The 272,776-nt window shown below is 34.0% G+C and overlaps 43 protein-coding genes, 2 long non-coding RNA genes and 1 pseudogene across 108 annotated transcripts; 23 read left to right on the forward strand and 23 right to left on the reverse strand.

The window, feature by feature from the left end:
- Window positions 1-10,613: 10,613 nt before the first annotated feature.
- On the forward strand, window positions 10,614-12,402 carry LOC123217628 (xylan glycosyltransferase MUCI21-like). The gene is made up of 2 exons (XM_044638717.1): window positions 10,614-10,912; window positions 10,997-12,402. Exons 1-2 carry the CDS (start codon window positions 10,804-10,806, stop codon window positions 12,229-12,231), a joined length of 1,344 nt encoding a protein of 447 aa, XP_044494652.1. The 5' UTR covers window positions 10,614-10,803; the 3' UTR covers window positions 12,232-12,402.
- A 1,976-nt stretch (window positions 12,403-14,378) lies between these two features.
- Window positions 14,379-17,930, forward strand: LOC123215717 (uncharacterized protein At5g01610-like). 2 transcript variants are annotated; one of them, XM_044635925.1, is made up of 4 exons: window positions 14,379-14,581; window positions 14,659-14,862; window positions 16,271-16,325; window positions 17,393-17,930. In XM_044635925.1, the coding sequence occupies exons 2-4, from the start codon at window positions 14,761-14,763 to the stop codon at window positions 17,770-17,772; spliced, it is 537 nt and encodes a 178-aa protein (XP_044491860.1). In that variant the 5' UTR covers window positions 14,379-14,581; window positions 14,659-14,760; the 3' UTR covers window positions 17,773-17,930. The 2 variants fall into 2 exon arrangements, with proteins under 2 accessions (XP_044491860.1, XP_044491862.1); XM_044635927.1 differs by having other exon boundaries at window positions 14,678-14,862.
- A 3,234-nt stretch (window positions 17,931-21,164) lies between these two features.
- LOC123215588 (cell division topological specificity factor homolog, chloroplastic) lies at window positions 21,165-23,444 on the forward strand. Its single transcript, XM_044635748.1, has 2 exons — window positions 21,165-21,368; window positions 22,661-23,444. The coding sequence occupies exons 1-2, from the start codon at window positions 21,282-21,284 to the stop codon at window positions 23,252-23,254; spliced, it is 681 nt and encodes a 226-aa protein (XP_044491683.1). The 5' UTR covers window positions 21,165-21,281; the 3' UTR covers window positions 23,255-23,444.
- Window positions 23,445-25,779: 2,335 nt separating this feature from the next.
- Window positions 25,780-27,857, forward strand: LOC123215370 (eukaryotic translation initiation factor 5A-like). Its single transcript, XM_044635427.1, has 5 exons — window positions 25,780-26,006; window positions 26,492-26,614; window positions 26,721-26,777; window positions 26,852-26,926; window positions 27,372-27,857. The coding sequence occupies exons 1-5, from the start codon at window positions 25,884-25,886 to the stop codon at window positions 27,474-27,476; spliced, it is 483 nt and encodes a 160-aa protein (XP_044491362.1). The 5' UTR covers window positions 25,780-25,883; the 3' UTR covers window positions 27,477-27,857.
- Window positions 27,858-33,023: 5,166 nt separating this feature from the next.
- Window positions 33,024-38,878, forward strand: LOC123215494 (probable protein S-acyltransferase 22). The gene is made up of 9 exons (XM_044635611.1): window positions 33,024-33,709; window positions 33,810-33,923; window positions 35,055-35,459; window positions 35,683-35,751; window positions 35,827-35,898; window positions 36,461-36,589; window positions 36,791-36,871; window positions 37,207-37,395; window positions 37,926-38,878. The coding sequence occupies exons 1-9, from the start codon at window positions 33,668-33,670 to the stop codon at window positions 38,649-38,651; spliced, it is 1,827 nt and encodes a 608-aa protein (XP_044491546.1). The 5' UTR covers window positions 33,024-33,667; the 3' UTR covers window positions 38,652-38,878.
- Window positions 38,879-41,906: 3,028 nt separating this feature from the next.
- On the reverse strand, window positions 41,907-45,912 carry LOC123216051 (protein argonaute 7-like). The gene is made up of 3 exons (XM_044636406.1): window positions 45,457-45,912; window positions 43,586-44,819; window positions 41,907-43,451 (listed from the first exon to the last, which is right to left on the reverse strand). The coding sequence occupies exons 1-3, from the start codon at window positions 45,797-45,799 to the stop codon at window positions 41,993-41,995; spliced, it is 3,036 nt and encodes a 1,011-aa protein (XP_044492341.1). The 5' UTR covers window positions 45,800-45,912; the 3' UTR covers window positions 41,907-41,992.
- Window positions 45,913-50,938: 5,026 nt separating this feature from the next.
- Window positions 50,939-53,958, forward strand: LOC123215410. Its single transcript, XM_044635481.1, has 5 exons — window positions 50,939-51,555; window positions 52,753-52,852; window positions 52,938-53,073; window positions 53,447-53,542; window positions 53,621-53,958. Exons 1-5 carry the CDS (start codon window positions 51,225-51,227, stop codon window positions 53,756-53,758), a joined length of 801 nt encoding a protein of 266 aa, XP_044491416.1. The 5' UTR covers window positions 50,939-51,224; the 3' UTR covers window positions 53,759-53,958.
- A 1,576-nt stretch (window positions 53,959-55,534) lies between these two features.
- LOC123216267 (integrin-linked protein kinase 1-like) lies at window positions 55,535-61,049 on the forward strand. Its single transcript, XM_044636670.1, has 11 exons — window positions 55,535-56,018; window positions 56,271-56,345; window positions 56,620-56,736; window positions 57,253-57,347; window positions 57,746-57,866; window positions 57,988-58,067; window positions 59,138-59,197; window positions 59,450-59,571; window positions 59,660-59,745; window positions 59,825-59,940; window positions 60,480-61,049. The coding sequence occupies exons 1-11, from the start codon at window positions 55,698-55,700 to the stop codon at window positions 60,559-60,561; spliced, it is 1,275 nt and encodes a 424-aa protein (XP_044492605.1). The 5' UTR covers window positions 55,535-55,697; the 3' UTR covers window positions 60,562-61,049.
- Window positions 61,050-61,358: 309 nt separating this feature from the next.
- LOC123216268 (transmembrane emp24 domain-containing protein p24delta9-like) lies at window positions 61,359-64,367 on the reverse strand. Its single transcript, XM_044636671.1, has 4 exons — window positions 64,021-64,367; window positions 63,726-63,935; window positions 61,866-61,942; window positions 61,359-61,745 (listed from the first exon to the last, which is right to left on the reverse strand). The coding sequence occupies exons 1-4, from the start codon at window positions 64,228-64,230 to the stop codon at window positions 61,601-61,603; spliced, it is 642 nt and encodes a 213-aa protein (XP_044492606.1). The 5' UTR covers window positions 64,231-64,367; the 3' UTR covers window positions 61,359-61,600.
- Window positions 64,368-67,970: 3,603 nt separating this feature from the next.
- On the forward strand, window positions 67,971-72,643 carry LOC123216266 (rhamnogalacturonan I rhamnosyltransferase 1-like). Its single transcript, XM_044636669.1, has 8 exons — window positions 67,971-68,725; window positions 69,692-69,759; window positions 69,843-69,931; window positions 70,014-70,176; window positions 70,304-70,593; window positions 71,068-71,272; window positions 71,726-71,883; window positions 71,984-72,643. The coding sequence occupies exons 1-8, from the start codon at window positions 68,464-68,466 to the stop codon at window positions 72,255-72,257; spliced, it is 1,509 nt and encodes a 502-aa protein (XP_044492604.1). The 5' UTR covers window positions 67,971-68,463; the 3' UTR covers window positions 72,258-72,643.
- Window positions 72,644-75,086: 2,443 nt separating this feature from the next.
- LOC123216366 lies at window positions 75,087-75,599 on the reverse strand. The gene has a single exon (XM_044636790.1). It carries the CDS (start codon window positions 75,597-75,599, stop codon window positions 75,087-75,089), a length of 513 nt encoding a protein of 170 aa, XP_044492725.1.
- Window positions 75,600-77,419: 1,820 nt separating this feature from the next.
- LOC123216002 lies at window positions 77,420-79,369 on the reverse strand. 2 transcript variants are annotated; one of them, XR_006502181.1, is made up of 4 exons: window positions 79,020-79,369; window positions 78,482-78,555; window positions 77,842-77,959; window positions 77,420-77,592 (listed from the first exon to the last, which is right to left on the reverse strand). XR_006502181.1 is itself a non-coding variant. In XM_044636338.1 (3 exons), the coding sequence occupies exons 1-3, from the start codon at window positions 79,260-79,262 to the stop codon at window positions 77,893-77,895; spliced, it is 384 nt and encodes a 127-aa protein (XP_044492273.1). In that variant the 5' UTR covers window positions 79,263-79,369; the 3' UTR covers window positions 77,420-77,892. The 2 variants fall into 2 exon arrangements, 1 of the variants encoding a protein (XP_044492273.1); XM_044636338.1 differs by having other exon boundaries at window positions 77,420-77,959.
- Window positions 79,370-80,120: 751 nt separating this feature from the next.
- On the reverse strand, window positions 80,121-81,659 carry LOC123215554 (annotated as a pseudogene).
- A 243-nt stretch (window positions 81,660-81,902) lies between these two features.
- Window positions 81,903-82,828, forward strand: LOC123215555. Its single transcript, XM_044635706.1, has 2 exons — window positions 81,903-82,477; window positions 82,631-82,828. The coding sequence occupies exons 1-2, from the start codon at window positions 82,373-82,375 to the stop codon at window positions 82,712-82,714; spliced, it is 189 nt and encodes a 62-aa protein (XP_044491641.1). The 5' UTR covers window positions 81,903-82,372; the 3' UTR covers window positions 82,715-82,828.
- A 5,464-nt stretch (window positions 82,829-88,292) lies between these two features.
- On the reverse strand, window positions 88,293-91,473 carry LOC123217546 (protein terminal ear1-like). Its single transcript, XM_044638622.1, has 5 exons — window positions 90,573-91,473; window positions 89,638-90,319; window positions 89,377-89,496; window positions 89,116-89,257; window positions 88,293-89,022 (listed from the first exon to the last, which is right to left on the reverse strand). Exons 1-5 carry the CDS (start codon window positions 91,306-91,308, stop codon window positions 88,678-88,680), a joined length of 2,025 nt encoding a protein of 674 aa, XP_044494557.1. The 5' UTR covers window positions 91,309-91,473; the 3' UTR covers window positions 88,293-88,677.
- A 4,717-nt stretch (window positions 91,474-96,190) lies between these two features.
- On the reverse strand, window positions 96,191-103,798 carry LOC123217186 (oxysterol-binding protein-related protein 1D-like). The gene is made up of 8 exons (XM_044638006.1): window positions 103,044-103,798; window positions 101,848-102,204; window positions 100,673-100,760; window positions 100,109-100,578; window positions 98,286-98,441; window positions 97,792-98,100; window positions 96,848-97,192; window positions 96,191-96,677 (listed from the first exon to the last, which is right to left on the reverse strand). Exons 1-8 carry the CDS (start codon window positions 103,557-103,559, stop codon window positions 96,501-96,503), a joined length of 2,418 nt encoding a protein of 805 aa, XP_044493941.1. The 5' UTR covers window positions 103,560-103,798; the 3' UTR covers window positions 96,191-96,500.
- A 2,397-nt stretch (window positions 103,799-106,195) lies between these two features.
- Window positions 106,196-113,134, forward strand: LOC123216991 (actin-related protein 3). Its single transcript, XM_044637711.1, has 9 exons — window positions 106,196-106,975; window positions 107,161-107,620; window positions 109,201-109,347; window positions 110,295-110,387; window positions 110,486-110,605; window positions 110,989-111,099; window positions 111,519-111,644; window positions 111,751-111,849; window positions 112,511-113,134. Exons 1-9 carry the CDS (start codon window positions 106,929-106,931, stop codon window positions 112,589-112,591), a joined length of 1,284 nt encoding a protein of 427 aa, XP_044493646.1. The 5' UTR covers window positions 106,196-106,928; the 3' UTR covers window positions 112,592-113,134.
- A 446-nt stretch (window positions 113,135-113,580) lies between these two features.
- Window positions 113,581-121,636, forward strand: LOC123216738 (cleavage and polyadenylation specificity factor subunit 6-like). 5 transcript variants are annotated; one of them, XR_006502280.1, is made up of 3 exons: window positions 113,581-113,839; window positions 114,593-116,727; window positions 118,537-119,733. XR_006502280.1 is itself a non-coding variant. In XM_044637292.1 (2 exons), exons 1-2 carry the CDS (start codon window positions 113,987-113,989, stop codon window positions 116,566-116,568), a joined length of 1,983 nt encoding a protein of 660 aa, XP_044493227.1. In that variant the 5' UTR covers window positions 113,846-113,986; the 3' UTR covers window positions 116,569-116,858. The 5 variants fall into 5 exon arrangements, 1 of the variants encoding a protein (XP_044493227.1); XR_006502279.1 differs by lacking the exons at window positions 113,581-113,839; window positions 118,537-119,733 and adding exons at window positions 113,846-113,993; window positions 120,836-121,636; XR_006502278.1 differs by lacking the exon at window positions 113,581-113,839 and adding an exon at window positions 113,846-113,993.
- A 1,767-nt stretch (window positions 121,637-123,403) lies between these two features.
- On the forward strand, window positions 123,404-127,454 carry LOC123217351 (T-complex protein 1 subunit epsilon). Its single transcript, XM_044638338.1, has 9 exons — window positions 123,404-123,743; window positions 124,035-124,353; window positions 124,538-124,886; window positions 125,151-125,283; window positions 125,367-125,419; window positions 125,745-125,847; window positions 126,558-126,724; window positions 126,824-126,937; window positions 127,071-127,454. The coding sequence occupies exons 1-9, from the start codon at window positions 123,545-123,547 to the stop codon at window positions 127,239-127,241; spliced, it is 1,608 nt and encodes a 535-aa protein (XP_044494273.1). The 5' UTR covers window positions 123,404-123,544; the 3' UTR covers window positions 127,242-127,454.
- Window positions 127,455-128,812: 1,358 nt separating this feature from the next.
- Window positions 128,813-130,447, reverse strand: LOC123215676 (probable pectate lyase 5). Its single transcript, XM_044635875.1, has 3 exons — window positions 130,286-130,447; window positions 129,407-130,147; window positions 128,813-129,340 (listed from the first exon to the last, which is right to left on the reverse strand). The coding sequence occupies exons 1-3, from the start codon at window positions 130,399-130,401 to the stop codon at window positions 128,980-128,982; spliced, it is 1,218 nt and encodes a 405-aa protein (XP_044491810.1). The 5' UTR covers window positions 130,402-130,447; the 3' UTR covers window positions 128,813-128,979.
- Window positions 130,448-134,263: 3,816 nt separating this feature from the next.
- On the reverse strand, window positions 134,264-139,005 carry LOC123216872 (ultraviolet-B receptor UVR8-like). 4 transcript variants are annotated; one of them, XM_044637505.1, is made up of 8 exons: window positions 138,693-139,005; window positions 137,889-137,931; window positions 137,480-137,759; window positions 137,034-137,383; window positions 136,529-136,930; window positions 135,716-136,103; window positions 135,313-135,562; window positions 134,264-135,029 (listed from the first exon to the last, which is right to left on the reverse strand). In XM_044637505.1, the coding sequence occupies exons 3-7, from the start codon at window positions 137,702-137,704 to the stop codon at window positions 135,320-135,322; spliced, it is 1,608 nt and encodes a 535-aa protein (XP_044493440.1). In that variant the 5' UTR covers window positions 137,705-137,759; window positions 137,889-137,931; window positions 138,693-139,005; the 3' UTR covers window positions 134,264-135,029; window positions 135,313-135,319. The 4 variants fall into 4 exon arrangements, with proteins under 4 accessions (XP_044493440.1, XP_044493436.1, XP_044493438.1 ...); XM_044637501.1 differs by lacking the exon at window positions 134,264-135,029 and having other exon boundaries at window positions 135,031-135,562; XM_044637503.1 differs by lacking the exon at window positions 134,264-135,029 and having other exon boundaries at window positions 135,031-135,562; window positions 138,596-139,005.
- A 7,237-nt stretch (window positions 139,006-146,242) lies between these two features.
- On the reverse strand, window positions 146,243-150,903 carry LOC123215420 (ALBINO3-like protein 1, chloroplastic). Of its 3 annotated transcripts, none has more exons than XM_044635497.1 (11): window positions 150,445-150,903; window positions 150,201-150,311; window positions 150,034-150,108; window positions 149,811-149,871; window positions 149,483-149,556; window positions 149,264-149,368; window positions 148,785-148,892; window positions 148,067-148,170; window positions 147,754-147,957; window positions 147,415-147,658; window positions 146,243-146,729 (listed from the first exon to the last, which is right to left on the reverse strand). In XM_044635497.1, the coding sequence occupies exons 1-10, from the start codon at window positions 150,763-150,765 to the stop codon at window positions 147,580-147,582; spliced, it is 1,242 nt and encodes a 413-aa protein (XP_044491432.1). In that variant the 5' UTR covers window positions 150,766-150,903; the 3' UTR covers window positions 146,243-146,729; window positions 147,415-147,579. The 3 variants fall into 3 exon arrangements, with proteins under 3 accessions (XP_044491432.1, XP_044491431.1, XP_044491433.1); XM_044635496.1 differs by having other exon boundaries at window positions 147,311-147,658; XM_044635498.1 differs by having other exon boundaries at window positions 147,311-147,674; window positions 150,445-150,901.
- A 2,216-nt stretch (window positions 150,904-153,119) lies between these two features.
- On the forward strand, window positions 153,120-154,066 carry LOC123217614 (photosystem II core complex proteins psbY, chloroplastic-like). The gene has a single exon (XM_044638708.1). The coding sequence runs from the start codon at window positions 153,347-153,349 to the stop codon at window positions 153,932-153,934; it is 588 nt and encodes a 195-aa protein (XP_044494643.1). The 5' UTR covers window positions 153,120-153,346; the 3' UTR covers window positions 153,935-154,066.
- A 32-nt stretch (window positions 154,067-154,098) lies between these two features.
- Window positions 154,099-155,110, reverse strand: LOC123217615. Its single transcript, XR_006502507.1, has 2 exons — window positions 154,793-155,110; window positions 154,099-154,675 (listed from the first exon to the last, which is right to left on the reverse strand). It is a non-coding gene; the product is annotated as an uncharacterized LOC123217615 (long non-coding RNA).
- Window positions 155,111-157,848: 2,738 nt separating this feature from the next.
- LOC123215707 (E3 ubiquitin-protein ligase AIRP2-like) lies at window positions 157,849-160,039 on the reverse strand. Its single transcript, XM_044635915.1, has 5 exons — window positions 159,631-160,039; window positions 159,046-159,208; window positions 158,897-158,963; window positions 158,550-158,784; window positions 157,849-158,442 (listed from the first exon to the last, which is right to left on the reverse strand). Exons 1-5 carry the CDS (start codon window positions 159,717-159,719, stop codon window positions 158,232-158,234), a joined length of 765 nt encoding a protein of 254 aa, XP_044491850.1. The 5' UTR covers window positions 159,720-160,039; the 3' UTR covers window positions 157,849-158,231.
- Window positions 160,040-163,282: 3,243 nt separating this feature from the next.
- On the reverse strand, window positions 163,283-164,443 carry LOC123216065 (probable LRR receptor-like serine/threonine-protein kinase At1g67720). Its single transcript, XM_044636418.1, has 2 exons — window positions 164,149-164,443; window positions 163,283-163,925 (listed from the first exon to the last, which is right to left on the reverse strand). Exons 1-2 carry the CDS (start codon window positions 164,166-164,168, stop codon window positions 163,652-163,654), a joined length of 294 nt encoding a protein of 97 aa, XP_044492353.1. The 5' UTR covers window positions 164,169-164,443; the 3' UTR covers window positions 163,283-163,651.
- Window positions 164,444-166,224: 1,781 nt separating this feature from the next.
- On the forward strand, window positions 166,225-168,992 carry LOC123216064 (E3 ubiquitin-protein ligase AIRP2-like). Its single transcript, XM_044636417.1, has 6 exons — window positions 166,225-166,418; window positions 166,610-166,717; window positions 167,199-167,361; window positions 167,499-167,565; window positions 167,662-167,896; window positions 168,024-168,992. Exons 2-6 carry the CDS (start codon window positions 166,635-166,637, stop codon window positions 168,229-168,231), a joined length of 756 nt encoding a protein of 251 aa, XP_044492352.1. The 5' UTR covers window positions 166,225-166,418; window positions 166,610-166,634; the 3' UTR covers window positions 168,232-168,992.
- Window positions 168,993-172,417: 3,425 nt separating this feature from the next.
- Window positions 172,418-178,536, forward strand: LOC123215827 (two-component response regulator ARR11). The gene is made up of 5 exons (XM_044636078.1): window positions 172,418-173,316; window positions 175,674-175,826; window positions 175,955-176,341; window positions 176,500-176,576; window positions 177,181-178,536. Exons 1-5 carry the CDS (start codon window positions 173,181-173,183, stop codon window positions 178,177-178,179), a joined length of 1,752 nt encoding a protein of 583 aa, XP_044492013.1. The 5' UTR covers window positions 172,418-173,180; the 3' UTR covers window positions 178,180-178,536.
- Window positions 178,537-183,759: 5,223 nt separating this feature from the next.
- Window positions 183,760-185,591, reverse strand: LOC123216367 (BAHD acyltransferase At5g47980-like). The gene is made up of 3 exons (XM_044636791.1): window positions 185,046-185,591; window positions 183,967-184,961; window positions 183,760-183,877 (listed from the first exon to the last, which is right to left on the reverse strand). The coding sequence occupies exons 1-2, from the start codon at window positions 185,589-185,591 to the stop codon at window positions 184,251-184,253; spliced, it is 1,257 nt and encodes a 418-aa protein (XP_044492726.1). The 3' UTR covers window positions 183,760-183,877; window positions 183,967-184,250.
- Window positions 185,592-186,052: 461 nt separating this feature from the next.
- LOC123216860 (serine/threonine protein phosphatase 2A 57 kDa regulatory subunit B' theta isoform-like) lies at window positions 186,053-192,440 on the reverse strand. 2 transcript variants are annotated; one of them, XM_044637472.1, is made up of 4 exons: window positions 192,204-192,419; window positions 191,978-192,066; window positions 190,348-191,748; window positions 186,053-186,930 (listed from the first exon to the last, which is right to left on the reverse strand). In XM_044637472.1, the coding sequence occupies exons 3-4, from the start codon at window positions 191,563-191,565 to the stop codon at window positions 186,619-186,621; spliced, it is 1,530 nt and encodes a 509-aa protein (XP_044493407.1). In that variant the 5' UTR covers window positions 191,566-191,748; window positions 191,978-192,066; window positions 192,204-192,419; the 3' UTR covers window positions 186,053-186,618. The 2 variants fall into 2 exon arrangements, with proteins under 2 accessions (XP_044493407.1, XP_044493408.1); XM_044637473.1 differs by lacking the exon at window positions 186,053-186,930 and adding an exon at window positions 188,043-188,102 and having other exon boundaries at window positions 190,348-192,066; window positions 192,204-192,440.
- Window positions 192,441-195,691: 3,251 nt separating this feature from the next.
- On the forward strand, window positions 195,692-197,273 carry LOC123216368 (signal recognition particle subunit SRP72-like). Its single transcript, XM_044636792.1, has 3 exons — window positions 195,692-195,730; window positions 195,837-196,620; window positions 197,188-197,273. The coding sequence occupies exons 1-3, from the start codon at window positions 195,692-195,694 to the stop codon at window positions 197,271-197,273; spliced, it is 909 nt and encodes a 302-aa protein (XP_044492727.1).
- Window positions 197,274-197,926: 653 nt separating this feature from the next.
- LOC123215363 lies at window positions 197,927-198,385 on the reverse strand. Its single transcript, XM_044635420.1, has one exon. The coding sequence runs from the start codon at window positions 198,290-198,292 to the stop codon at window positions 198,119-198,121; it is 174 nt and encodes a 57-aa protein (XP_044491355.1). The 5' UTR covers window positions 198,293-198,385; the 3' UTR covers window positions 197,927-198,118.
- A 4,220-nt stretch (window positions 198,386-202,605) lies between these two features.
- Window positions 202,606-207,178, forward strand: LOC123216687 (trihelix transcription factor GT-1-like). Of its 5 annotated transcripts, XM_044637198.1 has the most exons (5): window positions 202,613-203,362; window positions 204,880-204,918; window positions 206,026-206,160; window positions 206,396-206,620; window positions 206,730-207,178. In XM_044637198.1, exons 1-5 carry the CDS (start codon window positions 202,837-202,839, stop codon window positions 206,930-206,932), a joined length of 1,128 nt encoding a protein of 375 aa, XP_044493133.1. In that variant the 5' UTR covers window positions 202,613-202,836; the 3' UTR covers window positions 206,933-207,178. The 5 variants fall into 5 exon arrangements, 4 of the variants coding, with proteins under 4 accessions (XP_044493136.1, XP_044493135.1, XP_044493134.1 ...); XM_044637201.1 differs by lacking the exons at window positions 206,396-206,620; window positions 206,730-207,178 and adding an exon at window positions 205,009-205,042 and having other exon boundaries at window positions 202,606-203,362; window positions 206,026-206,051; XM_044637200.1 differs by lacking the exons at window positions 206,396-206,620; window positions 206,730-207,178 and adding an exon at window positions 205,009-205,035 and having other exon boundaries at window positions 202,606-203,362; window positions 206,012-206,051.
- Window positions 207,179-207,533: 355 nt separating this feature from the next.
- On the reverse strand, window positions 207,534-209,403 carry LOC123216689 (mitotic spindle checkpoint protein MAD2). Of its 3 annotated transcripts, none has more exons than XM_044637204.1 (8): window positions 209,121-209,403; window positions 208,981-208,996; window positions 208,746-208,876; window positions 208,500-208,620; window positions 208,307-208,410; window positions 208,089-208,210; window positions 207,913-208,001; window positions 207,534-207,807 (listed from the first exon to the last, which is right to left on the reverse strand). In XM_044637204.1, exons 1-7 carry the CDS (start codon window positions 209,191-209,193, stop codon window positions 207,945-207,947), a joined length of 624 nt encoding a protein of 207 aa, XP_044493139.1. In that variant the 5' UTR covers window positions 209,194-209,403; the 3' UTR covers window positions 207,534-207,807; window positions 207,913-207,944. The 3 variants fall into 3 exon arrangements, 2 of the variants coding, with proteins under 2 accessions (XP_044493139.1, XP_044493138.1); XR_006502271.1 differs by having other exon boundaries at window positions 207,893-208,001; window positions 209,121-209,401; XM_044637203.1 differs by having other exon boundaries at window positions 207,534-208,001; window positions 209,121-209,400.
- A 1,938-nt stretch (window positions 209,404-211,341) lies between these two features.
- LOC123217252 (glyceraldehyde-3-phosphate dehydrogenase, cytosolic) lies at window positions 211,342-213,968 on the forward strand. The gene is made up of 11 exons (XM_044638152.1): window positions 211,342-211,468; window positions 211,564-211,596; window positions 211,687-211,787; window positions 211,886-212,001; window positions 212,086-212,185; window positions 212,340-212,547; window positions 212,626-212,723; window positions 212,821-212,963; window positions 213,094-213,177; window positions 213,409-213,498; window positions 213,626-213,968. Exons 1-11 carry the CDS (start codon window positions 211,465-211,467, stop codon window positions 213,669-213,671), a joined length of 1,023 nt encoding a protein of 340 aa, XP_044494087.1. The 5' UTR covers window positions 211,342-211,464; the 3' UTR covers window positions 213,672-213,968.
- Window positions 213,969-214,295: 327 nt separating this feature from the next.
- Window positions 214,296-215,672, reverse strand: LOC123217255. Its single transcript, XR_006502445.1, has 2 exons — window positions 215,178-215,672; window positions 214,296-215,062 (listed from the first exon to the last, which is right to left on the reverse strand). It is a non-coding gene; the product is annotated as an uncharacterized LOC123217255 (long non-coding RNA).
- A 262-nt stretch (window positions 215,673-215,934) lies between these two features.
- On the reverse strand, window positions 215,935-220,062 carry LOC123217253 (3-oxoacyl-[acyl-carrier-protein] reductase 4-like). 2 transcript variants are annotated; one of them, XM_044638155.1, is made up of 11 exons: window positions 219,704-220,062; window positions 219,141-219,283; window positions 218,777-218,830; window positions 218,329-218,409; window positions 218,201-218,246; window positions 218,025-218,119; window positions 217,914-217,946; window positions 217,549-217,683; window positions 217,350-217,443; window positions 216,838-216,920; window positions 215,935-216,380 (listed from the first exon to the last, which is right to left on the reverse strand). In XM_044638155.1, the coding sequence occupies exons 1-11, from the start codon at window positions 219,876-219,878 to the stop codon at window positions 216,348-216,350; spliced, it is 972 nt and encodes a 323-aa protein (XP_044494090.1). In that variant the 5' UTR covers window positions 219,879-220,062; the 3' UTR covers window positions 215,935-216,347. The 2 variants fall into 2 exon arrangements, with proteins under 2 accessions (XP_044494090.1, XP_044494089.1); XM_044638154.1 differs by having other exon boundaries at window positions 219,141-219,286.
- Window positions 220,063-220,383: 321 nt separating this feature from the next.
- On the reverse strand, window positions 220,384-221,124 carry LOC123216369 (putative F-box protein At1g67623). Its single transcript, XM_044636794.1, has one exon. The coding sequence runs from the start codon at window positions 221,122-221,124 to the stop codon at window positions 220,384-220,386; it is 741 nt and encodes a 246-aa protein (XP_044492729.1).
- A 576-nt stretch (window positions 221,125-221,700) lies between these two features.
- Window positions 221,701-224,113, reverse strand: LOC123217254 (protein Iojap-related, mitochondrial). Its single transcript, XM_044638156.1, has 4 exons — window positions 223,760-224,113; window positions 223,181-223,274; window positions 222,748-222,845; window positions 221,701-221,993 (listed from the first exon to the last, which is right to left on the reverse strand). The coding sequence occupies exons 1-4, from the start codon at window positions 224,027-224,029 to the stop codon at window positions 221,916-221,918; spliced, it is 540 nt and encodes a 179-aa protein (XP_044494091.1). The 5' UTR covers window positions 224,030-224,113; the 3' UTR covers window positions 221,701-221,915.
- A 1,817-nt stretch (window positions 224,114-225,930) lies between these two features.
- Window positions 225,931-232,473, forward strand: LOC123216864. Of its 2 annotated transcripts, none has more exons than XM_044637481.1 (7): window positions 225,931-226,301; window positions 226,623-227,031; window positions 227,157-227,265; window positions 227,637-227,757; window positions 227,890-228,666; window positions 228,852-230,748; window positions 231,682-232,473. In XM_044637481.1, the coding sequence occupies exons 2-7, from the start codon at window positions 226,836-226,838 to the stop codon at window positions 232,107-232,109; spliced, it is 3,528 nt and encodes a 1,175-aa protein (XP_044493416.1). In that variant the 5' UTR covers window positions 225,931-226,301; window positions 226,623-226,835; the 3' UTR covers window positions 232,110-232,473. The 2 variants fall into 2 exon arrangements, with proteins under 2 accessions (XP_044493416.1, XP_044493417.1); XM_044637482.1 differs by having other exon boundaries at window positions 227,908-228,666.
- Window positions 232,474-233,524: 1,051 nt separating this feature from the next.
- LOC123217500 (uncharacterized membrane protein YuiD-like) lies at window positions 233,525-236,378 on the forward strand. Its single transcript, XM_044638562.1, has 5 exons — window positions 233,525-233,949; window positions 234,705-234,861; window positions 235,205-235,255; window positions 235,469-235,561; window positions 236,016-236,378. The coding sequence occupies exons 1-5, from the start codon at window positions 233,759-233,761 to the stop codon at window positions 236,094-236,096; spliced, it is 573 nt and encodes a 190-aa protein (XP_044494497.1). The 5' UTR covers window positions 233,525-233,758; the 3' UTR covers window positions 236,097-236,378.
- A 2,165-nt stretch (window positions 236,379-238,543) lies between these two features.
- On the forward strand, window positions 238,544-248,583 carry LOC123217232 (cyclin-dependent kinase G-2-like). Of its 35 annotated transcripts, none has more exons than XM_044638100.1 (11): window positions 238,546-240,798; window positions 241,319-241,454; window positions 241,565-241,653; window positions 241,847-241,958; window positions 242,036-242,142; window positions 242,231-242,877; window positions 242,990-243,143; window positions 243,236-243,313; window positions 243,738-243,824; window positions 244,707-246,016; window positions 248,020-248,583. In XM_044638100.1, exons 1-6 carry the CDS (start codon window positions 239,057-239,059, stop codon window positions 242,328-242,330), a joined length of 2,286 nt encoding a protein of 761 aa, XP_044494035.1. In that variant the 5' UTR covers window positions 238,546-239,056; the 3' UTR covers window positions 242,331-242,877; window positions 242,990-243,143; window positions 243,236-243,313; window positions 243,738-243,824; window positions 244,707-246,016; window positions 248,020-248,583. The 35 variants fall into 35 exon arrangements, with proteins under 35 accessions (XP_044494052.1, XP_044494035.1, XP_044494044.1 ...); XM_044638109.1 differs by lacking the exons at window positions 242,990-243,143; window positions 243,236-243,313 and having other exon boundaries at window positions 242,231-242,411; window positions 242,484-242,615; window positions 242,800-242,877; XM_044638095.1 differs by having other exon boundaries at window positions 242,231-243,143; window positions 243,678-243,824.
- Window positions 248,584-248,610: 27 nt separating this feature from the next.
- LOC123217233 (NADH dehydrogenase [ubiquinone] flavoprotein 1, mitochondrial-like) lies at window positions 248,611-252,447 on the forward strand. Of its 3 annotated transcripts, XR_006502435.1 has the most exons (5): window positions 248,611-248,752; window positions 249,072-249,287; window positions 250,096-251,595; window positions 251,967-252,013; window positions 252,155-252,447. XR_006502435.1 is itself a non-coding variant. In XM_044638118.1 (4 exons), exons 2-3 carry the CDS (start codon window positions 249,285-249,287, stop codon window positions 251,575-251,577), a joined length of 1,485 nt encoding a protein of 494 aa, XP_044494053.1. In that variant the 5' UTR covers window positions 248,611-248,752; window positions 249,072-249,284; the 3' UTR covers window positions 251,578-251,595; window positions 252,155-252,447. The 3 variants fall into 3 exon arrangements, 2 of the variants coding, with proteins under 2 accessions (XP_044494053.1, XP_044494054.1); XM_044638118.1 differs by lacking the exon at window positions 251,967-252,013; XM_044638119.1 differs by lacking the exon at window positions 251,967-252,013 and having other exon boundaries at window positions 250,108-251,595.
- Window positions 252,448-253,239: 792 nt separating this feature from the next.
- LOC123217229 lies at window positions 253,240-259,766 on the forward strand. 4 transcript variants are annotated; one of them, XM_044638073.1, is made up of 9 exons: window positions 253,295-253,675; window positions 254,257-255,003; window positions 255,490-256,517; window positions 256,839-257,085; window positions 257,190-257,396; window positions 258,404-258,577; window positions 258,745-258,942; window positions 259,080-259,193; window positions 259,322-259,766. In XM_044638073.1, exons 2-9 carry the CDS (start codon window positions 254,332-254,334, stop codon window positions 259,652-259,654), a joined length of 2,973 nt encoding a protein of 990 aa, XP_044494008.1. In that variant the 5' UTR covers window positions 253,295-253,675; window positions 254,257-254,331; the 3' UTR covers window positions 259,655-259,766. The 4 variants fall into 4 exon arrangements, 3 of the variants coding, with proteins under 3 accessions (XP_044494008.1, XP_044494009.1, XP_044494010.1); XM_044638074.1 differs by lacking the exon at window positions 253,295-253,675 and adding an exon at window positions 253,705-253,816; XR_006502434.1 differs by lacking the exon at window positions 259,322-259,766 and having other exon boundaries at window positions 253,240-253,675; window positions 258,749-258,942.
- Window positions 259,767-259,772: 6 nt separating this feature from the next.
- LOC123217234 (OVARIAN TUMOR DOMAIN-containing deubiquitinating enzyme 4-like) lies at window positions 259,773-261,650 on the reverse strand. Of its 3 annotated transcripts, none has more exons than XM_044638120.1 (6): window positions 261,408-261,650; window positions 260,821-260,942; window positions 260,452-260,492; window positions 260,251-260,349; window positions 260,016-260,180; window positions 259,773-259,902 (listed from the first exon to the last, which is right to left on the reverse strand). In XM_044638120.1, exons 1-6 carry the CDS (start codon window positions 261,466-261,468, stop codon window positions 259,884-259,886), a joined length of 507 nt encoding a protein of 168 aa, XP_044494055.1. In that variant the 5' UTR covers window positions 261,469-261,650; the 3' UTR covers window positions 259,773-259,883. The 3 variants fall into 3 exon arrangements, with proteins under 3 accessions (XP_044494055.1, XP_044494056.1, XP_044494057.1); XM_044638121.1 differs by having other exon boundaries at window positions 261,438-261,648; XM_044638122.1 differs by lacking the exon at window positions 261,408-261,650 and adding an exon at window positions 261,095-261,234.
- A 963-nt stretch (window positions 261,651-262,613) lies between these two features.
- LOC123217230 (U-box domain-containing protein 6-like) lies at window positions 262,614-268,216 on the reverse strand. Of its 3 annotated transcripts, none has more exons than XM_044638077.1 (6): window positions 268,011-268,216; window positions 267,152-267,243; window positions 266,562-266,747; window positions 266,292-266,399; window positions 264,328-265,487; window positions 262,614-263,543 (listed from the first exon to the last, which is right to left on the reverse strand). In XM_044638077.1, exons 2-6 carry the CDS (start codon window positions 267,200-267,202, stop codon window positions 262,736-262,738), a joined length of 2,313 nt encoding a protein of 770 aa, XP_044494012.1. In that variant the 5' UTR covers window positions 267,203-267,243; window positions 268,011-268,216; the 3' UTR covers window positions 262,614-262,735. The 3 variants fall into 3 exon arrangements, with proteins under 3 accessions (XP_044494012.1, XP_044494011.1, XP_044494013.1); XM_044638076.1 differs by having other exon boundaries at window positions 267,152-267,246; XM_044638078.1 differs by lacking the exon at window positions 268,011-268,216 and adding an exon at window positions 267,769-267,938 and having other exon boundaries at window positions 267,152-267,246.
- Between the last annotated feature and the right edge of the window lie 4,560 nt (window positions 268,217-272,776).

Genomic DNA, 272,776 nt, shown 5'->3' on the forward strand with positions numbered 1-272,776 from the left:
AATTTATACTTCTGGTTGATTTTGATTGGTTGATCCTCTGTGTCTCTGTCTGTATCTTAAACCCACAGAAAAAGAAGGTCTAATCGTTAGGACAGTACGTTATTTTCTTAATAAAATATCATGATTATGTGACCAACACGTGGCTGCATTTCCAGATCTGCAACACTTACTGTAACTCTAACTGTGCGTCCCCACGTCAATTAGAATGTTTACATGTTATTCCAGTATTTTCTTTTTTCTTTTTCCTCAAAATAAAAATTATTTAAATCAGTTTTAAAATTTTATATAAAATTCTCATGTTAAAAAGATTTAGGGGGCCGCGTCGGCTAAGAATGACCAAAGATTTTTTCGATAATTTTTATTATTATTGATGTTATTTTATTTGATTTATTAAATTATTATAAGGTTTGATGACACTAATTTGATATCAAAACCTTACAACCTTCTTTTTAATTTGATTTGATATAATATTCCAAAATTATCAAGAATGATAAACTAAATGAAAAGTATGTTTATCTGTGACAAACGATCATTTTATCTTTAGGGAATGTGATGTAAGTAATCATTCATAAGAAGTAGATAATCGTTAATAAACATAATAGTGAATTGTCGTTACAAGGATAGTCGCACTTATTCTCTTCGTAAGATTGGAGAACGATCATTCATAGATCGTAAATATTTATTCGACAAATACTCTATAGGATATTGAATACTAAGAAGCCTTTATATGAATTAAGACATAAATAAGAAAATAAGTTTTAAGTTGTGTGAACTAAAACATATAAATGAATAATAATTTTAAGTTTTGTGAACTAAGACATGTAGATATGTAGAAGCCTCGGATTCTATGAACTAAGGTATCTGTTGAGTAATAATAAGTAATGTGAATTATGATACTAAAACCGAGTTCAAGCAATGAAAATTGTGCATTGATGATGAAGTCATAGACTATGTGGAGTATGACACAATATTTAAGAAAGAATGTCACTAGCTATGTGATCCACGGCAAGAATTATGAATGAATGAACCATTGTTATGTGACATGTGGCTCGAGAAAGTAGTATTTGTGCCAATCTATGTAATTTTTGATATAAAATATGAATAAAAAGTCATTATCGTGTGATTTATAATATACCATTAAATTAAAGTGTCATTGTGTGATGTACGATACAAGATATAAGCATAAAATCACTGTTATGTGATATGTGACATGCTAATGGTCACATCAATATTGGTCTTCAAGGGAGATGCAATTCTCAGTTTTCAAATAATGGTGATATATTCAAGAACTAGTTAGAATATTTTCTAAGAAAGAGCAGTAAGAGAATTAACATCTTAATTATCTTCAATGTCATATGATGGCATTTTCCAATCTCTGGTTTGAAGAAGGTTCTGCCTATGATAATACATAGGCCTTTACTCAATAACCCAACCAATCCCTTGTAAGTCATGATTGATGAAATTCTCACAATTTTTTGTTGCCACCAATGAAATCCACTGTGTTACCCTCTGCGCACACCCATTGTCTTTCGTATCCAACCAAAATAACTAAATTCAACATTTTAATTAAGAGTAATATTATGTTTACACACTTTAAAATATACAATTAAGTATGTAGATAATGTGTTATCATATAATTTAATTAAATTTGATTTGTTTTGAAACTGAAATGAATTTGAACTAGAGAGAACTCACTTCGATTTAAGTCGTGAGTTAGATGGATGATTCGATTTGGATTGAATTCGGCTCGTAGGTCAATTCAGTTCGAATTTGGTTCATGACTTGATTTAAATTATGTTAAGTAATTGTTAAATAAAGTCTGGGTCTCGTCACAGATATTATAAATTTGTCTTGTTTGCATAAGCAATTGACGTTATCACAAATTCAAGGGCTAATATGAAAACGTTGGTAAAAAAAGAAGCGTCATAAACTTATAACTAGTTATTTATCTTGAAACTTAAATAAATAAATATTTACTTGGAAGAATTTAGTAAATATTTGGATAACAAATTGAGTTGATCAGTGCTAAATAACTATATTTCTAAATAAAAGTAGACTCATATAAAATTGAGTAGTATTATATGTATGTTTTTATATATAATTAACGATACGTTATCATATGATTAAATAATTAAAAATTAAAAATAAAATAATATCTAATTATATAATAATATATTATTATTTATATATAAAATTATATACATAATATTATTATTGTATATAATTTTCAAAGAAAGTGTAAATTAAATGGTGGTCAAAGTGATAAAGTTTACTTAAATTATGGCAATTATTAATGTTTAATTAGTGGGAAAATAATATGGCAGACGGTCAAATTTCTCCCTTTAATTGATAATTGGGTAACCGTATGAATTAAAATCCAAAGATCTTGATGGGCAATGTTACCCCACCAGTATAATACCTCATTATTGGAGTACTAGCTAGCAGTTCAAACTTAAAATGCTGACTATGTATCCATGTAAACACATTTATGTGCCGCAATAGACTAAATTTGACATGGTCCATTATGTTGTCTCAAGGCTCATAGGGTTGTGTGAGTCAGCTGGAATGACAAGGCTCGTTACTAGGGCTGGACTCGAGCCGAGCCAGCTCGAGCTCGAGCTCGGCTCGGTCGAGCCCGAAACGAGCCAGGCTCGGCTCGATTCGATAGATTTTTTTTTAAAATTTTTTTTATATAAAACGACGTCGTTTTGATAAAGAAAAACGAACTGAACCGAGCCGAGTCGAACTCGAGCCAAGCCGAGCTCGAGCCACTCATATATGAAACGAGCTGAGCTCGGCTCGGCTCGAATTCAACCCTACTCGTGACACAACCTAGAGTCCCTTGATTGTAAGCAAGTTGGAATGACAAGGCTCAAGGCACTACTCAGAGTCTCTTGGTTGGGCCTTTATAAACCTTCAGCACATGAGTCTCCATGTTTTGTTAATTAGCTAATCTCTCTCTCTCTCTCTCTCTCACACACACACACACACACACACACACACACACACACACACACACACACACACACACACACATATATATATATATATATATATATATATATATATATATATATATATATATATATATATAAAACCGGCCAACAAGTCTTATGTAGAGCCTACAAATTTACAAGTTATACCAAAATGAGTTGTGTTTTTTTTTGTGTGGGATGGTTTCCCACACAAGATTTGTTACAAACCCAAACTGATACTTGTTAATTTTTGAAAACCTAAACTCATATTCATAAGTTATTAAAATTAATAGAAATAATTAATTATAAAGATAAAATTGTTATTTAACTAGTAATATATTAAAAATAATAAAATATTATTTATTCTCCCATAGTTTAGAAAAATACTAATTTTTTTCAATAATTAACCTTTAAAATCTTATTTTTTTTCCTCTCTAGGGTTTAGGGTTTTTCTTCTCCCTTTTCTGGCACTGGAAACAATTAGTTTCGCTCTCCTCTTTTTTTTATGCTTCTCAGATGTGTTCCCCCTGCCCCCTGCCCCCCCCCCCCCCCCCCCCAACCTCACAGGGACTCGTCTTCATCGAGATAATGTTTAGGTTGATTTCTTTAGAAGCTAGAGGGGAGAAAATAGGGGATGACATTGGCTTCTCTAGATGAAAGATGAGTCATTGTGGGGGAAAGACGTTGAAGAGGCACTGGAAAAGGGAAGGGAGCAAAATCTAAAAGAAGGAAATATAAGATTTTAAAGTTTAATTCTAATAAAAAATTGTTAATTTTTTAAACTTAAAGAGAAATAGATAATGTTTTATTATTTTTAATATATAACTAGCTAAATGATGATTTTACTTTTAAAGTTAACTATTTTTATTAATTTTAATAATTTATAGGTAAGAATTTTAATTTTCAAAAGTTAATATTATACTAGTTTGAATTTGCAACAAACCTTTGGGAGGGAATTTTTCTTTTGGCCTAATAATAATAATAATAATTAAACATATGTGCCAATAACCAATGAAGTGCGGTGCAGTGCAGTGCAGTGCAGCCCGATCATTGCGTATTGTAGGGTGGGGTCGGGCCATTTATTAGATTTTGTTGGCGTGTAAGATGAGAAAATAAGATATTTTGATTTGTGAAACAAAAATTGAAGGAAGATCTGGCTGACTAGACGTCAGTGTCCCACTTTTTATGGTTTCATTCTTTGCTTATGCTACAATCACTTCAAATCTTTTCCCTTTCTTTACTTCAATCGAAAGTTTCTAATTTTAATTAATAATTATGAATATTTTTATCTTCATATAAGTATCATTTATAGCATAATAATAATACTAATAATAATAATATTGTTTGACTTGGAAAGGTAATGGCCACTCACTTATTAGTTTTCAATAATTTTTTTATTACGTGGCAACCAATGATCAAGTTGAGGAGATTAAAAAGTTTCAATTGAAAAAAAAGGGAAAACCTAATCATCAATATGATATTTACTTTTAATTTGTGTAATTTTTTTTTTTACAAATAATAAATTATTATTACAAAACCGGCAACATCAAAAACTGAAATAACAAGAAAAGTGATAAAGAAAAAATTTTCATAAATCAAAAAATAAGGATTGAATTAGAGAGTTTGACAACATTAAAGAAATCAATCTTAATCTTATCCTCTGATTTTGACAAAATCGACAAAAAAGTCTTTTTAATGTTTTCATCTTGTCTCGATTTTATCTTTTATAAATGATTTCAACGGCGATTAATACAAGTTAAACGAATAATAAATCAGTTATAAAATTAATGATATTGATTAATTAGACGAAAAAGATTTTATGAAAGATTATATTATTAATTTTTTCCATCGATCTTTATGGTTTTGGTGCAAAGGTGGTGGCCATGAGACTCATGCCAATGTCACTGTAGTGGTGGTGGTGCTAACAATGGTGTGTGTCGAACGGGTAATTTAATTTATAATAAAAACATTTTTATCTTAATAATTATCTAAGTACTAGCAAAGTAGTCATAATAACAGTTTAAGCTATTTATTATTTTAATCAAATATAATAATGTTTTTGTCTTAAATATTTAATAAAAATAAAAAAATAACAAAATTAATAATTTTGTTAATATTTTAATATTTAAGATATGATTTGAATTTAAATCTTGATTATATTTATAAAATTTTAATTTATTTAATATAATAATTATAAATCTGATTACTGTATATAAAATTTTTTATCCCGTCAATTTAAATAAAATTGTTTGATTAAAAAAATTATTAAAAAAAAAAACATCATGCGGAAGATGAAGGTGAAACATGAGCACAGCTATCTACGAAGAGTCAAGTAGTTACACCTATTATTTTATAATCAATCAGGTCAACCTAGCAATACGATTAGCTCAACAATAAACAAAAGGTACGAAGTCAATTTATGTTGGACTTAAAATATTATTTTATTCATCAAAAGAATGCACAAAATTTATTAAAAAAATAAAAATTCAAAACAAAATGTATAATAAATAGGATTTTCTTCTTTGGCTTGCTTAGCTTTTGGACAAAAGAACAAGAATTGGGAAGCTGTTACATCAATTACATAAGTTTTATAAATAATTATTCCTAAAAGAGTGAAAGTGATTACATGGGATAGGCAGCATGTGGTATTTTTTTTTTTTAGTAAATAACATTTTCCCACCCAATATTTGACCTAAAACCATTTTCTACCCTTTGTCGACATAAATAATATTTTTCACCTAAATTTAAACTCTATGGAAAAAAAAAAATAATTATTAGTTTTAAAAATAAAAAAAACAATTTTGTATCAAACCTAAATATTTTAGACATAGTAATATAATTTTTATAAAATTTTGTTGTATTCTATTTAATCGAAGGTATGAGTGTTATTTCTAAAACTATTAGAAGACAAAATGACATTTCAAAAACTTTCAAAAAAACTCTAAACTTTTTTTAAATGTCTAATAACATGCTAAAAATTTCATAAAAACCTTAAATATTTTCAAAAATTATAATTCACTTTATGATATATAATTATACGATAAAAACACCATTATTTATAGGAATAAAATAAGAAGACGTGAAGGTAAAAAAAAAAAAAAGAGATAAAAAACTTCTTATATAATTTTGATATTTAAAGAGTTATTTTTAATTTTTGTTAATTTAGGGTATATAATAATTTTAAAAAATAAAATATAATAGTGATTTCACTTCTTAATGCTATTTTTTATATAAAAAAAATGTTATTTATGTTTAATTTTGGGGTGAAAAAAATGTTATTTACGTCAACTAAGGTAAACAGATCTTTTAGAACTAAACTAGGGTGGGAAATTGTTATTGACTCTATTTTTTAAACAAGTTGTGAAATAAAATGATTCGTCAAAAGTGTATCATTGGTGAAGAAAATGACCCCAATTTTATTATTAGGCCAAAGGTGTAATGTAACATCAAACTCATATCCTTCCATTTTTTTTAAATTAAATTTTTATTTATAAGTAAAATTTTGTTTAAAAACACAATTAAAGTTAAGGGCAAAACAATTATTTAATAAAAAAACTAAAATTTTATTAAATTTTTCGTTCTCAATTTAAAATTTTGATAATTTTTCTTACCCAAAATTTGAAAAATGATAATTTCCCCTTAGAGTTGTCTCTTCCTTCCGGCGTATCTCCTCCTCTTATAATGCTTATTCTTTCCAGGAAACATATATATCTTGGGGCCAAACCAATGGCCTAATTAGGTTATTCAACAGAAATTACACCACTTAAAATGATGCATGATGATAAAAGTAATGTCTAAGCATGACATTCATTTAAAATTATTTGCAAATTTTGATGAGAACTGCTGTTACCAGAGGCAGATTAAAACCCTTAAACCAGCTTTTAATGCAGTAGCCGCATATTCTTGAGTTGAGACCTTCAACAAATGTACTAATTCAAAGTTTTTTAAATCTATTTCTAACTTGTATCCTGAGTTTGGCCAGTTATGGAGTTAATATTTATTTGAAGGTTGAAGTTGAGGAACGTGAAGGGACCACATTAAGCCTTCCGCAAGAAGAGACAGAGTCCAATATCCAGGGTGTGGTCCCTCCTCCATTTCCACAACTAAGTGGAAAAACATTGTTTTACACCATTCTTATTCTCAGATGTTTCTGCAGGAATATCCGGTGTTAAGTGCGCCTCATTCTACCTCAAGTTGTATATACATTTTTGCTTCTTTTTTGTGTTATGAGTTAAATAAGCCAACCTGATGAATACGCAACATATTAATAAAAGACTATCAACGCAACTTCCCATCAGGTTTTTTATTTCCTCAATGAAGTAAATCCAGTCTGATGGACGAAATCAAAGATGAAGATGAAATAGTTTCCTTTTGAAACTGTTTTCATCCGAGACGAAGACAATTTTATCTTCTTTGAAGGAAATCAATATCGTTAGTGGATGAGGTTTGATTGGTAGAAAAAGATAAATCCGAAGGGACAGTTAACACAATTAGAGATGATAAACTTTGCTATCAATGAAGTAAATCCAGTCTGATGGACGAAATCAAAGATGAAGATGAAATCATTTCCTTTTGAAACTGTTTTCATCCGAGATGAACACAATTTTATCTTCTTTGAAGGAAATCAATATCGTTAGTGGATGAGGTTTGATTGGTAGAAAGAGATAAATCCGAAGGGACAATTAACACAAGTGGAGATGATAAACTTTGCTATCTTCGACGATGATTTTAAAATCCTAGAGGAGAATTATCATTTTTTAAATTTTAAATAGGAGAAAATTATTATTTTTTAAGCTAAGAAAAAATATAATAAAACTTTAGTTTTTTAAAATTTTTTATTGAATGATCATTTTATCTTCAATATTAACTAAGTTTTTTAATAAAATTTTGTTTTTGGGTGAGGGTTTGAGTTTTTAAAATTTTGAGGGTATAACCTTAGATTTACACTTAACCTTGGGTGGAAACAAGTTTTCTGGCCTTATTATTAATATATAAATGGAGCTCTCAAGTAGGTGAGGTTTATTTGTTGTACACAAGTCGGAAAGACTACTTATGTTATATCTAATACCAACATTCCCATTATAAGAAACTATTTTTTTAAATGCCAATTGTTATTTATATTGGCGTGCTTTCAAAGGGGGACTTTGGTGATGTTTACAAAATCAAGGATTAAATGAAATTCAGGTAAACTCTCAAAGGTCGTCCGTACTTGTATATATTTATTTATTAATTATTATTAAATAAAACAAGAAAATTATTAATTATTAAAGCGCAATTCTCTCACGTCCATTGGGCTTATCTTTCACATGACCCAACTGATACCCTTCGTTTTGTGCATAAATACGAAACAACCATTTAAAACTTCGTTATGACGAAATTACCCCCTTGAACAGGTAGACCCCACTTTTGTATGACATTGCGTCACTGTGTCACGATTCCCAAAGTCGTCTTTTCCCGGCTTTTTCGATAAAGTAACTGCGTCTGTATGCAATTATATATTTGTGTGGATCAATGTTTCGACAGATGGTCAAACAAATTATTTTATTGGTTTTTGATTTGACCATTCAATTCAATTTATTATTAAATTATTATATATTTTTAAAATAATATTAAATATTTATTATATTTTTTAAATATATTAATCAAATAATTAATACAATATAAATAAAAAATTAATTATAAATTTTACTTTTAATTTAATTAAAATATTATAATTTATAATTCTTTTAAGTTTAATATAACAAAAATTATATTGCGTTGCATAAAACCATTTCTATTAGTTTTAAATAATTTTTTTGATTAAACAAGTTATATAAAAATTTTAAATAAGTTAATATTTATATATAGATTTAATCGAATTATAAATTGATTCACAATTTAGTTAATCAAACCAATAAATCTGATCTAGTTATAAAAATACTAGTTTAGACAAGGCTTAGTTACATTTAAAAGAGTGCATATTTTTATATAGGTAGTATTATACGTATCAACATCTAGTATATAAATATATAGATATATTTATGAGTGTCTATATGTGATTAGATATTATTTTATTGATAATTCAAAATTATTTAATCATATAATGATAAATATCTTATATGTACATATTTATATACTCAAAATATGTGCATATAATTTTATTATTTTTAAAATATTATATCAACGTATCTTCAATAATTAAATAAATAAGTCTTAGAGTAATACTATGTTACACATTTTTGTATACATAAATTGGTATACACATTATATGTTATCATATGATTAAGTATTATTTTAAACCTTAATTTAAAATTATTTAATTATATAATGATATATCAATTTGTATCTATTTTCGTACTTGAATATGTTCAAATTATAATTTAAAACAAATCAAATCATATTTTTTTTAGTTTGATTTTGTTTGACTTGAAATTTATAATAGTTTGATTTAGTTTAAAAATATTTTAAATTATTTTTTTAGTTTAATTTAAAAAAAAACTTTCAAACTGTATTAAACCAAATCATATGTAAACTAGAAAATGGAAATTTTTTTGGGCTGGTTGCCGCCTGTTTTATTTTCAGCTTGCAGCCCAATGCGGATCTTTTGAAATTTTGATTTTAGTTATTTAATTTAATTTAATGGCATTATTATTTTTTTTTTGAAATTATATATCTTCTTTGGAAAATTGTAGTTTGTTGTTATTACAGTTAGCTAAAGTCTCATTTATATAAATTTTTTTAATATATAAAAAAATAACTAATAGAAATCATATTTCGAACTCGTAATTCGAAAAGACCGATGGGATTTGTGTTTATATTTAATTTCGAATAAATAATAAATGTGAAAAAGGAAGAAAAGAAGTTAAAAATTATGACGTAATCTGGAAAAGGATAAAGGAAGGAACAGGAGTTCGATGATGGTGATTTGCTGATGTGTAGGTGGGATCCACCCAATCTAGTATGCACTCCCTGTATTTACTTACTTGTGTTGTGTTTGTCAGATAAATCTCCTGCATCGCCTCCCAACATGTCCATATGGACCCTATCTTGCCAATCTCCAATTTACCACTTTACCATTTTGTTCGGACGACCATAAATTCAACATCCCCACTTTACCCTTCAATCTTCTTTATAATTTACTGTTACAAATTACGCCAAAGAGATTACTACGCAACGTTTAGTGAAAAAACTAATTTTTGTTTGTTTGATAATTTTAAAAAACTTAAATATTTATTTATTTATTAAAATTTATTATTAATATTATAGATAATATTATTATTTAGTTAAAAATATTTTAAAATTAAAAATTTATCATATTTTTTTTTTATAAATTTAAAAATCTAATAATTTCATCATTAACCTTCACCTTTTTTATTTTGTAAATATTCACCTATTCAAATAAAATAAAAATAAAAATTAATTGCGGAAACATATCTGATCCGGTAACATATAGACCTTACTTTAAGTTTAAGCTGTTAAAGAAGAAACTGTTCAACAAATAAGTAAATTTTATTATGCTGTAATTATTAATTAGGACCATAATTAATTGCTATTAAGTCTAATATAAATCAAACATAAAAACTGCAATAACTAGTTTTAAATAAAAAGGATAAAACTGAATATATATTTTAAATAATTAATACAGTGGAGCTTCTCCATATAAATTATTAGTGTTCTTGGTGGCCAACAGGACATTTAATACAGCGAAGAATTGGTAGAATGAATTTTATGCTAGTCCTTTCCAGTTTTTTCTCATTGGCTGAGTTGAATCTTTAAGAAGACAAGGAAGTTAAATTTCCAAGCGATACTCTGAGTTGAATTTGTTGATGCTGATGCCAGGAACGAAACTATGCTAGTATTGATGAACCAAACAATAGGCCTTTCATGTCTCATCTTCTTCCTTCTCCTTCTCTATGTTACACTCACATCCGTCATTGATTCATCCGGCCACTCTCCAGGTGCAAATACGTTGAGCTTTTAGTTTTTTTTTTTTTTTTAATAATAAGAGGAACCATTTGAATGGATCGAAGTTTTCTTTGCAGAATTAGAGAGCTCGGCGTTAAAGATGAAGCGTCCATTTTCTCCTACTGCACCGATCACCTGTGATCGTTCCCACAAAGACTACGATCTGTGCTCAATCAACGGTCCAACTCTCCTCGACCCCATCAGCGCCACCTTCTTCTTGATAAGTCCCACCGATATGAACCCACCATCCTTTCTTATGAAAACTAAACCTTACCCTCGTAAATCGGACAAAGAGGCGATGTCCCGGGTTAAAGAGCTCACTCTCACTCTCAACTCACCTCCACCTAACGTCTCTTGTGGAGTCACCCACACTAGCTCAGCAATCGTGTTCAGCACAGGCGGCTACATTGAAAATCCCTACCATCAATTCATGGACGGATTTCTTCCCCTCTACATCACCATCAATTTTCTCCTACCGGACGATCATCAGGATGACGTTATTCTTGTGATCACTGATTATAAAGATTGGTGGAGCCGGAAGTATACAGAATTATTAGCTCATTTCAGTCGCCATCCGATCATCGACATGGACAATGAAACGATCACCCATTGCTTCCCTTCGGTGAGCGTAGGTCTCATCACACATGGTTACTCCAAAGTAAATCCCAAATTACTCCCACGGCCAAAAACTCTTATTGATTTTAAATTCTTCCTGGACCATGCTTACAGTCAAGGCGATACTGATACCACAACTTATCAGATCCGGCAGAAAAGTGCAAGGCCTAGGCTGCTTTTAATGAATAGAAATGCTAAAGTTGGGCGAATGATTTTGAACCTGGAGGAAGTTGTAAAAACGGTTGAGGTGATCGGGTTTGATGTGATTATCATGGAACCAACGGTAGATACTTCTTTGCTGGAGTTATTTAGGCTAATTCAAGCGAGCCATGCCATGTTGGGGGTGCATGGGGCAGCATTGACGCATTTCTTGTTCCTTCGGCCGGGGGCGGTGCTAATGCAGGTGGTGCCAATTGGAACACAGGAGAACGCAGATATGTGCTTTGGGGATCCCGCAAGTGTTTTGGGTTTGCAGTATTTGGATTATAAAGTTCAATACGAGGAAAGTAGCTTGGCAGAAAGATATGCGCCTGATGACTTGGTGATGACGAACCCTGAAGCGTTTGTTGAAGGAAAGTGGAAAAATATGCTTGTATATATGAACCAGAATCTCAAGGTTGACATTGTAAAGTTCAGGATGTTCTTGGAGGACGCTTACAAGAAGGCTAAGATATTCATGGAGGAGGAAGTTGGTTAGTCTATAGGTAATAACAATAGCCCAACATCAGCGCGAATTATTTAAAGATGGAAACGTAGGTTCTTTTATCTTTTTAGAATTTGGACTTCTGCTTGTTAATTTTTCCATTTTTTATGGACTATTTGAGATTCAGGCCTCATTGGGCTGTCCTTCCTGCCAGGCTGAAAGAAGCCTAAGTTTAAGAACGGACATAGAGTATACGAGTGTAAGACTGCCCAGGCTCTAGTCTCTTGCAGGGGAGCCCATTTTCACTCATGCATAAGGTTAAATTCAAACAAATTTATATGAATTAAAAAACAAATTTAATTCAAACGAATCTAAAATAATCTTGACTCAAGTGAATTTAAGATTGACTCAAATTTTAAAGATATTCAATTCATCAAATTTAATACCAAACTGAATTTAAAGTACAACGTAAACTCAAATTCAAGCTAAACTTGAGATTGACTTCACTCAAGTTACGTTTAAGTTCAAGTTCAGTTTGATTTGAATATACTCTTTGTAACATGTTCATGCCAATTCAGTTGACTCTTGTGCCACATATGATTCTTTGTCGTCCCATCATCATTTTTCCAAGTTCTAATTTCCATTTCTCCCATATTTTAGTTTCATGTTACCGAATTCTTTCAGTCACCCAAAAATATGTCAAATCAAGACATATTAATTTAATTTTTAACAACGCATCCCTCTTATATAGTTTTTATGTGTAAATGATTTCTTATTGAGTTGCTTTAAGTTTGGCTCTACGAATTGTTTATAAGTGGGCATGACTTGTGAATAAAAAAAGGTGAAATAAGAGAAACCAATCCAAAGCTTGCGTTTAACGACCAAAATTTAAACTGAAAAAATGTAATTTCCTTCTATGCCATTTAATAAAAATATCAACTAACTTATTGAACTATCTCATGATAATTAATGCAAAATATATGATTAAATTCGAATTAAGTCAAACTCAAATATAAACTCATTTCAGTAGAATTTAACTTAAATTTATTTCAAAGGTATTCGAACTCAACTCATTTAAAAAGAGTCAAGCTCGAATCAAATTTTAAACTCAATTCAATATTAAAAAGACATCGTTTTAATATATAGTGATTAAAACGATACTGTTTTAATAGATTTATATTAAAATTTTCAAATTTATAAGTTTTACTGATCAAACACACTTAAAACTTAAATTCAAACTCGAAAATATTAAATTTTTAAATTAAAATTCATTTAAACTGAATTTAATTTAAACTTATTCTAAATGAATTCGAATAAACTCAATTTGAATATACCCTTGGCAACAAATAAATAAATGATTGAGAATGAGTCTGCAATGGCAATACACAAAGGTAGAGGTATGCAAAGTTTCTTCTTTATCTGAACTTTTGAGCTGGAAAATGCAACGACTTTACCCCACCACGTGGAATATTGCATCTTCTATCGGCACTACATAATAGTCAATAGAAGCGTAAATGTGAAGCATTTGCCCCCAAAGATGGATGCCCAAATTGAGAATCAACGTTCTTTCTCCTTTTACGACTTTACCCATCCCTTTATTTCCTTTTTGTTAGCTTTATTCCAGCTTTTATAGTTTGGCTCTCCGTACGAAAATATATTAGATTTACAAATATAACGATTAAAGTTTATATTATATAAAATTAATTAATTTATAATAAAATTTAATTTATCACATTTATATATTATTAACGTATATTATTTTTATTTAATATGAGATTCTTTTACCTTCAACACTTAAAATAATGAAAGATTGATTACTATTTAAATAAGTATGTAAATATGAACCCAACACAAACCTATATAAGAAACAATAAAAATATGTATATTCATTTAACATATATGAGTACATATTAATATATGTCATTATATAATTATATGTTTTTTAATTAAAAATATAATAACACATAATCATATAATAATATATATAAGTATGTATTTATTAATTTATGTATTTAAAATAAATATACATAATATTACTTTATAAAAAATGAGAGAATATAATTGTCATAACGACACTTTTTGATCCCCTAAGTTTTAAAAGTAAATTGGAATCTCACGAGTTTAAGTACAGTTGAATATTGTGATGAAAGTGCCTCTACTTAGACTGATTTTACAAATGAGTAGAAGACTTTTCTCAATGAATAAAATTTATGATTAAGAGATTAAAGTTTGAAATACAATCGTGAGCTTTTTTAGTGCTTGGGCTTTGAGGAATATGAACTTTTGCTTGGAATACTTCTTTAAGTTTGAATGATTCCATATCAAAGGTGTCATCTTGATATTTCGTCAGCAAGCGCTACTGACCCTCCCCTGTAAATCGGTCCCCAGTGAGGAGGGTAAAATGGTAAGTTGGGATTGCACCTCGATTTTCATTGCACAGTTTGGCTGTGTTGTTTGTATCTATATGTTGATGTCGTTCAGTTTATGATTTTGCCTGAAGTGCAAACAGTGGTTGCGTTGTTCTCACTCACTTAACATTCAACCATTTCTGAGTGTTAAGAGAGGATCTGAAGAGACAAGGAAATGGAGAAGGCTCTAACCACCGTTAGTAGTTTAAAGGTTGGGAGCTTATGGATCTCTAAGAAAGCGAAGGAGGAGCTCTCTAACATCTCTCAAGACATCAATGTGAGTTTAGATTTTACCCTTTTGTTGGATTTCTTGCCCCAGTTTTTGTGGTTTTGGTATGCATTTCAGCGAGAGTGGGAAATTAGCGGTGGAGCGAGAGATCTATGGTTTTTTGTTGAAATAGAAAGGGTTAGGAGATAATTCTTTTTTCATAAAAGGAAAGAAATGAAAGTTACACTGTGATTTAACTGCCCCATCTTTTTAAAATTGCAGGCTTGTTTTTGTTAGTTTCAAATGTTTATGACATTATCCTGCCATCGCTTCATTTATCTATAACAAAGGGTTTCATTTTGTCAATCTGATTTTTGTGCAGAATAAAAGGAATTCTAATCTGTTTAAACTTGGGTAATTTCTAAAAGTGACATTTGTGTCCACTTTCTGTGTCTCCATTCTTGTTTTTATATTCTGCTGATGTAGAAATTCTTCATTAAATTTTCAGAAAATTGACTATTGAATGGAAATGAAAGAAAGCAGGAAAGGTTAGAAAAAATATTGATCCGTTGGGTTCTTGAAAAAATGATTTCTTTTAAATTGTATTAAACCGATTTTAAGGCGCTTTATTTGATGTGAATTCTTCATATTTTCCTTGTTGTTTCTGTCATCCTTGACTACACTGGAATGTCTTTGCTCGAAGTTAGTTTTTTGTTCAAATACGGAAGGGAATCTTAATCTTACTTATGGGGTGTAAAAGAACTGAGCTCAGTATAGTAATTACAATTAGCATCAGGAACCCGATTGCAAAATAGTAAATGTGCAGTGGTTGTATGATGCAGAGTGTTTACTAATACACCATATTATAATCCTATCGGGCGTTCTTGACGTTTGAATTGTAGTTTGGAGAAACATCCTCAACGGTGGATCGGGCCTAAATCCCCTAGAAAGGGGTGCTGGAGAGGATGAGAGCCTTGTCGTGCTCGGACCTTGTCGCATGACGAGGCGCTGAAGTCTTTTTGTTAACAGAATTAACCAAACAAATCGCTCCACCAACTAAGACTGACCATGCATCACCACTCATAGATACAAGAAAGAGCTCTCAGTTTGTCAATCTTTATTATGTCTGGACCTGGTACTTAATTGATCTGGAAAATTTTGAAAGATGCCTTTAAATCATGATGTTAGACAGGGATATGCTGTCTTGGAAACACTTTGTCTAGCATCGCCCATCAGATTAACATTTATAGTGCTTGTACAACAATGGCTGTTAGGATAATAACTTGAGTGATAAAGAACATTTTCTGTGCTGAAAGCCCAATGTGACATGAATCCCTTTGGCTCATACTACATGAGAATATTGCAATCAGAAACAGCAATTTTATTTTTTGACATGAAATTCATCTTCATTATGGAGATTTATTTGATAAAGTTGATGTTACTAATTTTTTGGTTTTATTGAAACTTGCTGTTGCAGACTATTTCAAGTACCGTTGAAGAGAAGGCAAAATGGATTTTTAACAAGCTGAAAGGTGCATAACTATACACTTCTTTCTGTTGCTTGTCTCAATTAAAGTAACAAAATTTGCTCTTTGAATAACTAGTTATGACCAAACCCACATTTGGCTCTGGAAGTTATTTTTTGCATTCTGCTTGCTGTGAATTGCCATAATTCAAATTCATCTTCAATGAGTTGGAGACTGCAGTTCCTGTCCACTCTCATGAAAGTGTGTACTTGCTAGGATATATAGCAGTCCATGGCATATATTTAAATTACCAGAGTACCAAGGGGGCGAATAAGTGCCTACTGCCTACCATTTGCAGATGTGCTAGTTCTGATATACCTTTTTTTTTTTTTTAATGATTGGGGAACCCGGCCTGACTTCACCGGATAGATAAACCTTGAAGTGCAATGACTAGACCTACAACCACTATACCGGTAATTCAGAGTTTCGCTTTGTTGTCACGACTCGTTATTCGATCCCAAATTAATTAGTCCAAGGTTTTCACATGAGAGGAATATCATGCTAGTCGAACCTTGACCTTTCACGAGGGGATCCTTTCTTTTAACTACTCAAGCTAACCCTTGGGGTCAATTCTGATATTCTTGAACACAACTGAATTGCTGTTATAACTTTTATGCAAAGGAAGCTCAGTAATAATATAAATATTCTCATACTCCATCAAATAGGTTAATTGTGTCTGTTTATGTTCAAACATACTTAGCTGCCTTATCATGTAGTTATCATGTGATCACTAAGACCCCTTCTAAGGTGCCACATCTTTCCTTAAAGGTATAAGATTTTGCACTTTATTCCTCTTATTTATGCATTCTTCACTTGAACTTGTATTTCGCCCATATATCCTTCAAGAAAGGTTTCCATTCCCAGATTTGTATCTTGTATTTGATCAATTGAATATAATGAAAACAGTAAATGTGTAACCGATCCGTCTCTTTGCTCTTTTTATTCATTTGATGAGGTGATACTTGAGTTTGCTGAGTTTGTGTAAACTTTTTCAAATATGTCTTCTTTTTTGAATTTTTAAATCTGGACTTTTAGACCAAGGGAAGATGATTGTGTTTGTTTATCATGTATAGGAAAACCTATGAAAAGCTTGCCTGATCTGCTTCACGAGTACAACTTACCGCCTGGCCTCTTTCCTCAGAACATAATCTGTTATGAATTTGATGAAACAAAGGCCAAGTTGATTGTGTACTTGCCGTCTGCTTGTGAAGTGAGCTTCAAAGACTCAACAATTATAAGGTATGCGACCCGCGTGAAAGCAAATCTTATACGGGGAAAGCTCACTGGTATTGAAGGAGTGAAGACAAAGGTGCTAGTATGGGTTAAAGTTACAAGTGTAGCTATCGAGAACTACAAGTCCGATAAGGTGTGTTTCACAGCTGGAGTGAAAAAATTAAAGGCTAAGGATGCCTTTTTAGTGCCTCAGAATGCTGTTAGAGTTGAAGAATTTTGAGTTAATATTCATTACCATTGACTGATGCCAAGAATTAGATGGCTGAATCTTTTGTAGTTATTGCTAGGATCAGTTTCAGTTATTGGACAGTTGCATGTGTTTTATTTATTATCTATTAATATTTATAATCATATTATGGATTGTGATTATAGAAATAATTGATTGTGTATGCCAAAGATACAAGAGGTTTACAAGGGCAGAGAAGAAAAGCAGCAGATCCCCATCTACCCATTCACCATAAATGGATTCCATCAATCAGTTTGGGTTGTAAATACCTGCGAGTTCATCGTTAATGCCCGCCTGAGGGTGAATCACATATGCCCACCTAAGGTTTAGCTCAAAAAACTCTACATCTCACTTTTTTACTCAAAATAAATATTGTTTTAAGAAGTTAACTATATAAGGGTAAAATAGTAATTTTAATATTCATAAAATTTGAAAAAAAATTAAAAAATATTTTTTTATTTAACTCATTTTAATGTTTTAAACATGTCATTTAATTTATGTAGGTTTAAAATCTATAATTTAATTTTTAAAACTCTAATTTCCATTGATTAGAATCTCATAATTATTGTTAATCGAGTCAAAATGTGGAGAGTAACAAGATCGAAAGGTCATGTAATAGAGACTAAAGAAAGATCGTGTCATGTGTGGAGGGAGATTGTGAGAGTGACATTATTGGGTTTCGACTTTGACTTTAAGCATAGATTAGGAGTAACTAACACTAAAATCAACATCAAATGGAGCGGAAGAAGATTATGTCAATGAGATGAGCTATCAAAAGTCACAAATAATGATGGATGAAGTTCTAAAGGGGGAGATTGTCATATGCGATGGGCTGCCAAAGGTTTTAATTGTCGTATAATAAGATGGAAAGGATGATACCAATGTTAGAGACAAGGTGGGAGTTGAGTCCACACTGTAGATGCATCCCTGGAAATAAGCGTGCAACCATGATTTGGTGGGCTATAAAAAAGAAGAGCCCATTAATAAAAGGAGATGAGAAGAAAATGATCATATCGTAAATTTAATATTAAAAAAAATTCTTTATATGTTTTTAAATTTAAATAATATGATAATTTAAAAAAATGAAATAATTATAAATTATATGATTATTTAATTTCGTGACATTGTACCAAGTGTTCATTCGGTTTGATTTAAGATTAAAGAAAAACATTATTTGTACTATCAAGGGGTTGAAAAAGGCATTTGGGCTGAACATAGGGTGGGTAAATGTGATTTATTAGTACATGAAGTTGGCTAATTGTATCCACTTAAATTCTAACTCCCACAGTATACAGGATTCTCTAGTAATTCAACAAAGTGTTTAGCTGAATTTTGAAACGTAATTTGCTTTAAATAATTGATAAATCATATATAATTCTATTATACATATTTTTCGATATTATATTGAAAGTTTGAAATAAATAAATAAATATATATATTTCTTGAAATGGTTGGGAAACATGAAACTCAAATTTTAAGTTCAACTTATGTGATAACAATTCATAATCATATTTGAATTCTTTTTAACTTTGGGTATGTCACCCATAATATATAAAAATTTTATATTTATCGATCAAATACATATTTTTAAATCACAAATCACACATTCAATTAGAAGTAACAATGGATTGGATCAGATTGGGCCTAAGACATTTACAATAAAGAATTTTATAAGACAAGCTAACCTGTGAAAAGTATGAAGTCCACGGCTGAATCCTATATATAGGGTTAGGCTAGACCCTATATATAAAGGTGAGCAAGACCTTATAATAATAGACTAAGACAAACTCAACAATAATGGATTGATTTATTAATTTTAATAAAAAAAATATTTTTTAATAATTATGAAAATAGTAACAGACCAACTCACAGATTTTGTGTCTAGGCCCAAACTGCTACAATAGTAGACTAGATGGGACCATTTTCTCGTGTCTTGGCTTAAGCCATTTAACACATTTACTCTCAACTATACAAAAATGGTTTTATATCCATTAACAACCAATTTTAACTTAAAAAATGTGAATTTTATAAACAAAATTTTGAAAATTTAAATTGAAATGTAAACAAAATTCATTTTAAATTTTAAAATAAAATATTAAATCACTTAATATTAACCTATTTTAAACAAAATTTCAAAAAAAATTGAATGAATTTTGAGTGAAAATCATCGGTCTTGGTCGGTAGTAGAGATGGCAATTTGGATCCGATTTTAGGGGCCATGACCCTCCCCGACCCTAACGGGGAGGGGATTCCCCGATAAAAACGGGGAAAGGGGCGGGGATGGGGATGAAAAAAATCTCCGTAGTCGGGGACGGGTCGAGGACGGGGATACATATTTCCCCGCCCCGCCCCGCCCCGCCCCTCCCCTCCCCGCCCAGGCCGGCCCATCCCCTCCCCACCCCACCCCTTCCCACCCCTTAAATTTAATATATTAATATAATAACTTCTAAACTATTAAGTTTTAGAAATTTTTACATTATGATTTATTAAAATTATAACTTTAATTTTACTAATTTTTGAATTATCAATTATCAACTTTTACTAATTTTTGAACTATTTATCTAATATATTAAAAAGACTCAGAATCTCATTATCATAAAATGCAAATGCACCAAATTAATTTTATTTCAACTTCAAAACTTAGTTAGTCAATCCACCAGGTTTTACACAAAAAAAAAAAAAACAAATTATAAACTTGATAAAATCAATTGAAGTGAATGAAAAGTGTTAAATTTAATGTTATTATAAAATTACCCTAAATCACATACATGAAGAGCTATTAATGAAGAGATTGATTATTGCATATTGTTAGATTTTATGAAAACTTTGTATTTGAACTAAAATAATAATGAATATTTTGTAGCTCTTGTAGCAAGTGATATTTTGGGAGAATATGATTTATTTTATTTATTGAAATACATAAAAGAATTAAAATTTATATTTACTGGTATTGGGAGGAGATTTTTCCCCGCGGGGACGGGACGGGGATGGAGAGGGGATTTTTCCCCAAAGGGACGGGGCGGGGATTTTTTCCCGCGGGGATGGGGAGGGGATTGGAAGGAGATTTTCCTTCGCGGGGAGGGACGGGATTATTTTTTATCCCCGTAACGGGGACGGGGCGGGGACGGGGATTAATATCCCCTACGGGGACGGGGACGGGGATTGATATCCCCTCCCCGCCCCTCCCCATTGCCATCCCTAGTCGGTAGGCGAGTAATGTATCCGTAATGGGCAAGCCGTCTTTATATATTTGAGCAAATTTGACAAATCACATTTTCTTAATAATATCTATATAGTCCTTAGAGTGTTGCCAAATTCTTATTCATCCCTTTAGTTTTGTAATTTAATTAATTACCCTAAATTAAAAGGAAAGGGTATGAGTCAAGACGTCAACGCTGCCGTTCTAATTCAAGGCCGTTTTATACAATGACTGGTGTGGAAGAAACCCCAAGAAGCCCAACCGAAGAAAAGAGTGCTTGTTGAAGCAGTCGACAGAATCGATAATGGCGATTTTCGGGGATTTGAGGGTAGCTGCCACTCTGGCCTCTTATCATCATCTTCCTCTACGAAGCTCATTTCCCTCTTCAAAGGTATTCTTTTCTTGTTCTTCCTTCTTACTCTTTATTATAAATGTTAGTTTTGTCAAATTTGCTTATGTAAGTTTATTTCTTGGCTTCTTTGCCGAGTCATTGAAATGGGTAATTGGGTTTTTCATGAATGGTTTATGGCTATAGTGGCAATTGTTTGTTCTAGTCCATGGTTTCTGAGTTTTGTCATTTTGTGTAATTTTGTTACAAGTGTTCGTCCAATGAACTAAATTTATGAAAATGACTAAGATCTGATGCTTGCGTAGCTTGTTTAGAAGTTTTTATTTCTTAGTAAACCTCCACAATTTGTGCGATAGAGTTAACATCAGTGTTGGCCACTTATCAACCTGCTTCGAGGTTGTGATTTGGTCATCTGGCTTATGTATTTCCCGGTATGTAGAGATATGGGTGATGGTTGTAAATGAATGAAATAGTTACTGTGCTTTTGGTGTTGTGGTTGTTAATTTGATTGTCCTCTTGCTTATGTGTGTAAATTTCTTACATAGGATTTTAGATGGATCATCTGATCCTGAGGACTTTTGGTGCTTCAGACCAGTATATTATGTGTAGGTAACATTGCTCACTTAGCTATAGCAGCTCACCATTACTCATTAATCATAAAGTTGCATCAACGTCACTCAAGGTCTGATATTGCAAAGCAATATGCTACTTGTTGCCATATAAGAGTTTGTGCTGATGACATTTGGTTAGAGTTTGATACTTTTCAGTCAGGGGTTGACTGAAATGATTGAAAAAGTGTTTTGGCAGTGCTATTTGAAGGCAATGGTCAAATTGACTGTATGTTAACAGACTGTGGATAAAAAAATTAAATGAAATACCTGATTTTATTTAAGAGCTGGGATGATGTTAAGCACATTGACAGTGATGATAGCGGTATATAATGTGATCTGTTGAGAGGATTACAATGACTACCAGTGCATACATGTCACAGCTGGACGTATCTCTGTTAATTAATTAACTGAGCTTGAGTACTGCCTGAGGACAAAATAGTGCTTTTTTGTCTACTTCATTGTACATACGATCCTCTGCAAAAAGGATTCGACTACACTAATGGCAAAGACCATAATTGTCAAACATGTACAACCCATTTATTATGTTTGGTAGATTATCTTAAATGTGTCTAAATCCCTTCATTTTTATACTTAAGGGGATTGAAAGTTTAAATTGAAGCATTTGTCAGGTGGATCTTAATTGTACATGCTAGATGAATGTTTTGGTAATTAAATAAAATTCTGGTGACACCTATGTTTCTTAAATTTTTTATGGATCTATAGGTACATTTCACTGGTTTCCTGAATGGAGGATCAAGTGTTTCTGAAAATTCCCCCAAATGGAATGGCATTGTTCTTCGTAATCATAGCATATGCCAATCTAAACGATTTTCTGCTATTTCTGGAGATTATAAGCTGTCGCCGAGTTCTGTTAGCCAAGGAGTTGAGAGCTTCCTCCTGGATGCCATAAATATGAGCTTCTTTGAACGTCTAAACTTGGCTTGGAAGATAGTGTTTCCATCTCCAATGACAAGAAGGAGCTCCAACGCAAGGATTGCTAAGCAGCGCTTAAAGATGGTTCTCTTCTCAGACCGATGTGCAGTTAGTGATGAGGCAAAACGGAAGATTGTGAGCAACATTGTGCATGCTCTGTCAGACTTTGTGGAGATAGAATCACAGGATAAGGTTCAGCTGAGTGTTTCTACTGATACAGATCTTGGTACCATTTACTCTGTTACTGTGCCTGTGCGGCGTGTGAAGCCAGAATATCTAGATGTTTATGATCATGGAACAATATCAAACGTTGAGTACAAGGATACCGGGGAAATGTCTGGTTCTGTAGATGTTAAGTTTGATTTCTTTGTTCCAGATGAATGATCATGTGGTCTTTGAACTGATAAGGACAAAAGCAATGTGTTTGACTAGTTTTAGAAGTTTGTTTTGTTAGACGTTTGAATGTTCAGCCTGTGCAATGACCGCACAATTCTGTATATAAATGAAATTTCATGTAAGATAATTGGAAATTTTGCTCTGTTTTAATTTCTAATATGATTGAGTGTTTTTGTTCTTTTGCCTCGTTTTTCCATATTATCAAAATAGTTGATAAAACAAGAGTATAAATGGTCATGCTTTCAGAAAAAAATTGCTTCCACTTCTACTCCTAGCGGCGTCTTGTGGGATGGAGGCTTAAGTTTCTATTGTTTTTTTTAGCAGGATGCGTGTGTTGTTATACACAATCAGCATCACAATTTGAGTTTGATCTTGTCATGCCTATGCCTCCATCATTGATGGTTCACCAAGGAGTCGAGTTTCCTGCTTGTTGAATACTGTTGTTGAGAAAACATGGAAAAAGTACTTATTTCTCCAAAGTGGTTTGTTCTGTTTTTGTCTTTCTAAGTAGTGAAACTTCACTTTAGTTGCACCTCTGTTGGCTGCTTTCCATTAACAACCATAAACCGTCTCAAAGTAGTGCCCTCTGATTTATTGACTGGTGGATTTTGCATTCCGTAGATGGGAGTTGCAGTAGCTGAAATGCAAATGTACCTTATGGAATGTTCCTTTTAGGCAAATTCATTTATTGTATTCCTTGTAATGTATCTTTTACATATACCACTTGAAAAGGTTTTTACCGATAATCATCAATTATGCATATCATATTACATAAGGTTGAATAGAATTGCTTATTTCGATTCACAGCCGTCGAATTTAAATTGTGGGATCAGCTAGCTTGACATAAGTTATGATTTGGCTTAGAGATTTACATGTATGATATGGAAAGCATGTGTAGAGATACAATTCGGCTTGTAAAATCGGATCTTAGGTCTGCCCCTCTTTGAACAAGGAGGAAATTTCTCAATAAAAATTAGAACAAAAATGGTTAAAATTCTTGTAATCGAGAATGAGGATAAATATATTTTTAGCTCGTCTTTTCCTTTCTCTTATTTATTCTTTAAACTTTTATATATTAAATTACTGTAAAAAATTTTGAATTACTATATATATATTTAGATATCTAATCAATGTTTTATTATTTTTAAATCAGAGATAAGGAGGGGAGGAATAATGTGAGAAAATTTTCCTAGGAAATGAGAAAATGAAAAGGAGAGAAATTTTTTTCATAAGAGGAGGATAATTATTTTCCATTCCCGTATGTATTGAGGACCGATAGTTGTTATCTCTATGCGTATGAAATCAATTTTGATTAAAAGATTATAATGTCACTTTATTTATTTATGGCCAGGGAGTATTTTTCACCTAAATTTTAGTCTAATTTAAAAATATACTATTAGTAAATAAAAAATTCAAACACCCATTTATAAACTAACAACTATTAAAATTTTTAGTTAGAGATATAGGTAAAATCATTATTTTACCATTAAATCTTAAAAATTAAAAAGTTAATATCATTTTTCTCTTAGGTTTTAAAAACTAACACTTCACTGTATTTTTAAAGTTTGAAAAGTTTAGATTTTACCTATAAGATTTGTTTCCCTTATTCGGCCGTGATGTTTAACGTTTTTCACTCATCTTCTAAATTCAACCATAAAGAATGACGAAGGACAACCACCCACCACAACTTCATCATCTAGAAGAAGCGATAAAGGATGATGTTTCGTCCAAATGCAACGATGAACGACAACATTTTGTCGTCCTTTGTTGCATCGTCTTTCATCTCTTTTTCTCGATTTTGATAACACTTTGTCATCTAGATCTAGAGAATGAAGGATTGTCTTTCATAAAAAAAGATTGTCTCTTCTTCTCAATCAGCAATTTGATTCTCTAAGCCATTAAAGATAAAACCTAGAAATTGAGGGAGGAGAAATAAATTTTTTAAAGTTTAATTATAAAAGAAAATTGATAATTTTTTAAACTAAAAGGAAAAATAATATAAATATTAAAGGGTTTAAGGTTTACAGATAATCTAAAAAAATTATTCTCATATTTAATTAAAATTTTTAATAATAATTAACTTATAAATAAATATTTAAATTTTTTATCCGCTGTTGGCGTGCGTTTGAAATTATAGTAAAACTTAGGTGAAACTAGTAATTCGACGTTTATTTATTTATGGTTGGTTTTCTTTGAAATATACATATTTTTTTACTAGTTTCTTCCTCTCACATAAAGAATAGATTAAATATGTATTAATGGGTATCAGTACACGAAAGAATCATATGATTTAAAATTTAAAAAAAAATTATTAGATGCATGAACCATAACAAGCACGTGCCCCAGTCACTGCGTCAATTCAACGCGAACAAAGATATTTATGGATTTAGAAATCTTTACCGTACAAAAATGTAATCCAACGGCCTAAAGAGACAGCTTTAATAAAGCTGACTTTGTAGCAAACCCTACATGGTACACAACTCCCAAAATTTCTCGGCTCTTTAAAAGTTGAATATAAATATCCAAAACCCAAACATTCCCCCATTCCTACACTCCTCTCTTCTTCTCCCTTCTTTCAAGTTTTTTATTGAATTTTAACTTGAAAGCTTTGCGAGTCATGTCGGACGAGGAGCACCACTTTGAGTCGAAGGCTGACGCTGGCGCTTCCAAGACTTACCCGCAGCAGGCGGGCACCATCCGTAAGAATGGATATATCGTCATAAAAAATCGTCCTTGCAAGGTGCTATTTTTTGTTTCTTTCTTTCTCTCTGATCTGGAGTTATTTTGTTGTTTTGTTTAGATCTGTTTTGGCTGTCACTTGTTTGTATATATATAGTATTTCTGTAAATTCTGTTGGATTTACTATTTTTGTGTGTTTGAGATCTCTGTTTGTTTCTCATGTTTCACTTATTTTGGTTTTTTTTTTTTTCAGATTCGTATGGTTTTGATATGATGTTACATCTTGGTAAATTGTATAATTAGTTTAGAAAAGTCAAACTAAGATCTGAAAACTTATTCCATGGCATATTACCACTCAGTAGTGAAATCTGTTCAGTTATAAAGATCTATAACGAAAAAACAAGTAAAATAATATTCATTGTAAAAGATTTTTATGCTTGATTCCTAAAAAAGAAAAAACTAAAATCACAAGTGAAATTTTGGTTTAAATTTTTTCTTTGTTTTGGAAATTAATGGGTTGCTCAATGATGCGATTCTTCATTATAGGTTGTGGAGGTTTCTACTTCCAAAACTGGGAAGCACGGTCATGCTAAGTGTCACTTTGTTGGAATTGATATCTTCAATGGAAAGAAGCTTGAAGATATTGTTCCCTCCTCCCACAATTGTGATGTAATCACTTCACGTTTGCTCTTATTTTTATGCAATTTTACTCTCTCTCTCTCTCTCTCTCTCTCTCTTTTTAAAGTTCAATTAGAGTAACCGGTTTCTTTTACAGGTTCCCCATGTCAATCGTACTGACTACCAGCTGATTGATATCTCTGAGGATGGCTTTGTATGATTTTATTTTGTAATGTTTAGTGATTGTCTTGGTGATTCAGGCATAATCTGATGCTCTGCTAATTACAGGTGAGTCTGCTGACTGAGAATGGCAATACTAAGGATGACCTGAGGCTTCCAACTGATGACAATCTGCTTGCACAGGTTAGTTTAATTCTTTTCTAATAAGCCTATGTATTTGCGATGGTTTTGAGATTTTTTTTATTGTTATGCAAGGTATTTTTTAGCTTTTTTTAGGTCATGCAAAATGTCGTGTAGTATCTTTTGGTTATGTGTTGGATTGGTGATGTTTAATAGCTTGAAACCCAAGAGATTATCTAAAAGGGTAAATCTTACTGCAGATTCCCTGGGCAAACTTGAATTGTCAAGTGGGTTGGTTGCTTGACATTAGAGAATGATATCAGTTTCTGTAGCATATGCTTTTCTACATAATGCTGACAGAAATATAGCGTGTATATGCAGGAGATTTTATGAATTATTAAAATTTTTTTTTTTATTGACTCAATTATCATTATTCTGCAATTTTTTAGGTGTTCCGATTTGCTATAAAGATTTTCATTGATTATGTTGTGTTTGGATTCATTTGTAGATCAAGGCTGGATTTGAAGAAGGGAAAGATCTTGTTGTGAGTGTGATGTCTGCTATGGGAGAGGAGCAGATTTGTGCCCTGAAGGACATTGGTCCCAAAAACTGACCTTGTTTGTTTGATATGAAATGGTGAAGGCCGTAGAACAGAAGATGGACGGTAAGATTGTGTAGAGGATAAGATAGTGTAGCTTATTAGGGTTTGTGGTTTTGAGATGAAGGAACTAATTGTTGCCTCTTATAAGATGACTCTGCCATTTGTTAATTGGCATTTATAGACTATATTTTTGTTTTGTTTAATTACTGCATTACTTGAAGGTTGAACTGTGGTTCTGTTCTTGGTGTGGAGAAGTTATGTTCGCCATCAAGACTGTATATACACTTCTAAGCACCTTTTTAAGTTACGAGTTGCAATCTGTAGTCTTCTCTGACTCGGTGGTCAGTCTCTTCAGTGCAAGGTTGAGAATCCTGAGGATCGCATTTATGTTTATTATTAAGTATCCTGAATTAGAATATTTCTTATATATTCATCTGATTTGGTTTAAAACCTTATTAATATTAACTTATTTGTTATACGTACTCATTTTGAATGTATAAATGGGTGCAGTTTATATATGTCATCACATAATCTTTAATTTAAAATCATGATGATATATATTAAGTATGGATTTATTTGTATATTCAATTTAGGCACAGATAGCTTTATTGAATTTGATATTCCATTTGAACGCATTTTCAATTTTTTTTTTTTTTTTTTCCTTGTCTAAATCTGAACACCAGATCAGAGTCTACGTAAGCTCTAATATTTCCAAGGAAATTTATGCTCTAAATCTACCTGTGGCTGGGGCTCTAACAATTTAAGATTGAGAGATGGAACCTGAAGCTCGAGCAACCAATTTTTTCTGCCTGGTATAACACAAAGTTAAGTTCGTATAAACATAAACCAGCCTTCACAAGAGGTTGGTCCAATTCTCCTTTGTGAACTAAGAGTTGTACAAATTTATATATAAATATTGATATATACAGTGATCTCTAATTGAGTAATTTTAAATTATAAATAAAATAAAATTTAATAATATCCTATTGATTACATAAAATCTATATGGTCTCAAACTACGGCTTCCACTCTTGTAAGCTTTAAAAATCTATTTGCTCATCGGTTATCCAATTTTGTTCATAGAATTTCATTTCATTATAAATTTTTCTTTTCATGAAATTACAAAACTACTTTGGTTTGTTCTTACCAAAACCCTTTGTTTGAATATTGATGGCATGTTTGTATGATAATCAACTACATATAAATTTGGCCAAAAGACTTATTTCCCCGTAAGGTATAGTGAAATCCTAAATTCTCACCTTTCAATTTTAAAAAATTTAAATATTCATCTATAATCAAATTTCTGTTAAAAATTTTAGTTAGAGTTAAGAATAAAATCGTTATTTACTAAAAAAATTTAAAATTTAAAGTTTTATTATAATTTTTTTTTCAGGTTAAAAAATCTTACAATTTTCCTCCAACCCAAAGTTTGAAAACTGACAAATATCCCTTAGGGTTTGTTTCTCTTCTCTCCAGTGTCGATTTATTATCTTTGACGGTCGACCGTTCTCCCTCCTGCTTTATCTTTCCCTCTAGTCACTCTTCCTTCCCTCTACGGTTGTTTAGACAAAGGCGATTTCGTCTTCATCTCGATCAAAGACGATAAGAGAGGGAAGGGAGAATGATCGGAAGGAGAGCTTATCTTCGTCTCTATTGAAGACGAATTGAGAGAGAGAGATAAGGTGGGAAAGAAGATGGTCGACCATCGAAGACAATGAATCGGTGTTGGAGAGAAGAGGAACAAACCTTATGGGGGGTGTTTGTCAGTTTTCAAACTTTGTGTTGGGGGAAAATAGTAAGTTTTTTAAACCTAGGGAGAAAAATGTAATTAAATTTTAAAATTTTTAATAAATAACGGTTTTATCTCTAACCCTAATTGAGATTTTTAACAGAAATTTGGTTATAAATAGATGTTTAAGTTTTTGAAAATTAGATGATGAAAGTTTGAGGTTTCACTATACCTTGGATGAAAATAAGTCTTTCGGCCTATAAATTTAGGAGTTGTTAATGGCCATTATGTTTGTGTTTTAGTATTTTGTAATTATTAAATCGTCAAAGGACTTATTTCCGCCTAAGGCTTGGTTCATTCCCAAACTTTCTCTCGCAACATTTTAAAAACTCAAATAGTTAATGATCATCTAACTTTGATTAAAATTATTTGTAAAGGTTAAGGGTAAAATTGTTTTTTATCTATAATATTAAAAGATATATAATTTTACCTCATAGATTTTGAAAACTAATATTTCACTCCAGTTTTAATTATTCCAATTTTGAAAAGTGATTATTTTCTCTTCAAATCCGTCGAGTTTTTTTCTTTCCTCTCAGACCACCATCTTCGATAACGATGACTTTCTCTTCCCACCAATTTTCCTTCCTTTGGCCGTCTCTCACCTCCACAAAGTCAAATGAAGACATCGTCTTTTCTTTCCTCGATGAAGTGTTTTTGTCAAGGAAGAGATAAATCATCTGTCTCTTTGTCAACAAAGAGAAACAAGGCCAATTTTGTGTCTTCGCTTCATCTCTCTCCATCCAAGAAGAGATGAACTAGTAAAGCAATAAAAAGTTGAAATGGGCTTGAGCCGAGCCGCGTAGCTATAGTATTTTTGGCGATATTGGAGGATGAGATTTATGTAAAAGTTACAGAGAGGACTGTAATCAAGAGTTAAAAGAGGTAGGCATGATGATGAGGCATAGCACTCGGAAGATTCAACATAATTAAAGGCAAAGAAATTTGGTCTAAAGTTACATTATTAAGAACACCCACCATCAACACACCAACTTTTCATCAACATCAAGTTTTGAATTCAATCATCTCTTTCACTTTACAGGCTAATATCCTACACTGGGCTTCTGTTCATTAAGTAAAGTCCACGTACAATACATATGTATTTTATGTGGGCCTGTATAATAACAACAAATACAAAAATGCGACATAAGCCCACTGCATTTTTTATTAAACTTTGAAGTTACAGTGCATATTTTGTCAATTACTGTTGTCAATTAATGGTTTTACAGGCCCACAAAAGAAAACCATCTTTTTTTCTGGCTTCATCTTGTGTCTTTCTTTCGGCCAATCCATCTACTCATTAAGAAAGTTAGAGGAGAATAGCAGAAAAGTTGCTATCTTATTTTTCATTTCAGATCAAAGTAACAAAGAAGTTGAATATGTCATTCTTAGAGAAGTTTGAGTGACAAAAAAAAGAAATTATAAATATAAGAGAATATAAGTTCAAATTTTTTCATTCGGACAAATTGATTTTAACCTAATATGATTGTTGAACTTAAATGATTTTCTCGTAAAAAAAAGAAAATGAATACATCTTTTTTGCCCATTAAAAACCATGTTAAAAAAATCGAAAGCAGAAAAATCATTAGGTAAGACAAAAGTTGTGTTTTCTACAACTGGTGAATTCGATTCCTTTGCTCTCAAATGAAGCAAAGTAGCGTTGGTTAATGATATGATCAAATTTATCCCATCGTTTTTGCCTCAATGCCTATACTTTAATGGTACAATTTTTGGGGGCCACTCTTCTGAATTTAAATGTGAATTATGTTCATCTTTTTTTCTTAACGTTGACACTTAAAAAAAGGAGAAAATGAGATGAAACCTAACTCTGCCAACTTAAAGCATACCCAAAGAATGGTTAATGGTTTAGTTTGCAAACAAATAATTAATTTAGAAAATAATATAATTCAAAGAATCAGAAGTGACATGCTTCCTGTTTACTCATCAGCAGCTGATGAGTTGAATCATGTATGGTTGGCATGAATAAAATTTTGTCCAGATGTTCTAAATGCAGAAGTGGGATGGCCCCTTTTAGCATGAGCCATGACAAAAATGTATCTTGCTTTAAAATTAGTCAATAACTTTGAAGAAAAGAATGGTATATGGATATGACACGAAGAAATAATTAACAAAGAGATCAAAATAATATTGCTATTACTAGTTGAAAATTCAGATTCCTTTAAAATAGAAGAAAGTGAGAATGGGAAATGCAGTAAATTTGGAGGTGACGTTGACACTAAGGATAAGAAGGGAATCAGTTTGTGATTACAGGAGAAGAATCAGTAAATATAGGTGGGGGCAGGGGAATGGAAGAGGTATTTTTAAATGAACTAAGATAGAGATGATAGAGTTTAAAAGGTAATTTGGGTGGTAAAAAAAAAAAGAGGTTCTCCTTTTAATATTATTTTAATATTAAAATTTTAATTTATTTAGTATAATAATTATAATATCGGTCATTAGATTTTAAATCTTATCTCAGGATACTCAAATTCGCTTTAAAGGGGCAATTCGGCTCAATTCTAACTGGGTTTGTCAATTAAAGTCTGAAAATGTAAAATGGTGGAGTGATTGAGCCTTCTGCAGCAGTAGAATATGTGGGTTGTAGCTTGCAGGTGCATGTGCATGCATTGGCAATTGTAAAATTACAAGACAGTTAATCTCTCTCTTAAAGAGGTTTTTACTTCCCATCTCACAAGGACCAACATCTGACAACAAAATGCCAATTTCCTCTACCCCAAGCAAAACCGTCTCCCGATGGATCCCCTTCACTCTTCTCTGTAATGCCGCCTTCCTTCCCCTTTGCCAATCCCCTTGCCAAGTACAATTTTCATAATGCTACTCACCACAAACTATTTTTTATTAAATTTGTAAAGCATGCATTGTTTGACCAAGTGGTTCAGACTAACATAAGTTTGCATAACTCTTTTGCTTATTCTATCATTCTATATAGCCTTTTTGACTTGTACTCACCATGATTTTAAACTCCCTTTTTATTTTAATAAATTTTAAGTGCAGTAAAGTCCAATTAGTTGAGCTAACATTCGCTTTCACCAACAAAACAATGGCATTCTGCCAATTTCTCATGCTAAATATTCTATCTTAATCATAAACAAACTGATATATAATGCAGAATGTTAAAGGGCAATTAGGCATATACATATATATACATACATATATATATATATATATATATATATATATATATATATATATATATATATATATATATATATTATATTTATATATATAGTCATCACATGGCTTGGTATATGGCTCCATTTTTAACTTCTACTAGTCATCAACAACTCATTTAATTGAAAAAAAAATGCAAGAACATTTAATACAGGAGGTATTTGTCCAATAGTGGTGGCAAGTTGGGGAATTCTCTTGCATATCCCAAGTTGGAGAATTCTGATTTCATTTCATTTCATCTAAAAAGCCTGCCCTTCTGGTAATGATAGAAACAGAAGCTTTGAAGAAGAAAAATGCCATTAAAGAGAGTGGGGTTCACTCTATTTGTTCCTCACTGTTCCATTTCTTTCCATAAGAGAAGAGTATTCTATCACTGTAAAACAAGATCTACCTTGGGTGGATTATCATTAGCATTCTTATTTTTCTCTTATCCACAACATAATTTACAATAAGATAAAGCAAAAGGGTGTTTATAAAATGAGTTATGTTGCTAATTCTGGTATGTTAACCTCATAATATTTTTATTAAATGTTACAAGAAAAATAAGTATTTTTTTGAACGCATAGATGTAGTAAGCATTTAAGAAAGGAACGCTGGTCGGCGGCGTCAAATGGCAACATAAAAAGTGAAACCAAACAACTGTGTGTTGGTTAGATTGGCCTGTGAGTCTGAGGCGTGATTTGCCCCGGAGAAAAAGTTAACGCTAGAAACAAGAAAAAAGTAAAAGCTGAGTTGGGTTGAGAGGTAATTATAGGCATGAAAAGAAAATTGAAAATGGTCTTCTCTCTCTGACAGTCACAAAAAACAAACACAAATCCTTGCACAAATGAAAAGCTGGAGAAAAAAACCAGAAAAACCCAAAACCGAGATCACTAGTACAGTTTTCTCTTTATTTTTATTATTATTTTTTTAAATCTCTCAAACTTCCGAGGGTTTGATTTAATGAAAAGACAAAGTTCCCTAACTGTCCCATTTTTCTTATCCTCTTTATTTCGTTTTATCTCTCATTTTCTTTTTTATTCTCTTTTTATTTGAATAGGATAGACCCGTGAAAAAATGGTCTTTGAAAAATTTTGTCTGTTTGATAGCATAGTGAAATGAGTGTTCTTCATTCTTTGCCGGAAATGAGGGAAAGTAAACAAACAAGTTTCAGATAAAACCCAAGTTGTTTTTTTTTCTTTGGCATTTCCTTGTTCTGGGTTGCAAGGTGCAACTTTTAAGCGAAATGAGGAAACATGGGTGGCAACTTCCTTACCACACTCTTCAGGTAAGTTCTTTTTTTGCTATTATTCTTTGATACTTGTTAGTTCTAAGCATTTTTACTCGTTGAAGTTTGGATTTTGATGGGTTATTTTCTGTCTATGAAGGTGGTGGCCGTTGCTGTATTTCTGGCTTTGGGGTTTGGTTACTATGTTTTCTTTGCTCCTTTTGTTGGGAAGAGGATTTTTCAGCTTATTATAATGGGAATCTACACTCCTCTTGTGAGCCATTTCCTATATATTTCGTGCATATGTTTAATCTTTTAAAGGGTTGAAGAATTGAGATCTATGCTTTCTCTGCATATTAGTTTTAATTTTTCTCAAATTTGGGTTGCTTTCCTTTCCGGATTATGTTTGTCATTTGCAATTTTATCTATAGATCCTCTGAAGTATGTCATTGACCTGTCAGTTTAGCTGATAAGGTAACTGGGGTGCTTGTCTTTTAGCTATTGAACCTTTTGTGAGGTTTTGTTTCTACACTATTTGAATTTCTAATTCGATGTGGGATTTCCGACAAATCTTATTCTTCAATAGCTGGGATTTTAGATACTTGGAGGCCCATTAGTGTAAGAGGAATTGTTTTCACTGTAGCTTATAAGCCATCTCAATTTCACTCATTGTATGATATAAGCTGTTATATATGTTCAAAAATGGTTCTAATACAGTTTTCTCTATTTGAATAAAATAATCCCTTAGTTGGAAACTTATATGATATGGAATGCAAATTAGTATGTACATGTAAGTTGTGTTGTTCTTGTGCATGTTTTAAAATGAATAAAGTAGTGGGATATGTAATCTTTACTGGCATACTTTCAGTATTTTTATCTTTATTTTCATTTAGAGTCTTTTGGTATTACATTTCATAGAATTTAGTGTGTACCAAAAATTATGCATTGTAGTTGCACCAGTTGAAATTCAGTCTTGTTGAAATCTTAAAGAGATTTGTGGTTGGTCAATTTGAGAGTAGAAGCTCGTTGGTAGTTGACTTGAAATGTCGGTCCTTGTTTTTGGAACTGCCATATTTATGGTACAGTCCTATGACTAGTTATTCCAACTTGGTAATCTATATACTTTTTTTTTATGGAGGAGATTCAATCATTATTTTAGGTTGTCTATTGGAAATAGGTAATAGGCTTTTGTTTTGACTGCATATGAAGTTCTTCAGTTCTTGAATACTGAATTATGAACTGTATTGGTGGATGTCTTAGATTATATTAATGCATGATTCACAAGTCGCAATATACATAATATTTGATAATTAAGTTATATGCATGCAATTTTCTGTATGTTCTACTGTAGTATAGATGACCTTTCCTGCTAGGAAATTTCACTGATTATCTGTTTTTTATTTAGATTACTTGTGTCTTCGGCCTATATATTTGGTGTGCAGCTGCTGATCCTGCCGATCCAGGAGTTTTTAAGTCCAACAAATATCTCAAAATTCCAGAAAGCATAAAGTCTGCCCGACTAAAGGATTCTAAACTGGGTGGTGAATCTACTTCATCTATAAATGATGCAAGCACTGCCACAGTTGGGGGAAAACTTCTGGAAAAGGATGAGACAGGTGCAGATGTAACTTCAAAAGACGGCAATTCTGAAATTGAAAACATAAAAGAATCTTCAGATCATTCATCTTGTCTGTTATATGCTCTTACACCTTGTGCTTTTATTTGCAACTGCTCTGGTTCTAGTGGTGAATCTTCTGAGCAGCAAATTAGTGAAGATGGCATGTATTATTGCAGCTTGTGTGAAGTTGAGGTATGTGAAAACAGTTAAAACGGATTGCAATTTCCACCTCTTATCAAGTGGTTCTTATTTCCATTTTGTAGTCATTTTGAAGTTTACAGGCATTGTCTGCAGAGGTCAGGCAGGCTAAGGACCTGTTTTTCATTATCAGTTTATGCATGACATGGTTACTACTTGATAGAAGAACGTTCTTACTTGACATAGCTAATATAATTATCATTATTGTCATTGCCAGGTATTCAAGTGCAGCAAGCACTGTAGAGTTTGTGACAAATGTGTAGACTGTTTTGATCATCACTGCAGGGTATATAGGATGTCTTATTTGTTTTTTTTTCCCTTGATTATGATCTAATGTCCTTTTTGTCTTTGGTTTTTGCAGTGGCTTAACAATTGTATAGGCAAAAGGAATTATCGACAGTTTTTCACCCTAATGGTTTCTGCTCTTCTCTTGGTAAGAACAAAGTTTCCATCTTATGCTTTTCTTGAAATTGTCTCCCTTAGTCAAACCATTTATCAAATGGTCATTGTCTCTTAACATATTCCGTTAAAATAGTCCATGCTCTAAACCATCATGTCCTGTTCTTCTGTTACTCATAGGTATCATTGTTTGGAAAAAAAAATCTGATTTTTCCGACACCATGTGTAGTTGGGGTTTTGACAATGTTTTAGTGCCTGTTTCATAATTCATAATGTCCACTGAAATCTTTGTGATATTATCATGGTCTTTCAATTATCTCCAGGACTAAATATAGCTTCTTATCCAAATTCTTGCATGTTTTGGGGTAGTCATTGCTTCTATTTCTCTTAAATTGGTAGCTTCCCTACCAAATGCCATTTTCTTTATCCTTTCCTAGCTTTGGATAGTTCCGTGAATCCTAATTGCTTTTCTTACTCCAAGCGACATGCCAGAATCTGAAGATAAAGCAGTGTAAGCCTTTATTTTTAGTCATCTTCATTTTAATTGATTATTGACAGGTATACATGGTTTGTCCAACTTGGGCTTGAGATTGCAGCTTATTCTACAATGGTCGACTGGAATCCTGGTACTAATCTGCTGTTTTCTTGAGCGGAAGCGCTTCTCTATGGATATCTCCACCAAGTTAGGAAGCAGTTTTTCTTTAGCTCCCTTTGTTATTGTGGTGGTGAGTTTTATCCTATGACTGGTGTTTGTATTAAAACAAAGTCACTGGGCCTTGAGTGCTGTTCAATCTTACATATATTCAACAGCTTTTGTTCAAACTGAGCAAAATGATCCATACAACTGATGCTTTCATTTTTAGTTTAGTGCAATTACTTCGATTGGTTATGCTATATTAATTAAATCAAATAGTGCTTTATTACAGGCAGTATGCACAATTTTGGCCATGATTGCTACATTACCGCTAGCTCAACTGTTCTTCTTTCACATTCTACTGATAAAGAAGGTAACCTTGCTTATTTCTCTGTCCTCATCGTGTTTCTATTTCAGCACTCAAATCAGTAAAACTTTTTGTAATTTCAATGCCTTCAAATAGAAATGGCTTCAAATTCGGGCTTTTGCTTTGGGTGCTGTTTATGTTGTGAGTTTTGCTTGTTTTATGTAATAGTTTGTGTGCTTTTTTCTTTTTCCCCCCCTTTATCTCTTAACTGAGGGTAGTAGCCCGTTTTTGTAATTTCTTATTTTTTACCTGCTCTGTTCTTCTAGTACAGTTTCTTGTGTGATTTTGACATGTAGAAATGTTAATGAGCTGATTTTGTGATCTCTATATATTTTCCACAGGGAATTAGCACCTATGATTATATAATAGCTCTTAGGCAGCAGGAACAAGAGCAACAAGGAGTTGGAGGCCAGCAGAGTCCCCAAATGTCTATTGCCAGCTCACTTACTGGATTGAGCAGTGCAAGCTCGTTCTCTGCATTCCACCGTCATGCATGGTGTACACCTCCTCACTTGTTTCTTGAAGATCAGGTCATTTCAATCCATTCCTTTTTCTGTTTCATATAAAAACAGTCTGAATTTTTACCAACTGTTTTTTAGGGATTTAGTGGTAACCTATAAGCTTATTTTCAAGCAAATTATCTTTTTCGTTGATCATGTATTGCTTTTGTCAGAATCTTACTTTTTGGTTTAAATGTTTTAGCCCCATTTGTGATGTAAATAGCCAAATCTTCTAGGTGACATTGCTGCATATACCTACTTTTTGTATAGAAAAGCCATATGTAAAATTTGGATGTTCATTTTGCAGCAGTGTGGCTCCTCTATTTTAAGTTCAAGAAGAGGTTTCTCAAATGAGATAATATTTTCACTGTTTTTTTCTTATGTAATCAATCAACCATAAGAAAGAAAATAGCTCATTCAATGGTATCAAACTCAAATTTAAAATTTATTCCTTTTTTATGTGCTTATGTGAACTTAAGCGGAACAATTCTGCTATTCTGGAGTATGTTGTTGATGGCTATAATTTTATTGATGCAACTGCAAATTCTGCTTTCTTCCAGTTTGATGTTGTACCTCCAGAGACTGCATCTGTGAGTTCGATGGGGAAAAAGATGGGAGAAGAACCAATTAAGAAAAAGAACCCAGCAGTGAAGATTAGTCCCTGGACATTGGCACGGCTAAATGCAGAGGAGGTTTCGAAGGCTGCTGCAGAGGCAAGAAAGAAGTCCAAAATCCTGCAACCTGTGGTGAGGCGGGGAACCCCTTTTGGGCTAGAAACAGAAAGCAGCTTTGGAAGCAGTAGCCGTCGTATGGTCCCAAGGCCAGATAACAGAAGGAGAGCCAGTAAGCGGGTGCGCCTCCCTGCTGACCTACCTATGGAGCCCCTATCAGTGATTTCAAAGCTTTCAGCTAAGGCTGTTGAAAAAGGTTTCACTGAGGCTTCAAATAATTTAGCCCCTCTACAGCTTGAAGCAAGGAGTGCTTTCCAAACAAGCCAAGCAATGTCAAGCTCAGCTGGTGTTGTTGCTTCTTCTCCTGAAAGTAGTTTAGACTCTCCAGGCATTCATCCATTCCGGGTCTCCTCATCCGGAGCTGAAGAGTCAAGGCGGCTGACAGGTCTATCTGCTGGTGGTGTTATGTCTGCACAGAAGGGATTTCCTCTATCTAGGTCTACTAGTGATGGATATGAAGCATCTGGTGGGGAAGACAGTGACCGTGTTCCTTCTAGAATCGTACAAAGGTCAACGAACTGGAGTAATATTCTCATTAACACTGAGCACAAATGAGAGGGTTGATGATAGCATTGTAAGATTGAAAGCACCATCATCTAGCCACATTATCAATAGAAAGCTTTGACCCTGGAAATATTAACGAAGATTGGTTCATTTTAGTCACATGAAGTTGTAAAATTCAACATTCTTTCATTTGTGGGCTAAAGTACATCAAGGACTGATAATCATCTATTGTGGCTTAAGATATGGAATCTTTATATTATAGGATAGCTTAATGACCATTTTAGTATACCTCTTGAATTTCTAAAAAAATGGAAGAAAACTGACAGATAACCCATGTTGCTATGTGTTGTATCCCTCATGATCCCAGCAAAAAAAGGTTATATGAACAAGTGTATCTTCTTCTAATCTCGACTTGGTTTACTTCTAATAATCATGTTAATAACGGGGTTCAGGTTTTGGAAGAAATTCGTGAGTTACTCCAACTGCCCGGCGGAGGGGATTGCAGAGGAGCCAGTTTTTTAGGATATGTAGAATAGAAATGTGTATTTATGTTGTTTTACTGTCCTGTATCATTTTCACTTTTTGACGAAAGTAAAACATGTCATTGATCCAAAAGTGGAGGTTTGATTTGTTGATCCAAAGGTTTTATCTTCTGTTTTACAATTTGTTCTTTCACCTAATTACTAAGATGAAAGTAAAATTGCAATTGACTTGGATCCAAGTCATAAAGAAAGGTTGACCAAATGTTGCCTCATTTAAGTTTTGGGTTTTTGGTTGACCCACTTCATTCTTTAGTTTCCTTGAGACCCATACACAAGGATTGAATTTTTTCCAGAAAACATAAGAGGGATGTACAAAAGAACACTCCTATGACTTTGCTACGTTAAATTGTGGAGTCAGGCTTCTGTTTACTTACGGGGCCACTTCTTCATCCTTTAGCAAACAAAAACTGATGTCCTGGTTTGCCATGGTTGGGGCATTCTTTGAAAGAACCCGTGTGGGGTTTCATCAACAACAGTTGTCAGGTGTCAATGTTAGGTTTGATAGACAGCAGTAGCACAGCTGTTCCTTTGATTCTTGATTTATTGAAGACCTGAAGCCCTCTCAGTTGAGGGGGAAAACCCACAAACCAAACGAATTTGTGAAGAGAAAGATTGATGTTACAAAGAGTAGGCAGGCAGGCATTGACATTGATTCCACCTGAAAGTAGAGTTCTAAAGTCACCTCAATCCTATTAGACACCTCTCTATCTCAGCAGATTCTCTCTAGCCCTTGAGTTAACGGTTGATCTGACGTTGATTCTGACGTTACTGTATAACAGCATTACAGTAGAGTATAGCCCTACCGACACAAGGAATCTCCAAACCTCACCAATATTTCTTCCTTGATAATCGTGGGATTATTTATATAATAATTTTTATATCTATTATTTTATGAGATTATAGATTTGAAAGATTTTTTAAATTAAATTAAAAATAATTTTAAAAAATTTCAAATTAAATTAAAATAATTTAATTTAATCTTATTAAAATTACTCATTTTTAAATATATAATATTATCTTTTTTATAGAGTTTATAAACTTCAATATTAATACATAATTCTAGTTAGAGAATGGATTATAAACTTCAATATTAATTTAGAAATTTAAATATTATCTTCTCACGGAATAATATTTTTAAAATTAGAATAAATTAATCGATTTAATCATTTAAATCATAAATTAACTTATAATTTAATTCAATATTAATTTATTTAAAACTTGATCAAATTGAATAAATTTGTTGAAGTGAATTAACTATTTAAAATTTAAAATTTTTTATTTATATAACAAATTATTAATTATTTAATTAATATATTTAAAATAATATTTTATATAAAAATATAATAAATATTTAATATTATTTAAAAATATATAATAATGTGATAATAAATTAAATAAATACCTAATTAAATCAATTAATTACAAAGCAGTAAAATGACCGATATCACAGATGCGATTATTTTAAAATCATTCATGAGAGGATGAAAGAAAAATCAAACACCACGTAAGGAAGTGGTCCCTACGTACTGTTCAAACCCACGTTTTTATCTCGGACTTTGTGTCTTGTCTTGTGGCTCTCAGCGTGTACGAGTTGAAAGAAACTGTTTCTGATTCAAATTCAGAAAAAAAATTATTAATTATTAATTGTTATATGAATAAATTGGGCAAGAGAGAGAAAGAGAGAAAACAAAACAAAGCTCAAGAGACAAAAGGGGAAGTCGATTCATTCATTCCCTTTTACTTCAAATCCCATCTTTTTCTTGGCTTTTATTATTATTATTATTATTTCTAAAGTAGAAAAATATATTAATTAAAAAAAAAAGGGAATCAAGCCTTCACCAAAAAGAGTTGGAAAACAACTTAAACTCGTAATTTTTAAAAAGTAAAAAGGATAAATCAAAAATTTAAATTAACAAGAAATTTACATAACAACAATAATAATAATAAAAAGTAAAAGAATTTACCTCTTTTAAAGATTTATCAAAATTTAAATAAAAATATAACAAAAACAATTACAAAGGAGAGAACTTGCCAGTCAACTCCTCTGGGCTCTTCTCTTGTTTGTTTCTATCTTCTTTCTTTCTTCTCTGCATACAAATAAATATATAAATTTTATTAGCACTTTTTCACATGTTCTTTCTATCTCCACTTGTTGTTTCTAATCAAACAGCCACAGCTGGCTTTAAGTTTCTGTTCAAATGTACTATTCAATCAACACTAAAGTGGCTTTATTTATTGTTTTCTTTTGCTTCTGAGTGGCAACTCATCTCTGTCTTTTTGCATGCATGGACATGGATATAGGTATATATGAGCTGACAGATATAGTGATATGGGATTTTCAATCGTTTAATCAGATTTTTCAACGCCCTTTTATGGTCCCAAAACTGCCCTGGCCTACATCCCATCTCGGTCTTTCTGCCTGTTCTTCTTTTCTTTTCAGTGACTATTTGCACGCTGTCACAACTTTTCCTTCATTTCATGCCTTCCATAAAGTTTATTTCAGAACCAAAACCAACCTCTTTCAGTTTTGTGGACAAGGCAATTGAGTGCTGGGTCCAAAGTCCCGGTCTCGTATCAAAACTATACTCTTGATTAACCTGCTGTGAAAACTTTAAAAACCTTTCCCACTTATTATTTGCTTATAAAATCATATCCAACAATCTAATTAAGATGTTTTTTTTTTTTAATCTTGCTTACCTTAGGGAGATTTAATCTATTTGCTTGGTTTAGTTAGGCCTTCAATTATATATCTACTCTTTGATAGTGATCAACTTCTTCCAAGTTACTCTAATTACATGCATTTCAAAGCGTACAAACAATTATAGGCATGCAAAGTTGGTGCAAGAACAATTAGCAATAGAACATTAGCTTCTTAACATTCTCTCTAAGTTTGGGAAGAGGCGTTGCCTTTGGAGGGGCAGCTCGACAGATGGTGGAAGCACTTCCCATGAAGGTTGAAGACTCGAATCGCTCAAGGTAAAGTCTGCCCCGATATGCAGCCAGGTGGGCATAATAAGCAGGAGGCACCAAGGAAACAGGTTTGGTGCATCTCACAAATGTATAGCAGAGATTGTAAACCAACTTCTGTAGTTCATCAGAAGTGAAATTGTTTTCATCCCACAGGATATGGTAATGAGTTGGCCTGCTTGTTCCCTTCGCCCCCCAATGACTACAAAGATAGAAATCAAATTCCTTGGGGTGAGTTATCACAGTATCTACAACCGTCCCTGGGGGAATGTTGTCATTGGAAAGCTGGTTTTGAGTTGAAGATGGATAGCTATTATATGGAAACAACCTTGTGTGATGTCTCTTTTGTACCACTACAAATGTAATGGGAGGATTATAACCAGGAAATTTTGAACAACCTTCTTTAATGGATTGCAATTCCTCTTGAAGCACCTTATAAAATTGAGTTTCACTCACCCCATCTCTGAAGAAGATTATTCTCTTGGGCAGTTTGTTTTCTTCATGGTAAAAGTCATCTAGCAATTCTCCAACCATTGCGCCAAGGTCTTGGATAATTTCTTGTCGATGTGTTTGGGACCTCATCCTTGACACATATTTGTTTGCTCCTGGCCAGTTCATGCTACCAACCACAGCAGCAACAGAGGGACTAACATCATCTAGTGGGTGGGGATGAGTAACATCTGCACCCATAAAGATCACTGGCTCATCAAGCTGAAAAAGTCGAGGTATTTGTGAGGGTAATGAGTTGTACAAAGCTACTGTGCATCCACCAACTTTAGCATTGATCTTGAGAGCCAAATTTGCTAGAAACTGTGAACTCAACTTGCCAAGGTTGGAGTACAAGCAACACTGGCTTACAACCCCAACACTTGTTTCTGCTATTCGCTTCAAATCTGCGTATCCTTTGTGCTTTCGCTCCATTATACATATCAGTAGCTGGAGATTGTTCAAGGCAGCTTCATTTATTTTCTTGAGTTTAGATTCCAAGAGAGAGACATTGTTAAGGACTTGGGTTGATTCAAACTGAGGGCTGCAAATCGTGTTTTCGTTAAGAAAGATGCCCAATTGCTCACACCTTTGAGATAGCTGATTTATAAACTTTGGAATGCTGGCCTTCTGATCAGGGGTGCCACCGAAACTTATCAGTGACCATCTTTCAATTCTGGTTCCTTCAAAGACATGACTGTCAAGAAAGTTCCACTGACGATCATAGCGTGAAGGAATTATATCTCTTATGTGGCCGCCATCACCGAGCTTTAGCTTAGGAGGTTGAAGAATTCTCCCATTTAATCTTGTCATTTCCCTTGAGACATGGAGTTTGAATTCTTTTCCTCTGTTGCCACTGTCAATATAAATTCTAAATTCTAAGAAAAAGTTACAGGCAAATCTAAAATTTTACTTAGTGACAATCAAACACTAAAGATCAACATCCAGGATGTTTTTTAATAAAAAATCAATTGGTAATAATCAAGTTACCTCGGACCAACAGGTCCCTGCATTACTCTATCTATAATGGCTTTTCGTTCTTTTGGTCTTTGGCAACCCATCTTTAGTATTCTTGCTGTTTGATCGTCAGAAAGCTTTGCAAGAAACTTCTGGCCTTCACAAATCATACAAAGCTCCATAGGAAGATAACATGGTTTGCTCCTACTTATTTGCAAACAAGGCAGGTTTCGAAATTGTATATTATAGTTGTAGTGATCCTTGAAGTAACTCACAAGCCTTATATTCCCCCCATCCCTGTCTGGAAACCAGAGGTTTTCAGTAGCTTCCTCTGTCAATCCATAAACACGGTATCTCTGAACAGTTTCTCTGTGGCAAACAAAGACTCTGATGTTCCTTAGCGCCTTCTCCACTTCTCTCTTCTCATCACCACTCAAGCACCTTGTCTTCGTTTGATGAAGGTCTTTCAGGAACTTGAGACGCTTCTGCAAGTATGGAATTACTCCAATGCTTTCATGGAAAGCACTCACAGAAGAATCCACATTGAGAGCCAGTCCTTGCTGAGTTGGTCTAAGGCTCTGAAAGAATCCTCTCAATCCAACAACTCCTCCTCCAATGTCTTTAGTCCCTTCCATTGAACTCGAATAGAGTGATCTTCCCACAGGTATACACTTCTCACTTGGACTATCCCTCAAGACAACATCCAAAGCATGGAGATAATCCTGAGGAAGTGGGATCCAGTCATCACCTTCTTTGCTCAAATAACTACTCAACTCCTTCCCATCAAACTTTGATACTAGTTTGATATTTATTCTAAAATGCTTAAGCTGTTTTTGCTTTTGCTTAGGATCATTGAATTCCCCATATGGCAAACGTGACTTGATAGATGGTATTGGGAGGCTTATGAAAAATTCAAGCCTATCATTTTGGAATTCAACTGCGCTGTAAAGATTCTTTCTGCCATCATATGCAGGATCAGCGCCACAGAGAACAGCCGAGTTGTTCTCTACCAGTTTTTGTTTGATCATTCGGGCGACCTCCTTGGAAGCATTAGGAGACATTTCGACATTATAATGGAAAATTCGCTGTGATGGATCAAATTTGACAAGGAAATGATTGGCAAGGAGAGAGATAACTGGCCCTTCTACACCACCTGAGTCTGGTCTCTTTGTAGGTACTAGTGCTTGTGGTTTGGCACCCATCATCCTCCTTCCATCATCTCTTGGGGCTACTTTGCTTCTCCTTTGAACCTCCTCAGGCTCTGGAGCTGTTTGCATACGTTGAAACAAGTGGTGAGTGACAGAGTTGAACTCCTACAAGTGGATATATATTGAAATTGTAATTCCAGATAATACTGGTTACATACCAATAGCTAACACAGATTCAAACACATTCAAAATACTTGAGATTCATAAATCAGAACAGTCAATACATAGGATTCTCCTTATTGATGAAGACTCGGACTTCTTATATTGACATGCTCAAGGAAAAAAAAAAAGAACCTAAAACGCAGAGTGATAGAAAGAGAGACTTAAAAAAAAAAAATCCTATTTGAGAGATGGAGAAACACTTCATCTCCAGAATCCTTTTTGGGACAAGACAGAAATTCTATGGATCACACACAGACTAATGAAATAAGAATACAGCTGAAGCAGCTTACAAAAAGCAAATAACAGAACCAACCTGCTTAAAAAAAAGAAAAAGGAAAGTAAACATGAGATTCTTCTCATTAAGTTCATAGAATCCTATGCTTCTATGTATTTATGACATTCTGTTTCTGGAGAACTTCAAGCTAAAACCATCCATGCATTCAATAGAAACAGGCATGGTAAGAAGAATGATATGAACAAAAGAAAGAATCAAAGGAAAGATATGGTTCTGGAACTTTATATAAATTTGAGTACCTGGTGAAATTGTAACAACTGGGAGTTGGGTATCAGAAGAGGTAGCAAGAGGAGGATTATTGAGCTTACATGAAGGTTTGTGGATATGGGTTTTTGATCTAAAACTATGGTTTTGCAGGAGAGGTGGACTTAGAGCTAGCTGTAAAGGTATAGGAGAAGGTAAAGGAAGCAGGGCAGGGTAATAACTTGGATAGTTCTGGTTTTGGTTCCGGAATCCAATATGATTAGAGTATTGAAACAGTTGATGCTGATACTGATGCTTGTAAGGATTGGTTCTGCCTCTGAAACTGGTTGTCTTGGTGGTGCATTTCTTGTTTGCATTGGGGTCGTCTGTTTCTTCCATAACTTGATTAAGAAAGAAGCAAGAGTGAGGTAGACTCAGAAGGTATGAGCATGTGTGAGAGAAAGAGAAAAGTTCAAACTTATCATATCAAAGGGAAGGCTGTTAACCTTTTTAGAACTGTAGTTATCGCAGAGAGAGAGAAAAACGTTTGGGTTTTAGTTGCTGCGGTTCTTTATGTCTAGTTTCTGATTCTTATTAAGGAGGTATGATGGTCTTGGAGGTAAAATTCAGGGGGAAAAGTAAGTCACTGAGCCTGCCTTAGAAGAAAGTTAAAAAGGCCAAGTCAATGAAGGGGAAAGTTACAGACTACTTGGGAATTTTTTGCAGTCTACTGTAAATAAGCATATGGGTTAAGTTAGGAATACTGCTGCATTCCCTTTATCATCCATTGACTACATGGCAAATATAAGCCTATTCCAGGCTTTTTCTTTGGCCCTGTTCTTAAAAGTCTGTTGAAGTCAAATGAGGAGAGAGAGGCTTAAATTTCTTCAAAAGGAAGTGTATATTTTTGCTGATGGTGATTGAACTTTCTTGTGTTAATTGGTCAAATTTTGTTCAAAAACTTTGATTTTAACACTAGTGTCGAATATTTTTAACATCAATTTACGCATGTTGGATTTATTGAGACACAGTTCTGCAGACATAATATAATATTTCATAATATATTGAAGTGGAAGACATGGAGAAAAGCATCAGCAAATCACAACACTAGAGTACAGGTTAAGGACAAGCACAATTTAATATTGAAAAAAACCTTCATTAAGCTTCATCTGTGCCACTGAGCTACAAAGAAGCCCTCCATGAACGGATGGTGCATGCTATTCCAGAAATGGGATGATTATGAATGTATTAAGACAAATTTGATTGAATCCGTTGCTACTTGAAACCCTCCTTTTTGCCTCATCTTTTGTGAACATAATCAATGGCAGTGGGGATTGAAAGATGGGCCATTGAAGCACTTGGGAAGGTGGGTTCCCATTTATATATTTTAAGGATAAACATTGTTGGAATGTGACGATGGGACAATAGCATTAGTGTAGAGCCTTGGATTTTCAAGATTTGGACCACATCATTCCCACTGTCGTCCACTCTAACTTTTTGTTATGAAATTTTCAACATATGACAAAAATACATCAGATTGATAACTCGACCTTTCTTATCACCTTCATTCTTCATCTTTAAGCCAAGTTTCTTAAATATCCTCACTGATGAATTGCTTAGACTACAATCACCAACCAACCGACTATAAAGTTGTGATGATGGCTATTTCTAGAGTTGTTTTCTTCATTAATGAAAAGACTATATGCTTCAATTCAGTTCCCTAAATATTTCTTCTGGCCTAAAAAATCTAAGCTTATTTCTAATAATCTGTGTGTTTTGTTTCCAGCCTTTGAAACTTTGTGGTAGAACATTAACCAGCCAGGTCTCGAAGGCTGGAACTTTGACTGATGACTACCTGGCTAGGCCATTACAGGCTATATATATGTACTTGGGATGGAAAACTAAGGCCAATATACGAATTATATACGAGCATTAATGGAGTTTAATTATCTGCCAATCTCAACATATTAAGGCTCCTGATTAGCAGTTACCTCCTGGGAAACGATGAGCAGAAGATAAAGGTGAAAAAGGTGTAGAAAATAGGCGTAAGCACGGCGCAATAGCGCCATTTATGCTAGCGTCACTCCCTCCAACGCAAGGAACCCCAAGTCATGAATTGTTTTCAGGTGAGCCCCATTCGAAATAAAAGAGTCCAAATTTCTGCAGGAAATCAATTATCGTTCCCACCAAAATTGACTTCGGGCGAGAGACAAGGTTTCATATCCGTAGACCTTGGCCCCGAATAAATCTTTAAATTAGAGAAAAGTAAACAATAAAAAATAATTATATATGCACATATTTTAAATATATAATTTAAATATATATATAATATATTATTATATAATTAAAAATTATTTTATTTTTAATTTAAAATCATCTAATTATATAATAATATATTATTTATATGTTTATATCATACATACAAAATATGTATACTTAATTTTATTAAAATACGACTGATTTTCTGTTGGTTTTTAAATGGGTGGTGCTCTATTAAGATTTGAACATGTGTCATTGTGTTGTTTGCTTTCGTTGAGCATTTAAACCAACATTTTTCTTTGCTTTGGACTAGCTTGAATTTTACATTTTAGAACTGATTTTAATTGGGTTGGTCAGATTGTTTTTTAAATTTTTTTGCAGCTTAATTTTGCCATTCTTGTTCTCTGGTTATTTCTTTTGTTCCTCTCGCAAATTTGTTTAATTGTTTAAACCGCCAGGTATGATTTTGCACCAATGCTTCAATGGCCATGGGTTGAAGAGATTTTGACCTCAATTTCAAAAAAAGTTCGAATATTTTATGATATCATTTGAGGTAATATTGGCCCTAGAATTAATTTATTCTGATTATTCCTATTGAGTCGTGTGGTCTGTCTCTGACCGACTTCTTCCTCTTGTACTTCTTATGGCATGTTTCAAGGGAAAAAGAAAAGAAATTGAATGCAGTAGCACAATACCACCATATGCTGGCATTAATGAATTTTACATGAATGTCTACTGTATTGTACTTGACAAACTTGATGGCCCAGAGTTCGCTGTAGGCCTTTATGGGGGATACGAATTCGACATGTAAATTTGTATATGCATAAAAGCAGTAGAAAGTCAAATGCCCATATTTGCATGGGTTGAGGGGTAAATGGAATGAGACTCAATGTGGGGAGTTTGGGTTGAAATTCTTTTGAGATATATGAAGAAAATACTCTTGATTTATGAGTGCACAATTACATCTCTACTTTTCATCACTGCACGGCACCCAGAAGCTTCTAAGCTGGATTTGATGCGCTGTTGGTGCCAGTAAATTATGTTTTTTGTGTTTGCCTCAAGGCAGTTTGCCGAATCTCTTGTCGGACAGGCAAAGCGATCTGTGCGTGCGCTAGATCTAATGGCTGATTATGTTGATTGCTTAGCAAGAAGGAGGCATGAGGCCAAGGAAACAATGGGAGAGGATGAAGCTGCAAAATTTTCTCAGGATATAGGGGATATATGGCTAAGACTTGTGCAAGGACTCAGAAAAGTTTGTTTGGATCAGAGAGAAGATGTTAGAAACCATGCTCTTCTATCATTGCAGAAGTGCTTGACGGGAGTAGATGAGATCCACCTTCCTCATGGTTTGGAGCTACAGTATTTTGATATGGTAACATTCACAATGCTTGATGACTTGCTCGAAACAGCTCGGGGACAATCCCGAAAGGACTACCGAAACATGGAAGGCACACTTATCTTAGCCGTGAGGCTACTGTCAAAAGTGTTTTTACAGTTGCTCCAGGACCTCTCACAATTGTCAACATTCTGCAAACTTTGGCCGGGAGTCCTCGGCCGAATGGAAAAATATATGAAGGTAAAAGTTAGGTAAAAGAAGTGAGAAGCTTCTGGAAATAGTTCCATCTCCTTAAGAATACTTTGCTTGCCATGAAGACAAAAGGAGCGCTTCAACAGAGAAGTACGTTAGGAGGAGATAACTTATGGGAACTTACATTGCTACACGTGAATAACATTGTTCCATCTTTGCAATCTAAGGTGTTCCCTGATCAAGATTCAGAACAGTCACAAAATAGGCAAAGTGAAACCGGTGGAGATTTGGGGTCTGATCAAATGACTTCATTTCCATCAAGTGAAACCTTGGCCTCTCAAGGTTCTAGAATAGGATGTTAACATAGCGTACAGTGCACCGGGTACCTGAATCAATCAGTTGTTGATTGTTCTTAACAGTTCACACCCATGATTGCTGTGTTAACTTTTTTTTTGCTTCAGTGCCTCTGTACTTGGATATTCATTAGATTATGGCAAGGATCACCAATGATTAATATTAATACTTGCTGTGACGTCTTGAGGCAAATGGGGCGTGAAAGAAGGAAATCAACATGGTGAGGGGTTTTGATGGGTTGGTTAATCTCAAGATGCCCCTTTACTTTTTGGTGAGTGTGTCTTATCTTCACTGCTTCTATTGAAGTTAGATTTCTCTGAGAACATTGTAGTTCTCTAGGCTTCTCTGTAGCAGGAGGGTTCAATTAGCCTATACAAATTGCATTTGTTTTGCATATGTATGTACAGGTTGTATATTGCAGACTCAGCAATTCTGTCAGCGGACTGACTTGATATGATAATGAGGTGCTCTATTTTGGCTTGAGTAATGTCAAAATCTTCATGGGTTACAAGTACAGGCAAGTTTTTCCAAAGCGATCCCAAGTGCTGTAGAGATTCATGTCACATTTTGATTTTGGCTGTCTGTATTTTGTCTGGGATGGGATCACGCAGTATAGGTTTGTCAAATTTTAGTTGCACACATTTAGTTATTTCAAATCAGATTTCTCTTGTATCTTTGAGGCTTTTTCTTTCAAAGCCTACTCTCTTGGCTTACAAAGTAAAATTTTGAGTCGGGTTACTTGCATGTGGCTCAAGTATTTGTTTCTTCCTCTCTCTTTTTTTTACATCAATTCTCTAACTATTTCAAACTATAAATAGCTTCAAATTAAATTTAATTCGAGCTTATTTGAGTTTAATTAAGTTTAATAGAATTAAACGAGTTTTGATAAAATTAATGAAATCAACAAAATATTTTATTAATTTTTAAATTTAATTATTAGTTTTAAATTTATTAATATTAATTTTGAAAATTATGTTGCCAAATAAAAGAAAATATGAGATAAAGCTGAATTTTGTTGATCAAAAAAATTAGGTGAAGTGCTGATGTTTCTCTCAATGTGGGAGTTTGAAACTGGGTTTTGAGCCTTTTATGATGGGTGAATCGAGCCGTTGAAATGTCTCTTTCTAAAATTGGATTTTTGTAAATTTTAACTGCATTTGAATTTACCGCCTCATTTGCTTACCTATCTGATAAAATTTTATCCCCCATAGACTTGGTTCAGTTGAGAGATTGAATCAATCAGGTGAAAGAATCAAAGAGAGTGGAAGAATGCTACTGTGTGAGCGAGATCAAAGGGGATTTTCAACGGCGGGATGGGATGGGATGGGATGGAATGGATGGGTGGGCAAGATCATAGGAACACCCCGGGCAGCTACACGTGGAGAAGCCACCGCGTGATCGTATTAGCGTTATTCTCTTCTCAGCATTTAATTTTGTGCGGCTCCAAGTTTGACCCGTCGGTTTCTCACTGCCCAAATTATAGCTCTTCAAGATCCCCATCCCACCGCACAAAATATCCAGGTCCAGCAATCAAAACCAAGTTTCCTTCTTCTTTCCCAGCCTTTCACGCCGAGAATTTCTCCATTTTTTTCCCCACACACCACGTGTTTGTTTAAATTTGAAAAAAAAAGTTCCCAGTGAGTGATCATAGTTTGTTAGGTAGCTGCACCAAATCGGCATACCATGGATTCACTCTCATCTGTCTCCCCGTCCATAGTTCTCCCTCCCAGTAATCCCCTCCGTCTTCGCTTCTCTTCTTGCACTACTCAGATTCGTTTTTCTGCTCTCCCCTCTTCCTTGGCCGGACGGCGTACTAGTAGATTTCCGCAACTCTACTGTAAAGCCAGCACGGGAAACAAAGATGATGATGAAGGCAACCGAGAAATTGAGAGAGCCCTTCACTTGGACGGAACCATTCCTGGGAGTTCTAACGAGTTTGTGAAGCGAGTATCTTCCCGTGCTTATGATATGCGCAGACATTTACACCAGACTTTTGACACCAGTAGCTATGATGGTACTCTCTAATTTTCATTTTCATTTTTTTAATTTTTTGTTTCTTTTGATTGCAAATTGGATTCTTGATTGTTAATACTTATTGTTAACTACTGAGATTAAATTATTTGCTTTGCGGAGCCCTCACCTTAATAGTCCCCTGCCAATGACCTAGAAATGTTCCACTGTTGCTTTTTTGAATTGTATTTCAGCAAAGGCCATGACGTGTTATTCGTCACGTTACTGGTCAGTTTAGCGTGTACTTCCTTCTTGATTGTTTTGTGCATTGTTAGTACTCTCGGAATATATTAATTTTCATGCGTATACTTCAGGAATATATTATTTGTCGAGATACCAGTTTCTGAAATGTTATCTAAGATCTTGGGTTTTGATAAGGTGCAATGTCAACGTAATATTAGATTGGTAATATGGAAATGTATGGTTGTTGAATAGTATATATCATTCAATTTACCATTACTTTGTGATTATTATACTTTAATAACTTTGTTTGATGTGAATAGTCAGACATTTACTTTGCTTAGATGTTCTGTTTGGAGTTACTCCTGTGACTTGATCCAAGAGATTTTGTATTTTTGTTACTCCTATGACATTTGGGCTGAGAGATTTGTTATTCCTATGACATCTGGGCTAAGAGATTTTGTTACTCCTGTGACATTTGGGCTAAGAGGTTTTGTTACTTCTGTAATATTTTTTAGGAACAATCTGTTTTGCCCTGATTTATTATTAATTCTTTGGGATGGACTCAGCAGAAAGCATCATCCCTCTTAACTTGAACGTGGCAATTTTTTATACTTGGTAGCTCTTAACAGTTCAGTCTCAATGCAATATAATATGCATGGTTTAAAAGTATAAATATGTAATGAACCATCATAGATGTCTGTAATCTTGCGTATTCTCTTAAAACTCAATCTTTAAGGCTGGTTGAATATATTATTCATTTTTGTCCTGTTTTGTCCTCTCTTTTTAGTGCTTTGAATGTGTGGCTCAACCTGTGTTTCTTGGTGCAATTTGGGTATTTACAGCCTTTAAATTTGGTGATGGTTATCATTTATAGTTGTAGGTTTTTTTTTTTAATTGAGATTTGCAATGTCATCTGTTGTGCTATGTCAAGGCATTCGGTTCATTGATAATTGATATATTATCTCAATCTTGCTTCCTTAACAAGATGCATAATTTTTTTACTTGTTTCATTATCCAGTTCTAGATGCAAACCCATGGAGGGAAGCTTCAAAACCTGTATATGTATTAACGCAGCACGAAAACCAGTTATGCACAATGAAAACTCGAAGGAATCGGAGGTTAGATTTGGTTCTATATGGTATCTTCTTGAGTTCTTGTCAATAATTGTCAATTCTCTCGCTTAGGTTTTACTTTTGTAAACAGTGAAGTTGAAAGGGAGCTCAGGTTATTGTTTTCCAAAGGAGGAAAGTTGAGGTCCGAAATTGGCAATCAATCTAAACAGTCCAGAAGTGGAACAAAGTTCCAGATGCTTGTGGAGGATGTCAGGGAGGGAGTGCTTGTAAGTTTTGGCTTATATCTGCTCTTTGCTTTTAGTACAAATCAATTTATAGTACCATCTTTATTTAGAATGGTAAACAAGTTTCTTCAATTTTGGTATTTACCACACTCTTTTTTGCTATAAATTTTCCAATTACCACAAAAGGGATGTGTAATTGTATACTGGTTGAAATTTAAGAGTTAGCACAGTAATCAATAACCATCCACTTCTACTCCCAGTCATCCACCCTCAACAAAAAATCTCATCTTTTAGTTCATATTCCACCTTCTGGTATGATAGTTCTACAGCTGGTTTTGAGTTTTGTGGTTCTATTTTTCAGGGTGATTGTGCTTCCTCTTTTGTTTTTTCATTCAAGGCTCTATGCATGGTGCAGGTATTCGAAGATGAGAATGAAGCTGTTCGATATTGTGACTTGCTGCAGGGAGGGGGTAAAGGTTGTGAAGGTGTTGCAGAGATAGAAGCCTCATCAGTAAGCTCTGGAGCCGAACTTTGAAATTGCCTATTTAAGTATTTGCCTCTTATAGTTTCAATTAACTTGCTGCTGCAGGTATTTGATCTGTGCCAAAAAATGAGGGCCCTAGCTGTTTTGTTCCGCAAGGGAAGAACGCCTCCTTTACCTCAGAGTCTGGAGCTCAATCTTAGGGCTCGAAGACGGTCGCTTGAAGACCAAGAGGAGTTGATGTGAAAGAGATGATGCCGAGGAAATATGAAGAACAGAAACTAAATATTGTAACATAAATTCATTTGTGGGCAAAGTAAATGTCATGATTATACAAAAGGACGGGCATTTGGGTTACATGCAAAATTATTATAATGCGCAATTGTAGTGGTTGTTTGATCTGATTAAAATTAAAAATAAATCAATTGATGTGATTAAAAGTTTAAGTAAAGGAGTCTATGTCCTATGCACTTTTTTCAAAAGAGGAAAGTACGTTTTCCCACGAAGAATTGGCTACACTTTTTCACTCGTGCATGAAAAAAGTAACACCTTTTTTTATCGAAGTGACATAAAATTAATTATCAATTTATCTGTATTGAGATATATTTAAATTATTATATAATTTTAAATTCATAAAAAATAAAAAATAAATCTTTAAATAGCATAAAATTTTGGGTATTTTCTTTCAACTTCCCTTCATCCTCTTCTTCCTCTTTTATTGGTTTCAAACTTTAGTCTATTTCACCCTTTTTCCTCTTATTCCACATTCCTATATTCTTCTTTTTAATTTCAATCAATTCATTGATTTCAATTTAATTTACGAAAAGATCATGAATTGATTTAACGATGAATTGATCAATTTAATGATGAATCGATCGATTTGTCAATTAAATGTTGTTTTCGATAATAATTCTTATCACAACAAAAGGGATGGCTGGTAAGGGCAAACAATTGTGAGATTATGATGGTGGTGAAATAATGGTTGACAATTAGGGTTTTTTTAATATTTAAACATTAATTTGTGAGTTTTTAAATTTTTCAAAACTTAAAATTATATTTAAAATATATGAGTCTAACAGGTAAATGAGTTATTTTTTGTTTTTTAAAATTTATGAATTATAAAATTACTATTTTTTTTTTCTAGATTTAGTGTTTTTAAATATAATTTGATTTTTAGTAAAAAAATTTATTTACGCCATACAAAGATGAAAAAGTGTTCTAAGGCCAAACCTTGGGTGGGAACATGTGATTTACTCTTTTAAAAGGCCAAAAGACACTTTTCCATAAAAGGTATAGCGAAAGTCTAAATTTATACCTATAAATTTTGAAAAATTTAAATACACACCAACCCAAATTTTGTTAAAATTTTTTATTAGTGTTAAAAGTAAAATTGTTATTTTACTAAAAATTTTTAAAAAATAAGAATTTTATCTTATTTTTCTCTTTTCAAGTTCTGAAAACTGATAATTTAACTCCAATATCAACTTTTTTAGTCTTGACAATTGATTGTTTTCTCTTCAAATCCTTAGTTTTCTTTTTTTCTCTCCAATGAGCGTTTGAGGATGAGACGAAGAGATGTCTATACGTTTATCAGAGATAAGAAAAATCTCTTTATCTTGTCTTTGGATAATCGCAATAGAGGACAAAAAGAAAACAAGAGATTTGAGAAGAGAGAAAAGTCACTTTTCACAACTGAAAATATTGAAATTGAGATGAAATATCAATTTTCAAAACCTAAGAGAAAAAATTGTATAAAATTATAAATTCTGTTAATATTTTTGACAAAATGATATTTTATTTGTAACCATAACAAGAAGTTTTAGTAAAAATTGGGTGTTAAATGAAATTTAAATCTTTAAAAGTTGACAATATAATTTGTCTACATGGTCCAATAAAAACGATAATGCCTGCACATTGTCCCATAAAAACGACAATGCCCGCACGTTGTTCACGCTCATGTTGCATTGCACCATAATTTAATTTTTTGTTACAAAGTAAAAATCTGAATAACTGATCTGAACAACTTTACACCCTATTGGACTTCAACTTTTCTTGCGACCTGCAAATCCCAACCAAATAAACATAAAAGTAAAAAATCCAGGATCCATAAAGTTCCTTATTCACCGACAATACGCTTACGCCGCCAACTTAACTTAAGGACCAGATCCGATCAGATCCTTGTTTAATGAGCTCGAATTCATCCATTTCCGGGGATTCCTCGGTACCGGAATCATCAGATAAGGGGAATTCTGCCACCTTGTCTACCGACAAGCAGAAGGAGAAGGCCAAAGTGAGCAGGACGTCTCTTATACTCTGGCACGCTCATCAAAATGACTGCACTGCTGTCCGCAAGCTTCTCGAAGAAGATCCATCTTTGGTTCAGGCAAGGGACTACGATAATCGGACTCCGCTTCATGTAGCCTCCCTCCATGGTTGGATCGACGTCGCCAAAACCTTGATCGAGTTTGGCGCTGACGTCAACGCCCAGGATCGCTGGAAAAATACTGTACTCTTCATACTTTGACTTTTAAATATATATATTAAAAATCTTTATTTTCTTAGCATTTTTTAGAGCTTAATTATCATTGAAGACTAATATGAGCTCTTAATCATTTCATGAGGATTCACATGTAATGCTTTTTTTTTTTTTTTAAATGCAGAAACATGATATACATCCATGTGCTCACTATTATTTGACCGCTGTAATTTTTTATTTTTACTTATTTTAGTATATAAACGTGGGTTTATGTCTTGACAGCCTCTAGCTGATGCAGAAGGAGCTAAGAAATACAACATGGTTGAACTTCTAAAGTCTCATGGTGGCTTATCTTTTGTAAGTCCTTCCTTTACGTTTTTATGTCTTAATTTTCAATGCATCTTATTTATTTATTTTTTTAATCTTACTCTTGCTGCTAATTGTTTCATTTTCATTTTTAGTCAATTACTAAGTTGACAATTTGCATCATCATTGTTATCTTTCAAAGAGCTTATTGTTTTTTATTGTAATTTCGGATTATTACTTATCTGATTTAGCTTTTAATAGAGAGACCCTTTTATGCCTTATGGTTTTTGCCTTTGTGGATTTTGAATGCTTGTGCATGACGCAGGGTCAAACTGGAAGTCACTTTGAACCAAAGCCGGTCCCTCCCCCTCTTCCAAATAAGTGTGATTGGGAAATTGATCCTTCAGAGCTCGACTTCTCAAACTTAGCAATCATTGGCAAGGTGTTCTTTGGTCTTACTTCACCTGGGATTGGTGACATTTAAGTTATAGCTGTTGCAAAATGCTTAAGATGCTACCTTGATTAATTGGAAATTGCATCCAATTTTGTTTACAAGTTTGAAATTGTCTAACCCATTATCATTTCACTGCTAATCTGGCATAAAAAAGTGTGGTGTAATTATTGAACGGGGATTCATGGGTATATACTTTTGTCCTGTGTGATTGATGGCCATATATTTATGTTTGGTTTCATCCTGTGCAGTTCAAGTAACCAAATGTAAGGTCGACTTGTTTTAAAAAAAAAAAACATTGATGTTACTTAAAAAACTTGTAGCTTCCTTGTTATTTGATTTTTTCTATTTTCATTATTGTGGTCTCATACAACTTTGACATGCTATGTCTAGGAAGAAATTTTCAACTTTTAGGTTACTTTTTGGTTGGTTTTATCTTTGTTTTGCCTAGATGGATTTTCTAATTTTTTTTACCGTACTTGGTTGATGTATAGTTGATTCTGTCAGGGATCTTTTGGTGAGATTTTGAAAGCAACTTGGCGAGGAACACCTGTTGCTATCAAACGTATTCTTCCATCACTCTCTGATGATAGATTGGTGGTGTAAGTGCATTTTTTTTTTAATTCAGTGTGTATTATATCAATATTAATGTCTTAAAAGAGTGAAACAATTCTTTGGGACATTGAATCAGTAAAATAATTGACCTAGTAAAGGTCTTCAGCTATAATGTATTAAGTGTTTTTTGGCCATTATATTGAAATTATGTGACTGGATATGATTATATATTGCTGCACAAGATGTGCAATACATAATTAAATGTTTCCATTGACTTTAAAATAGGTGACAAAATGACATGTATGACATCTTTATATTTTGTGTACATTATCATTCTCAGGAAAATGATAATTCTGGTAATTTGTGCTACAGTCTACTCTTCCCCAAATTTTCTTGTATTATAAAGAATCTAAATTCCTTACTGTTTTTTGTTTTCCCAATTTAGTCAGGACTTCAAGCATGAAGTTAACTTGTTAGTGAAACTTCGACATCCTAATGTAGTCCAATTTTTGGGAGCTGTCACCAACAAGAAGCCCCTTATGTTAATTACCGAGTATTTACGAGGGGTATATGAATTCATATTTGCTCTTTTATTTAAGTTTTAAGTTCTCTGCATGAATTTTTCACAGTGATATGAGGAAATTAAAAATAACTCATGCTTACTTGTGAATTCATGTGCTATCACAGGGTGATCTTCATAGGTACCTAAAGGAAAAAGGTGCACTCAATCCCGCAACAGCTGTTAACTTTGCATTGGACATTGCCAAGTAATTCTTGAACTCTTCAAGTTTGATTAAGATGTGGTTGTTTCATTTCTAATAGAATATAAATCCATTGACAGATGAAAGCTTTAGAATGTGAACCCTTTATTATTTAATTGTTTTTTAGATTATAAGTTGGCATAGTATGCAACTACTATTTACCTTAAATTTATATTAACATTAGTGCTACAAGAATAAGGATCTAATTTTTAGGTAGGTTTTTGGCGTAATTGACTAATTAAGAATCTTGTTTTGCCCTTGTTAACTGGTGAAACTGTAGATAAATTTGGTTCATGTTCTTTGGGTTGATTCAATTAGTGGTATCGATGGCCTAATTTTTTTAGTACTTGATTTTTGTTAGTTAAAATAGTTCTTTCCAAAAATCTTGAGTAAAAATAAAAGACCTTGATCTTGATGAAAGGTCCTAAGTCCCAATATTAAATAGTTTTATGTTCATTCGAGAGATTTTGTGATCAAGACATAATGCACATGAATTTGAGATTGTTTTTAGGTGATGCATATTTGGGTTTTATATTGACCAGAGATGAAAAGAGTGAAAAAGGAAGTTTCTTTTGAAGTGTGTTTTGTATCCTTGGAAATGCCTAAAAATACTCCAATAGAGATTGATTGGCATTTTTTTTTTGTGTTGAATTGTACAAATATTCGCTAAAGGTGGGAAACATACTTTTTGAATTTTCTTTGGAAGATGCTTTTCGGAATATACATAGCCTATATTGCTATGTTCATGTTGTTTGGAGCTTTTAGTGGCTTTTGGTAAAAGCAGACATAAAATTAATGTGTTTTAGAAGTTCTTATTTATTCATTGTTTGCATGTGAATATGGTCTTTCATTTTCCACAGTAGGGATATTGGCTTCCATTGTATTTTGGAGAAACTTTCTACATACTAAACTGGTTTTATTTGATTTTTCATACAATGCAGACGTTCATTTATATTTGAAAAAAAACATTGGGGAGTTGAAGTTTATGACTTATGGCCTAAAACCTTAATTTATTGTCACATTTGCCTTTCTGAGTTTGAATATTAGTCTAATTTTTATAAATTTAATGTGACCAGAGGAATGGCTTATCTTCACAGTGAGCCTAATGTCATTATTCATCGAGACCTGAAGCCAAGGTGAGTTGATCTGTGTGTTAGATATTTTGTACGAATAATTGTCTAAAGTTTTTACATATTGCTAGTAATTCTTTGTTTTAATTAGTGCATTAATGAGCCTTGTCATCAGGAAGATAATTAAACAAATTTTCTTTAACTAACAATACAGCTATCTTATTTGGCCTTTCCGTATCTTTTCTTTGATGATTTTTAAGCTAGTATTTGTACCATACTTCTTGTTCTTCTTGGGTATAACCGTTTCTTATGTATCAGGAATGTTCTTTTGGTCAACACAAGTGCAGACCACTTGAAAGTTGGGGACTTTGGACTAAGCAAGCTCATCAAGGTTCAGAATACTCATGATGTTTACAAAATGACTGGGGAGACCGGAAGTTGTGAGTGTCGCTTTGTCATAATTGTTTATGTTTGAAATGTAATCTTTTATTACTTATTTCCTTTCTGATTATTTGAACAAAATAAAAGACCGGTATATGGCTCCTGAGGTCTTCAAGCATCGAAAATACGATAAAAAGGTTGATGTCTTCTCTTTTGGAATGATCCTCTATGAGGTAATTTTTTTACTTAATGGCATTAAGATACAAAGTACATAAGGATGATTCTAAAGCATGGAGTTCTCAATTGGAGTAGATGCTTGAAGGAGAACCGCCATTTTCACATATGGAGCCATATGAGGCAGCCAAATATGTGGCAGAGGGACATAGGCCTTCTTGTCGTGCTAAAGGATATATCCCTGAACTGAGAGAGTAAGTGAATTCTATTCCTTAGTTGCAACATTCATCGCCTATCTATGAATCAAATATAAACTGTTAGCTGTGTGGGTTGTTGCTCTGGTGGCTAACACTGAACCGTATGTGAAAGGCACACTTCCACATTCAATTTTTTTTGGTGAAGATAGTAAAAGCTTTTCCCATCTTGGTAAATAAAACTTGTTAGACCAAATTCTTGCTGCTCAGCAAACCCCCTTCAGGGTGATGTGAAAATCAGATTATGCTATGCATATTTGATCTTTACTAATCCTTTCCACTTTTTAATTAGTACTGCTGTTCTTCCAGATTTTGCTCAGCTAATCTTTTTAATTAAGGTAATTTTCAAAGTCTTTATTTAGTATGGACATCAAACAAGTTTCTTTAACCGACATTGTTCTCATGTTGTTTAGCAAAAAATTGGAATGCTCAATTAAGTTTGTCATATGCTAGTTAACTTTTAATACACTCTCTGAGATACAGGTCCCAGAAATTTTGTTTGTTTGATTGTTAATGTCTTTCTTTCTGAATGCTTCCAGGTTAACGGAGAGGTGCTGGGATGCTGACATGAACAAAAGACCTTCATTCTTGGAAATTTTGAAAAAGCTTGAAAAGATCTAGGAAAGTTTACCAACAGATCATCATTGGAGCTTATTTAATTCATAGGGATCAAGGGCAAGTACATGGTAGATGCTATATACAACGTTTCTGCTGTTTCTTCCTGTGCATCCAAATGCATCGATGGTGCTGTGAATAGATTCCATTAAGGAAGATTTGTGAAACTTACTTCTTTGACTACCTTTCTGCAATTCTATTAAAATTTCAATTATAAAGAGGTTAGCTGATTGTTAATTAAGTTGTTCAGTTTCTGTATTTTGTTAGTCTTTTAAGTTGGCATTGAACCGACAAGTCAAGGAGTTTCATCCATAGATTGTAATGTTTAATCCCGGCCATGGTTTTTCCTTTAAATCTGTCAGTTGTAATTTATTTTGGTCACAAGTGACCATTTAGAATTGAGGGTAGGCAAATGTACCAACATTTGCTCTTCTCTTTCTCTGTTTTCGTTTTTTCTTTTCAATATTGTTATATTCAAAGGCCGTTGAGACCCCGATGATGATGTCAAATAGATTGATTTGTCAGAACTGTTTTATTGTATAACAAAGGATGATCCGGTTATTGAATATAGGGACGCAAGTGGGCATTGTTAAGTTCAGATAGCGGCTAGCTAATGTCAACCCTGGACTTTTGCTGCACTTGGGATCGTACTCCATTGAAGATAAGTATCTGTAGCAGGATAGATGGAAGAGCAAGGGCAAGTTACCTCAGTATTGATATAGTATCTGTAGCAGAATTTCCAAGGGCTGATAAGTAGGGTAACTTCACATCAAAACTCCACACTTGGTACGACACAGACCCAATTGAAATCGACCTTTTTTGTATTAATATGCGAAGGCTCTCCTAGAATCATTCCTTTAGCTAACATAAAACAGTGTCATACCAAAATCTGAAAGTACCTTCCTTTTTAATCCCGACACTTGAAACCCCAAATGAATCTAACAATTTGATCCCATAATTATTTGTTTCTATCAAAAAGCACATTTTTCTAAGATAATTTACAGGAGAATTGAATACAAAAGTTTTTATCTTGTCCACTAAGAACTTAAATAAGCTTCTTTTTCTCAAAAAAGGTCTTCAAATGCCATAGTTGCAAGCCCGCAACTGTTATGCAAATAAAAAGTGAAAGCCCACTCAACCACGCCATTCTGGAGTTGGTGGCTTCATTCAGCTGCTGCATTTCTGATTCTCTGAAAGAAGCAGCAAGATGCGCATGTAAAATTGAATGTGATACATATATGAAGAATATTCCTTTGAGAAATAGTAGTATGGTTTTCAGTTCAAGAGGGAAAAATTTAACATTATATTACCTTTCCCGAAGATAAAACATCTCTTGATGAATTGAATCAACAGTATCAAACAACTTCTTGAGCTCTAATTCCATGAACTGGCAGAAAAGAAAATGAACAGAATGTCAAGTTTTTCCTTCATCTCAATCCAGAAACTTGCGCCATTTTCAATTATGAATCTGGGCACTATACTACAGCGACTCCTTTATATTTCAAATGATAATTCATATATGATTAGAATAAAAAAAGAATTATCATCCTAATAGGAAAATAATCACAATTGTTTGCCCTGTTGGAACCACCCCAAAAAAAGACTTGGCCTCATCCGATGCCATGCAAGTGGCTCGGTTTATGATCTACAATTGAAGTATACCATTCTCAGAAGAATGACATGCTTTCCAAGTTCACATCTTAGGAATCCACATATATCAAGATTAAAAATACATAAATAAAATAGATCATTGCCAGCATAGAAAAAATGAAACCAGTATACATTATTAAAAGTGAAAGGACCAGTAAGCACTATAGACTAATTCCATACTAGAGAAAGATCAATCCTACAGAATATGTTACTTAGAAAACCAATGGGTAGAAGACCTTGATATTTTGACAAGTACAAATATATAAGAGCTTCATTGATGGTGGATCCAGGATGTTCTTTAAAAAAAAACCTCTTGGCCTCACTTCAATTGGATCTAGCTAGAGGTTTCTTCTATTACTTATTTGGTTTCTTAGGCACCTATCAAGATGCCACTTTTTACCTGAATGAAATCGCAACATAGAAAGAACTTCAGGTGATAGGATTACTCTTCATAAGAGTGGATCATAATTTTTCTTTTCTCCAATTGGCAAAATAATTTGGAAGCAGTTTGCAAGGTTTACCTGTCCATCAATTAATGATACATTGCCAATTACTTTTTGATATAAAAACCAGGTCAATAATTGAAGTATCAGACTATAAGTCTCTTGATAGTCAGCCCAAACACTTCTTGATGTGTGAAGAGTCCGTAAAGATTTACTTCAAGCAAATAATATCAAACATGTATCCAACACCCACAGTTTTCCACAGCAGAACTTTGATTGCTTCAGAACACAATCATTCAATTTTTCCCCAATTTATAGTTAAGTCATCTAAACTGCTTCCAGTAGACCATTTTATAGAGCTATATATTTCACTACAACAGCCATGCCTCAACCAAACAAATGAAATTATAAAAGGATAAATCAGGAAGTCCCAAAAATTGAATCTCACACTCCTTCCTCCCACTAGGAATTCATTTATCATAACCACCAACATCATTCCTCTTGCAGTAGATATGAAAGTACATCTGGCTTTATATTTCCACAATCACCAAGCATGTCATGAATTCAAAACATTTTCCATTCTTTCACCTCTGCAACTGACCAAGAAAAAGACTATACACCCTAAGTGAAGATTCCAGCATATCTCGCAAATTAATTTCATTAAGAATAAATTTTAATCATCTCTGCTGATATTACATAACATAAAGACACCTCCACGGTTTAAATATTTGGAAAGACGTCCTCTATGGGCAGGTTTCTCACATGAAACTTCAGACATCTCTAGAGTATGTTAAGGCACTTTTCATAAATCAAATCAGATATGATTCAGATCATTTCTGTCAGGTTTTTTCAAACTAACCAGCCTAGTTAAAATCAATTTGATGTAATGGAATTTCAATAATTTCTTATTCTCTCAACAGAAGTCCTACCTACCCAGAACACAAAAATTAAAATCCTAACTTTAGGCTTTCATCATAAAGTTTAAAAAAAAAAAAAAAACCCTAGCATTAAACTCAAACAATCGAACATCAACTAGATTTTACACTCAGATCATAAGAAATAATACAATTGACTTACATCAACTGTGCCTTTCTTAGCGACATTAGACCAGTCCTTAGCTTGCACACCCGTCCTCCAATCAAAATCAACGGTCAAGGTTATTTGTGGCTTATGATCAACAGCCCAAAAGCAAGCCATATAATCCCCATTCTCGCTAGCCGTAAACGCAAACTGGCCCGAATCAACATGGTCTCCGTAATGATAACTATTCCCATAAGACGACGTCACCTACGTTAACAATAATAAACAACTAATTATCTCATTATCAACAGCCGAAAAAAAGTTGACAACAAACACAAAATTCCAAATATACCCTGACGGAGAGCTTGTGTGATTCGGGTAAAGGTTGGCCCTCGTTAGGATTGACGATGTGGTACTTGCCGACGGTCATGGAGTTGCTTTTGATGTCTTCGGCGATGCATCTGGAATGACCCGATTGGATATCGAAGCGGAGTGATTGTGAGGTAGAGGATAAAACCCCAGCTATTACGATTAGGGTTAGGGTTACTGTGATGAAATTCATCGTTTGAAAGGAATTAAAAATAAAAAGAAAAAAGAGTCGACGAGTATTGTCTGCAAGGAATGGCTCGTTGCAGCAGCTCCGCCCACCGTAAAGAGGTCAACGGTTTTTTCAACGTGGTAGGCTCACGTAATTGGGCAAGTATGGTATCATGTGAACAGACCATGGGAATTCTTATAATAGCCCAAGCCCAATTAGTGGAAAGTTGGGCTTGTAATTGATAGATTGTGATGCACTTGTTTTGTTAAGAGTCCATTTCAGTTTGTATACATAAATTTATATAATATATTTATACATATCATTTTATTTATTAATCCATGTATTTAGAACAAATTACAAACAGATTTCTCAAATTAAATGAAATATATACTGTATAAGGTAACTTTGCAAATAGATGATGAAACTAAAGTGGGCTCATGTTGACGAGACACAATAGAAAAATTATGCCCAAACTTTAATGAAATTAAAGTTTCTCGTTCTCTCAACTTTGAATAGTAGATTTTTCCACCCATTTATTAAATTTATTTGAAAAATAAAAAATTTTCAGTTAAATTTGTTAATAAAATCTTTTAAATTTTGTATAATTAATGAAAAGATAAATATTCAATATGCCTTTTCCAAAGAGAAATAATAATTTGTCATAAAAAAATTATAAAATTTTATGTATCTTTAAACTATAAAAATCACCAACAAGACTAAAATCTTTGTTTGTCACTGGCTATTTTCTTTTTTTTTTTTTGTTGTTGTCACCCTTGCGTTGTTATTCTTCTCGTCTTTGATCGAACAAGCTTAGTTAGGATTCAGGACAATGCAAAAAAGTCATAGTTCCCATCTCATAACTCTAGATGGATTGATGATTGATAAGATGTGTGGTTCGAGTAAAGTTTCTATCCTAGATCAGAGATAGTCAATGTCTATTCTTTGTTCCTTGAAATTGGGTGCAACGTTAGATTGAAAAAATAAAGTAATATTATAGACATATGATATATCAATTTATAATTATTTATTATTTTATCTTTAATTTAAAATTTTATATATATATATATATATATATATATATATATATATATATATATATATATATATATATATATATATATATATATATATACACAAGTGTTTCTATTTTAAGAGGGTAGGCATCTCATCTCATCTCATCTCAGGAATTTGAATTTTCTACTGTGATTTCCCATTCTTGAATTTTGATGAGACTGAAATCAATGTGTGATGATGTAAGCTTTTGCTGGGCCTTGAAATATCATATTTAAAGTCAAATTAATTTCTGCCGTAGATGTTTCATATTTTGTTCATTAAAGAAAATATTTGATGGATTATGTAAACTTAATGTTCAACCCTTGCCTTTTTCAGTTTGAAAATTACAACAAACCCATGTAACCGTTTGACTACAAAATTAGTGGAAAATTTTGTCTTGCCCATTACGTCACTGCCCCAGCCCCAGCCCTGGCAATTGTACTTTTCACATCTCCAAGATATTTCAGTCATCATTAACCCTAAAACGAGTCGTTTCAAAGTGTTTTCATTAAGATATTGAATAGATAAATCCGCTAATCTTTTATAATTAAAATTAAATAATTGTTATTATATTTAATAAAGATTATAAATATAAATAATTATTTTATTTAATTATAATTAAATATTTTTTATTATGATCATTTTCAAAATAACTTTTTTAAATGAATGAATTTATAGTTATTATTTTGATAATTTTTTATATTTAAAAAAAATAATATTATTATTATAAAAATATTTTTTTAATATATATATATATATATATCTTCAAATTTGGTATGAAAAATTATATCTACTAATATGACAAATCTCATCTCATTTATCAAATTAGATTGATATCATATCAAATTAAAGTTAAAAGAATATATACAAAATCAACATAACAATTTAATTTTTTAAAACAAAATTAATAATTTTCTTTTAAAACAAAACTATTAATTTTCCAAAGTAAGAATAAAAAAACCAAAATTTTTAATCAGTCACCCACCACCTAAAAATTTTTATCCTTTATCATCAATCTAGGGTTTGCCACATCAATTAAAAATATTGAAATTTTGATCGACCAACATTATTTTTATTACAGTAAAAGATCAATTATCTATTATCTCGTATCTTTGTTTTATTATCTTTGTTAATAAAAATTATTTTAATTAAATAAAATAATATCAATAATAAAAATAAATTATTAAAATAATTTTTTTAACTACTTTCGTACAATCCCTTCCTTAGTCTTCCACTCTCTGTCCCCCGTCTTTTTCTCCTTTCGTTTTCCCTTCCCTTCCCCTCCTTTCCCTCTACTCTCCCACTAATCAAGAAGAGTAACCAATCAAAGTCTTTGCTAGTTTCCACCAAACATCTACTAATAATAAAATAGACAATGCCCGCCTCATCTCATAATAAACATTTATTATTATTATTATTATTATTATTAAGTAGGAGTCAATTATATAAAAATTTTAAATAAATTACAGGTTCCCACCAAGATTTGGCTTTAAAACATTTTCGACCCTTCAACATCAAATTACATATTTCCCCCTATGTCAAACTCCATTAAAGAAAAATCAATAGTTTAAAAAATAAAATAGTAATTTCATGATCCAAAATAAAAAAAAAAGAAAACATTTTTACCAAGCTAATCTTAATGTTTGTAAATATAAAATTTAATCTTTTTATAAATTTAAAAACCTATAATTTAGTTTTTATAACTCTAGTAACCGTTCCTTTGTATTCTTACAATCACAAACGGTGAAACTAATGTTAAATAAAGGGGGAAAGACTGATACCAGTGGAATGAGTTATTAAAAGTTGTAATCGATGTCAAACAGGGTTATAAATAAAAAAGATTTATGTGTGAGATATGTCGTTAGAGAATTAACAGCTAAATGAAAATATCAACAAGATAATAGGTTGGAGATGGAGAGATTGACATTAGAAGTGTCGACAGAAGTTGAATTATTATTAAATGGAACTAGAGAGGAGGAGATTAATATGTAAAATGTGTCATTGGAGTTTCATTGGCATGAAATGGACAAAAAAAACTATAATATTGATAGAGAATGAGTCGAAAATAGAGAGATTGATGTCAAAAGTGTATGTGGAAGTCAAATTAACGTCATAAAAGAGCTATCAAAAGTGAGAATATCAATTAGGTTGTAAAGAAAATGAATATAAAAATTGAAGAAAATGAAAAAAAAGATCGTTTTAATATAAATTTAATAATTAAACGACTTCTTAAATTTTTGGTCATTTGTGGTCATATAGTAATTGGGAAAAGTAAAGTGTTGGGGTAATATAATAATTTCACTTTTATCCTATTTTTTAATTAACAAATTTTAATTTTGGATTAAAAAATGTAATTTATGTCGTTAGGGGTGAAAACGTAATTTCAGAACAAACCTTGGTAAGAAACTGTATTTACTCAATAAGTTATAATAAAATAGAAAGAGGACGCTTGGAATTAACCACTTTGTCAATATTTGATATTGCTGGGTCGCCTTGATTTTGTCAACCACATTTCGTATTTCATATTTTTTTATTTTGGGTTGATGGAGATTCTTATGAATTTTAATTATGATTTCGATGAAGAACAATAAAAAACAAATTAGATAAAAAATATTTTAAATCTGAAATCTGATGAATCTGTCCTGAATATCGGAGAAATAAAATAAATAAATATAAAAAATTACCATAAATGAAATCCCAAAAGGAGCTTAATTTGGAAAGTTGAGAGCCAACAGCCGTACATCACTTTAGTTCAAACTAATTCGTAATTTCGGATCAGATAAAGAGCGAAACAGAGTCTTATAGTACCATAGATTTGACGATTGTCTCTGTAAAAAACGTAGATATAATAAAGTTAAGCCAGAGGGGAGATTAGAGAAGGAAGATTTTCCCAGAATTTTCGAATTATTTATTGGAAAAAATACCTTAAAGAAGGCGACCCGAGTGACGGTTGTTCCTTTTTGAGTCAGATTTATTTCTCTCTTTGGCTCGTGACTCTCATATCCTCTTTCTGGGTTTCATTTTTTGCTCTCATGATTAATCCATAGATTAGTAAAAATTATTATTATTTATAACGTTGAAGATCTTCTGTTTATAACAATGCGCGTTTGTTGCGGCTATGAAACTGGGTTTTTGTTAATTTCTGGTGAAAGTAGAGCTTTCATAGAGTTTGAATGAAGCGGCGATGAAGAGAATAGAAGAGAAATGGAAGTTAGATCGGAGAATATTCAAGTTAGATTCGACAAATTTCCGGCGCCGGTGATTCCCAGAACACGATTACAAGTTTGGTTTATAAGGGTATGTTCCAGCATATTGCTATGGACATGTTTGGTACAGTTAGTGGCCGTCGGAGAGCTTTGGCACCCTAAAATTTTCCCCAATTTAAGCAACAGAATAAATTGGTTTAATAATGCTCCCCGCCAAGTGGACCTCGTAATTCATTCTCCGCCTCCTCTTGTTGCTCCAAGTTAGTTTCTTTATGCAGCCCGATTTCGGGATTTCTGTTGTTGGGTTCTTTCAGTTTCAAAGTTGAGAATTTTGTTTAGTGATTTAGTGTTTTCGGTTGTTTTGCTATGTCTCTTCTTGGTTAGCTAAGGGTATGCGATATTTTTTGTTACTGCATTTGGCAGTTTCTTGATTGTTTTGTACAAGATGTGGTTTATTTGGTTGGGAATCTGATGACGAATAGGTTTAAACATTTAATTGCTTGATACCACCTGCATATAACAATTCGTGATTTTGATGGTAGGATTAATTTGTAGAATGGGATATAGTGGCTTATAAAAGGTGGGTGGGTATAGTTTTTACCAATGAAGTACATAAATTTTTGTGTGACGTGTTCACTATTCTAGAATATTTCACTGTGAAAAAATGTTATAAATAAGGTATCGAGGCTGACAGATTACATGTTATGGTTTACTTGAGGCTTTCTGGTTTGTGTGTGATTTTCAGCAAGAGAGTTAACCTTGAGTTTAGCTGTTTTGGATCCTGAAAGAGCTTTTTCATGCATATCTTATCAGTTTTAGTTTGGAAATCCACAGATGAGTATATCCATGAAGATATAATTAAATGAATGATTTAGTATCTTTGTTTACCATGTTTTTCTATACCTTATCATTAAGGAACATTTTAGTGGTACTTTCTATGACAATAAGCGATTCCATATGAAACTCAAATGACCTCAATTGGTTTGTTTTTGTAATGCATGTAAATTGATGTGCCTGTTAGTGTTTGTGAACTAGGATGATTTTGTCAAGCACCATAAACCGCATAAGTATTGTATGCTCACTTTGCATTTCTAAATACCTTTCTTTTGTCATTGACATTGTAGTATATTGTACCTTAGAGAGTCTCTGCTTTTTTACCAATAAAATTTCTACACAAGTTTATTTGCATATGAGAAAATAAGATTATGATACCTTATTTTTTGCAGGAAATTATACAAGTAATGGCTTTCTTATCGTATCCTGCAATGGGGGCTTGAATCAAATGCGTGCTGCAGTGTGTACTTAATATTTTACTACTTATTTGCCTGAACTCTCATCCTAAATTGAGTTATTTACTCAGCTAATTTGATATTCTAGATATGTGACATGGTGACTATTGCACGGCTTTTGAATCTCACTTTGGTGGTTCCAGAGCTTGATAAGAGATCTTTCTGGGCTGACCCTAGGTGTGTTCTTTGTCTCTGAATAGTTGCAATATTTTTTGTTAATGGCTGCTTTAAAGTTTAAACTTTTAGGTTTCTTCTGCAGTAACTTTGAGGACATCTTTGATGTAAGACATTTCATTGATTCTCTAAGAGATGAAGTTCGAATCATCAAACGGCTGCCAAAGAAGTTCAGTAGGAAATATGGATATAAACCTTTTGAGATGCCACCTGTTAGCTGGTCAAATGAAAAGTATTACTTGCAACAGGTCTGTAAAGAACTACCCATGTTATATTAATTGTGCAAAGCATCTAATTCTTTTGTAAAGGAGCAAGTCTGATTTATTCTCTTGCTGAGTTTCATACTCTGATGAATCTTGTTGGTTCAATTTGCAGATTTTGCCACTTTTCAGTAAACATAAGGTTTTGCACTTCAACAGAACAGATGCACGTTTGGCAAACAATGGTATTCCACTTATTCTTCAAAAACTCAGGTGCCGTGTTAATTTCCAGGGCCTGAAGTTCACTCCTCAGATTGAGGCCTTGGGATACAAATTGGTTCATATTCTACAAGAAAGGGGACCTTTCGTGGCTTTGCATTTGAGATATGAGATGGACATGTTGGCCTTCTCAGGTTGTACTCATGGCTGCACCATGGAAGAAGCTGAGGAGCTAAAGCATTTGAGGTTTGTTGTGTTTGAAAGCTGATGCTTTCTCTTTTTGATTGATGATATAGAATTTGACTCTTTTAAAAATAAAAGAGATGATATGAATTTTGCTTGTAATCATCAGGCATCTGCTTATAAAGTTCTGTATCTTCTGAACTGTGCCCACAATTTATTGTTTACTAAGATAAACAGCAGTCATTCGTGGACAAAACTCAGCAAAATTTATTGCCACATAGTTTGAAAAGTTCAATCTTGAATTGTAATGTTATCGATAACCCAATTCTGGAAAATTTTACTTTGATGATGGTTGTGTCATATGCCTTAATACTTGGAATTTTTCAGAAGAAAGAATTAAATTCCGACTCAAGACTATATGTATTCTTTTACTCTGTGCTATTTGTTTGAACATAAGTGTAAGATGAGTTTGTTCCTGAATGTATTTGGAGGAATGATATTGGTATAATTTGCTTATGATTCCCCCCTATGTTTTAGGTATGCATACCCATGGTGGAGAGAGAAAGAAATAGTATCAGAAGAGAGGAGATCACAAGGTCTGTGTCCTCTGACACCTGAGGAGGCAGCATTAGTTTTGCAAGCGTCGGGATTTGATGAGAACACACAGATTTATATTGCAGCTGGTGAGATTTATGGTGGTGAAAAGAGGTTGGCGACTCTAAGAGCTGCGTTTCCACGGATTGTGAGTTTGTTTCTGTAACTTTACTTTCTGTGAACTTCCAACAACTATTGTCTAATCTGCTCAATGCTTTTGAAGCCCTTGGCTTCTGCCAGTCTTGGTGGTTCCATTCTTTGAAATGTTTATTTAAACAAGAATTCTTCCAACTCAATTGTTGCTTATGCTCTAATTTTGAGGCCAAAGATTATGTGTTTAGTTTATTGAATTGTCTTTTTGATTGTTTGCAAGCAATGTGTACCACTTGTGATATAAGGATGAACTGTTCACATTTTTTTAAGTTTTGTTTACCTGCTTGTTTGAACCAAATAAGCTTGATGAGCCCTCCAAATGGTTGGAGACTCCACATGGGAACATTCTTACTAAAAGGAATTTTCTTTTCTTACTTGTGTTGAATCTTTTGCTTGAACTTCAGCATATAAATTGTTCTGTATCTCAGTTTTTTGATTTTGAATTCAGGTTAAAAAGGAAATGTTGTTAGATCCAGCAGAACTACAATCTTTTCAGAATCATTCATCTCAAATGGCTGCCCTGGATTTTATTGTTTCTACAGCGAGCAACACATTCATCCCTACATATGATGGAAACATGGCAAAAGTTGTGGAAGGTCACCGCAGGTATGTGTACTGTATTTCCAACCCCAAGTATTTGAGAAAAAGTAAAATTTGACCCAGTAGAAAGAACGCCTGAAGACCCCCCTCTTTTGACCTCATGCAGGTATCTTGGGTTCAAAAAGTCTGTTCTGCTAGATAGGAGAAAAATTGTAGAGTTGGTGGATATGCATCAGAATGGGACACTTTCTTGGAACGAGTTTTCAGTTGCTCTACAGGTAGCTCATGAGAAAAGGCTTGGACAGCCTATTCGGCGAAAAGTAATTCCAGACAAGCCCAAAGAGGAAGATTATTTCTATGCAAATCCTCAAGAATGTCTTTGTGAGGGAACAAATTGTGATGATTTACTAGGTCAAAGTAACTCGACTGAACTAGAGTAACACCACAGGAAAGATTTAACTCGTCTTGAGATGGTATTCCTCTGAACTGGTCCAGGACAGTGACTGTTCCAAGACTGGATGGGGGAATCAAGCCATGTTGCTTTTTGAGGTAGGCCTTACAGCTTAAACAACCTTCTATACACGCCTGAGTTTTGTAAGAACACCAGAAAAGATTCCTTGAGTTCCATCCTTGGCGGTACTATGTTTGGTCTATAATTTTTTCTGTTTTTTAATTAATTCTGTTCTTGTATTTATTTTATAGAGTCCATTTTTTCTCCAGCCCTGAGGCTTCTTGTGTACAATGCTGTCACATAATTCCATAGTTGATCAAACATATATTGTTAGCGTTTCACTGTTCTTTGAAAGTGAATGCAAAGTTTGGAGACTGATTCAGTCCCGGAGTTAAGAAAATACCATTAAAAAAAATTGCAAGCAGAGCAGATGAGTCTATTGAAAGCACATTATGGATTTGAGTGGAAGAATTGGTGAAGTGCTAAGCAGCTGTTAAAACAAATGCATCCTGCACTTCAAATTACAAGATGCTTTCATTCTTTGTACACGTTCCATATTAATTCTGCTGCCAGGGAAAGTGCAAACAAAAATACTCGCTCGTAGAGTGTGAGGAAATAATAAAAAAGATTATAATTAAATTATGCTTCTTAATGCATGGTAAACATACAAGAGGTATACATGAAATTGCTATTATCATCAATCTTTGGTACATATTGGAACCTTGTTCTTGACTGGGGGCTTCTTAGCAGCCATTCAAAGAACCGTTTGGTTGAGAGCCAAGCTCCTGAGATTGAATGTTCATGATCGTGATCAATTTCTTTTGCAGGTATATTCATGATCAAATTGCAGATATTGAATGTTCTTCTGAGATTCGCATGGACGTAGACTATGGTTAGGTTTGAGTACAATTTCATGCATACAAACACCTTGACTGCTATTGTTGCCTGCCTTGAAATCATTCGTAGTTCATTAATTCTATGTTTCATTTCAATTTACTTGTTTTGTGATTGATCAGGTTGGAGAATGGGCATTTGAACAATGTTGGCAAGCACCCTTAACCGGGCCTGGTCTTCTAATTTACAGTAGAACAAAGCAAATCAACTGCTTCTTCATGTACTAAAATGGGAAAACTTACAGAATTCACATATCAAACAATTATCACTAGTGATACAATAACTTAACCGGTTCTGTTTGAATGACAATCACACATTCCATACAAAAAAAAAAAAAAACCACTGCTTACTGTTGCCGTACCATCAAATCTAAATGAACCAAACTAATAGAGTTCAGGGACATTACAATTCATGGTTTACCCAGCAAAATCACCAAAATCTAAATCAAACAACTAAGTTTAAAACCCAGCAAATCAACAGATATCCACTTAATATAAAATAAACATTTATAACATTAGCATAAGACTTATATTTCTAACAGAGAGAACATGAAATAAGTATGATAAGATATATCACCTCACTCTAAAACCCAGAGCTTCCTAAATATTCTAACATAAGGTAAATCATCTGCTCCAACTTATTCAGGCCTAATAACAATAAAGCAACACAAATCAATCTATCCCCTGCAATAATCAATCTAACCCTCCAGTTCAACTTCCTGCTGTTTAGATAAAAGCCACAATTAACTGTTTGAGAAATTACAGAAGAGATTGAAATACAATTTTGATACAAATTGTGAAAGGTGTTTCAATGATAAACTATGGCAATAGTACAAGAAAGTGACTAAAAAAAATTAAAAGTTCAATCTTTGTGAAAAAACTTGTAAATACATTTTTCCTAGGAGTTCCCCAGACATACCACATGAAGACAACATTCTATTTGAAGAAAAACACTTTTTAGAGATGGGCATTCTTTGACTACTGTAAGGAAGATTTCATTATTATGAAGACAGGATTCCTATCTCAAGACACGAATTTTAATAACCAAAAGCCGTTGATTTCTACCAAAGCAATGGTCTATACTTATTGCATATATATTCACCAAGGTTTAAAAAATGCTGAAGACCTAGTAAGCAAAAGGGTAAAACCAAAGTCCAATGTATAAGAACATTATACCCCAATTAGACATTGTAACCTAAACATCATGCAAATTAATCGTTCCACTCAAGACACAAAAAAGTATGCTGTTCAAAGTTACTACCAATGGGTTTATTTGAACCTTGTAAGAATATGGTTAAGCAACACCACAATGCAAGAAATCTTAAGTAATGAAATCAACTTAATCCTCAATAGCTTAAAATCACGTTTCCCACAACACAACCACAATACAATATTCATATAAAATATTATGGACAGCCCAACAAAGTCTAACACACCTCAATTTAGATTTTGATTGAATGTTGTAAAACTAAAATAAGCAAATACCATAAATGATACAATACATTCCAAGAATGACGGTCATACATAGTCCACATAATATGCCCCTGGTTCCACTTATCATATCACTAAATAATGATTCTTAATCAACATTATATTAATGGTATAAGCAACAGAAATGCCGAGATCGAATCTTAACAGTTAATCCAATAACACGGGGACTCACCACATTACCTAATTATACTTGATTCCCAAGTTAAACCACATCATCCACTTATTATAAGGTGAAAATTAACTACATTTGCAAAAAACTTACTACCAGTTCTCATCTCTTAACTATATTTAATCTTTCTTCCAAATCCTTAACATAACATAATCAAGGAATCTCGTTACTCAAATTCCACTGAATTCCCACTAATAAATATCAAAATCATACCTACAAACAACATTAATTCCTTTAAAAAATAAAAGTTGGTCATCAAACCATCTTAATTTCTACCCACATCCCTATTTCCTTTGGAATCCTTTGAATTCTCGGCAGCCTTCTCTTTCTCCAACTCCTTGACGACCTCCTCCTGAGCCACCCTTTCAGCCCGCAAAATGGGCTCGTAGTAATCAGCATGAGCTTCCATACACTTCCTCAAAGCACGAGTTACATCAAGGCACTCCTCCACAATATCTTCCTTGTTCTTCTCAGCTTCTTCAACGCAATGCTCCCATGCTATAAAGCTTTCTTTGCACCCACCACCCTTCATAAAAAGACAAAATCCGCACTCTCCCTCCTCCTCTCCTTCCGCTCCTTCACCGTGAATTTCTTCTCCATTATCGATGGCCGTCTCTTTAGTTTTTTCGTCTTGGGTTTTTTCAATATTTGCATCAATTATATAAGTACGGGATTCGGTATCAGGGTTTTGGGGTTTTGATTCTAGGGTTTGTTGGGGATCAATATTTGAGGATTCTGGAGTTTCATTTTGCGGTTGGTTACTATCAGAGGATGACATTTTAGGATTTAAGGAGTTAGCTGAGGAATTAGGATTTTGAGGATCGGAAGATGATGATGAGGAGGAGGGTTTTTGAGAGTAGCTTGTTATTGAAGCTGTTCAGGAGAGAGAGCCTCCTATTGACTATTAAACATTAAACCTCATATAAACCCATGACTCTGGTCTGCTTCATATTGGACTTAGTTTATGGTGGCAAGAGTCACGTGATGAACATGTGACATTGGTTTTGCTTTTTTTTTTTTTTTTTTTCAGTAGAAGTCCAAAGTGGTGTAGCAGACCACAGATAATCACTATGAGCAACAAGATTTAGAGGTTTTTTTTTTTTTTTTAATTGAATGATTCAAAGTTGTGTTTATAATTTTTTCGAAGAATAATTTAAATGATAAAAACACAGCATCTAAACCACAACAAGCTTGAGAATTTGAAATCTATCAATCTAGAGTGTGAGGATAACTTTAAGATTGATTTCGAAATGATCAATATAATTACACAACATTTATCTACTAGTTTTGGAGTTATCTTTCTAGATTACATAAATTGGAATTGTTGGAGGCATGACTAACATATGAATGAACAAATTGATGCCTAATGGAAGGGAATAAACGAAAGATAGCAAAATCAACACAACCATGACTAAAAGGGAGAAGATCGACATGACAATGGTCAGGAGTGATGTAATCAACATGACGACAATTGGGGTGATGCAATTGTCACGAGGTAGAGCTAACAATTTCAAGAGTTATAACTACATAGATTTTACAGTTTATGAGTTTTTTTATTTTTTTGGTAATCTTTCATATTTTTTTATACTCTCTGTGGAAAATATTATTTGGTCTTTACACAAAGTAAAAACAAGAATATCACTTCTATACATTAATATTAATTTGACCACTAAATAAAATAAAAGAAATAAAATTATTACTGATATTAATTAATTTATTCTTCGATTTCAATCCAAACACGAAAAATTGTAAGAAAAGTTCATAATATGATTTCCATGCATAATTTTGCAGTTTCTCTTATTGTTTCAATATTGTTTATTTTCAAGAACAAAAATGATACTCCAATCATCTGAATGGAGTCACTTTCATGACTCAACACCTTCTTGTCCATTAGACTCCGGGCTTCTTTTCTTAACACAATAGCAACAATTAATGCAATAGAGCAACCAAAAAAAGAACCCTGAAAAGAACAAGATCATATAAAAACCAGTAAATAAGAAGTAAACTATTCTGTCCACTCCGGCAGTTTTTGTTTCTGAACTCTTTCCCAAACTTCATCTTTACTTCGCAGTGTTTGTAAAAAATAGAGCCTCAGTTGATAGAAGAGAAAGGTTAATCTAAAACAAAAGGAGTAGAATTTTCACTATTCTCTATCTCAAGAATCAAGAAGAACAAGTGTAATAATGTAAGGTCTACCTCGGTTGCTCAGCCAATTCAATGAAATGAAACTGCCTTCAAAGGTGCACCGAAACCAAAGGTCTATAATTTCTGTGCCTTGCTTTCTTTATTCTTACTCCCCAAACCTTGATTTATAAACATTTAGGTGCCTGTGGTTAGTTGTGCTGGGCAATCCGTGTGGCCTTCACCAATCACAGCAATAATGTAGTTTCCTACTTGTCTTATTGGGTAGGTATAATTTCTTACTGTGGTCTTATGAACCACCGTAATCCATTGGCCAACTTTTTACTATTGGGTGACACGAATAAGGCTTTGAAGTCCAATCTCACATCATCAAGGACAGCCCGTGACTTATTGGTTTGAATTATGATTGCATTAAAACACATGATAATGAAATAAATCAATTAAAACAAACCATACTCAACCAAATACAACCTGTTAATGAGAAAATCAATACAAAACAACCAAAGTATCTAATATATGAATGGTAAATATCCAAGTTTCAAGGACTCTCAATGATTTCCAAGCAAATAAATTAAAAAATGACCTCTTCTTCACAGTAAATTTGTCATTCAAAGGCTTCAATGCCATCTCTGCAATAAACATCACCACCCAGAGTAAAGAATCCGTAGCAGAATTACATTGTTATAAAAAACAAAAAAATCCTATCCACCAAGCTAATTTATAAAATGTGGGTGCTGAGAACCTCATTTAAATGAAGAAATCATTAAGATAGAATGAAAAAGGAAATGCATCATGCAATCAGTATTTCTACTATTAGAATCTGGCAAAGTTTAGATAGATAATTCCAAAAATAATATAGTTGATTCCTATTTCAAAACCATGTTTGGAGCTTCATTGCAAAGAAGCAGCTAGCATAATCGTTTAATCCATCACTCTTCCTTCCGCCTCTCTCCACTGCAACAAAAGAAGTGTGGCAACTTCACTCGACCGCAGCTCCTGCAATGATGTGGTAGATTATATTCTAGAATATATATCAATCTAAATGTATTTACAAGCAAATTGAAATCTAAGTGCACTGAAAGCCTTGAAGATGTGATACTAATGAGTTCTTTGTATCACCCCTTAAACTACAGAAAAATCTATCTCTTTCTGAAAAAAAGCAAACAAGAATGTCCTCGGTTTAATAGAAGGCTCTTTTTGAGAAAAGTAAACATATCATTCTTAACATCTAGAGTATAGAGTGAGAGAATGTACATGAATTACTATAAATTGGATGAAAAGAAAGACTTTTTAATCCTATAGATTGGTTGACATAATAGAAGTCGTAAACAAAAATAAAATGGTATGGTAAATTTCAAGAGGCTGGCATATTACAGCAAACCAATTTAATTTTCCCCAAACAATGATCCGAACCTACCTAACCACATAACCTTATATCAAATAGGTTACCTCAATAGATTAAACTCAATCCGAAACATCAAAAAAGAAACATGCAAACATTATTGGAAAAAACCTTACCTGCACCGAATAATCACTGGAACAGGCTTCAAAGCTTTTGGTCCATTTCTTATGCCTTTCTTGTGGGGAGAAACCTGCATGATTGACAAAGCCATAAGAATCGCTTGACAGAAATTTTATATAGAAAATCTTAAATTTTGTCTTTATGGGTAGAGGACCACGGACAAAGGACTATTCAGAATTATGCATATTTCAAGGGATAAAGTACATCCACATTATAAAAATTTTCTTCAAAGCGCGCTATGATGATTGATAATCCACACCATCTAAAATAGCTTTGGTTTGCTCAATGCAATCTTAAAAATTGTATAAATCATACAATCTGAACCCATCACCATAATAGATATTCACAAAAATCTAAAACCCTTAACCTAATGGATAATCATGCAATCTAAAACCCTAAATCTGATGGATGAATATCCCACCATATATAACCCATAAATCTCAAATCAATCCTGAAATTTAAAAAAAATTTCTATGACCAAAAATTAAGGTCAAACTCTCAGTTGACACAAAATGGAAAAGAAAAATTGTTTACCTTCTTTTTGGGGACAGCCATAAGTTCCATGGATCCGCCAAATGAGAAACTTGGGAATCCGAAACCGCTGCTGTTTTTTCCTTCCAAGATATCTGGTAAAACCAAAGGTGGAGATACAATAGGAGAACTGATAATTGAGTTCATCGGCGCAGGAAGGGCTGCGACGTGGGCCAACCGCATGAAGGATAAGGCGCATCCTGATTTAATCCCGGAGCTTTTTAGCACAGCCAGTCTTATTGCCATCTTGATAACACTGCCAAGTGACTGCTGTTGCCTAACACTGGTTTTTTCCTTAAGCAACGCATGATTGAAGCAATGCAATTTGGGGAGACGGGTTAGTGACAATTGTACTTGTGATAAAACCTGGGCTTTAAGTCATAATCCAAAGGTTTTGGGCCCTCTTTATTGGATTTTTAATCCATATCAACAATTGCCGAAGATATTGATATGACCCACCTTTGTGTTTCAAAAAAAATGAGTACATTTATATTTTGAGTAATGTTATATATATTTATTTTAGATATATAAATATATATATTTATATATGTTATTTTATTTTTAATTTAAAATTATATAATTATATGATAATATATATAAATATGTATATATTTATATACGTAAAATAAGTATATATAATTTTATTGTTATAATTTTTTTATGAATTCTGATTTCGCCAAATATAAGTATTACCTTGAAGTGTGAGGAGTCATGGGAACAACGGTATTGAAATAAAGTTGATAGCCTGCAGTTAGATGAGAGAGTTCCAAACTATGTATACAAATTTGTTTATATAAATTGAGGTGATAGTTTTTAATTAAGTGATATGATTATTTAATTTTTGTTTCCCTTTAGTTTTTGCTTCGAGAGGAGGAGGCCATCGGTTATGATGCTGAAGATGGCATTGGACATCTAGATACTAAACTTTAAGGGGAAACTGTCATTTTTTAAAATTTAAGTTATATGAAAACTTTTAGTTTTTAAAATTTAAGAGAGCAAAAAAAAATAAAATTTTAAGGAGTTAAAGTTTTATTAATTTTAATTGTTTATAGTTGAGTATTTGAGATTTTTAAAATTAAAAAGAAAAAACTTGAAAAATCAGGATAGTGTAAGTAGGAAATAGTCCTTTTGGCCTGATATAAACTCAAAATATAATTTCAACAATTAAATGTACATTTCCATGGCACCTTAATCCTTTGGCATCGACACCTGCCACACCTTAATCTCACCGTCCAGACTTCCACTAAATACGGAAACGGTTCCGTTTTGGCCATCTTCCATGACTGCCGCCAACGTCTTCACTGGTTTCGTGTGGCCTTCCAAAATGGCCAAACAGCCGTACCTGCCGTCGTTACCTTGCTGCCAAATCCTGACCGTCCGATCTGCTGAACCACTCATCAGCAAATCAGAGACGTTGATCAAACACAAAATTGCTTTACTATGACCTCGTAAAGCTTCCCTCACTACCATGTGATTCGCACTGTCCTCTCTCTCCCACACCAAGATCGAACGGTCTCAAGCTCCGGAAAACAACACTGATCCGTCGTCGCTCAAGGCCAGAGCGTTCACGGCAGATTTGTGCTTCTCTAGAGTTGCTGTCAACCCGTACCGCTTTTCGTTAAAAGGTTTGGCCCAGACCCGAATCCGCTTGTCAGCAGATCCAGTGTAAACTGTTCCGTCAGCGGAAACCGCCACTGCGTTGACGGCGTCCTCATGCGCTCTAATAGACTCAGAACAACGGAGATCAGAGGTCTGCCATATTTTCAGGCTCTTGTCCCAAGAGACCGAAAAGATCAAATCGTCATCGACTGTTAGACCGGTTACGGCGTCAGCATGTTCAATCCAGAGCTTCCTCCTGTGACGCCGGACGTTGACGTAGTTCTTCGGAAATATAAAACGCCGCAAACGGTCGTTAACAGTAGGGAGAGTAGTTTCGAGATTGTGACGCTTTCTCGGCGTCAACTGCCACACTCGGATCTTGCCATCCTGATGAGCAGTGAAGATTTTTCCATTGCAGAAAGCAATAGACTTGACGGAGCCAGAGGAGGAACCGTCATTGTTAAACGTATCGAGATGGCTCCACGTGTTACGATCGTAGACGTTGATTTCGTGAGCGGAGGCGGCATAGAGTAGGCTTTGACGGATAGCGATGCAGCCGATCGGGTGCTTGGGCTTTGGCTTAAGTGAGGTTATGCAAACCTGAGAATATGAGAAGTTTGCAGTATCTTCCGATGAGATTTTTTGGAGGGAAGGAACGGAGGGCAGTGTTTGAAGCGAGAGGTTGCTTTGTAGGCTACTGTAGCTGGAGTCGCTTATCGACGTGGAACTTCCGGCAATATCGGAGGAGCTGCTGGTGTCCGAGAGTAAAGGTCTTTGACTCTTTGGAAATAGAGCGGTAGAATCGGTGGAGGTGGTGGTGCATATGGCTAACCATGACCGAACCTTCATGTTAATCTTTTTATGAAAAAAAATTAAAAAAAGCCTCTAAATGATCAAAATTCAAAGGGGCTGGAAGGTGAGGGGAAGAGTTATACGGGAACCTGAGAATAGACACAAGTAATAGAATCATGGCAGGTGGATGAAGGTGAACGATTTGTCCGAGGTTATGATTGGACGTAAATGGTCATGCGTGTGCGGGCGTACTTGGAAGGTACAACAAATCAAGGGCAGTATAGTAAACTAGAAAACTGATAAGTGGGATCCACATATAATAGGATTTTTGCCTAAAGAAATTAAAGACGAAAAGAGAAATTTTCTTGCAGTCGAAGCAAAAAAAAAAAAGGCAAATTTGGAATACCGATCAATTCTTCTAAGTTTTGGACTTTGTTGCTTGTCCTATTATCAAGTTGGATCTCTTGTGGGTAAAGGTTTTAGCCGGGCAGATAATCGGGAATTAGATAGGTTCTAAGAAATGCTTGTCTTTTGTCCTTAAATTTGAACATATCTATTATCAATCACTATGAGTTATGCTAAATTATGGAGAGTTTATGAATTTAAGTAACAAAAGCAGGCTTCCGGAGATACTAAAACTACAAGCTAAGCCTCTACCAGCAATCCAATCCAAGATTCTGATTGAGAAGAATCGATGATGTTAACTCCCTTATACGTACACTCCAGCGCAGCTTTTTTTGTGCTTTCCTTGTTGAAAGTTATTTTCCCGAGAAAATTTCTTTATCTAAATGGGCCGGCCTGTCCAATCTAGTTTTATACTGTACCGACCCATTTATGCATTCTCCAGGGTCATAATAGTCATTGCTCGTCAACTGCACCAGATAACTCCTTGCTGTGTTTTCTCGATTTCTCACTGAAGTTTAATTAGTTTGGTAACTCGATTATCGCCGAATTCGAAGTCAAAGATGGGGAGAATGTCGACATACTTCGGAATGACACTTGCGGTCTTCGTCTTCTGGTCGTCCATGGACAGATTCCATGTATGGTACGCCCTCTATCAGGACGAAAAGGTTTATTCTCCATCTTAATATTATTAATCTCTTCTTCTTTGACTTGTTACTGTTAGTTTTTTAAACATATCCCTCATATTTATTTTACCCAATTCGATGAAAACCCTAGAGACATTTACGTGTTGACTAATTTTATTTGTTTTGATGTTTCAGCAAGAGAGGCTGGAAAAAGAAGCGGAGAGCAGGAGAGTGAGAGAAGAAGTGCTTAATAAAAACAAACACAAGGATGCTCTGTAATTCCGTTTGTATCGTTCCTCATTTTGTTTCAATTAATGAGTTTTCGCATAAGCACCATGTGTACTGTAAGTTCATGCCATAATTTTTATCAACACTGATGAAATTTTTGTTTAATTGCTTTTTATTTTCTCAATGGGTTTACAATTACATTCTTATCTCAGTGAATCGGAAAACACTTCTATGTGAATTTTGTAGAATTAAACTGTGAACTTCTGTTTGTTTGAGCGCTATGATATGTTCTGAATCTCTAGGTTTCATTTTTCATACGACTAAATAGAGAACATGGAGTTCCCCCTCACGCATTTTGTATGCATTGCTTATGTTCTTGTGGGCTGCAATGCATCATACCATGCTTCCAAATCAAATACAATCTGGTTACTCGATATTAGCTAACCATGGTACAGCATTTCCCAGCAACCGTTCTAGTTGTTCTGGCTACCAAGATTTAGGGTCCAGCAGCATTCCCCACTCTCCGGTTCAATATTTATTCAACCTGTAAGAATGATAGGGGGATTCTGAAACTGAAAAGACTGAAAGAAATTGAAACCTTTGCTGTACTTGCAAGTGTAATTGCACGGTTAGTTGCCTAAGGTAATTTGATTTGGTGTTGAAAAAATGCCTGCTTGTGTTGTACAATTCATCTTTAGCATCTCTTTACTGCATGTTTGTTAAGCAGTCAAGCAAAGTTACAGTTGCCAATCATCGACTCGCACTATGAGGGGCAGATTGCTTGCCTTTATTTAGAATTTCTTAAGTAAAGATGCCCTGCAGTTAGTCCATTTATTACATATCTCTGATTTGATCCATAGACATATATGCAAGCATTTTCATTCATAGAATTTAAGTGGAGATTTTTTTCATGACTTGTGTTTGATGTTTGCACACCATAGTATTGCAAATGGTCGGTCAATGACAGCAGGGATGAACTTGAACAACGCCATCCGGTTATATCTAAGCTGAATTCCTATTGTGAGAGAACAAAAAAAAAAAAAAATCTGAATGCAAATATCACAAAGGGTTAACATGTTACTAGAATAAAATCAAACAGTTTCATTTCCCGTTTATTTGATTTATGCATTCATAATATTCAACTTTTCTTGATGGATACAAAGAAATTCTTACTGGTGGGTTTGTCGCTGGTTCTGGTTTTTGGCTTGACCGAACATTTTAATTACCATGAGAGTGACTTGGCATCCAAAGAGAGTCTCCGGGACTTTTATGAGAGATGGAACCACCACAGACTGTCGCTTGACTTGAAGTGAAAACAAACAAAGGCTTTTCAATGTCTTCAAGCAGAATCTGAATCATATTCACAAGGTGAACCAAATGGATAAGCCTTACAAGTTGAAGCTCAGCATCTATTGATTGGTGGAAGAAAGGAGCAGTCACCGGTGTCAAGAACCAAGGCAAATGTGCTTACAATTCAAAGTACATAATCAGGAAATGTTACTGTCAATAATGTTTGGCTCTTTCCTCAGTTTCCATCTCTTAAATGTTTAGATTGCACAAGACAAGTACGGTTATTCAAAACGGCAAATTTTACATGCTTAGTAAAACTATTGATGTGCCAAACCACAAGATCATGATAAAATTGAAAATGAGATGAAGTTTACATTGTTAAATCATTTCAGGCAAATTTTAGTATCATCTACTTATTGCTATTTGTAGATTCTCAATCCCCCTCTTCCTCAAAAAGAAAGGGGAAACAAATCCAGAATTAATTTCTCCACCATTGTCCATTTAATATAATAGGAAGCTGTTGGTCATTTTCAACTGTGGTTGCAATGGAGGGCAATAACAAGATCAAAAGGGTGAGTTACGGTCATTGTCTGAGCAAGAGCTGGTTGACTGCAACAAAGACAACCAAGGTTGTGAATTCTGATGGGGTGTAATGGAGAAAGCACTTGACTTCATTGCACAAGGATAAACTCTAGTTCAGTGGATTTATATATATTAACTTGGGTTTTCTGTTAATCAAGCTCGTGTTTCCATTCCAGGAGGAAAATCGTCCAGGAAATTATATGGTTAAAACAGAACAGTTGTTTTCCATTGTCTATTGTTTTATGCAATAATTTGGATCTGAATAAACGTGTTTGTAGTGAAATGGGCCAATCTGAGTCCATGGCCAAACTTCTGTGAAACAAAAAATAAGCAGGTCTGGACATTGGGCTAGGTTTTGGGTAAATTTGACAAATTAAGATTGGCCCATTTAATGCTGAATCTGAGTAAAGCAAAATAGTATGATTTTCAAAAATATAAATTGATATAGAATTAGTTAATAAGAAAATGAAGAGATGGGAACAGAGGAATTAAAAAATAAAACAAACAAGGTAGGCAGCCGTACAACTTCTTTTTCCAAAGTTCTCTGGAATCCAAGTAACCAAATTGTTTTTGCTCCTTGGGTTTCAAAACAAGTTGGTGATTAGATTAGATTAATAAGACGGGTCCAAGCGGCCAACCGTGTGGCCTTGTTTAGCTAAAAAGGGCCCTGAGCCACGCACGCAGGCCACAGTTTCCATGCTTCCTCCCGCCATATCTTTGACCATACAAACCCGTCAAAACACAACCCAATTTCCAAATCAAACACTACTTAACAAAATTACAAGAAAAAAAAAATCACACCTGGGGAAACGACAACACAAATCCTGTTAACAGCCTTGATCTGGGTTATTTTACTGATAATTTTAATCATCTTAATTAAACTGGTGTATTTGTTTGTACGATTACTTCTCTTAAACAAATGATAAATGGCCATAAGCCACCACCTTGTGCTTTGCAAGTTTCAAACAGTCAAGGTTGAAGAAGTGGCCCATGTTCCGGATTCCAGGAAGAGCATCCGAAGATAGCTACATTAATAAATGGCTACAGAGAGAGCGGGACCGGTCGTCCTGTCTTGCATTGCATGGTTGTGGACTGGCCCATTGTCAGCAATATAATTTTGCATATTGACACCAACAATACGAGGTTCAACTGTGGAAATATGGAAAAAAAAAAAAGAATAGACGAAGATAACGTGGACAGCATCAGGCGGTCCACGTGTCAAAACCCCATAACATCAAGGGAAGGGCATAAAGGAGAGGTGACCAGAGAGAGACAGAAAAAGAGAAGCTACAGAAGGAAGCATTAAATTGGGTGATGATAAAGATAGTGCATATAACAGTGAAATGTCAAGAGCCAACTGTGGAGAGTTATGATGAATGGCGACATAAGGAAAAGGCCAAAGGACTATTTTCCACGCAAGTTTATTTGCTATCCCAAAATTATATATGTGAAATTTAAAAAATTAAAAATTTTATTTATTTATTAAAAATTTTAGTTAGAATTAAAATTAAAATAATATTTTAACAAAAAAAATTAAAATTTTATTATGTTTATTCTCTCAATTTGAAAATCTCATAAATCTCCCTCACCTAAAGTTTGAAAAATAAAAATTTCTCTCTTAGAGTTTATAAATCATTATCGAATATAGTAAACTTCACCGTCTCTGATAGCATCAACTCTCCTTTTTGACTTGACTCTCTCTGCCAATTACTTCTCAGCCACTAGTGAAGACTAATTTCTCTGACAAAAACGAAATTGTCATAATTGAATTATCTTTGTCTCAGACGAAGACGCTCTGACAAAGACGATTTCCTCTTCGTCGGAGGAATTAGCCTTTGTGGTGGCTAGAAAGTGATCAACAAAGAAAGTCAAGCCAAAAAGGAGAGTTGACACCACCGGAAATGCCATCTCTGGCAACATTTGCAAACTTTAGGGGAAAATTTTTATTTTTCAAACTTTAGGTAATGAGAAATTATGATTTTTAAGCTGTGAGGAGCAACTATAATAAAACTTTATATTTTTAAAATTTTTTATTAAATAATTATTTTATCTCTATCATAATTAAGATTTTTAAAAAATAAGTGAGATTTTGAGTTTTTTAAATCTTGTGACTTTGAAATAACCCTTAAACTTGGGGTGATATCCTTTGGCCTAAGAAAAAAAACTAAAAATCCCTCGTCAATAGGACATGGGTTGTGACAAAAAGTTTGAGCCTTTAGGCTTTATGAGCTAGACACTGCAGAACCTGGTGCATATAGTACGGATAAGGTCAAATCACACCGCCACAGCTCATGCCACGTCATATTTAAATCCTACGTGGCACAGACTTGTCAGCATTTCACGTGGTCTCTCTCTTCCCCTCTCTGCTACTGCCACTACAATTCACGTAGACATCCGAGCCAAACCCAAATTTCTCCCGGACCTTGCTTTACTGCAAGTTTTATAAGTAACCTTTTCTTTTTCTTTTAAATTCTTTCTCATCATAAGACCAAGTTCATCTCTTCAATTATTGAACTCGTTGACAAAGAAGAAATCTAGCGTTGAGTTACAGGTAGCTAGGTCGGTTATTATAAGCAGTAAGAGCTGAGGTAAACAGCCCTCCCAAAATTGTCCATAATCTATATTTGAACAGAACAATCTGCTTCCTTGTGAGTCTGAAACCCTAGCTGACATAAACAATGCACAGCCCGGTTTTCGTTATTTTAACATTCGGATTTTAGATTTATACAGAATCCCATCACCTGTTTGCCCAGGTAAATGAGCTCTCCAAGGAGTTGATATATAACGTGGCTGCAGCTAGAACAGCTCACTTTAGTAAAAAGTAAATGATGGAATTAAAATGCCACCAGGAGAGCAAGGAGACTCGAGCTAAAATGACAGCAAAGGAATCGATAATGGTGGAAAGCCCAGAGAAGTACAAAGACTAGCAAGTTGACGGATTGACTGGCACTGGCGGCCATTTCCCCATCACACAAACGCCGGGACCTGGCGACATGCTTTTATCCGTTGGCTGCTCTCGATCATAACCTGCATTTGTTTATCGTTTAGATTAACTCTATATTCATGACAAAGTGGTAAAAGACTTATTTTTACTCCGGTTTGGTAAAATCTTAAACCCGTTTTTATTAATTTTAAAAAACTTAACTACCCTTCATAGAGAAAAATTTATAAATAAAATTAATAATAAAAATATTTAAAAAATTATAATGATTTTTCTTCGTTCAAAGTTTAAAAATATTTATTTTCCCATAAAGTGTTTTTTCTCTTTTTTTTAGATGAACTTCATCGTCTCCTATATATTCTCTTTCCCTTCAAGAAGATGAACCTCCCCCCCTAATCGATAAAAGTATCATTTTTATTTCAAATAATAAAAATATATTTATCTAAAATATAAAGATAAATAACATTTTTATCTTTAATCTTAACAGTTAATGTTTACGTAAGAATAGGTATTTAAGCATTTTAAAATTAGTAAGTGTAAAATTTCACCACACTGTTAGATAGGAATAAGACTTTTTACCTACTTAAAAATCTCCAATTATATGATAACATACATTTTTGCCCTATACACAAAATTTATAGGCTTTATTTATACAAATAAATTTTATTGAATTGTTTATATACTTTGAATTATCAAACCATGATAAAGATAAAAATGAAAAGATTCTTCAATATTTCCAATGAATATATATATATATATATATATATATATATATATATATATATATATTTTATGTTATCAATGACAAATAACTCATAACCCAAAACGGCCAATATAATTAATATTCTCACGCAGGATTACAACACTTCTCTTTCTTTTTTGCTGTTTTGGAAACTAGCCACAATGGTAAACTGCACTCCAATATATATAACCAAAAAAGAAAAGAAGGATTACGCTACAAGCCTACAACTTAATTTCTCTGAGAGAGAGGAGTAAATGGAAAAGATGATTGTGGTGGTCAGCTAGCTGAACCTGAAGAGTAAACAGAAGCAGGCTACGTAAAGAAAGGGCTCGGTGCTCAACAACCGGCCATTAGGTAAATATTGCAACACAAATTAATGGCTGTATAGAGATACATATATATTTATATATTTATATTATATATAATACTGAGAGATATAGACACAGAATCTCCCTTCTTTTATGCCGCAAGAACAATGGCATCGTCTCTGTCATCATCGCCGCCGTTTGTGCTGCTGCAGCTGCCGCCAATCAGGAGATCATTTCCGTCAGCATAATCAGTAGAGTCATTGGTATTATTATCAAGCGTATCACCGCCGTCTAAGTGATCCTCATCATCATCATCATCATCATCGTCATCATGAACAACCGTCGTCAACTGTTGTTGCTTATCGTGGCCAACAATGGGGAGTGGCTCCGTCAGTTGCCTCCCGTCTCGAGGTGGCGAAAACACCACAGGCAGATAGTGGTCCATCTCGCTTGGGAACTTCGAGTTCTTAAAGTGCTCTTTCAAAGCTTCCAATCCCTTTTACAAAGTTTTCATTTTTACATACAAAAACAATTAAAACACAACATTTACGATTCACAAGAAAAAATTTACTAGGAAAGAAAAAAAAACCTGCACTCTAGCATAGGTGACTTCACAGATTTTCCTTGAGTTGAAGACCTCCCAGTTTTGATGATGAAAGGCTTTGTATAGCCTCAATGTGGCTTCGGGAGATGTCATGTTCACAAACCCATATCCCACGTTACACTTGTTACTATTTAACAATCAAAATATAAACCCTTGTTACTAAAATATCACTTTTCTTTCAGAGTCTATACTTTATCAAGGCAAACAAGATGTAAAGAAGAAAAAGAGGGCAAGGTAAAGAATTACTTGAAATCAATGGGGAGGTAGACGAAGTCATAGGAGGATAAAGGCTGGTCATCTCCTTCGGCAATCTGTTCATTGCAGTGAATACAGTGGTTGTCCAACATATTCAATAACAGCTTCTGACTGGAACATGTCAAAAGACAGAAAAAAATTATACTGAATACTGAATGGATACAAAAAAGGGGAAAAATAAATAAATATAACATACAGGTTAAATCATTAAACAAAAAATTATATAAAATTGCATAGAATTTTTGTGGCAACCTGTACTTGTTAGGAATGTTCTTGATCATGACAGTGGTTCGGGAATCTTTACAATTCGAGTCTACAATGGCATCTTCATTTATAAGGAAACGAGAATCTAACCTCCTCACTAGTCTTCCCTTCCATGGCTTATTACTACTCCTGTTCTTTACTTGCTGCTGTTTAGTAGATGCCATTGAATGATTGCCTTGGCTTTTCCTAGCGTTCTTCTTTGGATTCCCATCATCAATTGCATTGGCTACTGCACCCGCCAAAGACAAAGAAGCCACCGAAGCCTCAATTGAAGTGGTAATAGTCTGGTTCACATTAGGGTTTCCCTTTACTGAACTTGAAGGAGACTTCTTTCTCATGGGTTGAGTTTGAGAAACAAAAGAATGAGGAAAGCTAGAAGATGTGTGAGTTGAAAAGTTGTAATCTGAATTTCTTGCCATATAAGTGTTGGAGTTACTGACAGTAATGTTGTTGCTGGTGCTAGTTGTTGGGATGATGGCTGTGTTTGCGTTGGCATTGAACAACTTCTTGTTATAGCCACCCGGACGACTGAATTCAATAACTACAGCCTTACTAAAGATTTCTTTGCCATTCATCTCTCTAAGAGCCTTGGTTGCATCTCTGATATCATAAAACTCTATAAATCTTTGGTGTTTCTTCAGCGGTGTCTCTCTTAACTCCTTCACAGGACCTAAGAAATGCAAATTAAGAAAGACCATTGGTTAGCTCTTTAATTTCTGGTCAAATATGTTATCGAAAATGGCAAATGAAATGAGAAGACGACCCCCATCTTCTTAAACAAACTGCTCATCACAAAATCCCATTAAAAAAAAGGCAAACCAAACACTTTCAGATATTACAACAATTTTTCTTCATTCAAATAACAAACTAAAACCTCTCTAAAACCCGCAACAAAATGGAAAATCCAGAAATTCACAACTTACCGAAAGCCTGAAAGATTTCCTTTAGACTAGAAGAGGAGACACCAGGGTCTAAATTAAAAACGACGATAGTCCCTTGATTGTTCCCGTCGGGAACAACATTACAGGAAGGAACAATGAACTGCGCCCAAACCGGTCGTCCAGCAATGAGGCCACGCGCGGTTGGAAACATAAACGAAGAACTCGGCCTCTCACCTTCACAATAATTCTGCCAAACCAAACCACAGTATTGACTCCCCAGCATGCTTTGTAGTTGCATGTATAGTTCGCGTATTTCCTTCAAAGCCATCTCCGCATGTCTCAGATCATAAAAATGAAGCGTCACGATTCCTTCACCCACTCTCTCCATCTGAACGCCTCTTACTTCACCAAAAACCTCCAAGTCTCTCCTCACACTCGACTCACTCACATCACTCGCCACCGAACTCAACAACAACGTCCTCGTTGGCACGGGGGACTGAGGAGGAAGCGCAGGATGCGAGGGACAACTAACGTACGCCGCCTGTGTATGATACCGAGGGCAACCTAAGCTACCTATACCAGCACCAGAAGCATCACAAAACGGCACAACTTCGACGTTGTTTAAAGGATACGGAGAAAGATGAGTGAACGGGTAATAAACTTGGGGCGGTCTAAAAACCGGAAATTGGGTTTGGTTGTTCGTAGGGTTTCTCGGCCTGAACTCTTGCGCTCGTGGATCTAGGCCCCCCGGAAACTGGACGATTCCGGTTTCTCCCATGAGGTTTTTGTTTGTGTTTCACCCGTCGGAAAACCAGTTTATCCGGTGAAGTTAGCGGCTAGTTTTGATGGGAAAAATCGTTTCTTTATATCTCTTTATCTTCCCAAGTAAATAGTACAAGTCTATCTCCAACACTCACTCTCTCTCTCTATACTCTCTCTGTCCATCGATCTCTCTGATACAGCGTGTGCGTTTAAGAGAGATAAAGCACAAATGTCTGTCTTTCCTTTATCTCTACTTACTTTTACAGGCCAAAAATTGCTGAAAATGTCCTTCGCCATCTAAGTCTTTTCAAAATTTACATTGATACCCCAATGGGATTAATATGGAAGGGAGGATGGATGGCGGGCGTACACGTGGCTGATTTGATGAACGTGGGAGGAGATGATAATATCGGCGTCCGGTGAAGGTTAAATTAAATTACCATTTACCCGGAGAATATTTGATATCAGTTCTGATGCATGCAAACGTGGCTACTGGCCTCCAAGGCTGCAATTACCATGAAAAGAAACTTGAATTTTCTCATTTCGTACCTAATTTTAGTATAATTATCAATATTTTATAATATATATAAAAATAATATGTATAATAAAATATATTAAATTAATATAAAATAATAAATATATCATATAATATAATACATATTTTACGATATAATATATATTATCAATATAAATTAATCTATATTTTTAAAGAAAATAAAAAATAATAAGAACATATATAAAAAAAATTTAAAATTTAAAATATATTTATACTATTTTTTAAAATAATAAAATATTAATTAAAATTTTTATTATTTTATTTTTAAAAAAATATATTATATAATATAATACCACACATCATATATAATACAAAAAATTCTATTTTAAATATATGATCCTGGCCCATTATTTATATTATATAGTATCAACTTACAATAACAATATTCATATATTGGCGATGTAACGCATGCTCTTTATTTTTAGTTAATTACATATTACCGTATTTAAAATTGAAAATAATAAATGTTCACTTTCCTTCTATTATATTTCATGGTTAAAAAAAAAACAAAAACAAAAATACACTTATTACTTTAGCTAGTCAGGGTTTAATTCTTACCAAATCATATCAGGATTTTTGTGATTAGGTTAGAATAGCACTGAGACGGTGCAATTAAATCTCACTGGTGCGATTCAAGTCATTCATCAATCCTTTTCCATAAAAAAGTCACTCACACACAGAGATGATAACGGAAAAAGACAAGATCGAATACCATATTTCTTCTCTTGTCTTTATAGGGCATATTAATCTTCATTTCTATAGTTCATCTCTATTACAGAGATAAAAAAGATTCTTCATTTTTTTGTGTAAAAGAATTTTTTTTTTTCCATTATTTACTTGTTTTAATCTCTATGAGAAAAAATCTATTTTTTTTATTATTTAAATATATTAAATAATAAAATTAATTAAAATTAAAATTCACTCACTATTTTAAAAGTCACAAATATCATATATTAATTACTTTAATATACACAATAAAAATATAAATATATTTAAAAACATAAATAATTTAAAACTATTAAAATATATTAGTGTTTTAAATAAATATATTAATATAAAAAGACAAAAACATAGACAAAACACATTTATCTTTTCTTTTTTTTATTAAAGAATACTCTTCTCATTAGGGTTGAGGACTCAAAATTTAAATCAAAATTATTGTCTTTACTCACAATTTATCGAAACCACCATAAACTTTGATAAGCCAAGCAAACAAACAAAATCCCATTGGTATTTGGTTTGGTTTCTAATGAGACCAAACAACCACACACATAATGAAAACCATTTTCAATAAGCCAAATAAAAAAAATATAAGAGCTAGTTCCTCGATTAGTTGTGTATTAGGGTGGGTGGCACGAATTATGTTAGTCAATAACCCATTGTTTTTTATCGACAATTTGGTTGTGTTAAGAATGAGTGAGTCGTTTATGGTTCATGGTGATGAGTGAAGTCATTAATGGTGGTTGGTGATAACAATATTATGTAGTGGGTGCTGATGGTGATGATATAAGTGTTTGGATTATAATGATTAACAAAATTGATGAAATATTAAAACTTCAAAAAAAATATTTAGATTTTAATCTTTTTATATTTATATAATCTTAACTTATTTAGTTTAGGGGTTATGAGTTCGACCATTATATCTGAATCGCCTACATGATTCTAAACCTAAAACACGGAGATTCTAGTTTTTGGTCACCTACACGAGATTTGTATTGCTTATAAATCAAGTATTTTAATTTTATCTTAGTTACTTTGCACATCCTTTTTTCTCCTCTTATTCATTTAATCTTGTTTTAGAAGAGAATTTTACTCGTTACTTTAGGAGGAGTGGGGTTCATTTATTTATCATACTTCATTAATTTTAGTCATCGACAGGGAATCAGGTTGGCGTAAGTGACGGATTCAATTCAGAAGCTAGACAAGGAAAGTCTTCTTTTTCTGGGTAGTCACATATCTTACATGCCAATTTGTGGTATAGTAATTCTGCCTGTGACAGAAGATCATTAATACTTGCAAATGAATGGAAATGTTTCATACATATAATGGAAAACATTGATGATGTTAATGATAATTTATACAGTAGGCTACTAGGTTTTGTTGGTGTGTTCCCAATTTCCTCCACATAAATTCATGGGCCATGCCCACTTCTTTGTAATTTCCTCTGTTTTCTTTCTTTCTGTCTCTTTCTCCTGTTTATCCAACACCCCACCAACCTACCCCATTCTTTTGAGGTCACACAAAAGTAAGCGAATGAGATTTATCCTCTTCTGATCTTCCCACCTAACCCTTTAAACTTCCAACCAAAGTCAAGACGTCCCATTTGTTGGGCTACCCCGAAAATTCCAACTTTTTATATTGTATAATTTTCAATTCCAACTTACAGCATACACAATTGGATGTAAAAAGGCATCAAATCTCATGCACACTAACTAAAAGCAGAAGGGTTTGGTTTAATGTATACAAAATGTGGGATTTTGGGTGATAATATGAGGAAACATGTAGGCTTGGAGAAAGTGGTCCATGGGACCATCCTTCTTTGTTCACCCTTGTTACCAGGGCTGCTGCTTCTGCTGCGGCCTAAAAGGGTGTAGTGTAGGTCACCTCATTATTTATACGTTGTGCTACTATGGTACAAAATCCACTAAAAGGGCTTCTGCTGTTTGGATTTTGTTTCTTATTTGTGCTACAATGGAACAAGTCATCAGCAAGCGTGCGTACAATGTGAAGCTTGTTATTGTGTTGTATATTGTTTCGTAACGAATCATAAAAAGTAAAAGAGATAATAATATGTTTAAAAGAAAAAATTTTAAGATGAATCAACTATTCCAAGCAAACAAATTTAAATTCATACTTACTTATATAAAGATACTCGTGGTATACCATTTAAACTACTTTTGAAACAACAATAATGTGTTATGCTTAAACACATTTTAGAAACAAAGCACCCCAATATCCAAACAAAGTTAAAAATAATTACTCTGATACTACCTCGATTGCAGTTCCACTGAGAGTTTCACCACACAAACCAAGTCTTGGTTGATGCAAGTTTTTAGAAAATCAAGTTGTCTGTGTCCCGTTTACGAGGAAAGTGGTTGAAGAATTATGGGTCATGGTTGATATAAATTCTTTTCCATACTTATGCAAGATGCGGAACCATGGTTTTGTTGAAACTGCAAGTCAAGGACAAGGTAAGCAGAGTTGTCTTTCAACGTCTAGCCAAAAACAAGCAAACAAGAAGGGTTTCATGAAAATGGACAGGCAATTTGTAAGTTGCAATGTCACCAACTCAAACCAATGGTCTGTCGTGTAAGTGTCAATCTGGAGGCACCAGCAGCTGTTAAGAAGCGGTGATTTCTATATTGGGGTTGATGCTCCCTGACCGGATTAGGGTTGAATTAATAGTGGAAAACATAGAGAACATTTAATCTGACGTCTTGATAGATCCTCTTGCCCAGGCATACGCACAGCTCATCACAAAATAAAGTCTGACAAACTAATCCAGAAAAAAAAACATTAATTTTACAGTGGATTACAATTTCCTGCCCAATGTTCTTAAATTATAATATATTTTTTAATATTATTAAATATTTATTATATTTTTATAATATATATTTAAACAAAATAATTTAATGATATTCTTCTAACTTCCTTCTATTAAAAACACTTTTATAAATAATTAACTTATTTTAACACATTAAAAACAATTCAATTCAATTATCTCCTCTAATTAATATTTGTCTTTTTAAGAATTCTTCTCTTTTTAACTCTTTTAATATTATTTATTATAATAAAACTATATGTATCTACTTTGGATACATAAATATATACACATTTATATGTGTCATCATGTGATTGAATGATTTTAAATTAAGAATAAAACAATAACCAATCATATGATGATACATATGAGTGTGTATACATTTGTGTATCCAAAGTGGATACATATAGTATCGCTCTATTTATTATATATTTTTTTATAAAAATGTATAAAAGTAAAAAATCAGTTTTTTTTTTTATGTAGATCAGAGTAAGAGCCTATTCACAATTGAACCGATCAATCTTGTCTAGTGACACTAGAAAAAAGTTGATAGTTGCAAGTTTCATGTTTGTTTGTTTTTTTTTTTGAAGTGTGCCAATGTTATACATAGATTATATTTGAGTAATGTAATTTTATTTTTAATTCAAAATCATCAAATTATATTCATATATTCATATCATATACTAAAATATATAGACATAGCTTTATTGATTATATTTTATCTTTCACCCACCCTTATCATAATTTTTATCAAGGCAATCTCGCACCCAATTGCCCCTCTAATTTCAGTAAAATGCACCATGCCGAAATGCTTATAATTGGCATAAGCGTCCATATATCAATTCTACCGCATGGGGTAACAGCAGAAGAATACTTCAGGTCAGAAAAGGAATGTTTGACGACAAGAAAGAGAGATACATACACCTCACCTAACAGAAGCTCTCCTCTATAACTTAATAAAAAGCTTCAAAACTCGCATTTTGATTTTTAAGTTGATAATATTAATAGATGACATATATACAGAAAACAAACCAAACAATATGACGCCAATATACATGAGATGAGAGCTCAAAAACAGCCAACCCGCCACTGATGCTCAGACACAGCCAGTCTACTCTTCCACTAATGCCAAATGTGGATCGCTGCTCCTCTGCCCAAAAATATCAGCAATTCCATCCCAATTCTTCTTTTCTCTTTTTTCCCAGTACCCACCTTTGTATCTATAGCAACCATCTTCATCCTTCTCAAACCATCTTGGCTGCCATCCCCTCTCTTGCATCTTCCTTGCCTAAATCACATAGTACAATAATTTTGCTCAAAAGCTTTTTCAAATAAATGCAGAGAAAAGTAAATATAAACCTCCAAACATAGTATCTCCAATCCAGACACAAACTTTGTAATTTCTTCAGTCTCAATGTCAGGTATATTTAAGGACAAAAGAAGATCTTTAAGTCCTACCTGTCTCTGTAACTGTTCCAGCCTCAGCTTTTCAGCATTTGCCAACTCATATTCTCCATTCTCTAAGTGTCTCTGATCTGGCCTCAGCCTTGAATCAGTTGGAGGTAATTTATCCAATAAGCCAGGGGTCAGTTCATTCAAGGATACAGCAAACGGGCTGAAGTTGTATCTTGTCTTGGTAACAGATTTGCCTCTTTCCCAAAGCAACACAGCTTCTGTCATTGGATCATACCCCCTTGGCTTCATTGTCGGATCTCCTAGGACATAGTACATAGCTTCATCCCACTTGCCCACCAACATTGCCACCTTCTCACCGGTTCTATTGTCTTGCACAAATCCTTGAACCTAGATTCATCATCAGAACGACTTAATCATATGGTAAAAGAAATAATAGAATTACCACTGTACACACATACATGTTCATTAATAATTTCAGTTTAGTCTCATCTCAAGAGTGGTCAATCAACTATGCACTTGAGATTTCTTCATTTTGGTTATTTATATGCATGTTGCAATATTTTAGAGGGAAGCACCGAATTTTCTACTTCAATAAGATGCTACAGAAATGAAAGCACATGAATTTCCTGATACTTAGGCCATGAGGGCTAAGAGAAAAAGGGAAACAACCCTCTTATCATTTTCAGGAAGTACAAAAAGTTGAAATTTGGTAAGTACTATATATGGAAAAGAACAAGTATGCCAACAAAAATTGAAGATAATAAAAAAGAATACCACGTGATAGATCATAAATCCTTTTAAATAGACAATCATCCAGAATTGATAACAAAATTAAAGTGCTAAAAACATTTCTCTTTTCGATGACATATCAACAGAGAGGAAACAACAGATGAGCTGTAACATCTTTACAAAAAATAAAAATTATTATGCATCAACAAAAAGGTGAAAGAATGTCAGTGACCATGAATTATGTACTTTGAAATTACCTGATGGGGATTTCGATCTATAATAGACTGTTCCTTGAACTTGAGTTTGCAGGAGTATTTCCCACTGCCACTAATACGCATGGTACCATAGTGATCACAATAAATTTTCCCGAGTATGATATTGTATATAGAAGTGGTGACCTTGCTCCACTGGAAAGTCTCACTGTCTTCAAACTGCAGGGTTAGGACACCAACAGGGTCAAGCTGGATAGACCGCCCCCAAAATTTGCCTTTGAGATTGGAGTCCGCCCAGAATTTCCAGCCTCTTCCCTCACAGTGACACGCAACAATCATGGGATGGTGACTCACCTGAAATTTAAGAAAAACTGATTAGATATCCAGTAATACACTGCAAACGTTTATGAGTGTCATGTACCATCCAGTTGCCACACTTCATGAACAACAATGAGGCAACAAATTGAGTGAATTCAACTTTATCTTTCCAACATCGTTGGGTCAAAATTCTGAACACAGTGGAAGAGATTAGCAAATACTTTTTCAGAAAAAAAGCGAAGTCCTTTATCTGGATAGTCAGCCTCATAGGTCTCCCCAAGAAGAGGATTGAAGGGTTTGCACTGCCGGCCTTCTGTTGATGCATAGCCAGATACAGCAAAAGCTGCAATGTTTAAAATTCTCATCAAGTCATTTCCCTGAACCGTGTAAACAACTCATGTCAGAACATGGAATATAGATCATTTCAACACTAAATTATAAATGCAACAAAGACGAAAGTATATTTCGGCACAACAGGCAGGTCTGTCATTTTTTTTCCTTGTTAGAAAAATGCTAGCCAAATCTTCATGAAACTTATACTAACTGACCAGATAGGCTTATTTTCAAACACAGAGTGTATTGGTAGGACTCATAACCAAACACTAGCCACTGGTAATGGCCTAATATACCCACAGTCCTCTAATGGCTAGATTTGATCACAATGCACCAACCCATATGAGCACAAAGGTGGTGCATAAACAAGCTCTGATTTGTTGGTGCATAAACAAGCTCCAAACTATAGGGAAACAAACAATACATAGGAGGCGAATTCCCTGATATAAGAAAAGAATCTTCGGAGTTGAACCATAGATCACATAATAATATTTCTTTCAACCTTCTAATACATATTTCACATGGATCACAAGTCCTTGGCCGGAGGACCAGGTGCCTCCTCCCAAAGGGGAGTTGAGGGATTTAGATCTTCAAGGACCTCATATGAGTAACTAAAAGTTGGACACTAGCATGAACTGTGAACTGATGCTTAGGGAATGATTACTAGATCCATCCTGCAGACTCCATCAAGAAAGAAAAAAAATAAATTAATAAAAATGTTACCATAAAAGAGTTTTACATATGCCAAGTGAACAGTGATAGAGTCAATGATACAACAATATGGAGGGCAGGTAACTAGTTCATTCAGGGCTCAAGCTTCCACGTGAACTAATGGAATAAAATGTAACTAGCAGATCACAATGTTTTTAAAACCAAACCAATGATAAGACCGGTTGCTTCATTGGTTCATAGCTTGACTGGTTTAACCCGTTTGATTGATTCAACTAGTTAGTTCAACCTATTCTCAAATTATTAAAAATTTATTAAATAATATCAACCATTTAAAATTTTTTTTAAACATAAACCATATAAAATTCATTAGAAGTAACTTTATACAATTATTAATAACAATAACAAATATATTTACTTCTTTGAAATATAAATTTCAATCTAGTAAAATAAAAAACTTCAAAAAAAAAAATTCAAATATATTAATCAAACAATTCACACTTTATTTAGACTTCTGCAACTTCTTTTGCGATAGAATAGAACTGAAGGAGTGAAGACAATTATGACATTAAGTTTTACATTTTAAATTTAAATTTTAACTTTTTAAATTTTCATATGAGACAAAATAATGCTTTAAAGAATATATATATATAAAAGACAAAAGTTGCAAAATGAGAAAATTGCGTAAAAATTATTAAAAAACAAAGGGATTAAAATTCAAGAGAGAGAAAGAGATGGCTTGGTAATTAAGTGATGGGTTAGATTTTTTATGTCTACTGTTGGAAAAACTAAAAAATGGGTAAAAGTTTGGTCAAACCATCAATATCTACTGGTTTTAGTCAGTTAATTCAATTCATTGATTTTGATCGGGTTTGACCAAATTTTAATCAACCCATTTACTTATGAGAATCGAACTAGATTGTGGATCCGTTTCTGGTTAAACCAACCAGTCCAATTCGGTCTTAAAAATATAGGTAAATCCTATGCTTTATCACTGCTTTGCCCAAAGAAAAAAAAAAAAAAGGAGAGTTAAGGACCTAACCTGCTTTCCCCATTCCAGCGCTAGATCAACCAAGTATGAATATTCCAAATCCTCAAAGCACTTCTGCAATGAAGAAAGTGGTTCATTAAAATAAACAGGGAGACATACTCCAGATAAATCCTTTCCAATATTGTCCTTGATAATTGACCACAGTCCAACGGGCTTCTCTTTTTCCGCTGGTTCTGGCAAATTATCCCTTCTTTTAACAGATGGATACTCTAATAACCTGATTTCATTCCCAGCACCTCGTAAATGATTAGAAAAGAATAATTCTTTGTCGTATATACAAGCATTTCCCAAAGCTTCCCTACTCTGAAAGGAAGCACTTCTTAGAGCCTCTGAAGACAAAAAATCATTTGTATCAAAAAATGTTCCATCGTCTTCATCTGTTTCAATGTCTGCACCATCATGACTTTCATTATCTGCTTCAGAATCACTTCCACTGCCCTTAGACATGACAGAATAGAAATCTGCAACATGAAGATAATATGGAATCAAAATGAAGTGAAAAAATTATTCAATTTAATAAATTTTGTGATGTAAAAGTTTAAAAGCATTGCTAACCACTATATCTTCTATTTCCTTGTCCACAAAAAGACTGACGTTCCTTTGTCTCATCCACTACAGTAGCTTCTAGCTCTATTTTCTCTGTCTGTAAAACAATTTTGAAAGGAGAAATTAGCCATAATATTTTACATAGCAAATAGAAAATAAATTTGAGGAAAGATAAATGAAATAACACAAGCTCACATACCAATGAAGTATAGATTCATTAATTGATGAAAACTCGAGAAGCACTAGAAATATGCAGTTAAATGATAATGCAACATTTACTGGCCAACTCATTATGTCACGTAAACAAATTCATCAGTCTTTAGTTTTTTAAAGCATGGCAAAGCCATCGCCAATATATCATATTAAAACAACATGACCAAAATGTAATAAGTTGGGAGACAGGATAGTTAATGGGGTGGTTTGAGCAACTACTTTAGTCCACTACAGAGAACTTCGTGTCAACAACATGGGGTCCATTTCCATTTCCTAATCCACTCCAAGGAAGGACCATCAAGATTTTTGTTATTTTCAGCAATAATTCATATCCACCATCTAGCTTGCTTTCCTCCCATTACTGTGCTCCACTAACATAGGCCTACCACACTTGCACCTGTGGCCTATTTACCTGATCGTCTAGGCACGTGATGACATCCTTCTCACTGGCTTTGTCGGATTTTGATCCCTTTAGTTCATGAAGCCCTTAAACCAAAATATTAATCATGCCATTCAAACAATTAATGTAAATTAATAACTACAAGTCAAAAAATGATGACTGACCTCAGAATTCAATATTCACCATGAATAAAATAAACTGAAGTTTCATGGATGAAAAAAAATATGGGACTTAACCAAGTGTTTGGTGGTGCATAACCTTGGTCTATGAATAAGTTAGAAGAAAAATCCTAAGAAAGAAACCACACGGCCTCTACATATATATTAAGGAATCTCATAAAAATCTATGATGATCAAGCTACATTACAATTAGTAATTCCATGTAAGCAAATGGAAAATGGAAAAGTTCATCCAGTAATTCAAGTCAGATACTTAACTTATCTATATCCTTCAAGATGAGAGAATTTAAAAAGAATGAAGTGGTTCTTGCATTCAGTATCCTTGGTTGAATTTGCTTTAAATCATTAAAGAAAGTGGCACTTGAGTTTGCACAATGGAAGAATGACATATACCTCTACTTGCCTCAATGTCTCTAATAGCATCATATGTTTACGTTGAAGAGAATTTAGCTGGTTTTGCAGCACAGAGTGTTCAGAGAGCATAATACACTCACAGTCTTTAATAGCTGCCTCACCAACGCCTTCTTGCAATAATCTTAATCGTAGTTTCTCAGTTGAAACAACAATATCTTCAGAAGGTGAAAAATCACTGCTTGTCAACCCTCTGGGGAAAATATCTTTACTAGTCTGCAGTGCCTCAATCCACAGAGCTCTGTCATCTCTAGATATACAACGCAAGTGAAGTGTCTTTGTTCCTGTGAATATAGTAAGTCTTTTGTCGTCTGACTTGCTTGCACGGAATAAAGATACCTATACCCCATAATACTAAAGGATTAGCTGGTAATCAATGAGAGGGTGTTCAATGGAAATTAGTAGCACATGTTTACTGCAGGGGAATTGGAAATATGAATGACAAATTCCATCATTATATAAAACAAAATATGCTACAATGCTCTGATTATGCCCGTCCTGCCAGCAGTATAGCCAGCACAGAGAGGCAGCATTATTCCAAAATTAATCATCACATAATGACTGTAGGAAATTTAAATACTAATATAACTATCAAACATTATGTCATCCAGCTTTCATTATAATTTGCAAAGAGAGCAAAGTGAAAGTTTGGTGCATTTTCACGACATCAGTACCCAGGAGGGCAAAATGAAACTGCCAAAACTACTTCAGTTATTCGAATACTGCAAATATTTAGTCCTCAGTGATTACTCTAGACTCAAAATATCAATGAGAACAACACAATCAGGTCTCGACACTTGAATTTGCGATGGTTTTTCTGCTTATCCAAATTCTCTAGACATAGTTTGCTTGGAACACTTGATACTTTATATCTCATAAGTAGATTACTAACAACAAGCTTTGACACAACAAAACAAAAACGTCCATAAATCATCATCAACATATTAAATTAGATGAAGGATTTCATCCAAAAATTAACTACATGGTAAGCCACTAACTTATACAACACATAAAGAAAATAACCAAAGAGATCAAATAAGCCAAACAAGTGGTGAGAAAAAAGACGCATAAAAAAATATACCACTCAATCCTTAATAAAATAACATCAAAGGTAAGTACTACTATAACTAATCACGGAAATAATAAAATCTAACAAACAAAAACAATACAAAAGAAACCTTCAAATAAATTTCGCCCGATGGCTTGCACTGCTGAGCTGCTGAGCCCGGACGGTAACTTTTCCAGTTAGCCTTTCTCAAAAACCTAACTGACTTTCCTCCGATCACTTTTACACTGTTGTCTCTAGCTGGACTCATCAAAATCTTATTCGGTCCATGAATCTTGTAATACGACAGCACTCCATCTTCAAGCACGAACCATCTCGACCTCCATCCTTTACCATAATTCACCCACTTGTACAAAATCCCTGCCACGCTGGCACTCACACATCCGCCATTTTCACTGTACAGTTTAGACTCTCGAGATTTCGCCACTAACTCAACAACAGCATTAGCCGCTAAAGATGTATCGGAACCTGTGCCAACCGGAGATACCAAAGTTGAAAAACTCGAATTAACGGTCTTAAGGGCGACTGTTTCAAGCCCCAGCTGACAATGACTGGTAGATTTGGCAACCACCGGGTTGGCCCGGTCCCGATCGATTGAAACAGGAGCAATGCAGCATAGAGGATTCATCTTGAGCACCAAAGCATTCACTATCAGATCAAAGATGGATCACATAGACGTATCATTATTATCAGAAGGATAGGATGAGACGAAGAGTTCCGGGTCGGGAGTGTGATACCCAATCGAAGGTGGCAGTCGAAGTGATGGAGAGTGGAAGGAAACGAAAGAAATGACATAAAGATGGGAAAGCGAAACGGAAGAGATGATCAATTCAGAGTGCGAGGCAGTTACGACTCATAATGCGAGGATCGTAATAATTTGATACGATTTATATTTTAAATATATATATATATATATACGGTATTATATAATTAAATAATTTAAATAAAAAATTATCAATTATAATTATATTATATATAAATATATATTTAAAATAAATAAATATATTATTACTAAATTTTAATTTTAATTACATAATAATAATTTAAATTATATATAAAAAAGTAATTACAATTTTTTTATAACAATTTTAGTCATTTAATTAATTAGATTTTGGGTAATTAAATATGACAAGGGGAGGGGGAGTCAGCTATCGTGCACACAGGTTCATTGTTTGTTTTTTTTTTTTTTTTTTAACCACCTTTAATGGCAGGAAATCTTGACCGAATATGTAAACAAATAAATTTAAAATATGATGATTGTATCTATAATTATTATAATTATTTTATAATTATAGGATTAATATTCTTCGAACCCATATTTTTTTAGTAATTTTTTTCCATTATTATTTAAATTTGAAATTTTTATTTATTCATTACTAAGCCGCTTTCAGATTGTAGGAGCAAGGGCTTGTATTTCTTATTCATGAAATCCAAAAACAAAGACACTTGCATCTCCTCTGGTGAAGATAAGGGCATGGTTTTGGTTTTTCGGTTTTCCATCGCCAAGCTTCGAGGGATCGGGCATTCTGAACTTGTAGCTTCTCACATCCTTTTGTAACTGCTGGTCGTATTTTACCAGAATAGGTAATACTCCTTATCATCCCTTTATGTGAAAACCTCCTCAACATATGCAACTTGAAGGGCTTCATTGTTCTGCATCATATACAATTTTTTCTTCTGCATGGGGTCTTTCTTCTCATATATTTGGCAGACATTTCTTATACCTCCCTTATGCCGAACTAGATCCCCGACGCAAGGGTCTGCATTTCTTGTTGGTGAAATCTGAAACAAAGACCCCAAGTGGCCTCAATGGTCTGAACTACGTCTGTAAAGTCTCCTCTGATGAAGATAAGTGCATGGTTTTGGTTCTGTTTTCCCTCGCCAAGCTTCAAGGGACCAAAGAATTTGACCCTGTAGATTCCCACTAACTACATTATCTACAAACAATGGAAGAATTTCATGGAGAAGGAATTGTGAAGGGTAGTGAAATATGGACAAAGAAGTTGAAAGACGTGAGGTGATGACACTTGACACGTGCAATTTTACAACACTTTGTGCCATTATTTATAATAATAATAATAATATTAGTGGTAGATTGCATGATTAGCTTTGGATTCTCAAGGCTTTTCAATATTCAAGTAGTTCAAGTTTTCGGTCGTAGACTCAAATGGGTTTGGTCCATTTGAATTGTGCCCACTAGATGTAGCCCAAGTAATTGTTGGATTCTCAAGGTCTCGGCCCTCTTGCGATGAGGCAAATGCGCCAATGTGAAAATTTGGCCGAAAAGACTTATTCCAATTTAAGATTTAGTTTATTGTCAAATTCCCATAGGTTAATTTATTAAAATTCAAATACTCACTTATTAAATATTAAAATTAAAAGTATAATTGTTATTTAAATATTAATATTAAAAAAATAAAAATTTATCTTATTTACTGTTCTTAATTTAAAAAAAAAACTAATAATTCTCCCTAACTGAAATTTTGAAAAATTACACATTTCCTCTAGGGTTTGTTTTTCTTTCCTACTTTTTTGGCTAGCTTCTCCATCTTTGATCTTCATCACTCTCTCTTTTGACACTGAAGTGAGATAAAGGAGACGTTGTCTAGTAGTCCATTTTTCAAAAGGAGACGAAGTCGAAATACCCACCTAGATGAAATTAACAAATTGACAAATGACGGGCTATCTTCTTTTGAATTGAAGAATCAACGAACGATGTTTTGTTTGTCTTTGTCAATTCGTTTTCAAGTGTTTCACCTCTTATAATCGACAAAAGATGAAAATGACTCCACCCTTCGTCTTTATTGATTCGACGTTTCTTTACCGATTTTGCCTATTGTCTTCGGCCTACATTTTTTTGTCGAATCCTCCCTTTGTCTCTGATGAAGGTGGCTAGGGTGGAGAAAGAAGTCACTAGAAATTGTGGTTCTCTTTTGATCAAACTCTAACAGAAAAAAAATATATAATTTTTCAAAATTTAAGGTAAGAAAAATAATTAATTTTTAAAATTAAAAGTGATAAATAAAATAAATTTTATTTTTTTAATATTTACAATTAAATAATAATTATATCCTTAGATTTAATTAATTTTGTTAACTTTAATGGTTAATAAATGAATATTTAAATTTTTAAAATTTAATATAAAAAGGTTAGGATAGTAAACTAAACATTGGCCGACGATAAGTCCTTTGGCCTGAAAATTTTGGCCATGAGAGCGGTTGGGTTGCTCAGACGAGCGCTTAAATTAGAAGAGATGGAAGGAGATTTTGCATTTTTTCATCAACTGTACACTAAAAAATAACAAATTCTTCTGACGGAATTGGGAATTGGAATTGGATGAAGGGCGGAAAAATATATATTTTTCCATCAAATTTCGTTGGTAAGTAAGTATTTGGCCAAATTAATAGTACGCTTAATCAATCTTGTTTATCATCAATTGTCTACAGCCTTAATTCCGATTGGTTAGTCATCACCATCAAATTTATAACTCCCCACTTTACCATAGACTTTAGTGGAGCCCAAAATGAAGTTTTCTTAAATCAATCTCGACGTGTCGTGTTGGTAGGTCAAGAGATCGGTCGGTCCATATGCCCCCGTCAAGTATTGGTACAGCCAAATCGACAAACCGCCCTTTAGCCTCCCGCAGATAGAAAAAAAGGAAGAGAAAGAGAAAGGCAAAGAGTCTTTCATTGTTGTTTGAGGGTAAGTTTATTTGATTATTAAGAAAAGTATCGAACACACAAAAGACATTTTGATGGTAATGATGAAGAAGTTGATGAAGAGACCTCACTGTTTACATAGTTGAAATGGGTATTGGATTCACCAACTTGACGCGACCAAAACAAAGCTGTGCGTTGAGTTGCTCCTTTCATTTGCCTCCCAAGTCTTCCATATATCAACACCAACACCATCATGATCCATTGCCTTGAACCTTTTATCGGATCTCAGTCGCAGATCCACCATAATTACCTTCATAATCAACTTTTTTCTTTCTCCAATGGACCCTACCTCTCGTCCGGCCGTCGTCATCGACAATGGCACCGGGTATATTTATCTCTCTCGTTTTTATCTGTTTTCACTAATTTCTGTATTTAGTTTATATGTCTTTTTATGCTTGGCGCACAACATGTTTTATGAAATGTGCGAATTAGGTTTTGGCCACCCTTTGATTTTTTATCATTATCTGTTTGTGAGATTTTTCTCAATTAGGATTCTGTGTGTCTTTGCAGGTATACTAAGATGGGTTTTGCGGGTAACGTAGAGCCTTGTTTTATTCTTCCAACTGTAGTAGCAGTCAACGAGTCATTTCTAGACCAATCTAGAAAGTCTTCAAAGGCCAATTGGCTTGCGCAATACAACGCAGGCGTCATGGCAGACCTTGATTTCTTTATCGGGGATGAAGCTTTGACGAAGTCACGATCTAGTAGTACTTATAATCTTAGTTATCCTATTAGGCATGGCCAGGTCGATAATTGGGATGCTATGGAGCGGTATTGGCAGCAATGTATTTTTAATTACTTGCGGTGTGATCCCGAGGATCATTATTTTTTGTTGACAGAGAGTCCTCTCACTGCACCAGAGAGTAGAGAATATACCGGTGAGATTATGTTCGAGACTTTTAATATTCCGGGTCTTTATATTGCGGTGAATTCGGTGCTTGCTCTTGCAGCTGGTTACACGACATCTAAGGTTAGCGTTTTAGGTTTGATTACTGTATTGTTTTATAGCCTCTATGAACTTTACAGTTACTAGGTGTAAATTGTGTTTCAAAAATAATTTTTGGAATCATATTTGCTTTGGTTGAATCCTCAGTAAGGCTTTATAATGGTTGAATAGGCTGTTGTTTCCACTTTAGGACAGTAAGTTTGCTTGAGCAATTGTTGGGTGACTAAATAAGAATGATCTCTTTCATCCATGAGAGCTGCATTTAGTTTCTGAGAAGTCTTAGTAAAATATGCTCTAATATGGTTCTTACAAATGAAGGGAATGAAGTCTTTTGATTATAAATTCTTACTTTCATATTGTTTACATTTCCCATTAAACTAAATGATTACTGCTGCTACTTAATCTTCGTCTCAGTTTCATCTGGCTATGCAAGTAGTAATATCATGAACTCAGTGACACAAGGCCTTGGTAATCAGCATGAATAATTGAATACAGTTTTTCTTCCAATATATGTGAACCATTGTGGCCAGATTGAATTACCATGTACTGGACTTTGTCCTGGACAGTCCTTTGGGAGCTTCTTTGAGTGTGTATGTGGTACGAACCTTAGGAGAACCACACCTCAAAAGCTAGCTATTGAGATAGGAGTGCCCAAGACCATATAAACCCCACACTAGTTGTCCGTGCTTTCCAATGTGGGATCCAAGTCTCATACCTTGCATTTGGGATCCTAACATACCACCATGCTCCGCAGCCCCGACGCCCACGCGGGCTGGTTGTGCGCTAGCTTCCTGCTAGCCCCGGGGGAACACTGCAATGCCGGCGTCACCACCTGCGCCGCACGATTGCAACTAGGAGACATGGTGATGACTTTGATACCAAATGATACGAACCTTAGGAGAACCATACCTCAAAAGCTAGCTATTGAGATGGGAGAGCCCAAGACCATATAAATCTTACACTAGTTGTCCAAACTTTCTAATGTGGGATCCAAGTCTCATATTTTGCACTTGAGATCCTAACAGTATGTTTACCAAAATATTGGAGATTAATAACACTTGAAGTGAATAATTTTACTTGCTTTGATTTGTTTAAAAAAATAGAGATTAGATCACAAACAGAGAGCTAAACAAAAATTTAAAGGATTAGACATTTTTCCTGGAAAGAGCTATACTGAGTTAGACATATGAGTTGTGAGCTTTTCAGTCTAGTAGTTAATGAATTTACACTTATAAAAACCTGCACTTTTCTTGTTTTCTTCTGCATCACTTTCTTTCTTTCTTTAATAATAGTAATGGTATTATTATAATAATAATAAATAAAACTATGTGTATACACTTTTGAGTACATATCTGATGTGTCGTCATGTGATTAGGGATTTTAAATTAAAAATAAAATAAGAATCAATCACATGATGATATATCGACTATGTACTCAATTGTGTACCTAAAAGTGTGTATATATAATATTACTGATAATACTAATAATTATTGTTATTATTATTAAGAACACTTAACAGAAATACAGATCTGCATTATTTCTTAGTTATAATTCTTGATACTTTTCAATCTATTCCTTTTAGATTGACCTATAGTTCTCTTTAGTGTGAGATGACAGGAGTTGTTGTGGATGTTGGAGATGGGGTCACTCATGTTGTACCTGTTGCAGAAGGTTATGTTATTGGGGGTAGCATCAAATCAGTTCCTATTGCTGGAAAAGATGTTACTTTCTTTATTCAACAGCTCATGCGGGTATGTTTGGTTTGGCTCCCTCCATATAAATTGCAGTCTTAGTGGTTTGTGATTGCTTTATGAAGTAGTTATGTGCATCTATTTCAATTATGATCTTAAGTAGCTAAGATTCATGGATTTTAATAATCCTAGGTTTCTTAGAGTTGTTCCTCTCCAAAAAGTTTTGATCCAGATGCAATCCCTGACAATTCAGATAAATTCTAGAATGCAATCAATTAATTCTAGGAAGTGAATGCAGAGACCAAGGGAGAATCAACTGAATAATGCATAAGCAAAGATAGAAGTATCAATTACAATTCCCAAGTACTATGGATTATGGTATGGAATTTCTAAAACAGAGAGGAAGGAGAAACAAAAATGACATATCCAAAGCAAATTCATACCCCTGACAATTTGAGAGGTAAATTCTCTCCAAAACCAATAATTTGAACTCCAATTTCCAGCCTACCCCATACTTCCAAAACACTCCTTTTATTTCTTCCTCTCTAACTAATTTGCCCAGATCCACCAATCTAAAGCAGCCACATGGTCATCACTAGAATCTTCTTGGATCACGCTTTGTTGGTTAAATGATCAGGGCTCTATTAGATCCTTGAGTGGAAAGGAAGGATTTTGAAATATTTATTTGAAACCACATTTTTTCATCATTAGGTAATGATACATGAAAACAATGCTATGAAAACTTTAAGCGTCTTCCATTATTTTAGTCTCTTGAATTATAAGAGCTTGACTGATGGAAGCTGTTGATAGGCAAGTGATGAAGACTGTGTATTCTACTAGCCAACAACCACAGAACAAGGCCTATTTTGCTAGTTCAAGTCAATAAAACATAATCATCTACAATAATTATGTGGCACCAAAAAGTTTATGCTAGAAATAGGATCTGTAAACTGCACAATGGTTGTCCAACACTGACAAGCCTTTCATTTCAATATTGTTTTGTGTAGGAAAGAGGAGAGAATGTACCACCTGAAGACTCATTTGAGGTTGCTCGAAAAGTAAAAGAAATGTATTGCTATACAAGTTCAGACATTGTGAAGGTTTGCTTCCTATCAAAATTAAGTGGAAATATTTGGTACAATGTAATTTTCCTGATAGTTCCTTTTGAGCTTAACAAAACTGCATGATTCTTGAACAGGAGTACAACAAGCATGACAGAGAACCAACAAAGTACATTAAGCAATGGAGAGGTATCAAACCAAAAACAGGGGCACCATACACTTGTGATATTGGTTATGAGCGATTTCTTGGCCCTGAGGTTTGTTGTATTCTATCACAAGCATTTTTATCATTTAATTGAATGACACCTTAGGGATTCCTCCATTTTTAGTGGAGAAGACTTTTTGTTGATAATGAGTGATGCAAACACCAGGCCTTTTTTTCTTGACATTTTGGTTGGAACTTGCATGGGGAATTCTTTAAAACTATAGGAAATGTTGTTAGTTTTTGCTTGTTTTCCTTGTATCAATGTATATGTCAATTTACAACATATCAGATGCAGTGTTTCTCTTTTGTCATGCAAGAGTATTTTTTTGATTTATATCAGACTGTAATGAATAAGCAATAACCTTTTTGCTTGGTGAGATGCTGTGCTGTTTGCTGGTGAACTTTTTCTGATGAATTTCCTTGCTTATTTGACAGATTTTCTTTAACCCAGAGATCTATAGCAGTGATTTCACCACTTCTTTACCAGCTGTAATAGACAAGTGTATCCAGTCTGCACCAATTGACACAAGAAGGGCTTTGTACAAGGTATAGATGTAATCAGGAATGAAAAAGAATGCATATTTTCTTAGAAAAAAATGAAACAATTAAAAACACCTCTTTTTTGATCGGTCTGGTGCTTGTGACATTTTGCCTTGTTGGTTGTTAGATCATCAGCAGTTTTGGCTTCATTTTACCAGTGCCTTCAATTATATAAACTGTATTCTGATTTTCTTAACCTTTCTTACTTGCATAGTACTTTACTTTGTATCTTGATTTTATGAGTTATTTGAACTTCTAAAATGTTCATCAAGAGATGTTTGCTCTTGTTCACGTACATAGATCTATTGTGTTTAGACCTGGCTTTATGAATATGCTATAGTAGAAGTATAGAAAAAATGTTAAACCTGTGATATTCTCATATTTGTTGAACTTTTTGAAGTAAATGTTTTTGGTTGTTAGTTCAGAATATAGTTTTATCTGGAGGGTCAACCATGTTTAAGGACTTCCACCGAAGGTTGCAACGGGATTTGAAGAAGATTGTGGATGCTCGGGTTCTTGCATCTGATGCTCGACTTGGTGGTGAATTAAAAGTAATTAATTTTATGTCTATTATCAGTTACCTAATGTAACAAATATTTCTTTCTTGATGATTAACATAATTAAAAAGACGAGCTGATGGTCTACATTTGATTCTAGGCACAACCTGTGGAAGTTAATGTTGTCAGCCATTCTATCCAGAGATTTGCTGTTTGGTTTGGTGGCTCAGTACTTGCATCAACGCCTGAATTTTTTGCGGTATGAATCTGAAAGCTCTTTTTTCATGATATTGACATATGTCAAGTTCTTCCTCCTTTAAATCTGCTCAGTCACGCCGTGACTATCTCTTCTAGATATAAAGGTGCCCCCTGATCTAGTAATGAAATTTAAAGAAATGTTTGTGGTGTGGCTTTTCACCCTGCCTTCTGGAATCCTTCAATCATGTCTTGTCAATTGGGCCAGTCAACTGTGAACCATGGGATTTTTTCTGCTTGTTGAAATTTGAGATCTAAATGTGTGAAGCTTTGAAAATTCTGGTTCACTTTAGACCAACAGAAGACATGGTGAAACTCTGCTGTGAATGACTTGTTACAAGGTTGCTTCCTGAAGTTGTTTGATCACTTGCACCTACCTATAGCACTTGATTCTCAAGGATATCGTCACATATAGCCCCTTTCGAAGTGCTTTATTAGTTAAAATGGACCATTTTATAATAAAATTGGTTTACAACAAGGGAGACAGGATGGGTACATTCAATGACTTTACAAGTTGCTTGCTTGCATAGATTTAGACATATGCATGCCATTTCAGTTTTCTGTTGTTGATTATCAGTTTTTCTTGTGCCGATTAACACTCTTAGAGGAACTAATTATTTTTGCATGAAATTTATTAATTTGAAATGTTTCTGCTCCTTGTACAGGCTTGCCACACAAAAGAAGAGTACGAGGAATATGGAGCCAGCATATGCCGCGCAAATCCTGTCTTCAAGGGGATGTATTGATAAGAAGACTGATTTCTGCTAATTGTTTGGCAGGCATTTTCTGATGTTGTTCCATCAATTGCCTTGTTTTCATTGCCTCCTCCCATCTTTGCTTCTTGTTTAATGTTAATCATGGATGAGAAAAGGCGTAAAATATATGGGAAAAACAGGTTTCCTGTATTCATTCGTTGATTAGGAACCTAAAGAAGTATTTCTCATCTGCAACTAGGCTGCGGCAATTTGGTTGCAACTAGGCCATGCTGGCAGATCGGATCAGATAAGAACCATGAATTAGGCAAACATCAACAGAGCTGAATTGCATTTTAAGTGTTCAGCTTAGAAGAATATGATTAAAAAAAATTTCCCTTGATTTTTCTTTTCAATTGGTTGGGAGAGATTATTTGAGGTAGGAAGTTTGACTCATATTATGTGGGGTATTGGAGTACTAATTTGAGTTAGAAATTTGTTTATGTGAATTCAATTTCTATATCCTCTTGTAGGTACATGGTTCTGTACATTGTATGAATGTTAAGAAACTTGTATAATGTTGATGATTTTTAGAAATCTCAGTTGTTCATTGGATTATCTACTACCCAGGTAACTGAATCATTAATTAGAACACAAAAAGAAAATTTTGATAACAGGTTCGGTGATCACTCACACATTTGAGATTGGTAATTCCGGAAATATAACTAAAACTAGCTTTGAGAAACAAGAAAACTGTGTTATAAAACATCAACATAATCTGTGCGCTGTTGTGAACTTTACATATCTTTGCCTTTTATGTGGATTTCTTGTATTTTTTTCTTCCCATCTCTACTTCTAAGGTATTTATTAATAAATCCAAAAAATACAATCCTTATTTACTGTAATTTTTGTTTTAGTTGGAGGGAGTACTGTAAATAAAGGCAGAAACTTCTTCAGTTATCCTGAATTTAGTATATTAATCAGGGTCTTAGGGAGATAACATCACTGCCAGTCTACCCTCATAAATCTTATTTAGATCTGAATTGTTAGAACCGTAAAACTGTAATTTTAATTTATAATTTACCTAGAAAAATATAACAGTTTTCCATTACATTACACCAATAATAACTGGCGGCGGTAAGAAATATTATTATTTATCTTCTAACCCTGCTGGGAAAGACGAAACCTGAATCAAATCCAGAAGGGCTTCACTGTAAACAGCAAAATAAGATAATACGAGCACAGAATTAACAAAGTTAAGATTCAGAGACGGAGTTAAACTTAATATTTGATTGAGCCCTGGTAGGTTTAGCTAAAAGGCTAAGAATCAGAACTACTTCAAATTATTTATATAAAACTCCGATTGTTTTTTTTTTTTTTTTTTTTGCTTCTTTGCCGTATGGTTAACACACTTATACTTTGTGGACGTTGTGTAGGAGGTTTTGTGTTATGATAGGTAAGCTAAGCTCGAGATTTCTTGTGATTTGATTGATTTGTTTAATTTTAATGTGGCTATAAGTTATTTTGAGACGATTCATATGATTTTCGCCAAGTGGGTGTTAAAAGTTTTATGGGGTTTGATGGATATTATAAGTTGGGTATCTAGCATTTCCTTTGATTCTCCCTATATTTTATTGGCGGGTGTTAGATATATTTTATTGATATCGTTATTGCGGTCGCATCTGTCAATATTTTGATACTTTTTTAGCTGCATATGTATCGATCTTTGTGTGTATGTCTAATATAAGCTACGCTGTTGTTCTTCTATTTTGGTAGGAGTTGAATTTACAATGTTCTTTTGCTCTTTAAATACTTAAGTATTTAGTTCTTTGTTTTAGTATATGTTTTCTTTACCTATTGGCTACGGTATTCTGATTGATTTTCTTCAATTTGAGGTTTATTTGTGCATAAAAATGTTTTTGTTTGATTGTTGATGGATCTTTGTCTCTCAATGTTTTTGATCTGAAGTATGAGAACAATTTTAATAGTTCTTTATATCAAGGCTTAGCTTTTAAAAGGAGGAATAGGAATAATATTCTTTATTATGATTGCCAGCTTTAATGGATCAAATGTCTAAAGAGCAAATAGATTATGAAGATGAGGAGTATGGAGGGGGTCAGAAGATGATGTATCAAGGAGGTGGAGCCATACCTGCACTTGCAGATGAAGAGCTGATGGGAGAAGACGATGAGTTTGATGAGCTCTATGATGATGTTAATGTTGGAGAGGGTTTATTGCGGTTTCAGCAGCCTGAAGTGCCACCTCCACAGAGTGATCTGGATCGGGGTAATGGAGGTCTTCAAACTCAGAAAACTGAGGTTCCTGAACCTAGGCAGCAACCTGGGTCTTCACAAGGCCCAACTGTTACTGGGGCTTCCATTGAAGTAAAATTTTCTAATTCTGGGACCCATTTTCCTCCTCAAAATGAGGGACAGCTGGCTGTTGACAGACCAGACGTGGGATCTGTGAGTTATGGAGATGGGCCTTCTGTTTCACTGAAAGGGAATGTTGTGGAGATGAATCATGGCATCACAATCAGAAATAAAGGGTTTCAAGGGTCTACATCAGTGCCCCCAAAAGCTGGGGTCAATCCCTCTAATATGCCTGGAAGAGTAGTAAATGAGCTTGCACCTTTGCCAAATCCTGACACTAGTGGCCCTCAGGATGTTATACAGATTTCAGGTAATCAGATTGGTGAACATGGAAATGTTAATCGTCATATGGTGAGTGATAATCAGATCCAACCACCTATAGAGAATGGTGGGACTATGCTGTTTGTGGGGGAATTACACTGGTGGACCACTGATGCAGAGCTTGAAAGTGTTTTATCTCAGTATGGAAGAGTCAAGGAGATTAAGTTTTTTGATGAGAGAGCTAGTGGAAAGTCCAAAGGTTATTGTCAAGTTGAATTCTATGATTCTGGTGCTGCAGCTGCTTGCAAAGAGGGAATGACTGGTTATGTTTTTAATGGACGAGCATGTGTTGTAGCTTTTGCTTCTCCACAAACGTTGAAGCAAATGGGAGCTTCTTATATGAATAAAAACCAGGGTCAGCTTCAGTCTCAGCCTCAGGGAAGGAGACCTGTGCATGATGGTGCAGGAAGAGGTGGTAATATGAATTATCAAGGTGGTGATGGAGGTAGAAATTATGGAAGAGGTGGCTGGGGACGAGGTGGGCAGGGTGTACCAAACAGAGGTGGACCAATGAGGGGAAGAGGAGGACCTATGGGTGCAAAGAACATGATTGGAAGCAGTGCTGGGGCTGGAAGTGCTAGTGGTGGTGGGGCTTATGGACAAGGGCTTGCAGGTCCTGGATTTGGGGGGCCAGCTGGTGGTATGATGCATGCTCAGAATATGATGGGAGGATTTGATCCAACGTACATGGGTCGAGGAGCTGGTTATGGGGGGTTTCCAGGTCCTGGTTTTCCTAACATGCTTCCTTCATATCCTGCTGTTAATGCAATGGGACTTCCTGGAGTGGCTCCTCATATCAACCCTGCCTTCTTTAGTCGGGGGATGGCAGCTAATGGGATGGGAATGATGGGTTCTTCTGGAATGGACATACCTCATCCGGGAATGTGGACTGACTTGAATATGGGTGGATGGGGAGGGGAGGAGCATGGGCGGAGGACAAGGGAGTCAAGTTATGGTGGAGATGATGGTGCTTCTGAATATGGGTATGGAGAGGCAAATCATGAAAAGGGAGTAAGGTCAAGTGCAGTCTCTCGGGAAAAGGAACGGGTTTCTGAACGTGACTGGTCAGGGAGCTCTGATAGGAGGCATCATGAGGAGAGAGAACCAGATTGGGATAGGTCTGAAAGGGATCACCGGGATCACAGGTACAGGGAAGAAAAAGAAAATTACCGTGATCATCGACAAAGAGAACGTGACTCAGCATATGAAGATGATTGGGATAGAGGACAGGCTTCTTCAAGGTCTCGAAACAAGTCTCGAGCAATGCTAGAAGAAGATTACCGGTCTCGATCAAGGGATGCAGATTATGGGAAGAGGAGACGACTACCGTCAGAGTAACTGAATTGTGTTGTTCATTCATCTGTGGCAAATCGTGCGTGACTTCAAATTCTATAAGTCAATCTTAGTGTTTTACTCTGGGGTTGTTACAGTGCATCAACAATTGCTCTGCCTGCATTTCATTGGCCCAAACACAGAGTGTGACTTCTTGAAGGAAAAGTAAGTTCTACTCATATTTGTCAGAGGAAAGAATAACTTTTTTGTTCCTTTCGTAGTGCATTTTACAGAACATTATTACAAAAACTTATTTGTGTGTTAAAATATGATTAATGGACTTTGAGTTGCATATCTATGTGGACATTCTTTGTGGTATTGGACTCCTGATATCCTGCAGCTCCATTGGCTTTATATATGTTCTACTGAATCCTATCTTTGAGATAATGTTTCTTGGGTTTCTGGTTTTCATATGCTTTGAAGCATACTAGAGTTATATGGTTGCTTGATTTAATTGCCCATAACTTTTCTACCCCTGGTTCTTTCATTTGTTGCTTCATTGAAAGTTTTTGCTGAAGCCACATGCAATTACAGCACAAGGTTAAAGGTTCATAATTCTTCTGTACCTTTTCGTTTCTGAGTTATCTTGCTAGCTGAGTTTAATCCGTGTATGCTGAGTTTTTTTTCTTGATTTTCCATATGGCTGGCATCAGTTTTCTTATCATTCTTCATGAAGATAAGGTTTGTATGTGTTTTATTGTCAATATTCATAAACATTTGAAAGTGCTTTTCTCTGGGCTGTGTTAGCGTGCAATACTTTTGTATTTTTTTTATGATGCATGTAATATCTATGTCTTGCCCCCTTGATAATACTGCCGGTTGAATTTGGGATCAAATGTGAGAATTTCTGGGTGGTGATAGTTGATTCTGATTAGTCAATACAAGGGATATTGTTCCATATGTTTGGATCCATGCAAATTGTTACTGTTATTGGGTTCCTTAGCCCTGCCTTTGAGATGTCCACCTATAATGTTTCTCTTGCCTTGGTAATGTCTGATATGTAATCCCCTTTAGAAGCGAAATTACGGTTGCTATGTTGTAGATCATTAGTATATTATTAGCAAGTTCGATTTTATCAAAAAGTTATTCTGGTGTCACTTTTAGTGAAATACAGCAACAGCTTGATCACTTATTGTTAGAGTGCATGCTATTTATGCTACTATACTTGTGTTCATTATGGTTTTTGCCTCATGTTTCCTTGGCAATGGATTATTTGGAAATTTTTAATTCTTTTTGGTTATCCTTCTAATGTTTGAACTGGGCGGTTAGAGTTTATTGGAATAAGCCAAATAGGTTATTTATCATTATTTTCTGATTGCTTTGACCTTTTAGTGAATCATTACTTTATTACTTTTATCTTACTCTTTATCCTTTTTTTGGGTTATTTTTTTTCTTATTTTTCCATAAAGTTTCAATAATGTAGTCATATTAAAGAGATGAAGTTTTATCTGACATTGAATTGTTAAAGTAACTCTTTAAAATGCTGCAGAAAATTATTTTACCTTTACAGCAACTCTGATTCCATATCTACAAGAATTCTATATATTGTATTGTTTTCTGAGGATGAAATTTCATCATTTCTGGTGTTAAAAAATTTGGCTTCTTATGTTAGTTTTGTTAACTTTACATGCAGAATTTGGTCCCAATGTTTATCATTTTTTTCCTTTTAATAGAAGTGTAATGCCCATAGATTGTGTAATATTAGGATAGGTTTGGAGATACTCTGTTAAAATTTGCCATTAGATTACAGAACGCCTATACCTTGCATTTAAGGATTTTACATCACTTCATGGGTGATTGGAGTCAGGCAAAATGTAAAAGTATTTTGAGAAATATGACCAAATAATAAGGTGCTGTGCTCTGTCTGTATAATGATTAATAGACATAGGGTGTCTGAGTAGTGTCTTTTGGCAAATTATTTTTCTTTTGAAAAGTCTATTGACGTGGGGGCTTTCTTTGTGTCGTCATGTTCAGGGAGTGGAACGGGCAACTCTCTGTTTTCATGAGTGGATGTGCCTGGAGGAAGATGTGTTTGATGGTCTGCATTCATTGCTTCCTGAAATAATGGCTTTGGTCTGTCAAGTTTGCAAAAGAAGCCTTGACAATTTTGCTTTGACCTTTCTTTCCTCAATCGCCTTTAAGATCTGTAATTTGCTCTCTGGGAAGAAAATGCCTAGAAATAGTTGGGAGTCCTGAACTTGTCAAATATGGAATGGATGTTGATTATATGTTTTTGATACTTCTAAAGCACCATTTCATCTGTAAAGTCAAGTACATGCATTAGTTACCAGCATGTAATGGCCTTAGTCATTGTTTATTCGGCCATTTGTGGCTCATTGTGAGCTTGTAAAAGAGTTGTACTGACTTTGAGGCATATACTTGGTCATATTTGATTTGGTGTGACCAAGGATTTTAATTGTGATTAGATACTAAGTAATGGGCTATTAATACATTGTAGCCTGTGTTGCTGTCTTACCTGTAATTAGATGTTGTAATATATATTAATTTCTATTTCCATTAGATTATAAAGGATTTTCAGAATTTTGTATTACAAATTCTGTTTGTGTAAATTTTGAGGTTTACCGGCGCATAGGAGCCATACATTGGGGACTTCACTGCATTGTAAATGGGCTGGACCAAGAGTTTTGGTTGTTTTGGGTATGTTTCGACATTGAAGGCATGATGTTGTGCACCTTGTGCATTTCTTTTTTCCTGTAGTAAACTTTTTAGAAGATTGTAAAGCATTTCACTTGTACTACTTTTATTGTGGTTTTTTTTTTTTTTTTTTGTATATATCAAGTTTCCTGGATTGTATGCCAGAAAATTTTAAAATAGGTTGGACAATTTTCTGGTTAGTTACAATAGGATGTTATATCGTTTATTCAATATGTATTAGATTTTTCCTGTCCTTCAATCTCCTTGTATCCGTGTATGAGGAAAGACAACATCAGTGTTCAAGATGGCATATACTAAGTTACCTGCCTTCCTCTGTGTTGTTCTGATGTTCTACTTGCTTGATAAGGAAACTGCAAGGGTTGGGTTCACAATATTTCTGCCGGCTGCATCAATATGTACTTAAATGTCTTCTCTTACTTTTGGATGGCTTCTGTAGTCTTAAACAGGTCACTTTGCAGATATTTTTCAAGTCTATATGGTTTTGAGTTTCTGTAATTGGGTGTTTGCTATGCTTGTTGATTTTTTAGTTCCATGTGTAGAATCTTCTTGCCAAATGTATTGTTGAGAAACTCTATTCTATCTATTTAATTAATGATTTCCCTAAAAATATATTGCAAATTTGAATTCCTTCTTGTTTTCAATTTCCATACTCATGTTGTGCATTTGTAAGCCAAGAAGAATATGGTATAGATAGTTAAAGCTGAGCATTTTTTTAAAGTTCCTATCTGCTGATATATTGTCATGCTGGCCTGCATTCTGAATAAATTTGTTAGCTTTCCTACTGCATTCTGTTTATGACTAGTTCTTGAAACATTCAAATAGAAGCTTGATGGTCTTCTGCATTTTTATTTTACATGTTTATTTATTTCCCAAGGTGTCTAGACAATAGGCTTCATTTGCATCCAGAATTTTACATGTTTTTTAAAACTTTAGACATTCTATTTTCTTATTGCTGCATGAATGCTTGGCATCTGCATCTGGTTTGGTCGAGTGCAAACACATTAAATCATATTATTTGCTTAAGCTTGAGTTCAGTTGAATTCATTTTGCCTACACATCTGTGCACGCACAGACACAGACAAAGGTTTTATGAATGAGCACATTTTTATTTATTTATTTTTTTGGTTTTAATTAAATGTGTGGAGTCTTTTCAGTGAGGCATGTTGTTAATGGCATGTGAATGTCTATAAAAATGAACTGGAGAATTGGAAATGTAATATTGCATGAAACTAATATATGGAAATAAAGATTTGGTGTGGCTATAGGTGTTCTATTATTTCTCATGAGTGGTGTTGGTTGTTTACTAACAATTTTTCACTTTTTTAGTATTTGATATTCGTAACTACATGATTATAATCTGAAGTTGAGCAGCTTCGACAACTTGATTATATCCTGCCTTTGTTTGATGCTAAATAAATTTTTGTTCCCTATTATCAACTGCTTTACATACATATTTTCCCTGTATCTTCAATAGTCAAATTTAAACCACTGAACTCATTCACAGAGCCGAGAAGGGAGAAATGATTTGCCTGTTTAAATTAACATCTTGAATTTTCAAGGAACAGTTTCACCAATCTTCATTAACTTGAGCTTTCAGTGAGATCATAATCCATAGAACTCAGCACTGAGATGAGGAGAATATCGTGCATCCATGGATATCAGCCCCAATTAATGAACCATTAAGTCTTCAGGCTTAGAAGAAGCGGATACAGCAACTCCAGCCAGGAGGTCGGAAACCCAGAGGGCAGTGGCACCACTTAGGAGGAGCATCGGTTTTTGGCGAACTACCAACTGGTGCAGGCAAGGCAACGTCAGACATTGTAGCATTACCAATGGATGCGTATGCAGTGGGGGAAGAGGCAGGAGAATTGAAAGTCGCAGTCGGAGGAGGGGCATTGGTGGGGACTGATGATTTCTAGGTGGGCGAAGTTGGTGGGGCGCTGGAGTGTTGGGAGTCAGGGTACTTGCCACAGGAGCCGTGGCATATGGGGGGGTGACTTGTTTGAATCATTAGCAGGTGGTGGTGGTGGGTTTTTAGATTCACCAAAAGTTGGTGAGTTTGGAGTTTGTGTTGGTGCTGCTGGGGCAGCTCCTTCCTTTGGAGCATGCGGTAGCATTTGTTTGATTAGTATTTCCTGGTGTCTGGCGTTTTCTGGTTCTGGTCCTGGGCTGAGGCCAACCCGGTTTTACAAATTTGGGTAGTTTTCAAATGCTTTATGGAGGCCAACTTACCCAAAAAGAAAATACTCTCCCTTTGAGTCATTTCACACTGAAAAGCTCTTTGCCTTCCAGAAACTCCACCCATATCCTTGATTACAGTACAAATATAAGATAAAATAGGAAATTAATTTAAACTGTCTTAAGAAAATTTATATATAAACAAATAAAATTCCTAATATGATTCTACATCATTTATTAAACAATAAAATTATGTTTACTTATTTTTGATACACAATTTATTTATATAGATGAGGTGTTATCATACGATTGGATGTTTCTTTATCATATGATGACACATATTTTAAAATCAGTTAATTATATTATGACATATCACTATGTATATAAATTATGTATTAAAAATAGATACACATAGCATTACTCTTTATTATTAAATGATTAATCTTCAAAGAATGGAGAATGTCCTTTTAACTGGTCATATGGCTCTTCCCACCTGATCTTTGATGAAATGATAATTTTTCCTCCTATAACTTCTAAAATTTCATTTGTTCACTGTATGTTAAATTTGTTAATAATATATATTATATATAGTTATAAATTTGTATAAGGACACAAATGCTCCTTCCTTTATTCTAAGCTAAATAACATTTTTCTTAAAAAATTATGAACTTTTTTTTGTTTATTCTTAATTAATAATTATAAAAATTAAAAATGATAAAAAATCGTGAATAAAATTGAAATTTTGTTTTTGTCTATCAATAATTGCTCCTCTCCAACTTTGCAAGACTCATTATAATGTATCTTTTGAAGATTACATCCACAATCACTCGTCTTCTATTATGATTATTTCATTGTCTTTTACTCTTTTGTCAAAGAGATTGATTTTGTATTACAAAGGATGTGAACGATACTAATCTTATTATATATTATATAAAATGGTAAAAATACTGATTAATTATTAAAATTATAGTTTGACTTTGACAAATGGATGAGAAATAATTTTTTTAAACTTAAAGGTGAAAATTTTGTTTCATTACAATTTGGGTGGGAAATAGTCATTTGATCTTTTTCAGCAAACAATTTAGGAAATGGGCCCCTTAAAAACAATAGGTTGGAGGACTTATTCTCACTTAAGTTAATTACATTCCCAAATTAATATCTATTAGGTATTAAGAATTCAAACACTAACTTGTGGACTGTTAAAATTAATAAAACTAGTTAACATTATCTATTTCTTTCGAAGCTTAGAAAACTAATAATTTTTCTCATAAGGGTTTTTCTTTTCTCTTTTCCCTTTCCTAGCTCTATTACTAGCCAATTTCTCTCTTCGTCAACTTTTTTTCCACTTTTCCAATGTTGTTTAGAGATGAAGATGTCATCTTTATCAAGAGAAAGTGTCAGATTTCAGGAAGAAAAGGGGAGGGAAAGCAGGATTAGATTCAAATCGAATCAAGTTCGAGCTCAGCTTAGTTTATATATAGTAGAGCTCAAATTCAAGCTCGAGTTTTTAACTATTTCGTTATTAAAACAATATCGTTTTAATATATATTGATTGAAACGACTTCGTTTTGTATCAAAATTTTTAATTGGTAAATTTGACAAATAGCTCAAGCTCAAATGAGTTTGTATAAGACTAGCTTATTTTAGGCTCATTCGAATCAAGCTCGAATAAACTCTGTTCGAATCCAACCTTAAGGGAGAGGAAAGCCAACTTGTGATGACACCCAAAAAGGGAAAGAGAATAGATAAAAAAAAAAACCCTATAGAAAAAATAAACATTTCAAAGTTTAATCTAAGGGAGAAATTCTTAGTTTTTTAAACCTATGAGAGAAATAGATAATATTTTATTATTTTTAATATATTATTAGTTAAATAATAATTTTGCCTTGGTTTTGTTAATTTTAACCTCCTAGGGGGAGTATTTAAGTTTTCAATACGTAACGGGTATTAATTGGCATGGTAAAACACTTTGGGTGGGTACAGGGATTTGAGTGCCATGAACTCTCTCCTTAAAATTACAGCTTCACCAGAGAGCTAGGGCTTTGAACGCACTCTCCATATAAATTTCACTCTCACTAACGAAGCTAGAGGATGCAATACTGAATATCCTCAACCTCTAGTGAAAAATATGGCGTTAGCGTTTGATGAGTTTGGTCGTCCCTTTATACTGATCAAGCAGCAAGATGAGAAGTCCAGGTTGCGTGGACTCGATGCTCAGAAAGCCAACATCTCTGCCGGCAAAGCTGTGGCTCGGATCCTCCGAACCTCGCTTGGACCCAAAGGCATGGACAAAATGCTCCAGAGCCCGGACGGTGACGTCACAATTAGTAAGTTTTCTTCTTCTCGTTTAGATTTTTACAGTTTATGCTTTTTGTCGCTTAGTTTATGTGTCTAGTGAATCATATGATAAATGAAGTTCTTGACTGTGTAAGTTTAGGGTTCTTTGAGTGAAAGACGTTAGAGTTCTAAGCAGTTTGATTAAAATGTTCTTGTAACTAATTGGAGAAATTTAAATCTGTGCATTGATGGGGAGGGACAATTTTACCTGAAATTTGTGGTTACCATTGCTTTTAACTGATTGGTTTCTTTACTTTTTTTATATCTATTTGTGTTTTCAGCAAATGATGGTGCGACGATCCTTGAGCAGATGGATGTTGACAATCAGATTGCAAAGTTGATGGTTGAATTATCTCGTAGTCAGGATTATGAAATTGGTGATGGGACAACTGGTGTTGTTGTTTTGGCTGGCGCACTTTTGGAGCAGGCTGAACAACTTTTGGAACGTGGAATTCATCCTATTCGAATTGCAGAGGGATATGAAATGGCGTCAAGAATAGCTGTTGAACACTTGGATCATATTGCTCTGAAGTTTGAATTTGGGGTTTCTAATATAGAACCTTTGGTTCAAACTTGCATGACTACTTTAAACTCCAAGATGTAAGTTCGTTATCCACCCTTTGGCAACTTTGATATCATCCCTTACAAGGTTTTGACTTCATTATGGCATGTTTTACTCACCAATATGTGTAAAAAAATAATCATTCTCCTATTCTAATCTGTGTTTACCTTTTTTATCTTATGCCTTGATTAATGAGGCTAATTTTGTTCTTCTTTTTGGCAGAGTGAATAGATGCAAGCGCAATTTGGCTGAAATTGCTGTGAAAGCTGTTCTTGCTGTGGCAGATTTAGAGAGGAAAGATGTTAATTTAGATTTGATAAAAGTTGAAGGAAAAGTTGGCGGAAAGCTGGAGGACACTGAGCTAATATATGGGATCACTGTTGATAAGGATATGAGCCATTCCCAGATGCCAAAGCGAATTGAAGATGCTAAAATTGCTATCTTGACTTGCCCCTTTGAGCCTCCAAAGCCAAAGACTAAACATAAGGTGGACATTGATACTGTGGAAAAGTTCCAGACTTTACGAATGCAGGAGCAGAAATACTTTGATGATATGGTTCAAAAGTGCAAGGTGGGTTTGCTGTCTTGTTTTGTGGTGTTATTGTAATGTTAAAACATCATGTCGGTATTTACCAAAGATCAAGTGCGCCACTCTCTCAGAAATCTCTTTCCATGTTTTCTTTTAAAATTTTCAAAAAGCTATTCAATGTTTTTTGAAATTTTAATGTGTTTTTAGGGACTTAATTTTTTCTTCTTGTGACAGTTCCGTTGGGTCTTGAGGGACGGGTTATCATATTACTAAATGGTCAACATTTTTTTGTTTGACTGTGTGCAGGATGTTGGTGCTACCTTGGTGATCTGTCAATGGGGTTTTGATGATGAGGCAAATCACTTATTAATGCACAGGAACTTGCCTGCGGTCCGTTGGGTTGGTGGTGTAGAATTGGAGCTTATAGCAATAGCCACCGGTTTGTAGAATTACTTTTTCAGCCCGTTATTGTTCGCTTCTGGGCAAAACATTTTTATTAGAAATGGTATCTGAAATTTGTAGGTGGACGAATTGTTCCGAGGTTTCAGGAGTTGACACCTGAAAAGCTGGGAAAGGTACTCCTGCTTTGTTTATCCTGTTTATGTTTTGATTGAGAATCCTTGTTAAGTTATTTTTGTCTTTTCCAGAAGGGATATCATGGTTTATTTTTCAGAAAGAGAAGAGTTAAACAGTTAAAAACCCATCAACAGCATATAATTTACTAAAATATATTTTTAATTAGCTTTCTAATACTCATCGTGTACTTTCAAATTGATAGTGGTGCATATATCACTCTTTTCTGTGTTCAAATCTCTGCCTGTTTTATGTTATATAATTTTTCTTACATAGTATCTCCTAAGTACAAGATATATTGATTCTATACTATATTATTTTTTTTAGGCTGGTTTGGTTCGAGAGAAGTCTTTTGGTACAACAAAAGATCGAATGCTGTACATTGAACACTGTGCAAATTCAAGGGCAGTAACCATATTTATCCGTGGAGGTAGAATTATGTTTCCTTGTTTCTGGTATTAAAATCAATTTGGTTTGTCAAAATTGTCTTTTTCTTTTGATCAAGTTTTAAAATTTTGATGTATTAAGATGTGGACTAAATTTTAGATATGATTGTTCATGTATTAAAATTTCTTTTGGTAGTGCTAACTACTATGTTTGAACTCTCATGTGTATGTTGCTTTTGATTGTCACTTTTAATGCTTTTTTATTTATCCTATTCAAAAGAAAAAATATAAACTCTAGGGAGCTGTTAATGCCTGATGGATGCTGTATTAAAGGCCTAGTTTATAAACATTTCCTTGCGAATTCATTAAAATCCAATTATCACTTGGTTGAAAGTAACCACAAAACTAATCTGCTCATGGCTTTAATGCATGTATGTTTATTTAAGACCAACTGCCATGTTTGTTTTCTTCTTTGTCATCTATGCTTCTAGCTGACTTTTCAGCGGCAGCTGGTTTTAATTGACATTTCATTTTATTATGGAGTGGAATTAGTTAGTATATATTTTTTATTATAGTGCAGCAAGACAATGGTGTTTGGTTGCACTTATACTGTTCAATACATTCAGCCCCCGCAATAGTCGTGGTTTGTGTGATATAAAGTACTTGGTGGTGTACTGAAAGAATGAATCTTGAGAAGTTTGCAGAAGTTATTTAAATAGTCTCACACAGGTTATTGTGTCTGTTGATGCGTTAGGTAACAAAATGATGATTGAGGAAACAAAGCGCAGCCTTCATGATGCGTTGTGTGTGGCTAGAAATCTGATTCGTAACAATTCCATTGTTTATGGTGGTGGTTCAGCTGAGATATCTTGCTCAATTGCCGTAGAGGCTGCCGCAGATAAATACCCAGGGGTTGAGCAAGTACGAAACCGAATTTCTTAAATCATTTTTATGAATCCCTTTAAGCATTTGTTTTTAATTTGATGATGGTAATGACATTGGCTGCTATTGTATCTACAGTATGCTATTAGGGCGTTTGCAGATGCTTTGGATTCTGTGCCAATGGCACTCGCCGAAAATAGTGGTCTCCAACCAATAGAGACACTATCAGCTGTGAAATCTCAGCAAATTAAGGTAATGGTATATAATGACAAATTTCAGCCTGGCCAATTGCTTCTGAATTGTGTCTATTGACAAATTGTATTGTGTGATCCCATTATTCTGAAATTTCATTAACCATAAAAGTTCTTTTGTCTTGAATGTGCAGGAAAACAATCCATATTGTGGAATAGATTGCAATGATGTTGGCATAACAGACATGCGTGAGCAAAATGTGTTTGAGACACTGATTGGGAAAAAACAGCAGATACTTCTTGCAACACAAGTTGTCAAGATGATATTAAAAATTGATGATGTTATCTCACCTTCCGATTTCTGATGTGTCAGGTTAATTTTTATGGTTCTGCTTCGCCAACAATGGATCTCATTATAGTGAATTTGTTTACTCTTTATGGTGGTTCAGGTCTTTTGAGATCATTTGTTTACTTGACGGGAGTGGGCTTTTCATACATATTTGGGTTTGATTTACTGGATTTGTATTCTGACACAACTACTGCCATTAATGTGGATTGATGATTTTGGCTCTTTAGAATTATCAGTTTTTGATAGTAAAATTTGTACATTTATTAAAAGAAAAAATAGAATGAGAATGAGATGGTGGAGAAAGTGGAATGCGTGTGAGGCTCTGGAGGGGGTGGTGTTGTGTTGGTTGAGGTGGCGTTCAGTGAAGGAAGAATAAGACGAAGAGAGAAAAAAAGATAACAAGAAAGAATGGTGATGATGCTGGAAACTAGAGGTGGTTGAGTGAAGGAACAGGGAGACCATTGCAGAGGTTGCTGTTATCTAGCTTGTTTTCACAATTTTTCATATTTTAAATTATAAAATAACTTTTAAAATTAAATAAACAAAACTACTTAATTATGGTTTTACAGCTAGAAGTTAACTGAAAAATTGGACGAAAGTTGAAATTTATTATTATTTTTATTTTAAAAATGATAATTTATCATTTTGACATAATTTAAATATAAAATAATTGTTTCCTTTCCTCGATGATAATAATTAGAGCTTGAAATTTTGTATGACTTGTTAATTTGATATGACATAATATGAAAATAATAAAGTTAAGGTTAAGTTTTTTTTTTTATATATAAAATTTATTTTGGATTAATCTAATTCAATTCAAAATTAAATTGGATAATATTAAAGATTACACAAAAGTACTCTGATATTCTCTGGATTAATTACAATGTTTCAGGGAAATGTTTGAATGGTTTGGTTGAAGATTGATGTTATATGCATGAATGATTTCAAGAGATTAAGCTTACAATTGAGTCATGTCAATAAAACAGTACTCTCCTTGTCAGGATATTCATGCCGGGATTTCAAAGCTTAAAAACCAGATGGACATTAATAGTTTCACATGGAGGAAAACTGTGAGGAATGGCAGTGCATCCTGTGTTGGCATATTATTCGGCGTTTTACTCATTGTACTGGTTTTTAATAAGAGGGTCAGAATGTTGTTTGTTCTGAACTCCATGCACTCTATTTTCTGCAGAGTTGCTAGTTATGTGGGCCAAGCCGTACAAGTTTATTAGCAATTTATGACGATGGATGGTACTTGTTGAGGCAGTGTGATCTCTTGATGGCCCCTTAATGCATGCGGTTGGAAGAAAATAAAGGGGAGAAGATGGCCCATTAACTACATTAATAATGCAGTACAATGGCATGGAAGATAAGAGAAGAGAAGGCTTTTTGTCCTTATTTCAAATGGTACTATCTTGTCTTGCCTGGCAGCTGGAGAGCCAGTGAACCTATCAATGGAGCCAACCCTGGTTCTGTCCTGTGGCAGATAAGTTTTTGTATCATGCCCTGCAAGAAGAGGCTGCCTTTTTTAGATTTTCAGTTCAATTTTGTATTTAGGTGGGACAGTAGAATTATCAAAGTCTGATATGGAAACACTAGAGTGGCTTCATTCCATTGAACATTCCTTTCATATATTATGGGTTTTACAGAAACAAGCTACTGCTGTATATACACTTACAATAAGCCTTATTCTTTTCCTCCTTCCACCTCCCAAACATCCCGTCTAGACTTGTAAGCCCAGTTCGGGTTCCCAGCTAGCACCTCTTGCCCTTCCTGCAATTAAGTGAACCAGCTCCAGATGTGAGTGAACTTACAAGAGTCGATGGTTTAGCACCTAAACTCGATGCCTTGGCATAACTGGAAGATGCTGAGCCGCCGGATGGTGTAAAAAAAGCTCCGTTTAACATCAAATCTCCTTCTGATCTCCAATTCCAGTTCTTCCATTCACTCTCTGGCGCATCTTCATGTTTAGTGACCTCTTTGCTGTCGATGTTATCAGGAGCAAGAAATCTGTTGCCTTGGCTGTTAATTGTAGGAGAAGCACTGCCGCCAAGCGCATACATTTCCCAGTGGGTGTGGTCATTGTTCACCACATGAAAATACCCATGTCTACATCTGCAAAACCCTTCAAATTAATGCATGATTAGGCCTCAATTTCATAAATGAAAAAGATTTTTTTACCTTGGCATTCTTTGAACAAGCCCTTCTCCAAAATGATTAAAAGCAATGGTGACTTGCATGTTCTTGTCCTGAGTATACGTATCACTGTGGCCCAACAGCATCACCTTGTTATGGTGGGTCATGTAATTGTTAGAGATTGTAATAGCCGTTGATCCATGAATCGCGTCAATCAAGCCGTCGTTACAATTAGACAAAGAGCAATGATCCACCCAAACATGGCTTCCTCCGAAAATTGACACTCCATCGCCGTCCGATACAGTCCTCCACCCATAATGGCTTGGAGAATCCCTCACATAAGCATTTCCACCTTGCTTACAATCATGAATATTTACACCATGGATTATAATATTAGTCACATATTGTATGGTAATGCAGGGACCCCCTGCAATATGCACGCTGGCTCCTCGACCGTCGATGGTCTTGAAGGAGTTCATGATTAACTCTTCCTTCAATTTGATCACCATGTCACGAGCAAAAATGATCCATAAAGGCTCTTCTTGAATCACAGCATGCCTAAGAGTGCCTGGTTTTGGGTTCACAGGGTCATAGTCTCCGGGATCTGTAACAACATATATTTTACCATCTCTGCCACCAATAGCATCCTTTCCAAACCCAATTGCGCAATTGGCTAGCTGCTGGCGGTTCTCCTCCCAGTTGGGGTCGCACCGCCAGCAGTCGTCTATTGGATTGCCAGTTCCGCAAGAGAAAAATGCTAACTTCCTCCTTGAGGCATTGATGCTCCTGCAACAAATTCATGTATAAGATTTTATTCAAGAACACATGCATATATATTGCATACATGTGACACATTGCTACCTAGCATTATAAATATAGCAAATATATATATAGTTTCACTGAATTATATAATATATGTCATACTTGTGTACTTCTTCTACTATAAGTTCAGGATCCTGAGCCGGAGAGGAGGAAATGCAGGTTGGAGCCATCAGGAGGCACACCAGTATTAGAAGAGAGAAGGGAATTGTCGTCATCATCTCTCTCTTTTGTTAATTTTTGTAAGAGAAGAAAATTTGTGAGAAGGATGAGAGCAGGAGTTGGGTTTATAAAGGAAATCAAGTATATAATTAATTTAATTAATATAAAAATTTGGCTCTTTGAGCCCACCTGCTTCTTTATTGCTTGTTCACATGTTCTACAGTAATAGATAATTTGGGTATATATAAATAAATTATATAAATTTATTTTTATAAATTGATATAATACTATATGATTAAATAATTTTGAAACGGATAAAAAAAAACCAATCACATAAATGAATTATGAGCATATGAATGAGAATTGACATTTATGCCGGGATTGTGTTAAATTGGAAACCAAACCCTACTTTTCTTTCTCTATTAAACTCTTTTTACATGCAATTTAGCCTTGGAATAGTCTGATTTACTTGAAATGTGGCTTTGGTTTTCCATTCAAGATTACCGTTGTTCCTGTGGTTTGCCCATTGTTTGCTTAATCATTGAAAGCATCCGAATATGCCAATCCCACTAGTGCCCAAAATGCAGAGAGTCTCACGTGAAACCACTTGAGCTGACAATTCTGATGAAAGATTGTTTATATTCAATTCAGGAAAGTCCTTAAATTCTTCAAGACTTGGATTCCAACTACTTTCTCAGCTTATTACATTTTACAGCTGATGAATAATGATGGCCGTTATACCAGAAAGAATTGATTATGCACATGTTCTACTATATCTCACCATTCAAACCTGCAGAGTCACTTGAAATATTTTTGGAAGACAGTTGATCTATTGCTCTGAATCCCCCTTTATAACTCAAACTACCTTTTGCGGTTATTTCTCGGTTATCTTGGTTACATCTATTAAGATTAATTTTTCTTTTGAATGCCCACAAAGGAAGTCTGTACTGTGCGGTAGATTGATGACGAGGAGACTTTTATCTTGGAGTAGCACGTTCTCCCATGTGAGCTTTGTCCCCTTGGACACTTCCCTAATAGGCCCTACAAAATTTAGCCTCAAAATCTTGACCCCTAATGGCCTTCTCTGAGAATTCTATCTGCTGATCTCTGGAATCCATCATATTCAGTTAACCCAGTAGACCATGGTGGGTTCATTCTGAGCCGGTACTTTGACCATGTATTTGAGCCATAAATTTGACAGAAGCTACAATGGTTATGCCTGCAAATCATAACATAAAATGCACCACGCAGATTACCATTTTTGCATTATTATTTGTCCAACTTGGTAGATAGGTAGATCATCATCATCATCAGTATATAAATTAAAGTACTTTATTGACCTTCGCTTTGCTTACCCAAAATTTCTTGCACGTTTTACGGAAATTGTGCTATTTTTTAGACTAGAGTTATAGCTGTTCACAAGGGACATCAGTTAACTTAAAACTTCTGATCGATCAAGCAACAATTCTCACCGACAATTCTCTCTCTCTCTCTCTCTATATATATATATATATATGTAACAGTACGCAAGAAAGTCTGATAATTTAGAGAAAAGTGGAGATAAAAAAAACATCACATATGGGGGCTCAGAAATTAAGCCATGTGATTTGCCAAGACTTGATGCCGACTGTTTCATTCTTTTTCTGCGTGATCATTCTCATCCATAAACATATAAACTTTCCTTTTAGTGCCATTATAAACTGTTTTAATATTATAATGATAGGAGCCATGGAAGTGAGAAACTTTACTAGGCGCCTTGTTTTTTCCGAGTTGAAGTGGGCTCCTCCTCCCAACCTTTCAATTTTCCCTTCTGATCTAGTTATGATTAAAGAGAGAATCCAGGTCCGATATGGTTAATGATAATGAAAAGGTTCACCCCCATCACTTAGTAATCCATCAAGTGAAGACAGCTCACAACAAATTAAAATTAAAGAAAAATGATAAGGGCTATAATTTACTAAGCCACGACAAAGAATCGAGTTGAAATGAGATTGTGAAGCATGTGATGAGCACTCATCCAGCACGAAACCTCTGCTCATATAGATCTCCTAACCATTGGTAGCGAATCAAAACTAACATGAATGCAGCAGAAAAAAATGGGGATATGGCTAACAAATCCACACATTCAATGATTGGATCATGTGGTAGGTCACATATATATAATATAGGATAATGCCGCCTCTGTTCTTCCTTCCCTTGCATTATCTTTTGATTAAGATGATTAAAATCTTCAAACTTGCATGATGACATTGAACCTCTCTACTCAAATATTGCAACTTTGCCTCATAATCCAATCTGGATTCCTTACTTGTGGATTTATGTATGGAAGACAATATTATGATAATAATAATAACGGCATAGCTGAGTGAAAGCAGACTCTCTTGCATATTTTAAGATATTTCAATGAAACTACAAGCTGAATGAAAGCAGTTTATTATGCGGTTGCAGTTGAGTGCAGGGTAAAGTAGGTGGACGATTCCATAGAGAAGCACGAAATTGAGATGGTATGGAGGGGCAACAGTGGTAATTTGAAGGGGAGTAATCTGGTTCTTAAGTGGAGAGACGAAATGGACATGACGAATCGAAACGGTGACGTTTTTAAGCAAGTTGTAAAAGAAGATTCGCCGGCGGCGTGCTGGCAATCGTTTAAAAGAACCGTGGGGAATGTGAAGCCCACCTTCTTAAAGTCGGCGGCGAATAAGTTAAAATTAATAATAAAATTACATACCCACATTTTTTATATATAATTTAAATATATAAATATTATATTTTCATATTATTAAATAATTTTAAATTAAAATAAAATAATATTTAATTATATAATAATATATTATTTATATACTCAAAATATATATAATAATATATATAATATTATTCAAAACTTAAAAAGAGAAGAAATTTGGATTAGAAAGATAATGTTAGTTTTTTTTTTTTTAAGAAATTAAAAAATTTTGAATTGTAACTTAATATTTTTAATATATGCAAGAGTTAACCTTTAGTTTATAATTAGTTTTTCAAGCTTTTCTTCAATTGGGAATCCAACTATTACTCCTTGCAGGTGACAACAAATGGAAAAAAGAGAGAGGGGGTAAACAGAAGAAATGATTTTTATTGTCCTTTTCCATAGTGGCTTTAAATTCTTAAATAAATAAAAATTATAATCACATCAAACTCCACTTGGAAAATAGTGATTGGGCCTTCAAAATTAAAATAAATAAGACCTCGTTTATAGGCTAATGTGTAATTATAAAATACATTTAATTGAGAGTTCAAAGATTACTTTGATAATCTATATTTTATTATTTATATTATTATATTTATTTTATAAGTAATAAAATATTCTGATAATACAAGTAATATAAGAGACAATTTGATTATTATTTGCATTTTATATTAAAAGATTACTAAAATAATCTTAATTTTATTATAATTATATCTTTATTTATTAATTTTTAGGATAAAAATAATCTCATTTTCAATTAATATAACAAATAATATAAAAAATATTTTAAAATGATTATATCTAAAAATATTTAAATAAAATAATATACTAATATTATTTTATTACCTCTAATCAAACACAATAATTATTTATATTTATTAATTTTTATCAAATATAATAATAATAATTTATATCTATTAATTTTTTCTATAATCTTTAATTTTGATAGTAAAATATTTCGTGAGTCAAATATAAGTATCCATCTCTGTCAAAGGGGGAAGGAATCTAAATTAAGTTTAGGCTATTTATTGGCATTGATTGAAGCAAGCCCAACAAGGTGTTCCATATTAAAGGGATCACAAATTGCCCACAGCTAAAGCTAAACCGGGACAAGAGTTAAAAGAAAAAGCAGCTTAAGGCCCAGTATGATGGTAACGTGTATCAGAAGTTAAGGCAATTGATCATGTATGAAGACGAAATTAAGAGAAGATTAAATAGTTTGCTTTTGGTAATTATATATAACATATATTATTGTAACCAAATTCTGAAAGTGAAAGGATCCCATGAGCCATTTAAAGACGTAAATGCATGCATGCACATGCAGCCTTAGATACCCCTTCAAATATGCGCTTTTTTTTTTTTTTTTCTAAGTTATGCTCTTTCCCAAGATCAAAGGAATAAAGAGCTTTTCTTCTGTGTATCAAGCTCTCCAGGCCTGTTATAGAAGACATTCCTTTCTAACATTAGATGGTGTCGACTACGAAGCCATCTTTGTCCGAGACATAATCATGATTCACCTCCTGAAGAAGATGAAGAACTATGCTATTGTTTGTAACATTACCCATTTTGAAACTCAGATTGACATACAAGGTCTTAATTACCCTGGCATTGAGAGAATCAAATATTAAGCCCCAGAAGGACAAATACGTATCCCCATAAACAAACACAGCCTCACCATACTTGCTGAGGGTCGCCAGCTTATTAACTTGGCTTGTGTCACGGGCAACCCCAATTTTGTCTTGTCAATTCCTTCACGAATCAAGTGATTGCTTTCATAGAGCAGTGGAAGGCGAAGGTTTTTGTGTTTCCTATGTACTTTGATCAAATTAAGCTTCTGAGCATCTATTAATGTAACTATCAAATCCTCTAAAGGCAAGTATTCCCGTTGAAACTTGGAAGGTTTGAATACTGAAAACAGTAGGTCCACACCAATAAGTCAGCGTTACCATTGTTGCCACTGAGAAGCTGATAGAAACAAATAAGATTATTAAACCCATGAATGCAATTCAACTAACAAATGTATCAGCTATTAACAGCTTGAGGCCTATTTGCTGACCATACATACATATATATATATATATCAATAATGTAGCATTTGCTTGGGCCTCTGCTACCTAAACTTAAATCTTCACAATTCTTCCTTTGTTTTTATGTACAAAATAGACCAAGAAATCTAAACACAAAATGCAATTTGTGTAATCATAAATTAGTGGGTGGCGTGGTGTAAAATATGGCAGGAGATACCCACTGGATTGCTAACTGAGATCAATTTCAACCCGCTCGGGGTTCCCCCTTTCAGTTTGATTGTTAACTAGTTCTGCACCTAGCTGCCCCTTGTCTCCAGAGCCAAATGCGTATAGCTTCCCTGATTCTGTAAGTGCAAAGGTGTGGGCATTCCAGAATATAGAATTGGTAAGACTAATCTGTACTACCCGATCATTTGTTTGCTTCAACGATGTTACTAACTCCGGAGTTAACACATTAGCATGTCTATTTTCCTGCACAAGGAAAGGATAACCATAACAACTATTAGTAACTTCACTAACTCACTCCCTTTCTCACACTCTACCAGAAAAAACAATTACAATATCCGTTTTTGGAGAGCATAAATAATTTACACAGAAAATAAAGAGTTAGAGGAGCAAGCAGACCTGTCCTTCAGCTGCTAAAGCATTGTGTCCAAGACTTGCAGATTCGCCACAACCAAATGAATATACATCGCCATCATCTGTGACCACAAAGGTTGTGTAATCTCCGGTAGCAACATGCACTGCTTTGACGTGATTCAAAGCTTCCACCACCTTAGGAACAGATTCACATTCTTCATTTCCATGTCCCAAGCATCCATAACGTCCCCAACCCCATGTGCAAACACGTCCATCCTGACCCACCACAGCAGCATGCCAGACACCAGCTGCAACCACCATTGGTTGCATATTCAAATGCTGAAACTGTTCAATCAGTCGAGGATGCTTCTCATCAGTTCTGGAACCATGTCCAAGCTTCCCACCCAAGCCACACCCAACAGAGTACACTGACCTGTCAATTCCATAAGAGGAGGATAGATGAATAATTAATTTAATCACAGATTCCATTCATAAAATAAATAAATATATATATATATATATATCCAGAATTCAGCAATCTTGGAGATGTTTCAAAGCAATGAAAAAATAGCTTTAGAGAAGTAATTTATATTAAATTTTTTTAATTGAATTGAATGAGATAAAGGAAGACATTCCAGAAAATTTTAATAAAGAAGCAGCATGTTGTTACACAATTTTTCAGCCTGATTGGGCAAATATCAGATTATGTGCAACATCATCGCAGTCTTCATATTATTTACCTATCATTACTTCACAACATGAACTATATTTAGCAAGCAAACTCTCAAAATCACCACAAAACTGACTGACTTTTCTTTGGTTAACTAAATGTCTCTCAATAAAAAAAAATGAACTCACATGCCACTTGGTTGACAAGCCAGAGCAAGAAGGTAACAGTATCCAGCTGCAATTTGAACGACTGGTATGTTCTCCAGTGCTCCCAACAAAGGCTGAGGCTCCATATCTGTTGGCTCAGTTTGATGACCCAGTCTAGCATTATTTCCCCAAGAGAACGTATAAATCCTCCCTTCTCTTGACAATACAGCCGTGAAGAAGTTTCCAATTGCAGCTTGAACTACAAATATATTTTTTAATGACTCAACCAGCTGTGGAGTTGCAACCGTTTTAGTTCCTTGGCCACCAAACTCAGCTTCACCAAAGGAGTCCTTTCCAAAAGCATAAACTTGCCCAGCATCACTAATCAGCATTGTACGGCTAGCCCCAGCAGCTGCTTGGATAATTCGAATGCCCTGCAGAGATCTGTAACACAATGTAGTTCCATTAACTTCTCCACCCAACAAATTCTCTTTCCATATCTTGCATTTATAATAACAGTTCAATTGATTTGCGAAAAAAGTGCAACCTGATTGGCCGAGGCCGGCATTCTTCCTTGGTGGTGCCATGGCCAAGCTGTCCAGAGGTATTACAACCAAATGTGTAAACCACACCTTTTGATGTTACAGCAATACTGTGACCAGGCCCTGCTATTGCCTGTGACTTCTCCCTCCTGCAACATGCTTCTCCAGCCAGCAAAAACCTCAGAACCAGTTTCCATGAGCCCCCACATCTTTTCTTCAACTCTTGACATTCTTCTTCATTCATTTGCTTAAATATAGCTCTCTTTTGGCACATGTCCAGAGCAGCAAGCTCCGATATGGACAATTCATAGTCAGGGGCAAAGTTTGCTGGCTGCCTAAAGAATGAGCAGGTTGCCTACAACACAAATTTGAAAATCAAATCAGCAGCATTTTCAATTCTATTATTTATAAAGAGTCTCATTATCAAAAAGAAAATAAACATGCAACTTGCCTCTAGTTTTGCAAGATCTTGAGGATCTAGATTACTTGTTGTCAGAACATGAAGTACAATTGAGGGATTGGCAGCCAAGGGAAATTCTCCTGGGGTGGAGTCCCCAAAGCAATGTCGTTGATTTCTTTGAAATGTTGGTACAGGAGCAACCACAATAGCAGTAATTGGCTGATCAGGAATGTTCTGGTATTGAATACTTGGAGTGCCACTCGTTTTAGTGTCCATGGGCACTGCCAGCGTTTGCAGTGCCCAAGATTTGCAGAAAGGGAAGATTTAATAGCTGGGAACATAAAACATTTACATGAAGGTCAACTATATTACTTTTGATCCAAAATAAAACTTATAGTAGGAACTTTAATTTGTCACTAAACAGGTTTTGACATCTAAGAATCTTAAACACAATATCTACCTCAGGTAGATTTTATATGATCAGCAAACTTCAAGCCTCAAACCTACAAATCAAACATGTCCCGTAGACTCAGTGATTAAAAAAAATATTTTGATTATGACACGAAATGATAAACTGAATTAACAAGAAGAAAAGAGAAGCTTTTTGATCCGATCATCAAAACTAGTTTTAGCCTAAGAGAAAACAGAAAACAGTCAAATTAGAAAATCTCAAATATTGAAGAACAGAAACGGACAAACAGATAAACTAGAAACCTGAACACATTCAGAGAACTGGTAGATATCATCAAAACAAGAATCAAATACAGATATTTAAAATATAGGGTACACTAAAAAGAGGAAACTTCGAAGAGAAGAATACTATTCTCTGTTGAAGGATATTCCACTCCCAAGAGAAACCAAGAAAGAAAAGTATTCTCATATCAAAAGAGAACTCCTATTCACGTAAACTCATAACACACTTGCATAAAGAAGAAAATAAAGTCAAATAGACATGATCAATTAAAACCAAACAAGCAAAATCAACCTCCACCGTTTAAGACGTGATGGTTATCACTCTTTGTTCACAATTACCCAATAGAAAAGACCAATTCTGAGGCAAACCCAGATCACAAAAACATAAAAATGAAACAACTCAAAAAGTAAGCTTGATCACGTCAAACAAAAAGAAGCTAGACAGAATCAAACAATAAACAGAAACATAATCACATGTTCAACAACGCTTTGTTATTGTTGTTGTGGTCATCTGTAAACATTTATAATCATCATAGATCGAGAGATAGAGAATATATATATATATATTTACATCCTAGAAACATCCATGATTGCTCAAAACCCATCTGCATCTGTGAATACAGAAATTTTGTTAACCAAATATAGGCAAATTGAAAAGCAAAACAATGGGTATCTGATCAGCAGTTGGTATGTTATTCAAAGGGAGCAGAAAAAGAAAGTGATCGGTAATTGTGAAAATCTCCAAGGCATCAAAAGAGAAAAGGAAAAATGGAATTTTGTGCAGAAAGCTTTAGTATTTTTTTTCCAATCGAGAGGTGCCTGTCTGTCTACTGCTACATCGATACGTTTTCTAAAGTGATGAGGTGTCTTTCTGGTGGAGAATGAGAGCTAAAATACTACATTATTACTCATAGTATATATAGTCCGAGTATTGTTACACGTCAGCTTTCTTCTTAACCATGACAATTCGCTTACCACATACCATGGTCAAATGATAACCAGGATACGGGTAACTTTGATTTGATAAGACGAGGAATTAAACTTTTAAATAGGATTAGTTGCTTATCACGGGGAGTTCAGAGCCTAACATACCTAAAAATACTGTCCGTGAATAATTTTTATATATAAATAATAATATATAATTAAAAATAAAATAATATTTAATTATATAATAAAATAATTTTATTTATTTATAAAAATTATATATATATTCATGTTCAATCATAAAATGATTCAAATTCAATTTAAATTAATAATAATAATTAATATTTGTTTAAGATAATTAAAGATATCATTGAAGGGTCATCGATGAAATAAATATTATTATTAATAAGATGAATAATATCGTAATCAAAATAAATAGTGTCATAAAAAAAATATTCAAATCAAATTCTAAATTTAAATTTAAATTGAATTAAATTGAATATTTAGACAAACTAAACTAACTCAATCTGGATACAATGCTAATTATACTTACATCAAATACCCATTTTTAGATTAATTCTATAATCACGGCCTTTAGTCTTTTCTAAAAACAAAATAATAAAACGATATTTAGAATGCTTCACTAACGCATTTTAATTTTAACACATCATTTTTCTATCCACCATAAAATTTAAAACATAATATTGATACAGATTGATATATTTTATTAAAGAAAATGATAATGTGATAGAAATATATAAAAAATTTTAAATTTTTAAAACTATTTGTAATATTTTTTAAAATGATAATATATTAATTAAAATTTTATATTTTTTAAAAACATATTTTACGATACGATATATAACATAAAAAATTAAATTTTTAATATACAATTTAATTATCGTAACTTAAAAAAAGTTATTATGTTATCCATGTTTGCAATGTTCTACAAATTATCTTAAGGCAAGAATAAGTGGCTACATGATATGAGTCTACTTTAATAAACAAAACTCTCTACTTTTGAGGCATTCTTTTAATAATTTTAGTGTGAAGCCAACTTCTCTTGGGCAATAATACGGGAGAGATGAAACAAAAAACATGATTCATGTGATTCACAAAGCACCGTTTTCGGTTTTGTCAACTACTCTGCCCTATGCAATGGAGTTCCTCGTTTCAAAGAAGCTTCCTATAAACCATTTTCTCTACTGGGTTATTGCACAACAGGCCATTGTTAAACCGTACCACGACAAGAAACTAGGGGCCTCATGCGGAGCACAGTGGCAAAATCCGCAGCTGAGGTTTAACCTTGGTCATGTCAAGTTGTGAGGCGCAGTTTAATGCAAATGAATAGTTTCGGTCTGCCACTCAGAAGTTTATGTTCACCGTAAGTCTTCTCCAAGTATTTCATTCGTACAAAAATGTGAAAAAGTTTCCAAAGCATTATTCACGGTTCCAAAAACTGATGGCAGTTGTTGTGGGATTAAACTTTGCTTTAGTCAAATGCGAAAAAGCAACACTAGAGAAACGATCAATTATATGATTAACGATTAGATATATCACTTACTTATAGATTAACCTTGAATATGTAATAGTGAATCTGTATCTAGAACCAATAAAAAGAGAGATACGAGACAATTTTAATAATTTCTCGCGATCTTTTTAACATGTTGTTTTTGTTTTTTAATATTATGAGCTCTCTTTCAATTTAAATTCAATATATTAAGATATAAACAAATCCAATTACGTTTTTTTTTTGTCGTATAAACATAAGATAATACATATATTTAAGAAAAGTAAATTGTAAAATTTATTATTACTATGCCCAATTTGTATCAGAGAAACTAATAACATAATAGTAAATATAAAATTCTCAATAACAAACGTAGTCATTTTAAAAACTTATTGTTCATTATTATTTTCTTACACTAATATTTCGTTTAGTTTGGTTAATCTTTTATAATAAAAAATAAAATATTACTATTTAAATAAATTATCTAAAAGATTATTTGTATAAATTATTACTATATTTGATAAAAAATAAATAAGTATAAATAATTATTGTATTTGATTATATATTATAAAAAAAATATTAAGATATTATTTTATTTAAATATGTTTGGTATGATTATTTTAAAACATTTTTCATGTAAATTATTATATTAATTGAAAACAAAGATATTTTTATTCTAAAAAATTAATAAATAAGGATAAAACTGTAACAAAATCAAAATTAATTTTATAATCTTTTAATATCTATAATGAAAGTGAGATTCTCTTTTGTATTACCTATCACATTAATATTAGTTTTAAAAGAGTACTGAAATGTTTTATTACTTGACAAACTAAATGTAATAAAAAATATATTACACGGAAATGTTTAATTTAGGTAATGTTTTATTATTAAAATTAAAAAATTATCTTAAAGATGATTACTTAGAAGATTATTAGATATAAATTATTATTATGTTTAATAAAATTTGGTAAAAATAAGTAGGTATAAATTTACTTCAATGTTCTTGGATATAATTATTCTAAAATATTTTTTTATATTATCTGTTATATTAATTAAAAATGAAGTTTTCTTTGCAGTAAAAAATTAATAAATAATAATATAATTATAATAAAATTAATATTATTTTAGTAATTTTTTAATATCTAAAATAAGGATAATAATTATACTATTATCAGTATTATTTATTATATTATCATTAATAATAAAAAATATTATAATATTTTATTATAAATAAATTAAATAATATAATAATAATAAATTATTAAAGTAATCATTATTTACATAAAACAAACGGCCTGAGAGTAAAAACCTAATGCTCCTACAATAAAGCTCGAGGTGGGAAACCAATTGCAGGGTTGAGTCACGAGTTGTTTGGAAGGTCTATGGAGACATAAGAAACAGGGTCCACAGACCGGAGAAATTGCTTCATTTGTACCTTTTCTACAATAAATTTTAGGGCTAAAAGAATTATGCCCACCTAAGGTTTAGTGCATTTTCTATTTTAATTACTTAAGTTTTAAAATTTTAAATATTTATTTATTTATTAAATTTATTGTTAAATAAAATTATTATTTAAAAAATTTTATTAAAATATCTCTTTTTTTCGCTTTAGTTTAAAAAGTTAATAATTTTTCTTTTAACATAGTTTTAAAAAGTTATTTTTTCATCCTATCATTTAGAGTTTTTATATTTTAGGATTAACAATCGTCCTTCTTAAAATTTAAAATATTATACTTACCCTCCAAAAAATTCATTCTCTTTTTCTTGCGATCAATCTTCTTGACGATTCATTTTGATGTGTCATTAACCCATCATCAACATTTTCTCTCCCTCCCTATTGGTTGCCTAATGATATGTCAAAATTTTTGGCTGGGAGATCAAATCCAAAGCAAGTGAAATCCAATTAAAGTACAAAATAAATACCCCATTTAACCCCTCGATTGTTTCTTTTATTTTACTCGTGTTAATTTGGTACCCAAATAAGTTGACAATGCTATAAATCTTGCATAAAAAAGGCTGTCTAAAGATGATTTCGAACCGACAGATTAGTATTTTAAGATTCAGGTATCATTTTCAAAGAAAGTTGCAACGCCTTGTATGTTAAGGGGATTACCAAAATGAAATTAAAGTAATAAAATTTAGCCAAGAAAAAGAAAGTAGGGAAAAGAATTTGTAAATGAGCTTTAAAGAAGGATCAAAACTGAAAAGAATAAAGTTACATGGCTATTCTTTTGCAGAGAAACTTTCAATAATGCCTTTCTTTAGTTTTTAAACCGGTTTTGTTTACTGTAAAAGTTCTGTCAACGAAAAGTACGTATTAGGATTGGATTCGAACTAAATTGATTCAAATTCGGTTGTTAGTTCGAAACAAGTCGCAACCAATGAGGCAGTCAGAACTTCCAATTGAAGTAATTTTCAAGAGAAAAGTGTTGATAAATAATTACAGAGAAATAATTCCATTAATAACCATACGAAGATTGAAAGAAACTGGTATGCAACTGCGACAGAGACTTGAGCAAATAGCATGGGTTGGGTGTACCTCATCAAAGGTGCCAGCCATCTATTATATTAAAGAAGCAAAGGCCATCTTCATTGGCTGTCATTTGTTGAAGGAAACAAAACTTTTCATGATGTAACTGCCATGAAAGACGCGAAATGACTCAATAATCTTCTTGAAATACGCCATGAAATTCTGCCTTTGAAATAGCCATATTAACCAAATTTCATCATTCCAAAAAGAAAAATCATTATTTCTCTCTCTTTGTCAAAACTTTCTGTCATTGCAGTTCACCTTCTTCTTCTTCCCAGAGATCATTTCTCCTGCAACTTGCAATCTGGTTTAATCATATTGTTCCCTGACCACTTTAATTAAAGATTCTCAAGTAGGGGTTTAATATATAATTAAATAAAATTAAAGGGTAACCATGATTTTTTTAATCAAACTCATATCAGTCAATCTTATCTCGAACCGAAATCACACCAACTTGATGAATTTGTGCTCAAACTCTACCTTAAGGCAATTCTAAGGCCTAATAACCAACAGAAACTGTTGCTGATTTATTTTACCACCAAAGCATGTGAATATCTTTACGCTTGAGATCAAATCATAAGCTTTCGGCAATAGTGACAATGACTGCATTATTAGCCGACTTTTATTTTTGGGCATCTGGGGCCTGCAAAATAAGCAGCAGCAAGTCAACAAAGATGCTTAAAATATACTTCGTTATCATGTGTGCCAACGATAAAAGACACTAGACCCTCCAAATCTTAGGATTAGTTTTCATTGGGTGCATGTTTGAGGGGTCACCAAGTAAACCAGCAAGTGAGGAATGATGTTGAAAATAGACATATCATCACTTCATTCTGCCATTGTTAAGAAGCAAACAGCAGGCATGGATTGATTCAGGCGCCGGGCAGGCTGATTACTGCATGCACAGCTTGTCTCAAGATTTCGAGCCATCCAGCTTCTCTGGATTTGTTGGTCTACTTAAATCAGAAAACCACGATTACCATAATCCTCCTATTGTTACTGCTTTGCTGCTACGTTTAGGTCAAGCACAAACTCACCACATGTCTTCTTTATCATCAAGAGATCTCCATCATCAATTCTCATTTGAAAATCATAGAAAGAAGATGATTATTTTAACAACCCACTTATCGAGGGTACAGGGGAACTAAATTTGAGACTTTTCTTGTCACGCCTGTAACGTAAGAGTTATCTATTTCACTGGAACCATGTGGATGAATGTGTTCCTGCGTACACGCCAAGATATTGCACTCATGCACCACAAGAGGTCTCCTTGGTTCCACTTAATTTATCTAAGCTAGTCTAGGGGTGAGCAAAAGTCCTGGGTGGACAGCGCTTCGGTTTTGGATCCTAGCCTGAACCAGTTTATCTCAGATAGGTTCTAGTACTGATGTCTGATTCCAATTCCAATCATATAAGGAATCGAAACCAACCTCAAAACCAGATTTTTCATTTAAAATATATTGTAGCAAGACAACGTATTATTTTTCAACAAAGCAATGTCCTTTCGTTACAAAAGATAAAAGAAAAAGACACAAGTATACACCCAATGTGCTCGGCTTCCCATGCACCATAAAATCAATTTCTTTGCAAATCATTCTCACTCACCTTTCTAATGCCTTTTTATTTCACTTCATCTCATCTCAATCAACTCCAACTCTTATCAGAATCTACAAAGGCTTCGTCGGCATCCGCTTCTATCACTGGCAGAGACATCGTCGACTCCTTAGCAAATAAAGATGTTGTTTATTCTGTTTATGCTTAATCTACTTCCTCTGCTATCGACTTTCTCTTCTTATGTCACAGCCTCAAGGTGTCTTTTATTTGTTTAATTATAATTATTATTTAAAGTATTTACTTTCTGTTTGGTTAGTAAGAAACTGAGTGAAAATGAAAGGAAAAGAAAGGTTCAGATCCAAGACATGGATGGATTTCATCATACCAACAGCATCTAACCTATGCGGGAAAGCATGTAGAAGATGAGTGGAGAAGCAACTGGAAGTTGGGCGTACCTTGACAAATGAAAATGTTAAAAAAAATATGGACATCTCGACTATCATGCTTTTTTATTCATTCTAATTGCATTTTGCAAAGAGAAAAACTTGGCTGAAGAAATATCTTGGTTTTGTATTATTCTCTCATTCTAATTGCATTTGTGCGTGGGAGAACAGCTTGAGAGAGAATGTTCATGTTGAGTTAAGATAGCATTTTAGTAATTTACTATGAAATTCATAATGATATAATTAACATCCGTGTATACCAAATTATATACAAATATATATATATATATACACACACACACACACATAACATTACTTACTCAGAAAATTAATTTGTTTAAGTAATGTTTAAAGGAACTCGGACCTAATTCCTATGTCAGAGAAAGCAATTGGTTCTGTTTCGAAATCCAGCTCCTATTTGCCCAAAGGATTATTTTCTACCCAAATATATTGATTCTTTAAACTTTTTCCTGTTAATTTTGAAAATCTTATTTACCCCTCCCCAAAGCCCCCACAAACAGTTAAAATTAACAATTTCAAAGAAAAAAATCATCATTTTATTTGTAATATTAAAAATAAACTTAAATTTTATTTTATTTTTTTCTTTTAAACCCTAAAAATTAACAATTTCTCTCAACCCAAGTTTTCAAAAACAATATTTTCCCCTTTAAGGTTTCCAAACTTTTAAATTAAATTTTTCGATGACTACTGACAATCTTTAGACAACGTCTTTTCCTCTTCAACGTCTCCTCCTTCCAACTGTGCTCTTCCAATCCTTATTGACGTCGTCATCAACGAAAACAAATCATCTTCGTCCAGAGACAAAGACGAGTCATTTTTATTGACAATATAACGAGGAGGAGGACAGGAAAGAGCACAATCGAAAGAAAGAGACGCCCTCCTATTTTTATAACGCTATATCCAAACCAACTCACCCTTACAAGCTACAAGTTTAATCAAAATATTAAACTTTGACAAAGAACTACCATAGTAAAGGTGTTTTTTTATTTTTTTATTTTAATTCTTAGTCCTTTCTCAGTAAACCAAATTTTACATGAGCTTAGCACACGGTATCAGGGCTATTAATGTTACATGTTCTGTCTTCTTGCAGGAAATAAATAAAAGGGAAGAGCAATTAACGAGATATGAACTCAATCTGAATAATGTAACCATGGAATATGCTGCAGCTTTGATTCCATATTATTCTTTATGCTCTATCCAAAACGGGGACCATAAAAAATGGATAATGACTTCGATTTTTCAGCATATACATAAATGACAGAAGTCTATTAGTTAAAAATATTCTTACATCTCAGCTCTTGCTTTTCGTATATGCAACTTCCAAAACCCTATTGATGCCGCAAGTCATCTGCATGGTGACACTACAATTTGTAGAGACATCACCAATCCAGTGCGGAAATATTCAGGATTGCTTTCAGCAGTAAATAAATAATTACCCTCATGTTGCTTACCCATATTCAACTAAATTGCAAAAACCTAGGCCTGTACTTGTGGGTAACTTGAGATACTAACAAATCAACATTAGTTCTATTCAGTTCCCCCCTCGCTCCTGGCTTGGTGTGTGTCTTCTTCGGAATATTTGTTATCTTTCATCACTGTGCTTTTGCTTACTTCAACAACTTCCTAAAATATCAAGAACCCAGTAATAGAATGATCAGAAAATCTAGAATAACTTACAGGAATTACATCTATCATCATTTCTCCATCACAATTACAGAAAATGGATAGAGACAGGAATGGTGAGATTAGTTATAGAATAGCATCAGCCCATCCTATATTAAATCTGCTAACAACCCTCACCCCTCATAGTGGAGGTTACTTCCTCTTGCTTCCTCTTAATTCTAACATATAACCAAACATTTCTCAGCTTGGTAAGCCTATCACATTCTAAATATATATGATGCAGATGGCATCAATGCCAAGGTAGTTCAAGTATGAATTAATTGTAGTAAGCAACCAATAGCATTCTAATACCTATGTGAATTGATCCACAGCCAAAAAAAAGGGGTAAAAACATGCACACAATGACACAAACATATATAGCACACCAACAGCAACCCATGGAAACACACCAAGGGATATGTAAGCAAAAGACATAATCGGGCATACCAAAGACAATAGTGACAAAACAGAATAGCCAGTCTAAGTTCACCAATTAATCGGAAGGCAGAAAGGTGTATGTTCATGTAATACATCAAATATACCTTTTCTAAGTCCTCATACGATTGTTGCTCATCCATCCTATCAACCTCAGAATTAGCACAAACCACACCGTCTTTCATCCTGGATGAAGAGATTGTATTCTCACCTTTATTCAACTCTTGACTAGACTGGTCACCATTCACAAGTTTAACATTGGAGGTATCTTGACCAGTTACTGACTGCAGGCTTCCAATTTTTTTATCAACTAAGATGGCAGCACCTCCAGTTTCCTCCTCCAGTTCACTTCTTTCTTTTTTGTGTTCCTCAATGGCTAACTGGTTTCCTTTAACTGCCGCCTCTTCAGCTTTCCTCTTCTCTTCTCTTTCTCTCCTTTTTCTTGCCTCTTGCTCCTTTAATTGCTAAAATCTGGAGTATATCAACACATCACACCCATAAATAGATAAGAGGAAAAAAACACTAAAATCAGTGAATATTAACGACAAACCTTTCACCAGGACGTAGTCCCTCTACTGTCAACTTCTCTATTTGTCTGACCCCCTCCTTGTTGGAATTTAATGTAGAGATAAGTTTCTGAGTCTCAAGTTGTTCTTCCTTAATTGTATCACTGAATTGTCTCATTGGATTTTTTGCACCTCCAAACTTCTGAAGCCATATTTGCTGGGCTGTACTCAATATGTTATTTGTAAACCTATATAAAAGGAATTTAAGATGCAGGTAACATAATCAGAATGTCAACAGAAATTATCAAACTAAATGTACACGATCTTAGCATAGAAGAGCGCTTTACATCTGCTCACCAATAAAGACTTAGACCAGAGGGAACTGAAAGAGAAAAATAGCCAATCATTAACGGGAGGAAACTTGTCAGTGCTTGAGAAGTCTTCACATTTGGTTCATTATTCTGAAATCAAGAAATGCCAGCAGCTGATTAGATAAAGAATTTTGCCTCAAATAAGCAATATGTATATGATAGAGGTTAAGATTTACAATGTCTTGTAAAACACCTTGAAAATAATTAATCAAATCAATCCAAAACTCTTCACTGCACATATCTTATATTGAATTTCCAAGTCTTGCATTCAAATGGATGTGGCATGATATTAATGGTCCATGTGGATCATATGATTAAGTGTTAGTCATATGCATCTCTAAATTAATGCCACATAACCTGGGATATAGATGTTGGGATCTGAACTTGGAATGTATAGTAGTACTCATCTTATGTTTTCAATACTGTTAAATGTTGCTTAGATTCTCTTTACCATTGTTTTGGCCACATGATAAGACATGAAGTTAGAAATTTTTGCATAACCTTGACATTATATAATACATTGTTTGAAATAGTTTAATAATGTGCCCAAGGGTCCAAAAATTACATCAGTGTTTGGTATTCAGTTTGACAAGCTGTATACATTTAGTAGAAACACAAAGCAATAAATCATTTCATATAATGGTAAGACTGGGTCAAATAATTGGTCCAAAACAGACAAAATATACACCTGGGAAGTGACTGACCTGTAAGGTCTGCATGATCTGGACCGAAATATACTGTGAAACAACCAATAACACAGGCAACACAAGATATGCCAAGGTATCATGCCATCCAAGAGGTGGATGACCATCCTGAGAACAATGAACCAAGAATAAGAATTGAATTAATGACTTCAAAGATGACAGCAACAAACATCTATAATAAGAAGCATCAATAAAACAAAATTAAAAATAAAAATAGTGGCCCACATATGGAATCTCTTTATTACAATGAAACAGGAATATAACTCACATCCTAATTTCACTATACAGAAGCCACAATGAACAGAACTACACATTCAACACCAGAAGAAACATTTTCATGATTTATAATTTCTGATGAAAAATAGTACTATTATACACTTGACAATTAAATAGTACCATGACTTGAGTAAAATATGTACAAGGCTCACAAAGGATATGATGAGAAATTCAACTTAAATAATGAGTTTAAAATTACTTACTAGAAAAGGGAAGAGCCAAGAAATGCCACTTCCACTTTGTCGAGCTGCAATTGCAGTAGGACCAGCCAAAGAGGGTATCCAAAAGAAACCTTCTGTGAGGAGTCCCTTTATGTTAATTGAAACATTCAATTAAAATTTAGACACATGAGACAACTAGAAAAGTGGGGAATACAACCACAACAAGCTGTATATAACAAATTAGTGGGATAAGCACACTACCTCGTCTGCCACATTTGAAAGAGCTCTATAAAGGCCAATCCATACTGGTATAGTGGCAAGGGTAGGCAAACATCCTGACATAAGGCAAGAAAACAGAGGAAGTGATTTCAATAGTTGTACTTAGAAAGAGCTACTGGTAATAAACAGATGAAAAACCAGAAATCTATGCTATAATGTTGGCAAACAATAGGGTACATGTAATAAAACACATGAATGTGGAATCTCAAAACAGAACCTACTCAACTCAGATTTCTTAGGAATTTTAGTAAGTCTAAAAAATATCAAAAGTAAAAATTAAATAGAATTAAAATCGATACACAATAAGTACCTGCTAGAGGGTTTATGCCAGCTAATTTATATAATCGAGCGGTTTCAAGTTGAATTCTCTCCTGCAAGTAGACAAAAGTATCCAACTTAAATTTTTTTTTTTAAAAAAAAAAAAAAAGCCAATTAATAAAGATGGTTATAGCTATGACGTATATTAACAAATTAAATATCTACAAGCTTGGGTTACATAAAATCATTTACAGCTAAAAAGAAAAGAATTTGACCTGATCGCCAGCATATCTTTGCTGAATAGCCTTTATCTGGGGTGTTAAAGATCGCATAGCCATGGCAGATTCAACCTGTGCACAATACCTTTAACGAAAACATCTACAACACTATCCAACCATAACATTACCAAGTGTCTTTATCCGAATTAACAGAATTAACGAACCTGTTTCTTAGTCAAAGGAAAAGTAGCAGCCTTAACAAGTACTGTGAGAAGAATAATAGCAAAACCATATGAATATGGCACATGTAAAGTAGACAGTCCATCTTTTAAAACCTGTAATCAAACCCAAGAAGAAAAAAAATATTAACAACAAAATTGAAAGGGCAGCTTTATAGTAACCCAAAAACAAAAATAAGCGAAAAAAACCTGTGCACATAAACCCAATATTGATATAAGATTATTATACCTTCAAAACAGTTTCCATCACATTAGTAATAACAGAAAGCCAATCAGAGCTCTGTTTGGTTGCAGTTACTGTGTCGGAGGATGACACGGCAGCATCAGCTATTGTAAAGAGAAAACTCTCAGCTTGTCCAAAAAGCTCCCTAAGTACAGGCTCCGCACTTTGTGGGTCGGGTTTGAACCCGAAATTGGCAACAGAAAGTGAGCCACGAAGGAATGGTTTGTGGGCAAAGTCAGTTCGATTAAAAAAACGATTTTGACGAGCTGTCCGGTGCGGAAATGGAGAAAAAACGAGGTTGGGTTTGACCGAGAGAGAATTGGACATGATTTTTAAGGTTTCTGTAAAACCCTAAATTTGTTGGTTTTGTTGAGGACAAGTTGCAGAATCTAATGTGAAAGACGCGATCATGCCCACTTTGTTGGGTTCTAAAAATAGTGATAAGCCAGAATGAATAAATTTCTTTTTCGTTTTTTTTAATGTAGAGTCTATCTAAATTGGGCCAATTGACACACGAACATCGTGCTTAATTATAAATATTTTATTATCAACAGTAAGAGCGTGTACAAGTGAATTTAAAATAATTTAAGAGTTTTCTTTTAACCAGATTAAAAATATTGTTTAAAAATTTTTTAAATCAAATTAAACTATATTAAAAAATATAATTTAATCTAATTTAAATTGATTAAAATTATTTATTTTTAAAAATAAATTATTTAATAAAATTAATAGAATTATAATTTAAAAAATGTAATATAAACATGAAATTTATATATATAATAATATATAAAATAAATATGAACTATACAAACAATACGATATGTATAGAAATATATATATAAAGAAAATAATAATATATAGTTTTATATATGTATTTTAAAAAAATACGATTTATAATTTGATTCGATTTTAAAATCGTCTAAACCACAACTCAAACTGAAAAAAACGGTTTAGAAAATTTTTAACCTAAACCAAACCGTAAGTTTTAAACGGTTTAATTTAGTTTTATAGTTTGAACTAAATTATATACAAGTCTAACTATTATTGAATGAATTTAATAGTAATTTATATTACTTTGTGTAAAACTGGGTAACTCACCCAAGACGAAACTTGAGTGACAAAATATGAAACCTCATAAAAGTATGAATTCAAGTCTTATTTGATAATATATAAAAAATAAACTCTTAATTTATTGGGTTTAATATTTATAAGGATGGTCACAAAGGGATGATCCAATTCTAATAGAGGTTTTTCATTACCGAAAAATAATTGGGTTACTCAAACTTATTGAAGAAGCAATGTGACAATATTAGAATGCAATTTTCCTTTTAAGTTGAATTCCAAAAACTTTGATGCATGATTAAGACTCTTGCAACAACATGAATGAATATACACAAATTAAATTATTTAAAAAAAAAAAAGAAGGCAAAGATGAAAAACAAATTTACTTTCGAAAACACTTTTAAACATATCGATAATATTATATGTATCGGCAAATAAATATTAAAATTTATTTCGATTGAATATTTTTTAATAAAAATTTTTTTATTCCAAACTCTCTATACAAATTGAAACTTAGTTAAAAGAAAACTAAGCAGTAAAAGAGTATATAAATTATAAGTAATATAATAATTTATTTATTTAATATTATGTTAATACTTTTTTTATTAACAAATTATATTTTAAGTAAAAATTGATAGTTCAAGTATTAAGATGATAACGTGTGATTTTTGTAATTAAGAAATAATAATTTAATTAATAAAACTAAGTCCATAATGCCTCAATCTTAGAAAACGAGGCATTGCAGCTTCTTTGAAATCAAGGGTGTCCGTTAAATGATTTAAATTGTAAAATTAGATGAAGTGTTTAAAAAGATGAATTATTATATTAATCATAATTATTTCATTTTTCAAAATTTTTATATCATTTCAAATTAATATAAAATTCAAAAGTTTCTTGAAATTTCAAATTTATACTACAACTTTTTTCTCTTTAATTTATTTTCTTTTATTTTTATCCCCTTCTTATGGGGAGCTAGTGAATTCTAATTACAATTATCACTTCTGAGAACTCATCTTTGACATTGATGAGACTTTCAAACCTAATCATAAACATCGATCTCATTATCTTTGACTCCTTGTTGCATCGATATCATTATTTTTAGCTTATTTTATGTTGACCAAACTTTCAGTAACCATCCTATGCATTTATCCATCTAACACCACTTATGAGTTTTTACAGTTTATTTCATTAATATCACTTTTTCTTGTTTCATTAGAAGTTGACTTTATTGTCAGTTACTTATTTTTTTACATTTGAAATTTTAGATGTCACTTTCATGATCTCTCTCCACGATATGGTAAGATCTAAAAATGATTATTTTTAATTATCCTCAAATTTTGGATGATAAAATTACTAGTTTATCCTTTACAAGTTGATTTTATAATAAACGGTGGAAAAATGTTTGAGCCAAATACGGGTTACACTTATATAGATACAAACACACATTCTTCATCTCTGTTTTCAAAGTCATGTGTGTTGGGCTTGGGCCTATATCTTAGAATCATCAATAAAGTCTACACAATATCCATAAATCAGGTCCAAAATTAACAAACTAGTTTCCATCTGTAGACATGGTTCAGAAATGAAATCATTAAGAAAATGATAAGAAGGTGTGGGTGGGGTAGGCAATCTGAGGTCCTTATTTTGCCAATCACACCCTCTGGATAAGAGAAGAATCTGAAAACCAGAACTCCATTGGACTGCATTTCCCTCACGTCCTCATCAAATCTTCAACTCAACTTTCCCACCTTAGCCACCCATCCGACTCTAGATCAAAGCACTGAGATTCTTACATTCCAGATTCAACATCAGCAGAAACACTTGAATTCAACACAATCCACCATCAATGGCTGCAACAATAGCTACAATGGCTGTTCTCAATGCCAAGTGTTTGAGCATCACCACAACCAAAGACATCAACCACAACAAGCCAACCACCAAACCCACCTCCCTTTTCTCCATGCAAAACCTCCCAAAAGGTCTGACCATCTCAAGCCCAGCTGAGAATACCGCCGCACTTGCTGGTACTACCATTGCAGGAGCAATCTTTTCAACTTTGAGCTCATGTGATGCAGCTTTTGCGGCGCAACAAATAGCTGAAATAGCAGACGGCGACAACCGTGGGCTAGCACTGTTGTTACCAATCGTGCCAGCCATCGTTTGGGTGTTATTTAACATTCTCCAGCCTGCGCTGAACCAAATAGACAGGATGCGTAGCAGCAATGGAGTGATCATCGGGCTTGGACTGGGTGGATTGGCTGGGTTGATGTCAACGCCACCACATGCGTCGGCTGGTGAAATTGCGGTGTTGGCTGATGCTACAAATGACAACAGGGGCCAACTTTTGCTGTTTGTTATTGCTCCAGCGATTCTGTGGGTGCTCTACAACATTCTTCAACCGGCTTTGAACCAAATCAACAGGATGAGGTCTTAGGTGAGAGATGAATGGATTTTGACCTGTGGGGTGTGATATGAAAAGTAATTTAATTATATATGTAATTGCACCTACTGTTAATTGGCTACCTTTGCTTATTAGAAGCCATCAACATTAATTTTCCTTTCAAAATAGACTCAACCCCATTTCATCATAAGTCATTATAAATTTAACGATTCAATGGAATAAAATGAACTATAATAACATGGCTCAGATTTAATGGCATTCTCTGCAGGCGATGCCAAAAAGAGAGCATAAACCCTCCTAGGACAAAAATGAAAAAAAAAAAAAATACTAGACTAAAAAGGCAGAAGGAGGTGATTATTGGTCTGCCCGGGTGTCTGGAAAAAATTCCAGAGGCTGGCTTTCAGTGTCCAGCATTTGTGACTGAGAAGCATTATTTAGCATTGCAGCCTTGTATCCGCTTGAGCTTCTAAGAGTTTTTTACAAAGTCCCACTAGCGCTGCACCAAGATGAACCAATAGTTATTGTCAGATAAACATTCTATAAAATCGCAAATGGCTGGAACATAGAGCTTTGTGAAAGAGATTTGTTCGACAAACTACTATATTTTACAAGTCGACGAATTTGGATGTGAACTTTCTTTCTTTCGTTTGTTGTATTTCTTTTTCCAACCTCAAAAAACTTCAATCGAAACATCGCAAAAGTACCTGACACTGCACATCGACCCCGCTTTTCTTGTATTCAACATACAAACACCTTGAAAATTAATCGATATCCCTCAAGTATTAGCACACAAAAGAAACGTTTTTCACCACTCAGATACAGGAAAAAGCACATTTTTCCTACAGAAGTCAATTTGAAAAAATAAAATGAAATCAATAAATAAAAGTTTACGCTTTAGTGGCGGCGTAGACAGAATACAGAAGATCAGAAGGAATGACAACGGCAGCACCAGAGCCAATATTAACAATAGCATCCTTCTTCCTCTTCAACATACCAACCGAAGAGACGAGGATGATTAGTCTCTCTCGGTACGAAGAGACAAAGATTAGTCTCTCAATTGGCAGACAGAGACAGATGGAGACTTCATCTTCGTCTGTTTGTTGATTTCGTCGACCTTTCTCTGTCTATCAATTGCACAAGAGAGCCGACTAATGGTTAGGGTGGAAAGTAGAGATCGCTAGAGAGAGTGGCGGTAGAGGAAAGGTTAAAAAAATACCGAACATACGGAGAAATAAGTAACTTTTTTAAATTAAAAAATATTTAAATAAAAATGAAATTATTAGTTTTTAAAATTTTAAAAAAATAAAATAAAATAATATTTTTGTTTATATTATTATTAAAATGATGGTTCTATCTTTACATATAATAAAATTTTTTAACAGAAGTTAGGTGACAGATAAATATTTGAGTTTTTAAAATTTTACAGAATATGAATTTAAGAAATAAAGTAAATCTTAATATATGTATATATATAATTGAATACATAAATAATATTTTATTATATAATTAAATATTTTTTTATTTTTAATTCAAAATTATATAATGATATAATGATACATCATTTATATGCTAAAAAATATATATTAATAGTTTTATTATAACGTTTATTATTCATAATTTATTTATTATAATAAAATTAAAACTACTGTTGGTAAGTCCCACAAGTAATTGATTATTTAAATCATCTACTTAATCTTAGACAGCATTTATATGTATATATATACACATATATTTCCCTTGTTCTATATATACACTTCAATCTAACAAATTTAAATCAATTTACTTAATTTTCTATGAGGTTCCTAATTTTTTTCTAATACCAAATGGACCATAATTGAACAAGGCCAACTTCTTCCTATTTTTGCCAATATGTTGCTTTGTAAATTCGGTAAAACCATTTTTTTAACAACATTATTTAGATCAAAATTTTAACTTATTTTATTTAATAGTTATAAGGTTAGTCAATGAATCTGAAGTTTATTATGCTTAATATAATTGATTCGATTTCAACGTGATTATCTAGTTCATAGAGGATTTCTCATTAACAAAAACGAAAAGATAATACTAAAACTAAGAAAATACATAATATATATAAATTTCATTTCATTATATACTATTATCTCCTACATAGGAGAAAATAATCCTAAATTTAATCATCATTTTAGGGATCGACTTTATCTTACCAATGTCATTTGAAGATCTCACAAAACTCAAATTGGGCTTACTTATCAAAACGGTCAGAACCATCGGAATGGGTTTGGGTGTCACCGTAGTTGGTACAACCACTTGATTCCAAATGTTAACTCGATCCAGTTTAAAAGGAGAGTCGGAGAACAAAATTCGAATCAAAAGAACAAGTGTTAATTTAGGGAGAAAAGGACTATTTCCCACCCAAATTTTAGGTCATTCTCAAACCTACACCCACGAAAGATAAAAAAACCCCTTCTTTCACTCATAACCAAATTTATGTTAATTTTTTTAATTAAAGAAAAGGAGTAAAATAGTCATTTTACTGTTTATATTAAAAAGTTATAAAGTTTATTACTCTCTACCCCTTTCCCCCCAGTTTTAGAAACTAACATTTCACATTACCTAAAGTTTTCAAACTTTAAAAAATAACATTTTTACCCCCAAATTTCATAGTTTTTTTTAAAACTTATTACCCCCCATAACTTTTAAAAATAGCAGTTTTACTCTCATTCGTCAACTTCATCTTTCGCTGTCGTCTCTGGCCTCCTCCTTCTTCTAGTGCGATGACGGTGGTGCGATGAAGAGATCTTCATCTCCTCGCATGACGCGACAAAGAGACAGAGATCTTTTCGTCGTATAATGTGATAAAGAGACAAAAATCTCTTTGTCACACGGTGGTGCGACCACCCAAACAATGAAAGGCAACATTTCGTCGTCCGTTGTCGCTCGTCTCAGTGTCTAGACACGACGACAAAGAATGACGAAGCGTCATCCTTCTAGATCTGGACGACGCTTCACCATCCAGATCTGGAGATGAAATGTCATCTTTTGTTGTCCTTTGTAGTCGAAGATGAGAGATCGGTGAAATGCGTCAATCGTTGGTGGTGCTTGAAAAAAGAAGCAAACCCTAGGGTGAAATCTAAACTTTTCAAACTTTGAGGATGTGTTGAGGTATTAGTTTTTAAAACCCAGAGGAGGGAATGATAAAATTTTAAAGTTTCAAAGTTTATTGGTAAAATAATGATTTTATCTTTGTCTCTAATTGAAATTTTAAACGACAGTTTGCCCATGGATGGAAGAAAATGTTTTTCATCTCCCATGTGTGTAGATTTGAGAATGGCCTAAAATTTGGGTGGAAAATAATCTTTTTCCATAATTTAGGCATTACTTCTTACGCTCTGAATGGACCGGCTCAACTGCATTTATTCTAAGCCAAAGGACTATTTCCTACCCAAGGTATGTTGCATTCCCAATTTCCCCCCTTTAATTTTGATAATACTAAATACCTACCCATAAACAGTTAAAATTAACGGTAGTAAGGGTAAAATAATCATTTTCTTTATAATATTAAAATAAATTGAGAATGCAGCATTCCATAGGTGGAAAATAGTCCTTTGGCCTTTGTTCTATCACCAAATGTCACACTCAGTTCAGAACTCAGTATCTTTTAATATGGCGTTACAGTAGATTTTGCATCACGAGGAAACAGGAAAGATTCCTTCAAAAAGAATAGATTAAGTGATCATAAGTCAAAAAGCACTGCGGAGTTGTGCTGCACATGTACACCAGTATATGGGGTATTCTTTGTTTTTAAATGAGGCTTGATATATACTCCTCGGCTTATCACAGAGTCACAGCCACAGCAGGGCCAGCAATACTCTGAAATCTTGCTGAAGCTAATAGCAATCTACGTTTGATACTCAAGATGTCCAACAGCAATATCTTATATGCATTGCTTAAAAATAATATCACAAATCTAAACTAGAAAGATATGCTTAATTTTCATTTGCAAGAACAGTATAGTGAAAGCAATGTCCAATACAGCCATACTATAAGAATTTTATACAGGCTCATCGATTAGTACCATACAGCCATTGAGAAAGAGTAGAAAATGATTTCTATCTATTAAATGGCCTTATTAAAAGTGCTTCTTCATGGAGCATCAACATGTTTGCAAGGAAAACGTACTTGCCGGCTTTGAAATAGAACTTTGACAACAATAATGGGGATATCCAACCACAATCTTCATAACGTTCATAATTGGTCATTTTTAGTAAAAATGAGAGGATTTTCTTACCAGACTCTATTTAAATTTACAGGTCGGCCTTTCCATCTGTACATTCTTCTCATTCATTCTTACTCAGATTAGGTGTTCATAATATACTAAAAAGAGCGCATCTGAGTAATATTTCGGCAGGCTATTGATATAGAGGTAGAAGCGCAACAAGTCTTCTTTGGAAACAGTTTCAGGATCAATCACATCATCATCACAAGTAAGCACCCATAAGTCTTCTGAATTAACTCTCTTCAAACTACCACGACAAAAAGGGCATGACTCAGACTTTCTGTTCCTGTAATTTGGAAGAATTTATATGAGTGAAATCAGTAATATTAATATTTTTGGACGCCGGGCTTTCACAAGAAGAGACAATTGAGTTTACAAAAGATTTGCACTTACCAATTGCGGTAGCATTTCATGCACATGGCATGACAGCAATTAGGCAACACCATTTTGGTACAGGGCTCTAGGCAGATATCACATTCATCTTCTCTGTCCAAATCAACTTTGGGAAAATGGGTGTCTCCTTCCACTATTCTTCTATCAAAACTCAAAATGTCAGTATGCCTTTCCTCAGAATCATCAAATTCACCCAAACTACCGTGGAGCCGTTGAAGAGATGGTAATATAACGCCTGTAAATTCATTTCCAATGAAATGGAAAAGTTAGAATGTATGCATAAAACAGAGCCAAAGGGAATTCATCTTAATATATAATTACATTAACCAGAAGGAAACTTAGCATACCATAAAATTCCCTTATTGTTGCCTTCCTTCCGTGTGAAGATTGTCTTGATTGATCATTGGCATATACCTATACGAAAAAGAGCAACTAGTTAAAAATTGCAACAATCATACTTTGAGAATCAATATGCTGCTATAGAAGACGAATCAACCTTATATACAAGTATGTTGAAGAAGTTTAGGTATCTGGGCGGTAGACATACGCAGGAAGAGTTCATCCATTGTAACAAAAACCAAAAGAGGGGAGCAAACTGATTGTAAACCAATTTCATTTGAAGACGTGCTCCACCCTTTGCTCTTGGAAGTGAAGCAGCCCTACAACCCCAGAAATGTAATTAGAAAACATATAATATGACTGTACCACCATATCAGCTTAAGCCCTTGAAATTTGAGAAAATCATCCAAACATGATAGTGATCAAATTTCAAAAAACAAAAATTACATATGCTCCTAAAACTGAAGTTTTACTCGCAAATCACCTATTAAATTACAGAACAACACTAACAACAGAGAAAAATTCACTCTTTTCCATCTGGGTAATCTTCTACGGTTCCAAAAGCTTAATAATTGCATACAAAAATCAGAATCCGACACAAAAAGTTGGCTTCTTTTTCGTCAATTAGCACAGCAGCTAAATAATTAAAATGCTGATCATGATACTGATACAGTACACAAACAAACAAATTACAAAAACAACCCATTTCAGCGAAAAGAAAAGAACCCAAATCATATCTTACAGATCATTAGCATGCTGTATATCGGCCTCCAAAACTTTGAGCGATTCCTGGTAAGAAGACTTGGCTAACTGATAATACATCGTCTCCATCTCACAATTCACAAAGAACAAAAAGAGCCCAATAGGGGAGTATAAATAGCTACTAGGTTTTGTATGTTTATGGATTCTGAACACTACTGAGAAAACCTTTCCACCCGACAAAAAAATAACACAAAGCAAATAGAAAAGAAAGTGGGCTTCTTTTCTCTCGCTTTTCTCTTTGCTTTTATTCTTCGTGATGAATATAGGGACCGGCTCTGACAAGGAATTGCCTTTTCATTAATCTTCAGAGAAATAATACACCACACTCACAAGAAGAAAATTTCCCTACACTCTCTGCAGGTGGGGTGGGGCTGGGGATGCCCTGATTTAATTACTTTTTTTTCTTATCTAATATTTATTCTTGGAACGTTGTATGTGTCTTATTTGGGCTTAGATATTCATATGATAAAAATTATATATGTCTAATTTTGATATTAATATTAAGAAAATTCGATTTTGAAGTGGTAATTCATTTGGTGTATTTTACACGTTCGAGTAAAGATCCTCTTATTAAACTTCTCAATGACATCAATAATTAATCTAATGAGAATTGATAAGTGAGGTTTGTGTATGTATTTTGAAAAGTAAATAAAGTTGTTGATTAAATATCTAAATTTATTTTAGTTAGTCTAATGAGTTGATATTTTATTATGATTTATTAATAAAATTGTAAAAAATTCATTCAGTTAAAAACATTGAAGATTTAGGCTTATATTAATATATTTTTTATGTTTTTTACGATATATTGACTCCGATCTTATATATAAAAAAAAGATTGGATGAACCTAACATTACTTTTTATTATTATACGTTTGGATTGCTTTTAAATTCGGCCGGCTCTCACTATTACAAGATACAACATATTATGGATGGTAACAAATAATTTATACAATATGATTACATATTATATAGTACTCTATCTATGGCAATATTTTTATAAAATTTGTGATAGATGTGATGATCATCACATATTGCCTGATGAAGGGTTTACCTTGGGATATGATATGATTAACGTTTTGAATATTTTTGGTGGGTTGGTCATTATTAGTGCATAATACTTAAATTAATTAGCCTCATTATTAGGCATTATTGTGACCTGAAATTAAATTTTAGGTCAAATCATATTTTAAATTTGTTTTTGTATATTCAATACCAAATTATTATGCTCAGATTATTCTAATCTTTCTTAAGGGGAACGTTGATTATTAAAGTACCAAACTTACACAAGGGAAACAGAAGTAGTTAGTTTTTCATGTATTTAAAATAAGCATTTTCAATTTTGTACAGCTCACCATTATCTACTTCATTAATAATTTACATACATTCTAGATAATCCAAAAAGTCAGAATTGACTGCTGCCCAGTAGAGTAAATGATAGAACAGCAGGAAATCCAGTCCACATATCCAATTAAATTCAGCCAGCAATAAAACTATGTGGGTCAGCTTTTTCTAAAAATAAAGGAAATGAATAATTTTAAATTAAAAATAATTATATAATAACAATTAAATATAAAATTATGTTTATCAAGTTTCTTTTTTGAATCAAAGATCTTGCCTGTCAAAAAATAATGTTGGAATTATTTTTATAGATTGAATTAATTATATTAAATGAATAAAATTTTATGTTTAATAATTGATTTTATAATTATTATTTAAATAAATTTTAATTTTAATTTTAAAATATCAAAGAAATAATATAATATTGTTTTGTTTATTAGTATTGAGTTTGGTTGTGACTTTACTGCAGTGATGCTAACAAATCTGCATATAAAAATTGAGTGGGAAGTGATAGAATGTGGCATACCCAGTGAACGATGTTCATTTCAGCACCAAAATCTTCTACTCAGGCAGGCTTTCGTACAGAGATCAATTGTAGTCGAGGGGAACAACCCCACAGCTATAATATAGACATCACTCTTCTCAGACAATTGCTGACTAGCATAGTACCTGCTAAATGGATGGCTAAGTCAAGCAGTGTAAGGAGATACTTGGTTAATTATGACAAGTGTTAAATCTTCTTCAGTTTGTCTTGAGAGTCCAAAATCTGACACTTTCGATCCGATATTAATGTCTAGGGGTTACTTTACAGCCTGTGGATAGGCATTCAAACCCCACAGGAAAATCTAAATTTATGTTTTAGCTGAAAATTGATCTATGCACGATTACCAAAGTACTGATACGTTTGAGTCTGAACCATTAGCTGCATCTTCTGCGATTGGTAGACCCGCAAGCCAGTCCAAAGGGTTCTGGTCTAGCAGATGATTATTTTATTTTAGCTCGACTGTTTGAATAGAAGACTAGCCCTCAAAAGTTAGCTGGATTGACGCAAGAGAGGACTCCAGGGTCCAGGGCATAAGGGTTCAAAACTTATATGATAATATATTTAAAGATTATACATTTTTCTGATTAAGTTATTATGCATATACTCATAAACCAGAATTTTGTTGATGTTCTTCTTTACAGTATTCAATTCTGTGTTCAATTCTTGACAGAAGAGCAACCTGCAAAAGTGTTCTCCTGGTTAGGGACCTTCATTCCTATGAATTGTGAAGTGGCTTTCCACTGGGATGGACCATGGCTAATGTAATACAACTGGTTCATTTTTGCGCAAATGAACATATTGGATATCAATGAACAAAGGATGATTCAGCCATGATATTGATTGCAATCCCTTTTCCATCTTTCATTTTTCCATAGTAAACAGAACCAAAACTTCCTTTGCCAATTTTGTTGAAAAAGTTGTCAGTAGCTACTCAGAAAGTCAAATATAGTATGCTACACTATCATCCGTAAAAGGCCCACCGGGTGCCATTGGATAGGCCGTTGAAGATTTTGCACCGATTTGTAAGTAGTGACCTGATGGATACAGCAGAGTTACAGAAATAAGATGACAAGGTCAATCAATGTAACAGTAGGCCAAGCTCTACACACCTTTGTCATCACTTTACTGATTAAACACTCCTCCTAAAAGTATGCAGTAATAATAAACTTCCCAAGAACAGAATTAAGAGAATTGCTAGAACTGCTATCGAGCTCCATTAATTATCTCAAAACGCCTCTTTTGCTGTGCAAACTACATAACTGAGTGAATGAGAAGGTATTAAGTGAAGAGCTTACACAATTTTCAAATTGATGAGATTACTCATATCAGGAAGTTTCCCTGTGAGAGAGTTTCCATCCAACCACCTTGGAAAATCAAAGCCATTAGACACAGCAGAAAAAAGGATTTTTAGACTACTAAATCATCTTTTCAGCATATTAGCACTTACAGCCATGTCAGTGAGTCCATGTTATTTAGGCCAGATGGGATTTCACCCCTTAATATTCTTTCTTGACTGGGAAATGTTTAATTGGTTATTAAAATCCATCTCTGTATAGCTCTTACAAGAAATTACTGTCTCTAAACTTCTAAACATGAGTTTCTAAACTCATGCTTTCAATATTTAACATTGCATAAGCATATATGAGATTCTACATTCTACATTGCTTCTTTCAATATCAGGTTTCCTGCACTTGTTTGATATTTCTATCCTTTCAAATGGCTATTTACAGAGTCCTTGGAAATTGCATTAAATAAATTTTGGAAAAGTAAGTTTCCAGTTAAGAAATCTATCATTTACTTGGCCACTAGCAATTAAAAGTATAATTAGACAATTATTCATCAGATCATACTTGTCATGCACATTTAAAGTTTGCTGCATATTTGCAGGGAACACGGACTTATTTGTAATTCTTTTTAAGAAACAGTAACCTAAGAGAAGATTAAAAGCTAACAACAAGATCTTATCTTACCATCTTGCCAGTCAGTTTTGCCAGCATAAAACTGAGAGTTACATTCATGTAGCTGTGTTCATATAAAGTGTAGCTTCCATTGGCATTCTCTGCAATATTTCTACTGCATTGCCATAGTCTTGTATGCAAGGTTGCTGCAATTTGAATTTTCAAGTCTCATTTGCACCCAAGTCTTCAATTTCTGCAAAGTATGCATAAGCTGGAGCATTGGCAGGAAAATCTACAAGGTATAATCCATAGCTCAGTACACCTTCCGTGCCAACAACCGCAGTTTGCATTACTTTAACAGGAGGGTATTCTCTTGTTCTTATATCTATATCTTTTGATGTACTAATCCTCACCATGCCAGGGGCCTCTCCAACAAGATAATGTAGCCTGCTGGCAAGATCTGACTCCCAAATTTTGTCATAAGGATCTGAGTACCTGATAGAATAAAAATCATGTTGATAAATCTGCACTGGTGATAACAAATTGGCTGAATTCCATGCTTGATTATTATGGATGAGACTGAATTTGTTCTGCTCAGTCAGTGTCAGCTTTTAACTGCAGTTCAGTGCCTGTATTGAGCTATTTATGCTCAAAACTTGGAAAACACAAAGCTTCTGATCAATATATCTGAAGTTATGAACATTTATAAGGAACTTACCTCACAGCATATGCACACATCAAAGGAACTCGAGGGTGCTCTGATGATCATTTCATTCACATAAACTCTTGAAGCATTCAACACTGTCACAGTAGATCACCTGGTTGCATCCAAATAGAGCTGAAATTTTGGAAATAACTCTTCAGTTTCCAAAACCCCATAATGAATTCTTGCAAGAAGAATAATATCCCTCCTCCCTTTTGTGCTCAAAGTACAACAATATTTCTTGTTTTCTGTGGGAAAATCTCTTTTGGATTTTCTACAAACACTGATTTTCTATACTTCATTATACCCTTGTCTACACCAATAAACTGTGCATGCATAAAGAATTGAAAAAGTATTACTATGGTCATAACCAAAATAATAATATAATACTTCACCCTTATAACACATTAGTGGATTTTCTTTAATTGTTTTTTTTTAGTTCTATTATAAATAAATTGGGGTGTAAACACTTTTATTTAAGCAATGCATAAATATTATTCTCCTAATTTCTTTTTTTATATTTCTATAAAAAGAAACATTTTTTATCAATAACTCATGACCATTAATTTAAGATTTTGTCAATAAAAGAAGTGGGAGTAGGGACTAAGAAAAAGAAAAAAAATGAATAACATCAAGAACACGACATGAGGATTAGTATTAAAAATTTAAAATCAAAAAGATTTACGTTTAATTTTTTATTATACTTACAAAACTTTAATTTATTTGATATAATAATTATAAATCTAATTATTATATTATAAATTTATACGTTCAATTAATATGGATGGAACCCTAATTTAAAAAAAAAAAAAAAACCATGACATGGAATGCTCTTGCTTTTTGGCAAATCGCAAAAGCCCTTGAGGCCAACTTGTATTAATTAACTTTGACTAATGAATAAATAAGATTCTCTATTTGTTGGACAACATTTAGCTAATGGTCCCATCTCTGTCCTAGTCACCAAAAACATATAAATACTTTAAAAGGGATAAATCCCAATTAGTAATGCAATGAAATCTATGCATATATGGGTGGACGCACTTTTGTCACTTTGTTTGAAGTTTCTATACCACCACATTAAATACCTTTGAAATAATTTCAGTATTAAATCAGCAACAATCCAAACTACCCACCTACCATTAAGTAAGGTTCTTTATTAAATCAAACTGAACTCAAATTTGATTCGATTCAATTCGACATCAACTAAAAATTGATTTACATTGATTCAAGTTTGAGCCAAGATTTTGCAAAATACGTTGATCTCGAGATAAAATAATCCTAGTCTATTAATTTTCGATAAGATTTTGATCTTGTCCTACCACTTTTTGAGATTGACTTGATTTGAATCCATCTTGGCAAGGGCAAGTGTAACAAATTTTGATATGGGCCCAAGCCAGTATTTAATTGGATTGCTTTAATTATGGGCCTACAAACCTATCACTTTCAACTTCCACGTGCACTGGATTTGTACGGAAACTCTCAACTCGTTCGTTACCACATGTTATTGTCATTTTTTGTATTATTTTATATTTATTTACAAAAATATCTATGCTTTCACTTTTGGAAATTATAAAATAAAATTGCTCGGTGGCAATTCAATTTAATAAATTTAGTAAATATATTAAATATTATGTAATTATATAATTTTATATTAATAATTAAATAATATCAAATTATATATATAATCACATATTATTTATATATATCATTAAATAAATATTTGAGAAATAACATAATTTACCTAGTAGTAGTACACATACACCTATAATTTAATCAATAAGGCTCTGAATATATATATATTTTATATAATTTAGATATATAAATTATATATCGTTATATGATTAAATAATTTTAAATTAAAAATAAAATAATTTTTAATTATATAATAATATATTATTTTTATATTTATATTATGTATAAAATATATACAATCGTAATATTAGTCTAATCTAATAATGTGATTAAAAAGAAAATGATTAGAGATTGGGCCCCATGACCCACAGCTTAAAATTATGGGCCTGGCTGATTTGAGCAGGTTGGTTGGAGACTAGAATTGCCATTTCAACTTTCTCTCTTAAAAAAGCTTTACAGCACAACCACAGACATTAAAATTTAAAAAAGGGAAATTTTCAGAGTGCTGTAATTTTCTAAACATAATTTTAAAGTAGTAGGGAAGTAAGGAGGTTAGAGATACATAAATGGAAATGAAAATGGGAGTTGGGGTTGGAGGAAATAATGAAGGCAAAAGAAGAAGAGTTGAAAAGTTAGCATATTAGACAGAGAAGGTATCCCTTTCTTTTCTTCAAGTGTGATAGGTTTAAACACTTGAGCAAGCAATCTAAGCTACTCTCTCTAAATCTTTTAATCTTTCTATCTCCATCTCATCTTTCTTCTTCACATTCCTAAACTCTTGCTTTATCTGCCACCCAAAAAAGCCTCTCTTTTGTGTTTCCTTTTATTTTTCTTTTTCTTGCGGGAAATTAAGAAAAGGCCTGAACCTCATGTTGGTAAAACAACCCCACAAGTCTTCTTTTAGAGAGTCTCTCAAAGCTCTTGAAGCTGACATACAACATGCTAATAGCTTGTAAGTTCTTTGATCGCTGTGTTATTTTGCCATTAAATGTATTTGGTATGCAAATTTTCATAGCACGAAGGCTGCAGAAAATGCAAACAATTTATTTACATTGTCCTGAAATTGTAAAAGGATCAAGGAACTGGTTTTGTTTCTTCACGTTTTGCATTTTGATAGTAATTATTTCAATCAAATTTTGGTTGTCAGATGGAATTTCTTGGTTTAGGTGGGTAAAGTTTAAGAATTTTAATATAGTGGATATGGGTTTGTGCCAGAAATGGTTTTCACTAAGCACCTTTAATTAAGAAGTGGCATTTGTGCCTGTGGATTATAGTTTCCAAAATTCTACAGTTTCACATTTTGATTGCTAAGTTTTGTTGTCGAATTTTGCTGAGTCTCAAAATTGGTAATAGTGATATAATTTTTCTTTTTCTTAGCAAGTGTGAACCAAGAAGGGTTTATTGATCTTTAAGGTTCAATTGGATTTTTGCAGGGCAGCCGCTATACCAAAAGATTATGGTGGGGAATATGTTCAGATGAGATTATCATATAGCACATTTGCCCCCTTTGTTCTTTTTTTAATTGAATGGATGGATTATAGTTGTACAGATAGCCTCCCCACTTCCTTAGGCCTGCTCCACATACTAGTTTACAAGGTGGGTAAATGTAATTTGTAGTTTATCATAACCAGGTTGATGATTTTCCAAATATATGAGGAAAAATAAGTAGACTGTATCTTTGATTTTGCTTTATTGAAATGACGCTCTTCATATATATATATATATATATCTAGGTATATGTTGATGGAATGCCAACTTTGTCATCAAAAGAAAGGAAAGCTTCACTAAGGGAATTTTATGGTCTCCTCTACTCTCTGACTTCTTTTTCATCAATATTCAATTTCCTTTACCTTTTTTTTAAACTTATGTTTGGATTCATTGAAATGTCTATTGCAGCTGTTATATATCCTTCACTCAGGCAACTTGAAGGTGAGTTTGTTGTACTGGAAGAAAACAATGTGAGAAACTGTTTTTCAGAAGTTTCAAGTAGGAACATTGTTGAAGACTGGAGGAAGCTCTCTGATAAAGATTTAGAGAGGGACAATGAGTGTGGAATATGCATGGAAAATTGCACTAAGATGGTACTACCCAACTGCGGGCATTCCTTGTGCAGTAGTTGCTTCCATGACTGGTATCCTCAATTCTCATTTCTGCAGTTCCCCTTTTAATAGATAATTCAAAAACATTTTACATAAAGAGATTGATAAATTATAGTAGAAATATTTTACACCACAATGTACTTTGCTGTTGAATTACAGGAATATGCGATCTCAGTCTTGCCCTTTTTGTCGTGGTGGCCTAAAGAGAGTAAGCTCTAAAGATTTATGGGTTCTCATTAGCAGCAGTGATATCATCGACAGAGTTACTATTGCAAAGGAAAACCTGAGGTGTTTCTACCTTTATATGGAGAACTTGCCTCTCATTACACCTGAAACACATCTGTATGTTCATGATTACATGATCTGACTTACAGAGGAACGGTGTCGTGAATTATACTACATGCTGGCCACCCCTTGTTCATAGAGTATGTATATGGGGAAGTTTGAACTCATTTACCTTTTGAAGAACCATTTAATTGTAGATGTATATAATTAACCGAGCATCTGGATTCCTAGTTTATGAATTTGCTACTGAAAGGCTGGCAACTTTGAAGATTCACAATGTACCATTACAAGCAGCCTGGAAAAAATAGAGATTATATACCTTCAAGTATATGGAAGGAGTAACAGATGTAAATATAAAGAATAAGGTATGCTTAGCATTCACCTCAGCTTTTTGGAACCTGAGTGTTGGAATGAACATGCAAGGAAACTGCATGATACTTGGTTTCTGCTTATATCAGATTATGTATGACAAATACCATGTATCAAATGTATTGTCTGTCCTCCCTTTCTCTTGATTGAATGAAAGAAATACTATGAAGCATTACCATTAGGGTGCACTGTACCACAAGTAGAGCATCACTACAATCTCAGCAATGCAAGATGAGTGGTCAGTCAATCAATGGTTTTCTCCAAAATGTGGCTCCATGGTTTAATGGTAAAACCACAGGGGCAGTAATATTTCACTATGGTTTCTGATGTAACAAGCCGTGACTCTCGAGAAGAAATTTGGTTGGTTTGGCAATTACATAATGTAGTTTAATACCTTGTAAGATTTCCTTGGTATATGCTTACCTTGTAATGGACTACTAGTGAATAAGTACTCATTATTTTCTCACCCACAAATTTAAGTTCTTTCTTGTAGGTTAATCTAAGGTTAACTTGGTTATCTTGGATTACATTTACTGCAGCTTTAAGAAACATTTAACCAAGGTTGTGCTCCTCAGATTCTCCTTGACTTTAGTTCTTTTACAGCTGAGAATGGTCATGGACATGTGGGCTTTTACACTAATAATTATGAGACGTATGGTTTTGGTAATGTTACACTAATAACCGAAATTAAAAGATTATTTTAAAAATAAATTAGTTAAAAAATTATTGAGTATAAATAATTATTATATTTGATAAAATTTAATAGATATAAATAATTATTTTATTTAGTTAAAAATAATCAAAAGAATGTTAATATATTATTTTACTTAAATGTCTTTATATATAATTATTTTTAAATATATTTTATATTAGTTATATTAATTAAAAATAAAACTATTTTTGTCCTAAAAAATTAATAAATAAGAAAATATTTATAATAAAATTAAAATCACTTTTAATAATTTTTTAATATCTAAAGTAGATGTATTCTTATATTATCTGTCATATTATCAATTATAATAAAATATTATTGTAATATTTTATTATCTCACAACCAATGAAGTAATGTTAATAATAAAAAATAAATTATTAAAATATTTTTTTATACATTGAGCCAAACGAAGAGACAATTTTAATTCAAATAACCCTAATGAGGTAAATTGAGTGACAAATGAGAGGATTCTAAGCATAATAACATAAGAGTTAAAATTTTTTTTTGGTAATATTTCAATAATAAATTTTTGAAATACCTGATGTAAAGATTGTTACGATAGTTTGACTCAAATAAGATTTTTCACCCAATTAAAAGGTTAATGATGTAACCCAGAACCCATTAATCATGCATCCTTGTACTGTCGTACAATAGAATCACAGATGTGAAGGGGCTATAGCTGCGTAGTACAGAGCCATGAATTATAAAAAGAGAGAAGGAATAAAGAGGATGGAAAAAAAAAACATCATGCTACGAGGCCACTAAACAGGTGCCACAATGGAGAGAATGGGGCAGTGGCATATTCCTCAGAACAAAGCTGTGATTGCATTATTCAGCATCTTGATGATGGTGCTAGTTACATTACAAGTAGTGAAAAAATGAAAGTCTAGAAGTTAAAAGGAATAAACAGGTAAGAACAAACCCCCACACTCTGAAGCATCATAGGAGAGCACAAGAGCAAAGGCTATATTCTTAACTTTTAATTAAATTAATAAAAAGCAACACCCACTTAAATGAAGTTGCATGGAGTTCATCCTCCCAATTTGTTAATAACCAATTATGCTCACCCTCTCTTTAAGTAAATAATTCTCTTCCAGAAAAAGTACTTGTTAGTGGGCATTTCCTTTTAGAGCCTTCATTATTCTAAGTTGAAATCCCCTCAATAACACAAAATAATTACAAGTGATGAAATGAACTCATCATCATCTACTTAGTCTTGACAAATCACTTGGTTTCCCTACCGTAAGTGGGTGACTAGTGTGGATACTTACTCTGTTTGCTCACGAAACTAATGTTAATGATCATTAGTGCAGAGAAAACCATTCTTTTTTTTATAAATGGAGTTCCAAAGTAGACAATAAAATTATACATACCTATTTTAAATATACGAATAAGTATATATTTTATGTATATCATCATGTGATTGAGTGATTTTAAATTAAAGATAAAATAATATCTAATAACATAATGACACATATAAGTATGTAATTATTTATGTACTCAAAATAAACACATATAGTATTGTTCAAAAGAAGATGCCACTTTATTGGAACCAAATGCCACTATCCTACCCTTGATATTAAGTTTGTTTTCTTAAGGCTTCGATGGGATGTTATCGTGGCCTCTTTCCAGGACATATGTATATATTTAACTGATTAAAATTCTTCTAGATTAATTTGTTGGTTCCCATCCTTTTCATGTCTAAACCACTAAACAATTTTATTATCATTTTTCCAGTTATCATCCACTGGAATCATTAATCTTTCTACTGTCATCTTGTCACACATCAACCCTTATGTCATTTTTCATTTGTGTTCATGTCACCCATTTACAGGTTTCTGTTTTGTGTGATTTCTTTTACTTTCAAGTTTGGTGGCCGAACCCATTTCCAACCTTTCTTTGAACTTGCACTGAAGTTCGCTTCAGTCTTAATTTCAGATTTTTCGTTTTACATATTAGACATGTTTTTGTTGCTCAATATTCACTGTAAATCTTAACCTTTTTCTTTCTATGTTACAATTGAAATGATATATTCCTTGGTGATTAAAACAATACAGCATGAAAACAGAGTATAGATAATCCTGAAAATTATAATAATTACAACATGCAAAAATTTAATATTAGTTTTGGAATCTTCTCCTAACTCCATTTACAATAATTTTCATGTTGGAGTGGTGACAAATTCAAAGCGTGGAAAGCACGCCCCAATGAGAATGGAACAGGCATCTACATTCGTAGATCTCTTAGTTGACCTGACAGAGATGTTTTGTCCCCCTGCAAATGGATCCATGTGATTGCTTTGAAGCTCTTTCTGGGTCTAATCCAAGCTATTGAAGTCCGTAAACTGTTGAAAGAGCAACTTTGTGGAGGTCCTGTACTGAACCCGGATTTTGTGTGACATTGAGTGTCCAATTACTGTAAAATATTCAACAAAAACCTCTCTCTCTCTCTCCCAGCAAGTACACAGAAGAATACTTTATATTAGCAGAATTATTGAGAATCTAAAGGCTTCTATGCTCCCACTACATTATTTTATGGTTTCCTCATTCCATTTGTGTACTTTCCATCACACCTAGCTTCAAAACCCCTGATCAGATGTCAGTGCTTCATTGGTTGAAACAGTTTTAGTCAACTGAAAGCCAAAAGGGTATTTCAAAATTTTGATTTTGCACCAATCCCAATTCAGTTTGTCTCATACAAGACATGATCCTGAGCTTATCCTGTCATTGCTCTACGGCTCCAATCAACTTTTGATGATGTATGCTCAGATGCAACTCACGTGCTGTTGCACTAAACAAACTTTTCATCCAATAATTCCCCATGAAATTGCTGTTGCTTATCTTCCTATTTTTGTTTTCTTGTCCACAAAGTGAAAGCATTGCTTTTCCAGGTGGTGTACACTAGTCTTGGTCTTTCTAATGTTTATCTAAATTTAGGGTTCCTAAGCTGAAAACCTTCAAATGAAAATGGAAAAACAAAAGTTAATTGGCTCAGTTACTTGCCAAGTGCTCATATTTGATTAGTCTCAATTCAATTTTTCTCAGGAATACAATGAATGAAGAATTGAATAAAAAAATGAAAGAGAAAGAGTACCTTATCTTGTCCCTGTCTTTGGAGTTTCTGATGTTATTGCTATCTTTTCACATTCCACGACTGGTATTATCTCACATCTATCTTTACAATGTCCCTAGCAAAAGAAACAAAGAAAATACTAAATCTCGCTGTTATCTTCAGTGTTCCACCAAAATAAGAAAAAGAACATCAGATCCAATCTCGAGATATAATTCATTCCAGCTTGTCAGTTAAAATGCCTCTGAAATGCGAAACACTTTTGAAACAGTTTCAGTTTCAATGAACTCAAATATTGCTTTCTCAATAAAAGCCCTGCTATTAGTTTAATGCTTCCTGATTCCATCTTTGCGCCAACATGATAAGATCAAAAATCAAACTTTGGTTGTTAAAAGGTTAATATTTGTGTCAATAACTTTAAATGCTTGATTATTCATATATTCTTTCACACCCACTTTAGGTTCTATAATTTCTAGCTTTTTTATGGATTGGCAAGATTCTACTTCAATCCCCATAACACAGTCTTACTCCTTGTGTTCATTATTTACTACTATTATCCTTCACTTTCTTATTCCCTGTTGAAAAAGCACAAAAAGAGAAAGAGAAGAAACAGCAAGCCGAAAGGAGATAAAAAGCCAAAGAGTAGCACAGCAACCGTTAAGAAGCCGGCGCCAATATTCGTTGTTGGTTCCTCTTCCTCTCTCAAAACCCGTGGCAACCCAAGTTTTCTATTTTAAAACCCGTTAAGCCTTAAACACTTTGTCTTCTTATTCTCTTTAAACTACTCTTCTCTATTTGTCTGGTCACTAACTATTCTCTTCTTTAAATATCTTTCTTTCTCTAGCTTGCTTGATTTTAACCTGTATCATTTTAACTCTTTCATGATGGAGAATGGTTTCTCTTCTTCTCCTCGAAACGACACGTTTAATCCTGCTGGCCTTCGTGTTCTTGTGGTTGATGATGATCCAACTTGGCTTAAAATCCTTGAAAAGATGCTCAAGAAGTGTTCTTATGAAGGTTAAATTTAAGCTAAATTTACTCGGTTACTGCTTTTGTTTGCTAATATGTAATTCTCTTTCTGTTTGCTAAGCTATTATTCATTTCTATTTTGGGGTTCGTTTTGGTTGGGTACTTGAAGATAAATTCGTTTTTAGGGAATTATTCTTCAAAATCCCAGCTTTGCATATTAGTAGCTGGTAATATTTCTCTCAAACGATGAGTTGCATGTCATGACGTCCTTGTGCTTCTTTTAATTGTTGCTCTTCAGTTTTCAACATTTGTGGCATTTACTGAGTATTTAATCTTATGGTTTCCTTTTAAGGGTAGGATTGTATAGATGCTAGGTCTAAATATAAAAGCTTGATAATCTCATGTTGAGTACATACTATGAGAATGTTAGAAATCAAGTTTGACTGTTAAGAGACTGATTGGCGGTCAGATAGATTGAAGCCAATTGAAAAATATATTTGCCTTAAATTGAAAAATATATATGCTAAGTCTCAGCCAGACTGTTATTGGAGGCTCAGGTGTTTGGGAACACCTTTCTGATTATTATAGGGAAGTATTTTATAGTCTTGGATATGTGTAAGGATGTTTGCTAGATGTTGGTGTCGGATACAGATTTCTGCAATAATTAATCAAGATCACCCAAATAATTTTGCTTAATGAGCAGAAATTTTTTGCTGGAGAGAAACTTAGGATAAATATTTTGTCAAATAAATATTGTAGCAGGTGAGCTACGGATATGGAAGCTTCCATTAGTTCGTGTGCTCAAACCCCTCGATAAATTTCATCTAGTCAAAGTCCAAATACAGAAAGCCAATTGTAAAGACCAATCAATTGATGCACTGAAATTCAACTGGAAAGTCTTACAAGATAATGGACTGAGACTTGTTTTTATCTAGTATTTTCAATGAAATTTACAAATTCAAAATAGGAAGTTTGGTATAATTGATATTGAGATGCCTAGACACTTAGCGTGGTCTGAGAACCAACTTCTCATGTTTTGTGCTGGGCTTGTTAATAGGTGTTTATCAATGTTTGAGCTGAGTGTAAACTTTAAGCTATTCTTTATCTTTTTAAGAAAATTGTATTTAAGCACATAACAGCTTTTATTTTAAGGCACAATCACAAGGAAAATAATCACATGAGGAAAATTAGACTTTAGCTTTTGAAATTTTACAATAGTGCTTAGTTTGTTCACTGAAGATACCTAGTTCAGGCTGATTACTGGCCACACTTGTGCAGAATCAGATCTGTTAAGGCTTCTGAACTTCTGAGTTAGACATCATGCAGATTATGGGGTAATCTAATTTTAATGTTGGAACTGCTTGATGAAGAGTTTTAGTGAATATTCAAAATAGAAATCATTTGTGTGCTATTTAAAATGCTGTTGTGTTTCTACAATTATGTTAAATCAATGTTAGCTGTTTATCCAGATTGATCTCTCCTAGCTTTAGGTGATTGTGGCTAGAACTACTAAAATTAATGTTGGACGTTACTGATGCTATTTAAGATCATATAAATGTATGATTTAAGCTTAAGCTTGATATAAGTCCAACCTCACCATAATTGAACAGACCAAATCTGTCTTGGCTAAGCCTGTAGAAGCCATAGCATTGGCTTTGTGAATTCTCTTCATTATATCAATTCTAGGGCCATATGCACTGTTTATGTAAATAAGTTGATATATTTGCATCTGTCTCATTTATTTGGCTCCTTGGCTTTCAAGCATCCCAAGGGCTTTATTATTTCTCTGTAGAATCTGTATTTTCAGTTTCTTTTTATTTCTTGTTACTCTTCTGGTGCTGTCCAATACCTTTACTTAACTGCATGTGATCCAACTGTCTCAATAATCCTTCCAGTTTAGTGCCAGTAACTGTTAATTTTCAAGAAGTTCTGTTGATTACTTTTTCAGTCTTAGCATTCTTGTTCTAGTGTTTTATTTCTATGACCCTGTACTATATTTTGTGCTTTCTAGTGTTAAAATTGTATTGTTGATCTACTGTACAACATCCTTTTTAGTCTTACAGCCAGCTCTTTAATTCTTTCAGCTCTGAGGATATTTTTTCCTTCATATACTTTTAAAAGAACTATTTGGCGTATCCTCCTTGTGCAATAGCCAGTTGCTATCTTGTTTGTTAGAATGGTTGATTATAAAATTGAAACATAATTAAGAATTTAAGTCATAAAAATTATAGCATAAAAACTTGGTTTGCCATGGATTTTAGCATACAGATTTTTAATTGGTAAACTTTTTATTGGACATATTTTTGCTTCTTGGAAAATATTGTCAGCTCTCCAGCATGCTGACCTCATATGTATTACCATTTCAATGTTCATTTTAATTATTCTTTTGCTTTGTTATGTTTCAGTAACTACATGTGGTTTAGCCCGAGATGCCTTAAGCTTGCTTCGCGAGAGAAAGGATGGTTATGATATCGTTATCAGTGATGTTAATATGCCTGATATGGATGGTTTCAAACTCCTTGAGCATGTTGGCCTTGAAATGGACTTGCCTGTGATCAGTGAGTTCTTTGTTATAGCTTGTAGCACATGAATGTTTGTCCTGAATTCAAATATTTTCCTTGCCTTATTATTTTGCCACATTGACTGGAAGTCTGCTTTTGATGAATTGTGTATATGAACTGAGCAGTGATGTCTGTTGATGGAGAGACGAGCCGTGTAATGAAAGGTGTCCAACATGGAGCTTGTGATTACCTTCTGAAGCCCATCAGGATGAAGGAGCTTCGAAATATTTGGCAGCATGTCCTCAGAAAGAGGATACACGAGATACGAGACATTGAGAGTCTCGAAGGGTTCGAAACTGTTCAAATGTCTAGAAATACATCAGATCAGTCTGATGATGGACATCTGCTTTCTGGAGAAGATCTGACCTCTATGAAGAAAAGAAAAGACATTGAAAACAAGCATGAGGACAAAGATTATGGGGATCCCTCATCAACCAAAAAGGCTAGAGTGGTGTGGTCGGTCGACCTTCATCAAAAGTTTGTGAAAGCTGTAAATCAGATAGGATTTGATAGTAAGTGTACCAAGAAGTTCCACTTTCAAAATTTGGTGTGTTCATCATGAATTAGAAAATTTTAATTAACTCCATGAAAGTTATTTGTTTTTCAATGATATAGCTGCCATCTTTACCATGCTTCAACAGAGCCATGACATGTGATGTCTGTTTGACAGAAGTTGGTCCTAAAAAAATTCTGGACTTGATGAATGTGCCATGGCTAACAAGAGAAAATGTTGCAAGCCATTTGCAGGTAAACCTTACTGTTAGATCTTGCTGATAGATATAAGGTTTTTTACTGACAATATTCTGTTATTATTATGGTCTTTGCCTTCTAGGTTGGTTCAAGAAAAAGTGTAGTTGATAATTTACCTCATTTTTTATTAGCAAAGCATATCTACACTGCAGAAGGATGACATATTCAATACCCTTATTTATCTGCTTCATATTCTATTATTTTAATTGTTTGAGAAAATGCTTACAAAAAACTACACTCTTATCTCTTTTTCATTTAAACATCTATTTCATGACTTCTCTTATAATATCAATGGAGTATTTCATGTGAAAGTCTATCCACCTTTTTTCACCTAAATCTAAAAACTGATTTTAAATGATAATGCTTCTTCATGTTGGTCATAATTTTCTTTTTAGTTAATGTAGTTAAGAGAGGTTGAATGTCCGACATAGAGTTCTAATTTATTTCAAAATTAATGTAGACATTTGAACTTATGAATTTTGATGAACAACTATGTTTTTCACTATAAAACTATGAAGGAGAAAAAAAAATGTGTTGTATAATGATCAATAATTTCTTGACATGGTGAAAAGTGCATTGAAGGAATTTTCCCTTTTTGCAGAAGTACCGCCTCTATTTGAGTAGACTACAGAAGGAAAATGATTTGAAAACTTCTGTTGGTGGGGTAAAGCAAATAGATTCTCCTCCAAAAGATTCCAATGGAATTTTAGGAATTCAAAGCCCGGTCAGCATGCAACAAACTGATGTTTCAAATAACAGCTTTATGTTTCCTTGCAGTAAATCCCTTATCCAGACTGTGAGTCCCAAGGGTGTTGATGGTGACCTTAAGGGGATTATTTCAGTGCCAGTAACAGAAGCAAAAAGAGCTTTAATTGTTGATATTCCTGATCCCCGTAAGGGCAGGAGTTCACAACGGGGTCCTGACTGTTTTGCCCCACCAGAAGCAGATATAAGCTTCACTGCTTTTGATTCTTCTATGCCAGCCCAATTTTCTTGGTGTGAAGTTCCAGAATCACCATTCAAGCATGAATACAGACCGTCTCAGGATGGTTTCAGCCATCTACCTCTGCCCAGCTCTCAGCATTCCATACAAAATGATCATAAACAGTCAGTTCCGTCCATAAGTTCCAGACCTTCTGTGGCTGACAGACACATTGAAATTAAGCCTTTGGATGCCAGGTACAGAAGCCATCATTCCAATCATAAATGTCCAACAGGAACTATGCTTGAGCCTTTCCTTGGCCAAGCAGAGACCCACATTGCAAATCATCAAGATTTTGATCCCATTTCCACTACGCCACAGAGCATGAAAAATCAGGACTTTAATCTGAGTTCTATTTCTAATGTGGAATCTGTCCAGAGAAACATAAACTGTGGAATCGGGTCATCTCTTGCATTGCAGGATGAGGACTTAAAACTATATTTACTTCAAGGTGATTGCTTGGCGATGAATCTTGGGCTCCAGGATATTGAATTTTCAATTTATGATGATCTCTTCAATGAAGTGCCATTTCACTTTTACGACTCTAGGTTTGACTACGAGCTTCCCTGTGACCCAACAGAGTATTCTGTTGTCGATCAAGGTTTGTTCATAGCATGAACTTGTCTGCCAGTCATATGTCTGTGATGCGTAATGGATATTTTGCTTTCTCATATTAGGTGATCATTCTATAAATGGAGTGATACAACTCTTAAGAATTGAGATCTTATTTTCTCATTAGCTAGATTTGGACGTTAACGCATGTGTAATACGAGTGATGACAATCATTAAGCATAATACTCTTGCTACTTGAAGTTCTTTACATCAAGTAGGCGTGAGCTACTTATTTATATGTATGTAAAAGATGCAATGAGTGCAACTGTAGGTGGCAATGCTTGATCTGTCATCAGTCATAGCAATGTCTGTATAAGTGTTGTTAGCCAATTTGAAAACAATGTCCTTGCTGACTGCTCTTTATGACTTGCTACCTGAATGACATTGCCTTTGGTCATTGCCCTTTCAACAAAAATAATCATGGATGGCACATTTAAATTATGGCATTGCAAGATAAGAAAGGATCCATTTGCAAAATCTATGGCAGACAATTAATTCATATAATGTTCATAAGCATCCAACCATCTGCAAGCAGCTCCCTAAATTAGCATAAATGGAGTTTTAAGGGCTAATGATATAGGTTATAAATTGCAAATTTGATTTAAAATATTTATGCATGCTTCAATTTCTTGATACGATCACATTTCCTTGCTGTCACATGGTAATAAGTCCAGTTTATATCTGATATGTTGCAGAAGGTGGATTTTTCCACTACATGAAAAGAAAATGGAAAAGTTTGGGTGTGCATGCATTAAATTGAGAGTGAGCTATATCATGGCCTTGGTGGACATTTGCATTGTACTTACCCACTTTCTTTGACTAAATCGGCGGCCAAATATCTATAAATACACCCACATCCCAACACCCTGTCTGCTCAGACATATCCTCATAATCTTTCAATTATATCATTCTCTCAATCATTTTATCTATTTTATGTTTTGTGATGCTTCTATTTACTTTTTTAATTATAATTATACTCTATTTACAATCGAAGTTTACAAAATCATAATATCTCATTTAGATTCTTACACATTCTAAAGTGAAACTGAAGTACAAAGGATAGTATATTTACAAAATATTACCAACCAAATGTCTGATGTATTTATAGATACAACAAAAATGACAAGATCACATATTTCAGCTGTCAACACACTAGCAAAAATTAATGTGATTGTTGAATAATTCATTCAAACCATAACTGATCAATCTACTACACGTTAGAAACGTAGTAAACTTGTTAGATCAAAGGACACTTTTCTTCGAAAAAGAAAGACAAATAATCGAACAAATATCAATCATGATGATTCTAAAATGAATAAAAAATTCACACTCTAATATTTCTCCAGAAGAGGTAATGGTCCCTAAGGAGACACAAGCCCCTATCGTGACATAAACTTTTGAAGTGATACAAAATCCTGAAGATGATAATATTGAAATATCTTTAAATTATGCTTATACACGAGAGGTGTGGAAATGTAAAACAGTTATAATTGATGATATATTCATATTTGCAGTAGCTACTAAAATTCTGAATTATGATGATTTTGAATCACGTACTGTGGTTGAGTGCAAACAAATATATGAGTGGCCTAAATAGGAAGAAGCAATTCACGCAGAATTAGCTTCTCTAGCAAAACGTCAAGTGTTTGAGCCTGTAATTCTAACACCTAAAGACGTACAATTCGTTGGATATAAATAAGCATTTGTAAGAAAAAGAAATGAGAAAAATAAAATTGCTAGATATAAAGTCAGACTTGTAGCCCAAGGCTTTTCCCAAAAGCTCGGTATAGACTTTGATGAAACATATACACATGTGATGGATATAATCATATTCAAAAATTTAATCAATCTAACCGTCTCTAAAAAACTGGATATACGTCTAATGGACGTAATTACTGCGTATTTATATGAAAATTTAGATATTGGAATTTATATGAAGCTTCCTGAAGGATATAAATTGCCTGAAGTAAAAAGGGATAATCTAAGAGGTATGTATTCCGTTAAATTATAAAGATCATTATATAGATAAAAACAATTTGGATGAATGTGGTACAATCACCTCAGTGAATGTTTGAAAAAAGAGGGCTATGTGAATGACTCTATATGTTCATGTGTCTTTATTAAAAGGTCAAAATCAAGATTTGCTATTATAGCAGTTTATGTTGATGATATGAATTTAATTAGAACTCCTGAAAAACTCTAAAAAACTCTTGAATATTTGAAAAAAGAATTTGAGATGAAGGATTTGGGAAAAACCAAATATTGTCTCGCCCTGCAGATCGAACACAATTCAAATGGAATACTTATCCATCAATTAGCCTATATTGACAAATTATTAAAACGTTTTAATATGGATATGACTCATCCTTTGAGCACCCCAATGATTGTTCGATCTCTCGATTCGAAAAAAGATCATCCTAAAAAATAAGATGAAAAAATACTCAGTCCTAAAGTACCGTACCTTAATGCCCTTGGAAATTTATGATATTTGGCTTAATGCACTAGATTGGACATATCCTTCACAGTTAATTTATTAGCTCGATTTAACTCTGCACCAACCCATCACACTGGAATGAAATCAAACACATACTCCGTTACCTATGTGAAACTAAATATTTGAGATTATTCTATTCTTTCAAATCCCCTAAAAATCCTAGATTTATTGGATATGCAGATGTTGGTTATTTTTCTGACCCCTATAAGGGTCGTTCACAGATGGGTTATGTTTTTATTTATAATGACATAACAATATCATGTGCTCCACCAAACAGACTTTGGTTGTAACATCTTCAAATTATTCAGAGATCCTAACTCTCCATGAAGCCAACCAAGAATATTTATGGTTAAGCTCTATCATTCATCATATTCGAAATATATGTGGTCTTCCTCCTACAACATATACTCTTTCCATATTATATGAAGACAATGCAATATGTCTTGCTCAAATTAGAGGTGGATACATCAAATGAGACAAAACCAAACATATCTCACTAAAGTTCTTTTACACTCATAAGATCCAATAGAGTAAAAAGATTGATGTCAAGTAAATAAAATTGAGTGCTAATCTTGTAGATTTATTCACCAAAATATTACCGACATCAATATTTGAAAAATTAATGTATAACATCGGTATGCGGTGGCTCAATAAACAACCAAATTAATTCCACTACAAAGAGGGGGAGCATTTATCAGACAAATTTTTGAAGTTTATCATATTTTAGATAAAATATATATTATACTCTTTTATCCTTAACTAGGTTTTATCCCATTAGATTTTCCTAGTAAAATTTTTAATAAGGTAGTTTAAGCATATCTAACATCAATTTACAGGGTATAAAATAATTATATTTCTTTATTTTGGTTTTTATCCTATTAAATTTTTCTTTAACAAGGTTAATGTAATTATCTATAAGTGATGAAAATTCAATGAAGAGTGTTATAGAAGGTGGATTTTTTCAACACATAAGAAGAAAATGAAAAAGTTTGGGTGTGAATGCGTTAAATTGAGAGTGAGCTACATCATTGCCTTGGTGGACATTTGCATTGTACATAGCCATTTTCTTTGACTAAATGGGCGGCCAAATATCTATAAATTACACCGCCAATCCTCTCTTCATTTATGAGAATGTGAGATACTTCTCTTTCATCCGTATTTGCAACTCCCTTTCTCTCCTCTCATCTTAATTCTTTTACTTAACAATATTGTCTTTCTCTCCATTATTCCTCAATCTCTTTATTTTTCATAGTTACTTAAGTAACATGATATTTATAAATGACAAATATTTTGACTTCTTACTGATGTTGAAGGAAGCCTTCAACAGAAATTACAAAATCTCCACTAATATCCTCTCTAATCTGAATCGTGTTTAAGATCATAAAGACTATTTTCCATTCCCATAAAAGTAATTTACAAAAGTAGTTCCTATAGAGCTCTTCTAGGTGAGCAACAGTTTGGTCAATTTCAAAACAATCTCCATGGCCATGCCTACACTAAAATTCTCTTTGGAAATTCAACACTGGATATTCAGGAAGAATTCTCCGAATATTCATGGCCATACTTATACCAAAATTCTCTTTGGGAATTCAACACTGGATATTCAGAGAAGCATTCTCATTTGCATTCTTCTTTGGCAGTGAAGTGATTGATCGAGCTGTGATCGGGATATTTTTCTCCATAACACACTTAAAGCTTGCAGTACTCATTGAAGACCTCCATGGTGGTCTAGTACTTGCGTCCTGAACGGTGTCAGGAGTTTGTTTCCTCACAAATTTTGGCAGAGAAGTGACGGAACGTGATGGGCTTCCATAATTTTGTTCCCTGACATGCTTGGAGCTCTCTTTACTGACTGAGGGCATTCTAGGAGGCCTAGAGCTTGCATTGTGAACTGCAATTGGGGGGATTGGCTTCCCCCCACGTTTCGGTGACCAAGGCTGAGTAAGTGGGACCTACAAGATACAGTTAATCAAAATACTACCAACCATATAAGCATCTGAATGAACATGAAATAACAAAATAATAGTTCAAGAATCGAGAATTTTAAGAAGCAAGAGTTTTTGACTCCTGGAAAGTTATCTACAGATGTTGCACCCTTATGTTCCAACCAGAGAAAGATATATAGAGGGTCATAGGTGATACAACAAAATGAAACTCAATATAATAGGCTTTTGTAACAAGCTTAAAATCCTGTAGTGGAAGAACTTGTTAGTCATAAATTGCATAGCTAAAGGCTCCCAAGGTAATAAAACCTTCAATTCATATTTCATTCCACAATACTGATTTTGGTATCATTCTATAATAAATAAAGATAATGCAATTACCTTCTTTATTCGATTGTTTGGGAAAGGTGAACCACAACACAGATCTTCATTTGGTTTAGCTTTGAAGCCAGTACTTTGCTTCAACTTTTCAGCATCATCCTTTGCTTTCCCCTGTATAACATGGGAGAAAAGTTATCGGTTGGCAAGGGTCACAGAGCAAAAGATTGAACAGAAAAAAAAAGGCTTTCTTCTTTGGTCCCTCCAAGAAATAGGTCCTGTTACAAGCTTGAGTGGCTGTTACTGCACTGTTTAATGCTTTTTAAATTGAAAGCATAGCCAACATACTGGTTAAGGCCTCAAAAAAGATTACTTCAAATTACAGTTACAGATAACAACAGCAGCTCAGTAAAAATCAGAACATTTTCTGTAAGATTACTCTGGAAATTAGGGCGACAATTCAAAAGTCCATAGCACCAAAGCCAGTACTCTGCCTCTTTTTTCTAATGCCATGGTCTGTTATCTCCTGAATAAAATGAACAGGAGATATTTTAAACTTCCAATTTCAATTTTGAAATGATAATCAGATTTATAGCACTTTTCTCAGTAATTCATAAGTAGAAATCTTCTTTTACTTCGAAAAGAAACATTCTAATTTATTATTAATAATAAAAATTCTGTCGACAATTTTGCACGAATTATTAGTAAACGATGAAGCTTTCAGTATTCAGTGCAACTTTAATGGCGATCAAATAACTGAGGGTAAGCAGAAAACCCGTTTGGAATCGGAAATGTCGGGTATCCGATTTCCGATTTTAATTCCTACCAAGCGTTGACCTACCTTGGATATTCAGTGTTTGCATCCACCACCTCTGTGCAACTTTCTCGCTGAAGCAAGGGTTACTGGTATATGACTATCCAGTGCCTGCTTGACCTACAGCCTTAGACCCTAGTTAATGAGACAAGAACCCAAAAAACAAAATTTCAAATTCAGAAAGATGTGGTGACAAATTTAATGCTTATATCCATTTAACTCACTTGGCTTTTTCCGTCAAATTTTCCTCTGAGTCCTTAGTAGCGTCGGCATCTGCTGCCGTTAGTGGAAATACTGGCGAATAAAGGAAATAGTTGAAACAGAACTTGCTGTGTAAATAACAGCAGCAAGAAGAGTACTACTAACATTGGCCATACGAATGAAGATAACAAATGTGGGTTTCCATCATCTTTAGCTTCTATATGTGTTTGATGAAAATGGCGAAAACATTCCTTCATACCTATTGAAAATGATTATAATCTAACTCATGACTTGCTAGAATTGAAATTTACAGGGAAGATGTTAATGGGGGTGTCACTGGATTGATCTTCAAGGGACTTGGATTCAAACAAGCATAAGCGAGAAGCTCCTTGTCACGTTCAAATAAAGCAACATCCTTTTCACAAAGACTCACCAAAGCCTCAATTGATCCATCTCCTTTTCTAGAGTCCGTCAACTTGATAAGATTCTTCAGAGTCGCGCCCGGATAAGCCATCCACGCCAGTTTTCCCCATCCGAAATCAATTTCATAATATAGGAAAGTACACAGACTTGATAACTTGTAGAATTCTATGTCACGGCTTTTAAACATACTCATTGCCTCTTTGAATGCCTCAGAAACCACTTTCAATGGGTCTTCTTGAAGTTTCTTTACGCACTTTTTTCTGAAATCCTGTTTTCCTCTTCTTATCTCACGAACCAGTCCTTGTAATTCTATCTCACTCTCGTCTTTGTGAGCTAAAACGTGGGCTCCGAGGTTCCCAATAGTGTTTTCCGGCAACGGTGGTACAATTTTTCTACGTAAATTCAGAGTTTGGGAAAGAAGAGACAGCCTCAAAATGCCTGAGTTTGACCTTGCGGCTTTCAAAGCACATTTCCGAATGAGCCCAGCCACAACTTCGGTTCGTGTTGGATTTTGCACGATTGGACTGGCGGCTATGGCCTTCAGAGCATCAATTTTTGGCAAATCGATAACTAATCTCTGTAAAACACACTTCTCCTACGTAAAGTTGAGAGCTAGAGATGTCACGGTAGATAAATTCCTCGGTGGGAACAAGGACGACGCATTGAATAATGGAACCACCGTATTGCCTACGCCTAGAGCTGCATCGCACCAGCCCTTCATGAACGTGCCGTACGTTGCTCCGTCGCTTATCTTGTGGGAAAGGCCGACCCCAACGGCAACACCACCGCATCTAAAAAAGTTTAATTGAACAAGTAGTAGGGGACCTGAGCTTGATTCAGTCGAATCTATCTCAAATGGTAAGAGCCGATTGAGTACTTCTAAGTCCGGATGTTCAAGAAATTCCGACAGACGACAGTTGGCTCGTGCTTCAAAATAACCAACTCCGTTGTCGTTGCAGCCAATCATGAAATTGTCTTTCAGTCTTCCAGCTAATGGGAAAAAGCGATTTAGGGTACCGGATAGCGACTTCTTTAGGTGGTGGGATCGCTCAGCATTGTAGACATGGTGATCGGTATTTGTGTCACCATTTGAGCAGAAGAAAATCAGGAGGCCATAAACTGCAGGAGTGAACTGATCAAAAAGGGTAAGCTTGCAACTTCTAAGATTATCTGGGGTTGGAGAGGACGGTTTGATGGTTTCTTTGGCAATGACGTCAACTTTCATTTTTGCTGAATAAGTTTATCACAATCTCTTGAATTTTCGTTCGTTGGTGTTGTGTCATAATTAAATCAAGGATTAAATAGCCCTGGGAATCGATTCAACATAAGCCTCTTCAGGCTGCGCATAATTCAAGCAGGAAAGAATTTAACAGAAAAATCTAAAAAAAAAAGTTCTGAATAGTAGGCAGCTGGTAGAGTTTGTGCTATTCAACACCACGACAAGAAATTCATGTTCTAGCACTTGGACTTCAGACATTCTCCAGAGAATGTGAACAATTAAACATGGCAGGGCGGCCCAGGCCCCCCTGTTTTGGCACGGCTGTAAAATTGCGAACTGTGAAAAATTGTGAACCGTGCTAAACTGCAGCTATGCGGGCTGTGCCCGGGACAATGAACATTGTTTTCTGGAAAGAAAATGGTAACCTTACTAATTTTTTTAACATTATCAGGAGAGACTAACAGGAATAAAGAACAATCATGGCATCCCCACTGAAGTCCAATCACTTCCACTACAATTTGTACAATTAAGAAAACGCACAAGCCGAAGGTTTCGTTGTAGAACAAATGGACAAATATATATATACAACATAGGAAATGAGATTGAGCAGTTCAGAAAGTATATGAGAACCGATCAAAATCAAAGCGAAGTGCCTAACTCACCCGTCATTGTGGTTAAATCCTTCATGTAACTCCCCAAAAATCAACTATAACGACACCAAAAGTACTCCCATATCCCCTTATGGGAATCTGAGCTATGGTAATAGTTCCAGTTTTGGGAGTAAGCAGTAGAAGGTATCCATGCTAATGGACTGCACTGCTGCATTGAGAAATAATGACCATCAAGAGTATTGACAGTTCAAAGGACAAGCAGCAAAGAGTACGGACATCAATCCACAAGCATTCGATCTCTTAAAGCACACCAACCATCTTGTAGTTACCACACCAGTCCGTAAAAATTGCAACCTTTTAACTGAACAAAATATCTTCTTATCACTAGCTTGAAGATGTTAGGGTAGGTATCATACAGGGATTCACTGGCTGCAGCGTTTTTTTGTGGCAATCTCTTCCAAGTGTTTCCATACAGCATCATGTTTTGTTTTGATCTCCCCCACTTTCAGTTCATCCTCCTGAAACTTGTGTATGCACTCCTCAAATAGCTCAGGATCAATATCTGAGAACATCTTGCGGACATTAAGTGTCAAGCTCTGGACCACCCGATTCCAGTGATTACAACCATTTTTCTCCAAGGCAGAGAAGATAATGGGCAGAATGACTTTCCGGTTTTGTCTGATTAAGCTCTCAATGTGATCATTGCTCCACAAGTATAAAGCCCGTTCTGCCACCTGTTAAAATAAGCATAAAGTAGTGGAATCAAATTCAGGAGAGCAATTGCATATATGGTCAACATTTCATCGGAGGTAAAGCTAAGATCCTTGTATGAACATGACACAACAGCATGGAGATCCAATCTATTTGATCTGGGAAAGCTGAATTTAATAAGAAATTCCTGCAAATATTGCTGAAATTGCTGCATAAGGACAGTGAAAAGCTTTTACTTTGACTGACTCCAACAAAATTATTGAAGATCTTGTTTTAGAACAAAAACGGTCGGCAATGATAACAAATTCAAGATTATGAGACTAATTAGAAAAGTTTATTTTAAAAAATTAGAACCAACATTAAAACTCAGTCCACTATATGCAAGAAAAAATGCTTCAATGAACCCCATTACTGACTTGCTACCAAACGTTACTCGGCAAAATTTATAATTTTTTAATGGTGGGGTGATAACAATAAAACTATGTGTACCCACTTTGATACACAAATATATACACATTTATATGTGTCATTATGTGATTGAATGATTTTGAATTGAGAATAAAACAATAACCAATCATATGATGACACATATGAGTGTGTATATATTTATGTACCTAAAGTGGATACACATAGTATTGCTCGGGGTGATAAATAGCCACAAGAATACTCATTTCTCGAAATTCACATTATTGAAATTTTATAATTGACTTTTCTTGTCAACTCTCAAAAGGTTTTAGGTTTTCACTTTATATACCATTAATCTACTAATTTTCCATTGGAAATACAAGGATATCTAAGTAGAAACTTAAATTTCCAGATTTCAGTAGTGGACGAATTAGAAAATGGTTATGAAAGCACTTTAACATAGTCCTTTTAAAGTTCCCATACACTTGAAGAATAGTCACCAGAAACAAGAAAGTAACAAAAGATTATCAATAATGATAACAATTTCAATATATATAAAAAATAGGAAATTAAAATTTTTATCCTTATTTTAATTCGTGTATACATAAATGTCACTCATTCTAAAATTTAAACAAATATACCACAACAGTAATCAACTTCTCCAAAATACCCCTCTTTAATCTTTCATACAGAGATTTTCTTTCTTTTTCTCTGCAACTTTTTCTCTCTTCTTCCTCATTTTCAAGTGATAAAGGAATCATGTAGAGAGATTCTCTTTCTTCTTCCTCATCTTCAAAAACAAAAGAAGGAAGGAAAAAATTGAATTTTTTAGATTAAGAGTTCTTCAAAGTAAGGATATAAAAAAAAAAACAACACATAAAAACTCAACCACATCCACTTTATACCCTGGAAGAAATGATGATCGAAGAAGATCATTTAGTAGGATTTAACTGAAAAAGAAAATAAAAAATTGGCATATAAGGATTTAACTAAAAAAAAAAAAAGATTGACATTTAACTTAAAAAAAAAAAGGGTTGACGTAAAAGTTAACTGGGTTATAAGGATTGGCTTTAGCGTTAACGCCAAGGGTTGACGTGTAATTTAATATATTATAATATATTATATAATATAATAATATATTATACAATATTATATTATATTATAATATTATATATTATATAATATTATATTATATTTTATAATTATATTATAGTATAATTATAATTAAATGGTGGACGTCAACCATTTTTTTATTATTATTATTAATTTTTTGGATATAAAATATATTATATTATATTTTTATCAGTTTTAGAATTCTCACAAATAACCATAAAATATATTATAGGAAAATAGGTTAACGCTTTATCGTCACCCCTTCTGCAATAAAAAACAAAAAGGGTTGAAAAAAGGGGAAAGGGGTTGGCGTCAACGTCAACCATTTTTTAATTTTATTAAGGTCAACCCTTAATAAAATTAAAAAATGGTTGACGTTCCCTTAATAAAATTAAAAAATGATTGACGTTCCCTTAATAAAATTAAAAAATGGTTGACGTTGACGCCAACCCTTTTCCCCTTTTTTCAACTCTTTTTGTTTTTTATTGCAGAAAGGTTGACGATAAAGCGTCAACCCCTTTTCCCATAATATATTTTATGGTTATTTGTGAGAATTTTAAAACTGGTAAAAATATAATATAATATATTTTATGTCAAAAAAATTCATAATAATACTAAAAAAATGGTTGGCGTCCACTATTTAATTATAATTATACTATAATATAATTATAATTATATAATAATATTATTATATATTATATTATTATATAATATATAATATATAATATATAATATATTATAACATTATTGGCGTTAACGTCAACGCCAACCCTTATTACCCAGTTAACTTTTACGCCAACCCTTTTTTACTTTTTTTTTTTCAATTAAATGCCAATTTTTTATCTTTTTCAGTTAAATCTTACTAAATGATCTTCTTCGATCATCATTTCTTTCAGAGTATAAAGTGGATGTGATTGAGTTTTTGTAGGTTACTCTTTTTTTTTATATCCTTATTTTGAAGAATTTTTAATCTGAAAAATTCAATTTTTTTCTTCCTTATTTTGTTTTTGAAAATGAGAAAGAAGAAAGAGGATCTCTCTACATGATTCCTTTATCACCTGAAAGATGAGGAAGAAGAGAGAAAAAGTTGGAGAGAAAAAGAGAGAGAATCTTTGTATGGAAGATTAAAGAAGAGTATTTTGGAGAAGTTGATTACTGTTGTGGTATATTTGTTTAAGCTTTAGAATGAGTGACATTTATGTATACACAGATTAAAATAAGGGTAAAAATTTCAATTTCCCTATAAAATATGGTGTCTCTATCAACCTAATATAGAAACAGATATAAAGCACAATTGACCAAATTAAAAATCTAGAGCAAAGAGAATAGAAAATCATACTTAAGTTAGACCGGAAAGGTTTTATTTAAGTCCTTCTCGCTTAAAAACAAATTAATTACCATTTACTACCACAATAGAGCATGTTTCATTTTTTAGAACAAAAAACTACAATGACCACAATGGATAGTAATCACCATGGTTATCACTTATCAGTCTCTTATGATACACAATACATATCACACAATATAATACATGTGAGAAACGATACGTATATCAAAGTATATTGCATTAACAAAATACAATAGATATATTGCACGATATAATAAATATTATCGATACAGATTAATAAGTAGGGGAGTATATAAGAAATTTAAAATTTTTAGGGTTGTTTGTGATATTTCCAAAATGATGATATGACAATTAGAATTTTTATTATTTCATTATATTATTTATAAAAAGGTGTATCATACGATACTATACATAATACATAATAAGATATGCGATTCGACTATTATGGTAATCACAAATCTAGCAAGTTTAAACAACACAAATGTTTGAAAGTAAGTAAAGGGAGGAAGTAGCATTTAAGGCAACAGAACAAAAATGTAAAGAACTTGAAGATTGAAGTTTGATGACCTATTACCTGGAAATGTGAACTGCTCAAGCACAGAGCAATTTGACGAAATAGGGGTACCATACATCTCTGAAACTCTGCTGGTTGAGTTGCTTCTAGAACTTCCTCCAGCTCATTAAGGAACATAACCTCCTTTGAACTATTAGTGATTGGCCAATACTTTAACAAACCTCTTATAACAGTGTCTGCAAGTTTGCATTCTTTCTCCAGAAACTGTGTAATGCAGTATGACAATGGCTGATGGTACATTGGAAGGCATTTAGGTTTATGAAGGGGAATTAGTGCCCGTACCAAGAACAATTTGTGTTCTTCTTTCAGCGGCAAAGCGAACCCATTGATTATACTGCCCAAAACCTCTAAAAGCTCAGCAATCCCATTATGCTTCCCAGTTTCAAAAATAAAACAAAAGAAGAAGTTATTGATGGCTTTACGAATAAATGGGCGATGCACCATAAATTTTCCATAGATGCGATGAAGAATGGTTTTCAGATACTCCCTCTCCCTGGGATCATCAGAATCAAAGAGGTCTAATAACTTGAGAACAAATGAGTGATTGATATACCTTTTAGCCAATTTTGCATCTGTTTCTGGTGATGCAACAAATCTCAGAAGAAACTCATACACGATTTGCAAATGAGGCCATGCAGGGTCCATCAGAGGTTCTTCCTCCTCCAGGTCAAAGGTTTCTATAATCTTGTTATCTCTGGGTTGTGGTGCAAGGGACCTAAATAAATTAACTGATACCATCTTTATAACTTCTTGCATGACAGTCTCTGTGAATTTCCCATTTGCAGAAGTAATATAATCCACAAGCTCAAGCAACGTCTGCCGCTTGATGTCCTTTTCTTTCAAGTTCTTGGTTGGATCAGCAAAGTCAAACACAACACAGCACAAGTTCAGTTTTCTAATAAGCAAGTTTTGCTTCTCAAAGCTCTGAACACCCCTGAATCCTGGTAGTGCTTCATATGGAGTAATTACTCCATTGCCATTCAGTTTTGGATGTCCAACTTGGGGAAATTTAGTTTCTTGAATGCACCCAAAATTGACAGCAGAATTGGTATCCGAAATAGTCATATGGTCCAAATTTATTGGCCTATCACTCACAAGATCACTGCTTCTAGAACTGGCAGAATTGTTTACAGAAGTGGCAGAAGGACCCCCAAATTCACGACTCTCAGATGACTTGGCCGGCTTCCGTGGATGCCTACCAAGTATCTGCTTAATCATAGCCCAAAGTTTATAAACCCTTAAAAAAAGTCTTCGATTAAACCCAGGCGTGACCAGAGGCTACATCAAAGCAGAAGCTAGCCCATGAGATAGATAAGAAACTCCACATCACAAATACCACAAGCCCAGATGCATAAAATCAATTTCAAGCCCGAGAAATTAGCAAACCCAATTATGTGAAACCTATCATCAGAACAAAAACCACAGTAGCACACATCAAAGCATCAACGTGGTAACTCCTGTTACGAAACGTAATTATCTAATAAATTGCAGAAGTTTCTTCACTTGTGCAGAGTTGAAGAGCAAGAAATAACATCGTTTGACTTAGTTTCAAGTACCCAGAAGCCCAAATCAAACGATAAGAATGTAAGAACTTTATATACAATAAATACACAGTAGAATCTCCTATTACCTATGCTTTCCCGTTCATCTCTTGCGATTCTTCTTCCTGCTTTCCCTACAACTAGCACCTAATTCAGCTGGGTCAAGCGATAACACGATCTGGGTTCCATCGAAACAGTATTTTTCACAATAATATCACCAGAAAATACGTAAAAATAATTAAAAAGTATAATAGAAATAGAAAATGAAGCAATACCCAGACACGTAACTAGGGACTAGGATGATAAAATACTTACAAATACACTGAAAAGCTTGAGAAGGTTGTAGCAGCCAGTAGGAAGACTTTAGATTTTATTTATATAATTTGAAATATTTACTTTAAAAGATAGGAATAACAAAATAAAACGGAGGAAAAGAGGCAGTGGAAAGACGGAAGATTCACTGCCCGTGAAAAGAACATCTTGTATCTAAGAAGAGCAAAACACCCCCACCCGTTACTCCATTCAGTTTAAGAATATTTAATAACCACAGCCCGGCTTAAAATATATTTTGATTACGTTTATAAGACGACATTATTTGCTTTATCTAACGTTATCAAAAACATTATCTGTACCAAATTTACTTAATCCGATTGTCATCAACACTGTTCAGCTCCTGCAATGGCATCATGGGACCAATCACCAGTGTTTTTTCACTTATGTACTAATTTGAACTCTTTCAAGGCTTCTATAGATATATGTTTGATTTAAAGTTACTGTTATCAGGTCCCAAGTCAAAGATATTAACAGCCTCCTCGCCCCATGTTTTCAAATCCTTTTAAGTAGGAGAATTTTCAAGATGACAAGCTTTGCAAGATGAGATGGAATCCCCTTTTTTTTATTTTTTTTGTAAAGACCAACACCAACGCCATCAAAATTCAAATCTACAGCGAAAAAGTGTATAATCCTTGCTCCCCTTGGTTTTTCAAACTCTCGATTCTCTCCCATTTTGAATGCTTAAAAACTATATATATCCATCCAAAATAGTCTTAATTAACAAAAAATGAAACTATATAGAATTTATTTTATTGGATATCTAAGAAAACAAACGTCACGTGTAAGTCACTTAAAACAATGAATAGACTTGATAAAATAGGTGATTAACATAGAAGAATTTGAGAATACTTATAAAAATAGATATGAATTACTAGTTTTAATATTTATATTCCATCAAAGGAGCTTAGTTCGAATAATTTTGAGACAAATTTAAATTCAAATTCCTTTAAACTGAATGAGTTTGAATTGATTCGAATTTAAATTAAATTAAATTTAATTCTAATTTTAAAATTTTAGAGATTTTTTGATACTATCGTATAACTTTAATATAATGATTATATATGTATAATTTTTTAAGTTTTTAAGTGTAATTAATTTAACTAATTACCTTAATTAAATAATCTTAAGTTACGAGAAAGCTTAATTTTCATTAACAACATTGCAAATTGGGTAAGTGTTTATTGTATAAGCATTCAAAGGTGGAAAAAGATGTCAACAAACTTAGGGTACAAAAATGTTATTCATTCTTTCCGGACCTCTTTACATCAAACAGGACACCGATTTCCAGGCAGTAGGAATAAGAATACTTCCCCTTCGGCTACAGCTTCAGCTGGGCCATAGCTCTCTGTATTTTTCATTATTTTCAAACAAGAATCATCAAAAGTCACAACCTGAGGCTCTTTGAGAATGAGCCTGTCTCGACTTGGCGCTTAAACAGGTGAAGCTTATCCTATCCTAGCCATATTGGGTGGGTAAAATTTATCCTTTTGTCTCTGGCCTGTAACGTCAGCTTAATAAGCATCTAGCAAAATTCATCCTTTTGTCTTGAGCTTCTTCAACCGCAATTTCATTTCACTATAATAGAAGCTATACAGAGAACTCTGTTTAAGATTTGACAGACTTCCCCTCCCATGTGTGAACATTTGAATGGGGAACAGGGAAGGCAGTATTAATTCTAGAGAAATTTATTCTCACGGTTTTATTATTCTATACAAATTCTTTAGTACAAACAGAGGAATAAAGAGACCTGAAGAGATACTTTAAGTGGCAGGGAGGAGTTTCATTTCATGCATAAAATGGTATAAATTTAAATCTTCTCTTAAAATAATGATTGTGGGATCGATCATGTTTTACTGATTATATATCAGAATCTATCTATTATATATTTGATCTTAACAGGTATGTCATGAAATTAACAATGCATGAATATGCCACATGAATAAAAAATTATGAATTATTGGAACCATCAACAAAGATCTTTCCCTCCCTAACCTGATGAGGGGGAAGGATATGCTTTTCCAGGAACAAGCATGGTCTCATTACATGCACCTTTTCTTCAGCAAGTTCTTCTAAACGTTTCCATGTGGCTTCCTGTTTTGCTTCAATCTCAGCTTCCTTTAATTTGTCCTTCCGAAACTTGAGAAAGATCTCCTTGAATGGTTCTGGATCAATATCATAAAAGATCTTGTGGACATTCAAAGTCAAACTGTGGACAGCCTGATTCCAATCCAGGGCAGAGAAGATAATGGGCAGTAGAACCTTACGATTTTGTATAATCAAGTTCTCAATGTGATCGTTGTTCCACAAGAACAAAGCTCCCTCTGCAACCAGAAAAAACAAGCATCAATTGCATAAGGTGAGTTTCAGAGAACAAGGACAGCAACAGCTCTAAGCCATCAGCTTATCACAGCCATATCAACATAAAAATCAATACGCCTAAACTATATATCAAAAGGGATTATTATTATTCAAGCAGAAATAAGTTTCTTGATATGATACTTAATCTTTTGCATTGTTAAAGTGTGGAAAACAATCCACACTTTTGGGGTCATTGCAAAGTAAAATTTCAAACTAATGGGCAGTAGGATTTCGATATTGATTTTAAAAAGAAATCCAAGCTTGAGTACAAAATCCAAATAAAATTTGAAGGATATTTCAGAACAGAGATGTGTTTGGTACCTATATAATGAATATGTTAAACAGAATAGAACATTTAAATGCAAAGCAGAACCGAAATTTAAAAACTCACAACCTGAAAGTGCAAACTGTTCAAACACCGAGCAATCGGCTGAAACAAGGGCACCATACACCGCTGGGACTGTGGTGGCTGATTTGCTTCTAGAACTTCCTCCAACTTATTCAATAATACGTATATATTAATTCGATAAATTTTATAATATATATAATTTTTTATTTATATTATATTATATTATAAAATACGTATTATATATTAAACCATCATGTTAATTATGAATAATACCACTAAAAGTTCATATAGATATGTTTTGTAAATAGCTCCCCTGGAACATAGATGTAAATAAACCATTTTATTCAATAAATGTCTCTGTAACCATAATTTAATTATATCAAGGTAAATCCATTTTAATTAATCATAATAAGTCACACCATCGAGCCAGCCCGGCACTGACCGATGGGCGAATCGGGCAATTGATAATGCCATCAATGAGTAACTGTGCCTCTCATCTTCATTTGGGCTGTGAGATAACGCTTCACGGGTCACCCGGTTCAGAGCCCAATAAAACTCAGACTACAGATACAGCCTAATTCTGCGAATCCCGAAACTCAACCATCCAAACTCGCCTCTTCTCTGGTCTGTTTGGTAGCCGAGAAAATAATACAGGCAATTCTCACAACCAAGAAAATCTTGATCAATAAAGAAAAACCAAAGCCTGTGCCGTCACAGCCACCACCTGCCATCGAGGATCTATTCACCTCGCTTAACAGACATAATGAGCGATCCGAATTCGAACGGTCGGATTAGATATTGGGTTTCGATATAAAAATTTATGTTATACAAAATCAATTAGTTTGTGTTAAGATCCAATCTACATATTTATAGGATATCTAATACCTTTTCATGCTGAAACTCTGCAGGCTCGAGAACTAGTTGCCACATTGCCAGACCTTTTTCTTGGCAGTGTGATGCCAGTATTGCTTCAAGCTTCTATCCTAGTGAGAGAGAACAAGGCTGCAAGAGCTGAAGAAATATTAGGGCAGCAGGCTGAGAAGTTCCCAGACCAGTCCAAAGTTGTTCTTTTGGCAAGGGCACAGGTTGCTCTTGCTGCCAACCATCCTCATATTGCAGCCGAGTCCCTGTCTAAGATACATGATATCCAGCACATGCCTGGCACTGTGGCCACCCTTGTGGCTCTTAAAGAGCGTGATGCAGCAGCTGTGCTTGATGCTGCAATTAAATGGTGGCTAAATTCCATGACTGAGGACAATCATCTAAGTGTTATAATGCAGGAGGCTGCTTCCTTCAGTCTCAGACATGGCCAAGAGGAGGATGCCTTCCGTCTTTATGAAGGGCTTGTGAAAACCCATAAAAGCATTGAGGCCTTGGTTGGGCTGGTCACTACAGCTGCTCAGGTGGATGTAGACAAGGCAGAAGCTTACGAGAAGGAGCTGAAGCCATTGCCTGGTTTCAAGGGGGTTGATGTGAATAGTTTGGAGAAGATTTCTGGTGCAAAACATGTTGAAGGCACTGCCCATGTTGTCACTGAAGCATATGAAGAAGGAAGGAGGGAGAAACCAAAGAAAAAGAGAAAGAGAAAGCCAAGGTACCTGAAAGGATTTGACCCTGCGAACCCTGGTCCTCCTCCAGACCCAGAAAGGTGGCTCCCCCGGAGAGAGAGGTCAAGTTACAGGCCTAAGCAAAGTAGCACGGAAACTTATAATAAGGTGCGTTTCCATGTTTCGAAAAAGTTTCCGTTTCCGAAACTCTCAGAAACTTGTAAGAAACATTTCAGGTAAATTTAAAATTTTTAAAAAATTTTGAAACACGTTTCTTTTAGAAAAAAAAACTCGTGAAATCTATTAAATACATATCTTTTGTATTTTCAAACTGAAAATGTCTTTAAATCTTATATTGAATTCATCTCCTTTTTACTCTTCGATGTGTTACTCATCTTTTTCCCGACATATCATATAGATTAGTGTGTATTATTATTTTTTTCTTACATATCTACGTGTGTTTACTTAAGAACAATTTACAATAGATTCTATAATTCTATTGTATAGTATTCTTTTTCTTCATTCTTTTTTTATTATTTATTTTTATATTATACAAGTTTATGTATTTTTGTTATAACAAATTTAGTATTTATAAAAAAACTCTTATATTTTTTATATTTATAAGTTTCTCCACGTTTCCGTTTCCTATATTTTTTAAAAAATGCGTTTCCGCGTTTTCACGTTTCTCCGTTTCCGTTTCCGTGCTACATAGGGCCTAAGAGAAAGGATAAGAGAGCTGCTCAAGTAAGAGGCTCGCTGGGTGCTGTTGTTAGAGACAAAAATCAAGCTGATGCCTAGGTACTATTTCCCATAGCTCCGATTCAACATCAAGCCAAGCTAGTAGTTCTAAAGGAGCTTCACAGAATTCTGTTGGACGGCAATATAAGTCAACCAAGTCTTCAAGAAAGAAGTCTAGAAATTAACCGGGAAGGAACCATAATTTTTGTTAACAATTTTGAATATTTTAACAATTTACTGTTCTAAAGGAGCTTCACAGAATTCTGGACAGCAATCCAATCAGACGTTTCCATTTTTAGAAAATAATTTGCGCCATAGAAGTAACTCCATTAGTGACCCAATAATGTTAAATGGTTCTAGGTGGATGTCCGATCTAGAACCATTATGTTGTTTCCTACTATTTAACATAACAAAATAAGCAATCTTATTAGAGTCAAACCATCATTTAGAGTTAAATCAATCAAATCAAATAAATAAAAGTTTAAATTTAATAATTATTCTTATAATTATTATATTAAAAAAGTTAAAAATTTAGTTTTGATATATAATCAATAAGTTTAGTTTCTAAATTTTTTAAACAATATATGTAGCTGCAATGCCAACTTCTACGTATCGATATATTTTAGCCGCCCTTCGCCGAGGAAGTCATGTAAACCAACACTAAAAGGGATTAAGAATTGTGAACGAGACTGAGAGAAAACAGAAGGCATTGATGATGGTAAGAACAATCTTGTAACATTCCACAAAATCTGAAGCATAAACGAACATTCCCTTGCTTACATCATTTGTATTCTCCAATGGCAAGAAAACATCTTATAAAATACAATCATAAGGCAAATAAAGTGTCAAAGAATGATTAAAAACAATTAAGACCTTTGTTTGTGTGAATGAACAGCAAACTTGGATTATTTTTTGGTCTTCTTGCGGAGCTCTTTTATCCATTTGAGGCTTAACAAGCCCTTCACAGACTTGTTCTTAGATCCATCTTTTCCATTATTATTGTTTTTTTCTGAAGCAGAGGCTGGAAGGTCAGAGTTGTCAGTATCCCATTGATCAGCCCAGGATAACCCAGAATCCATCTCTCCTTTGATTCCTTATTTTCCCAGAATTCTCTTGAATAAACAGCTTGAGATGATCAGCTTTTGAGACCTGATGTAAAACTTCAAGCAAATTTGCTTATTTTAACACAAAAGTGGCTATGAATAGTTCCTTTTGTTAGCAACTTTGGATTTTAGTTTTAGTGGTTATTATTAGACAATCTTTTGACTAGATGTATGTTCTACCAGCCAGAAGAATTTTGGTAATGTTTGGTTATTTTAGACAGTTGACCCTGGAAAATTAATGGGCAAAGACAACCCTTTCTTGAGAGAATATTGACTTTGTATGCATTGTTATTAATAAACTAAAGGCCTCTTTCCAAGCCTAGCCGTACATTAACAACTCCAGTACAGGGAGCCAGCAATTTCTTTATAGCCTTATTTTTCATGGAGTGAATTACGTTTTTCCACTAAAGGTTTGATTTTAAAATACTTTTTCATCTTTATTGATATATAAAATATTTTTTAATTTAAAATTAAATATAAATAATATTTTTATATCTAAAATTAAATTATGTTTAACAATAAAAATTATCATTTTATCTTTACTATTTTATTTTTCAAAATTATTATATAACCCTAATTTAGCAAAAATTAAAAATAATTTTTTAAATACACAAATTATATAAAAGTCATCTTATTTTCCTTTCTTTTCACTCTCATCTCTTATTCCTCTCTTTCTATTATGTCTTTATTATATAATTAGATTTTGAAGAATAAACTATAATTTTTTAATATCTTTTTGAAAATTTTTAAAAGGTTTTTGAAAATTCAAAAAAAGTTTGGAATCGTTTGAAAATTTTTGAAATATTAGTATCTCCCAATAATATAAAAAATGGTAATTATACCCCAAAAAATTGAATAAAATGAAAAAATTGTTAAATTATTATGTTTAAAATGTTTAGATCTAATGAAAGTTATTGGTTTTTTTTAATTTTTTAAAATTAATTGATAGTAAAATTAGAATTTTACTCTTATACCATTAGTTTTTTAAAATAAATTTTGATTTTAGGTGAAAAAAATTATTTTTATCAAATTAATATGGAAAAATGTTATTAGGCCAAACTTTGGGTGGGGAAATGTCGGGTACTCTTTTTTATATTAATTGGCCGTTAAAAGGTACAACAATCATGGAAAACTACGTAAATCTTAACGTTTAGGTATTGCTCCGCTGGATATGGTCAATGATACTAAGAACAACAAATATGAGCCAATACTGATCCCCACTCTTAATTGAAAGATTCTGCTAGGAAACTGTAAATTTTCTTCAATAATTTTATAACCATACAGTGGCCAAGTATGAGCTCTACAGCTTCCCTTCTAAAAACCAGGCAGTACTGAAGGTGCTTGTAGTCAGCTTGTCCCTTCTAAGTGCAAACCATTCATCAGAGCACAAGAGTGTATCATTTGGGGTAAGGCTGGCAGCCACCACCAGTGATGAGGGAGTACAGACAATGAGAGGGGAAGTTTTAGATATCAATGGTGCTGTGCAGGTTGAAAAGTTTACTGCATATTCCATGTTCATGCCTCCCTTTGGGGAAAGTGGTATAATCGCTTTATGGTGAATCCAGCTGAATCTAGTTATGCAGGCAATGCTTATTGATGAGAGCATCAAGCAGTTGATGGCGACGTTATTTGGCTGCAAGGTCCTGCAAAAGCTAAACACTATATAAAAGATTAGTTGAAGATTCAAGAATCAAACATTTAAAGGTACGTATGCTTCCTTCTCAATATTTTGTCAACCATAAAAGTATGATCAACTAATAAGGCTGCAATTTAAGAAAACATTTTCTCTAGGGGAAAACACATTGTGTATCAGTCACTGCTCTCAATATATGCTATTTTCTTTTTCAGATGCAAATGAACTTCTTTCATGGGCCCAAATCATACTATCATTCTTCTCCTTGTGGTCAAGTGACCAACATGTTAGGTTAGGCAAATCGTATATAACAATCAAGGATACTTAATGGAACCTTCTGTTAACACAGAAGTGAATATACACATTCTTCCCCACCAAGACATTCCAATTCCTTGTGTGTGAGAAGTTGACCAATCCAAAGAAAGGGGAACTAGATGCTCAAAATATAATCCCATCAACACAAAATTTTCTAACTGCGAATGCTCCTCCCTTTTCATGTAATCGGCAGTTGATAATGTACAGAGCTTTAAAACACTGCATTTTCAGTTGCAGCCTAACGACTAATCCCATTAAAATGATGGACATATATGACTGTAAAAGACAAATCTTTAACATGAAAGCCCAAACCTGCCGTCTACCAGATTTCCAGCAAAACGACTGGAACATAGTAAAATTCCTAGCCGGATGGATAAGATAGTGAAAATAAAACACCAAAAAAAGAAAAAAAAAAACAAAGTCTCAAAAACTCAAATGAAGTGAAATACAATACAGTTAACAGAAAAAAAAAAAATGGACTATATCACTCGGAAGAAGTTTGATAAACTAAATGAAAGAGAGCTGGAGTTGTTGCAAGAAATGACGATGGCAGGAGATGAAAGTGAAAGAGTTGAAAAGGAATTCCTCTTGCTTTTGATTGAATTGAAGAGACTTGCATCATCATCATCTCTTGCTTATGAAGAGTGAAAAGAGTTGAAAAAGGGTATTCTTTTATCAGCCCTTCAGGGTTTGGCTCCAAAGTTCAAAATAATAGAACTCCTGAAAATCTAATATCTGGAATCCTCAGACTCACAGCTACAGGGAGCTGCGAGCCTAAGAGTAACAAGAAGTCGTAGCATTTTACTTGAGGCCAAAGCACTATATCCAATCCAAACTATAGTAAAATCTCAAATTTTAACTCCTAATTTTTTAAAATCTAAACAATTACTTGTAATTAGATTTTTATTAAAATTTTTAATTAAAATTAAAGATGAATTCATCATTTATTAAAAAATTAAAGTTTTATCATGTTTTTCTTTTAATATTTAAAAACTTATTCCCCCCCCGGGGGGTCAATCCAAAGTTTAAAAAATAACAAAAACCTCTTTAAGGTTTATTTTTCTTCTTTTAACATTGATTTCTTTTTCCCCGATGTTTGGCTGTCCTCCCTTCCCCCCTTATCTCTCCTCCGGTCTATCTCTTTTGTCTCTCCGGTTATCTTCAATTGAAGACAAAGATGAAATCAGACAAAAATGAATGATCTTTGTCTTCATCTTCTTTTGAGATGAAGACGATTTCGTCTTTGTCTCCGATCGAAGAGGACCGAAGAGGCAAGAGAGAGAGACCGAAGGAATGATAAGAGGGGAAAGGAGGATAGCTGACAGTCGGAGAAGAAGTAATCGATGTCAAAAAAAGAGAAATAAATTTTAGGGGGATTTTTGTTATTTTTCAACTTTTAGGTTGAAGGAAAAATATAAGTTTTTAAATATGGAGGGAGAAAAATATAATAAAACTTTAATTTTTTAGTAAATAATGATTTTACTTTTAACTTTAACTGAAATTTGATTATAAATAAACATTTAACTTTTTAAAAATTAGACGGTAAGAGTTTGAAATTTTATTATACCTCGAATAGGATATAGTCTTTTGGCCATTCACTTGAAGGTTGCAGTTTCCGGAATTCTAAATTGAAACGCTGCCGTTTTCCACGTACTTTGACTATAAGAATTAGCCTAAATGTTACACGTGAATTATTTAGTTTATAATAAGATAGAGATAATGAATTGTTCAAATTTTCATAATTGAATTAAATATATAATAATCCAAAAGGAGCCCTACCAAAGGCACAATAAGATCATTGATAAGTAGGACGATTTATGATAATTAAGAATCTAAAATTGACATTCAATAAAGTATTCCCACCCAAGGCCAAAATATTTATTTTGGCCAAAAGTATTTTAAAAATTTAAATATTTATTTATAAATAATTAAAATTAATAAAATTTATCAATTTTAAAAATAAAATTATCATTTAAATAGTAATATTAATAAAAAAATTTATTTTATTTCTTTTTTAAATTTTAAAGATTAATAATTTTTTAATATTAAATTTTTAAAAAATATATTTATATTTTTAAAATTTTAATTTTTCTATAAATTCTTTTTTTCTAACCATTATTATCCTCTAATATATATATATTTTTTCAAATTTATCTTTGATAAAAAAAGTTTTTATCTAGATAAAGATAAATTATCTTTATTCAAATGAATCGATAAAATCTTTGTCCGGTCTTCACCGATTCTTATTAAGAAACCAAAATTGACATTCAATTAAGTATTCTTTATATTTTTTAAGATTTTAACGAATATAAATATCTATAAAAATACACAGAATTTGTATTGCATTGAAGAAAGTAGATAAGTAGAAGGGAGAAGTCCACTTCAACTCAGTTGAGTGATGGCATCGGAATTCTCCTTTCCTCGCTAATCATTCGATAAGCTTTTACTTGACGCTTTCTCTTCCTCTTTCTCTTTCTTCTCCCATTCGCACCTTCTCTGAAATTTTTATCAAAACTAGACAATTTCTAATTAATCGTTTTTTTAATCTCTTTCAACTCCTAACTCCGTCATCATGTACTTGTCCGAAAAGCCTCGCCCCATTGATTTTTACAAAGATGAATCCGCAGGCGCCACCGCCCGTGACATGATCATCGAGGTCACTTCCAATGGCGACTTGCCTCCTCAGCAAATGATCCTTGGTGATAGTAGCGGCGGCGAGGACCATGAGGTAAAAGCTCCCAAGAAACGAGCCGAGACGTGGGTTCAAGACGAAACCCGGATCCTTATTGCGTTTAGGAGAGAAATGGATGGTCTTTTTAACACATCCAAGTCTAATAAGCACTTGTGGGAACAAATTTCTGCAAAGATGAGAGAGAAGGGTTTTGATAGGTCCCCAACCATGTGTACCGACAAGTGGAGGAATCTTTTGAAGGAGTTTAAGAAAGCTAAGCATCAAGAACGAGGAAGTGGCTCCGCCAAGATGTCTTATTATAAGGAGATTGATGAGATTTTGAAGGAGAGAAGCAAGAGTGCACAGTACAAGACCTCTAATGTTTCTGCTAATAAGGTTGAAACTTATATGCAGTTCTCTGATAAAGGTATAAAGAATACTGGTTTTTGTTTCTTGCTTTTGTTTCTTAAGGGCTTTTGGTGATGGGTTTTGGGGAGTCGAGGATGGTTGTCGAACTAATTTCAAAAGTTTTGGCTTTTAGGTGCGTTTGCTTTGGTACTGCTTGATTGTATTGTTAAACTTGTAATATATTATTGAGTGCGTATAGAACTTTTAGACTCTGAACTTTGTTAATTGTGGATGAAAATTGGATCTGCTAAAACATATTCTTTTAGGAAGTTCGGAATGGGTGCTTTTGTATTTTGCTATGTTGACTTTATGCTTGTCGAAAATGGGTTTGAGTGACTGCACTGAATTAGATGTCTTCTGAAGGTTTGCTTGAGTGCTTCTTAAGAATATTTGTCTTTCTTAATTAGTGAAGTCCATGGTCTTACAACGGCAATTTTCCAATTTTTTGGGTGGGATGTATATACTGTGCAAAGCTGTAGAAACAACTTTGTGTTACAAGGGTGATGGTGAATGGGCTTGGCAGAGTTCAAGGGTGGGGATGGGGAAGTGAAAACAGTTCCACCCACCCTTCACGCCTTTTTTCTTTCTCTACTGACTATGATATCTGTTCATTTATGATATAAAGGACTATGAACTAACATGAACAACACAAGCTAATATTTTTTTACCCTATCAGAGGTATATGTGTAGGTGGCCTATTATCTTTGTGATCATGGATTTTATCCTTGATATAAAGCTGATTTTCAGATTACCTATGTACACTCTTCTTTGTCCTCCTGTGTAATGGAAGACATAGCGTTTTTCTCATTCTTTGAGCAGCCTTGACCTGGCAACTATGTCTACAAACTTTGGATTGGTCAAAACTTACTGTTTATTTGACCACTGAGGCTACATTTGTAGTAGGACAACCCCAATAAGTTGACTGTTTTTTCTGCTTTTACACTGCCCTTGCTTTTCTACAAATAGTTGGATATAAACTGGATGAAGTTTAGAAAATGATTTAAGCGGTTAATTCATGCACCGTAATCTGCTAAGGAGCTGTTGGGGGCTGGAGTCCCAAGGGAAACTTGGTCAGTGAGTTAGTTGCACAAGATATTAATTTTAGCATGCTTCTTTTGACTTGTTTGTATATGCTCTGCAATGTCTCCAAAACAAGATGCCAAGTTTAGAATTCTGTAAATTTAAGCATAAAGATCTTAAATCATAGCCTTGCCAATACTTTTTAGCTTATTATGCTGTCTATAATAGCTTTCGTTTTGAATGATCAAAATCTTATATCATCTGATGTATATTTTTTGAGTGCTCATTATTGTGAGATGCTTATGATTTCCAAAGCTGGGTTGCGAGTAGATTACCAATCCTGCCTGTTGAAGAAACTATAACTAGTGTCAACTTTATGATATTACTCTGTTTGGGTTGTGTACTGAAGTTTCTGTAGATGAGTTTATTTGTGTATCTTTTTATATGCTGGCAATAATAGTAAAATCTTTTTTCATATATTATGCAATGATTCACAAATATTGTGGATTTATGCAGGTTTTGATGATGCTAGTATATCATTTGGTCCTGTGGAAGGTATGGTATTCTAATTTGAGTTATTGGCATTCCAAGTTTATAATTTGGATTAACAAATTAACTTATTAAAATCAGCATTTTTTAATGCAGCTGTGTTTTTGTGTGCCTGACTACCTTGTAAGCGGTAGCCTAACTTCCACAAAGTGTCTCTTTCTGTTTGCTGTCTGATCTCTGAATTCTCAATAATTACATTCCATTTATTAAGGAATTACTGTTTTAGCTAAGTTGCCTATGTTGAGGAGCTCAACTAAGTTGACACTTAAAATATTATGAAGTTAACTACCCTGGAAATTAAAATCTTCTTAAGAAATTTATTATTTCTCCGTCTTGTGCTGTTACTTCAAATTACACTTTTCTTTTTGTGCTTACAGCATCTTCACCCTTGCTGTGCTACACAGATGCTATTTTACACTAAATGTTGGTTGAAGTCTGTGAGGGAGTTTCCCTGCTTGTTTTAGCTGCTCCATTCATTTTAACCAATCAATTTTCATGAATGAAAGATAACTAAAATTCTTCCTTATGTTAAACTGTGGGAGAAGTAGAGAAATCTAGGAGAAGCTGATAAGAATAACTAATCTTTTTTTAAAGGATAAAATGAAATTTAAGGGATTCCTCTGGGGTTAAGAAGTATATATTCTTGTGGGAAGAAGATAACAATGAGATTTTTGGTTAGTTGATATAATAAATACATTCGTATGGAGGCTTGGGCATCTTCTTGCTAGAGCTGCCTTTTGGCAGCTTGAACTCAAAATTGAGTAATATACGACATCAATACATGACTTTTCTGGAACTTGATCTTTTCATCTTTTCTTTGTTTTTAATATGTCGGGTGGGCTAAGCCAACCAAACACCAAGCTCCTTGAAACACAATTAATTCATTCTAAGTGCAGGCAAGAGTATAGTAGGTTGAAAAAAATAAAGCATCTCGTTTAGGAAGATCCTCAAGTATTTGTCAGCTAGTGTCCCCTTGGCTCACATGTTGTTCACTAGGTTCTTGGATTGCTATGAGTTTCATTTGTATATTGCTTATTTATCTTGTGTGGTTTTTCAATTGATTTATCGTAAATGAGATATGCTTTCAATCCTGTTTAAGTTTTTGGTGTGCAGCTAGTGGCAGGCCAACACTCAATCTTGAAAGACGTCTAGATCATGAGGGACATCCTCTTGCTATTACCACAGCTGACGCTGTTGCTGCCACTGGAGTACCTCCTTGGAACTGGAGGGACACCCCACCCGGAAATGGTACATTTGTAAATTGAAAGTTCATTTGAACTTATTTTGCCTAAAGGTGCAGAATTTTCTCAAAGCATGACTTATGCTTTGCACGAACTTTGTAGCTTAGAGCACTCTTAATACTTTGCCTGAATGAATCTAATTTAATTCCTGCTGTATTAATCCAGAGCTTTCGCTCTCAATCCTTCTTTTTGAGATGAGAATTCAATGCTTGTGCTGATATTCTGTAATCCTTTTTTGGCAGGTGGGGATGCTCAGTCGTATGTTGGGAGGGTTATATCAGTAAAATGGGGGGATTACACGAGAAGGATTGGTATTGATGGTACTGCTGATGCCATCAAGGAGGCAGTCAAGTCTGCTTTTGGGATAAGAACTAAACGTGCATTTTGGTTGGAGGATGAAGATCAGATAGTTCGGAGTATTGACAGGGACATGCCACTGGGGAATTACACTCTTCACCTTGATGAAGGTAGAGCTATGTCTTCTATAATTTACAATGTGATAATGTATCAAGCAATAGATTAGAAATGCAGAAAATGGAAGTTTTGCCTATCCTGCTGATGTTATCTGATGTTCAGGATTGTCAATTAAAGTATGCCTCTATGATGAGTCAGATCACATGCCTGTTCATACTGAGGATAAAACTTTTTACACCGAAGAGGATTTCCGTGTTTTTCTAGCTCGTCGTTGCTTGACATGTCTTAGGGAGTTCGATGGGTACAGAAATATTGATAACATGGATGATCTTCGACCTGGTGCAATATACAGAGGTGCAACTTAAAAGCAGGCAACTTCATCTTGACATACAAAGCCTGTGTAATTTTCATATGTGCTCACAGTGCTCTTATGTATAGTGAAACATGTACGTTAAGAGAGCCCATCTGGAACTAAAATGGCTCAATTGTATATATAGCGTTCTATTATGCTTTTGGGTAGGACATGGACCAAGCCTCTGGCAGAATGTCGTTCTTCCAATGTCTGTAAATACTTATTTTCAGCGGAAGCAAAAAGTATTCCATGTCGCCAATCTCCCTTTATGTTAAAGTCTGTTGATAAACCTGCAATTATTATTTTCAGTGGAAAACCTGATAAACTGTTAGATGAAACCGCATTTAATCACTGTTTTGAAAACCGAACTGGGTGGAGCAGGAGCTGTGGTTAAACTGTCAGAATTGCCTTGACTCGTGGGTTTGACCGATGGTTTATCCCAGTCGAACTTTCATGTCGATGATTGCATTTTCATTTTCATATTAATATAATTTGAATTTTATATTTAACAATTAATTTTATAAAATTGGTTGAGTTGGACCAACCTTTTTTACTGGGTTAACGTTTGCTGCAAATATGAAAACATTGTTGCATCTAAATAAAATAGCACAGCATTTAGAAATTGAGGTTCTATATATCTGGCAATTAACTCAGCATGTGTTGCCAATTATGAAAGTAAAGGCATTTCTGTTCTGCATTGGAGAACATGAAACATGGGAATGCAGTACATAATTGGTTCAAATTAACTTGAAGCAACCAATCCATCTTAGTCTCACGCGAAAAAGCTTCAAATCCAATTCCTCCGATGAAAATTAAAGATGAGAATTCCAACTTGATCTACAAGAAACTCGTGTTTCCTTTTTGTTCTTTAGCTGACAGACACTCAGCCTGCTTAAACCCAAGTACATGATTAGCCATTTTCTTCCATACCAACCTAGGGATTAAAAAATGCGAATGGAAAGATTCACAGTACACTAAAAAACAGAATGTTACTGAAGAAAGAAATGGTCCTTTGGCGGCATCTGTTACTGTTCATCCCATTCATCGTTCTTGTATGATACAAGAGTGTCAACCTTGTGTATCTGTATAACCAAAGAGAGAAATTAATTATAGCCAGGAAAACTTTTTCATTTGAATTCAATCATAATCACACTTTACAGATTTATTACCTTGGTATCAAACGAATGCAATTTCACCATTTGTGGATTTGCAATCAGCTTGGGGTCACTCTCAACCCAAGTAAATGGAACTGCAACATCTTTATCAGTGTATGCTAACACATCAAACACACCTGGTGGAAAAACAAGGCATAAGGAAATTAAGTCAGAAGAGTCCCAAAAGAATTGCTTTGTAAACAAACATATGCTAAATAGGTGAATGATCTAACAGGGTTCATCAAGGCAGGGCAAGTAAGTAATGCTTGAGGCAATCTGTCTCATGATTGCTTGTATCTCTCTCATAATTTCTTTGTCACTCTTTTCCTTTGACACACTGAAGTAGCGCATGGAAAAGATAAAAAATCAGATTAACATTCAGGTAAGAAATCAGCGAGGCCAACAAATGTTAAAATCAACACTTACCCCTTCTCAACAACCTCACCATCTGTCTCAATACTGAAATTCCACCTCTCTAAAACCTCATTGTTGGCCTTGCTCATTATTACTAGAACAACCCTCTGTAACTTTCCAGCTTCCAGCCACTCTATAGAGATATTAAAGATCAAGCACTTCAAGTTAGTCAAATGCAATGTGTTACAAAAAATGACAAGAAAGAAACATCACAGACTGATTTGACTTTCCGAACATTTTTTTAGCAACCAAAAATACCTGAAAGCTGAGACGTAATGTTAGCAATGAAGGATTTAACACCCTCATCTTGAGTAAGCAGCATTGGGAGCCCATATTTCTTCACTTTGACAAAACTTTCTTCTGGATAAACCCCACGATTGTAGAGTATACTAAACACGATTTACCATTAAAAAATATATATCACCTTCTAGACCCAAAATTACAGCATCGCAAACCTAAAAAGAAAACAAGAATCAAGATCCAATCTTTTTACCTGTTTGCCGCATAACCTGAAAATGGTTTAACAAAGACAACAACATCAGCCATAAATTTCTCTCAACCAGAAAAAATGACAAAATAAAGATGTCACACTAAAGAAAGTCACCACAAGGTTCTAAACAATTCAGTGTGTACCGAAAAACTCGCTGACAATGGCTGCCGAACCCCGCAGAGTGATGATGTCTTTAGCAATTGTTCTTGATGCCATTATTTGAACAGAAATATGTGAAGAAATCAGAATGAAAATTAAAGTTTGTTCTATTAAACCCAGCAAGTAAAGAAGGAGGGCAACACTATCAAGATGAAATTTGAAAGGGTAGATTGCATCGGCTGTTAATGGCAGAAGACGGTGAGTTCTAATGAAATATAATTTAGTTGGGGCCTGAGGAGACGAAACGTTAAGAAAGGGAGAGGATTCATTTTTGTCCCTCTAGTCTTGATGTCTCACTTTTAAGGACACTTATTTCAATACTAATATTTTGTGTTTTGGATTTGAGCGAAAATTTTTATAATCGTTAATTGACTGCTGTCTGTCTACAACAATTTTTTTATTAAATGACAAAACTATAAGAAAATAATAAAATTACATTATTCAAGCAAAATTAATACAATTCAAACTCTTTCCCTTAAAGAATTAATATTCCTTACAAGGTTATTTTCGTAATTTTAAAATCAACCTAATGGCTAACTAACGGTTTGTTAAATGAAAGGAATGAATGATAATGTTTGAAACGATATCTTCATAAAGAAAACTACAGGGACTAAATTGAACCCTCGCAAAATGAAGGGCGCGCTAACGGCTAGTTTGTTGGTTTGGTCTTGAAGCCCAACGGTTACATTTTTACATAGGCCTTTTCAACGGAAAGAAAGTGGGCCCTCTAAATTAACAATATATAATATGATCAATACTCTATCTATGTTCACTTATTTTCTTCTGTGAAAATGTAGACCTGACAACAGAAATTTTAAGTCTCTTCACAGATATCTAATAAAATTTGGAAATCTTCTGGACAATCCAAAATTTCTATTATTATTATTTAAGAATGACTAAATATTAGTCATGAGTCTCATGCTGCAAATGTGATGCCATGCCACTCTCCCATCATTACAGCCATCTGGCGAGGCAACCAGAAGCAAAAACTATTATTTGATGTCATCAACTCGGCCCATTTCAAGTGTTTTGGGTCAAGAAAGACCCATATAATATTAGGCCTATAAGCAAAAGGCCAATGAGCCCCTCTCAGAGTGACAAGTTGTTTCAGAGTTCTGGCTAATGTGTCACAAATTGACAAAAACACCTCTCATAAAGAACAGAATTTAGTCACATGGTGGAGGTTAACGCAGAGCTATGTCGGCAGAGTTGTTTTCAGCCATGTAATATTTGGGTCGGAGGTAAAGGAAAATGAGGCTTCCCATATGCTTGTTCCCTTTTTATTGCAGTTGGTAATTATTTCTCTTAGTGGCTGCAACTACTCTGACCGAGGCAGCCTCATTTTGTGAGTTTGCACCAAACTCCAAGCCTTTTGTGAAGTTCAATAGAATTGGGAAGTCAAAACGATATGCATCAACTAAAGCAAGGAAACAAATGAATAGGATTGTGTGAACTCTGCATCAATTAACGCACACTTTCCATAGGATCCATACGGTTTACTACCTTAACTAAGTTTGATTACTCAAGCTTAAACTGATTAAGCCTAAATTGATCTCAATCACCACCCAGATAAGTTGATTGTTTGATAAACCCGGATGCATAAAGTATACATTCGATCAAAAGAAGAGAAATTATAAAGTTTTCCTATATAAATATAATTTATTTATATTATTAATTTTATTATATTTTTAAAAAAAAATTATTTAATTATTAAAACTATCCATGAATAAATTTGAAAATCAACTTTTAAAACATTTTTTTTGGGAAGTTTGGAGAAATAGTAATGGGCCTATTTATTGTTTCAATTATTTTAATGTTAACAATAACAAAATTTACATTTTTAATTTGCATTAATATTACAATTTTTATTTTTGACGTGTAAATTTCTTATTGGTCAAGAATTAAATTTTTCTTATTTTGACTTTTTTTAATTACGTTAGGCGCGACTATGAGCCCACTGATATTGACAGGTAGCCCATAGGATCATTCCTCCATAGACTGGAATATTCCAATAAATAGAAAATCCTAATCCCACTCTCATTTCTAGCAATGACAGACACCTCGCTCCCACCAACAGACAAATCTCCACCCCAAATCATAATCTTCAGCACGTGACAAATAGTCGCCGTAGCATCACGTGAACTCAAGTTATTTAAAGTGAACCAAATCAGCGGCTGGAAACAAGGACCACTCTTTTTTAATCAGCGGTTCAGATCTGTGGGTCATTTACATTTGTCTCTCACCCTTTAAATAACCCAACATAAGCCCTTGCTTTCTCACACTAGACTAAATCTCAACACTGGGCTTTTATTTCTTGGATATCATCAAATGGGTAATCTCTCGTGAATTCAAGTTCTTTTTTTTTTTTTTATTGTCTATTAAAATTTTCTCTTAATGTTCTTCTGTTCGCTTATCTGATTTGTTCAGCCGGAGGCAAGAAGATTAAGATCGGAATCAATGGTTAGTTATCATGATTTGATTACTTAATTAATACGAAGAAGAGATTCAGTTTTGAATTGATTTTGATTTGATTTTGGATAAATGTGTTAGGTTTTGGAAGGATCGGTCGCTTGGTTGCTAGAGTTGCTCTGCAGAGGAACGATGTTGAGCTTGTGGCTGTTAACGATCCCTTCATCACAACTGATTACATGGTGAGTTTATTTTGATATTTGCAAATCACTTATTTTAAGATTTGATTTGTTAACAGTAATGTAGTTTTAATGATAAGTGGAATTATTATACAATGCAGACATACATGTTTAAGTACGATACTGTTCACGGTCAGTGGAAACACCATGAGGTGAAGATTAAGGACCAAAAGACCCTTCTCTTCGATGAGAAGCCAGTCACTGTTTTCGGTATCAGGTATATTTTCTTTTATTTTATGTTTTGTTTGTTAGGGAGTGTATAAAATGTTTTATTTACATGTTCATTTTTGTGATCTTAAAGAAACCCTGAGGAGATTCCATGGGCTGAGACCGGTGCCGAGTTTGTTGTTGAGTCAACTGGAGTGTTCACTGACAAGGAGAAGGCTGCTGCTCACTTGAAGGTTTTTTATTCATTTTTTGTAGATATTGGTTAATTTGTTCAATCAATGGATTATGTCGTGCAACTGAGTGGTAAAACTGTCAGTGTTGAATGTGGAGTGGTGATAATGTTTTTTCCTTACCGTTGGTATTGAATTAGAATGTGTTGTTGTTCAGGGTGGTGCCAAGAAGGTTGTTATTTCGGCCCCAAGCAAAGATGCTCCCATGTTTGTTGTGGGTGTAAATGAGAAAGAATACAAGCCAGAACTTAACATTGTTTCAAATGCAAGCTGCACAACAAACTGCCTTGCTCCTCTCGCAAAGGTTATCAATGACAGATTTGGAATTGTTGAGGGTCTTATGACCACTGTCCACTCCATCACTGGTAAGCTATTGGCTACATGGGTGCTATTTATTATATGCTAGAATAGAAATTGATCTGAACTTTGCTTATGTTATCCAGCCACCCAGAAGACTGTTGATGGACCATCAATGAAGGACTGGAGAGGTGGTAGAGCCGCATCCTTCAACATCATCCCCAGCAGCACTGGAGCTGCCAAGGTATGTGCGATTGGTTGGTTGATTCATTTGTTTTTATTTAGGAGTGTACTTGTACCCAAACTCTAACATATTGAGTTTACCATTATGCTGCATCCAGGCTGTCGGAAAAGTTCTGCCTTCCCTCAATGGCAAATTGACTGGCATGTCTTTCCGTGTTCCTACAGTTGATGTTTCAGTTGTGGACCTTACTGTCAGACTTGAGATGGAGGCAACCTATGAGGAAATCAAAGCTGCCATCAAGTATGAGGATACATTGTTATATTTAATGTTTCTGTTCTATTATATTGGTTCAAATGTTAAACCATTTCTACTGTTGTATTTCTTTTGTATTGTTTCTTATTTTGTTTATAACCTAAAATCCGATACTCAGAGAAGAGTCTGAGGGCAAGCTTAAGGGCATTTTGGGATACACTGAAGAAGATGTTGTATCCACTGATTTCGTGGGTGACAGCAGGTAATTAAGATTTTCTTTATCTTTATTTCTTGGTTTCCTGATTTCATAATTTTAGTTCTTTTCTTTCTATCATTTTGAAGCTAAATATAATTATCGTTAAAGAGTATTTTCCATTGTAACTCAAGAGTTATGTAGGATGATTGTTTTTCTCAGTATGGACTATGACTAATTTAGATTGCCTATGTATAAATGCTTATATATTAATACAAGTGGGTTCCTGTGCCAATGAAGGTCAAGCATTTTCGATGCCAAGGCTGGTATTGCTTTGAACAAAAAATTTGTGAAACTTGTCTCTTGGTATGACAATGAATGGGGATACAGGTAATGCTAAACTTCTTTGTTCTGATCAGTTGTTTCTTTCATTTTTTGTCTAAACAATTTCATCCATTTTGTCAATTAATGAATGTTTTTGTAAATGGTTGATTTATTGTTTGGTTTTGCATTGCAGTTCACGCGTGATTGACTTGATTGTCCACATGGCATCAACTGCTTAAAAAGGTTGAGGATAATCCGAGGCTCTTTTTTTCGTGTTTTGTTTGAGCTACTGGAATAAACATGAGTTGTGTTTTTGTTTAGATGCTTAGCCTTGAATCTCGGATTTTCTCATTTTCTTTCACATTTTGGGGATTTCGAAGGGGACAATGAACAATTTCATGGTTTTATAAGCAATAGATGTTTGGTCTATATATATGAATGACTCAGTGGTTCTGTCTGTATAAAGACAGAAACCCGTAAGATGTCGAACTCTCTTCATTTCAATAATCAAAGCAGATTGTGTTATTTCATGAAAACTGAAAACTGAGCCTGGACAGGATTTTACACATCCACATGGATTGAAACTTTGCTACATTTCCAATAGAACAGGCAGAAGCTTATTAACATTATAATTATTGTTATTATGGTAACTGTTTGGCGTAAGAATGTTTTCCTTTGAACTTATCTTGTTACTGATTGGCATCATAAAAAGAAGGGTAACTCTTATTGAGAATAAATCAGACGAATATTTCCAAAATTTTCTTCTTTAAGATACATTGGCATCGGAGCATTCCCATGCTCCTTTGTGGTGGATATGAAAGAGCTAGAAGACAAGTTTACGAGTGGCTGTTTGGGAGGGTATAACCACAAGATTAGATCTATTGCAATATGAAGACAGTAATCAACAATCGGAACAACTACGGTCCAACAAAAAACCTTCACGGAGTGGAGGTATACAATTGCAAGGTCTCATGGTAAGAATTGAATTTCCCTTTTTCGATGGTGAACATCCTACTAGGTGGGTTTTCAGAGCAGAAAAATACCAGAGAATTACTGTTAATCTGATGATCAGATGGTCAATCTACCAGTAACACATCTTATAGGTGTACAGTGGACGAATTGACTGGGCGCAATGTACACTGTGTGCGCTCGGTTTGGTACAATACAATGGACGATGATGATGATGATGGCAATGGAGCTCTGTCAGTTGTTTGAACGGTAAGCTTAGCAGTAGGCCACCTAAAACCTTCATCATCAATTGTCTCCTTTTGGGTTCACGTGACGACGTAAGAGTTGGTCTCCAACTATCATACATGCAGAAGTTTCGTTGTCCTAACATTTTCATTATAGCGATTTGAAACGTTGGGACAGACAACACAACCACCTTGTCGAAACAGTGTTGAACTCCGGTTTTATCATCGTGAATATAATTTCGAAGTACGATAAGTCTAGGATCTCTCGTATACCACTATTTTCACATTTTCTTAAACAAAATTTGGGATTTATAAAGGATATATCTGTTATATTATTAAATTATAAGGGTATAATTGTGATGTTAAGTAAACACAGTAACCTTATAAATCTTCCCGCCATCGCCCCGTGGAGCTCTCAAGTTGACGGCAGAGAACCCCTGGAATGAGAGAGATTGAACGTAACTGCCTTGGAAGACGACATCAAAGCAGAATTTTAAAAGAGCGGGTTCAATTTCGAAAAAGAGGAAGAAATTCTCAAGAAATGTGACTTACATTCGTCATTACATTGCCCATTGAGTTTCTTTCGTACTTCCTGATTTGAAGTCTGATCTCGTCTCAAGCTGGGAGGTTAATTATCTTACCCGGCAAGCTCTATTTTTGTTATTGGGATGTCATAGCCAATATTGGGGAGTCTGTTAGTGGATAGTTTATAGTTAATTTGCAGATTTGAGTTCTTCTAAATTAATTTGCAATAACATGAATGAATGATGAAAAACCTATGATGTAGGGTTTTGAATGACAATGACGAACATAGGACAGAAGATATTTGGGCACCCCTACAAAAAAGTCCTACAAGTTCTATTCAGAGCCATTAGATTCAACATATAAAGCTAATGGAAATGGTTATTCTTCTGGGACAGTTGGGCTGAATAGAAACAGATGTAGGAAAGAAAACATGAAGAAGCTTGAGACAGTTGGGCTTAATAGAAAGACGGCTGCCATGAAACCAGCTGCAAGAGGAAGTTGTGGGCACTGCTCTGCTGTCAAGTATATGACCTATGACGGAGGGAACTTAGGTTTACAGTTGTTGAAACTTTGCGAGAACTGAAATGGAAGATAATTTGCACCCTAAACTTGTCATAAAATATCAGGTTCAGATATAATCCAATAGTGATATCTGAGTCCATCAGAGTGTGATGTGTCATGTTCAAGTTGTAACAGTTAAAATATGCTAAATTCTATGACAACTATAAATAGGAAAATGATCAATTTGTTGACAAATTATTTCCATTTCCATAAGAAACAAATAAACAAATGATTTCTCCGGAGAAAATAAATATATATGCATAATATTCTTAAACAAATGAACAAGTGAGCTTGCCATTTACCTTGTGAGATGCAAAATGACTCACAGATACAAAACTATCCACTACTATTTGTTCTAATATAGCATAAATTACTTTTTGGAAACCACTAAAGTGAATAAAGCAGCAGTATGACTATTTCGAAAACTACTTTCTCAAATGAAGCCACAACAACTACTACGGTAACATGCTTAGATAAAATTATTTCCAAACTTGCCTGAGTTGCTTATTATGAAACATCATCAAGTCAAAACTGCCTCAAAGGAGTGTACACCGACTCAGATATAACCAATTGAGCTGTAGTTTGAGCGTTAGCAATCAAACTCCGCAATTTAACCAGGTGCAGTGAGTTATTGACCTAAATAACCATTCCTCCATCGATCGTGAGCACCTGTGCAAAAACAGTATCAAACTAAACAACCAAGGACATGAAGCAGGGAGATGGTAAAAAAACTGACAAAAGATGTGCCAATGGCATGGCAGTTTGAATGGAATAGAGATATTCCAAGACAAGGTGAACCAAAGAACAATAAAGAAGTAAGGTGCAATTTCTTCATGTAAAATGATTCCATTTACACAGTAATTTTAAGTTTTTCATAGAAGAAGTCAAGTTCATGATTTGGATAGCAAGTCCACAAGAAGACAAGCCATACCATGCCCAAAAGATGTCCAAGTCATGGTAAGAAATAGATTAAACAATAGTTCTGGGCTCAATTCATGCAGCTTCTCTGTAGCTGAAGAAATAGTACCAACCTTCAGACTCATGGTACTTGTGAGAGCCAAGTTCATGAAGGTCAACTGATGAAATTTATGGTAAATAAGACATTATAACAAAATGAATTATATACCTGTCCAGTGATGTAACCAGCAGCAGGGTTGAGAGCCAAGAATTCCACCAGTCCAGCAACTTCATCTGGTTGGCCATATCTTCCTGAATTCAGATAAATTTGTCATGATTACAATCACTCTTGTTGTTCTTTTGCTCAACATTTTTTTTTTCTAAATTTGTACTATTTTGTTAATATTATGATCAACCATGCAAATCCTGATTTAATCGGTAAAAACAAGGAAATGCATTTGAGAAGGTTCACCATAAGAACTACAGAAATGTATTTTACGCGAATACTTCCAAGAACCATCAAAATTGGTGCCTTTCAATAAATTACAAGATTGACATCTTCCACTCATGATGAATGACGAAGATTATTCAGTACAATTAATGCAAGAAAACTTAAATCCAGCAAAGACTCAATGCACTGTGTAAATTTTGCTATAAAAGGAATATAGGGCCATATACATACAATGAACAAACAAGAAATTTTAAGAAAAAAAAAATCTAAGTAGTACAATCTTTTCTCACCTAATGGAATTGTCCCCAAGATCTTCTTCTCAATGTCCTCCCCAAGTTTCGCAGTCATATCAGATGCAATGAATCCTGGTGCAACAGCATTGACCTGGAAGACATTAAACCAGTAAATCACATAAACAGGTATCAGCTGCTGGAACGACCAGGATGTGTCTTAAGAAAAAAACAAATTCAAGAACTCTACACTACTCACATTAATGTTTCTGCTTGCATATTCCTTTGCAACTGTTTTTGTCAGGCCAATAACTCCAGCTTTTGCAGCACTGTAATTGGCTTGGCCAACATTTCCAACCAGACCAACAACTGACGCAATATTGATTATCCTTCCCTGTAGAATCAGAATTTAATGAGATGAATAATAATGATATTATCACAACTTATCCACAACAAGTACTCGTTCGAGTTTTTCTTTATTTGTGATTCTTGAATTTTAATCTAAAAAGAAATGCTGAAAGCCACTGTTTCATAGCTCAGTTGGTTCACTTTGACGGCAGAAAGTTCCATCCCAGCCTAATGGAGGAGCAAATAGATAAATGATAGAAAGGGCAAGCGATATACCTTTTTCTTCTTCATCATGATTTTGGTGGCTGCCTGCAAAGGATAAGATGTCTCAGTTCCAATAAACACACACAACCACTAGGTAATTAGTAAGATGTTATTCATGCATACCTGTGTACAGAGGAATACACCCGTGAGATTCAGATCAATAACCTCCTGCCACTGTGATTTCTTCATTCTCATCAGCAAGGTATCCCTAGTAATTCCTGAAACCACAGTAAATAAGTTGGTGTACTTGATTGAAATCTCTAACTAAGAAGGTACAAGGTAAGTGTCTCCAAAAAAACCTGCATTGTTAATCAATATGTCCATGGTACCCCATGCATCAGTAGCCTGCAGTAATAACAACTGTAAGCACGCCATAATTATAGATAGGTGTTAAAAAACCCTCTATTTAGAGAAAATATTTGCTTACAGTTTTGATCATTGATTCCACATCAGCTTCTTTTGAAACGTCCCCACCAAAAGAAAGAGCCTGACCACCAAATGCCTCAATCTACAAAATTGTGTCACACAAACAGTCAACAGTCATTTCATTCAAGCAGGAAGATCTGACAAGATCATTATACCAGAAGAACTGGAGAGAAGAAGAACAAGTACAGGAAGTGGAGCACCTTGAATAAGAACCTTATTGAAATACCACCGCTTGGCCAATTTTATCTTCAATATAGTTATAGTTACATATGAGAGATTTTAAGTGTGAACTTATAACATTCAACGACAACATCAAGAAAGATGACAATTAAAGCCCCAACACTTTCAGAAATTCAAAAGGAAACAAAATACATGGAACCAAACACAATCATTCCCATATAAACAGCTACATAACATAAAATAAATAAATGAATAAACACAAAAATTACCTCTTTGCAAACTTCTTCAGCTTCCTTTGATGACCTAGCATAATTTACCAGGACCTGTTTAAATAAAAAAATAATGACATTTACTTTTTGATTGATCATAAGATAGATGAAGATGTACTTTCATAATTCACTAGGGACTTCTTAATATAGTCATTAACAAGAATCATGCAGGATATGGTTCAAGATGCTGAATGAGCACCTCTACCCAAGACTTCAAGCTCCAGCTATCTTGGGTTAATTAGTGGTTGATTTCTTGTTAAAAATCCTACTTCCTTTTCATTACTGAGAGAACAAAACAACACAACTTTGCTAATGCATCTGCATGATGCATGAAGTAGGTCTGCTTTACAAAGCATTCACTAACCTTACAACCTGCTTTACCCAAAGACAATGCAATTGCTCTACCAATTCCTCTAGAGGCTCCAGTAACTACAGCTACAGGAGCTTCTACATTTTGAGTTGTTTGAGTGCTTGCTTGTTCAGTTGTGGCAACCTGAGCTCTTACAACTGCTATAACAATTATAGCCAAATAAAATCAACATTGCAACAAATCAATAATGGACTCGCAACTGGATTTTTCTGTGACCACTAACAGCTTATCCACAAACAGATAAGAACAATAACATTAAATAATGTTAAATGTATTCAAAAAGTACTTCTCACGAACTGAAAACTATTATTATAGCTATATCTTGTAGTGACTACAAGATTACACACAATTAAACTTAAACTTAGAAATTCCAGATTATCACGTTTCGATCAAATTAAAATCAATCTCAACTATTGTTCGATTGAGTGCTAACTAGATCCGAAAATTAAAACTTATCACCAACTTATAGAACTAAAACCAAATGAATATTTGCTTTCAAGAAAGAAAGCTAAGCAATACATCGAGAACATCGATAACAGAAACAACCACATAAGTACCAGAAGAAGTGAACGAGCGGCTGCTGCCACGTCTACACTGAAGCCCCACGCAAGGCCGAGACGGAACCTGAATCGGAGACCATTGGCGAAACTGACCGAGTTTTTGCTCAGAAAACTTGGCAGAAACTGCAGCAGATTTGAAGGAAACAACGGTGGATCCGGCAAGGGAAGCCATGAGAGGTCCTCTGGAGACTCCACCAAGCGATAGAATCGAAGCCAAGAAAGTAGCCAGAAATGAAGTTGAGGTGTTGCTTTTGGCGCATTTATAAAGCAAAAACAAGGAACATGTTTGTTTGTGCTATCGCTTCGTAATCTCCAGAGACTGATAGTACGGCGATGGAAACGAAGTCCATGTACTTTTGTGCGCAGTTGAAGGGACTTTTACTGTATTTGGTGGAAAGCGATTGAATCTGGAAATTTTTTTTTTAGAAATAATTACCATAAAGCGATTAAGTTTAATTTAGGAAAGAAGCATCGGCTTCCGAAGTAGCAATACTGTTGTTTTAAGGATACTTGAGGAGTTTTTTGGGATTTCGATAATTAATTGGAAACAAAATTAGTTGATGAATAAATAAATGTAAAAAAATTAATTAATGCATTTATATATAAAAGCAAATTTTTATTTATTTCAAAAAATATACTCTAAATTGAGAAAATAAAAAAACAATAATAATAATAATCTAATACTGTTTGAACAAATAATGATTCCTAAGCAATTGACAGAAGAACTCCACTTCGCGATGGCAAAAACATGATTCACAACAAGAAGCAGCAGCGTCTTCTCCTTCCCAACTCCCTCCATTCCAGTTTTCCAAACAGTTGCAGCTCCTAGAATTAAAATCTTCTTCTTGTTCAGGATCAATGGTTATGATATTACGGATCCATATCCGCTGAAAATCCTGTCTAATTTTCATTCTAAACTCTGTTGTTCTAAACCTCTTCAAAGAAGCTAAAAGCTTTAAACCTTGTTCCTTCTGCTCACCCCCGCAACATATAAGAATGATACTGTAAATATAGCTTGACTTAACGTGTCCTTTATCAGCAGCTCTCTTCAAACAATTCAATCCATAATTTGTTTTGGACAAGCTGAAAAATTCGTGCAGGCCTAATATGTATAACCATTCTGGATTTCCACTCTCTTCGCAACGTTTTAAAAACATGGAGACTTGGTTGGTCATCTTCCACCAAGGAAGTATCCTAAACTTGTCAATGGATACCTTCTCAAAGATGAAATCATCTTCCGATATTTCAAGAAGATATTTACAACTCAATTTGGCATTAACAAGATCAGTTAATGATTTTGAGGCAACAAGGGCAAGAACCTTAACAATCATCTCTTTGGGAAGAGATTCCATGGAAGTACCAGCTTTGTTTGCTCTTTTTGCTCTTCCATCCAATGATTCACTTCTTCCCAGCGCCATTAATCTTGGAATCAAACTGAAGTTTCGAGAAATAAATAACACACCACCGATTCCACCGAAAGCCAACAACTTCTTCACGTAATAAATTGAGAACGTAAGTGATTCCGTGATTGACATTTCAAAAGCGCGGCTGTTTAAATATATTCGTGCATGGGAGGAAGTATCCCTGTAATCCTTCTCTGACCCGGAGTTGGATTCTGAAATTGGGAAGTTTTTAATTACTACTCAACAGCCAAATCCGACAGCGTATGATAATATGAAAGAGAATTGTAATTGTAATTCTTCTTTGACCCGGAGTTGTATTCTGAGTTCTGAAATTGAAATAACAATATGAAAGGGATTTCTAATAAAAGCCCGTGGTGAATTATTGTCGTCTACAAACACGAAAAAACGTTTTACTTCAAAAGTGGCGAACAATTTCATCCACCCATACAACAGGAGGTACGAAAGTGATTCATTTTTTCAAGCAACCCCAATAGTGGTCATCTACGAAAGAGATGCCTAAATCATGTCGGCTTTTATACCAAATGTGATTAATTTATTATTTTCAAAAAAAGAGTCTGTGCTCGTATCAAATATGTGGATGGCCCGGCGTCAAATCTGTATATAAATATTTATGAACGGTAAGAAGATGTCATGGTTTTCGATTAAGGCAGAGTTATAGAAGAAAAAAAACTCCTGAAAGAGGCTACAGATCAGATGACAATCTGTGGTTTACATTGATGCGAAACAGCACAAAACTTGATGATGTAATAAACTATAATTGCAAAACTCAAAAGCCTATCATCAAACTAAACATTTCTCTGTGTCTGCGGCCTTTTTTTGGAATTATTCTTGGGTCGAACCTTCAAGAAAGCCTTTTCCAAATCCTGAAAAGGTCAATCAAAATATAAGAGTCCTGGTTTAGGGAACTGAACGTCACAAACACTTTGCAGCAAGATAAAAGCATTTTAAATAAGTAAAAGCGCATTGCTTCTCATGATCATAATTAATGGCCCACAAAACCAGTTTTACTAGAGAAAAAAAATTGGCATTTGAGTTCTAATCAGTACTTGTAACTCTTAGATATGAAGAACTTCAAAACCATTCACAAAGGAGATACTCCTAATTGTTATGACATATAATTTGGCAGTAGAATGTATTCCCCATAATGATTATTCTCTCTCTCCAACCTTAGAAAAAATTTAATTGCCATGAGACCCCACGGTTCTGAAACCACTAATACAGACCCGATATCTCTTTCTTCCTCCCTCACTTGGTACACCACTAGAATGACTTGGAAGAAATGATTTTGCAAGGATTTTGGTCTATGTATTGTGATTATTAGCTTACCAAAACCTCAAACAAAAGTTCTGTGCAAGTTCTTGCCATATCTCTTGACAGCTTAGATCAAAGGAATATCATATATATGCAATCTAGTATCTAGTATTCATCATAACTCAAGTTAGAGAAAATAATGGTAATATGAGCTCCTTCATGCATTCTCAGCTGGAAGCATGTGAAAAAAGAAATCAATATGTTAAATTTATACGTGCTATGGACTGTCTATCTACAGTTTAACTGGTTCTAAGAAAACAAGCTAAAACTACAACTGGAAATGGTCCACGGCAAATCTTTACTTACCTGAGCAGGTTCTGCTTTAGATGTCTCCATGGTCCAAAGATTTTCCAAATTGTAGTAAGCTCTGGCCTTTTCATCAAGTGCATGAACAATCACTTTTCCTAACAAACAAGGATATCAACCAACAACGTAAAATTGATATACAAAGGCATCAGTACACAAACTACTAGACATCATCAACAGTATACAAAAATTGCATAAAACATTGAATCATTTATGCTAATGTGTAAGGTACAATGCTCATAATAAATAAGATGCAAAAAATTCTTAGAAGAGATGCTTCCTTCAAGCATGGCTTGCAAATCAACTTGGTCAACTCATTGTTACCATGAATGTTATTATGAACTGATGGTATCATAATAATTTACAACTTCACAGGCAAATTACTTCTAAGCAGCTATATTATAATTTACTGAGCAGAGAGTTCAGCACAAACCAGAATCAATAACAACCCATTTTCCTGTCTCTTGCCCTTGCACACTCGGTAGCATTAATCGCCGAGCTCCAATCTCTTTCTGCTTTAGCTTAGCCTGTCAATGCCAGTAAAAATATCACTATATGACAACATTAAGACATAATTAAACAAATGAGCAGTATTAGATAAAAGAAAAATATTAAATATAACCAATAAGTGCTACTTTTCCCAAGAATTAACTTATGAAAAGAAAATGCCTTTCTCCCTTTAAATCGAAGGAAGAAGAACCAAACTACACCGAGCCGAAAACAACGAATATGCTAAAAAGCTATTTAATTGCTCATTTTCTACAAACTAACACCAAATTATGACATTGAAAGCCAAATTTCTTTAATTATTTTCCTGGATTTTCCTAACAACCAAACAGATTGTTAGATTTATCAAGTCTCATTTATAAATAAAATTATAAAAATAAATAGAACATTAGATTAACTGAAATATAGATTGAACTAAAAACGTTATTCTGTGTTCAAGCGAACAGGGTGCAGTACTAGGGTTTAAAACAAAGAAACTAAGCAGAGGGGGAACAGAGGAACCTGCCTTGTAAATAAGAGCTTGAGCGATGTTCTTCACGTGCCAAGTGGACCTACCAGTGGCAACCACCATGAAATCCGTCCAATCACATTGTTTCCCGACCGGTATAACCTTAACGTCGTCTGCTCTCACATCACTCAAAACCTTCTCCACATCTTGCAAATTCAGTAACCCTTCGTCAGTTCTCGCAACAGTTGACATAAAAGAGACGTTCTGATTCCATGGCACCGACGATTTAGGGAGATGGATAAAACGATACCGTAGAGCCGCCCACATCCTACGGTCGTGCCAACGGCATCCCCCGCTGCAGGGTTTTTATTTCCTAACTCCTGTAAGGTCCTGTTTGGTAAATTGCATTAGTCAAGGTATCTTTTGATAACGATTCAACTGTTGCTTTGTAATTTTTGAGGGGGTTTTCTGTGATTGAAACAACGATTTGGGTGTCACAATATACATAAATATTCGACATAAATCTATATATAAATAATAATATATCATTATATCAAATTAATATCAAATTATACAATGACATATTATTATTTATAAATAAATTTATATTTATTATTTATATATATAATTTTATTATAAAAACAAAAAAAATTTATTTAATCCAAACACAAATCAATTAACATAATTGATATCATAAACAATGGCAACAGTGGGATGTGAGATATTTAATTTTTTCTATTAAGTTAACACAATCACAATTGAGAAAGAACTAAATTTTGTTAAAGTTAAGTAATTCTAGATAAAGATAAGGATGTGATTATCTAAAATCTTTAATAATAAAAATGAGAATAAAGATGAGAATAAATATATTTTACATATTTTTTAAACTTTTATATATTGAATTGTATTTAAAAATTTAACCCATCTTCGTTGACAACAAGGGAGGTAGGGAATGGCGACTAGAGAGATTGGAAGGAAGGAAAACATCGATGACGGGAGAGGAGATGTAGTTGCTAGAGAAAGAAGAAAAAACCTTGGGGGAAAGTAGTGACTTTTCAAAATTAAGTTAGGGAAAAATAGTTAGATTTGTAAACTATTGAGAAATATAATAATTTTTTAAATATTTTTAGGTTAATAACAATTTTATTATTAACTCTAATAGTAAATTTTAGTAAATATGTAGGTATTTGAGTTTTTTAAAATTAATATATGAAAATTAGTTTTTTTACTAAACTTCGGATGAAAATTAGTTATTTGAGTTTAATAAAATTATGTTTCAATAAAATTATATATACATATTTTTTATACTTAAATATATACATATATGAATATATGATTATATAATTGAATGATATTAAATTAATAATAAAATAATATCTAATCACATAATAATATTTTTATATATATTTATATGTTAAAAATATAAATACATAATATTATTTATTGTACTCACCTATTTTAATTATATATTATATAAATCAATATATAATTAAATTATTTTAAATAAAAAATAAAATAATTGACGTAAATATATCGTATTTATTTCCTCGTAATAAATCTCTCTCGGATTGCTTTTCAACTTTTGGCCTCGGGCAGACAAGCGGTGATGCTTTCCTTCGGCTTTAGGAGTCAATTAAAGAACTCATCCAAACAAAAGCGAAGAGTTAATGTGGTTCATCTGCCGTTGGATGTAGGAGCCAGCCATTTGAAAAATGACACGTGTCAATGAAGAGACTTGTTCTAAACATTCACTTCTCAGCTAACTGCCGTCACTTCATTCATGATTAAAAAATAGCAGAAGCCCACGGGCCTCACGTGTGATCCAAAAAGTAAAAGCTGCAAAGAGAGGTCCAAAGACTTCGCCTAACAGCTTCCTCAAAAATAAAAACAATTTTAATTAGAACCTTGAAATAAATTTTAATAACGAAAAAAATAAAATAAAAATTTCAGAGTGAGATTGATATTTAATCTTTATCCAAAAATTAACTAGTCACAATCAAGCTACATAGGACCATACGCCAACCACATTGAAACGACAATCATTCTAAATCCTTTCCCAGAACTGGACATAAAACTCATTAGCTTGATAATTATTTTAATTAATGTGCAAATTAAATGTTTGTCCTATTGTTAAAAATTAATAATAATTACTTTTTTTCTATTATTATTGTGGCATAAAATCATTTATCCATCAGTTATTTATATATATATAAAATAACAACAAAACAAAAAGCAAAAAAAGAAAATCACACACGAGGCAGAGAGAGTAAAGAAAGAAACCAAAGCTTGCTGCGGAGGTAAGAAGCAAATCTGAGCAACAAAGAAAATGAGAACAAGAAGAAGAAGTTCATTCTTTCGAAGCAGAAGGAAATGCTGAGTTTCCATTGAAAGTTTGTAGCCGATCGATCTATAGAGTTCTCGATCTGTTGGCTTGACAAAGCATTAAATGCTTTAGATCCAAGTGTTGGTACGGCATTCGTGGCGACTGTCATTGCCATTTAACTTAACCAATTTTTGGCTTTTCAAATTTGAGATCTTAATCGACTTCTCAACAAGCATTCACTGTTCTGTTGAAGATTTTTTTGTACTTCAATTTATGGTAAGTGAAGATTAAGTTTCGTTTGTAACACTACAAATGGCGAAATTCACTTGTCTAGTTTAAGCTCAACTGGAGGTTTAAGAGTTGAATTTTAGCTGAATTAGGGTTCCGTTTGTTAGTAACTGTGACCTATGGGATCTTATGTGTGACAAAGTCTAGGGTTTCATTATTTAGATGATCAATTTAGATGTTCTATGGATAGGAAACTGAGTTTGTGCCTTTCGAATGTGAATTTGTTCAAGTTTTTTTTTTTTTTTTTCAATTCCAGTTCTTTGGATTATTTACAACGCTCAGGTATTGACTGTTGAGTGTTATATGTAGGATTTGGCTGGTAAAATTGGAATTAAATTAGTTCCTTGAACTCGTGGAAGTGGAAATTTGTGTTCAAGTTGCTATTTTCAGCTTAAATTATTTCCTTTGTGCGCTATATCTCTGTATGAATATGGGCTATTGGATTTGGCACAAGTGCTGTTTCATGTTGGACAGTAAAGAGAGTACAGAGTTGTGATTTTGGAAACAATTTGGCTGGTGGAGATGCCTCCTTCTCCAGCATTGAAGTGTTCTCCTGGAAGGGAGTTGAGAGGGGAGAATCACAAGCGCGGGCGAAGTTTTGAGAGTGGGTTGCTTTTCAAAGAAAAAGATGATGATCTTGCTTTGTTCAATGAAATGCAGATGAAAGAAAAGGAAAGTTTTTTGCTTCAGTCTGTGGAAGACCTTGAAGACGTGTTATGTAATTTTCCGAACTGACTTCTATATTTTTGGGTTTGGGTGATATGAGTCGTGGAATTTTTGTTTGTCCGTTTCCTATGTGACAGTGCTGACTCATTCTCATTGATTTTGGATTGTTATCTACAGCTACAAAATTGAGGCAGTTTACAGATTTCAAGCTTGGAATCACAATTCCAGCTCGAGGAGAGAGTAGTGAACTGCTCAATGCAGAAGGGGAGAAGAATGATTATGATTGGTGGGTCACCTTACTTTTTCATGTCACTAATACTCTGAACTTTCATTGTTGATTCTCTAGTTCTTTGACACTCAACAAACTTTTTGTTGTTCTCAAGTAAATAGTGAATTCAACAAAATTTGTTGCCAAGGCAAATTTGTCCATATTACACATGTAATTGAGTAGTATTTTTGGCTCATGATTAAAGCATTCCATCTAGGAAGTAGCTATCTATTTCTTGCCAGCAATTGGCCTGCTATCTCAACTGTCTTAGTGAACTTTTATCATTTCATTACTTGCATTGCAGTTTATCTCCTGCACTAGTTTACTGTGCTAATGATGCTTTAGTATTTTTGCTTACATGAAAGGCCAAACATTTATTTATTTTGCAGGTTGGTGACTCCTCCAGACACCCCTCTTTTTCCTTCCTTGGATGATGAGCCAGCACCGGTTAATGTTGCACGGAGAGGCAGACCACTGAGTCAACCTATTTCCATATCAAGATCATCCACTGTAGGTCATCAATTTTCTTATACGGAATATAGTTGTAATTGCTTAAACTTTTCCAAAAGCACACTAATTACTTGGTATATACTAGTTTTATACAAAAAGAACTTTATCTTTAGTTTTAATTTTTCACATTAGATGAGCACCTGTATGCAGATGGAGAAGAGTTACAGAAGCAGTAGAGGCAGTGCAAGTCCAAACCGCTTAAGCCCATCACCTCGCTCCAGCAACAATTCATTCCAGTCAACAAGAGGGAGGCCATCTTCAGCTCCTCATTCCAGTCCAACCCCTGCACAGCGACCTGTTACTCCTACACGGAGACCATCTCCTACCCCAAATAAACCCTCAACGCCTGCTCCTAGGTCTTCTACTCCAACTCCACAGAGGATGAGCACATGGTCCAGAAGTAGCACGGCTTCATCTGGGGTTAAGGGAACTTCCCCTGTAAGGACAAGCCGAGGGAACTCTGCTTCTCCAAAAATAAGGGCGTGGCAGTCAAATATCCCTGGATTTTCCCTTGAAGCACCACCCAATCTCCGTACTTCCTTAGTTGATCGACCTGCTTCATATGTGAGAGGTTCATCACCAGCATCCAGAAATGGTAGGGATTCAGCTTCAAAATTTGGCAGGCAATCAATGTCACCAACTGCTTCTAGAAGTCTCAGTTCATCCCATAGTCATAGTCATGATCGGGACCGATTTAGCTCTCACAGTAAAGGTTCAGTGGCATCATCTGGTGACGATGATATTGAGTCTCTACAATCTGCTCCTATGGGCATCTCAGACAGCACAGTTTCAAGGAGAGTTTGCGCCTTTTCAAATAACAGAGCTCCAGCTTTTTCTAAGAAATCCCCGAAAATGTTGTCTCCAAGTTCTGCTCCAAAAAGATCCTTTGATTCTGCTCTTCGTCAAATGGTATTTTATTTCTTATTTCATATGGGCTATGTGTTTAATTTCTCACATGTGTTTTAACAGCTTCCATGGAGCATCTTATCATATGTATTTTACTCAATGTTTGTAATTGCACTGAACTACAAATGTTTCATGCATGTACTTGTCTACATTTTCTGGAGATTATCATATTCAATGATTTTGCGTAGGATCATCGAAAGAGCCCCCAGAATATGTTCAGACCACTGTTGTCTAGTGTCCCCAGTAACAATTTTTATGTTGGAAAAGGCAATTCTGCTCATCGCTCTTTGATATCTCGTAATTCCTCAGTTACAACCAGCAGTAATGCAAGCTCTGATCAAGGTGCAATTGTTGCACATGATACTGAAGGAAGTGATCACCACCAGGATGATATGACTAGTGATTGTGTGAAATTATCATGTCCTGAAGTTCAAGAAGAAATCTTTGCCTTTGATAAAGTGGATGCATTAGATGAAGAAGCTGAGCGTGAAAGGCATAATAAGTCAACTAACCTTCAGCTTGGTGGCTTGGATAGGGACCCTGCCATTGCCTGTGAGGAGTTTGGCTACCATGGTCGTGATATGGAACCAAATCCGGCGACTAATGATTTGTTTCTCAGGATTGATTCTTCTGAAGTTGGTAGCTTCGATAATATAAGACTTTGTTCAACATGCGGTCTCAGATACTGTGTCAATGAACCAGTGGAAGGAGACATTTATCTTTGTCCAGATTGCAGAAAGCAAAGTGATAATATGGGAGTCACCAACCATGAGCCAACTCTATTAGTAGCTGAGGATTTCTCAGAGTTGTCTGTGAATACATCTGACAGGAATAATTCATCTGAGGAATTAAAGCCCCCAATTGCTGTACCTGAACTGTCATCGCAAAAATTTGATTTGGTTGAATCAAGGGTTTCTGAGCATGAAGAGAATGCTGAGCAAAGCCAGAAGTACTCACGAGCAAATTCTCTTGTAAGATCTGTTGTGGAGGGAAGTGAACAAAAGCTTAATTACCAGCAAGAGATTGACCAACCTACCATTGGCCATGATCTACCTGGTAAGGACAATGGAGGTCAGCAGTTGCAGCACTTCAGAGACTATTTAGATTGTAAGGTTGACTCTTCAGAAGGTGCTGGCATTTCCTTACTGCTCAAGAGGTCAAGCAGTAGCAAGGGGCCTGTTCTTCAAGGCAGGACTTTCACTGCCACTACTATACCTTATGAAGATCTATCTTATACAAGAAATAGTGCAAACAGTTTTAGAAGCTCCATAGGACATGGAAGTGCATCTGCATCATCCTCAGCTGATTTCAGTTCATCAAGACAAACTGAGTCTCGTGTACAACGACAGTTGAGTGGCAGGAAATCTGACACAGAGAATCACAGATATGATGCAAATATGAAACCTCAAAGCATTGGATCATCTTTATCTGGAAGTTCAAACCATACTTATCAGGCTTTTGGTCTTGCAAGAAGCACGAAAGAGGTTTCAGTGAGTGATACGAAATACGATTATGTAGGAGGATCACCTTTCACTTCACAACCTGAACTGCTAACTTCAGAAAATAAAGAAGCAGGTGTTGCTAATCCTTCAGTTCCCGAGGAAGGTAATTTGGGACGTAATGAAAGTAGTAGAACAATGGATGCTTCTACCTCAGAATTGTCAAGCCATGTGGCGAGCATTCAGTCTGAGCAAAATTCAGTAGCATCCTTTCCAAATTATGAAGAAAATGTATCATATGAATATGGAGAAGACATTCCAAATCATGCGAGGAATGTCTCTGATGTAGAAGCATCAGTTAGTACTCTCGAGTCTTCTGATGAGGAATATCATACCAAGCTGAATTCTGGCCGTGATGCAGTGGATATAGCAGAAGCTCCTGCTCAAGTCTCTTTGACTACAATAACAGAAATAGAAATTGAGAAAACTTTTCCTAGTTCCCCTAGTTCACAGAGTGGAGATGTCTCTCCCAAGTCAATAAGCATTGTGAATGAATTTCAGGAACTGTCTTATCGTCCGCCTTCAGATAATGATATATCAACTGTTCCAGACCCCAGCTTCTCAGATAATGCACATGGCATTTTAGGTGTGTTTTTCTTACTCTAATAATCTTTGTAGTTAACTCAATCTCCTCTCTTCATTAGAGATTTTTTGCATTTTAATCAATTTCCACTTTTCATTAATTTTCAAAAAAAAATTATGACATGCAATATTAATCACTTTGTTGAGCTTTAGGCACTGTTTAAGTATCCAGTACTGGTTTTATATATTATATGATGTTGCTAATTTCCATCATATTTAGCTTTGTCCTTGTTTCCTATTTAACTTCGGAGATTTTTCTTTTGGATTTCACTCTTTATGTATCTTTAATTTTCTTTCAGTAACTACGCCTCATGCACAATATTGCTCTTAAACTACTCATTTGCTGCAATTTGCTTTGATTTTTAAAGGAGATTTTATAGTTTTCTGCCAGTCTTTCTTAACAATTTTCTTATTTCCATCCTCCATCTTTTTCTGAGCAGATACTTTTCTCCTGCAATCGATTTGCTTAATGATTTGACATTCTTGTTCTTGATGGAAATCTTACTTGTTATATTCCATTAATCGTCTACTGATGTGCATTTATATTGCATATGGAAGCTGTGAAACTTATTCAGGCACTTCATTCCTATAGTTGTGCTGCTGGTTTAGTTAAATGATCTGTTGATATGTTTCTATTATTTTCTTTTCTTTTTCTTTTTTTCATTGTTTTAAACATATTTATTTGGACACTGAACTTTGTATCATTTGTGAGGATAACCCAACCACGATCTTGAACTGAAGCTGAACTAATTAAATAACACCTCTTATCTTATATGGTTGCTGAGCTAAAAACAATCTTGTTTTGTTTACAATGATTAGTTTTAACAACATGATGCATTTAATCTACGTGCACAACGTGTTTTATCTCATGAAACTTTGTTTTGAAGTAGGTGTAGCTTTAGCTCAGTTTTGATAAGTTTCCCTACATGTTTGACAGATGAGTCAACAGTTCTGGTAGAGTCCCGAGGAGGAAGTAAAGCAAGAAGCCTGACACTAGAAGAAGCAACGGATGCAATACTTTTATGCAGCTCCATGGTCCATGATATGGCCTATCAGGCTGTAACCATTGCAATGGAGAAGGAAAGCTCAGTGCCAGTGGAAGGTTCCAGGCCAACGGTAACAAGATTGGGAAAATCTAGTTCTGATAGAAAGAACCAACGAGGCAGGACTGTAGGTAAACACACTTTAAGATCCCAAAAAGCAAGGCAGAGGCGGGTAGAAACAAATGCAAAGCCTCCTGCAAATGAGACTGAAAATGATGAGAATGCGGATGAATCTGTGATTCGCAATGTTGGGCTTCCCAATAAAGTGGATACTATGAAGCCTACAAAGCTGGAATCCAGGTGCAATTGCACAATAATGTGAAAGTCTTTCATTCAAACCATGCACCAGTGTCCTACCATGTCATTGTGTTATATATATATATATATATATATATATATATTCGGAGAGAGGGGGTGCTGAGATGAAGAATGGTTATAATTTTATTGGTTTTGTGTTTGAAGGGCTGTTAGGATAATTGGCAATTGGTTTTTGTTGGTTCAAAATTTATTTGTAAAAAAACACCAGGCATAAGTGTAAAGTTGTATTGTGATTAGGCTGATGATATTCGTGAGAGGCATTGGAGGGTGGTGCTTGCTCCACTCCAATCGCCCCATTCTTGTTAGTTATTTGTTTAACTCAGGCCTTCGCCTGCACTGCCGCTAAGAATGCATTAGAATTGCACCTACTCGTTCATTTTCTTTGCGTGCTTGTGGAACGATGTAACCCCATTTGAATAAGCCAAAGAGAACTTGTCTTGGTTATTCAATACCAGCATTATGTAATTACTGTTCTCTTGCCCTCTTTTTGAGAGGGAAAAATCATACGCAACGGTAACTGATGTCGATTGCTCCAAAGTTTAATTTCAATTGCCTCCAATTCGTTGCCTAGTTAGTAAATGGAAAAAAGTACATAAACATTTATTTGCCTCCAATTCGTTGCCTCCAGCGGTAACTGATGTCGATTGCTGCAAAGCTTTTTTTTTTATAAATTATAACTTAAAATCATTTTTATCTTTTATAATAACGTAAATCTGAAGTTAATAAAATATTTTTAAATTTAAAATTGACTACAAAATATTAATAATTGATGTAATAACAAGATAGAAATAATCAATTTAACCTTTAGTCTATCAGGGAGTTTTTAAGAGTGAAATGAGAGTAAAACTGATTTTACGTTATCTTAATTTTATCCTTATAATTTATAAAATGTAAACTTATATAATTTCTCTATTAAAATTAAATTATTTTAATTAATTTCCTTTACCTAGAAAATTCAACCATAAATGTGGCATCATTTTTTAAATATTTTTATTAATACAGGCGATGCAATTAGCTTAACTAAAATTTTATCCAAACAAATATTTGTTCTTTCCCGGTCGAATGTCATTAGCAGAAGTGTTGTGCACGCAATTATGGACATTTGCACTCACTGAGAGACCAGTTGAATTAAAAATTGTCATTTATGTGAAACCCAAAAAATAAAAAATTTGTCATTTATGTATCATGTGTTCTAAGAATAATAAATGTATAGTTTTATAAATTAATAAAATTATGTAAATAATTTTATATATAAATAATATTATATTATTATATAATTAAATATTATTTAATTATTTATATACAAAATTATTTTTATAAATATCATCATACTTTGCCACCATTTAAATAAATAAATGTTAAAATTTATTATGCTATTTTCGGGATTATTTTTATTAAAGTGAACAAAGGAGGGAGGGAAGCGAAAGCAAGGGGAGAGAAAAGAGCGAGAGAGGTATATTCGAAACAAAATTCAGATTCAGAGTGACACGCATATTCGGTTGACGTAAAGACCGTTAGTTGTTGAAGAGAAGAAACCAAGGCGAAGAAAGCAGAGCACAGAGGGAACCTGCCACCTCTGCCTTGGCCTTTTCTCTCTTTTAAAGTCCAACCAGAACCCTACCTAACACTCTCTTCTTCTCCTTTCTTACTTTCATGCCGATGTATTTCAACTTTCTTTCTTTATTTCGGGTCAAGATGGATGATTTCTCAGCAACATCAGGGCATTCGTCAGCCGCTTCTACGTCCTCTTCATACTCACGATTGTCATTATTTACCAATTACCCTCTTGTTTCAGCTGTTCTGTCATTCGTTATTGCCCAATCTATCAAGTTCTTCACCTTCTGGTAATATTTGTTTCTTACTTGGATTCTTTTTTTTTTTTTTCGAATAGTCTTGAATTTTGGATCCGGGCTTGGTCTTTTGTAGGTTAATATGGAAGTTTACAGGATTTGTATTTCAATTTGTGCATATGATGTATTATAGTTTAATGAAAGAACTTTGGGTATTATTAGTCAGTGAATCGTAGAAGTTGTAAAAACTGCGCTACACGGATCTTGATATGGTTATGAAATTGTTAATTTTGAGGAATCAAATTTAGTTCCTATTGATAATCCCTAGCTCCGCAGGTCAACTGTGAGATTGTTATCAACATTCAGCAATATTTTACGGTCATATCTAGCTTTAAAGTATCATCAATACTTTCTTTCTTTCTTTTCTTTCTTTTCTTTCTTTTTTGGCTGCCTCGACCGACTTAATTCGTCTTTGGAATCATAAATGTGGATGATTTGTAGGTTATCATTTGTCTTTTGCAGATGGCTTTTCTTTATTTTTCTGTTTCTAAATTTGTTACCATCTAATTATTGAAAAAAAAAAACACCTTTTCTAGTGTTCAGCTGTCTGTTTCTCCTTAAATGATATAATGGATAATTATGCAAATGGTGAATTTCTTCAGTAAAATTTAATTGTGGGCATATCAAACTTAGTAACTTGTTGAAATTGTCACCTCTTTGCTTGTATTATGCTTCTATTGGCATTAATGAGGTCTCATCTATCATAATTTAATCTACCCTGAGTTGCTTAAGCTTTCCTAGATTTGCAGGTACAGGGAAAGAAGATGCGATCTCAAGCAGTTTGTTGGATCTGGTGGAATGCCATCATCCCATTCTGCAACTGTTACTGCCCTTGCTATGGCCATTGGGTTACAAGAAGGCTTTGGAGGGTCTCTGTTTGCTATTGCATTGATCTTAGCATGTGTTGTATGTTCCCTTTCTCCATTACATTATATCTACCACTTACAACTACTTTAACTGAGTGCTGATCTCGAGATAACAGGCTCTTCCTGGATTAATATATTGTTTATATAGATCAAAATCTTATAACAGAATTAAAATTATGTTGCTAATATATGAAAAGCACTTGAACTAGATCAAGTTGTTTTTGAATTGCTTTCTTTGTCTTAACAGTTGTCTGTTTATGTTGTACTAAATTTGTAAGTAAAAGTTATTTTATTGTGACGAATGGTGGTATTGAAACAGTTTTACGTGCTGATTATGTTAGCAACCCATTGTTAGATATTTAATGTAGAGATTACGGTGGCAGGTGATGTACGATGCAACTGGTGTAAGACTTCAGGCCGGGCGCCAGGCAGAGGTTTGATACTTTTGCTGCATTTGGTTTTTGCTCTTGCTTCCTTCTCTCCTCATGTTTTTGATTGCTCTCTATCCATTTTCAAAATTTATCATGCCATAGAAGCTTTATATGTTTGACTGCTTGCTGTGGATTAGTCGCTATTCCATCGAGATGCATATATATCTCTTTTGAGTTTCTTGATATTTTCATGTTTCTAAATTGAATTCTTTTCAGTTGTTAAATCAAATTGTATATGAACTGCCTTCTGAACATCCTCTCGCTGAAAGCAGACCATTGCGTGAACTTCTTGGTCACACCCCTCCTCAGGTTCGGTTTATTGCATTGAATTTTCCCCATAAATACTTGATGTAGTCACTCATATCTTTTACCATTGAAAACCTCCAAATCCATATGTTCTTCACATCCATTGTTCAAGTTTTTTCACAATAACAGAGGACGATTTCATCATGCACATTCTTCTTTTGCTTTTAAACAAAGTCATTGATATCCATATCTTGGATTTGAGAATTAAAATTGGATTATTACAGTTTGCCTCAAATAATACTACTAGATGCATTGCTGGGGATTGTGTTTATGATGCAATACCTCTTTAGCTGTGCTAGTTCTATTGAGCTTCTGAACTTTGTAAAGATAGAAGCCATGTTTAATTTCCTATATTACTTATTAATTGTAACTTGCTATCATGCGCAATGAAACGCTTTTTAGAAGATAGCAATTTGAAAGGTAGTTATTACTTTTGTTTTATCTCCTTGTATCACAGGTCATTGCAGGTGGTTTACTTGGTATTGTCACAGCAGTTATTGGCCATGTGATCATCGTAGTCATCAGTGGGCAATCTTAGGCTCAAGTACCCCTCATATAGCATCATCGTGCACAGCTCTAACACTTGATCATGCCACGGAACAGAATTCATATTGCATATCTGTGACCATAATCACTTTCTGAATTTGAATGAGGAGACTCTGGTTTTAACTTGCCATGTTCTTCCATTGTACTATAATCTCTTCATTCAAACAGTTGCGTTTCTGCAATGTAATTTGATTGATTGATTGGTTGAAACATTGGTTGTGGTTATAATGGAAATTCTCTTATATATCAACTATGAAGTTGGAAAATTATTGCATCTGACATACTAAGTTTGATTCATATCCAGTTGTTGCATTTGTACTTTCACCTTGTGCCAAAGTGTGCCTGTCTTACTAAAATGCCTAAAGAGTGTTTGTAACAATGGAAGTAAGCGTATTAATTGGCTGCCATAGAAAGGAAAAAGCCTGACTTACATGATAATTTGCAAACGGTGGTAAACAAGAGTTGGCCAGCAGAAAAGATTGTCTATTGATGCTCACGAGCCTGAATTCTTGGTTCTTCTTGGAGTATCAATTGAATCGAGAATGGGTAAACTTGACCATAGACACTTTTCCCAATACAATATTGTTAGTTTTTTATTTCAGGAACAAGAATATTGGGAAAGGTTAAAATGATGTATTAATATGGGTTAACTTTATTATCAAAATTTTAATTGCAAGACAAGTGTAGCGCTGTCGAAGACAAGTGTAGCGCTGTCGAAGACAAGACTATTTGTGGGGAAGACAGCAACTACTTCCAATCCAGAAGAATCATATTGCAGGTCTTCAAAGAATCAAAGCGTGGTTTCTCCTACATTGACTGGCAATGTGATAATCAGGTCTTTCTAAGATGGCCTCTTTGTCAGTAATCTGACAAATATTCCACTGTGATGGTGAATATGATGATTTGTTAACTTCCACAACATCTAGGTAGTTCTCCCAAGGCGCCTATGCTGCCTTAATTCAGGCTTCAACTTTGTTCACAGCATCAACAGGCCACATTACATATACCTGTCAAATAACATGGCTCATATTCAAAGACTTGTTTCACTTGAAGTGTCCCGGGCATTCCATCATAGAAGAACAGGCGTTCTAGACAATGAAGTTTCAGAACAAGGTTGTCCCAAGCTAACAATAACCCTTTCAAGAAGGAACTAGATGTTTTAATGACCGTTTCAAGTATGCTAGTGGTATTTAATATTGAAGCACAACCCAAAAAAACATTACCTTTAAAATTTCATCCTTTGAGAAAAATTTATGAGAACCATGATGTTCCGTAGAAAAAATTGATATATGGCTTATGGCTATTTAACATTACAATAAATTTTCTCATCAAAATATTCTTCTTCCTACTCATAAACTTCATCGTGTTCTTGAGATATGAATTGCATTAAACTTCAAGAACCCTTCTTAATTATTTTAAAGGGATTTTCCGCTTTCAGTTTTCTGACTACTTGAATTCTGCGTTGTAGGTGAAGGCTGAGAGATTGAAAGCACAGGCACAAGAGAGGTTGGCAAACAGACTTGCGGCTACTAGGAGAATAGCAGAAGAAAAGCGCACGAATGCAGAAGCCAAATTGAATGAGAAAGCTGTGAGGACCTCTGAGAATGCAGACTACATAAGGAGAACTGGTCATCTACCATGGGGTGACTTGCTTTATTTAATTATTTGAGATTACATATTAAGCCAAACTTTATGAAAATATATATTAATTAAAATAGCTAATTATTTTTTATGGTTTAAACAAATTTAACTTTTTTTTTTGTTTTTTAGATTATCAATATATATATAACCAAAACTCTAATCTAATATTCATTTACTTTTTAGACTCTAGTCATTTAAATATTTTTTCTATCCAAAATTCAATTAAAAACAAATAATGAGATTATTAATTTAGGAAAGTTATTTATTAATTATTACAATAAATAATTTGTATGTAAAAATTATTTATTTTGTCGAAAAATAAGAGATTTTTTACCGGTAAAAAATTCAAACGTGAAGTCTTGATAAACGTGATCGTACTTTGTCAGTGCTCATCACACTAATAATTATTCATCATATTTAGTATTATTTATCACGCCTAGTTATTATCACTATTCCTCACAACAATTATTGTTTGTTACAAATTTTAGAGTTAAATATTTTTTAACAAAATGTATCTATTTTGATTATACCTAAAATATATTTAAACAAATTTATTTTAACAAAATATGAGAAATATTAAATTTATTAAATAATATTTAGGTTTATTAAGTTATCAAAATAAGTTTTAAATTATATCACACATGTACTTCAGACCCCGGTAAAATAAGTTTATTTTAATTAATTTGTCATTAATTAATTTAAGTGAAACTAGGGCTAAATTCGTAATTCTAGCATACTTTGGGAGCGAAGATATTATTCCTATTAATAACTTAAACTAATAATAATAATAAAAAGGTGAAATCGAGACCTATCAAATAGGTGGTGATCACAACGCGCCCTAGATAAAACGCTCTCGTCTTGTTTGCCACTCTAATTTTCTCGAAGGTGCGGTCGCCGCTTTTTTAATCTCCCTCTAATTTCTCCGTGTCTGAGTTGGTAAGCAACATCGAACGCTCTCTTTGTATGAGAGGTGAAGATTTTATGTCTTTCATTATTTTCCAATTCTAGGGCTTTGCTTCTTCGTTTTTCTCTTCGATTTCTAGGGTTTTCACTTTCGCATTATATCGCCGAATTTCGATTGATCAACTTAAAATTGATTATCTTCTATTGATTTTTATTTTTTCTTTCCATTGATTCTGCGTTTGATTTCGTATTATTTTTAGATCTGAAAGTAGTTTGGCTTAGGGTTCTAAATTTTTCAAAAAAAAATTGAATCGATTGTATAATCAAATTAGGTTTTACTAGATAGAATTAAGGGGATTTGAATCGAGATTAGTGCTTTATTCAACTGAATATTTGGATAAAGTATATATGGCTGCTGGGAGACATGGGGGTTACCGTGATAACGAATTCAGAGACCGAGAGGCTGATTTTGAAGTGTCAAGGCGTGAATATGCTTATTCCAAGGATGAATATGACTATGAGCGGGTTATGAGTAGTAATCATGAAAACCAGCTGGCTGGAGTTCGATACATGAGAGATAGGGTTAGACAAAAGGATATTAAGGAGAGGGAAGTGATGACAAATGGTGGGTATCGCCCCTCATCCAGTAGGAGTGATTCAGATAGCAGTGCTGGTGGTCTTAATAGTCTTGGGCCCAGGCCGAAGGAGTTTTCAGTTAAGGCTATTGACAGGGAGCCTGGTGAATTGTCAAGTGAAAGTGGATCTGAGGATGCAACTGAAACTGACTTTGTGTCAAAAGGTAAGCATAAGGAAGTTTCCAAGGTGGTAGTGAATGGGATTCAATCTCATTTGGAAAGAAAAAGGAAATTCTCACCCATAGTGTGGGACAGAGACGATAATAATGTAGGTAAAATTAGCAATTCACCCGTTGTGACGGCCCTTCCCCCTTCGCCACTTTTACCAAAGACATATCACAAATCACCTAACGTTGTTCCAGAGGGAGGTGTACATGTATCTCCCTCGAAGGGTAGGAAAAACCAGACTTTTCAGTCTGTTTCACCAATTAATCCTCCCGTGGAATCTAGGACAGTTGAATATGATACATCTGGGTCTCCTGTTGGGTTGTCTATTTCACCTTCAAAGGAGCAACAAGGGTTTAATGTTCTGGGATTGGAACATTTAGACGATGTAGACTATGTAACAACCCATAATATATCCTCTTCGAGATGGGCAGCTGGAAACAGTTCACCTATTGATGAAGGTGAAATTTTAGAAGATGAAGAAGTTCCCAAAAGGAGGAAGAAATTGCCTCTTTCAGAGTCTTTGCAAACCCGATCAAGGAACAAATCTATTAGTCCTGAGCTTCTGGAGCTCAAGAGAAAGGGGTCTGAAAGGGCGAGATCCAGGTCATCTGAATCTGATGAACACAGCAGCCGTGCTAGGTCTTTGAGTGGGGATGATTATCATAGTAATGATTCAGAGAAGTATGATTACATGGAGATTGACAAGGAAGAAAACCATGATGATATTAGTGTTAGTGGGTCTGATGCAAATTCAGATGATGAAACCAATTCTCACAAGACTCCAGAACCTGCAGCACCTCCTCAAAGAAGTATAAATATGCTTCAGGGATGTAGGAGTGTTGATCAGTTTGAGAGGCTAAACAAGATAGATGAAGGCACTTATGGTGTTGTATATAGAGCTAAAGATAAAAAGACCGGGGAAATTGTAGCCTTGAAGAAGGTAAAGATGGAAAAGGAAAGAGAAGGTTTTCCATTGACTTCTCTTAGGGAAATAAACGTCCTTCTTTCTTTTCATCATTCATCTGTTGTGGATGTTAAAGAAGTTGTTGTAGGGAGTAACTTAGATAGCATTTTTATGGTGATGGAATATATGGAACATGATCTAAAAGGACTGATGGAGGCAATGAAGCAACCATTCAGTCAGAGTGAAGTGAAATGCCTCATGCTCCAGCTATTGGAGGGTGTTAAATCTCTTCATGATAATTGGGTTCTTCATAGAGATTTGAAGACATCAAACCTGCTCTTGAATAATAGGGGTGAGTTGAAGATCTGTGACTTTGGTTTGGCACGTCAATATGGGAGCCCATTGAAACCATATACTCATTTGGTGGTTACTCTTTGGTACAGGTGAGCCACACTTGCCTGATTTCTCCTTCCATGCTTACATTGTTTACATACGTGTAGTCATGTGTGCTTAATGTATTTTAATCTTTATTTATCTAATTTTGTTGTTTTGGTTACATATGTGGTTCAGCATGTACATGTATGTCATTTGTAGGTGTCGGTGTGCCAGTCTGTTTGTTTGAACTCTTACAGAAGTTGTTGGTGTATTGTTAATTTCTTGACCTTTGGAATATTCTTACTAAATCTTACATGGTGACCTCTCGTGTGATAATCTCATGAAACTTGTTAATCTATTGGATGGTTCATGGTTGTGCTTACATATTTGATGTCATGTTTGCTATAACAAGTTTTGTTATTTTCTTAACTTGCGGTTCCTTTCATTGAAAAGCAAGTCTCTGACCCCTATTTAGGATGTGTCTTTAGCCCCCTTTTTTCCTGCATCATTGAATATATGGTTTTTGAAAGCTTAACATGTTCTTTTTTATTAATGACCAACACACATATATTTTACTCACATCTGCAGGGCACCAGAACTTCTATTGGGAGCAAAACAATATTCAACTGCAATTGACATGTGGTCATTGGGTTGTATCATGGCTGAACTGTTGTCTAAGGAGCCACTGTTCAATGGCAAAACTGAATTTGATCAACTTGATAAGGTGAATTATGTTCAATATATCAGATGTAGGTAAACTATGTTCAATGCCTGTATTGAATGCGGTCCTATTAATCACTTATGGTTCTTCTTTTTTTTTCTCTTATGTGACAGATTTTCAGAATCCTTGGCACACCAAATGAGAAAATTTGGCCTGGATTTTCAAAGCTGCCTGGTGTGAAAGTCAACTTTGTCAAGCATCAGTAAGTATCAAGTTTTTGCTTATTTCTTTGTGACCAAGTGGACAATTACATTGAGGTGTTCTTATTCTTGCCACTGTTTTCCCAGGCTTCCAGCTTTGGGAGAGTCTGATCTGGCTAACTAGCCTCCATTGGGGACATGTTATGTGCACATATTTTGTTTTTGTTTGTATTAATTGCTGAATTTTCCTTTCAGGTACAACCTGCTGCGCAAGAAATTCCCAGCAACATCTTTCACTGGATCGCCAGTCCTATCTGATGCTGGGTTTGACTTGTTGAACAAACTCTTAACCTATGATCCCGAGAAGGTAAACTTCTAATCATCTTTGTCATTTGTTAATACTGTCTGATTTGACCTAATACTTAAGCCATGGTTCTTCTGCAGCGAATAACAGCTGATGCTGCTCTGAATCATGATTGGTTTCGTGAAGTTCCTCTTCCTAAGTCCAAAGATTTTATGCCTACCTTTCCTGCTCAACACGCTCAAGATAGGTATGAGATTCTCAGCTTGAAATGTTGAGATTTTGGCAGCAATTTCTTTCTATCAATGTATAATTCAATGTATTTTTTGTTTTTGTAGGCGTATGCGAAGAACTATGAAGAGTCCTGATCCTTTAGAAGAGCAGCGTATAAAGGAGCTGCAACAACGGGAGCTAGGGGCAGGTGGTTTGTTTGGCTGATAGAAATGAATACATTTGTTAACTGTGTCTAGGGTCCTGTGCTTTAAGTGTCAAAATAGTTTGCAAATGCCCACAGTTGAGGTGAGGAATATGCATTCAACAGAAGTTGCAAACATTGCTTGTCAGACGATCATTCATGCTGTTTTTTAGCAGGCAACTGTGGTGGTTTGGGTGGAGAATTATATGCTTGCTACCTGTCAACAAGAATTCTTACAGGTTAATTTTGTCCTCCGGCTCTGGGAATCATGTAGAAAAATGCGTCTGTGACACTGATTGCATTGCAAGGTGTGGCATAACAGCTTTTCTTCTTTAAAATATGAGTTTCGGCTGGAACTTGTGTATGTAACATATTCTCATTGGCACATTGTAAACAATCATCTTGAAATTTGATTTTAAATTAGAAATTTATGGAATTTACTATGCACTATCATTTCTATCATTTTTAATATTCACATTGTGTTTGCAAGAGACGGTTGGTGTGAAGTGGAGGGGACGTTGTTCGCTTTTCATTGATGAACAAATTGACAGTAACCATTGTTCTTTGAAGGTAATTTATCGATTTAATATCTGCAGAATGATATGTGGGATAAGGACTCTTCTGTCTAAAGTGTGAACATTGTTATGCTGGCATACTCTTGATATACAGTGGTTTGTTTCAGTTGCTGTGCTATTATTCTCTTTCTCTTGCCACCCTCTTGAAAAATTCTTGGCATTATGGAGAAGATGATTTCACTTGTGCAGTGATCTTGTGGGCAGGATTTGCACCCTTTCTAAAATGCTGTTAATGGAACAGTATTATATTTGATTAATAATGTCAGTACCAAAAATATTTAAGAGTAACTTGAAATATTTGTGATACTGCCAACACTAATTACTGCTCTCTTCTGTATATTGTTTTGACTCAGGCTTGTTTTTATTGTAAATTCATTATTGGATGTGATTATCAAATAAAGAAGGCGGCTGTCCTGTTAAGCCATGTTGTTGTATGTGCTCTTCACCTAATCATGTCTAAACTTCTACTTACCATGAATCTCTAGCTGATATGTTTTCAACTGAAGATTTGAGAGAATTCAGCCTTCTCAAATAATGATAAACCATAAGCCTGAGTGAAGAAAGAATATCCAGTTTGCAACTTCATGTCTAGTTGCATTTTAATAATTTGGTGTATATTAATTTCCAATGATTTTGTGCCTATGTTTCTCCACTTATCTTCTGTTGCTTGGACTCTCATTTTGCACTTCTTTGCTTCTTGGTACTGAGAAAACTTGACGCATTTTTTTAATGTGTGAAGATCAAATGGTTAATTGTAACCCTATCTATTCTTTTTCACATTGATGGTGTGGGAAGATTCAGACTTTATTAGCTGCAGAAAATTCTCTATGACATTGTCTGCAAATGTCACTGCAGTCTCAAAGCAAGCAGGTTGAGGAGGTTACCTGTATTCTCTGGAATTTATAGAACTTCCAATTAGTTGTTCGTTCAGGCTCACTAGAGGTACCATGCAAATTTGCTTTGTTGTTCATGTATTAGATCATATTGTTGGTTGCACTTAATTCATTTTCAATCTGATTTGTTATCAACTTGTTCATTGAAGTGATGGTCAATATTTCCAATAAAGAATTAATGTGAACAGGCGTTAAATTTAATAGATAGATGAAACACCATAAAAGAATGATGATGATGATAATGGGGGGAATTTTATTTGGATACACTGATTGATGTTAATGCAATTGCCCTTTGGTGTTCATTTATTGGTGTGGTTGCTGCACTGCAGGTTGCAGCAGATCATATACCTTAGTTTTACATTCTAAATAGACATTATTTTGGTGGTGCATGTGCATCATGTTATTATGTGATCAATGGTGTGCATTTCTAAAACAATGCAATATCACTTGTAATACAAACTTGGTATGTATAGTACTACTGGTTGTATATTAAAATAGCAGTGGCAGGTGCATTAAAGTACACGTAGACGAAAGTGCAATTTGAAAATTACTTCTAGATCTTGCATTATTTTATTTAGCCAGTAGGATGATTACAAAAACCTCACTGGTTATTTGCTGATTATATAACTGAGAAGTTGCTAAGTTTTATGGGGTTTGGAGTTGTACTATTATGAACATTTATGGATCTACTTGCTCAGTTAATCCATGTAGGCCTTCGCAGACAAGACTGGAGTTGCAATGGGTGATAATTTTTATGTGGGAGTTGTATTGCCACACTATAATAGTTAGCAGAGCTATATTTTTTGAGTATTACCGACAAGTCAAAATCATAAATTATTTTATAGTTGGTGACAGTCCGGTTTTGAATGTGCCCTTTTCTATAGGTTGTTGAGTCACATTTACTCATTTTTCTGATGTGATTTTATTTTAGGCATGGCTGGAAGAATGGGTTGCTTGGAGATGGAAAACCATGAAGCGTCCACTTCCCATTCATGAAATCCATGACCTGAGGTCATTAAGAGTAACTTGTTATATTGAATCAAACAGATATAGAGAGGTGCGTGTAATCCCATCAACACAATCTTGATTCCCTCCACCCTTTTAGATGGTCATATACTTCCTGGTTTTTGGGGCTGTTTTTCTTTTCTCAAACCCTAAAACCCATTCTGCCTTGTTGTAATTTTGATTATAAACCATTTTGAGGAAATTGGCAGGCAGGGAAATATGGAATTACAATGTGGTCTATACATCAATGAGGTATGATTGATTGTTTCAACCATGTCATCTCATGCTCTGTTTTCCTCCTCTTGCACGAGGTTAATTAATGAATACTAAAGACAGAGAAATTAATTTTGTCAAGTATAAAGTTCTTTCATGATTGTGAATTAATGAACTAAATAACGGAGCTTAACACATTTTAAAAGTCTACTTCATGTTTATGTTTGAGTTACTCCTATAATGACCAAATTCTTTTCATTTTTGTTTGGATGATATCAATTTCTACAAATATTCTTAGTTTGCTGATGTGGGTGGTGATGAGTTGTGCAATGCTGTAAGCAAATACCAAATGCCAGTTTAAGTGCTGCCCGCCCCTTTCTTTTGTCTTGTGTCTCAGGCAATGCAGCCATTCACCACATCAAAACTAAGCATCTGTGTTTGCCTGCATTTTAAGGCCAAATGATATTATTTACTTGGGTCAATGATATCATCTTGTCATCATAAATTGTTTTATGGTATCCAGTCAAAAGCTTAGAGATTTGAGTGTGTAAGTAAATGTTGGTTGTGTATAAATTTCTGCCATATCTCTACAAAATATAGCTTTCTTACTATAGAGGACTTCTTTTTCTCTCTTACTATCTCTCTCCATTTTTCCTCTATCTGGGCAATTTCTAACATTTATACTGACATGTCTACATACGTGAGAAAACTTGCTGTGATTGCTCATGAGCATGTGCGGACAGAGGTGTTGATGGTTTCCCTTTAAAACCTGAATAAACATTGATTTCCTGGAGCTTTGATGTATTTGGAGCATCCTTGCCAGGGTGATTAACTAGTACTGAGAATGATGGTCTTTCCTAGTACAAAGGTAACAAGAGAGAGTTCAAAGAAGAAGATTGTTGTTTGATAAGAGCCCTATCAACTGTTCATCCAATATGGTAATGCCCCCGGGGTTTGTCTGCAAATACAGACTGTACAACCAGTGCATGCTACAAAACATGTCTTTAGAGACTGAACAATATTGTAAGCATCACTTCTTAAATTCAATTTGAGCGCTAGTTGCATGCCAAGATCTTAATGAGTGCTTTGTTTGTCCTAGATTGCTATGGTATATAAATTTGTGTATAGGTGGGTGGGTGGGTGGAGAATAAAACAATTTTAGCACATTAATGTGTAGTTGTGGTAAAATAATATCCTAAAACTTCCTAGTAGTATGCATTATAAGTGACAGATGACTCTTTATGTACCGTGAAAATCCATGAATTGCAGTTCACTTACTAAGTTTTGGATATACCTATTTTAATTAATTTACCTTGAAATTAGGACCAAAACTAAGGGTGTCCTGATGTCTGATGAAATATGTAAAATGTCTGTCAACAAGAACTGTTGTGTTTGCTTAATTGCCTAACTCACTATCACTAAGAGAGGAAATATAACAAACTACCTGGTCTCACCTCATCGGCCCAAGGGTCATGTGGTTCCCTTCTTTGTACTTGTTAAATGAAAACAGTGAAACCTGTAGTCTATTGCAGGGCAAGAGTCACAAAGGAAAACGCCAAATTTATATCAATTCTAGTACTCAAAAAGCTACATATACTAGTCAGCCGTGACAATAATCTTAAGACTCCAAATCACCTACAGAATATATATGGTAAAATATTGTGTTAATGTTGAGTATTTTGTTTATGTTTGAAAGTTAGTGTTTTGAGGTTTGAGATAAAAGTTGGGGTTTTTGTGATTGTTTATATGATTAAGTTGTTAATTTCTTTGAGATTCATGGCGTTTGAAGAGTTTTGAGCATATTAAATGGTTGAATGGGTTTGACTAGATTAAGTCAGACTTTTGGCATGAAAATCAAAGTTTACTGCAATTTGCTATGTAAGTTTAGTGATATAAATATAAGTTAGGGGCTTTAAAGTTAGTTGCTATGTAATTCTAGAATGTATAATTTGGGGATGTATGTGGAAATATAGGTGTGAAATCTTGCCCTTTCTTGTAAAGTTTAGAGGGAATATAAAATTTTGAGACTGCAAGTTAAAAAAAAAAAAAATTAGGGGCAATGTTATGAATGTCCAGTTTTAAGTATTCAAATTATGTGTAATTTAATGTTATTTTATTCATGATTTAAAATCATTTAATTATATGATGACATATTATTTAAGGATCTATTTGAGTATTTAAAAATGGATGCATATAATTTAACTTAAAATTAAACTTTTGACAGTTTGTTAATATTATAAATATTAGTGTAAGCTTCTCGATAATAATTATCCATAAGTTTTTAGATAAAATTTGAATTTACGTATTTTTGTGTGCTACTAACCAATTTATTTTGCAATTTGTTCGTAAAAGGTTGCACAAGTAGAACAAGTCCTTTAGAATTATTTAAATCTGAGTGTTAGTATTTATTTCAATTAGATTACAAAGTTCAAGTTATAATAGTACTCGTCTGTAACATGAAAAACTCATCTAGGGAACCTTTCAATGGGGTTTCCAAAAGACAATCCAAACTGGAAACTGGATCTGACCTTTGATTTAGGATGAAAAGTTCTTTGGTACCATAAACATCTTTTTATAAGGTTTTTAACAAAATAAATGCTTTTTATTGGCTCTAAAATGCATAAATCTTCGCAAATTTTGGTTATTATTAGGGTTTTTTTTCATTAAAATACTTACCATGCGATTTCCTTTACCCTAAAATTCATTACCATCCCTTACAATTAACTTGGCACGATCACAGTAATCTATCCCTCTTTCTGTGGCAGATTGTAATTGACCCATTGGTATCTAGTCTTTCCTGTGCGTACTATTTCAGATAAGAAATATTTAAAATATCATCTTTGCATTCTATGTGTCTCTGTCATGTGTTTATTTCCTTTTAGTTGTTTCAGTTTGTGTTCCAGAGAGTCGTTCTATCTTGTTATTGACTTGTTATGTTTTTTGTGGACAAGTTGTGGATATGGGGTGCAGGATGAATGGTTTAGGCCATTGGTGACTGATATTGATGGTATTGGTTTGCTACACAGGGCAAAGAGAAGTGTAGAGTCAGAATTAAGTGTGCCAGTGACAACTAGCAAATTACAACTGTATTATTGCTTCTACATTCTCACTTTTGTGATGGAACTTACTCCAGTTGGGGACCTTCACTGCCAAATCGGTACTGAGTTGAGGCAACTTTGTTGAACTAGTCATTCTATTGATTCATGGAATGGGATTCTTAATTGAGAATCCTATTGTTAACTTTAATGGAAGTGAAACAAGTAGCATTTGGCTCTTCTTGGTTACCAAATCCTTACAGCTTCCATTGCTACTGTGAATTTGGCACCAACATTGCCATCAACAATTCCACTTGCCATATTCTCTTTCTTCTTCGGAAATCACAGCCGAGGTCACTTCTATTTCTTTTATTAGTCCTTAAATTTGAGGAGAAGGAGAATGATATTCAATGTCGGGATGGTTAAAAACAAGTGTTTCTATTGTGTTGTGTAAACATGCAAGGATTGAGGAGCAAGGAGGGGCCTACTTCTTCTTAAAACTATGAAAATACAAATTTGAATTCTAATGGACACAAGAGCCTTGGTCTTGGTTAATTTTATTTCCAGGATGGGACATTTAAATCGTTAGGTGTCTGGTTTGCTTTTTGGAGATGTTCTGCACCCCCTATAAAAACATAAAATGCTAATGGAGCAGCTATCATATTCACATCTTTCGAAGAAAAGATTAAAAAACAAATGGAAAACCTGCTTACCGGTTGATCAGGTATATTAAAATTTCTATAAAATTACATGTATACGTTGAATGGAAAATGGAAAAGCTACGTTTTTGGTGTATCATTTGGAAGTTTAGAACATGGTTGGTGAGATGATGGGTTAAAGCCCTTTTTTGGGTGATGAGAGAGCTTTTGAAAAATAAATCCTAAATTTTGGTGAGAGAAAAAAAATATTATTTTTGAAAATTAAAAAATTTAAGATAAAAATAAATTTGTTAATTTGTAAAATTGTAAAGAAAATATATAATTAATTTTATAATTTTTTAAATATTATTAATAAAATAACTATTTTATTTAATTAACCGACAGGCGAAAATTTTCGAACCCCGCAGGTCGGATCTTTCCCACCATCGCCCCAGCCTAATTTCAACAGTTGTATTGTTGATCAGAGCCGAACTCTGTCTGATCAACAAATCTTAACCGCCCATTTCACTCACCATTGACTCTTTAGTCATATTTCTTCTCTGTTTCTCGATTTCTCGGTAGAGCTAAGTCGTCGACTCTTCTTCAACAGTTCATGCTATGGTACGCTGCTGATTCTCTCGTTTTCATGTGCTATTTTCTTTTGATTTGCAATTTCGCTTTTCGTCACATTTTATGTTTTTTTTGAGCTAGGGTTTCGATTGGGTATTTTATTACCGTATATTTGATCAACTAAAATTAGAAATTTAGAAATATATGTCGAATATTATGTACGTATTAGATCCAATGTGGGTCCTTTTTTTTTTTTTCGAATTGATTTAGTTTCCAGGAAACTTGAGGAAATTTTAACAATTGAAAGGGAAGTTAGATCTTATGATACTTGTCATTTTGGTTTCCCCGGATTGAGAAACTCATAGGGCTCAGTCTAAGCCACTTTTTTCTTTTTGTTTGTAGCTTTTTTTTTTTTTTAAGAGTAAGTAAATTAATGTTAACATGGGTAATAATGACAATCATCTTAACTTCACTGGGAATTTTCACTAAAAGTTGTGGGAGAGTGCTGCGATGGGGCTACTCAGGACTTTCATCTCATGAATGAGAGCATAATTTTAGACTCGTGTGCAATCTCTCTGAGATTGGATAAACAATTCAAGTTCTCATTTTAAGGTGTAATTTTACTTCTTTTTGGCCCATAAATTTGATTGTGCCATACATTGTTCCCCCATGTGGGGAGGTTAATTGCAACGGATTTGGCCTCTGGTGTTCTTGAAATTCATTTCCATCTGTTGGTGGATACAATTTATTGATTATACAAAAATAATTTAGATACTAGCTATGGATTTAGGATGTAATTTAGCTTATCTTATTGATTGTTTTTCTACCATAATATCAATCTTTACTAATACTGTAATAGGCACCTATGAAGAGCATATTTTCCCTGCGAAGAGCAGTGTTGGCTCAGCATTGCAGTGAGAGGTGGGGTCTGGGCTTTAGATTACTCAGCACTCAAGGTGCATCTGGAAGTCCTCCACAAGGAGCATCAACTGCTGGTACTCCCCAACCTCCTCCACCTCCCCCACCCCCAGAGAAAACCCATTTTGGTGGCCTGAAAGATGAGGACAGGATTTTCACCAATTTATATGGATTGCATGACCCTTTTCTCAAAGGTGCCATGAAACGAGGTGATTGGTATAGAACCAAAGACTTGGTACTCAAGGGTGCTGATTGGATTGTGAATGAGATGAAAAAATCTGGTCTTCGAGGACGTGGTGGTGCCGGTTTCCCATCTGGCCTGAAGTGGTCCTTTATGCCAAAAGTATCTGATGGTCGGCCTTCATATCTTGTTGTCAATGCTGATGAAAGTGAGCCTGGAACCTGTAAAGACAGGGAAATTATGCGGCATGATCCACACAAATTGTTGGAGGGTTGCTTGATTGCAGGTGTAGGGATGAGGGCTACAGCTGCTTACATTTACATTAGGGGTGAATATGTAAATGAACGTAAAAACCTTGAGAAAGCTAGAAAAGAAGCATATGCTGCAGGACTATTGGGCAAGAATGCATGTGGATCTGGTTATGATTTTGATGTTCATATCCATTATGGTGCCGGTGCTTACATTTGTGGTGAAGAGACAGCTCTTTTGGAAAGTCTTGAAGGCAAACAAGGGAAACCAAGATTGAAGCCTCCTTTCCCTGCTAATGCAGGTTTATATGGTTGCCCCACCACTGTCACAAATGTGGAAACTGTGGCTGTTTCTCCTACCATTTTAAGGCGTGGGCCAGAGTGGTTCGCCAGTTTTGGCAGGAAGAACAATTCTGGTACAAAATTATTTTGTGTGTCAGGTCATGTGAATAAACCTTGCACAGTTGAAGAGGAGATGAGTATACCCCTGAAGGAGTTGATTGAAAGGCACTGTGGCGGTGTTCGAGGTGGATGGGATAATTTACTTGCTATTATACCTGGAGGTTCATCGGTTCCACTGCTTCCCAAGCACATATGTGATGATGTGTTGATGGATTTTGATGCTCTCAAGGCTGTTCAGTCAGGATTGGGGACTGCTGCTGTTATTGTTATGGATAAATCAACTGATGTTGTGGATGCAATTGCAAGGCTCTCTTATTTTTACAAGCATGAAAGCTGTGGGCAGTGCACACCGTGTAGGGAGGGAACAGGATGGCTTTGGATGATCATGGAAAGGTTGAAGGTTGGAAATGCTAAGTTTGAAGAGATCGATATGCTTCAAGAGGTGACCAAGCAGATTGAAGGGCACACAATCTGTGCATTGGGTGATGCTGCTGCTTGGCCTGTTCAGGGTCTCATACGGCATTTTAGACCTGAGCTGGAGAGAAGGATTAGGGAGCATGCAGAGAGGGAGTTGCTGGCAGCTACTGCTTAAGTTTATTTTTCTATTCAGGTTTTTTCTTGGATCATTTTCGCTACATTTGTTGATTGGGCATTTCCCTCGACAATACATTGCGTGGTTTCGTTAATAAATTCTTTGAAAAATCCTATTTGTTTGGTCATATCTTTTTTTTCTTTTTTTCTGTGATGCAAATTCTTATTTGTGGCCACTTATCTATTATCTTAATATGGTCAGTAAAATCTATTATTCTTAATAGAAATTTTCTGTTTCTAATTTAGAGGGAAAAAAAAAATTCTATTGTTTCTCTTTGGCTGTGAGTTTTACTTACACAGAAAGGTAGAAGTTTGTAAGAGTTTCATGAAATCATGTTCTTTTAAGTAAACTGGCAAGTAATTTCTGCAATGTGGCACTTAACTTGTTAGGCATTTGGAATGTACAGCGTTCTCTGGAAGACCTATGGGGTTAAAAAGTATGTCCATTTTATCCTTTTTCTTTTGGGGATGCTTTGATGGTTTATTTTATATTTTGACTCACTTCCACCTTGATAACAAGGATTAAGTTCATACTATTAGTATGTATGGTAATGAGATTTGTTATATTTATTGTGTTGGGAGTTTCTATACTGGTGGATATCCTGGAATAAAAGTGGAGAAACTAGGCCAGATGTTGAGAGGATGGGTGATTCAGATATCTGGTGATCCTTCTAGTGATCTGTTTGTTTTTCTATGCTGTATCAGCTATGACTGCATTTACTGTCCTGGAGAGATGATGATTTTTCCTCCACCTGGGCATGGATACTTTAAACTCTGATGTGTCTCTTAAACATGTCTTTCTGGTAAAATTTAATGAACTTTGTTAATAACATCTGTATTTTTCAAAATTACTCAATCATTTGATGACAAACATCAAATGTGTACACAAAATGGGTATATATAGTTTTATTGATCAAGTTTATTAATGTTAGGTTTAGGTGACTTGTCAGGATCTTATAATGGAACCAAGATTGAGGTTGGCCTTGACTTATACCATGTACGTCTTTTGCAAGCTTGAATTTGCAATTAGAATCCCATTAAACCCTGTAATTTTTGGGAAGAATATAATTGTATGAACAAACAAATTGTATAAATTTATTCATTCAATCTTATATAGTAGTGTTTAATTGAGTAATTTTGAAGTAGAAGAAAAAATAATTAATTATGTCATTTAATCATAAGTTGTCATCTTAGTTTGTAAAGATTGATTTGTACAATTTGTTTGTATATATAGTTTCATTCTTTTTGGAAATCAGTAAATAAATCCTCTGGCCACGCAGCTGCCCATGAGGGCCTTCTACAAAGAATTCAACTTAATGTTTGAACAGAGGTATGATTGAGAGAATTATTTTGTACTTGATCATTCATTTTCCTTATCAAGATTTCTTAATAATGGTCCAACTCGAGGGTTCAATAAATTTTAATTCATCACTGAAATTCGTGTCCCTTTGCGCATCTCTTAAGCACATGGGGTGATAATGCCATGAAAGGTAGATTCCTCTCGCAATTCACCTTGCAAAATAGTCCCGGTCATGATACTGATATATTACTTCTTTGTTAACGACTGACACCATGACAAGAACATCAGTGCAGTACACTGCCTCATTCTTTTCTTTTGGGTAAAAAATGAGCTTTGAATTTCTTCAACAACAAACAATCTGATCAAGATATTTACCCAACTTAATTTAGACATTTAACCTTCCCATTTGTCTTAATTCTTCATCTTTCATCATGTTTTTTCCTGTATTTCTATCGCTTCATATTCTAATCAAAGTTTTTGAGCATGAATTGACGTCAAGTGGGGCATAGAAGTTTCCTTTGAAACTCTTTAAATTAAAGATTAAACTAACCAACAACAATGAATGAACCACTATCCTAACGTCCTCGCTTCCTCCTGTATTTGCGACCTTTCTCTCTTATCCTACGTACTGGCTTCCATTTTCAAACACTTTTTTTCAGTTTTTATTTTCTTTTAATCTCATCTTTATCTACTCTTCAAAAGTAAGCCCATAATTATTGACTTTAACAATCAAACATATGCATTCATACTACAGTGGCTTTGGTTCTTTCTCTCCGAGATTCTTTCCATCTGTAACAGTGTAAGTAAATTTCCATCTTTTTCCTTCGAAGATTTGAGCTTCATTTTTGTTTTCAAAACGGGTTTCTCTGCTCTGTTATCTGGATCTGTGATTTTTTATTATATATTAATGCTTTGATCACCGTGACTTGGTTAATATACGGTAAAAGTATATATTCTATTTCTTCTCTCTGTTGGGTTCAGCTTTACTCATTTGTACTGAATAACTGTGTTAATGAGAGTTCAACCGGGCTAGATTATTATTATTATTATTAACTTTCTCATTTGTGATGTCCTCTTCAGGCTGATATAGTAATATTCAGTCTTGGATTCTGCTTGCTTTAATTTTTTGTATAAACAAATGATATGCATGAACTGATTGGGTCATACCAAAAATATTGTTTTTTTCTTTGTTGGTGAACTCTGACCCACGTTCTGTTTTCTTTTAAATTTTTTCTCTTTATTCTATAATCTGAACTCCCCATAATTTGTTTAAAGTCAAATTAACTTGATCCAGGCTCTGAATTCAAGTTCAGTTTTGCATTTGAGTTTATGAATATTTATTTCTTTCAGATTTTGATATTCTATTTTCATCTATTTTAGTGCCTAAGGCTCGATGAATTGAAGCAATTGTGATTGTTCATACGTGCTCTGGGAGAAATCACATTTCTTGCAACAATGGTTCTTGGACTGAGAATGAAGAACCGAAAGCACATTTCGGTGCAAGTTGATTATCTATTTCATGTACAAGAGATTAGACCTTGGCCCTCTTTAAGATCTGTTCAATCTGTTTTGCTTCAATGGGAAACTGATGATCAGAGTTCTGGGTCTTTGATATCTGGTGTTGGGGATGGGAAAGTTGAGTTTAGTGAGTCGTTCAGGCAACAAGTTAATTTATGTCAGGAAGCATCAAAAAAGGGAACTGCCCGCGATGGTTTTCAGAAGAACTGCTTATATTTTTACTTGTATGACAATGGAAAGGACAAAAGTCAGCTCTTGGGATCAGCTGTTATGAACCTCGCTGATTATGGAATAATCAAGGAAGCCATTGCCGTTAGCACTCCAATTAACTTAAAGAAGAGCTTTAGGAATACAGCACAACCTGTTCTGTATCTTATTATTGAACCATTCTACAATGATAGCACCTCCTCATCGCCAAAAAGCAGCTTGGTCAAAGAAATGTCAGTATTGGGCAAGAATGGAAGTGGATCTTTTTCTGACTTGGTGAAAGTGGAAAATGATGAGGAATGTGAGATTGCTTCTTTTACTGATGATGACGATGTTTCATCACTGACTGTTCCATCTTCGACTTTTGGGACTACTACTGGCTCAACTGCTCAAAATTATAAGGTAATCAAGTCAACTGACCCTCCTACTAATGCTTTGCAATGTCTCATCAAGCATTTTGACCATATGAATTGAAACTTTATCAGCATGCATCTGGTGGCATAGAACCGTATTGGCTTCAAATTATAGCTTGTGGCTTGCTGAATTTTGGGCTTTTTAGCCAATGTAAGCCATTAAATTTGGTATTGATACCTATTAAGTTTAGCCTTTTTTTTAAATTTATTTTGGTTCAAGCTGAATCTTTTATCAGGATTTTATTTCATTTGTATAAACATGATGTTTCCAGTGTTTGACGTTTCTCCCTTTGCCATACATGTAAATAATTTGGTTGTTAGGTGAGATGTGACTTCATTCTGTCATTTGTATGTATGAATTCACACTATGCATGAGCCTAACTCTAATTGTTGTAGGTCTTATGGGTATTTTCCATCTACATTAGCAACTCTAATTGTGTGGCTGTAAATAACAACAATCATGCATAAATTGTAGAGTGGATCAGAATTAGCGATGGACAGCGAGGGAAGAGTTAATGAATCAGAATTAAAAAAGGACAGCCTGAGAAGGGTTAATGGGGAGCCTGCTTTATCCTCCAGTATTGCATTTGACAAGCAAGAGGTGAATCTAGTGGTTGAAACCCTTCAAAATATAAATGGGAGTGCAGCCTCTTCATCATCAGCAAACTTATCCTCTGGTTCAGGAAATGCTATAAATGATCCTTCAGCAAAAATTGCATCCTCTAGTGTGTCTATTCATGCAAAGGTCAACATGGACCAAGTAAGGGTAGAGGACTCTCCAACTGATCTAGAGCCTGGTAGAAAATCTTGGAGACATGCAAAAAATACTGTAGAGGCTGCTACAACTGATTTGAATGTTGAACTTTTGAAGAAGCAAGAGAACAGGCACCAAGGAAATGGACAAGGCAATCAGATGTTAGAAGTAAAGAAAATTTCTTTAGAGGACAAACTAGTTAGTAAATTACCACAAGATTCTGCAAAAAAGGATGTCAAATTAAGGGGTAACAGTATTGCCAACAGCAGGTCCTCACTTGGAGTACAGAGTGGTACTATTCTTAGTGATAAACTAAAGCAAATTAAGTCTGTTCAGTTACGTTATAATTCAACTGAGAGCTATGGGCTGCTCAACAATAGTCAGTACAGAGGGAAGGAAAAGGAAATAAATAATGCAAAAGATAAATATAATGATGGTGAGAGTAATGCACAAAGTATAATGGGAGAAACAGCAAATAGATTTTCCAACAACAAAGTCAAACTGGAATCTAAAATCAAAATGCTTGAGGAAGAATTGAGGGAAGTTGCTGCTCTAGAGATTGGTCTGTATTCAGTCATTGCTGAGCATGGGAGTTCTATAAATAAGGTTCACGCTCCAGCACGACGCCTTTCTAGATTGTATCTTCATGCTTGCAAAGCAAGGTCCCAAAGTAAGAGGGCAAGTGCGGCTAGAGCTGCCTTTTCAGGATTAGTTTTGGTTTCAAAAGCCTGTGGGAATGATGTTCCAAGGTATGCTTTAAATTTTTAGAAACTTGATCTCAAGCAAGTTGAATTCTGGAAATTGCAGCTTTCAAAAATATTCTCTATAACAGTGTAGGTTGCATACTGTAGAAAGAAGAAATCTAGGTGATTTGCAGCCCAAATGGCTGTTAGATTGTGATATAAATTCCTTCAGTTATCCATATTCCCGGAGTTAAATAAAAATTTTTAAGATAGTCTGCAGTATATGTATTCGTATTCATGTCCTTGTATGTAAAATTTATTATGTATATGCCTTCTCTATAATTCTCCCATGATTCATTCCAATGTTCCTTTGATTTCGGCTTACAGGTTGACTTTTTGGTTTTCAAATTCAGTTGTGCTTAGAGCAATTGTCAGTAAGGCAACTGAAAAGTTTCAAATTTCTGATGGACTGGGCACTAAGAATGACAGTGGTCGAATCACTCCTAACAAAGAAGAAAAGGATTGTTCAGTTGAAGGATCTGATGACTGGGAGGACCCTCAAATATTTGTAGTTGCATTGGAGAAGTTTGAAGCTTGGATCTTTTCCCGAATCATTGAGTCAATTTGGTGGCAGGTCAAGTCATCTTTTTTTCTTCACTCTTTCAGTTGTGGCTGTTGAGTTCTCCTGGTTTTGACTTAAATCATGCTTAATATAGTTTCCTGTTTCAAACTCGCCAGACTTTCACTCCACATATGCAATCTGCTGCTGCAAAGGGCTCAGGGTCAAGGAAAACCTCGGGGAAGAGGTATGGATTGGGAGATCAAGAGCAGGGAAATTTTTCTGTTGAGCTCTGGAAGAAGGCTTTCAAGGATGCCTGTGAACGGCTTTGTCCTATTCGAGCAGGAGGGCATGACTGTGGTTGCTTGCCAGTTCTGGCTAAATTGGTATGTCTGCCTCTTGTAATTTCCTTCCTTGACTCTCATTACGAATTTGAGTTTTCTGCATGATTAATTATATGTTATATCTTAATGGGGCACTACCACTAATGTTTGTATAAAACATGTGGGTTTGTTTTCTTTAGAAAGTGATAGGTTTCTCATCCTTATAATTATTTTGTGCTTATAATTGCACTGTTGGCGATTTGGTGCTCATCATCGATGATAGAATTAATCTATCGGCACATATACCCACAGTACATCAAACTTCATCTGAGAACAATCCAGATATTTTGTTAATAAGACTGACTTTACTTGCATGTTAGCAGTGGAGTCATCAAGAAAGAGAAAAAGGAGAAAAAGAAACCTCTGTCTTACCGCATTTATAGAGTTACTATTATTTGATCAAAGCTTGGATCTTGGTGAAGTTATCTGATTGGGATATTTAACTTCACTGTCATGAGCAATAATGTTTCTTTATGTATCCTGGTGGGACTATGTTGATATATAATATTTCCCTTTCTTTCCTTCTTAAAACATGCTTTTTTGGTATATCCACTGGTTTGTCTTATTCTCGTTTTTCGTTTTAACTTTCATGTTCCCACCCTACCCTTTTCCATGCACAAACATAAGTTAAATTGATCCCCCTTTGAGGTTGGTATTTGTGGATATTGATTTCAGACCTCTTTCATCACTTAACTCAGGGACAACTAGTTTATATGATTGTAAAACATGTTATTATATTTTCTAATACAATGTGCAAGCACAGTTAGATCTTGTTCCATGGGCCATTTCACACGCTCATATCCTGCAGTTAACTTCCAATCCTTTTCAAAACATGCTCTCTGGTGTATCTGTTGGTTGATGTGTGTATAATCGCAATATAATATGGTGGCACGGTTGGATTTGCATAATGTTTTAACTTTGTGTCATAATGGCTCCCTCTCTTTATTCCAGTGCAATTTTCTAATTGATTCCCTTGCTGAAAAGAATTTAATAGAAATGTGACTCTTTAGGTAATGGAGCAGTTGGTAGGTAGATTGGATGTGGCGATGTTTAATGCTATTCTTCGTGAATCAGCTGAAGAGATGCCAACAGATCCTGTGTCTGATCCCATCAGTGATCCAAAAGTTCTCCCTATTCCATTTGGTAAATCAAGCTTTGGAGCGGGCGCACAACTGAAAAATTCTGTAAGTCATGATATTTATTAATTTGGTGTTCGCTGAAGTGATAAAGATATATATATACCCAATATCTAAAACTGGTGTCCATATGCTTATATTTTGAGGAATCTTCTTTTTTTCTCATTTTATTCACTTTTTTATGCATATTGCTCTTGTTGTTTTTATGCTGCTAGATAGGGAGCTGGTCCAGATGGCTTACAGATTTGTTTGGTATTGATGATAATGACCCTCCTGAACATATGAATGAAATTTCTAATGACGAGAGCATGGAGAGTGTTACATCTTCCAAGGCTTTCCGTCTCCTAAATGCATTAAGCGATCTCATGATGCTTCCATTTGAAATGCTGGCAGACAGCTCCACAAGGAAAGAGGTGAGATACTAAAAACTTCATATTTTCATTCAGATATGATGACTCATTTCGATGAAAACTCCAATTTGCTGTGTTTGTGTGTTTCCTTCTTGTTTTATGATAAATCTAATTTGCAATTTGAATTTTACTTTTTGAAGGTATGCCCTACATTTGGTGTGGAAATAATCAGAAGGGTTCTTGACAATTTTGTACCAGATGATTTTAACCCAGCACCAATTCCACAGGCAGTTTTTGATGCCCTGGATTCTGAGGTTGGTCCTTTACCAATAAGCACATAATTTTTTCGTTTCCGCTTCCCATTCTACACTTGCAAATTCAAGGTATGGGAGGATTTCATGGGAATACCCTCTTTGCTAATCATTTCTTAATTTTTAATTAGGACCAATGTGAGGGCGAGAAAGATTTAGTAACAATCATCCCATGCTCAGCTGCTCCTACAATCTATTCAGCACCCTCTGCAGTTTCACTTATCAGCATTATAGGAGAAGTTGAAGGTAAAGATCTGCAGAGGAGTGGATCAATGGTGCTAAAGAAATCTTACACTAGCGATGACGAGCTTGATGAATTGGATTCACCGGTAACTTCCATCATTATTGACAACTCTCGCACTTATTCAAATTTAGCAGCTCCCAACTGGATGCCTAAGGGAAATGGGGGTCGAAAAGTTGTCAGATATCAACTCCTCCAACAGGTGTGGAGGGATAGCAAATAATAGTGTCAACTTTGTCAACTTTATCAACTTTTTTTCCCGCTTCAGTGTTTATATGTTAGTATTCCCTTTACTTTTATAGGCAGCCTTAGTAATAAATTTGATTTATTGTACATATTAGTTGGTCAATTTCCATTTTTATTTGTAAATCCATCAACATAATTAACTACAAATACCAAAGACTAATCTTAACATTCACATAGTTCCTGAATCTGGATATGCCTTTGCAGCTTCACCATCTTTTCTTGCTCCTGCAAAAAAGCCACAAAAACAAAATTTCTAAGGCACCTAAAAACCATTCAATAGTCAACCCAAAAAATAAAATTGACTTTTGTCTTTAAAAATCTTTGTTCCAAAATCTTACTGCTTGGATGGAGTGCCACCGCCTGGATTGCGCAGCACATCATAGTGTCCATAGCCATGATACAGGACACGAATTGGGTTCTCTTTGCCATATTCTTGGCCATATTCAGCTATAATTTTCAGTGCACCAAAAGTTTTGTCTCTCATGTAAACTGTTATTGGCATCCTGATTGTAGAAGATTATGAGAAAATATAGATATACTGTTGTTTGTATTTCTTGAAGACTGGAAACTTACTTGAGCACATGAGAAGCCATTAGTAGCTCAGGCTCGCCTCCCCAAATGTGTGGCTGCCGCATCTGTACAACATATGTGTCAAAGTCACCTTCAACAAACCTGCCAATGACACAAGAACTGTTCCTTCGTTTCCAAAAAAATCGAATGATGAATCTCCTAAATTAGCACTATTCACACAGAACCCGGAATATGATAATTTACCATTCAGTGTCTGCCCTTCTCTTAACAAATTCGTCTGCTACCTGTCCCAAAAATATGATGCCTTTGTGTGAGAGGTGTGAAAAAAGAATGGAATTTGATAATTTACAGGGGAAAAGAGAAAGGGGAAAGTGAGAACTAAGCAAAAGAACAAACAAAAAAGGCAAAGCAGCATATGACAGGAACAAGAAGGAATAACATAATAAAATCTAAACAGAACATTTGCTTTCTAAAATTATGACAAAAGTCTTGCAAAATTAATTTGGTTTTTCAGGCGAAATAGTTAGAATTGGAAGGTTGAAACAAGCAAAAAGTAGCATCCATCAGGCTCATCAAAGAATAAGACTAGAAATCATGGAGTCTACTGTGTACTTTATTTCTGAGCTCATCTGCAAGATCCTTTTCAAAGCTGTCGCTCGGTAATTGCTTCCCTGCTCTCAACCAGAAGCCCTGAATTACTGACCGGAACAAGCACCTTCCATCTCCAGGTATACCTGAATTCAAGCAAGCATAATAGGATATCACAATACAGATACAAAAAGGATAATAGTTTAGCAAATTCTAACACAACTCATCCATGAAAACATATTCTACTTTATCCTATAGAAACATTGATCAAGAATTCAAAGGCTTCATTTAAGCAAACCTTGGCCATAGTCCATATTAGCTGCCAGGGTTTTCCAAAAAGCCAAAAGAAAAATAAAACCACCAATCAAAATAAATTGGATGGACTTTATGGAAAACGACAAGAAGGAAAAAAGAAAGCTGCAAATGCAAGCAAAGAATAAAGTTGGAAGCAAATTCAAGGAGAAAGTATATGAAGCCTAAAACAATTAAAGAAAAAAATCCATTTCTTTGCTTAAGAGAAATCAAGATCATTTTCCTTTCAAATAAACAATTTATTATTCCATGAGTAAAACTCAAATAAATTACAAGTTAGAAATTTCATCAAACCATACGAATTCTTTGAAACTGAAACTGGTTGTTACCAATCATTGATCCTGAATTTGGCTTTCCCATGTTGCGAAAAGTGGATTTTTTATTCCATTGGTGAGTCCTGATTGATTACGAAGCGATGAGTGAAGAAAACTGCATGAAAAAACTTTTGAGTTTTGGTGTGACAGTGCGAATCAGAGAATAGAATTTGATGCCTTTTTCATCAAACCGGTCTTGCCTGTTTGTTGTCAGAAATTGAGTGGAATCCTAATTTCAACTTAACCTCCCTATAGCACGACTCCAATTGTTGACAAGAAACTGGTGGCTTTACACGTGTCGGATCCTTATTGAATCAACGGTGAAGCACCCCACAAGATTCCGTTATAAAATCGTTAAGTGTCGACTTTATATTCCTGCTAAAATTTATAACAGCCGTTCATTTCGACGAAATTATTTAAACCTAAAATTGAATTTTAGATTTTTTTTTTTTTATTTATGCTATATTCAAAGAGGGAAATCCATCAGGTTTTACAGGGCCGGTAAAAAATTTTCCCTTCTTTTAGATTAGCCCAATTAGCCGATCCATATAAGTGTACCGGAATATAAATGATTGGCGATCGTGTACTTTTCTGATTAAGTCAGTATGGCTTACGAACTGAGCAAGAGATGCAAGGAACTTGATAGGCACATTCTGTTTCATAAACAGGCTGAGACATGAAGATGGAATTATTCTATGCAAGAACAGTGAAGATGTTGATTGGCAGTGGAAGTAACTTCAGCGGAGATTGCAGAAGAAGAAGGCAAGAGAGGAAACTATCGATGAAGGTGAATATATTGCTGATAATAATTGGAGGGCAAAAAGGATGAGAAGGCACGAAATAAGGCAGGCAGGAGAACAGGTTGAAATTTAGCTGAGGATTTGAGCGTGCAAGGTTGTCACATTGAATAAATCATTAAATCAAGTAAGATTTGGAAAATTTTTCACTGCTCATGCAATACTGTATCAGCCTTTAATTTATGTAAATTAGTTCACTCGATACCAAAATGGCTACAACCGTCCGGTAGTGTCAACCGAAGACCCCAAAATAATAGTCTAGACCGTTTTAGTATTTTGAAAAAAAAAGGAAAGAAAAAGATCATAAAGGACTTCTTTCAGAGAAAATTTTACACTCTTCTTGGGGCTTGAAGCTACGACGAAGTTGGATTTAGAAATACATGGGAAGACCGAGAAAAGAAACCAAAATCCATTGATTACAAGGGCTGTACATTCTCTTCTCTACAAAAACCCCAGACGGGGACAAAAAGAACTAGAAAAGAAGATACAAGAAAAATTTACAACAGGATCACCTTGTTAACACTGAGAAAGCGAGTAGCTCTTGCTCTTCCAGAAAAAGCTAAAAGCTCTCCCCATCTTTCTTCTTGAGACCGAATTACATTGTCGTTTTGATTCAGAAGAAGGATCGGGAGCAGTAGCAAGTGTTGGTGTGGTTTTTCCACTATTATCACCCTCTTGTCTGATTTCAACAAGAGGATGATCTCGTTGCCGTTGCTCACGGAACAGCATCAAAAGTTTCTGTGCCTTATCTTGCCCTCTTGTCGTCCCATTCACCGATATTGAAACCAGTGCAGGTATGACGCCCTCTTGTAAGACCATTTGACTGCATTTCTCACTCCCTTTACACAATATTAAAAGGCATGCAACAGCTTGCTCCTGTTCAATGGGTTCACCAGTGTCTAACACTGTTGCAAGCCCGGCAATTAGGCCAGGGGTTGAAAGCATTTCATTTTTCCCTGCTTGACTTGAAGCCAAATTTAGCAAAACAGCTAAGGATTTTTCTGTCCACATGCGGTCCCCAGCGATTACTAGAGATTGGAGGCCACTAATAATACCAGCAGAAAGAAGGTTCGGAATGTTGGAAGGGACAGTGGAAAGGTTGAATAGGGCATGAAGGGCATCAAGCTTGCATTGTACTTCAGTTTTACCTTTACAGAGATGAACTAAAAATTGGACAGCCTGACTAGAGCCAATAAGGGACTTGGCATCTTCAAAGCAGGAGAGATTCAGATAGACAGCCGTTGCGGAACCATGAGAGTTGGGGTTGGAGATCATTTTCTCCAGCAATTGAAGTATTCCTGCTGCTAACAACACTTCCTTATTTCTGAAATCACAAAAAAAATTAAATAAATAAGCTACTTCAAAAAGAGTAGTGGCATCAAATATTGACATGTCTACATAGTCAGGAATAAATGAAGAGAGAAAACTAAAAGATTCACTATATGTACAATATGACTGTTCTCTCCACTAACAATGTATTTGGAGTCTCCATACAAAGTAAAAAGGTAACAAGTGTTGAATGATAGGCTATCATGACAGCAGAAAGCAAAGAACATTCTGATATATTACAAGGAGAAGGATACTGTGATATCTTCTTTATATTGAGTCAACACTTAAAAAAAATAAAAAAGGAGTTTGGGGTATATCTCAGCTCTTATCATTCATCCCTATGATCCTTGTTATCTCATCTACTCCATTTTAACAACCACTATAATAATAACCAAGGCTCATGTATACAAGGAAAATCATGCTCTTATCTACAAAACAAAGTTGACAATAAAAGAAGAGGAACAACGCAAAAGAATAAAACTATCTGGGACACCAGACAGGAGAACATAAGAGTAAAAGATAAACAAGCTTATCATGCAAGTGACCACAGAAAGTGCAGGCAGCGTTGCTGGAAAATAATTGCAAGAACCATTCAAACAGTGACTATCACGTTATTGCACCACATCATCATAATAATAATTCCTCGATCTCCTGTACTGTTCTTTTACTCTTCCATGTCACATGTCAGCTACAGATCATATTCATTACTACCAATTCAGCAACCAAGACTGATAATTAATGCTTTAAATCTCGGGAAATATTATACAAAAAGCACAAACCTGTTATTGTTGACAGCAAGGTTAAAAAGAGCCATTGCTCCAATTTCTTGAGCATAAGAATCCCTCTGATGCACAGCAAACTCTAGAAACCTCAACAATGCTTCAACAAAACCATTTGCGCCAACGAAATTTCTGGCCTCATCATCATCCTTCAGGAAGAGCCGTATTTGTTCTACAACACTGCATTTCTTTCTTAAGTCTTCTTCTCCATTTAAGACATTCAGGAAATTCTGATATCTTTCAAGTATATTAAGTTCAGACTCTTTCTCCCGCGCATATTCATTTTCAAGTTCACAGTATTCCAAATCCTCGATAGTTCCACTGTCCTCCACAGGAACAGCCTTCACCTCCTTCAACTTACAAGAACTGACACTGCCAATTGATCTCGAATTAGTGGAGTCAGACTCAGACAGAGCCAGTCTCCAATAATTCAGATCAAGAGATTCAGGGGGCCTGTCAGGAACAGAAATTCCATTCTGTTCACACCAGTTGGCAATCATACCCTTAACACAGTAATTAGGGGTCAAACAAAGATGAGGCAGCTTCTGTTGAGTCTTTGGACAGGTGCTGTGCCCATCATTGAACCACATTTCAATGCATATCCTTTCATACGTTTGTCCAGAAGCAATTATTACTGGATCATACATAAGCTGCAAAGATATTGGACACCTCAATTCTTCAGGTGCTTGAGGCATCTGCCCCGATTTTCTATTGTTTGACTTTAAGTTGAAAGCACTCAGTTTTGACAGTTGACGGTCAAAGGCATGCCCACCTTCCTCAGAAGAACTCTGCACAGTTGGCGAACAAGGTGTTGAACCCTGCGAATCATTGTCATCCATTATCTCACTTCTAAATAACTTGGAGTATTTCCTCATAAGATGCAAAAGATAAGCCACAATTGATTCTTTCCGCTTGTCTTCCTCCACACGAGCTCTTTCAATAAGTTTCTTGAGAGCTCTTCTTTCTGTAAGAGATGCTCTGGAAGATGTAATACCAAGTCTAGAAGCAGCTTGGTGAAACAATTCCAGTTCATTTTTGTCGTTAGAGTTGATAAATTTTCCACCCTGCTGGAGTAATGTAATTATATCATCCCCGACTTGCTTTTCTGAAGCATCTAGAGAAAAAACAATGCCCTCAAGTTCATTCACAACCTCCAAAATCTGAAAGTGGTTTAAGAAAAAGTAAGGTTAGTGATACTTGTAAGCAATGTAGAAAAAAAATCAAATAGAAACAACCAAAGCCACAACAAAGGAAGGACATTATCCATGATGCAATACAATAATTGAAATGAAGGCAACACATTACAAGAAAACACCTCTTACAGACTGTGCAAGATGTACTTTAATTACTTATGAAATAATCCAACATGAAGGCAACAATTATGATCTCAAATAAACTTATGAAAGCACTCCTTGTGTCAAACTTTCATGTTTTCAGCCTTCATTTTAAATTTCCCTTTCTTGTTTTGCCACCCATTACATTCAAAAGAGAAGTTTTGTTCATGGTTTTAATGACCAAATCGGACCGGCCAGTCCAACCAATTAAATCGTCACCTATCAATCCCAACAATTCCGGTTTGCTTGAAAAATGTTTTTGGCGTTAGAATGGATTGATTCATTCTAACTGTCTGGTTTGACTGGGTAAAAAACCGGGTTTGACCCAATAAACATAAAAAATATTTTTTCCAAAGAGTTCATTATTGGGACTTGAACCTAAGACCTCATCAATCAATTTTGATCATGTCTACGATCAAATTAAGTTTATTTTAATGTTAAAATAATTCAGATTATATATTTAATAATAAATCATGAAAAATTGTTTTGAATTTTATTTTCAAACAGTTAACTGGTTCAACCAATGGTTGGACCAAACCGCCCCCTCCACCAGGTCAACCTCCAATTTGGTTCCGAAAATGTTGGTTTTGTTCAATTAACTATAATAATATAAATCTGCCAGAAACTTACCTGACACCGAATAGATTGTGGAACAATATCTTCAACACGCCTAAGACTCTGAACAAGAGCAGCACGTGCTCTTTCAAATTTTAGAAGAACAGAATCCCCAGTTATAGCCTGTATGATAAGAAAGGTACCATTAGTACACCAGTTACAACAAAATTCTTTTCTCTTATTGGCATGTCCATATTTGAAAAAGGGGGGTGGCGGTGGAGTATTCTGAAAATTTAAGTGCAAATAACAAAATAATAATAATAATAATACACTAAAAGTTCATACCAAGTAAAGTTTACTACATTCTGAGCAGTGCTGAAGAATATTCTTGGCCTTCTCAAGTGCTATGTGCAATGAACATAAGGCCTGAATACCAGATGTGCTCCTAGGCCGTGAAGCTTCCAGAGAAGGAAAAATTGACAAGATTTTGTAGTAAATTGCGGACAATTTCTTGCACATGCCCCCATGTAACTGCATCAGAAACCATTATCAGTGGCAGTAAGAAAACTGTATGATTCCAGACCACTTTAGCCAACACTAGTGATTTTTGCATAGATAAGTCAAGGTTAGCTGGGTGCTTAAACGAGCAACTCAATATAATTAACTTCATGGAGCACTATAGTTTCAATGTTTATTCACTTTAATCAATGATGAAACTTCCATTAAAAGTTTGAAAGTCTTTCCTTATTTGAGTTATAATATCTGTTGATTGCAAAGTATGAATTACATTTTCTTAATGGATTAAATAACCAATTACGTTAACCAGCCCCAAGTAGATGGTATTAACCCTTTCTAAAGTTGCTATAAAGAAAAAAAAGCAAAGCCAGTAAGCCCGCAATACAAACTTAATCAATCCAAAGTTATAGCATTCATACCTTGGCGTCACTAGCTGCAAACTGAGTTTCTTCAACCTCAGCTATATCCATGATTCACTTTCACCGCAGAAAACTGAAAAGCGAGTTTATATCTTCTGAAATGGAAGAGTATGTATACCGGAATTAGCATAAACAAAAATTGTTTCTATTTTTTTAAATTACTTTATTAACATGACCAAAAAAGCAAATCAATAACTACACTCACAATCATTCTCACCCAATAGTCAACCAATTCTATAAACCTAGCTAAAACGTCTGCATTTTTTTTTTCCTTTTTTAAGTTTTAAATTGGCTAGTTTTCCAACTTTCTTGAAAACCAGACAAGAAAATAAAGCTAAGATGAACTAAAGAACATTAAATTACTCTTCATTAGAACAATCTCAGAATCGCAATTGATCTGGACATGAGAGAAAGATGGAAACAAACTAAAAACGCAAGATTCGAATTAGACATTTCAATTCACCATCAAATTACGAAAACATTTTTTTTCTCAAAACAAACAATAAAAAATAAATTAGACATCTCATCAAGAGAATAATATTCAAGATTCCAAAAAAATTTCCACCAAAAAGGAATTAAAAGAATCGAATAAAATGATTTCTTTTTTCGAAAACAACCTCCTAGGTTGAGATCTCAAACGAGAAACGACACAAAAATCACGATCAGCAGCTACCGAGAGTCTCCAAGAAAAGAATAAATCCCGAGACTCGAAGCTCTATGAAACAATAAAAACAAAGAAAGAACTGCCATCCCAACGAAATGCTAATTTACACATTAAGCCCGAAAAAGAAAGAATATCTAAACATCCCCGTAAATTAGAAAATCAAAAGAGAAAACTGAAATCAAAGCCAAATCGTACCGGAAAATTTGGAACGGACCAAGGAGGCTTCACAAAAGATCATTTACTAAGAATTTGAGAAAAATAAAACAAGTGAATTTACACTTTGGTTTTGGTTCGAAATTAGGGGTCAAGGAGATTGCCTTCGGCTTTTGGTTTTCAGTTTCGGTCTGTCATTTGAAAGATGGCGTAAATGAAGAGGGACCGATGATAGGCATTTTAGAGCCAAAAGAAAAATTGTATATTTTTGGCTCTTACATTATTTTTATTTCAAAATTTTTAATGTTATTTCAATTAAACCCAATTTTTATTTATTAATTATTAAAAATTTAAAAATTTACCTATATATTAAATTTTATTATTATTATCAAAGATAAAAGCGTTATTTAAAAAAATTATCTTCTTTTTTTTACCTTAATTTTAAAAACTCACAATTTTTTCATATTTTCATATTTTTCACATTCAAAAACTAACTTTTTTCTCCTAAGTTTAGGATTTGCAATCACCACATTTCTTCCATCCACTATTGGCTCCCCAACCTTCTTAAAAATCTTAGTTTTAACCCACTTTAAATCCTTTACCTAGGTTTAGTCCTTATGTTATCTAGTATAGTATTCATTTTTTTCATCAAAAAAAAATCTTTTTCACTTAAAAAATACTTCTTGTATAACAGAAAATCCAACAAATTCATCATTTCAATCAAGTCAAGAAAAAAAGAACAGAAAAACCAAACCTATGAGATAGAGATAAACAAATCTATTTATCAACGATCAAATTATATTTATTTAATACACTATTGTCAATATCACTATGAATGTTAAAGTCCTGAGAAAATAATATAAAAATTATAATGAGAATAGCAAAAAGAAAATGACTTATAAAAATCTAAATAACGAGAATTCAAATTAAAATTACATTTGACATATTATATATAAATCTATATAATTGAATAGATAAATAATAAGATAAATAGAAAGAATTTAGAAATGCTTGAAATAAATCTATAAGCAAAAGGACTTATACCTGATGTGCACTAATTATACACAAACTTAATGCCTTGATTTGTTATTTGCTAATAGATTTCCAATGTTATTGACCGATTCTTGGTTAAATTGGCTAGTCATTCTGATTTTTTAAACATTGGTTTTTATTTATTATTTATATATATAATTTAAAAATTAACTTAATACAATATATATTTATAATAAATATTAATTTATATATCAATAATAATAATAACGTATCATTATTTGAATTTATTTTTAATTTAAAATTATATTACACATTAATGTGAATATCCAATTTGATACTTATTTAAAGTGTATATAGTTTTAATAGTTTTATCGATACATTTAAAATTTAATAAAATTATGCTTAAACAAATTGTAATAACTTATTTGTATAAATTGATATGATAGTTTATAATTAAGTGGTATGATTATTTTTTTCTCTTATTTTAAAATTATCTAATTAGATATTAATATCTCAATCGGTAAAGATAAATTTATATAATTTATTTGTATAAATAATATTACCCTTTAAAATAAGTGTGATACTATGCTCGTTCGTAATTAGTGTCGATACGATATTAATAATATTTGTTAATATGTAATTAAATAATTTTAAATTAATAAAAATATATTTACATATTTTTAATACATAATTTAGATATACAGATAATGTGTCATTATATAATTAAATGATTTTAAATTAAAAATGAAGAATATTTAATTATATGATGATAAATTATTGTATACTTAAATTATATATAAAATATAAACCTATAATATTATTTATTTTAAATTAAAAATATTAATATAATAATATATTATTATATTAATATTTTTTAAGGGATTATAATTAAGCTAATTAAATATTTTGGGTATGGTAGGTTTGGAATTTCATTGCTCCTGTCTCCCGGGTCGGCCGCTGACATTTGCCGACCTCTTCGTTTGTCGGTACAGATCTGTCGTGATCATGTGCATTTACAGAATTACAGAATTGCCCTCGTGAAACCGAAAACTAAGTGACACACATAAACATACAATTGTAATTTGAAATGTGAGATATTTCATTGATATTTTTGTTGACTAATTAATTAATTAATAAAAAATTTAAGGATACAAATTTATTATATATCAATATAAGTAAGGTCAAATTATGAGTCAGTGTGCAATAGTAAAACCTATTGAATACTTCTTGTTAAATTTAATTTTAGTTTTTCCGTTTTAATAATGTTTAACAATAAAAAATATTATTTTATAATTTATTTAATTTAGAAGAGTTAATACAAAAAAAGTAATTATATACAAAAATAAAAAAATAGAAAATATGAATGTTAATTAATTATTGAAATTATATTAATTGATTATTGGAATTATGTTATGATTAATGTTGAAATTATGTTTTGATTGATTGTTAGAATGGTTCTTTGATTGAAGTTATTATACTAACCTTCCCTCAAACTCAAGATAATTTGAGTTTAAAAATGAGATAATGGAAACGATCCAAAAGATGTGGCTTAGTAAAGATATATGTAAGTTGGTCGAAATAATGAACAAAGATGAGTCAAATAATATTATTTACAATATGTTTTTTATTGAGGGTTGGATTGTTGTTTGGATGGATGGTTAGGCTTATGGGGTGCCGAAATTGTGGGTTACTAATATTAAGGTTCGAGGTTGAAATGTTTAGATGGATGGTTGCTAATATTAAAAGTATAAGGAAGTAGATTTAGTGGCAACTGACAATGATAGAGCAATTGACAATGACAAAAGGTAATTTATGATTGATTTGAATTGTATAAAAGACAAAACACAACTACGAGACACACTAGTGAGTTATAGTGATAAAACACTACTGAAAAAATTTAAGAAAATAAAAGCTCTAAAACATATATACGTACAAAGTATTATCGAAGTTAAAATTGATAGTTAAAGAAATTTTTTAATACTTTATATGTTTTTATGACTAATTCAATAATATAGATGTTAATCTAGTGAAATTTAAATCAAGTTACCTCTAATATTATGACCTTATATTTTATTTATTTTAAAAAAGTTTGTATAAAAGGAATTTATATATAAAAATAAAATTATATATAAAATAAAAACGTTGATTGATGGATGAAATTATTCCACAATTGATTTAGATTCTTACGTTAAATACGGCCATAATATGGTTTACTTTGGACGGTACTTTGAAAAACTACTCTTTTTTTATTTTTTGTTTTTCATAAACTAAATAATAATATTAATTTATTAAAGGTGGCAGTTACATTCTAGTCCACCTAAAGATAATGAAGAGGTCATTTTTGTCCGGGTCGCACAAAGCTGATTTCATTACTTACGGATGTCCCCATGCAGGAGTCCGAAGTTAGGAATTCATAATCTAATGCGAGTTCACTACCAATCCACGTGGTCATGTTTCTTGCCACTGACTTTAACTTCCGACAATTCGCGAATAATTACCGACCACTCAGATCCGTTATTGACGGAAAATTCTGTAGTCTTTCAGGTACGTGTCAACATGAAAAATTAGCAGGATACACGTGGCAGAAATTTGGTTACTTTGGTGTTCAATGCGCATTAAAGGCAGCTTTGCCATCTTTACGCAGCCACCCAGCGTCGGCATAAATGGTTTGGAATGTATCATAGTCAAGGATAATTCAGGCAAAATTGAGTCAAACATTTGACTCTATCTATTGAACTTGTTGAGGAAAATTATGCAAACAACAGCAAGTGTACTCAAACTACTCACTCCAAAAAAAAAAAAGAGTGTACTCAATCATAAATTCTTAATTACTCATTTGACATATAGAGAGACAACAAACATTCTCAACAAACCCACTTGACTAATTGTAGAAATTATTTGCCAATATAGCATGGGAAACACTTCATAAACACATTAGGATAAATATTAGGGGTTAGTAAAGTTAATAAAATATTAAAATTTTTAGAAAAAATTTGAGTTCAAATTTTTGTTATTCTTATAAAACTCTATAATTAATTACTTAAAAAAATATTAGGATAAATTAATTAGTTTAGTTATGTGTATTAATCATGACAACATAAAACAATGACCCTCATAATTATTCAAATTCAAATGATCATTTATTGAATTTCAAATAAGACATCAACAAGTTCCTTCCTAAAATGTTATTGCTCACTTACTATTCAATAAACCACTTTTAGATAGCTCAGATATACATTGGTTGTTATATATATATAGTTTTACAATAAAACTATATATATTTATTTTAAATATATAAATAGATACATACTTAATATGTGTTATTATGTGATTGGATGATTTTAAATTAAAAATAAAATAACATCTAATCACATAATGACACATATAAATATGTACTCATTTGTATATTTAAAATTGATACGTATAATGTTACTCATATTAATTCTTTATTATTAGTAATATTTTTTTAAAAAACAGAATGTGACTGAAATCAAAGGTAGAAATGGGTGGCTGGATTGAAATGGGTGGTAGGGCAATTAGGAAAGGTATGATTGAATAGGTATAGCACGAATGGCAAATGCTATGTCAATGTCAAGTATTTATATCTAAAACCAGTATAAATTGAATTGAATTGGCTCTGTTCATGAACCTATTAAATAAAGTTGAATAGTTTTGAAATATACATAACGACATCTTATAGTGTGTTTATTTAAAATTTCCATTATATATTTTATTTTGAACCATAAGTGATGGAGTAATCTTGTTACGTTACATGTCTTCTCCCTTTTCAATAATAATAACTAACTGCTGCTCCT

The sequence above is a fragment of the Mangifera indica genome, chromosome 5 (assembly GCF_011075055.1).
Source record: "Mangifera indica cultivar Alphonso chromosome 5, CATAS_Mindica_2.1, whole genome shotgun sequence".
Taxonomy (NCBI): Eukaryota; Viridiplantae; Streptophyta; class Magnoliopsida; order Sapindales; family Anacardiaceae; genus Mangifera; species Mangifera indica.

Excerpts from the sequence above, each read along its gene's own strand:
- LOC123217546 (XM_044638622.1), bottom strand. The coding sequence starts at position 91,308 with ATGGGAGAAACCGGAATCGTCCAGTTTCCGGGGGGCCTAGATCCACGA. Across the intron at positions 90,320-90,572 it reads GGAAATCTTTCAGGCTTTCG|GTCCTGTGAAGGAGTTAAGA; the intron begins GTAAGTTGTGAA and ends TGCATTTCTTAG. Across the intron at positions 89,023-89,115 it reads TCACCTATGCTAGAGTGCAG|GGATTGGAAGCTTTGAAAGA; the intron begins GTTTTTTTTTCT and ends ACTTTGTAAAAG.
- LOC123217229 (XM_044638073.1), top strand. The coding sequence starts at position 254,332 with ATGGTTCTTGGACTGAGAATGAAGAACCGAAAGCACATTTCGGTGCAA. Across the intron at positions 258,578-258,744 it reads GCGCACAACTGAAAAATTCT|ATAGGGAGCTGGTCCAGATG; the intron begins GTAAGTCATGAT and ends TTATGCTGCTAG. Across the intron at positions 258,943-259,079 it reads ACAGCTCCACAAGGAAAGAG|GTATGCCCTACATTTGGTGT; the intron begins GTGAGATACTAA and ends TACTTTTTGAAG.
- LOC123216864 (XM_044637481.1), top strand. The coding sequence starts at position 226,836 with ATGCCTCCTTCTCCAGCATTGAAGTGTTCTCCTGGAAGGGAGTTGAGA. Across the intron at positions 227,758-227,889 it reads CCATATCAAGATCATCCACT|ATGAGCACCTGTATGCAGAT; the intron begins GTAGGTCATCAA and ends TTTTCACATTAG. Across the intron at positions 228,667-228,851 it reads ATTCTGCTCTTCGTCAAATG|GATCATCGAAAGAGCCCCCA; the intron begins GTATTTTATTTC and ends GATTTTGCGTAG.
- LOC123216002 (XM_044636338.1), bottom strand. The coding sequence starts at position 79,262 with ATGGCAATAAGACTGGCTGTGCTAAAAAGCTCCGGGATTAAATCAGGA. Across the intron at positions 78,556-79,019 it reads TGGCTGTCCCCAAAAAGAAG|GTTTCTCCCCACAAGAAAGG; the intron begins GTAAACAATTTT and ends TCAATCATGCAG. Across the intron at positions 77,960-78,481 it reads CCAGTGATTATTCGGTGCAG|GAGCTGCGGTCGAGTGAAGT; the intron begins GTAAGGTTTTTT and ends ACATCATTGCAG.
- LOC123216872 (XM_044637505.1), bottom strand. The coding sequence starts at position 137,704 with ATGGACACTAAAACGAGTGGCACTCCAAGTATTCAATACCAGAACATT. Across the intron at positions 137,384-137,479 it reads AAGATCTTGCAAAACTAGAG|GCAACCTGCTCATTCTTTAG; the intron begins GCAAGTTGCATG and ends TTTGTGTTGTAG. Across the intron at positions 136,104-136,528 it reads GCTTGTCAACCAAGTGGCAT|GTCAGTGTACTCTGTTGGGT; the intron begins GTGAGTTCATTT and ends TGGAATTGACAG.
- LOC123216689 (XM_044637204.1), bottom strand. The coding sequence starts at position 209,193 with ATGGCATCAAGAACAATTGCTAAAGACATCATCACTCTGCGGGGTTCG. Across the intron at positions 208,211-208,306 it reads GCCCTGCCTTGATGAACCCT|GTGTGTTTGATGTGTTAGCA; the intron begins GTTAGATCATTC and ends TTTTTCCACCAG. Across the intron at positions 208,002-208,088 it reads TGCATTCGTTTGATACCAAG|ATACACAAGGTTGACACTCT; the intron begins GTAATAAATCTG and ends TTGGTTATACAG.
- LOC123217254 (XM_044638156.1), bottom strand. The coding sequence starts at position 224,029 with ATGTGGGCGGCTCTACGGTATCGTTTTATCCATCTCCCTAAATCGTCG. Across the intron at positions 223,275-223,759 it reads CTCAAGCTCTTATTTACAAG|GCTAAGCTAAAGCAGAAAGA; the intron begins GCAGGTTCCTCT and ends TGGCATTGACAG. Across the intron at positions 222,846-223,180 it reads ATGGGTTGTTATTGATTCTG|GAAAAGTGATTGTTCATGCA; the intron begins GTTTGTGCTGAA and ends CTTGTTTGTTAG.
- LOC123215410 (XM_044635481.1), top strand. The coding sequence starts at position 51,225 with ATGGATTCACTCTCATCTGTCTCCCCGTCCATAGTTCTCCCTCCCAGT. Across the intron at positions 51,556-52,752 it reads TGACACCAGTAGCTATGATG|TTCTAGATGCAAACCCATGG; the intron begins GTACTCTCTAAT and ends TTCATTATCCAG. Across the intron at positions 52,853-52,937 it reads AAAACTCGAAGGAATCGGAG|TGAAGTTGAAAGGGAGCTCA; the intron begins GTTAGATTTGGT and ends TTTTGTAAACAG.
- LOC123217234 (XM_044638120.1), bottom strand. The coding sequence starts at position 261,468 with ATGGGAAAGCCAAATTCAGGATCAATGATTGGTAACAACCAGTTTCAG. Across the intron at positions 260,943-261,407 it reads GTTTCAGTTTCAAAGAATTC|GTATACCTGGAGATGGAAGG; the intron begins GTATGGTTTGAT and ends GCTTGAATTCAG. Across the intron at positions 260,181-260,250 it reads ATGGCTTCTCATGTGCTCAA|GATGCCAATAACAGTTTACA; the intron begins GTAAGTTTCCAG and ends TTCTACAATCAG.
- LOC123216366 (XM_044636790.1), bottom strand. The coding sequence starts at position 75,599 with ATGTCATCCTCTGATAGTAACCAACCGCAAAATGAAACTCCAGAATCC.
- LOC123217230 (XM_044638077.1), bottom strand. The coding sequence starts at position 267,202 with ATGGATATAGCTGAGGTTGAAGAAACTCAGTTTGCAGCTAGTGACGCC. Across the intron at positions 266,748-267,151 it reads TTGCAGCTAGTGACGCCAAG|TTACATGGGGGCATGTGCAA; the intron begins GTATGAATGCTA and ends TTTCTGATGCAG. Across the intron at positions 263,544-264,327 it reads CTTGCTGTCAACAATAACAG|AAATAAGGAAGTGTTGTTAG; the intron begins GTTTGTGCTTTT and ends TTGTGATTTCAG.
- LOC123216367 (XM_044636791.1), bottom strand. The coding sequence starts at position 185,591 with ATGAAAGTTGACGTCATTGCCAAAGAAACCATCAAACCGTCCTCTCCA. Across the intron at positions 184,962-185,045 it reads CTCTAGGCGTAGGCAATACG|GAGAAGTGTGTTTTACAGAG; the intron begins GTGGTTCCATTA and ends AACTTTACGTAG.
- LOC123215588 (XM_044635748.1), top strand. The coding sequence starts at position 21,282 with ATGGCGATTTTCGGGGATTTGAGGGTAGCTGCCACTCTGGCCTCTTAT. Across the intron at positions 21,369-22,660 it reads GCTCATTTCCCTCTTCAAAG|GTACATTTCACTGGTTTCCT; the intron begins GTATTCTTTTCT and ends ATGGATCTATAG.
- LOC123215363 (XM_044635420.1), bottom strand. The coding sequence starts at position 198,292 with ATGGATTCTGGGTTATCCTGGGCTGATCAATGGGATACTGACAACTCT.
- LOC123217351 (XM_044638338.1), top strand. The coding sequence starts at position 123,545 with ATGGCGTTAGCGTTTGATGAGTTTGGTCGTCCCTTTATACTGATCAAG. Across the intron at positions 125,848-126,557 it reads AACCATATTTATCCGTGGAG|GTAACAAAATGATGATTGAG; the intron begins GTAGAATTATGT and ends TTGATGCGTTAG. Across the intron at positions 126,725-126,823 it reads AATACCCAGGGGTTGAGCAA|TATGCTATTAGGGCGTTTGC; the intron begins GTACGAAACCGA and ends TTGTATCTACAG.
- LOC123216065 (XM_044636418.1), bottom strand. The coding sequence starts at position 164,168 with ATGTGTGCATATGCTGTGAG. Across the intron at positions 163,926-164,148 it reads ATGTGTGCATATGCTGTGAG|GTACTCAGATCCTTATGACA; the intron begins GTAAGTTCCTTA and ends TTATTCTATCAG.
- LOC123215420 (XM_044635497.1), bottom strand. The coding sequence starts at position 150,765 with ATGTCCAATTCTCTCTCGGTCAAACCCAACCTCGTTTTTTCTCCATTT. Across the intron at positions 149,369-149,482 it reads TTTCAAATGTGGCAGACGAG|GGACTCCTCACAGAAGGTTT; the intron begins GTAGTGTGCTTA and ends ATTAACATAAAG. Across the intron at positions 148,893-149,263 it reads CTTGGCTCTTCCCTTTTCTA|GATGGTCATCCACCTCTTGG; the intron begins GTAAGTAATTTT and ends CATTGTTCTCAG.
- LOC123215555 (XM_044635706.1), top strand. The coding sequence starts at position 82,373 with ATGGGGAGAATGTCGACATACTTCGGAATGACACTTGCGGTCTTCGTC. Across the intron at positions 82,478-82,630 it reads CCCTCTATCAGGACGAAAAG|CAAGAGAGGCTGGAAAAAGA; the intron begins GTTTATTCTCCA and ends TTGATGTTTCAG.
- LOC123217500 (XM_044638562.1), top strand. The coding sequence starts at position 233,759 with ATGCCGATGTATTTCAACTTTCTTTCTTTATTTCGGGTCAAGATGGAT. Across the intron at positions 234,862-235,204 it reads CATTGATCTTAGCATGTGTT|GTGATGTACGATGCAACTGG; the intron begins GTATGTTCCCTT and ends TTACGGTGGCAG. Across the intron at positions 235,256-235,468 it reads AGGCCGGGCGCCAGGCAGAG|TTGTTAAATCAAATTGTATA; the intron begins GTTTGATACTTT and ends AATTCTTTTCAG.
- LOC123216268 (XM_044636671.1), bottom strand. The coding sequence starts at position 64,230 with ATGAATTTCATCACAGTAACCCTAACCCTAATCGTAATAGCTGGGGTT. Across the intron at positions 61,943-63,725 it reads CTAAGAAAGGCACAGTTGAT|TTCATGGAATTAGAGCTCAA; the intron begins GTAAGTCAATTG and ends CTTTTCTGCCAG. Across the intron at positions 61,746-61,865 it reads ATGTTTTATCTTCGGGAAAG|AGAATCAGAAATGCAGCAGC; the intron begins GTAATATAATGT and ends TGCTTCTTTCAG.
- LOC123216991 (XM_044637711.1), top strand. The coding sequence starts at position 106,929 with ATGGACCCTACCTCTCGTCCGGCCGTCGTCATCGACAATGGCACCGG. Across the intron at positions 106,976-107,160 it reads GTCATCGACAATGGCACCGG|GTATACTAAGATGGGTTTTG; the intron begins GTATATTTATCT and ends GTGTCTTTGCAG. Across the intron at positions 111,100-111,518 it reads CAAGAAGGGCTTTGTACAAG|AATATAGTTTTATCTGGAGG; the intron begins GTATAGATGTAA and ends TTGTTAGTTCAG.
- LOC123217614 (XM_044638708.1), top strand. The coding sequence starts at position 153,347 with ATGGCTGCAACAATAGCTACAATGGCTGTTCTCAATGCCAAGTGTTTG.
- LOC123215494 (XM_044635611.1), top strand. The coding sequence starts at position 33,668 with ATGAGGAAACATGGGTGGCAACTTCCTTACCACACTCTTCAG. Across the intron at positions 35,460-35,682 it reads GCAGCTTGTGTGAAGTTGAG|GTATTCAAGTGCAGCAAGCA; the intron begins GTATGTGAAAAC and ends TGTCATTGCCAG. Across the intron at positions 37,396-37,925 it reads ACTTGTTTCTTGAAGATCAG|TTTGATGTTGTACCTCCAGA; the intron begins GTCATTTCAATC and ends GCTTTCTTCCAG.
- LOC123217252 (XM_044638152.1), top strand. Across the intron at positions 212,548-212,625 it reads CACTGTCCACTCCATCACTG|CCACCCAGAAGACTGTTGAT; the intron begins GTAAGCTATTGG and ends TATGTTATCCAG. Across the intron at positions 212,724-212,820 it reads GCAGCACTGGAGCTGCCAAG|GCTGTCGGAAAAGTTCTGCC; the intron begins GTATGTGCGATT and ends TGCTGCATCCAG.
- LOC123215717 (XM_044635925.1), top strand. The coding sequence starts at position 14,761 with ATGGAGAAGGCTCTAACCACCGTTAGTAGTTTAAAGGTTGGGAGCTTA. Across the intron at positions 14,863-16,270 it reads ACATCTCTCAAGACATCAAT|ACTATTTCAAGTACCGTTGA; the intron begins GTGAGTTTAGAT and ends TTGCTGTTGCAG. Across the intron at positions 16,326-17,392 it reads GATTTTTAACAAGCTGAAAG|GAAAACCTATGAAAAGCTTG; the intron begins GTGCATAACTAT and ends TATCATGTATAG.
- LOC123216860 (XM_044637472.1), bottom strand. The coding sequence starts at position 191,565 with ATGATTAAGCAGATACTTGGTAGGCATCCACGGAAGCCGGCCAAGTCA. Across the intron at positions 186,931-190,347 it reads TGAGCAGTTCACATTTCCAG|GTGGCAGAACGGGCTTTATA; the intron begins GTAATAGGTCAT and ends TTATTTTAACAG.
- LOC123216267 (XM_044636670.1), top strand. The coding sequence starts at position 55,698 with ATGAGCTCGAATTCATCCATTTCCGGGGATTCCTCGGTACCGGAATCA. Across the intron at positions 56,019-56,270 it reads AGGATCGCTGGAAAAATACT|CCTCTAGCTGATGCAGAAGG; the intron begins GTACTCTTCATA and ends ATGTCTTGACAG. Across the intron at positions 56,346-56,619 it reads CTCATGGTGGCTTATCTTTT|GGTCAAACTGGAAGTCACTT; the intron begins GTAAGTCCTTCC and ends TGCATGACGCAG.
- LOC123216051 (XM_044636406.1), bottom strand. The coding sequence starts at position 45,799 with ATGGAAGAAACAGACGACCCCAATGCAAACAAGAAATGCACCACCAAG. Across the intron at positions 44,820-45,456 it reads AGTTGTTACAATTTCACCAG|CTCCAGAGCCTGAGGAGGTT; the intron begins GTACTCAAATTT and ends GTATGCAAACAG. Across the intron at positions 43,452-43,585 it reads CAGGGACCTGTTGGTCCGAG|TGGCAACAGAGGAAAAGAAT; the intron begins GTAACTTGATTA and ends TTATATTGACAG.
- LOC123217628 (XM_044638717.1), top strand. The coding sequence starts at position 10,804 with ATGCTAGTATTGATGAACCAAACAATAGGCCTTTCATGTCTCATCTTC. Across the intron at positions 10,913-10,996 it reads TTCATCCGGCCACTCTCCAG|AATTAGAGAGCTCGGCGTTA; the intron begins GTGCAAATACGT and ends TTTTCTTTGCAG.
- LOC123216064 (XM_044636417.1), top strand. The coding sequence starts at position 166,635 with ATGTTGGTAAAACAACCCCACAAGTCTTCTTTTAGAGAGTCTCTCAAA. Across the intron at positions 167,566-167,661 it reads TTCACTAAGGGAATTTTATG|CTGTTATATATCCTTCACTC; the intron begins GTCTCCTCTACT and ends TGTCTATTGCAG. Across the intron at positions 167,897-168,023 it reads AGTAGTTGCTTCCATGACTG|GAATATGCGATCTCAGTCTT; the intron begins GTATCCTCAATT and ends GTTGAATTACAG.
- LOC123216368 (XM_044636792.1), top strand. The coding sequence starts at position 195,692 with ATGAGCGATCCGAATTCGAACGGTCGGATTAGATATTGG. Across the intron at positions 195,731-195,836 it reads ACGGTCGGATTAGATATTGG|GCTCGAGAACTAGTTGCCAC; the intron begins GTTTCGATATAA and ends GAAACTCTGCAG. Across the intron at positions 196,621-197,187 it reads AAGTTACAGGCCTAAGCAAA|GGCCTAAGAGAAAGGATAAG; the intron begins GTAGCACGGAAA and ends CGTGCTACATAG.
- LOC123216369 (XM_044636794.1), bottom strand. The coding sequence starts at position 221,124 with ATGGCGCTGGGAAGAAGTGAATCATTGGATGGAAGAGCAAAAAGAGCA.
- LOC123217186 (XM_044638006.1), bottom strand. The coding sequence starts at position 103,559 with ATGAATCCTCTATGCTGCATTGCTCCTGTTTCAATCGATCGGGACCGG. Across the intron at positions 98,101-98,285 it reads TTCGCTTTTTTTCTGAAAAA|GTGAGTCACCATCCCATGAT; the intron begins GTATTTGCTAAT and ends CTTAAATTTCAG. Across the intron at positions 97,193-97,791 it reads TAGATCGAAATCCCCATCAG|GTTCAAGGATTTGTGCAAGA; the intron begins GTAATTTCAAAG and ends TGATGAATCTAG.
- LOC123215370 (XM_044635427.1), top strand. The coding sequence starts at position 25,884 with ATGTCGGACGAGGAGCACCACTTTGAGTCGAAGGCTGACGCTGGCGCT. Across the intron at positions 26,007-26,491 it reads TAAAAAATCGTCCTTGCAAG|GTTGTGGAGGTTTCTACTTC; the intron begins GTGCTATTTTTT and ends TCTTCATTATAG. Across the intron at positions 26,778-26,851 it reads ATATCTCTGAGGATGGCTTT|GTGAGTCTGCTGACTGAGAA; the intron begins GTATGATTTTAT and ends TGCTAATTACAG.
- LOC123216687 (XM_044637198.1), top strand. The coding sequence starts at position 202,837 with ATGTACTTGTCCGAAAAGCCTCGCCCCATTGATTTTTACAAAGATGAA. Across the intron at positions 206,161-206,395 it reads GGACACCCCACCCGGAAATG|GTGGGGATGCTCAGTCGTAT; the intron begins GTACATTTGTAA and ends CTTTTTTGGCAG. Across the intron at positions 206,621-206,729 it reads CACTCTTCACCTTGATGAAG|GATTGTCAATTAAAGTATGC; the intron begins GTAGAGCTATGT and ends TCTGATGTTCAG.
- LOC123216266 (XM_044636669.1), top strand. The coding sequence starts at position 68,464 with ATGGAAGTTAGATCGGAGAATATTCAAGTTAGATTCGACAAATTTCCG. Across the intron at positions 68,726-69,691 it reads GCCTCCTCTTGTTGCTCCAA|GAAATTATACAAGTAATGGC; the intron begins GTTAGTTTCTTT and ends TATTTTTTGCAG. Across the intron at positions 69,932-70,013 it reads TCTTTCTGGGCTGACCCTAG|TAACTTTGAGGACATCTTTG; the intron begins GTGTGTTCTTTG and ends TTTCTTCTGCAG.
- LOC123215827 (XM_044636078.1), top strand. The coding sequence starts at position 173,181 with ATGATGGAGAATGGTTTCTCTTCTTCTCCTCGAAACGACACGTTTAAT. Across the intron at positions 173,317-175,673 it reads CAAGAAGTGTTCTTATGAAG|TAACTACATGTGGTTTAGCC; the intron begins GTTAAATTTAAG and ends GTTATGTTTCAG. Across the intron at positions 176,577-177,180 it reads ATGTTGCAAGCCATTTGCAG|AAGTACCGCCTCTATTTGAG; the intron begins GTAAACCTTACT and ends CCCTTTTTGCAG.
- LOC123215676 (XM_044635875.1), bottom strand. The coding sequence starts at position 130,401 with ATGATGACGACAATTCCCTTCTCTCTTCTAATACTGGTGTGCCTCCTG. Across the intron at positions 130,148-130,285 it reads ATAGTAGAAGAAGTACACAA|GAGCATCAATGCCTCAAGGA; the intron begins GTATGACATATA and ends AATTTGTTGCAG. Across the intron at positions 129,341-129,406 it reads CTTGTTCAAAGAATGCCAAG|ATGTAGACATGGGTATTTTC; the intron begins GTAAAAAAATCT and ends AGGGTTTTGCAG.
- LOC123215707 (XM_044635915.1), bottom strand. The coding sequence starts at position 159,719 with ATGGAGACGATGTATTATCAGTTAGCCAAGTCTTCTTACCAGGAATCG. Across the intron at positions 159,209-159,630 it reads ATACAGCATGCTAATGATCT|GGCTGCTTCACTTCCAAGAG; the intron begins GTAAGATATGAT and ends CTGGGGTTGTAG. Across the intron at positions 158,964-159,045 it reads TCAACATACTTGTATATAAG|GTATATGCCAATGATCAATC; the intron begins GTTGATTCGTCT and ends TTTTTCGTATAG.
- LOC123217232 (XM_044638083.1), top strand. The coding sequence starts at position 239,057 with ATGGCTGCTGGGAGACATGGGGGTTACCGTGATAACGAATTCAGAGAC. Across the intron at positions 240,799-241,318 it reads GTGGTTACTCTTTGGTACAG|GGCACCAGAACTTCTATTGG; the intron begins GTGAGCCACACT and ends TCACATCTGCAG. Across the intron at positions 241,654-241,846 it reads GTCAACTTTGTCAAGCATCA|GTACAACCTGCTGCGCAAGA; the intron begins GTAAGTATCAAG and ends TTTTCCTTTCAG.
- LOC123217253 (XM_044638154.1), bottom strand. The coding sequence starts at position 219,878 with ATGGCTTCCCTTGCCGGATCCACCGTTGTTTCCTTCAAATCTGCTGCA. Across the intron at positions 218,247-218,328 it reads TGGAATCAATGATCAAAACT|GCTACTGATGCATGGGGTAC; the intron begins GTAAGCAAATAT and ends TTATTACTGCAG. Across the intron at positions 217,684-217,913 it reads TCATGATGAAGAAGAAAAAG|GGAAGGATAATCAATATTGC; the intron begins GTATATCGCTTG and ends CTGATTCTACAG.